Source organism: Geotrypetes seraphini, chromosome 7, assembly GCF_902459505.1.
Source record: "Geotrypetes seraphini chromosome 7, aGeoSer1.1, whole genome shotgun sequence".
Lineage (NCBI taxonomy): Eukaryota > Metazoa > Chordata > Amphibia > Gymnophiona > Dermophiidae > Geotrypetes > Geotrypetes seraphini.
In genome coordinates this window covers 189631296-189875088 of record NC_047090.1, presented here as the reverse complement: position 1 = coordinate 189875088, position 243793 = coordinate 189631296, and the positions used below count along the sequence as shown (strand labels likewise).

The following is a 243793-nucleotide window of genomic DNA, read 5'->3' as shown; positions in this document are numbered from 1 at the left end:
TGTGTGAGGGAAAGAGATGGTGCACATGGGGAAGAAAAATTGGGCGTAGAGATGCACAGGAAAGAAGGATAAGGAGAAATGTTAGATACAGTCATGGAATTTTTTTGCAAGAGGGACTTGAAAAGGGCCTGTGGGTCAGATCGCTAAAAGTACAGTTAGAGGCTTTTCATGTTTCTGAGCTTGGGGAGGGTGAGTGAGTCTCTGGTCTCTCACCCTGATGTGGCAAGATTTTTTTTTAAAAAAGGGGCTCTAAGGTTGCACCCTCTGTTGCATCTACCATTCCCTTCCTGAAACCTTAACCTTTTCCTATCGTAATAAATTTTATGTTACACTGGTTCCAATTGTAATTATTTTAGCAAAGTTTTGTATTATTCACTGTTATCATTTACGGCTATTGTAAACTCAATGGCCCAATAGATGGGACAAATGATAGGTAGAAGGTGTACTGTATGTCCTGGGCCATGGGACATACGATGGCAACGACATTTTTTTGGAATGTCCAGTCATCCGGGACACACAATAGGAAAAGATTAATACTGTTTTGCAAAGTTTCAGTAGGGCTCCATATGAGCCCTTACAGGAGGCTTAGATCAAGACAGTATTCGTGGTAGCAACTGCATCAATGAGACAAGTCTGAGTTAGAAGCTCTTGCTTGCTGGGAGCCGTTTCTTAAGATTACGGAAGCAGGGCTGTCCTTGTGCACGGTTCCGTCTTTGCTACTGAAAATAGTCTCTGCCTTCCATGTCAATTAAGAAGTCCATTTGTCTGCCTTTCAGCCTACGGGTTGAAGGAACAGGACAAAATACTGCATTTGCTAGACATTAGGAGAATGCTTATTCGCCACCTTAAAGTTACCAATGACTTTCAAGTCCCTGATCACCTTTTTGTTCTGACCAGTCATGCTAAGACAGGCAGGTTTTTGTCCAAGGCCCCAATCTCCAGATAGATTCAAATGGCAATTTTCTCTACTTATGTGGACTATGGTAAGCAGCAGCTGATCATGCTAAAAGCACATTCCACCAGTGGGAGTGTGTAGTGCAGTGATTAGAGCTACAGCCTTAGCATCCTGAGGTTCTGGGTTTGAATCCTGCACTGCTTGTGACCCTGGACAAGTCACTTAATCTCCATTCCCCAGGTACATTAGATAGAGTGGGAGCCCACCAGGACAGTTAAGGAATAATATGCGAGTACCTGGATAATTTGTAATCTGCATAGAATTGTAGGATATGCAGAATATACATTTTTTTTAAAAAAAAGATAGCTACCTTATGGGCAGAGGCTCAGGCAATCTGCCCCAAGGAGAATTGTAGAGCAGCTACAGTCTACTCTTCATGCCTTCAGCAGGTTCTACAGCGTAGACATGGCAACCAGGAAGGACACTACTTTTGGGTCCTCCGTGTTAATGGCAGGCTCAGCAGTCCCACCCTAGACTCAGGGGATTGCTTGCTTTGGCATGTTCCTAGTGTTCAGGACTACTAGACACATTGCACTAGAAAGATTAGGTTCTTACCTCAAGTCTTCTTTCTTGTAGATGTGTCAAGTAGTCTTGTAACCCTACCCTGTAAGTGGGCTTTGCCTGCCTTTTGTCTTAATTTCAGTCTGTGACTGATAGTAATGAATTTGACTCTCATGTAAGCTGAAAAAAATAAAATAAAAATATCATGTCTGAATTTCTGCTTCTTAGCAGAACATGCAAGTAGCCACAAGCTCAATAAATGTTAGTGCCAGTCACACAATTTGGTATAATTTGGATAACATTTTATATCTTCTAGTATAGTAATTGACTACTTTTGAACAAACTAAGGGGGCAGGAGCAAGCCTGCTGGGAAGGAGATGGAGTTGAAAGATGAGTGATATTTTGCAAGCAACTTGCGGGTTCAGATGCATAATCCTAGTGGTCAGGACTAGTAGACACATCTACAGGAAAGAAGATGATTGAGGTAAGAACCTAATCGTTCTTTGGGGTTCTACCTGCTACACACTACAGCTTACTTCCCATGCTTGCACTGAAACAGTAGTCAGGAACACATATGTATGCTTAGAAAAACGTTTAGTTCTTCAGTACTGTGAGGGGTTCAAAAAACGATGACACCACCCGATGCTGTTCGACACTAGAACAGTGTATCTCAACCCAGTTCTTAGGTACATCCAGCCAGTCAATCAGGTTTTCAGGATATCTACAATGAATATAAACAAGAGATTTGCATACTAAGGAGGCAAGGCATGCCAATCTCTCTCATGCATATTTATTCTAGAGTTCCTGAAATATTGAGTGACTGCTTGCGCCCCAAGAACTGCATTAGAGAGAGTGACTGATATCTCCTATAAATGTTACACTTTAAGTGTAACATTTCTCATGCAGTGAAAGCTTTTGGCTTGGATTATACCCGTTTGAGAATGAACAAATTTTCTGAAGATTCATTAATGTATGCATACATTATAGCTATGGACTGACTAGGAGCAACATGAGATAAGTACCTGGCTTTCATTGCCATTTTTCTTTGAACTTCCTTTCATACATTTAAATAACATTTACGCTGCAGAGTGACAGATCTTTTGTATTTTAGTTTCTGACCCTATTTTTTTTTTTGACAGCTTTTTTTCTCTACTTTTTTCAGGGAGGACAATGATTAAAGTACTCCTTAGAGGTACTTTATATACCTGGAGTCGTTATCTCAACTGGCTTTGAGGTCCCTTTAGTAAATTATAATTTTTGTCAGTCATTGAGCAAAATGAGTATAAGATGCATTTTTATATTTTGAGACGAGTGGTTTGATACTTTTGCATCTCTTCTTAAGTGTTGACAATTTAGTTGGATACATTTACTTAAAGCAAAACTCCCACCTCAACCAGTACCCCAAGAAATTTAGGTGACTGTTAAATTTCTCATTACTTAGCTTAAGACCACCATGTGAAAAAAAAGCCCCACTCGGCAGGAATTAATAAAAGGGGGAAAAATCCACACTTTAAAGCTTTATTACACTGGACAAATAGTTTTTGCTTCCAAGCAGTTTCTGCCCCAGTTCAGCAGTTAACATGCACAGTTACATACATACTGCAATTATCCTTCCTTACATCAGTATCTTACTTCATATTACATTAATAGCATTAAAAAAAATAGATTGTTTTCTTGCATAAAATTATTTGGAGTTGCCCATTTAAAAATGTTATCTACAGAAAGAAAAAAATTCCCATATATACATTATTGCAGGACAGCATGGAGCAGTGTTCAGGGTGATGAGAGAGAAACTGGGAATGATATAGTCTGTGGCTATAGCTGAAAGCTCTCAGGCACCTGCAGTCAAGTGGAAACTTTATGCATGTGCATTTACAAAATGCAACGCTAGGCTTCTCCATCTCAACCATGTGCTTTTCAGGCAATTGAGAGTTCCAAGACCTCAGATCGGCAGTGGAAACTACATAACCTACATGTTCAGCAAGCAGTAACTGCAGGCCCTTCAGCAGCTACATCTCAGCTCATTACACTAGAGCAACCTGTGAAATAGAAGTACGTGAGATCTGCCAGGTTTGGTGTGTTCATATTATAGGCAGACAGGGTGCTCCAAAAAGAAAGCCACAACTGTTGAACAGATGATTCTGTCATCCACCCCTATGCAGTACTCCAGCTCTCCTGCGGGTATTGCTAGTAATCAGAAACTGCAGCAACGTATCGGGGGAAGAGTGTATATTGGAAAGGGTCCATTGGGAACACCAAAGCCAACCCACTGTGCTCCTTCAGTCAGTTTACTCTTAAATCATCATACCGAACAGAATCACAGTTAAAACACTTCCCCCCCTTTTTACTCTCAGCCACTAAGGCCTCCAGGTAATCAGTACCTGTATATAAACACAGTACACTTCATACTATCTAAACCCTCTCTTTCAATTCTTCTGAAAGATATTCTTAAATATCTGGCCTCAAAATGAGAATACTGTATAGAACACAATTATAAGAGAAAAAACCGAAAGGAAATAGCCTGTTGTGACATACTCAGCATGAGAGAGAGACTGTTGCTCAGGAATGAACATGGAACAATTGTGTTCCAATTCCTCTGCTTCCTCAGTTCCTTTATCGTCAGGCCATAGCCAGTAAGCAAATGCAGATAACTCGTGGAGTGCTGGGGGATTTATCGTACTCTTGAGACATCAGTTTCAATGCAAGTACAGCAGAGAGTGGCAGAATAGGATTAGCACCGAGTTATCACCATACTTCACCTGTACTGTAGTCATCAACTCTTGCTTAAAAACAGACGACAGCAGTTGTTGGTGCTTCTAGTATACTTTCTTTAGTTTCATCTAAGGGAGATACTTAGGATACAAGGGCTCTTTCAGTCATGATCAATAGATCTCAAAAATTAATCTTGCTAGACTTTGGGAAAACATGGGACACCTGAGCCACTAAGGTCACAAGCAATCATGGGCACATGAAAGGATGCAAAGATCACACCTTAACACCAGCCTTTTCTGCAGGACATCAAATGCTCACAATCATCATACATGAAATATAAGTGGCATAATCCAGGATGCTTCACTTTAAAGCAGATAAGCAGCTCACCTTCATTCTTTACCACCTATTCTCATCAACCCTTCTACACTTCCAGGGTGATCTTCAAGTCTAATTTTAAAACAGCTAATAGAGTTTCAGTTAGAATGATAACTGTGCGACAAGAAGCTTGAGTTGTTGTAATCTTTGCTCTGGCTTGGCGTCTCTTTAAATCAGCAGCAGTGAAGACATGGCACACACAGCACCCTGGAGAGACAAAGAGCTCTTGGAGCAACACTAAGTGGAACAGCACAGAAAGCAGCTCTCTCAATACAGGCACTGTGGAACCTGATCTATATCTACAAGACATGTGATAGAAAAATAGGACATACATGATAGTTTACCAATAATCAGTTACATTGATTAATCTGGGAATGAGTATGAAGGGAGCTATGGATTAGAGGTTACCTGAGAGCTAGAGATCATGTATAGCCACAATGATGAAATCTGGATGGGAGGGGCTGGCACTAAAGAGCCCCTATTAAGCAGGAACTTTACACCTGACCTTCGATCATAGGACTGCTTTAATGCTGTCATCAGACACAATGCTCAAGATTAGGCTGAGACTTTGGCAAAAACAGATGCAAACATATACAAGGAGATCCAAGTCCACCTAACTAGAAATAAAATATGCTAAAAGGCATATGCTGTACGCGTAGCCTGCTTCTCAAGTACAGTTTAAGAAGGGCTTTTAATGGATGCTGCACTTGTCTCCCCCCTTCCCTTTCACACTGAGTCACTTTGATCCTTTTCCTTTTTTGACAACAATGTAAAAATGTAAAGAGTAAAGAAAAAGATCAGGAAAGTTGCTATCTTTGGAAGAGGCTCAAGCTCCCATGCATGGAACTGGAGGATCCCTGCATGAGACAAAAGATCCAAGGAGACAAATTGATTTAGTAATTAAAAGGAAAAGTAGCAAACATGAAAGTAGATGATGGCACACCACTGCCTCTGGTAGACTGCTACAAAGCTAGAGGTACCATAGCATAGCAAAGGCTTGTTTCACGCTGCTGATGGAGAGGAAGGTCTATTTCACCATATACTCCTTATGCAGAAAGACAAGAAGAATTAAAAGAAAAACCAGATATCCAAGCTAGAAAATAAAATGTATAAGGTTTTAAAACCCTTTCAATGGTTCAGTGGAAGATCATTTCAAGCCAATGTAGTATCTGCATAGTTCCTGAAACTTTGGGATATCTGGTTTCAGTCATTCACTTTAGGATCTGAGAAAAAGCAAAATTTCAGACTCTTGACCGTAACATTCACAAAGAAAATGGAATTCTGGTTAGAAAGAAATAAAATCTTCAGTTGTAAAGAATCCTTTCCAAACCCCCACCCCAAAACATGAATCCCAGAAAAACGTTTTTCACTGTTCCCAACAAAAGAAGGGTGAGAGCAGTGATCTGTGTTAGGTGACAAAGGTGATGAAACATGGGCTTGCTACCCTCAAAATGAGATTCTGTGCCAGAGCTGCTCTCAAACAGGGATGCTGAGACTCAGTAAATATGTTACATCTAACCTTTCCATCTACTTCACCCTTGGCTCAAGAGAATATTAAGCCTTCTTCCTTCTAGCTTGTACTTTCTGTGACCTGCTTTGCAGCAATAGACATCTGAAAATTTTAATTCTAGGATAAAAATGTACACATTTTATTAAGATCACTGCTCTTGAGCACACTCATTCCTGCTGCACTTTACACTCAAATGTATGAGTGTGAAGCTTCTCATGAAGATCACCTTAATTTACTTAAAGCTCAGTGAATTTACAAGAGAATTTCCAACATTATTTCCTCCAACTCAAGATAGATAAGAACAGAACTCAAGACTGTAAATAATTTTATTTTAACTGCTAAGTGACTTATCAAATGCTTCCTGTGCTGTTATAACCACTGTGCTCCTCCCAGCAGAAGATTATTTTCATCACACAGGAGCTGCTCCATTAAGAACAAGGCACCTTAGTTCTGTAGATTTTGCCCATTTCTGTGGCAAGGGCACTGTGTCTCACTGCCTCCACCTCGCATGTTTACAACCACTAAAGTTGTATCGGACAGCAGGCATCCTGGTAGCAAAGAGATTAGGAACTACGGTAGGATCCTCACCGGCAGTACAGCTGTATGCCACAGAGATGACAAGGACAGCACCCACAGTGCACTCCATACCATAATAATAAATAACAAAAAAAAAGCCACATAGAACAAAGTAATAAAAAACCAGCTTGCAAATGGAATAAGTACCATCTCAGGAAAAGATGGTAGAAAGCAAGAGATAAAGGTCATAGTATTTACACAAGAGACTTTGGGCTGGTTTGAGGAATGTTCCTTGGTTTGATCCTGTGAGAGTAGCATCCCACAGCCTGTCCGATGCTGTGCATGTATGTGGGGGTGTGTGTGGGGGCATGTATACCCCACTTGGAAATAAGGGAAGGAGGTTCAGTCTTCAGTTTCTTCATATGTGGTCTCATCAAAAGGCCGGTCAAGAAGAGGAATCAGACGGTGCCGGGAATATTTCAGCTGCAGGAGGTCACCCACTTCACCTATCACTTTCAGAGCCTGGAAGGAGAGAAGAGAGAATTGAATCAAATCAACATTCTGCATGACATGATAGCAGTGTGGAATCCTTATGGATAGAAATTCCATGTGTAAAGGGAAGGAATATGAAGGTAGGGTATCTGAGACAGAAGGAGCAGCATTGGATATATGGACTGCAATCAGTGGACCCTAAGGGTCTTAATGCCCAGGTAGAGTGGTCTGCGTTTTATTGAAATCCTTTTGAAATCTCTTTGACATTGTTTTCTTGCACAGTGTGTGAAGTGTGTCTGTCCCTTTAAACCTGTATTGCTAAATATTAGATCTGAATCAGCTGAATTTGAAAACTGTGCTGAATGCTCCTGTGACATCATCGCCCTCTGGATTGGTTGTGGGCAACAGTGGGTGGGACTAAGAGACACACAGCTTGATATATTCTGTCTTCTGGAAGCTCATGTGTTACTCTGGAAGTTTTGTAAGCAGTCTACTGAAGGTTTATTTACAGGAGTTTGTCTTAGAACTTTGGAGTCACCTCTAATGCAGCGACAAATGCGAAAGGAGAAATTAGGTTCTTACCTGCTAATTTTCTTTCTTTTAGGCTCTCCAGACCGGTACAGCTTCACTTATGGGTAATAGCTCATCATGACCAGCAGGTGGGGACTGAGACAATCTTTTGGCTGTAGAAATAGCTATAATTCACTATCATACCTCAGTCTGCCGAATAGCCAAGCAGAACTAAACATTGCTAATTATAACAGTAACAACATTCCGGACAGGAGCAACAACGAACATAGAGCAATACTGTTGGAAGATACATAGATAAAGCCCCTTCAGTAAAGGTCCCCACAGCTCGCCAGCTACGTCAAAACCGCTGTTCTTGTGATTTCCCCGGCCCTAGACAAATACTAGAACCCGCAGAAAAAACCCCATTCTTCATGCGATAAACTGTAAGAACAACAGACAGACAGAAAGGGTGGAATGCTGTACTGGTCTGGAGAGCCAAAAAGAAAGAAAATTAGCAGGTAAGAACCTAATTTCTTCTTCTTTAACATCTCTCCAGACCAGTACAGCTTCACTGATGGAACGTACCAAAGCAGTACCTATCATGGGTGGGACCCCTGGAGGGCCGCCACCAGAACATGCTCACCAAACACTACATCCTGATGCACCTGAACATCCACACAGTAGTGTTGAACAAAAGGAATGCAGAGAAGACCAAACTGCAGCTTTACAGATATCCACTGGAGGCACAAGAAAAGACTCAGCCCAAGAAGCTGCATGACCCTGAGTGGAGGCTTGAGAAATTCTGGAATAGGCTTCTTCTGAAGAAGATATGCGGAAGCAATAGTCTCCTTGATCCAGTGCGTAATGGTAGCCTTGGAAGCGCTGTCCCCCTTACGAGGACCTGCTAAGAGGTCAAAGAGATGATCCGATTTCCTGAACTCCTGGGTCCGCTGAACATAAAAGTGAAGGACCCGACAGACATCCAACTTGCACAACTGCCTCTGTTCCGAAGAACCCTCCTGGCTAACCAAGACCAGGAGGCTCATGGACTGGTTGACATGAAAAGGCGAGACCACCTTTGGCAGAAAGGAAGGAACAGGACTGCAGCACAACCAGCTCCCTAGAAAACTCCAGGAAGGGAGGCTGACAAGAGAAAACCTGCAGCTCAGAAACGTGTCTTGCAGAAGCAATGGCCACCAAAAAGACCACCTTAAGGGTAAGGTCCTTCACTGAGCAGGAATCCAGGGGCTCTAAAGGTGGGCGCACAAGCGCAGACAGGACCAGATTGAGATATCAAGCTGGAACTTGAGGTTAAATCAATTTGGCAGCCCTTAAAAACTGAACCACGTATGGAATAGCTGTTAAGCACCGACCCTGCAACAAACTGTGAAATGCCGACGAAGCTGCCAGCTAAACCTGGAGGGAAGACCAGGCCAGGCCCCTGTCCAGGCCATCCTGCAAGAACTCCAAGATGTGAGGCAAAGAGGCGTGAAAGGAAACCACCCCATGCACCACACACCACTCTTCAAATATACACCATACAAGTCCTAGAAGTGGAAAGTCTCCGGGACCCCAAAAGTGTGGAGATCACTTTATCTGAATAACCTTTCTTATCTAGGTGTTCCCTCTCGAAAGTCAAGCTGTAAGACAAAAGGGAACCGGATCCAACATTGGAACGGGACCCCAAGTCAGAAGGTCAGACAAGAGGGGCAGTGGAAGAAGATCTGCTGTGATATGACGAACCACATCTGCGTACCATGAGTGCCAAGGCCACCAGGATCACATGGCCAGAGTGCCGAGTAATGTGAAGAACTCTGCTCACCATTGGCCATGGAGGAAACGCGTACAGGAGGCCCGCCGTTGGCCAAGGCTGTACCAGAGAATCCAGCCCCTCGGCCCGAACATCCCTGCGCCAGCTGAAGAACCTGGGCACTTAGGCATTGACGCTCGTGGCCATCAGATCCATGACCAGCTGACTCCAAGTCTGCACAATCAATTTGAAGGCCGCAGAACTGAGACACCATTCCCCAGAATCTAGCACGTGACGACTGAGGAAGTCTGCCTGAATATTCTCCACTCTTGCTATGTGGGAAACAGAGATGTCCAGAAGATGGAACTCTGCCCAGGCCATGAGCAGAGCTACCTCCAGTGTCACCAGATGTCTTTTGGTTCCCTCCTGACAACTGACATAGCATTGTCCGAGAGTACCCGAACAGAATTGCCCGTCAACAAGGTCTGGAATGCTAGCAACGCCAGCCGGATGGCTCTGATCTTCAGAACATTGATCAATTAAGACGCCTCCTCCAGAGACCAGCTGCCCTGAGCTGAGCGACCGAGACACTGAGATCCCCAATCGAGGAGACTGGTGTCCATGAGAACAACTGTCTGATCAAGATTCATTCCCTAAACTAGTTTGAAAGACTGTAGCCACCAACGGAGTCTGCAACAAACTAACCCCCAAAGAGGAACGGGTGATTCCAAATCGTGTACCTGGGGTGACCAATGATGAAGCAGAGCATGCTGAAGCGGGCGCATGTGAGCCCGGGCACAATGAACCACGTCTAGGGAAACCGCCATCAACCCCAAGACCTGGAGAAAACCCTGAGCCTGGGGACACCAGGAAGCCATCAGAAGGTGAATCTGCGACTGCAACTTGACCACTCGGGCCTCCAGCAGGAAGTCCTTCCCCAAGCAGGTGTCAAAAAGAACCCCAAGGTATTCCAGGTGCTGAGACTGAGCCAACTGGCTCTTGGACATATTGACCACCCATCCCAGCGACAGCAGTAACTCCACAACCCGAGCCATAACCCAGGCGCTCTCCTGAAAAGACTTTGCTTGGATCAACCAGTCATTCAGATAGGGGTGAACCAGAATGCCCTCCTTGTGCAAGGCTGCCACCATGACTACCATAATCTTGGTGAACATCCGCAGAAGCCCTGGCCAGACCAAAAGGAAGCGTGCAAAATTGGTAGTGCCGTCCCAAGATCGCAAAGCGAAGGAACCGCTGATGGGAGACGCGAATTGGAACATGCAAATATGCCTCCGTCAGATCAAGGTCAGAAATTCCCCCGGATAAACCATCAGAATGACAGATCTCAGGATCTCCATGCGAAAAGATGGAACTCGCAGAGCCCTTCAGATCTAAGATGTGCCAAAAAGGCCCTTCTTTCTTGGGCACCATGAAGTAAATCAAATACTGGCCGGTGCCACATTTCTGCAGAAGTACAGGCACTACTGCTTTGAGATCTAGCAATCTTTGAAGTGTCTGGTGAAAGGCCCGCTTCTTCCATGCTGCCTGACAAGGAGAAGCGAGAAAGTGATCTGGCAACGAACGGGAAAATCCCAGAGCATGTCCGTCCCAATTCACATCCAGGACCCACTGATCTGTAGTGATCTGGCTCATCCCTGGTAAGAGTCCCACAACCAAGTGCCCACCAGAACCAAGGGACATGCCGGCAAGGAGTCATTGGGTGGGCTGGGTGGTGGAGGAGTCGGCAGAGGAATCGCACCCCCCCCCTGATGGGCCCCCCCGAAAAGACTGCATGCGCTGAAAGAAACAGCCCTGAGACACTCAAGAGGCTGGAAAGGAAGAAGCCCCTCGACCAGGGCGCTACCTGTGGAACTCACGCAAATGCCCTTGAGTAATGCCATACCATGCAGGGTCTTCAGAAAGACGGGGCACCTTAGAGGTCTGAACCAACTTGTCCAAATCCTCGCCAAACAAAAAGACCCCCTGAAAGGGAAATTGTCAGCTTAGCCTTAGATGCCGCAAATGCCGACCAACCCGAAGCTACAAGGTACGACACACGGCCACCCTGAGAGCCATGGACTTGGCTGACACCCACAACAAGTAATACAGAACATAAGAGAGATAAGAGGCAGCCATCTGAATTTTGGCTTCCTCCTGTTCCACCAAGGACAAGTCATCAGACTCATGGTCAAGGACATGCTCAGCCCACCGAAAACAGGCCCCTAAGGCAGAGACATCAAAATTCTACTTAAGGGCCTCTAACCTATGCTCCTCAGAGTCCTATAAGGCTGATCTGCCTTCAACGGGCACCGTATGCTGTTTTGCGAAGGCCGAGACCATCACATCCACCACTGGCGACTTCAAGGTATCTCTATCTCCCTTTGGGATGTGATGCAGGTGAACCATAGAGTGTGCAAAACGAAAGGGCACCTCCGGTTTTAGAGGATGCCCTCTTGTTGCTGTGGGACCTTTTAGAAAAAAGATTTCCTCCTCCACTTTGATGTGACCCGTGATGTATTTGAATGTTTCTATCATGTCCCCCCCTTTCTCTGCGCTCCTCGAGAGAATATAAGCGCAGTCTGATCAGATGTTCTTCATATGGGATGTCTTTAAATCCTGGGACCATCCTAGTGGCCATTCTCTGTATCAATTCCATTCTCTTCACATCTTTTTGATAATGTGGCCTCCAAAACTGGACACAGTACTCCAGGTGAGGTCTCACAATGGATCTGTATAACGGTAATATGACTTCCGGCTTTCGGCTGATAAAGCTCCTTCTGATGCAACCCAGCATTTGTCTGGCCTTTGCTGAACCTTTCTCCACCTGATTAACAGCTTTCATATCTTCCCGGATGAGAACTCTCAAGTCCCTTTCTGCAGTAGTCCTTGTTAAGTTTTCACCGTTCAAGGTGTATGTTTTGCATGGATTTCTGCTCCCTAGGAGAGGATTATGGTCGCTAGCCTAGAATTTAGATAAAGGCCTTGACATTCCTAGATATGCATAAACTCACGTACTGGAATATTTGTTAAGGGTTGAGTCCAGCAGTAATGAGTGATGTGGGCCATGGAAAAGACTGAGTCCAATGTTCCTGGAGCAACCATGATACTTAAAGGCATGCCCCAATTTGTTGAGAGACATCTCAGTAAGCCTGCCCTATAACTGCAACCTGAGAAGCTCTTTGGGAGACTCATCATAGCCCAAGCATGTATGAACTCAACGTTAGGTTCAGTGTCAGCTTCCAAATTAATAGGCAGTGGGATGCCCAACTGCCAAATATATCCAAGAAAGGAAAGATCTACTGAAGATCTCCCAAAAGACAGTTCCTGTAACAGTTCAAAAGGAATGCCATAAGACTCAGGCTTATATAAAGAAAGTGCACCGTCTGAGTCCCATTGAAAATTTGAATTATGGAGAAGTTCATGTATTACAATGTCCTCAGTACCGATCCCATGAAGACGATGAGGATCTATGAATATCTCTTGTTCAGTGAAGAAGAGCGTTGATGCTTCAAAGCAGTGGACTGAATTTTCAACGGAGAAACGTCAATCTTGGAGAAGAACTAATGAGAAATTGCATGATGTTCCCATGGACAGCCAACATCTGTACCATGAAGCCTCATACACCATACTTAAGGAGTCGATGTTAGCAGCAGCATTTTGTGAAAATTAAGCATATTACCGAGCTCCCTCCAGAAGAACTCATGGAGTGTCTCCCAGAAAACATGTACCGGTACCGATGGCTCAGCATGAAGGAGAAACAACCTGTAAATGAAAAATGATGACGTAGCTCTTCGGTCTTAATCAAAGGCTCGATGCTGTTTAGACCTGTGATGCATTAAAACAATGCACTGGTACTTATGGCGCAACAGCCAGTATTATTGGTGCAGCAAGATGTCTCAAAATGGATGACCTCGATGAGGATGCATACCATAAGGGAGAGACAACCTGTTATGCTGGGAAATGTTGGCGTCGACGTTCGGTCTGCATCAAGAGACTCAATGCCGTTGAGACCTGCGATTCTAGGAAATATGCACTGGTACCTATGGCTCAACAGCTAGTACCATTGGTGCCTCAGTTAATTGAACCAACATATGGGAAGGACCTGCTGGACTGTGACGTAGCTCAGAGATATATAACTCTGAAGAGGGGGAGGTTACCCCTTCTTGGGCTAAGAGTTTTTCATCCAATCATAGCTTGGTATACAGTAAAGACAGGTCCAACTCAAGAAGGCATAAAAATTACTTATAACTGTATTCAGTAATTCTAGATGATACTGCTTTCAAAACTTTAAACAAAAGGAGTTGCATTCAGGTTGTACAGAAGGTGTAAAAATGCACTTAACTTATATGCAAAATAAGTTATATGCAAAATAAGTTATCTCTGAGCTACGTCACAGTCCAGCAGGTCCTTCCCATATGTTGGTTCAATTAACTGAGTCAGTTTTCCTATTGCCTAATTCTTTTTCTGACTCTATTTGTTACACTGTCCCTGTTTATTGGAAACATAGTAGTACCATTGGTGCAGCAGGTTGTCTTGAAATGGATGACCTTGATAAGGATGCATACCATGAGGGAGAAATAACCTGCGAAGCTGGGGGAGCATTGGCGTTGTTAATTGGCCTGCATCAAGAGACTCAATACTGTAGAGACTTATAACGCTTGTTTCTGAGCTGGCTCCCTTGATGCTGGAAGTTCGAAGTCAGTGTCAATGCCAATGCAGAACTGTCAATGTCGACGGATAAGAAGAACTGTTCCTGCTAAGCTCAATGGGTTTTAAGAGAGAATGATTTTTTTTAAAGAGGAACACCAAGTACAAGTTTCAATGTGAAGTCCAGGGTTTAAACTCTGAAGCCACCCATTATGAGGGACGGTACAGAAATAGTCCGCTGGCATGTACTGCCTTTTAAAAAAACCCGTCAAAGGTTTTGACATGGACGGAAAAATTTGCTCAGTGTTATTAAACCCAATTTTGACGCACAAAACTCGCAGAGAAAACCCCCTGAGATATGGGAAAAAAATGATATAAAGATTTCTCTTCTTACTTATCTTTAATGAAAGGAAATAAAAACAAAAGAAAATTATATGAAGTGGAAAGGCAACACTGACTGAACAGAGTTCAATCAAAAAGATAATTCTTTGCTCTGTGGAAAATGAAGAACTGAGGTACCTCAAGCCTCTTTGGGTGGGAAGGCAGTTGCACATGCACGGTGCATGTAGTCATGAAGCTCTTAAAATTTAAAGTGACCGTTCACTTTTCAGACTGTCCGTACTGGGCTCCGTGGATGACATCACCCATATGTGAGAATATGCTGCCACTTTGTCCTAGGATAATCCTTCTGTCCCGGCCCACTGCTGGACCACAAGGGATTTTTTTTAGGTATGCGGGAGGGAGGGAGATAAAATTGTTAAAGTTGGCTGGGGCAGGAGACAGATCTCTCCTGTCCTGGCCCACTGTGGACTACCAGGACTTATGGTAGGCCCAGTAGAGACCTGTAAGGCATCGGCAGGCAGGGGGGGGACAGGGTATAGAACCTGGCAGGGCAGGGGGACTGGGTACAGAGACCAGCAGGGGAGGGAGTGAGATGGATGCAGAGCCTGGCAGAGCAAGGAGGGAGGGCAAACAAGGTGCAGAGCCTAGCAGAGAGGGAGGGCAGTTGAGTGTAGAGCCTGGCAGGACAGGGGATGGATGGGGCTGGATGCTGAGCCTGTCTATCCCACACATTTTTTTAATTTGGGTACTGTTTTTATCTCTACCACCTCTGCAGGGAGGGCATTTCAGGCATCCACCACCCTCTCCATGAAAAAGTATTTCCTGGCATTATCACCCCACAACCTCACATTATGTCCTCTTGGTTTTGGATAAGCTGAGAAATTCTCTTAGGCAATTGAGAGGGACTGTCTGGCATCTGTAACTATCCCTTATGAAATGTAAGAAATCCAATTAAGTTACCTAGTTTTTGTTCAGGTTTAATCAACTGTAGGACAGTGTTCACATATTACAGCATCACACAGCACAAGTGCAGAAAAAAACGAGAATCAAATTACAATTCTAACTTGTACATGTTGGTCTTGGATCAAAACTAAACAGAGAAATATTTAAGAAACTTGTTTTGTAATTGGTCTTGATATTCCTCTCATTACGCAATGACTAGTCCCACTTTAAAGTTTCTATACTAGTAGTTTCCTATTCTGGTGGGTCAGTATGGGTAACAGGGGGTTTGTGCTGATTTAAAACCAGATATGCAATTCATCTAGCAACCAAAGGTCTCCTTTTCAAAAAGGCAGAAGAGGCCTGAAACTTACAATGTCAAGCATTTCCCTGGTGTGAGCTGCAGAAACACAGAACCTGGCTCTGGACTCAATAATGGGAGTGGCAGGGAAGCCCACCACCACGACGCCAATATTGCGCTTCAACATCTCACGGCCAAAAGCTCTGTAAAAGGAAGAGACAAAGTAAAATTTTTAGAAGCTGTTGTTGCTATGCTTTTGATATCAGCTACAAGCCTAATGGATGTGGTCTGGATATGTTGTAAACAAAGGTGATGGATGGATGGATAGATAGATAGATGGATAAAGATAGAGAGAATGAGAGAGATTACAACAACCTAGTTGACTCATTACAAGAGAGCGAATCAAAATGTTGAGTGCAGGAGCATGTAAATGAGAATGGATGGAATGGATTAGGTCAGGGGTGTCCAATGTCGGTCCTCGAGGGCCGCAATCCAGTTGGGTTTTCAGGATTTCCCCAATGAACATGCATTGAAAACAGTGCATGCAAATAGATCTCATGCATATTCATTGGGGAAATCCTGAAAACCCGACTGGACTGCGGCCCTCGAGGACCGACATTGGACACCCCTGGATTAGGTGGAGCACAAATTGTAGAAGGAACATTGGATTGATTACTTGTGATATTTAAGGTTTAAAGCAGAGGTCTCTATCAATGATGAATCCTAGAATTCACGTGTTGTCAACTTGAAGGACTGGGGTGTTACAAAGAAAAGAATAGGTGAAGGCAAGAATTTTGGGTTGTGTTCAATGAAAAAAGAGATTAGATTCTTGTCTTATAATATTTTTTCTAGTAGATAGGTGTTTTATTCTGGACAGTAGGGTATTTTCCCTATGCTCGTGAGCCATGCAGAAGGAATCCATTCCAGGTTTTCAACTCTTCCTCCTTCTCCAGAGGGCTCTGCTGCCCCCTTTAGTTTGTACCAAAGCAGGCAATAGCACTATATAGGAATATATAAGAAGGAGGGGTAAGGGGAAACTCCATAATCTACAGATCTGTTCTGCTATGAAAATATAACAATTATACTAAACATGTTAACTTTCAACGATTTTTATTGATGAAAATGCAATCATAATAACAGTAACAAGTTGGCATCATCACTTTATACAGAAATTACCCCCATAACCTCACCTGCCATGGTCCATCAACAGAGAGATTTGTAAGCCTAATGAAGAAGGGCATGGAGCAATATAAGGAGCATACTCCGACTGGCAGAGGGTCACAAGCGGTGTTCCGCAGGGGTTGGTGCTGGGACCACTGCTGTTCAATATATTTATCAATGACTTGGAAACGGGGACGAGGTGTGATGTTATAAAATTTGTTGATGACACCAAACTCTGTAGCAGAGTTAGGAACACAAAGGAGTGCGAAGACCTGCAAAGGGACCTAAGCAAACTGGAAGAGTGGGCAAACAAATGGCAAATGTGCTTTAACATAGAAAAATGTAAGGTCATGCATATAGGGAAAAGGAACCCAAGGTACAGCTACAAAATGGGGGGAACACTGCTGGGGGAGAGTAATCTTGAAAAAGACTTGGGTGTGCTGGTGGATACAACCATAAAATCATCAGCGCAATGTGCAGCGGCCTCAAAGAAAGCTAACAGAATGCTGGGCATCATTAAGAAGGGAATTACAACCAGGACGAAGGAAGTCATTATGCCACTGTATCGTGCAATGGTGCGCCCGCATCTAGAGTACTGCGTCCAATATTGGTCGCCGTACCTCAAGAAAGACATGGCGATACTTGAGAGGGTCCAGAGAAGAGCTATGAAAATGATAAATGGCATGGAGGACTGTTCATACGCTGACAGGCTGGACAAGTTGGGACTCTTCTCCCTGGAAAAGAGGAGGCTTAGGGGAAACATGATAGAAACTTTCAAAATCATGAGGTGCATGGAGAAGGTAGACAAGGATAGATTCTTCAAATTACGGGGAACCAGAGGCACAAGAGGGCACTCAGAGAAACTGGAAGGGGACAAGTTTAGAACCAATGCCAGGAGGCTCTTCTTCACACAGAGGGTTGTGGACACATGGAACGCGTGTGATGGATTACCTTGATCAGTTCTCTCTTTTACATGAAACCCAATGTGGCTTCAGACCTCTGTTTAGCACCGAGACAGTGATTGCGGCGACCCTGAATTACTTACGCTCCTTATTTAGCAAATGTGACGTTGGACATGATATACTTTCAGATTGACAAACTGAAAAGCGACAAATCCCCTGGACCGGATGGAATTCACCCGAGAGTTTTAAAGGAACTTAAGGTCGAAATTGGTGAATTGCTACAAACTGTGGCTAATATGTCAATTAGAACCGGGCAAATACCAGAAGACTGGAGGATAGCAAATGTTATCCCAATTTTCAAAAAAGGAACAAGAGGTGGTCCAGGAAACTATCGACCTGTGAGCCTCACTTCGGTTCCTGGGAAGATAATTGAAGCACTGATTAAAGACAACATTGTACAACATTTGGAGGATCACAACCTAATAAGGGCTAATCAACACGGATTCAGGAAAGGGAAGTCATGCTTGACAAATTTACTACAATTCTTTGAGAAAGTGAACAAACAAGTGGATAGTGGGGATTCGGTGGACATAGTCTACTTGGACTTCCAGAAAGCGTTTGACAAGGTTCCACATGCAAGGCTTATGAAGAAACTACTAAGCCATGGAATAGGAGGAGAAGTGCACAGATGGATCGGCAAGTGGTTGGAGAACAGAATGCAGAGGGTTACCATAAATGGGAAATTCTCGGACTGGGAGAGGGTGACTAGCGGCGTGCCCCAAGGCTCGGTTCTTGGGCCCATCTTGTTCAATATTTTCATAAACGATCTGGAAGAGGAAACAACTTGCAATATAATAAAGTTTGCAGACGATACAAAACTATGTTGGGCGGTTGACTCTCAAAGGGACTGCGAGGAACTCCAGAAGGATCTGAACAAGCTGGAAGCATGGGCAACAAAGTGGCAGATGAATTTTAACATAAACAAATGCAAGGTGATGCATCTAGGAAAAAAAAAACAAAGAACATGAATATAAGATGCTGGGGGCGACATTAGCAAAATGCGAACAAGAAAGAGATTTGGGGGTACTGATTGACAGAACCCTAAAAGCCTTCGGCACAATGCGCGGCAGCGGCGAAGAAAGCAAACCGGATGTTGGGCATGATTAAGAAGGGGATCACGAGTAGATCGGAAGATGTAATAATGCCACTTTATAGAGCAATGGTCAGACCGCAATTGGAATACTGTGTACAACACTGGTCTCCATACCTCAAGAAAGATACAACTCTGCTGGAGAGGATACAGAGGAGAGCCACGAAACTTGTCAAGGGATTGGAGAATTTGAGCTACAAAGAGCGCCTTAGGAAATTGGGACTGTTTACCCTCGAGCAGAGAAGACTGAGAGGGGATTTAATAGAGACTTTTAAATTAATAAAGGGATTTGATAAAATAGACCAAGAAGAAGCATTACTAACTTTTTCAGAGGTGACACGGACAAGAGATCACAGACTGAAACTGAGTGGCAGCAGTTTCAGGACGAATGTCAGGAAGTTCTTTTTCACACAGCGAATGCTGGGAATTTGGAATGCTCTCCCGGAGGATGTTGTGACAGAGATTACTGTTCTGGGATTCAAGCGCAAGTTGGATGCACACCTTCTTGCAAATCATATTAAGGGCTACGGTATATCTGGGTCTCCAATCAGGAGTACCTAAATGGTCCACCGCATGTGCGGATCACCGGACTGGATGGACCTCGGTTTGATCCGGTGAAGGCTTTTCTTATGTTCTTATAAGCAGGGTATAAAATTATTCAGTTACACAGATGACTTTACAATCATTATCCCATTCACTACTTCTCTCTCTGAAGCTACCCCCATTGCAACAGAGGCACTAAACTTGATGGAACAATGGACAACAGAATTCAGACTGAAGCTTAATTCAGAAAAAACTAAATTCTTCGTAGCCTCACCACACCCACTTGTCACTACAACATCACTATGCATCAACAAACTCAGCTATCCTATTCAACCAACAATGAAGGTTCTGGGGGTGGGGGGTAATACTGGACCAAGGCTTAATCATGAAAGACCAAGTGGACTCCCTAGTCAGAAAGAGATTTTTCACTCTCTGGAAGCTTAGGTCCATTAGAGCATACTTTGACACTTCCTCATTCAGAATTCTGTGGTACAATCCCTAAAACTAAGCCATCTCAATAATTATAACATCGCCCATCTGGCAATCTCCCAGAAGAACATGCAGAGACTGCAACTTGTACAGAATGCGGCAGTCAGGTTGATCTTTGGGTTGAAGAAGTCCGATCATATAACCCCTTCCTACCGACTCCTACACTGGTTGCCGATGGAGGCACGGGCGAAGTTCAACTGGGATGTTTTTGCTTTAAGGTACTATCCGGTTTAGCCCTTAAATATATAACTGACCTCTTCTCCTTCTCAACCAATAGACATAAGAGAAGTACACACCTGAAGTTCGTCTCCCCATCGGTTAGAGCAGTGTTCTTCAACCTTTTTGCACCCATGGACCGGCAGAAATAAAATAATTATTTTGTGGACCGGCAAACTACTAGGACTAAAATTAAAAAACCCCGTTTACGCCCCATCTCTGCGAGCTCGGTCCCCGCAAACCATCTGATCCCATCTGCACAAGCCGCAATTATGATTTTATATTGAACGTATTTTATTAAAGTATAAAAAGAAACAATATTCTGAACAATTGTGATTTTATAAATACAAATATACAGAGCACGGACCAACAAAACCCCTGTCTCCCTTCCCCTTCACATATATCCCCTCTACTATCAAGAAAACTGAACAAGCCAAGTTATTATAGAATGCTACATAGAAATATCATGCTAACAGAATACTGCAGTCCCCAGTTATGTCTCTAGCAGGATATATAATTCAAATCTGATATATTCTAATGACAAAATAGAAATAAAATTATTTTTTCTACCTTTTGTTGTCTCTGGTTTCTGCTTTCATCTTCTTTTCACTCTTTTCCTTCCACCATCTGCCCGTTCCATCCAATGTCTGCCCTCTCCCCCTTCCATATGTATCTGACTTCTTTCTATGCCCCTTTTCCTTGTCCATCCTCCTCTCTCCTTTTTACATCATTCATTCCAGCTTCACTGCCTTCTTCATTTTTATCTCTCCTACACCATCTTTATCCCTCTCTCATTTCTCTGCTGACCCCCTTTCCAGAATCAATGTCTCTTTACTTTCTCATTCCTCTCTCTCCCCTTTCTCTCATCTGATCTCTCCATTCCATCCTGACCCCCTTCCCCTCCTGTAATCTCCTTGCCAGCTGTTTCCTTCCTTTTTTCTTTCTCCCTACCCTCCTTCCTTTTTTTCCTTCTCCCTTCCCTCCTCCCACTATCCAACATTAACTCTCTTCCCATCCCTTTCCCTCCTCCCTCACAGCAGCATCTCTCCTTCTTCTCCCTTCCCTCCTCCCTCTATCCAACATTAACTCTCTTCCCATCCCTTTCCCTCCTCCCCTCCCAGCAGCATCTCTCCTTCTTCTCCCTTCCCTCCTCCCTCTATCCAACATTAACTTTCTTTCCATCCCTTTCCCTCCTCCCCTCCCAGCAGCATCTCTCCTTCTAACTTCCTTCAAGTCCAGTAACAGCTCTCCCTTTTCCAGCACCTTCCCAGCCTCCTACAGTGGCTTCCTCCCCTTCCAGCAGCTCTCGGTACTTGCCTGCAGGAAGTTGCCGGTAAATCACTGCCCTGGCAAATAGGAGAGCTGGTGGGAGGGGAGGAAGTCACTATGAAGGCTCCCCAGGATCTTGTTTGCACACGCTGACCATCTCCCTCCACCTGCACCTGAATCTGAAGCTCTCTCCGGTCTAATCGCAACTTCCCCGCGGCCCTCTTCAGCAACTCGGCAGGGGTGGCGATCAAGACACGCTGCCGACGTCGGGACCTTCACTCTCTGAGTCCCGCCTATTTTGTTTCAACTTCCTGTTTCCGAACAGGCGAGACTCACAGAGGGAAGGCCCCGACGTTGCAGCCTGTCTTGATCGCCTGAGGCTGGGAGGAACATTAGTCAGCAGGAACCGCAGTCAGGAGGAACCGCAGTCGGCAGGAAATTTAACTGCCGACTTGATCTCGCCGGCCCTGCGCGGACCGGCAGAAATTTTCTGCGGACCGGCGGTTGAAGAACTGTGGGTTAGAGGATGTACATTTAAAAGACACCATCAATATCTTCTCTCTTATCAAGCAGCCTTATGGGGCAAAGACCTGGAAAAACTAATTATACACGCAAATAACTATGGGTGAATTTAGGAAACACCTAAAAACATACCTGTTCTTGAAGTACCTAGATAGCGGATCTGCACAATCTCTCCCATCACAATCTCCCATCTCAATCCCCCCATTACAACTGTTCTCTTAAACTGTTAGCCACTAATCTCCAACTATGTAAGTTCCACTCAATTTGTAGCATCTTTCTAATCATTGTAAACCGCACAGAACTTCACGGTCTTGCGGTATATAAACTGTTATTATTATTATTATATCTCGTATCTCAAACATCTAATTTAAATTAGTCCTTAGTTATAGGACCTAATTTTCCTTTTATTCTTCTTTTCTTTCCTTTCTTTTCTTCTTTTTTGCTTATCTAGCAAAAACGGTAGCAGAACAAGACTTGGGGGTAATCGTCAGTGAGGACATGAAGTCTGCCAATCAAGTGGAGCAGGCTTCGTCCAAGGCAAGACAAATCATGGGCTGCATACGAAGGGGTTTCGTCAGTCGTAAGGCGGAAGTCATTATGCCATTGTATAGATCCATGGTGAGGCCCCACCTGGAATACTGTGTGCAATTCTGGAGGCCGCATTATCGCAAGGATGTGCTGAGACTGGAGTCGGTGCAAAGAATGGCCACCCGGATGGTCTCGGGACTCAAGGATCTACCATACGAAAAACGGCTTGACAAATTACAGCTATACTCGCTCGAGGAGCGCAGAGAGAGGGGGGACATGATCGAGACGTTCAAGTATCTTACGGGCCGCATCGAGGCGGAGGAAGATATCTTCTTTTTTAAGGGTCCCACGACAACAAGAGGGCATCCGTTGAAAATCAGGGGTGGGAAACTACGAGGTGACACCAGGAAATTCTTTTTCACTGAAAGAGTGGTTGATCGCTGGAATAGTCTTCCACTACAGGTGATTGAGGCCAGCAGCGTGCCTGATTTTAAGGCCAAATGGGATCGGCACATGGGATCTATTCACAGGGCAAAGGTAGGGGAGGGACATTAAGGTGGGCAGACTAGATGGGCCGTGGGCCCTTATCTGCCGTCTATTTCTATGTTTCTATCTTTCACTCTTTGACTCCCTGATGTGTTACCTATAAATGTTCTCTTTCTGCTTTAACAATTGTAGTTCACCCCCTTTTTCCTTTTGTATCTGTACTGAATTTTGTATGTATGCATTATTTTGTAATAAATTGTTGTAAGGTTTTTTTCCCCTATTTTAATTTGTAATACTCTTTGAAATATTTGACATTGCATGCAATTGAGCGATGTCCTGGCGAAACCGTTGGCTGAGCTATTCAATCTCTCCCTAAGTAAGGGGAAAGTTCCCCTGGACTGGAAATTAGCTAATGTCGTTCCTCTGCATAAAAAGGGTTGCAGGGCAGAGGCTGCGAATTATAGACCGGTGAGTCTCACATCAATAGTGTGCAAACTCATGGAAACACTAATTAAAAGCAAACTGGACAAGATCTTGAATGAAGGGAATCTTCGGGATCCCAGTCAGCATGGATTCACCAAGGGTAGGTCCTGCCAATCCAATCTCATCAGCTTCTTTGACTGGGTAACAAAAAAGTTGGACTTGGGAGAGTCTTTGGACGTCGTGTACCTGGACTTCAGTAAAGCTTTTGACAGTGTCCCACACCGCAGGCTGCTAAGCAAGATGGAATCGATGTGGTTAGGAGAGACACTAACTGCATGGGTCAATGATTGGCTGAGTGGCAGACTTCAGAGGGTGGTGGTTAATGGTACCCTCTCTAAAACATCGGAGGTGACCAGTGGAGTGCCGCAGGGCTCGGTCCTGGGTCCACTCCTTTTCAACATATTCATAGGGGATCTGACTCAAGGACTTCAAGGTAAAATAACACTATTCGCCAATGACGCCAAACTATGTAATATAGTAAGTGAATGCAGTTTACAGAATTATATGGCGCAGGACCTGCTTACATTGGAAAGTTGGTCCTCAACCTGGCAGCTAGGCTTCAATGCTAAGAAATGTAAGGTCATGCACCTCGGAAGCGGAAATCCATGCAGGACGTACTTCTTGAACGGAGAAACTTTAACTAGGACTTCAGCAGAACGAGATTTAGGAGTAATCATCAGTGCAGACATGAAAACTGCCAATCAAGTGGAGAAGGCTTCATCTAAGGCAAGGCAGATATTGGGTTGTATCAATAGAAGTTTCGTCAGCCGAAAGCCTGAAGTCATAATGCCGTTGTACAGGGCCATGGTGAGACCTCATCTGGAGTACTGTGTGCAATTCTGGAGGCCACATTACAGTAAAGATGTGCGCAGAATTGAATCGGTTCAACGGACAGCCACCAGGATGATCTCGGGGCTCAAGGGTCTCTCGTACGAAGAGAGACTGAACAAATTGCAGCTCTACACTCTCGAGGAACGTAGGGAGAGGGGAGATATGATCGAAACATTTAAGTACCTCACGGGACGTGTCGAAGTGGAAGATGATATTTTCTTTCTCAAGGGACCCTCGGCCACAAGAGGGCACCCGCTCAAACTCAGGGGCGGAAAATTTCATGGCGACACCAGAAAGTATTTCTTCACAGAGAGAGTGGTTGATCATTGGAACAAGCTTCCAGTGCAGGTGATCGAGGCAGACAGCTTGCCAGACTTTAAGAATAAATGGGATACCCATGTGGGATCCCTACGAGGGTCAAGATAAGGAAATTGGGTCATTAGGGCATAGACAGGGGGTGGGTAAGCAGGGTGGGCAGACTTGATGGGCTGTAGCCCTTTTTTTTGCCGTCATCTTCTATATTTCTATGTTTCTATGATCTAGGATCTCCTTTGTGGACATAGCTACCACATCTAACTGATGGCCTTTTTCATATGTTTGTGTGGGTAGAGGGAGATTGTAATTGAGTGAAGCTAGGAAGTTTTTAAAGTCTTTCGTGTCTGGATTGTCCTCGTCCTCTAAATGTAGGTTTATGTCTCCTGCTATAATATTATATGAAGGAATAATTGAATTATGTAGAACGAATTCGTAGAAGTCCTCTCTGGCTTTAGACCAGCTTTATGGTGGGACATAAAATAGAATACAAGAGAGGGATTCTTCTAGTTCCTTGTTACTAATTTTGCAGGCTAGTATTTCTAACTGGTTGGTTATTTTGGAATCTACTAAGTCAAGTTCGAGTTCTTCCTTAAGGATAACTGCTAATCCTCCCCCTCTTCTGTCCTCGCGATTTAGCATGTGAATTTTAAAGTTATCTGGAAGAAGGTCATTTAATATTGGATCTTCTTCAGACAATAGCCATGTTTCCGTTAGAAAGAGACAGGCTATTTGCTTGCTGATGATCCAATCTTTGATTAAGAAAGCTTTGTTCCTTACCGATCTGGTATTGAGATAAGCGCAGGGAACAGAAGTGGATGTGATGGGTCTGGTGAGTGTGGTGGTTCCGATAGGTTTTACTTCCCTTGTTCTTTTTTTAAGGGTACGATATTGTCTTCCGTTACTTGTGATTACTTTAATATAATTTATTCTTTCTTCCTATTGGTTGATTAGAAGCCTAATGGGTGCATCAGGGTAATATCCAGAGTGAAGTTGTGGATGGAGTGAGTTAACATCCTTAATGTTATTGCTTATTAAATAGATCAATAGGAGATTCATGTTTGCAGATTATGATTCCTTCCTGTGACAATAGCTATGTTGGTTTCCCTGTCACTTCCAGTGTTAAGTTTGGTTCGAAGCTGCAGGGGGCATCGGGAGTCGGAGTTGGTCTCCCACGCCGACCCGGTCTCTTTCCCCTGCCACGGGATGCTGAGTTTTGGTTGGGGCAGCTCCCGATAGCAGTGAAGCTGCCCTGAAGCAGAAGAAAGTAAGTTCGAGGCCGCGGGGAGCGTCGGGAGGTGAAGCTGGTCTCCCACACCGACCCAGTCTCTCTCCCCTGCTGCGGGACGCTGAGTTTCAGTTGAGGCAGCTCCCGAAAGATATAAAGTTTTAAACGTAGACTGGTTGTCTTGTCTATGCCTCAAATGCATCCTTATACATGAAACTTTTTAAAACACTTTGAATTTTTCTAACAAGGTTTCCCCACGTAGATAATTTGGCAAGTTATTCCAGAGCTGAGGAGCTATGACTGAAAAAATCGCAGATCTCCTAGTGCCTATGACTTTTAGGGAGGGGATAGTCAAAAGATGCTGATCTGTTGATCTGAGGATCCTAAATGGAGTATACGGTATAAAAAGACAGTCAAGAAATAATGGTGCATTTGATAGTTGGATTTTAAAGGTTAATGCAATTTTGTAAGTGATTCTATAAGAGATTGGTAGCCAATGTTCTTTTTTCAAAGTGGTGTCACATGATCATAATTTTTTGAATTGGTGATAATTTTTATTGCTGTATTATGTATAATTTGTAATCTTCTCAATTCTTTTTGTGCTATGCCCTGATACAATGTGTTACAATAGTCTAGCCTAGATATAATTAAAGAGTGAATTAAGATGTTAAAGGCTTCTGGTTTTAACACTTTAGCTAAGGATCCGATTAGTACAGAAACAGTTATTTACCACTGATTTGATTTGATCATGATATAAAAGTCTCTGATCTAGGATTACTCCCAGTATTTTTGTAGTTGTTACTATTTGTAGTGGAGTTTTATCTAAGAGTATTTGAGATGAAAATGTTAGATTATCTTACCATGGTATAAACATTGCTGAAGATTTTGATATGTTTAATGCTAACATGTTGTCTTTAAGCCATTGACTGATTTGCTTCAACTTAATGTTTATATTATTTATGTCATTGGGGGCCTTCTGTATTCAATGGGTATAAGAGTTGAATATCAATTGATTGACTAAGGGTAAGTAGAGGTGACAGAAAAATGTTAAATAGTAGCGGTGAGAGAATTGAACCTTGAGGTATACCAAAGGAATTAGAGTAATTATTTGATGTAGAGTTGTTGAAAACGACTTTTGATGAGCGATCTTGAAAATATGATTTGAACCAATTCAATAATTGGTCTGAAATGCCAATGAAGGGATAATCTCAAAGGCTGAGGATAAATCAAGTGATACCAGAAGAACAGATTTGGGCTATGTATCGACTCTGTAGATGCAGTCCAGCCTGAGCATAGCAGAAAGAGATACAAGCAGCCATCCAGTTGGAGATGGTTCACTTAGAAATTGGATGTCCCAACTTGTTCGGATCGAAAAAGACAAAAAGTTGAGGAGCAGATCTGTGTGGTTTGGTGCGTTCTAAGTAGAAGGCCAAAGTATGCTTACAGTCCAGGGTATGAAGAGCTGATTCTTCAAAATGAGAAATGAGGACCTGGAAAAAACACCGGAAGTACAATGGATTGGTTGAGATGAAATTCTGAAACCACTTTAGGTAAGAATTTCGGATGAGTTCGAAGGACCACCTTGTCATGATGGAAAACTGTGAAAGGTGGATCAGCAACTAAAGCTTGCAGCTCACTGACTCTTCGAGCAGATGTGAGGGCAATGAGAAACACAACTTTCCAAGTGAGGTATTTCATATGAGCCGTAGACATTGGTACATATGGAGGCTTCATCAATTGAGCAAGAACCACAATGAGATCCCAAACCAGTGGAGGCAGTTTGAGAGGAGGTTTGACACTGAAGTAGAAGGAAGAACCAGGGTTGCCTGGGCCACCAAGGAGCTATTAGAATCATTGTGGCATGATCGTTCTTGAGCTTCACAAGAGTCTTGAGAATGAGAGAGAATGTAGGGAACGCATACAGGAACAGATTCGTCCATTCCAGAAGAAAAGCATCTGCCTTGAGGCGATGAGGAGAGTATATCCTGGAGCAGAACTGAGGCAGTTTGTAGTTGTGGGGAGACGCAAAGAGATCTATTTGAGGAGTTCCCCACTGAGAAAAAATGTGATGAAGAGGCGAGGAATTGAGTGTTCATTCGTGAGGTTGCAGAAGGTGACTCAATGTGTCCGCCAGACAGTGTTTCTCTCCTTGAATGTAGACTGCTTTCAAAAAGATGGTGTGATGGATCGCCCAGTCCCACACCCTTTGAACTTCTTGACAAAGAGGGAGAGAACCTGTTCCTCCCTGCTTGTTGACTTAGTACATGGCGACCTGATTGTCTGTCTGAATAAGGACCACCTGGTCGTGAAGAAGATGCTGAAAAGCTTTGAGAGCATTGAAGATCGCTCTGAGTTCCAACAGATTGATATGACACTGACGATCCATGCTGGACCAGTAGCCTTGAATACGGAGACTGTCGAGATGAGTCCCCCAAGCGTAGGTCTTGGAATCTGTCATGAGGACCTTCTGATGGAAGGGTGTCTGAAACAATAAACCTCTGGAGAGATTGGAAGAGAGCATCCACCAGTGGAGAGACTGTTTCAATGAAGGAATGACTGTAATGTGTTGAGAAAGTGGGTCCAAAGCCTGCGCCCACTGAGAAGCCAGGGTCCACTGAGGAATTCTGAGGTGAAGTCTGGCAAAAGGAGTCATGTGAACGGTCAAGGCCATGTGACCGAGTAATACCATCATGTGTCTCGCTGAGAGTGAAGAAAGGTAAGACACTTTGTGGTAAAGCTGAAGAAGAGCATCCAGACATTGCTGAGGAAGGAATGCTCTGAGTTGGATAGTGTCCAGAACAGCTCCGATGAACTGCAAAGTCTGAGATGGCTGAAGGTGGGATTTGGGAAAGTTGATTTAGAATCCCAAGCTTTGTAGGAACCAAAGTAGTCTGTTGGGTTGCTACAATAACCCCCTGAGATGTTGAATCTTTGATGAGCCAGTCGTCCAGGTAGGGGAATACCTGGAGACCATGGTTCCATAGTACTGCTGCAACCACCACCAGGTACTTGAAAACTCTTGGAGATGATGCCAGGCCGAAGGGTAGTACTCTGTACTGAAAATGCAGATTCCCCACCTGAAATCTGAGGTACTGATGGGAGGTTGGATGAATGGGAATGCGAGTGTAAGCCTCCTTGAGATCTAGAGAACATAACCAATCGTTCTGATCTAGAAGGAGATAAAGGGATGCCAGGGAGAACTTGCAAAACTTTTCTTTGACCAAAAATTTGCTGAAGGCCCTGAGATCCAGTATGGGCCGCAGATCACCCGTCTTCTTCGGAACTAGGAAGTAGCGGGAGTAAAACCCCCTGCTCTGCTGTTCCAAGGGAACTTCCTCGATGGCATGGAGATGAAGCAGAGCTTGAGCTTCCTGAAGAAGGGCGGTCTGGGAAGGATACTTTCTTGGAGGAAGCTTTGGTGGAATCTGAGTGAAATGAAGAGAGTATCCATCCCTGATTATTGACAGTAAGTTTCAAGTTTCAAGTTTATTTATTCTTGATGAATCGCCTATATAAATTGCTAGGCGATGTACAATGAAATAACATGTATTAATAAGTGAAACAAGTACAATATTAATAGTGACATAAAAAAACAAATTTGTTGGTAGATAAAATATAACATACTTTACAAACTGATTGTAAACCTAATTTAAAATAATGTGTGGGTAAAACATACATGACATGTGTGGTTAAGTAGGGGAGTAGTTACAGTTTTTGATAGAAGAGAAGAAAAAACATAAAAGGGAAAAACAAAAGGTGGGTAATAATGGCTGTGTTAAAAAAAATAAAAGAATAATAAAAAATATTAAACTCAATAATGATTATAAAATTATCAATTTTATTAGTCCTAAGTTCCATACGCATCTTTAAAAAGAAAGGTTTTTAGCGTTTTTTTAAACAATGTTAGGTCTTTTAGTTCTCTAATGTGTTGGGGTAAGAGATTCCAAGAATGAGGGGCAATAACTGAGAACATGTCTTGTCTTCTAGTTCCTATCATTTTAACAGAGGTCAGATGTAATGGTGTCCCATTGATGGTAAAAATGATGGAGATGACCTCCTAAGGGAAGAGGGGAGGACAGAGGCAGAACGATGGAGGTTATGCTCTGTTTGAGACAGTCAAAAAGGCTGAGAAACCTTTGGCGCAGCAGAAGGCTGAGGTTTCTGCTGTTGTTTCTTGGGAGGTGCTCGAGTGTAAGGAGCTGCCCTCTGAGGATAACACCTCTGACAGGATGGAAGAGGCTGAGAAGGTTTAGGAGAAGCTTGCTTAGGTTTTGGTCTGACAATGGAAGCAAAGGATTGCTCATGCTCAGACTTCTTGATGGCGGCCTCTATGGATTCATCAAAGAGGTCATTGCCTTCACATGGAATATTGGCCAGACGATTCTGAATGTTTTGATCCATATCAATGGTGCGAAGCCAGGCAAGGCGGCGCATTGCTACTGAGAAAGCAGTGACCCTCGAGGAAAGTTCAAAGGCATCATAAGAGGACTGAAGAAGGTGCAACCTGAATTGCGCCAAGGTAGCAATGATTTGCTGGAACTCTAAAAGCCTGTGTTGACCAAGGTCTTTAGAAAAACCATGGAGTATATCAATAAAATACTTGAAATAAGTAGTAAAGATAAAACTAAAATTTAAAACCCTGGAGGCAATCATCAAATTTTGATAAAGACGACAGCCAAACTTGTCCATGGTCCTGCCCTCTCTGCCAGGAGGTACGGTTGCATAGACCCTGGAAGGATGACTCTTCTTTAAAGAAGATTCCACAAGAAGGGACTGATGAGATAGTTGGGAGTTCTTAAAGCCCTTGCAATGCACAGTTCTATACCTCGATTCCAGCTTGCCTGAAACAGCAGGAATGGCATAAGGAGTCTCCAGGTTTCGTTTAAAAGTCTGGGAAAGAAGCCTGTTAAGAGGGAGTTTAAGAGACTCCACAGGAGGCCGAGGCATACTCATTTCCTCTAAATACTCAGAGTACTTAGAACCAGCGTCCAAGTTAAGATCCAGGTCCTCACTGGAGTGGTGTTTTCATCATTGGTCTTAGCAAATATAAGAACATAAGTAATGCCTCTGCTGGGTCAGACCAGAGGTCCATCATGCCCAGCAGTCCGCTCACATTAGGCGGCACATTAGGTCCAGGACCTGTATAGTAATCCTCTATCTATACCCTTCTATCCCCTTTTCCTTCAGGAAATCATCCAATCCCTTCTTGAACCCCAAAACCGTACTCTGTCCTATCACGCCCTCTGGAAGCGCATGTGCAATAAATCTTTTTGTAAATTTTCAACAGGCTCTATATGAATTATAAAGTGCATAAAGTGCTGTAAAAATCATTGTTGTAAAATCATTGCTGTAAAACATGTTTGTTGTTTGGAGGTAGCCCTGTTTTTCCAAGCTGTTCTTTGGGCACATTTTTTCTTTTCTTTTTTTGACCTTTTTTAAATCTTTTGATGAGTATTAACATTATTTTTTGATTGCCACTTTTAATCTTTAGGGGATGTTAGTTTATATATGATTGCAATTTTCCAAATAAGGAATTCATTATTAGAATTCTTTATTAGTTTTGGATTAAGGTTTTTTGAACCATGTAATTTTTCCCATATGATAACATATATTAGCTATATAATAAGTTTCCATCTTTCAATAAAAGATTTTTTTATTTTTGGAAGTATATTAGTATTGTAAAGGGTTTTCTTTTGAATTATGAAACTTTATTTATATGAACATAGTTTTCACCAATAGAGAACGAGTTTCCACCTTTCAATAAAAGATTTTCTATTTGAAATCACACTAGCACCGCTATAGCCGTTTTTTCTATACAATATATTTTATTCGCTAGCTTTTATATCCAGCTTTAAGCTATTTTAGTTTGGGTTAATTCAATTTAAACTTGTGTTTGGCATTTGTTATTATTCTAAACTTTGATTGGCTCCAGTGTAAGCGTTCTACATAAAACCTGACGCCATTTTGAAATGATTATGGGCAACAGAGGCTGAGTGCAGTGCTAAGAACAGCGGTGGTTTTAGCTCAAAGAAAAGGTTTTTTACCAAAAGTAAGTTAAATCCCTTTATAAAGGTTAGTTTTATCTTCTTATAATTACATTACTAAGCAAGTTCTAACATTGTTTTACAACATAGTGCTCACAGACCCACATTGCTTTAAATTATGCCAGGCAGCTTTTGATCTGTGAAAGGGCTGACAACTGTGGAGTTCTTTTGATCAATCATAGCCTTTAAAAGTTCTTAGGGGCAAAAATAATAATATAGTTAGTTAAAGAACAGCTATGTTAGATTCAAAGGATAGAACATGAGGAATAGTATTGTTTAAGTATCGATTGAGAATTCCTTTGCGCATTGTATTTTCATTCATTAAATCTTTTATAATTTATATATTAGATTTCTTATATAATATTTAAAATATTACAGAATATTAATTTGTAATGAAATGTTATACTTAATGCATATATGAGAGTTAATCAAGTATGTATCTTTAAGTTCATATGAGTTTAACTGCTACACTTGTTGTAACATGCAAAAATGAATAAAGAATTAAAAAAAAATAAAAAATAAATCTTTTATGTATCAATAGCTACCCCAAGTGGCACAATAATGAATTGCTTTCTAGTTAAGTTTTTACAACAATGATTTTTTCATCCTTAACAGGGTCTAAAAATGAAATAGACTAAAAACATATTTCTGAATTTATATTATTTATGAACTTTAGGACTAATTAATTTAAAAGTTAAAATTTAACAGTTTAGATTTAAAATTGGAAATTTAAATTATTTATTAAATTGATTTGATAAATTTATGATTAAATAATTAATTAATAAAATAATTATTTTAATGTTAAGCTAGATCTGTTAGGATGTCACTTTATATTAAATTAAATTATTTATTAAGGGATTCATGGTTTGTTTGTTTTTTGTAGATGTTGGTGCTTGTAACTAAGGAGGCATAGCCCCTGACAAACTAGAAGTGAAATGGTTGGGCAGCTGTCAGGCGCAAAGATAAGTGCCTTTCATTTACAGCACTCTATGCACTTTATAACTGAAACTGAACTCGGAAAAAACTAAATTCCTACTACTAGAGAAGGAAAAAAACCATCTTTCACAGAACTGGAATTAAACACAATCAAGTACCCAATGCAAAGCACACTTAAGATCCTGGGAATACAACTAGACAGAAACTGCTCAATGCAGACTCAAATCCACAAAATCATCCAAAGAGCATTCTTCACAATGCATAACCTAAGAAAAATAAGAAAATTCTTCAACAAAGATCAATACAAGATATTAGTACAATCCCTAGTACTAAGTATTGTAGATTACTGCAACAGCCTCTACTTATCATGCCCAAACTACATGATAAAAAAACTACAGACTGTCCAGAACACGGCCCTCAGACTCATCTACTCTCTCGGCAAATATGACCACATCACCAATGCATACCTAAACTCACACTGGCTACCAATAAAAGCAAAATCCCAGTTCAAATTCTACTGTCTACTATACAAAGTAACACATGGAACAGCACCCAGCTACCTAAACAACCGACTATACCGTAACCTCTCACACAGATTAAGGAGAACTCAGAGCCTATTCATTTACCCCCCTCTCAATGGTACCCGACGCAAGAAACTATACGACAGCCTTTTGGCGACACAGGCAGCGAAGATTGACACTACCATCTCCAATCTACTGATCAAATCAACAGACATTAAAGTATTCCGAAAATAAATCAAAACTCATCTCTTCAAAAAACACTTCCCATCATCTTAACCTCACTATAGCACTAGAAAATACTCTCATGAACACCACCACCACCACCACCACAGCAACACCTCAACATTGTACAACTCATTACTGTATCCTGATTGTATTATTTCTATTCATCACAATAACCTATTATATATCTACTCTTTGCTTTTTAACATCACAATAACCTATTATATATCTACTTTTCGCTTTTTAATTCTCCTGGAAATGACCAGACTAACAATTGTAACATGATACATTCTTGATTCTATGTACTGTAACGCTCCTGGAAATGTCCAGTCTTCTAACTTGTAATCCGCTTAGAACTTCAAGGCACAAGCGGAATAGAAATCACTAATGTAATGTAATATAGAGCCTGTTGAAAATTTACAAAAAGATTTATTGCACATGCTATTTGCTAAGACCAATGATGAAAACACTACCCCAGCAAAGGCATAAATAGAATTACAAGTAGTGCCTTGGGTGTTTGAGGTCTAGTAAGAAATCCACTTATTATAGTTTTGTCCTTATCATTTGTTATTGATAGAAAAGGGGTGCCTCAAAACACAATCGAGTTTGGGCACAGGTTGTTGTGTCCCTAGGCGACTATTTCTGAGCACTACATAAATATTTTCAAAAAGGTTTTCTGGTTGCATATTTTTTATTGAAATTTATTTGGATTGTTGTTTAATTTCAGTAGTTTTGAAACCGTAAAATCTGATCATTTTATTGATCCCTGACGTTCTGGGAAGCAGGGTTAACACAGACTTTTTGCCAGGATTGGCCAATTCTTAGCACAAGAGTTGATAGTGATGAGGTCTGACTATGCCTTCTCATTTTTTTGAAGGAAGATGAGGTGACTTTTGAATCATGAGACAGAAATCAGAAGGGGAGAGTTTTGACAAGATGAATCTGGTACAAACACCAACTGACAGTCTATGATAAGTTTAGATAGTCACGGCTCAAATTGGCTTTCCAAACCAAGCACTTGTAGGTTAGCAGTCTGATTCCTGATTTGACATTGCTGTGATGAAATATTACTTTGAACACTAGCTTTGTTGTTGAAATTTTTGGCTACTCTGTTCTACTGCCAAACATTTGAGCCTCTGCATCTATACAGCATCTTTAAGGAAAATTCATTTCCACATCCTTGGAATGCAAAATTTTGTAATACATTTCAATGTAAAACATACCCAATTTTTGCTGGCATATAGAGCATCAGGGGCACAATAGGAGAATCACTGTTGCCATAGATAATGAAACCCATCTCCATGAGCCGTCGGCGGAAGTAACGGGTGTTTTCTGCCAGCTGTTGCACACAGTTCTGCCCTGGACAGAGAAAAAGGAACACTGTTAGGAAAGAGGCTTAGCACTGAGAGACACTGGCCAGTTAAGCGCGCTAATAACAACCTATCAAGCTTTAAAAGACGCTACTGCACCATCTTTAATGAAATGCCAACGGAAGGTAAAGGAAAAACAAAACAATAATTTCCTTACTAGCAGGTAAATAATTTCTTGAAAATCTATGACAAATATGAATAAGCTCAAATGTATAATCGATAAATCCATATTAAAAAATAGAGTTAAAACCTGGCTCTTCAATTTCACGTCTGGTTTTTAGACTTGGAAAATTTGAATTTGGCCGGTCAGCAACTGAAGAAGCGCATAAGTGAAATGGGAAAGCTCCACAGAGCATATCATGTATTGCCCAGATCCAGCTAAGTGAAACTTTCATTGCTTACATTTTGAACTTGAATCGAGTTTTGTATAGATCGTCCAGTAATAAGACAGAACGTTATATAGTATAAAATTCATGTCTGGACTTATTAAAGGAGGTTATAGCTCATATATAAAAAAACAGGGCAAGAAAGGAGAAATTAGGTTCTTACCTGCTAATTTACTTTCTTTTAGCCTCTCCAGACAGGCATAGGTTAATCTTACAAGCGGATTATATCTCATCATGACCAGCAGGTGGAGACCGAGACAAAACTTTGGAATAGTACATATCATGTGACTCCTCCCTAATTACCTCAGTCTGCCGAATAGCCAAGCAGAACTAAGAACTATAAACAGAAAAAAAAAACAGTACAGTGGTACCTTGGATTACGAGCATAATCCGTTCCAGGAGCATGCTCGTAATCCAAAATGCTCGTTTATCAAAGCGAGTTTCTCCATAGAAAATAATGGAAACTCGCTTTGATACGTTCCCACCCCCCCACCTCCCCCGAGGCCAGGGCGCTGCTCCCCCCCCCTGCTCGCAAAGTCCCTCCCCCCCGCGTGATCCGGCACCCCCCGTGAGAACAGGCACCCCCCGCCCGACCAACTTTAACTCACCCCCACCCCCGTCTGGCACCGGTACGAGAACCGCTCCCCCCCTGCTCAAATCGGCACCCCCCCCCCGCGAGAACAGGAAGCCCCCCCGCCCGACCAACTTTAACTCACCCCCCCTTTGGCACCGGCACGCAGCCCACAAGTGCCAGTACCACTTGAAGATCTTCTTCTTCCCAGTCTCTGCCGGCTTTGAGCATGCATCTGCGCATGCTCAAGCTCTTCTAATTCTCCCTCTCACCGAGATTCTTGGCGAGAGGGAGAATTAGAAGGGCTTGAGCATGCGCAGATGCATGCTCAAAGCCGGCAGAGACTGGGAAGAAGATCTTCAAGTGGCACCGGCACTTGTGGGCAACGTGCCGGTGCCAAAGGGGGGGTGAGTTAAAGTTGGTCGGGCGGGAGGTTCCTGTTCTCGCGGGGGGGGGGATGCTGATTCGACCGGGAGGGGCCTTTGCGAGCGGGGGGAGCGATGCCAGTTATCGGGGGGTGCTCGCAAATCGAGTCAACACTCGGTTTGCGAGACACGTTTTGCGAGAATGTTTTGCTCGTCTTGCAAAACACTCGCAAACCGGGTTACTCGCAAACCGAGGTTTGACTGTACTCTAAACAGGAGTAACAACTAATAAAAACAGGAACGCTGTTGGAAAATGCAAAGGAACAAATGTAGTGGCGTACCAAGGGGGGGGGGGGGGAGATCCGCCCCGGGTGCAGCCTTAGGGGGGTGCACAGCCGGACAGGTTTGGAAAATTACTGGGCTGCGACAGCACTCAGCGGATTCGGCGTCCCCCCCTCCATGACGGCACTCAGCGGCATCGGCTCCCCCCTGCCCCGCGACAGCACTCAAGTTTGGCCTCCTTCTCCCGGCATCAGCAGAACTTCAGATCGGCAACAGGTGCTCAGTCAAAAGCTTCCCTTGACTGAGCTTCCTGTTTCTGCCCAGGCAGTTCAGTTAGGGGAAGCTTTTGATTGAGCACCTGTTGCCGATCTGAAGTTCTGCTGATGCTGTGAGAAGGAGGCCGAACCTGAGTGCTGTCGCAAGGCAGAGGGGGGGCGCCGATGCCGCTGAGTGCCATCGTGGAGGGGGGGGGCGTCGATGCCGCTGAGTGTCGTCGCAGAGGGGGGGGGGGCGCCGATGCCGCTCTGCCGGGGGGGGGGGGCTTGCCGATCTTGTTGCCAAAATTGGAAAGGTGAGGGAGAAAGATGGGCCTGTGGTGGATGGAGAGATTGAGAGAAGGGGACAAATGATGGAAGTGGGGGAAAGAGAGAGAAGGGGCAGATGATGGAAGTGAGGAGAAGGGGCAGATGATGGAAGTGGGGAGAGAGAACAGGGCAGATGATGGAAGTGGGGGGAAAGAGAGAGAAGGGACAGATGATGGAAGTGGGGAGAGAGAAGAAGGCAGATGATGGAAGTGGGGGAAAGAGAGAAGGGACAGATGATGGAAGTGGAGAGACGAGAGAGAGAAGAGGGCAGAGGATGGAAGGAGGGGATAAATAAAAGGAGGGCACATGATGAGGGAAAAGGATTGAGTTAGGGAAATACTGGAGGGGGTGAGGGAAAGAGGTGGCTAGCTGTAGGTAGACAGTATATGAGACCATATTTAGCTCCCAGACTTCTCAGCTGTGGTCTCAGGTCCAATAACCGCTTCCTCTTTTGTGCCGTTGCTCTAGCAAAGTCAGGAACGATGTAAATCTTAGAGTCCTGACATTTTAAATTTTTATTATGTTTGGCCAATTTAATTATTTCAGCTACCTGCTGATATCTCAGTAGCTTAAAAATCAGTGGACGTGGTTCTTTTTGGCTGCTTGACAATCTCGTTGGGACCCTGTGCGCGCGTTCGATTTCCAACGGAAATTTACTTTTTATCGGGAGCACCTTTGGCAAAAAATTGAGCAAAAATCCAATCAGATCTGACTGTTCAATTCCCTCCGGGACCCCAAGCACCCTTAAATTGCTCCTTCGTTCCCTATTAGACAAATCTTCCAGCTCCCTTTTCAGCGCTTCAATTTCTTTACTGTGTTCCTTATGCTGTACACTTTCCTCCTCACACTTTTCCACTCGTTTCTCTATTTGGTCCACTTTCAATTCCATCACTTGCAGTTTATTCGACAAACACACCATCTCTTCCTTGACTTCTTTTATACTTTTAGCACATTCTAAAACTATTTCCTTTACCGCCTGGATTTCCTTCATTATGTCTTTATTTTCTACATCCTCCGGCAGCAACGGAACTGACAGCGGGGAAGCCGTATCAAGTTTTGACCGCTTCACACTTCCTGAGCTGCTTCCCGCTGTCAAATTTTTATTTTGCTTACCCGAAGCCATAATCAATCTCCAATTCACTTTTCAGAGTGAAATTTGAAATTTTTTCCGACTATATTATCTGTCAGTTAGCTTGCCTTCACGGAACTACTCCATTACCCAGCCATCTTCGTCCGCTCCAAAGCCACGCCCCCCCTTGTCTAACCTTTTTAATTTTGGAGGCCACATTTTATATTTTAAAACATTCGAAGGGCCAAAATATACATCATATTTTACTGCATGCTTTGTCAAATAGGGAAAATATGAAGGTGTGTTATCCCCTCCACAGTCTTCACCATCTCTCGTTCATACAACCCCTCCCCACCTGTTTCACCCAGTCTCTCTCTCTCTCATGTACCCCCTTAGTCTTCACTCAGCTACAGAAGAAACAATGGGATCCTACTTCCCCACCATAACACAAGATCCTTTATCTGAAATCCTTGGGACCAGGCACATTTTGGTTTGGGGAATTTTTCTGAATAATTATTAGTCCTCCAACCTTTTCTGCTTCTCACTGCCATCCTGAGTGGAATCTGCAGCTCTCTTTGCCACTTTCTAGCCCTCCGACCCGAACTGCACAGAGGTCAGGAGGAAAGCACATACCTGCGTTGGTTTCAGCATGCGTCACATCAGAGAAACTGACTACTTCTGGTTTGCGTCCAACTTTGGTTTTCTGAGCTTTTCAGATAAAGGATTTTGTACTGTAGTGCTGAAAGTTCAGGCTGGTTTGTAGCTTCAAGTCTTGCGAAACTTGAAACCAAGATTGACCCAAATGTCTGGTACAACATAGCTCAAACTTACAGATAGCTGAGTAATGGTGGGGGAGCAGGAAACCCTCTGCAAGTACCACAATAATTGCCAAGTTTCCAATAGTCAGAAAAAAGCACTTAGTGGGCCATAGCTTGGACAACCCTGATTTATAGAGCTATGATTAGAAAGATTTTACAGCCTGCCAGATCTTTCTTAAGGCTCTTTCTTTGAATGCCATTGAAATGTTATTGGAGAAATATTTCCGTTTGAAGAACCAATGACTCACAGCTAATTAACAGAAGACAAAGCAATAGAAAAGCAGACTTGCCGTAAGAGGTTCCATCTTCTCCCATGATGCTCTTCATGGCACATATGATTTGTTGTGCTACAGGTGGGGACATGGATGTTGCATACACTGTGCTGTGAGAATGCATTCCGAGGTAGTCTATCAGCTCCTGAGGAAAGACAGATAAACAATTAAAAGCACTAAAACACAGGGGGGTGCAAAACTTACATTTGCCTCATCTAATAGAAAAATATCTATAAAGTCCAAACGATTCCTGTAATCCAATCTGATTTCTTTGACTGGGTGACCAAAGAATGGATAAAAGATATGTACTAAATATAATTTACTTGGATTTCAGCAAAGCCTTTTATATGGTTCCTCACAGAAGAATCTTGAATAAGCTGAGAAGGCTGAACTTAGGACACAAAGTGGTGGGCTGTATTGAGAACTGGTTGAGCGACAAGTGATAGAGGGTGGTGGTAAATGGAAATCACTTGGAAGAACGTAAGACGATTAGTGGAGTGCTTCAGCGGTTGATACTGGAACCAATTCTGTTTAATATATTTGTAAGAGATACTGCTGAGGGTTAGAAGAAAAATAAACAATAGAGTGGATACCCTGGAAGGAGTAGAACTCATGAGAAGAGGTCTCCAAAAATTAGAATGGTCAAAGGTCTGGCAGTTAAAATTTAATGAAAAGAAATGCAGAGTGTGTGGGGAGAGTGGAGAGTGTGGTGCAGTGGTGAAAGCTAGAGCGTCAGCATCCTGAGAACATAAGAACATAAGAACATAAGAACTGCCATCTCCGGATCAGACCCATGGTCCATCGAGTCCGGCGATCCGCACACGCGGAGGCCCAGTCAGGTATACACCTGATGTAGTTTTAGTCACCCATATCCCTCTATGCCTCTCATAAGGAGATGTGTATCTAATTTGCCTTTGAATCCCAGCACAGTGGATTCCTTAATAACCTCCTTTGGGAGAGCATTCCAGGCGTCTACCACTCGCTGCGTAAAACAGTACTTCCTGACATTTGTCCTGGACTTGTCCCCCCTTAGCTTCAAACCATGTCCTCTTGTCCGTGTCGCGTTGGACAATGTAAATAATTTATTTTCCTGCTCTATTTTATCGATGCCTTTCAGCATTTTGAACGTCTCGATCATGTCCCCTCGCAGCCTCCTCTTCTCAAGGGAGAACAGTCCCAGTTTCTTGAGTCGTTCCTCATATTCCAAGTTCTCCATACCTCTTATTAACTTCGTTGCTCGTCTCTGCACCCTCTCCAACAGTTTTATATCCTTCTTTAGGTTGGGAGACCAATGTTGGACACAGTATTCCAAGTGTGGTCTGACCATTGCTCTATAAAGCGGCATTATGACTTTCTCCGATCTACTCGTGATTCCTTTCTTTATCATGCCTAACATTCTGTTTGCTTTCTTTGCCGCTGCCGCGCATTGTGCCGACGGCTTCAGGGTCCTATCTATCAGTACACCCAGGTCCTTTTCTTGTTCGCTCTTACCCAGAGTTGCGCCTGACATTCTATACTCGTATTCCTTATTCTTACTACCTAAATGCATTACTTTGCATTTCTCCACGTTGAACTTCATCTGCCATTGCTCTGCCCATTTCTCTAACTGATACAAGTCGCTTTGGAGTTCCTCGCTATCCTCCTGCGATCTGATTGCCCGGCATAGCTTTGTGTCGTCTGCAAACTTAATGATCTCACTGGATATTCCGTCTTCCAGGTCATTGATATAAATATTAAATAGGATTGGCCCAAGCACTGAGCCCTGGGGCACACCACTAGTCACTTTCTCCCAGTCTGAGAACTTCCCATTTATGCCCACTCTCTGCTTTCTGTTTTCCAACCATTTGCCTATCCACCTTTGTATATCTCCCTCTATTCCATGGCTTTGTAGTTTCCTGAGAAGCCTTTCATGTGGAACTTTGTCGAATGCTTTCTGGAAGTCCAAATATATTATGTCCACCGGCATTCCACTATCAATTTGCTTGTTCACGGTCTCGAAAAATTGAAGTAAATTCGTTAAACATGATTTCCCTTTCCTGAACCCACTCTATCTACTCCTTGTGACTCTGGGCAAGTCTCTTAATCCCCCATTGCCCCGGTACATTAGACAGATTGAGAGCTCACTGGGACAGACAGGAAAAAATGCTTCAGTACCTGCATAAATTCACATAAACCATTCTGAGCTCCCTTGGGAGAATGGTATAGAAAATTGAAAAAATAAATAAAGATGGAAGGTAAGAGATTAATAAGCACAGCTCAGGCAAGGAACCCTGGGGTGATGGTGTCCAAGGATCTCAAGGAGACGAAACAATGCAACAAGGCAGTGGCTATGGCCAGAAGGATGCTGGGCTGCATGGAGAGGGGGAGGGTATAACCAGCAGAAAGGAAGTGTTGATGCCCCACTTAGAGTTTTGTGTTTAGTTTTGGAGACAATCTTGCTAAGGATGTAAAAAAACTTGAAGCATTTTGGAGAAAAGTGACAAAATGTATGTGGTTTGCGGCACAAGACGTATTAGGAGAGACTTTATGACCTGAACACGAAGACACTGGAGGAAAGGAGAAACAGGGGTGATATTATACAGACATTCAAATTAGAGAGTTGCGCGGGGACAGAAATCCCACCCGTCCCCGCCAAAATCCCACCCGTCCCCGTGAGGAATCCCTCCATCCCCACCCGTCCCCGTGAGGAATCCCTCTGTCCCCACCCGTCCCCGCGAGGAATCCCCTCCGTCCCCGCCCGTCCCTATAAACTTCAGTAATTATTTCATTAAATTATGCTACTGAATTAAAGGCTTTGGTAGAGACCCATTTATAAATAAGCAAAGAGACTTTATTAATTTGGAAATATTAATTGGGAAGAATACATACTTTGTAAATGGGTTTCTACCACAGCCTCTAATGTAAATATAAAATATAAATACTCAGCTGATGAGAACCCACAAGCTGTCAGCTGAGGACTTCCTTTGCAGTTGGCCAGGGGTCCCTTTTGCCAAGCTTGGCAGGCAGCAGTAGCGTCCCTGAGTCACAGATGCTGGCACCTCAGTGGCTCATGGATGCTGCCAGCGACTGCTGCGCTTGGTGGAGGGGAGTTCTGACCATCTCTAGAGGAGGTCCTCTGCTGGCGGTGCTTGGGGATCCCCACCAGTCACAGCAAGGGCCAACAAGTACTTCAACACTGTAGAAATAAAACCAGAAATGCATTTCCTTTTCTTTTGAACACAAAACAAAGATATCTGCCATATACATTTCCCAAGGCAGATGACTCTATGCAATGTCACCTCGGTAACAAAATACAAAAATAGACAAATACACCCCCTCCCTTTTTACTAAATCACAATAGTAGGTTTTAGCACAGGGAGTTATGCTGAATGCCTCGCGCTGCTCTCAATGCTCATAGGCTCCCTGCGCTAAAAAATGATATTGCGGTTTAGTAAAAGGGAGCCATAGTGCAAAATATAGATAGCAGATATAAATTCTGAAAACAGACACATTTTGATCACTAAATTGAAAATAAAATCATTTTTCCTACCTTTGCTGTTTGGTGATTTCATGAGTCTCTGGTTGCACTTTCTTCTTCTGACTGTGCATCCAATCTTTCTTCCTTTCTTTCAGCCTCCTGTATGTTTCCTCTCCTCCAGACCTCATTCTCTCCCTCAACTTTTTCTTTTTGTCTCCCTGTCTGCCCCCTTTCTTTCTTTCTCCGTGCCCTCCCCCAAGCCACTCAGTTTGCTGCCACCGCCATCGGGGAATAGCCCCCAAGCCACCGCTGTCCCAAGCTTTCCCTGCAGAAGCGTTGCGCTGACCAGCATTCCGCTCCCTGACGTCAATTCTGACGTAGGAGAGGAAGTTCCGGGCTAACAAGGCATTTCTCCTCATTCCATCCAGGCTGAGCCCCATCTCTCCTTGATCCAGCATTTCCCTTCTGTGTTTGTCAGAATTACCATTCCACCTATTTTCCAGCATCACCCTTCTTTGTGTCCATCTCACCTATATCCCTATCTCACCACTTTTTCAGAATCTTCATTTGTCTCTGTCCTTGTCTTTACCCCATGTTCACCATTTGCCCTTTCAATGTCTTTATCCCCCCCCCCACTTTTTCAGCATTACTTATATGTCTCTATTTCACCTCCTCTTCATGTCCCCTCTGTATCTCTATCCTTATTCAGTAGGTCCTGCTTACTCTTTCTCTTCTTTGTGTCACTATCTCCATTTTCAGCTTTCCCCCCTTTTCCTTTGTTACTGCACCCGGTAGCCAGAATCTTTCCACCCTCCCTCCACTCCGGCCCAGCCCAGTATGAAATATTTCCTTTTGTTTCCCTCCCCTCTCTCTCTCTCTTCTCCTCCCTCACCCACGAGTCCTGCATCTGGCCCTCTCCCTTCTACCTGAACCTGGCAACACCCCCCTGCTCCGCGGCTCTCTTCAGCAACGGTGATCAAGACAAGCTGCCAACATCGAGGCCTTCCCTCTTCAGAGTCCCGCCTTTGTGGAAAAAGGAAGTTGAAACAAGCGGGACTCGCAAAGGATAGGCCCCGACATCAGAAGCTTGTGTCGATCGCTGCTGCTGAGTTGCCGAAGAGAGCCGCGGAGCAGGGGGTGTGGCCGGAAGCAGGTAGAAGGAAGGCTGTAGAAGCTCCGGAGCATGACACCGACCCCGGCCAGGATGATTTCTTTTTCAGGCGTGCAGCTTACAAGTCCGGCGTCGCGGCGGGAAATAGCCATGCTGAGCAGTGAGCTCAGCACGTACACAGCCTTGCTTGCTGATTGGTCCGGCGGCACAGCGGTGTGGGGCCGCCGGACCAATCAGCAAGCAAGGCTTTCGTTTGTGTACGTGCTGAGCTCACTGCTCAGCATGGCTATTTCCCGCCGCGATGCCGGACTTGTAAGCTGCACGCCTGCATCGCCAGAATTTAGGTAGGCTGTTTTCATCCCCGTGGGAGTCCCGTGGGTGTCCCCATGGGAGTCCCGTGGGCCAGGGGGGGAACCCGCGGGATCCCCGCGATCCCCGTTCCCGTGCAGACCTCTAATTCAAATATATGAGAGGTAATATACAGAGGAGAGGAGGGAATATTGCAGAGGAGGGAATATGACAGAACTAGAAGACATGATTTTAAATTGCAGGGGGTCGACTCAGGAATAACATCAGGAAGTACTTTTCAAGGGGCGGTAGATGCTCGGAATACTTTCCCGCAGGAGGTGGTAGAGATGAAAATGGTAACTGAATTCAAAAATGTGTGGGATAAATAAGGAAAGCATGGAACCAAACAAGCTTAGTGTTGATTAGATGGCAACAATTATAACTGAGAAGCGAAGCCAGTGCTGAGCAGACTTCTACAGTCTGTATCATAGCAAGGAGAAAACTAGTATGCATATGTAGTATCACATCATACCTTATGAATTTATCTTGTTGGGCAGACTGGATGAACTATACAGGTCTTTTATCTGTCATCATCTACTATGTTTCTAACAGTACAGAGTCTATTTATTTTAGTTATGTGTGATTAGAAAGCACTCATTCACAACAAAGAGCAGACAGAGAGAAGAGTAAGTAGTAAAATCTTTGCAAAAGATCCTAGAACATACCAGCCGCAGAATGTAGAAAGGAAGATTAAATATGGTGCAATCGACAATATACCTCTAACCTTATTGCAAGTTAAAAAAAAATATTTGAGACAAGTTTGACAGCTAGCATGTGTGAGTATTAAATTGTGACTATTTCTGTAATAGTTCTTTGTTCACTTCATTAAGGGCTCCTTTTACTAACGGGGATAAGAGGTATCTAATGTGGACTGGCGAGGTAAATGCTCCAGTGCTGATAGGAATTGTATGAGCGTTGGAGCATTTACCTTACCAGCCTGAGGTAGAAACAGCACAGTTACTTACCGTAACAGGTGTTATCCAGGGACAGCAGGCAGATATTCTCACAACCCACCCACCTCCCATGATTGGTTTCTTTGCTAGCTATCTGAACTGAGGAAACGCTAAGGAGATATGTGCCCTACATCGGGCGGGAAGGCGCTTGCGCATGCGTGGTGCGGCAGTCGCAAACTTTCAAAAAGTTCTTCAAGTAAGTCTGATTGTGAAGCAGTCCACATCGGGGCTCTCTGGTTGACGTCATCCATATGTGAGAATATCTGCCTGCTGTCCCTGGATAACACCTGTTACGGTAAGTAAACTAAACTAAACCTTAGGTTTTTATACCGCGCCATCTCCATGGTCGTGGAGCTCGGCACCGTTTACAGGGATTGTAATGAGAAAGGAACTCCAGGGGAAGGGTTAGATGAAGATCGGAGGGAAGAAGAATGTTAGAGAGCTAGAATGTCAGAGAGGAGGGAGAGTTAGATTTTAGAGAAAAGCCAGGTTTTCAGATGTTTGCGGAAGGGTTGGAGAGCACTCAGGTTCCGAAGGGGGGAGGTGAGGTTATTCCAGAGCTCGGTGAATCTGAAGAGGAGGGAAGACCCCAGTTTTCCTGGGTGGGAAATGTCTTTTAGTGAGGGGAAGGATAGTTTCGATTTTTGGGTAGGTCTGGAGGTACTAAGATTCGAAGAATTCCAGGAGAGTGGAATTAATGGAGGAAGGATGCTGTGGAGGATCTTGAAAGTTAGGCTGATGCATTTGAAGTGGACTCTGGAAGTTATCGGAAGCCAGTGAAGCTTGGAAAGGAGTGGTGAGACGTGATCGAATTTACTTTTAGCAAAGATAAGCTTGGCCGCGGCATTTTGGATCCGTTGGAGTCTGTGGAGGTTTTTCTTCGTTAGGCATATGAAGATGGAATTGCAATAGTCCAGTCTGGAGAGGATGATGGATTGGACGAGAACGGCGAAATGTTTTTGATGGAAACAGGATCTTACTGACCTCAGCATGTGAAGGCTGAAATAGCATTTTTTTTACCAGGGAGTTGAGGTGGTCGTTGAAGGACAGTGTAGAATCAATGATGACGCCCAGGACCTTGCTGGAGAATTCGAGCTGCAGAGAGGAGCCGGAAGACAGTGGGATTGAGGTGGGTAGCTGAGCTAATTTTGGGCCAAGCCAAAGTAGTTTTGTCTTGGATTCATTCAATTTCATTTGGACGGTGTGGGCCCAAGATTGGAGGTTTGAGATACAGGAGGATATGTTCAATGAGAGATCAGTGAGGTTCGAGTCAGTCTCGAGAAGGACAAGGATGCCGTCAGCATAGGTGTAAATTGTTTCAAGGGGGGATAGATGGTGGAGTTTTAGGGAGGACATATAAATGCTGAAGAGGATAGGAGATAGAGGTGAACCTTGTAGGACTCCACAGATTGGTGTCCAGGGGGAGGATGAGGTGCCATTCATGTTGACAATGTAGGAACGGGAACGAAGGAATTTTGAGAACCATTCAAGGACAGTGGAGGTGATGCCAATCTCGGAAAGTTGGTAAAGTAGAATGTCGTGATGAACAACGTCTAAAGAGGCAGAGAGGTCAAATTGCAAGAGGACGGCGAACTTGTTGCGGGAGTGAAGTTGTTGGACCTTGGAGATTAGGGAGGTCAGTAGGGATTCGGTGCTGAAATTGGGGCGAAAGCCGTATTGGTAGGGTAAGAGGATGGAGAATTTCTCTAGGTAGGCTGAGAGTTGAGTCGATATGATGGACTCAAGCATCTTGGTTAGGAGAGGGATATTTGCTATTGGGTGATAGCTGGATGGAGTGGAAAGGTCGAGGTCAGGTTTTTTCAATAGAGGGGGTAAGGCGATATGGCCCATTTCTGGGGAGAAAAGGCCCGAATGTAGAGCGGAGTTTAGGAGTTTGGTAATGGAACTGTGCTGTTTCTACCACAGGCTGGTAAGGTAAATGCTCCAACGCTCAACCTCCTCTACAGTGTGTATTATGGTCTGAAAAATACAGTAAATAGATTATATTTTAGAGAAAGCTTGCTGGCAAATGGAGTAAATAAAAACTGGAATAGGTAAAATAGTTTGCTCACAATCCTTCTACGTGTCACAGTGAAAGAGGTCAGAAATTTCTGGAGGTATAGGTACTGGTATTTCATTTCCATTAGCATATTAGTCTTCATCATCATGTCTGTTGTTATCCTCAATTATTTTTGCCTTTTTAAAGCCAGGTTTTATCTTCTCACTTATGCCATCCCATGCTGTTGTAACTCACTGAGCCACTTTCCACATAAGTAGTGTGGCACATGCGACCTGTAGCTATGTTTGCCATTGGATATCCAATTCTCTCATAGATGATACAACACAGATCTAAACCTTCTATTTACTTTGATATCTAATGACTGCATTGGCTCCCCATGGAAGCTAGAGTGCAGTTTAAGTTCGATTGCCTGTGTTACAAAGTAATATCTGGTATGGCTCTAGCCTATTTAGTTGATCAATTAGTCTTTTCCCAACGTAGACATTCTACTCAGCTAGCTTCCCTTTTTGGATTTTCCATCACCCAAAGGTTGCCATTATAAAAGATAACATAATTGACTACTATCATTTCAAGCAGCTACTTGGGATACTGAATTATTCTTTACATCTACACTATATCAAAATTTTAGGAAACTATTAAAGACTTAGGGGTCCTTTTACGAAGGCATGCTAGCCGTTTTAGCGCGCCTTAGTAAAAGGACTCCTTATTTATTTAGGAAATTCTTGAAAGATTGAAAATGTATTTTTCATTCTGTGTTGCAGCAGTATTTCACTTTTGTTAAACCACATAGATATGAAGGGTAATGTGGTATACAAATGTTATTTTATACCACTAGGTATGATAATTGGAATTGTGTCCTCAGCTTTAATTTTCTGTTGTGTTTGCTCTCATGCTGTCCATGATCAGCAGGGCTTTCTTCTCTTAAAAATCCCAAGCAGTGCTTCAGCCACGTAGTCATCATACATTCATCCATCCATTTTTTTTTCATTCATACCAATCACAATATTTGGCGGAAAGCATCACAAGGCATTGCCTTTTATTTAAATATAATCACTGGTAGCAACTTCTTGCACAAGAGGCCAACTATACTGAAACAGGACTTCTCATGCCCTGTGGTTTTAATGGTAACAGCACTTTCTCCTTTTTGAGTGCCAGTTTTTCCTAATGGGATCCTAATGAATGTTAATGACACCTTATCCATTTTAATGATGAAGTCCGGTGTTACTGCAAATTTTAAATTTGTTTAAAAATTCCTTAAAATTCTCAATTTTCTCCAAATAATCTGCTGGTAGCTGCTGTCATACAGTTGTTCTTGCCTGGATGCTTATTCCTCACCATGAAATACCACCACTAAAGTCCTTTAAATTTGTTTCTTTGGCAGCGTCTACAGCTTTTAGCCGCACCTGTACAGTAGAAAATCCACATCCCCATACTCTCTATTCTACTACAAATTTAAGCAAGCATTCCTCTAACTCAGGCCACCTTGCTTTAAAGCTACGATTTGCTTTTTTGTTGCATTTCATTAGAATTGTAGTGTCTATATCACTAATAATGAGTGCATGGCATCCGAATTTAGATATTTCCGCTGATGATGAGCTTTGGCAGAAAGTATGGACCAGAGTATTCAAATCTATTAGATCGGCTCCTTCAATCAATATACTTTCTACTACATCAATCCCACTGGACGCCACATAAACTCGCTAAATTATCCAAAGAAGGCTCCAATCTATGCTGGTCCTGTGGAAAATTCATGTTATACCAATGCTCACATATTAAATTGTATTGGGATAAGTCTTGAGCACCATATCCACATTCTAAATATTAATGAACCCAACATGGTCTCACTTATTCTATGCCCGAACCCAATGCTCATTTACTTAACATCTTATTATTCTTGGCTATTAAAAACATCTTGCACTGTTGGAAGGACTATCTAAGGTAGAATACATTGTATGGTGGAACACGGTATGCATAAACAACAAATTTGAAAGTGTAATAGCTGAAAAACATCATTCTATTAATTATTTTCTCAAAGTATGGAGACCTGGTCAACTTTATTGTGACTTGGACCGTTGACATAAAATTATCTCAATGTAATACCAATGTAATATTTATAAAATATATTTAGAGTCACTTCTTGTCAGTTAATTAAGTCACTTGGGACGCTCAGTATGATGCTCATTGGGAACTCTCTTCTATTCTTTTCACGTTTACTCTCAGCTGAAATTATATGTACTGGCCCTGCTGGATTTGGTTGACATGAGACACTAGTAGTATTGACTTATAATTAATATTATCTCCCCGCTTATTAACTGTGATACATACAATTAGTCTGGTTCATGCTTAAGTTATCTTTTGTATATTTGTATATTTATAATAATTATTTGTATACTTTGTATATTTATTTTGAAAAATAAAAATTTATGGAAAAAAAGAAAAAAAAAAAGAAAGAATTGTAGTGTCCCGTCTCTTACTAATTTTTCACCAACTCCAAAATGCCATTGTTGCCCTGTTTCCATGTCCTTCAGGGTAGGCAATCATCTTAAGTTTGAATTCAGCTGTATATGCTTTTCTCATTTTTAGTGCCATTTCCCTAATTTCTGTAGGGGATGATAAAAAAAAAAATTAAATTAAGAATTATGGTACTAGATTAACTAATGCACTGTCACCCAAGAACAAGAATATGTGAGAAGATAATAAAATCTAGCTTAAAAAAAAGACAAAATTGAAGATTGCAACGCAACAAAGATGACAAAGATGCTAATGGAAATGAACTATCAATACCTCTAGAAATTTCTGACCTCTCTTTCACAATAACACCGAGGATGAGAACTTTGAAGGATTTTTTATAAAATGGTGTCATATATCCCTTTTTCCTGAATCAGTTTATTGCGTGCAGCAAAGCAAATCAAAGCATCAGCATTGGCAACAGATTACCAGCAGTATGTAAAGAACATAAGACTAGCCTTACTGGGTCAGACAAATGGTCCATCAAGTCCAGTAGCCTGTTCTCACAGTGGCCAATTCAGGTCCCTAGTACCTGGCCAAAAGCCAAGGAGTAGCAATATTCCATGCTATCATTACAGGGCAAGCAGTGGCTTCTTTCATGTCTTTCTCAATAACACACTATGGACTTTTCCTCAAGGAACTTGTCCAAACCTTTCTTAAAACCAGCTACGCTATCCGCTCTTACCACATCCTCTGGCAATGTGTTCCAGAGCTTAACTATTCTCTGAGTGAAAAAAATTTTCTCTAATTGGTTTTAAAGTATTTCCCTGCAACTTCATCGAATGAATGTCTCCTAGTCTTTGTAATTTTTGATGGAGTGAAAAATTGATCCACTTGTACCCGTTCTACTCCACTCAGGATTTTGAAGACTTCAATCATATCTCCCCTCAGCAGTCTCTTTTCCAAGTTTGTATGTAAGAAGCTGTGACTTATAACCTGGAAATTATGGTAAATGTAAGGTGGGACACAAAGCATTGTTAAAAAAAAAACAGCATAAAACTATCTGTGCCTATCTGCTGGTTTCAGTGGAAGGGACAGGGCAGCATCATGCTTTCTGCAGACAAGACGGACACATAGGCATGACTGACATTCATGCAGTTATTCTCCACCCCCCATGTCTCTGTAGAGGGAACATGCTGTCACATACATACTGTGCCACTTACTGTTCATTTTTAACTATCCTTATTACTTTGTGTCTTTCACCAATCACCTGTATGACATTCATTTAATGGGAGTATGGACTGTCATGAAGTAGTGATCATACAGATCGAAACATTCAAGATAATGAAGGGAATAGACTTAGTAGATAAAGACAGGTTGTTCACCCTCTCCAAGGTAGAGAGAACGAGAGGGCACTCTCTAAAGTTAAAAGGGGATAGATTCCGTACAAACGTAAGGAAGTTCTTCTTCACCCAGAGAGTGGTAGAAAACTGGAACACTCTTCCGGAGGCTGTTATAGGGGAAAACACCCTCCATGGATTCAAGACAAAGTTAGACAAGTTCCTGCTGAAACAGAACGTACGCAAGTAAGGCTAGATTAAAATAGGGCACTGGTCTTTGATCTAAGGGCCGTCGTGGGAGCGGACTGCTGGGCACGATGGACCATTGGTCTGACCCAATAGCGGCAATTCTTATATTCTTATGTTCATTGTAGCTGTCAAGTATATAAAATTTATTAAGAGGAAAGTAAGAAAGCTACTTTTGGTTTCCTACATATGTTAAGTTGTATAAAAGTTTACATTTATAGCAAAATTATTTTCCTCTTAAGAAGCAGAATCAATTCTGTTAGGGTTATAATTCTACTATTTTGTGAAAATGTACATAAGATGGTAGTAGAAACACAAATATTGTCTCTATTGGACAGGAGACAGGAGAGGACTGCATAAAGCTGAAAAAAGTAGTTTGAGTTCATGAAGTGTGTAGCTTTTCTACATAATGTACATTTCCTTATCATCCATGCCAGACCAGTCCAGATGAGCAAGCTAGAACCTCCACTAGCAGCAGATAGCACCAGAGAAAAAAAAAAAAAAAGCAATGAGCTGGCTTCCTCACTCTTACAGAAAGGGCTGGTGCTGCCTTCAGATCAATTTTTCTCTTAACAGACCAGTCAGGAATTGTAATTCACTTTCTTCCCCAATCAGATTATTCCTTCTCGGAAAGTTCCTTCTGTTCTCTTTTATAGCCTTGGCTGTTGAGAGAATAAGACAACATAGAGTGTCAGGAGATACTATCTTTGGTGGTGGGAAACAGGACCACATAATGGACCTATGTTAGAATCTGAAGCCTCTGCAAGTTCAGTTTTTTGGGAAGATACTATCACCCTTGAAGGATCTATTTCTTCAATCTATTTCCACAGTAGGCAAACTCAAAATTCTCATAGCCATGGAAGCTTCCTCGCTACTCTTCCAGATGGGATGCACTCTTCTGGGGACTCAAGCAAGCAAGAGACCACTATCTGGAACCTCAGTTTAGACCTGATGGTTCAGTCCTCCTTTCCTCTCAAACCTTGCATGGTAATGTCTCCTTGCAGAGGTTTGTCTCCTCGAGTAATTTTAAACAAAATGGTGTCTCTGTGCCTAATATTCTCCCTCTTTTGAGGATAGGGTTTTACATCTGGCAGATTCTCTCCCTCTTCTTGAGATGTTTGCAGGTGCCCAGCTCCTTTCTGAATTCTTCATAGGTCTTTGGTCTGTGATATGTCATAAGGGAGCACAGATTTCAAGAGTTAATGAGACGATCACCTCGGATTAATCGAGCATGAGCTGGCAAGCTCACTCAATTAGAGCTCAGGAGTCCTTATAGATGTACTCAGAATCTATTATCACAGAAATTAATGGAAAGGCAGTGTCTCCCTTCTCTAAGTGCCTCAGCATGGATATGGAGATCTAGACTCTAGAGGGACTATACCTTAGGTATAGGAGTTTTAAGATCTATCATGGCTTTCTCCTACCTGGTCTGGGTAGAGTTTGGATCTATTCCACTCAAATGGACTTATCTGAGATGGATAAGGTGAAATTTAAACTTACCCTTTCATTTTTTTGCATCCTGCCAGATCAGTGATTACTCTGGCAAATTCAGAAAGTTAATGAGTATATTGTAGCCCATTGTACATTGTAGGCGGGTGCACCAGCATGGAAAAAAACAGATTAAATCCCAAGATGGAACAGATGGATGCATGGGAGGCTTGAGCAATTTGGCCACCTGCAAGAAGCAAACGACATCAGGAATAGCAGTGAGACGCTGACCTCGCAACAACCCACAAAAGGCTGACAAGGCTGCAAGCTGAACATGGAGAGAAGACCAAGTCAGGCCCCTGTCCAGGCCATCCTGCAAGAACTCTAAGATATTAGGCAGGGAAGCACGAAAAGAGACCACTCCATGCACCGGACACCACTTCTCAAATATATGCCAAACCCACACATAAGCCCGAGGAGTGGAAAGTCTCCGGGACTTCAACAGAGTGGAGATTACTTTATTGGAAGACTCCTTCTTACCTAGGCGATCCCTTTCAAGAGCCAAACTGTAAGACAAAAAGGTCCCACATCAAACATTGGAATGGGACCCTGTGTCAGAAGGTTGGGCGAGAGAGGCAGAGGATCCGCTATCAGATGTCTCACCAGGTCTGCATACAACGGGCGCCTCGGCAGACTGCACTATCAACTGAAAGGCCACATGGTTTAGACATCACTCTCTGGGATCTAGCACATGACAACTGAGGAAGTTCGCATGAACATTCTTGACTCTTGCTATGTGGGAGGCTGAGATATCCTGAAGATGAGACTCTGCCCAGACCATGAGCAGAGCCACCTCCTACACCACCAGAGTGCTCTCGGTGCCACCCTGAAGACTGACATAGGCCACCATCATGGTATTGTCCGGCAGAACCCGGACCGACTTGCCCGGCAAGAAGGAGTGGAAGGCTAACAGCACCGGACGGATTTTCTCTGGTCTCCAGAACATTGATCGATCAGGACGCCTCTTCCGTGAACCAGGTGCCCTGAGCTGAGTGACCCAGACACTGAGTTCCCCAACCGAGAAGACTGGCATCTGTGTGAAGCATCATCCACTGGGGCTGATCCAGATTCACCCCTTGAACTAGATGGGCAGACAGAAGCCACCAATGAAGACTGCGGCGAGCTAAACCCCTCAGAGAAACAGGAAGATCCAGACTGCCTCTAGGGCGACCATCTCCAAAGCAGAGCATAGTGAAGAGGACGAATATGTGTCCGAGCCCACCTCACTATGTCTAGGGAAGCCGCCATCGACCCCAAGACTTGGAAGAAATCCTACGCCTGAGGACCCCAGGACGCCATAAGCAGGCAAATCTGGGAGTGCAATTTGCTTATCTGGGCCTCTCGGAGGAAGACCTTCCCCAAGGAGGTGTCGAATACAACCCCAAGGTACTTCAGGTGCTGCAAGGGGGCAAACCGGCTCTTGGAAAGGTTGATATCCCAGCGACTGCAGGAACTCTCCTTGAACGACTTTGCGCGAATCAACCAGTCGTTCAAGTAGGGATGCACTAGAATGCCCTCCTTGCGCAAGCCGCTGCAACGACCACCATAACCTTGGTGAACGTCCGTGGAGCAATGGCCAGACCAAAGGGAAGCGCACAGAACTGATACTGTTGACCCAAGATCGCAAAGCGAATGGAACGCTGATGGAAGACCCGAATTGGAACATGCAAGTAGGCCTCCATCAGGTCAAAAGAGGTCAGATACTCCCCCGGCTGAACCACCAGGATCACCGACTGCAGTTTCTCCATGCAAAAATATGGAACTTTGAAAGCCCTGTTGACCCCCTTTCAAATGTAAGATGGGCCGAATAGTCCCCTCTTACATGGGCACCACAAAATAAATCGAGTACCTGCCGGTGCCATACTCCTGAGGGGGCACTGGAACAACAGTTTTAAGATCTAGCAATCTTTAACGGTTCTGGTGAAAAGCCTGCTGCTTCCACTCTGCCTGAGAAGGAGAAGCTAGAAAACGATCTGGTAGGAAGTGGGCAAACTCCAGTGTGTAACCGTCTGGAATCACCTCCAGGACCCACTGATCAGAAATGATCTCTGCACACCGCAAAGAGAACTCGTGCAGCTGGGCACCCATCGGAACTAGGGGCGCCGGCAAGGAGTCATTGAGCAGGATGAGCTGCGGGGGAACCAGTAGAGGGATTCCCAGCCCCCCAGACGGGTCCCCCCAAAGGACTGCATGCACTGACAGAAATGACCCCGTGAAAACCCAGAAGTCGGGAAGATAGCAGCCCCACGCCCTGGGTGGTATCTGCCGTTATCCCGCAGATGCCCCCGAGCAGAGCCCCCCCCCCCCACCAGCCTGTCAAACGCGGTCTTCTGGCAGGCGGGGAACCTTAGAGTCCAGAGTCTGAACCAACAAACAAAAAAAAACCCTTAAAGGGAAATTTTGTGAGTTTAGTCTTGGACGCCGCATCCGCCCACCAAGCACAGAGCCACAAGGTACGACGTGTGGCCACCCCAAAAGCCATAGACTTGGTGGAAGTCTGTACCAAGTCATAGAGGGCGTTCGAGAGGAAAGAGGCTGCCATCTCAATCTTTGCCACCTCTTGATTCATCAAGGACCAGTCATCAGACTCACGGTCAAGAACACACTCGGCCCACCGAAACACAGCCCCCCACAAATAGCCGCTTGGACCCCCAAGTTTCAAGATTATTCAAATTTTGTTATCCCGCCTTTTCAAAGTTTCAAAGCGGCTAACATTCATAATACGTTTGAGTAGGGTAAAGACAATTAAGACAGAATAATAAAATGACATCAAATATCAAAACAACATCAAAGTTTTAAAAAAATAAAAACAGCAACAACAACAAAACTAAACTTTAAAACAAATGAATATACTTGCACAAAAAGGAGGGGGAAGAACTACAATATTTTTGAAAGGAAAGAACAAAAATGGAAAAAATAAAAGGTAGGGTAGACACTACAGTTTTTTCTTGAGTATAAAGGCTGGTCAGAAGAAAATTCTACTATTTGGTTAAAAGAGAGCATCCTTAAAAGGACGGTTGCACTGCAAAAGTATCTTCAAAAAGCATAGTTTTTAAGCTAGTTTTACATTTGTCTAATTAATTAATTTCTCGAATATAAGCTGGCACTGAGTTCCATAATGTGAGGGTGGTGAAAGAGAAAATGCAATTTCTCATAGTATTAATAACCCTTAATGATGGGATTACGAGTAAATTTTGGTAAGTTGAACGGAATGTACGTTGGGTGGAGTGGGGAATAAGGAATCTATTAATGAATTCTGGTTGCCCGGTTTGTCTAGTTTTAAATGTCAACATTATTATTTTATAAGTGATACGATAAGAGATTGGGAGCCAATGGGATTTAGTCAATAAAGGTGTTACATGATCAAATTTTTTTGCATTATAGATTATTTTGATGGCTGTATTCTGGATTAACTTTAAGCGTCTGACTTCTATTTTTATAATTCTGTTGTAAAGAGCGTTGCTGTAGTCCAGACAGGAGATGACTAGTGAGTGAATAAGGACATTGAGAGATGCTTGATCTAGAAACTTAGCGAGTGAACGTATCATTACGTTTTAGTCGACAAGTAGATACAGATTTAGTTTGAAGCGGTGCTAATTCATCTAAAAGAGTCGTTAAAGAGTTATTCCATTTCACGGTAAGTTCGTCTAATGTTACTTCAGAGGTAGCATCACACGTATAGTTAAAGGAAGAAGAGATGGTGGAGGAGTCTAATTTTGAGTAGTCACAAAAACTAATTTGATTGGGGCCTGAACGGCAGGTTGTTGGTGACCAGTAGTAAGATAAGATAAGTAGTGAATTGTCCGACTAGAGTCCGGTAATATTTGAAATCACTGAAAAGGAAGAAGCTGCTGTTTTAGAAACCTTGACCATATCCAGTACATGTCCTGCTTTATGAGTTGGAGAGGAAATTAGAGGGAGAAGATTTAGATTGTGAAATAGTGACATCAGTTCTGAAGCATAAGTGTTATTGGAACCTTCAAAGTGCACGTTGAAGTCTCCAAGAATAAGGGAATTAGTGAAGTGCAAAAGTCAAATAAAGTAAATTGTAATAGTAGAAACCTGTCTTGGGAGATGGGTGGAGGAAGATATAAAAGTAGACAATCTTGGATCACATTAGTTTTGAGTTTAAATTGAATAAATTCTAGAGGACTTTTATTAGAAGAGAATTCATGATCCACTTCAACCTAGACACAGGTGCAAAATCTATATATACACCACATATCAACAAGGGTTCCAAGAGGAAAAAGAACAAGGAACTGGCGTGGCTCACTGTAGCAGTGAAGGAAGTGATCAGAGACAAGAAGACTTCGTTTAAGGAATGGAAAAGGACAAAAAAGGTTGTTTCCCCTTAATATATCAAAAGAACGGCTTAAAATATTTTGCCTCCTTGGCTATTTTTTCCTCGTAGTCCCTTTTGGCCCCTCTTAACGCCTTATGGCACTTGCTTTGATGTTTGTGTATTTTTCAGTTTTCAACCTTTTTTGTTAATGGTTAAGGGACTGGAGGAGCTGCCATACAATAAGAGGCTAGAGCAGACATGGGCAAACTATGGCCTGTGGGCCAAATCCGGCCCATTTAGCTTTTTAACCCAGCCTGTGGCATCAGAGGTGGCTATAGTTTGCCCTTGTCTGCAGTATAAGGCAGGGTTTCTAAATGCGCGGTACACAGGCTGCCCATCCGTCCGCTTGCCCATTATTATTTACTTACAGCCCCGCTGGTGCCACAACGAAGGAAAGGGCCAGGCGCGTACCCACAAGCCTTCTCCTGATGTCAATTCTGACATTGGAGAGACGGTCCAGGATTGGCTGGCTCGGACCTTCTCTCCTACGTCAGAAATGACATTGGGAGAAGGCTTATGGGTACGCGCCTGGCCCTTCCCTTTGCTGCGGCACCAGTGGGGCTGTAAGTAAATATTGTGGGCGAACGGCAGTGGTGAGTGGACGGGCAGGGAGCGAGTGGGTGCCGGTCCGGAAGGGGAAAGAAGGAATCAATGGTGGTTTGGCTTGGGGGCAGGCAGGCTTCAGCGTGACCTCGGGGGATGGCGAGAAGTAATTAAATGCAGCTGGTGCAGGTCAGCTTGGGGGGGGGGAGGGAGGAATGGGGTACTAAGAACATAGAAAGGAGGCAGTGGGACACAAGGGGCATAGGAAGGAGGCACTGGGGGGCATAGGAAGGGCCACTAAGGACATAGGAAGGAGGCACTGGGGGCATGAAGGACATAGGAAGGAGGCACCATGGTCATAGAAAGGAGGCACCGGAGGCATAGGAAGGGTGCACTAATGACATTGGAAGGAGGCACCAGGGGCATAGAAAAGAGGCAATGGGGCACCAAGGGCATAGAAAAGAGGCAATGGGGCACCAAGGACATAGGAGGGAGGCACAATGCGCAAAAATAAAATTGTAAGGATTCAGCAGCTGGCAGCCGCAGGAGTGCTGTTTCTTCCTGCCGCATCAGCCCCCCCCTCCCGTCCCCCATCTCCCAGCCCCTCTGTCAAATTTAAGAACCCATTGTGACCCATGGGTCAAAAAGTTTGCCCACCCCTGGGCTAGAGAAACTGGGCCTCTTCTCCCTTGAAAAGAGGAGACAGTGGGGACATGATCAAAACATTTAAGATATTGAAAGGAATTGACTTAGTAGAGAAAAAGAGATTGTTCACCCTCTCCGAGGTGAAGAGAACCAGAGGGACTTGCTAAAGTTAAAAGGGAATAGATTCCGTACAAACGTAAGGAAGTTCTACTTCACCCAGAGAGTGGTAGAAATCTGGAACGCTCTTCCAGAGGCTGTTATAGGGGAAAGCACCCTTCAGGGATTCAAGAAAAGGTTGGATAAGTTCCTGCTGGAACAGAACATAAGTAGGTAAGGCTAGACTAAAATAGGGCACTGGTCTTTGACCTAAGGGCTGTCGTGTGAGCGGACTGCTGGCAAATCTTATGTTTTTACTTCACCACCCCTTTTGCCAGAGCAATGATTGTAGTGAAAGGTAAAGCCAGGAGGACAGGCTAGATATGCCTCATCTCCGTCTGAAAGCCAAGTTTCAGTTATGCAAAGAAGGTCAAGTTTATGTTGAACAATTACATCGTTAAGTAAATGTATTTGGATTTAAGTGATCATGAATTAATTAGACCAAAGTTGAGAAGTTTAAGTTGAAGATAATAATAATAATAATAACTTTATTCTTCTATACCGCCATAATCATGTGACTTCTAGGCGGTTCACATTGAAGAGAGCTGGACAATCAGCGAGTTACAATATACAGATAATTAGTGATATACAGTTTATTAAAAATTACAGACATACGCAAGAGTGAACATAGTAGAAGTAATAGAATTGGATTTAGTGTTTGGTGTAGCTACAGTTATGTGGAGGAATAATCTTTACCTGAATATGGTTGGGAACCGAAGGGTGAGCTTTAAAAGAGCAGTGATGTGTGATGTTACGCCTTCCCCAAATCACTGGAATCTCAAATGAGTCACCAGCCATGGGATTCGCGGTAAGGGTACACTGAGACTGTAGAATTTAGATGCACCTTAGGAAGGGTGATTAGATGGCAGTAGGGCAAAGTAGGGGAATGAAGCAGTAGAAATAAACTGAAAACTGAGGAAAAGAAGGTCATTAAGGACAGTTGTAATAGACGTGAGGAAGTTTTTCTTCACCCAGAGAGTGGTGGAAAACTGAAAAGCTCTTCCAGAGGCTGTTATAGGGGAAAACATCCTCCAAGGATTTAAGACAAAGTTGGACGGGTTCCTGTTGAACCATTATGTAAGCAGGTAGTACTGGTCTTTGACCTGGGGGCCACCGCGGGAGCGGACTGCTGGGCACGATGGACCACTGGTCTGACCCAGCAGCAGCAGCAAATTCTTATGTTCTTACCAAAAACTGAAGTAAGAAAAATCATTATGGACACGCACTTAGGACATGCACAAAGGAGCGCAATAAGAAGCATAACCTGCTTCTTATGTGCATGCCTTTGCGGAGTGTGCCACAGGGAGGAGAACTTTAAAGGTCATATACTAGCTGATAAGCTGTGAGCGGGGTCAACAACATGCTGCCACTTTGCGGCAGCAGAGAGAGCAAGGAACAGTGAAAACCTGCAAATTAAAAGGAAAGCATGGGTTAATAACAAAGAGTAAAAGAAACTAGCAAAACAACAAGAATATTGGCAAAGACATCAAAACTGTGTTTAAGGATGGTCTCCAACTTACACTCCTCAGAGTCCCGTAAGGCAAAACCGACCTCTACGGGCATGGTAAGCCATTTAGCAATGGCTGAGACCACCACCTGCAACTTCAGGGTAGCCCTCTATCCCCCTCAGGGATGGGATACAAATGAGTCATGGAACATGAAATATAAAAAGGCGCCTCCGGCGTATTTCATTGTGCCAGGATAATATCCCGAATATCCTGATGCATAGGAAAAGAGTGGGACGCAGAGCGGATCCTCCGGAGAAGAGGGTCCCCCACCCGCGGGTTCTCAGGCAGTGTCTCCTCCAAACACAACACCGAGACCTGCTGAATTAAATCTGGGAGCTCATCTCTCTGAAAAAGGCGCAGCACGGACGCCTCTTCGCCGATAGCCGGAAAAGCTGAGGCCCCGCTACCAGCAGCCGTCCCCTCAAGAGGATCCTGGAGGTCTCCCCAAGGGTCCAGGTCCAGACACTCCTCAGACCACAAGTCTTGGTCCCAGGCCACCTGCGGGCGCTTGGACGAGGAGGATGAGGGAGTGGTAAAGGAGTAGAGGGGGGCAAAGCCACAGGGGGCATGGAGGGAACAACCCCTCCCCCCCCCAAGACCCCCCTGGCCACCTGAAAATAAGCTCTGCACAATGCAAAAAATAAATCAGGGGAACAACCCCCTTGCGGCCCTATGGGACCCCCACTACCTGAACAGGGGACTCAGCAGAAACCTGCCCCTATTATTCCAAGACAGGGGGAAGGTGTGGCCACCGGGCCCTGGACTAGGCTGATAGCGCCCCGAGTGGACCACAGGAATACTGCACTGGCGTGCTGCTCGATAAGGAGACAGTCCCCACAGGCAAAGTATCAAATAGAACAGTCAAGAGGAAACCAGGTAATTAGTCCAAATCCTATCCAGGATTCTTTATTCCACAAAACCAAAATCAGAATGGCAAACAAGAAACAATAAGAAAAAACTAAAAGCAAAAATCCTGGTCAGCAATATCAGGATATACAAAGTCCCTGTGCCTTAGCAAGTTTGGCACAGCTTCCTGCAGCTAGGCCTCACCTGGGCCTAGGCCTTATTCTGACCCTAAGACTGGGCCTTGCTCAAAAGAGAGCTAATTTCACTGAGCACAGTGTAATAACTTTTACTGCTTTACTTCACACAACACAAAAGAAAGTTCAGGAGGCCCTCAGCTCTCTGCTCCTGAGCTGGGGCAAGAGAACTGCCAAGTTTGTCTTCATACAAATATTCCCACCCGAGGTCTTGACAAACTTCTCCCTAGAGAGTTGCGCGGGGACAGAAATCCCACCCGTCCCCGCCAAAGTCCCACCCGTCCCCACCCGTCCCCGTGAGGACTCCCACCCGTCCCCACCCGTCCCCGCGAGGAATCCCTCCGTCCCCACCCGTCCCCGCGAGGAATCCCCTCCGTCCCCGCCCGTCCCCGCGAGGAATCCCCTACATCCCCACCTGTCCCTATAAACTACAGAAATAGTTATTTCATTTAATTATGCTACTGAATTAAAGGCTCTGGTAGAAACCCATTTAAAAATAAGCAAAAAGACTTTATTAATTTGGAAATATTAATTGGGAAGAATACATACTTTGTAAACGGGTTTCTACCAGAGCCTCTAATGTTTATAAATTTTTATCAACACAACTAATATACTACTTTATCCTTAAGCAAAAAAAAAAAAAAATAATAATAATTTTTTTCCTACCTTTATTGCCTGGTTTCTGCTTTCTTCATGTTCTCATTCAATTCCTTCCATCCACTGCCTCTCTTCTCTCTGTGTCTTCCATTTGCTCTGTTACTGTGCCTCTCCCTTTCTCCCCCCTCCCAAATTGGTCTGGCACCCATCTTTTTCCCTCCGCTCCCACCATAGTCTGGCACCTCTGTCTTCTTCCCTGCCAGCGTCTTCTTCCCATTCCCTCTTCCCCATTTCCTTTCAGTGTCCTTCTCCCCCACCATCTTCCCCATGTCCTGTCAGGCAGCATCCTTCTCCCCTCTCTGCCTTCCCCATGTCCTTTCAGCGGCCTTCTCCCCCCTCTGTCTTCCCCATGTCCTTTCAGTGGCATTCTCCACCCCTTTGTCTTCCCCAGTGCTTTCAGGGTCCTTCCCCCCCTCATCTCCCGTTTACCCCATGTCCTTTCAGCGTTCTTTTCCACCCCTTTGTCTTCCCCAGTGCTTTCAGCGGCCTTCTCCCCCCTTAAGCGTCTTTTCTTCTCCACTCCACCTTTCCTCCCTCCCTGCCTCCACCTTTGTGGCGCTTTTGCACCCGACCGACAACAGAACAGGCCCAGTCGGACAAATCTCCCTGTCCTGTAGCCGCGAATCTAAATTACCTTCTTACAGCAGCTGGAGTAGTGAAGCTGCTGTAAGAGGTAATTTAGATTTGCGGCTACAGGGCAGGGAGATTTGTCGGCCGGGCCTGTTGTCGGTCGATCGGGGGACCTGACCGGCTATGCACATTCTTCGGGGCGGACCGCCCCCTCCCCCCTCTTTCGTTCGCCATTGCCTTCTCCCTACCTGCCCTGCCGCACACAGCCGACCGGAAGTCTTCCTGATGTCAGCGCTGACGTCGGAGGAAGGGAGGGCTTTGCTTAAGCCCTCCCTCCGACGTCAGCGCTGACATCGGGAAGATTTCCGTTCGGCTGTGTGCTGCGACAGGGCAGGTAAGGAGAAGGAGACTACCCTCGCGGCTCGACCAACCCCGCTGCGATCCAACCCCGCAGGAACCCCGCGACCCTCGGAGGCGTCCCCACGGGATCCCCGCGACCCTAGGGGGCGTCCCCACGGGATCCCCGTGACCCAAAGGGGGAACCCGCGGGATTCCCGTCATCCCCGTTCCCGTGCAGCTCTCTACTTCTCCCTCATTGAAACAGCTCTCAGTCCCTGTATGTTACTGCATCCGGACTCACAAGCAATGCAATTAAAACAAAACCCCCCAAAACATTCCTTCATCAAACAAACTGAGAAAGCAACAGCAACAATCCTTTATAACCTTCCAGTTAAAGAGCCCTGCCCCCACCTGAGGCCTTGCACTGGGCCTCAGTAATGCTGTGAGCCCAGGTAGCAAAAAGGAGAAAGTAAAAAAAACCCAACTCTTTCTAACTAAGCTGCAGGCTGTAACACAAGCCTTGGTAATTGTCCATACAAAACTTCAAAACAGCATACAAAAACAGTTCACTTTAAAGCTTGGAAAAAAAACTCCCCAAAAAGAAAACACAGTTTTTTAAGTTAGTAGCCTTGCAGGCAATACCTATTTCCATTGCATCATGTTCTGGAAATATCTGTTCACCAACCTCCATTTCTTCCACCTGAGGTGTGGCCTCAGCTTCCTGGCAAGGAGCTACATTCTCTACTTCCATGCGTTCCAGATTATTAAGTTGCTCTGGCTAGCTGCTGAGCACTGGAGAGAGGACCCTTTTCCTTCCTTGTCCTCTCTGATTCTGAAGGGAAAGCAGCTGGCTTTTCAGGGGGAAAGCCACCCCCTGCTCTCAGTGTGCCTGTGCTGTTCTGAGGCTCTCTTGGGCTCCCCCTGTGGACAGTTGGGTAAATGCAGGGTTTTCTCACGGGAGCATTTTGCCGAAACCTAATATTCACAGGTTTGGAGACAAACCTTGCAGAGCTGGGCTGAGTTTCCATCTCCTCTGCTTCTGAATGGTCAGAAAGAAACTCATCTTCAGTCAGATCCTTCCTGGTGTAAACAGGGAATCTCGGCTGATGGGCTTTGCGGGGTTTAGGAACAGCTTTTACCTTAGCCTTGTCTCTGCCTCTCCTGAGGTTTCTAGCTGGGATCACATAGGCACAGAGTCTGACTGGTCACAAAGGTCATCTGAGGCTGCAGAGAAAATGGAGGCCTTTGCTGGCAAAGTTCCCACTAAAAATAACCCTTTCAGGGCCTGTAGCAGCTAGGAAGCCTGAACTGTCCCAGCTGCTAAAGCAGGCAAGCCAGCAACAGCTGATAGGGAATCCCCAGCTGCTTTGGCAGTAAGGGAATCCTTTTTACCCTTACTGTTGTCGGCTGAGGAAATCCCTCTGTGGGCAGCTGGAGAAGCCCGGGCTTTCCCACTTTCAGTGGCCGATTTGCGAGGCACCTTCGGTGGGGAGCTCTGGCCACGGGCACCCACTGCCAATGAGGCTCCTCCACAGCATTTACACAGCCCGGCCGCTAGTGCCTCATGTATGGAGCACAATGAACACTTTTTCCGTTATAAAGTGCTCATTGCTCCATATGCGACCTAACTAAACAGGGTCCACCCAAGCTCAATCCAGCACCAAAATGGGGACAAAAAGCCCTAAACAAATTCCAACAGCCCTACCAAGGGAGATGGGTACAACTCACTCACACCTGCTGGAGACTGAAAGAAGACTGAGAGAATAAGGGGGAGTATCTTATTATATACAGTTCCAAAGTTTTGTTTCAGTCTCCACCTGTTGGTAATGATAAGATATATACCCATCTGTAAGATTCCTATTTCAGCTATACTGGTCTGGAGAGTTGTTAAAGAAAGGCAAGAAGCTACCCATGCTTTATTCCAGTTTGAGACCAGCTTATTAACCATCATTCAGTGAGAAATTCCCTCCAGCCCTTCAACATATAAGGAGGAAGCACAGCGGTCCGAAAAGAAAGGATAAGTCACAGTAAAAGGAATGTATAATCTATATGAACTCCCCAATTTTTGCAGTAAGTTCCCAGTGGCCGCATATGCACATTAAGTAATGAGAATGGGTTTGATCCCATAGGAATAATGTTACAATTGCCATAAAAACCAATTACATTAGCTCCTAAAATCCCTTAAAGCCATGGAGTGCTTAGTTACTTTGCATTCAATGTCTTGCTACTGTGTACTCTTACCTTACTACCCCCAATGTAACCGCCAGCTGCGCCAAAGCTTTTGGTGAAAGTTCCCATCATAATATCCACATCCTTGGGGTTCAGTCCAAAATATTCTACCACCCCTCGACCAGTGGGGCCCAGGGCCCCAATGCTGTGGGCCTCATCCAGGTATAGATAGGCTTTGTATTTCTTCTTCAGGGCAATTACTTCAGGCAAGCGAACAATGGACCCTTCCATACTAGTGGAGAAACCAGAAAAGATGTAAATGTCAAGAGCCCAGCAAGCAGGAAAAAGCTGGCAGCAACAAAAAAATCCTCATTCTCTGCCTACATTTTGATGTTACTTTCCTGCATTCATCTGACTGATCTGTAAGTTATTCCCACCATCCAAATGTCTTGGAAGGGTCACAAATTCGTTAAGTGTGAACATTCCTGAAGCCAATAACAGGAGCGTGTGGCATAGTGGTTAGAACTACAGCCTCAGCACCCTGAGGTTGTGGGTTCAAATCCCATGCTGCTCCTTGTGACCCTGGCCAAGTCACTTAATCCCCCATTGCTCCAGGTACATTAGAGTGTGAGCCCACCAGATCAGATAGGGAAAAATACTTGAGTATCTGAATGCAAACCACTTAGGCTATAAGTGGTGTATAAATAAAGTCTTTCAATCACATTGTCTTCTGTTTAACCTAGTTTTTAATTCTTTTTTCCATTGCTTATGTATTTACTGTTTTGTGCATTTATTATAAACTGCCTTGGAAGATCACTAATACAAAAATTATTATAAACACAAAATACTAACTGCACTAAAAATTTGTTGAGACAGGAAAAAGATCAGGCAATGCACTTCAAGTGCTAACAGCAATCATTCACAGTGCAGGTTTTTCAGCATTCTCAGGTCTGCAGTCCCTTAATTGGCTTGTGTTCTGGTTCAATCAGCAGATTGGTGAGTTGTCTGTCCAGTTTCGCCACTCTACTGGCCACTAGAGCAGCGAAACTGGACAGACAACTCACCAATCTGCTGATTTGGACCACAGACTACAAAACCTTTAAAAAAGAAACAAAAACCCTACCCTTCAAAAAATACATAAAACCAATATAACACAACCAGATCTGTCCCAAGCTTTACCTACAATACTATCTACTTCTTAGAAAATGTTCAAACTATTCCTTATGTATTTCCTAATATGACAATTCTTATGTAATCCGCTTTGAACAGCAAGGTAATACGGAATAGAAATCACTAATGTAATGTAATGTCAAGACTGTTCCCCTTGCCCACCTACAACTTGTAACACAAGGAGTGGAGAACATGGGTAAACCTGCCCTTCCCTGTATGGTTAAAGATATTGGACTAGTTGCAAAGCCTTACCTCTGTGTAAATGTAATGCTACAGACATAATCAAAAATAGCATTTTCATGGCAGTGGCACCTTTTCTTCTTTCAGTTAATGTGAAGGCAAGGGCTAAGTAAAGCTCTCCATTAAAGGGAGACAAAAGATGTAGGCTTTCATCGTTATACAGCTTCCTCCCCTGCAAGGTGTGTGAATTTAAGCTTTATACCTGTAAATTCCTTCCACTATGATTAGGATCTTTCTCCAGGGCCTGTGTGTGCGAGGTTGGCCATGTACAATCGCATCTCTCAGTAACTTCTCCAGGCTTGTCATATCTGTGCAACAAAATGCAGTGGTAGGATTCCATCATGCAGCACCTAGACACTTCTCTGTAACCTCTAGCACATTTACTTTGCTCCTTAACGTCACATCATTTATCCCCAGCCTTGGTTACTTTGTGTATAGGCTTTAATGTCATACTATTAAGACCCTAATACTCACTATTGTGTTTGAAGATGCGAATCGTTGCTCCTGACAGTCTTGCTCCCAGTACAAGTGATGCATGGTTTAGCTCATCACTCAATATCAGGCAACCCTAAGTCAAAGGACATGCACACATCAAAATGGATCCACACTGAATTTCTTTTGATATTTAAAATTGTTTTGTCCTTAAAATGACTAAATAAGGTTGGTGCAAATTATTCTCTGGACCACTTATCCTAATGAATCAATTACATTCTCCCCGGCCAGCTTTGTTGGGTCAGTCATTTCCAAACTGGATTCTGCAAGTGAGAAAGTTGGCAGTGTGCTTCAGCTGCTACCAGCAGTCCCACATAAGCAGTTTAGCAGCATGAATTAAGCATGTGCAGGAGTGCTAGCATCAGCAGCTGACGCACACCACCGACTTCTTGCTGCTCAGGCAGTATGGGTATGGAGTTCTTTGGTAAACTAAAGCAAAAGTAGGCCCCTCTAAAACAACACAAGGAAATTGAGAGAGGGGGAGGGCAAGAGACCAGAGATGCTGGACTACAGGGATGGGCAGAAGGAAAGAGGTACACCATGATGACATGGGGAGGGGAAGAGGAAAAGCTGAATAGAACTTGTGGGGAGAGGAGTTCCTCAGTGTATGAAAAAAATATTTTAGCAGTTCTGCCATAGTGAAAACTAAAGTAAACTTAAATTATATAGACCAGGTCTTCAGCCAAAAAGATGCTCGACTCAGTTTACAATAATGTAAGTACAGTACATAAATATAGAAGAAGAACGTAATCTGGAATGGCTTAGATTCCAAAGTGTTTAGTAAACAAGAAAGTTTTCAGAGCTTTCCGAAATAAAATGAAGGGGCTGGGAATTGCTGGCTTAGGTCAATAAGACTTGCAGCAGGAAGCACTCTTTGACAAACGGAATAATCCCTGTGCATGGAATTCGTGAACACTGCAAGGAGTATCTTTTGTTTAGTAAACAAGACAAAGTTATGTAGGTTGATCCTTGTCTTTAGCATTTGACCTGTCTTTTTTTTTAATCTTTATTAAATTTTCAAAACTAACAAAAGTGCAAAACAATATACCTACATATATTAATAATCATAACCTGTCTCTTAAAAAAATAATGGGGAGGCTAGATGCTAAAGGCAAGAATGAACTTGCAAAGGCAACACGTAGGTAACAGGGCAATACTTCATGGGAGAGAGCACGTTGCAAGACTAGAGAAAACCATCAATAACTTTATGGTCAGAATATTAAAAGGACATTTTAAAATAATACAAGAATGTTAAGACCTTTGAAGTTAAAATTATTAAATATTTTGATTCCTACCACATAGGACTTAAAGATCTGAGTTTCCTATCATATTATAAACCATAAAATTGTCACCCTCTGATTACCCATCCTTGTTTCTTAACCCCCCCCCCCCCCCGCCAACACCTTTCCCTGCAAGACTATCTTTGAAATCCTTTAATGTTTCACTTATATATTCTGTTTGTTATCATTTGCTTTTGAAAGCTAATAAAAATCTAATGTAATCTAATCTTCCATTTCTGGGTTGCTCTATGCCAGCGGTCTCAAACATGCGGCACGCAGGCCGCATGTGGCTCTCCAGGTTTTATTTGCGGCCCGCGGTCTGGAGGCATCATTCTCTTCCTTTTGGAGCAGCAGCCGGCTCGTTCGTTCAAAGCCGCGGGTTGGCGGCTCCTTGCGCTATCCACTCCTGCATCGGAAGCCTCTCTGATGTCACAACATCAGAGAGGCTTCAGACGCAGGTGCGGATCTCGCAAGGAGCCGCCACCTGCGGCTTTGAACGAACGAGCCGGCCAGACATACTGCTGCTCCAGTGGTGTACCAAGGGGGGGGCAGTCCACTGTTCTCCCTAGAATGCGGCTAGCGGCTTGTCTAGAGCAGTGGTGCCCAACCTGCTTCCCTTCCCTTCTCACTGCTGCCATCGGGGATCAGGCTGGCACCATGTTCTTTGATCTCCCTGCTTCTCTTCCCTGCAGGGCCGACCAACTCTCGCGGCCCGACGTCAATTCTGACGTCGAGAGGACGTTCTGGCTAGCCAATCGCTGCCTGGCTGCCCGGAACGTCCTTTCCGACGTTAGAATTGACGTCGGGCGGCGAAAGTTGGTCGGCCCCGTGCAGAAGAGAAGCAGGGAGATGGCCTGTTCCCGATAGCGGCAGCAGCAGCAGCCTATTCCGCGGCGGCGGTGGCATGGGGAGGGCAGGAAGGAAGGAAGAAAGAAAGAAAGAAAGAAGGTGGGGTGGGGACAGGGAGCCAGAAAAAAAAGCAAAAAATGGGGCACGGAGGAAGGAAGGAAGAAAGAAAGAAGGAGGGGGTACATTATGTCAATCTATAGGATTTCATGTTTTTGCCTATGCTGATGATATACAGTTATTGTACCCCCTAAACAATAACAACATAAATGAAATTTTGACAATTAATGAAAAACTTGAGCAAATTCATCATTGGCTGGACAAAAACAGATTGGCCCTCAATATCAAAAAAACAAATATCATGCTTTTTCCTTGGAAGGAAAGTTTTTCTCTAGTTGCTCCTATTTTGATTCAAAATGTTCCTCTTCAATTAGTTAGAAATACTAAAATTCTAGGAGTAATTTTTAATAATAAACTTAATTATCATGATCACATTAGTAGTATTGTGAAAACTACCTTCTATAGGTTGCGTAAAATTCGATCTATTTCTAAATTCCTCTGTCCCAAAGCACTTAATATTCTTATTCACTCTCTGGTGATGTCTAAAATCGATTATTGCAATTCATTATTTACAGGAATTGCTTTACAAGAAATTAAACGATTACAAATAATTCAAAATGCGTCAATTAAATTAATAACAAAATCTAAAAAATTTGATCATGTGACACCACTCCTTAAAAAGGCTCATTGGCTTCCAGTCATTCATAGAATTACTCATAAATTATGTACAATTATTTTTAAAACATTAGAAAATAAGACTCCAGCATTTTTATTTAGGTTACTTATCCCATATTCAGTTAAAAGAACCTTACGATCTAGTGAACGGAACCTTTTATCAATTCCTTCGCTAAAAATTATTAGTACAAGAAGACAATTTATCTTCTCATGTACAGCACCCCAGATTTGGAATGCGCTTCCCATGTTTTTACGGGAGGAGAAGGTGTTTGGGAAATTTAAAAGCGAATTAAAAACCTTTCTGTTTAAAGATGCATTTGCAAATTAATTAAATTTTATTATAAAGTGTTATTTTAGTGAATTATTTTGCTTTTTCTTGTTTTTTCAACTTCCTTTTGTATTTCCCCTGTATGTTCTTTCTTTACTATAAAAAATGTATTTCATCCCCTCTTACCTTTTGTTTATATTATAATTAAGTGTATGTAATGTTTTTGTTTCCTTATGAATGTATATTTTATTGTACATCGCTTAGAAATCCGATTAAGCGATTGAACAAGCCAACTAATAATAAACTAAACTTGAACCAGAAACAAAGCAAAAAATGGGGCACGGAATCAGAGAAAGACAGACATAGAGAAAGAAAGAAAAAGTTGGGGGAGGGAATGAGGTCTGGAGGAGAGGAAGCATACAGGAGGCTGAAAGAAGGGAAGAAGTATTGGATGCACAGTCAGAAGAATAAAGTGCAACCAGAGTCTGATGAAATTACCAAACAAAGGTAGGAAAATGATTTTATTTTCAATTTAGTGATTGAAATTAGAGAATGACACGGGGAAAAAATCTGTCCCCGTCACCGCCACGTCCCCGGCCCACCATCCTCTGCACCGCCCCGTCACCGCCATTCCATTCACCGCCCCGTCACCGTCACTGCCATCCCTTTCACCGCCCCGTCACCGCCACTGCCATCCCATTCACCGCCCCGTCACCGTCCCCGCAGCATCCATATAAGCCTTAGTACTCTAATATTTAGCGTATTCCATTCTTATAAATCAAAGTTCCTGCTGCTGAACTAGAGAAAGAGATGTTCAGCTGGCAGGGCTTTGTTTATAAATTTTTATTAACACAACTAATATACCACCATAATGTTTCCGACAGAGGACAAGTATGCAATAAATGCATTTTGCTGTTTCAATGCCAGTGCTCAGCAGAACAACAGACAGCAATATGGACATTCACCTTATGTAGTACTTTTTTAATATATAAAAATAGGCAAAATTAGTTGCTGTTTTATCATTATATTTTCTTGCCATTATAGTATTCTTCATTTATCATTTTTCTTTTTAAATTCAAAACAAATTCAACCTATCTTGTGTCCCAGCATGAATTCATGTTTCACTCAATTGGCTGTTTCAAGGGAATTAACCCTCCAACTTCCATTTGCAAAAATACCCAATGTTGTTCCTTCTATGAGCAATATTTAAATTATGAGGAACAACATTGGGTATTTTTGCTGAATTGTGTGACACCATTTGGGCTGAACATGAAGATTGAAAATGCCTGGTTAGCCCTGGACAGATGATTTGAACAGCCAGGAGCCTGTCCTGGCCATTTAAATCATTTTGAATATCTAGTCCAATGATAACAGAATTAGGGTGATTATAGAAACATAGAACTTTGTTGATCACTAAAAACAGTGGAGACTAAGGGTCTATCAAGCTCAGCATCCTGTCTTTGACACTGGCCAGTCTTGGTCTTTGGAACTGCCCATTGTGTCAGAAGCAATAGGGATTAAGTGACTTGCCCAGGGTCACAAGGAGTGTAGTGTAGCTCTAACCACTGGATTTAGAAGTTGGCTTCTTTTGGGATCTTTAACTCATCATCGCTAGGACTCGAATCTGAGTCCGTGGCACCTAACATAGAATGGAATTAGTATGGCAAAGTAATGAAGAATGGTCCAGCAGCCCCCACCCTCCCTCCACCTCACCTTATATTCGTTCCGAGTTTGCCGGCTTCCTTTTTCCCTAGCCGCACGCGTTCAAAAAGCCGTGCATTTAGCCAGCTCCCTCCCTCCACCTCACCTTAAATTTTGAGTTTTCCGGCTTCCTTTTTTCCGAGCCGCACGTGTTCAAAAATCCATGCACGCGCGGCTGCGCGAGTCAATCAAACTTCTCCTCTCCTGCAACTTCCTGTTTCCGGTTGCGTCAGAGGAGAAGATTGATTGACTCGCGCAGCCGCGCGTGCACGGATTTTTGAACACGTGCGGCTCGGAAAAAAGGAAGCCGGAAAACTCGAAATTTAAGGTGAGGTGGAGGGAGGGAGCTGGCTAAATGCTACGGGCGGGCGGGCGGTGGCTGCGGGGACCGCGCGATCCTTGATACCTCACTGCGGAGACAAGACCATTCACCGCCCCGCGGGCGGTGAATGGCCTTGTCCCCGTCGCCGCAGCGACTGCTAGTTTTCTTCCCCGTTTTCGGCGGGTGACCCGCGGCTAAAATGCGGTGGCCGCGGGTAAACCGCCACCGTGTCATTCTCTAATTGAAATGTGCCAGTTTTGAGAAAGAAAAGATATTGAACTTTAAATGTGAGTGCTGCAGAAAAAAATAGAGTACTTGGAGGGCCGCAGAAAAAATAGTTAATGTCTTATTAAAGAAATTACAATTTTGCATGAGGTAAAACTCTTTATAGTTTATATATAAGAACATAAGAATTTGCCTCCGCTGGGTCAGACCAGAGGTCCATCGTGCCCAGAAGTCCGCACCCGCGGCGGCCCATCAGGTCCATGACCTGTCATGTTAATTTGATATAGCCCTATAGCCCCTTGTTTTTATCTTTCCTTTTAACTGTTAAAGGAAAGTTTTATAAACTATAAAGAGTTTTACCTCATGCAAAATTGTCATTTCTTTAATAAGACATTAACTATTTTTTCTGCGGCCCTCCAAGTACCTACAAATCCAAAATGTGGCCCCGCAAAGGGTTTGAGTTTGAGACCACTGCTCTATGCCTATCTAGGTTCAAGGCGACTTACAAATCAAGAAGTTGACATTAGGTTTAGGAGTTTCAACAATGAAGTTAGCGGAGATAGGAGATGTAGTAATCATTCAACAGAGGGGAACATTGAGCTGTCATTAGAATTACAGTACAGCAGTTTGAGTTAGATTCAAGTAGATTGGTGTGATTATGTTATGTAGAGTTTGGGGAGGGAGCTCTTGTGGTTTCTAGAAGGGTGAAAGAGCATACTTGATAAGTATCGATGGAGTATATGTTCTCAAAAAGGAAAGTCTTCAGTCTCTTTTGAAACCTGGAGTAGTAAGTCCAATAGAAATATATTATCTTCATTTTCTTTTTCTATTATCTCTAAAAGTGGAGTAACAGCTACCACACAATTTTATCCATACTGCTATAATGAAGCCATTTCAAATAGCCGAGCTGTAGTTCTTTGTTAGTGGCAGAAGAGGAAAGCTCTTTCCAACATACCTTGCTGACCAGGGCAGGAATGTTCATTGAATTGGTCGCAAACCCCATGCCATAGTTTATAGCTGCCTCCACCCCTAGGAACCTGGCCACCAGTTTCTCCAACTCTGCATGCTTATCCAGGTTTCCTACACCAAACCAGGAAAAACAGAGTTTTCAATTACTGTATGGAAAAGCAAGATCTGACATTTGTTCATTTATTTTAACACTGGGGAATTTGGCAGCAGCAGCAAAACTACTTAGTGCTGACAATACTCTTGGTTAGGCAGAGATATGGCAGTCACCGAGGCTCTCAGAGTGATGATTCAGCTGGGACTATTTGAATTGTGGAAGTCCAGTATGGAAAAGCTCTTGCTAATTGCTAATCAATCAATGCCTCCTAACTTGTATAAGAGTTATGTTACATAAGCAAAGAAGAAGGACCAATGTTTCACGGACAAAGTCGTGGTATGAAAACACAAAGAGGAACCCAAGTCTCTGGATGTCCAGGAGAAATAATTTATTCAAAACAATCACTTTTGTGAGCATGTACCACCAGAGTTATATTACATAACCAGAGCTTCATATTCAACTTGTTTGCTGACCATTATTAAACCTGGTGTTTGGTATTTTATCAAGGAAAGGGAAGCAGCAACTCTGCACCAATCATGAAGGAACACAGCAGACCAGACCATCAAACTTGAAAAATCACTTTAATGGCAACCGTGCAAAGTAGAGGCTAAAAATGGACCTGACACGGACCGTATTTCAGCTAAAAAGTCTGCATCAGGAGTCCTCAAAAAGAATTCACTTGATAAATGGTCAAAACTTGTGCAGTGGATTCTTTCTGAGGACCTCTGATGTCGGCTTTTTAGCCAAAACATGGTCTGTGTTGGGTCCATTTTAATTTCTACTTTGCATGGTTGCCATTAAAGTGATTTTCCAAGCTTGATGGCCTGATCTTCTCTGCTCCTTTTTGTGTTGCTTGGTATTTTATACCAGGTTTGCCAGAGTTGAGGATGATCCCAATTAAGTCTTTACCCTTCCATTTAATAGGTATCGCAGATCCTACAAAAGACTCCTCTGAAAGAAATTTGGAGGATAAGGAATGTCATGAAACACAAATACATTTCCAGCTCTGTATGCCATGTAAGCTGCGCATATAAATAGTGGGGTCAATTTTCAGCAGCACTAGTGCTTAAATGAATACATGTGTATAGTACAGCGACTATCATTGCTATTCGGCAACCCTAAACTAATCTACACAGCAGCTGAATATTGCCACTATATAGTCACTCTGCCCTCCACTATATGGACAACAATGGAACAGTTAGTAGGGGCTGACAATACATCTATAGCACCTAAAAATGCACATACAGCAGAAATATAGGTTCACCAATCACCAGGGACCACATAACTCCATTTGAAAATGGACCCAAGCAGAAGTCAAATGTCACAGCGTTTCTTACATAGCCAAGCTACAGCGTCTCTCTGGAGAGCAGCAATATTTAGCAAGACAGCACAGCACTTAGAAAGCAAAAGGTCAGTGGTCTCTCCTGCAGCAGATGTAGGAAAAGCACTGCAGACAGCAAAGACAATCACTCACCCATCTCTTGTCTGGTGCTGCACACACCAGCCCCATACTGCTTCAGGACCTTGGCTGCGGCTTCTTCACACACACCTGCGTTCTGTGCAAATCCCAGATAGTTGTAGGAGCCCATGTTAATTACTCCCCGTATCACCTTCCCTGTATACCTGTGTACCAACACCACCATATGGTCACATTATGAGCTCATACCCAAAGAAAAACACTACAGCAACATCTATGCTCTAAGCAGCTTTGTATTTATTACATAGTACAAGAACAATTTCTGCAATTGCACCCCATATATGCAAATACCTCTGGGATTTATGCCCCGTATGTGCCATTCTAGTGTTTATGTTTCATGTATCCCTTTCCAAAGGAACAAAATATTGATAAAATTGTTGACTACTAATCAAATTTGATACTATCAAATTTGACAAAAAAATGCAGAAACCATTGAAGACTATCAGCAGCAATACTACAATATCAGTTTTCCTGTATCATGTACCAACAGGCAAAGCCCCATTTTTTTCCCTACACATTAAAGCTATTACATAAAAACATAAGAATAGCCATACTAGGTCAGACCAATGGTCCATCTAGCCCAATACCCTGCTACCACAGAGGCCAATCCAGGTCACAAATACCTGGCAGAAACCCCCATAGTAACAACATTTCATGCTACCAATCCCATGGCAATTAGTGCCTTCCCCATGTCTGTCTCAATAGCAGACTATGGACTTTTCCTCCAGAAACCTGCCCAAACCTTTTTTAAACCCAGCTACGTTAATTGCTGTTACCACATTTATTCTTATTTATATACTACTTATATCCTAAGTGGTTTTACATTCAGGTACTTTATGATAGTTCCCTATCTGTCCTGGTGGGCTCAAACTCTTATCTAGTGTACCTGGGACAATCAGGGGATTACTGTATTTCCCCATGTATAGGCCGCGGCCTATACATGGGTTTTACAATCTGAAGCCATGGGTGTGGCTTCCTTATATGGGGCGGCTTATCTAAAGACATCGTAGATAAGCTGCCCCATTAGTACAGCAGTCCCCCGTACTCGTACTGCGAGTCCCCCGTACCTGGATCTCCCTTCTGGACGGTTGCCAGCTGCCTCCTGCAATGTCGCAGCTGCAGTGCAGGGCAGCAGTGATGTTTTCAGCATCCAGCCAGCCCCGTGCTGCTTCCTCAATGCTTGCCGTTAGCTCTCGCGGGACTCACAAGTCTCCCAAGAACTGATGCTGGCATTGAGGAAGCTGTGGGGCTGGCTGGATGCTGAAAACATCGCTCCTGCCCTGCACCGCAGCCATGACATTGAAGGAGGCGGGAGGCAGCTGTCAAGGTATTTACCTGGGGGGGAGGGATGTATAGGCCGCCCCATGTGGTTTTAAAACTCTTAGATAAGCCGCGGCTAGTAACATGGGCGGCTTATCTAAGAGTTCTAAAACTTAAATTGGCATTTCTTGCGGCCTATACATGGGAAAATACGGTAAGTGACTTACCCAGGGTCACAAGGAACAGTGAGGGATTTGAACCCACAGCATCAGGTCCTGTGGCTGTAGCTCTAACCCCTGTGCCACACATTCTCCGGCAACTATACTACCGTGTTTCCCCGAAAATAAGCCCTAGCATGATTTTCTGGGTAGGTCTTAATATAAACCCTATTCCTGAAAATAAGCCCTAGTCGCCCTGCGATCCTTCCATCTCTCCCACTCATCCGAACCCTGACCGTGAGACCGAAATACAGTACCTTGTGAGAAAGCCACTATAGGGCCTTTGCTGCCAACAATGCGGTACTGCATTGGCTACCAATGGAGGCACAGGTGAAGTTTAAGTTTGGTTCCTTCTGCTTCAAAGCTTTGTTTGGTTTATCTCCCAAATATCTAATTGAACTTTTTTCTTTGGCAACCAACAGACACAGGAGAAATTCATATTTGAATTTTGGTTTTCCGCCTGTTAGAGGATGTAAATTTAAAAAGCATCATCAAAATCTTTTTTCATATCAGGCAACATTTGGGGTAAGGATCTGGAACATCTGCTTATGCTTTCTGACTCCTATGTGGAATTTAGGAGACATATCTGTTTACAAAATATTGTGAGTTGCATTGGCTGCCAATGGAGACTTGTGTTTTCTTTAAGTTGGGTTGCTTTTGCTATAAGGTTATGTATGGTACCGCTCCATTTGATATGGTTAATAGATTCTCTATAGCATTGCATAAAAATAGTAGAAAATCTCATGCCCTGTTTACCTTTCCATCAGTACAGGGCTGTAAAAGCAAGAAATTTCTGCACCATACTTTAGCATTCCAAGCAACTTCACATGAGAGAATTTTGATTGCTATTGCTTGGAGCCTTTTCTTATAAACATTTCAGAACTCAACTGAAAACTTATCTTTTTTCAAAATACTTGGTTAAATAATTTCTGTCATTCTTAAATTATCTTTAGTTTATAATCTTCTCACCACCTCTTTTCACTTTGTTATTGCTGCTAAATTATCAATTTGTCTATGCTGCTAGTTAAATAATTTCTTTCTTTCTTTCATTCTTTTTTTTTTTTTTTGGTTTGAAACGTTTTTTTATTGAAGAAGCAAACAAACAATGCCAATACAAACAAGCAGTATCCAAGAACATAGCAAATACAGCAATTAGTCCAGCTCATAAGTGGTAGAAAGAGCAGAGGAGACAAGAACAAATATACCAGCCAATTCGGATGAGGGGCGAGCCCTCCCCTCCCCACCCAACAATAAACCAGCCAGTACCCAGCAGGGCCTAGGACACACAGAGCAACCTGTAGAAAGCAACACAATCTGTCAGCGTACTCTCTCTATTTTCCCAAAGAAGAAACCCCCCACAGCCAAACAAGACATAAACCCCACCACTCCCCCCATCCACACCCCACATCCGCGCCCCCCCCCTCAGCAACAGGAGAAAGAAAAGAAGAAAAAGAAGGAAGAAAGAAAAAGAGATGAACAAGGTAGCATCACAGAGGGGCAGCCGAACGGGCCCCTCCAAACCCCGCAACTCCCAATGGGCCATTTCTCAAAGTGCCCGTTTCCATCCTATCAACTCCGGGGGTTCTGCATCTATCCACTTGCGGAGTACACCCCGTTTAGCTACAAGAAGGGCAACATAGACAAAACACCACTGAGCAGCCGTGAAGCCCTGATCCAAAAACTCCACTTCATGGCCCAGAACCAAAATACGATAAGACTACTGGACTGGCATCCCCAGGATCTGGATGAGGAAATCCAATACCCCGTTCCAGTAAACGCCCAAGATCGGGCATTCAATGAGCATGTGTAATAGAGTCCCAGATGCGCACACACATTTTATGCAATCCGCAGAGTCCCATAAGCCAGCTTGCAACCCTCTGAGCCGGGTAAACTGGAGTTCCTGCAACTGTGCATTGCGTACTCCAGTGGTGATGTTGGAGAAACAGGCCTGGAGCTCCCCCGAGGTAATGTCCTCCCCCAACTCCCCAGACCACTTAGTAGCCAGCCTAGGCAGATGGATGCCCTCCCTTTCTGCCTGTGCAGTCTGGTACCAAAAAGATAAAGAATTGAGAGCTGAGGGAACAGGAAGATCTGGTCCACCCGTAAAAAAGAGCCGCCCCCCCCCCCGGGTGACAGCGGAGGTTGGCCATGTAAAAATGCCTCTACTGGAGATATGCAAAAAAAGGCATGCAAGGCAAGACCCAGGTGGTGCGAAGAGTGTCAAAGGAGGGAAAAACAAAAGGATTGGAGCCCAACGAAGACACATGTCCCATGCAAAAACAAGAACCAAACTGCGCCTCAACACCCCCCGTGGATCCCATGCCCGGGGGGGAAGTCAGGACTATGGCTGATCATCTGAAAAGCCCAGTTACCCTGAGCAATCTGATGTCGCCACCACTGCAGCACTGTGTAAGGGGGATAACCAAACCGAGGCAAGACCCAAGTGGGGACGCCGCCACTGAGGGCAAGTCAAGCATACTAACGCTCAGTACGGAGCCGTCCAAAAGTCAAACAAGTCCCCTGGGGCAAAGCGAGGTTCAGCGGTAAAGAGCTCATGAATCCAGCGAATCAGGGCAGCAACATTATATAAGCGCAGGTCCAGCAGAGCCATTCCCCCCCTATCTCAACTCTGAGTAAGCACCCGCCAGCTTATTCGTGCTCGTTATTATGCCAAATAAAAGAACCAATAAAAGACCGGTAAGAATGTTCATCCGCAGACTTAATCTAAAGAGGGATCATCTGTAAAGGGAAGAGGAGCTTAGGGACTAAAACCATCTTCACAAGGGCAATTCTACCAGACAATGAGAGAGGCAAGTCTCCCCAATGAGCACAGTAATCCTGTAAAGTTTTTAACCGGTCAGAGATGTTAGGGCGGTAAACAACAGGCCAATCTGCACTAAGGAAAACTCCCAAATATTTAAGTTCCCCACTAGCCCACCGGAATGGGAAACCTGGATCAGAGCGTGAGACATACGGGGAGGAGACTGGTAAGGCCTCTGATTTGCTAAAGTTGATACAGAGACCCAAAAATGCACCAAAAGTCCCAATAAGGGTAGTCAAACGGGGAATCGACTCCCGTGCCTTGCTCACAAACAACAACATATCATCCGCAAAGAGAGTAATTTTGCAGTCTTCATTACCCACCTTGATGCCCGAGATGTCTGGACACGTCTGAATTTTATGAGCAAAAGGCTCTAAGGATAGAATGAATAAAAGCGGGGATAAGGGGCAACCCTGCCGTGTGCCCCTATACAACAAAAAAGATGCCGTATGACACTTGTTGATGAGTAGCTGGGCCGTGGGGGGACGTAAAAAAATGATTTATCCACTGATGAAAGGGCCCAGAAATACCAAATTGTTGCACCACCCAAAAAAGATAAGGCCAAGTCACCTTATCAAAAGCTTTTTCCCGTCCAGGCTAGCCAGAAGATCATCACCCGCTCGACCCCTACCCTCCCTAAGGGCCACCAACGCTCATAGGATATTGGAAGAAGCAAAACGGTCCTGGTACAAAGCCGACCTGGTCAGCATGGATCAGGGAAGGAATCACCTGGGTCAGCCTACTCGCCAGAATCATAAGAACATAAGCAGTGCCTCCGCCGGGTCAGACCATAGGTCCATCCTGCCCAGCAGTCCGCTCCCGCGGCGGCCCAAACAGTTCACGACCTGTCTAAATCACCAGAAGGGGCCCCCATGCCTCCTTGGTTTCCTATCAAAGTCCTAGCCCTCCGGTCTTGCCTGCACGACCAGGTTGGGTTTCTGCATATATTTTCTGGTTAGCTTTCTCAGTATCCCACGATCCCCTTATCCCTCAGGAATCCATCCAGTCTCTGTTTGAATCCCTGTACCGTACTCTGCTTGATCACTTCCTCCGGTAGCGCATTCCAAGTGTCCACGACCCTCTGGGTGAAAAAAAACTTCCTTGCATTCGTTTTGAACCTATCTCCCTTCAGTTTCTCCGAATGCCCCCTCGTACCTGTTGTCCCCTTCAGCTTGAAGAATCTGTCCCTATCCACCCTCTCTATGCCCCTCATGATTTTGAAGGTCTCTATCATATCACCCCTGAGCCGCCTTTTTTCCAGAGAGAAGAGCCCCAGCCTATCCAACCTCTCAGCATATGGGTAGTGTTCCAGCCCTCTTACCAGTTGTAAGAAGCTTCATATCCTTTTTCAATAAAGAGATAGGACGATAGGATCCCACCAACTCTGGGTCCTTCCCCAGCTTCGGTAGAACCACCACATGAGCGTGATTCTGGGTAGGGAGAACATGGCCAGTGCTCTGCATGTCAGCATACAGGGCCGCCAATGCTGGCCCTATCTGAGGTTTCAGGATTTTATAAAACTCAGGTCCCATCCCGTCCGGTCCGGGGGCCTTCGCCAGCTTCAGCTTCCCTACTGCCATATGAATCTCGTCACATGAGATGGGTGCATTTAACATGCGTAACTGTTGTTCCGACACCTGGGGTAAAGCAAGATCTTGAAAAAAAGAATCACGCGCTTCTAGATCATAAGGGCCAGGCCCATAAAGATCCCAGTAAAAATGAACGAATTGGTCCTGAATCTCTGCCTCCTCCGTGTGAACAGTATGGTCACTCGCCTGAATATGGGAAATGCGAGTGGCTTTCCAAAATGGTCTCACCAGATTGGCCAACAATTTACCCGCCTTATTGCCTCACTGGTACAACCAAAACTTATAAACATCAATATGGGCCAGAGCTCGCTCGGTGAAAATAACGTATATTTGTATACACAGGCTCAAGTATTCTGTGCGATTGGCCTCCGAGAGCTGCGCATGCAGGGCACTCCTACACAGACGCAATTGCCGAGTGAGAGACACCAATGCCGCGTCATGTTATCGACGCTGCTTAATCGTATAGGCGATAATCCACCCCCGAAGAAATGCCTTGGCGGCCTCCCAAAAGCACAGTTACTTACCGTAACAGGTGTTATCCAGGGACAGCAGACAGCTATTCTCACATATGGATGACGTCATTCGACGGAGCCCGGATGCGGACGCCTCACAAGCAGACTTGTTTGAAAAAACTCGAAGTTTCAAGTTGCCCGCACCGCGCATGCGCCTTCCCGCCCAGCGTAGGGCGCGTCTCCTCAGTTCAGATAGCTAGCAGATAAGCCAACCAGAGGAGGTGGGTGAGTTGTGAGAATAGATGCCTGCTGTCCCTGGATAACACCTGTTACGGTAAGTAACTGTACTTTATCCCAGGACAAGCAGGCAGGTATTCTCACATATGGGTGACCTCCAAGCTAACCAGAATGGGATGGTGAGAGTGTTGGCAATTTAGGAGAATAAATTTTTTAATACTGTTTGGCCAAACTGTCCATCCCGTCTGGAGAAAGTATCCAGACAATAGTGAGAAGTGAAGGTATGAACTGAGGACCAAGTAGCAGCCCTACAAATTTGCTCAATAGGTGTAGATCTGAGGAAAGCTACTGAAGCTGCCATTGCTCTGACTTTATGGGCTGTGATTTTACTGTGAAGGGGCGATCCAGCCTGGGCATAGCAGAATGAGATACAAGCCGCCATCCAATTGGAGATGGTACGCTTAGAAATAGGATGCCCCAACTTATTAGGATCGAAGGAAACAAAAAGTTGAGGAGCAGTTCTGTGTGGTTTGGTGCATTCCAAGTAGAAGGCCAAAGCACGTTTACATTCCAGAGTATGAAGAGCTGATTCTCCAGGATGAAAATGAGGCTTTGGAAAAAATACTGGAAGGACGATGGATTGGTTGAAATGAAATTCTGAGACCACTTTAGGTAGGAATTTCGGATGAGTACGGAGAACCACTTTGTCATGATGGAACACCGTGAATGGTGGGTCAGTAACTAAAGCTTGCAGCTCATTGACTCGTCGAGCAGAAGTGAGGGCAATGAGAAACACCACTTTCCAAGTGAGATACTTCAGATGAGCCTTATCAATTGGTTCAAATGGAGGCTTCATGAAATGAGTAAGGACAACATTGAGGTCCCAAACCACAGGAGGCAGTTTGAGGGGAGGTTTGACATTGGAAAGTCCTTTCGTGGATCTGGAAACCATCGGATGAGTAGAGGGGGGTTTCCCTTCAATAGGCTGATGGAAAGCCGCAATTGCACTGATATGGACTCGTATAGATGTAGACTTGAGGCCAGAATTGGATAAGTGTAAAAGATAGTCCAAAACAGAAGATAAGGAGGAATGCTGAGGCTCCTTATGATGAAAAAAACACCATGTAGAAAATCTAGTCCACTTTTGGTGATAGCACTGTCTAGTGGTAAGCTTTCGAGAAGCTTCCAAAACGTCTCTTACAGATTGAGAATACAGATGAGGGGTTATATTGAGAGGCACCAGGCTGTCAGGTGTAGAGACTGCAGGTTGGGATGAAGCAGAGATCCCTGACTCTGTGTAAGCAGAGAAGGAAAAACTGGTAGAAGGTATGGCTCCCTGCTGCTGAGTTGAAGTAGAAGGGAGTACCAGGGTTGTCTCGGCCACCGAGGAGCGATTAGAATCATAGTGGCATGATCGTTCTTCAACTTGACCAGAGTCTTGAGAATGAGAGGGAATGGAGGGAATGCGTAGAGGAAGAGATTCGTCCATTCCAGAAGAAAAGCATCTGCCTCGAGGCGGTGAGGAGAGTATATCCTGGAGCAGAACTGAGGCAATTTGTAGTTGTGGGGAGCTGCAAAGAGGTCTATCTGTGGCGTTCCCCACTGAGAAAAAATGTGATGAAGAGGTGAGGAATGGAGAGTCCATTCGTGAGGTTGCAGGAGACGACTCAAGTTGTCCGCCAAGCAATTCTTTGCCTCTTGAATGTAGACAGCTTTGAGGAAGGTGTTGTGGCAGATTGCCCAGTCCCAAACCTCTAGTGCTTCTTGACAAAGGGAGGCAGACCATGTCCCTCCCTGTTTGTTGACATAATACATGGCGACTTGGTTGTCCGTGCGAATGAGGACTATTGTGTCGTGAAGGAGATGTTGAAAAGCATGGAGAGCTTTGAGGATCGCTCTGAGTTCCAACAGATTGATATGACACTGACGATCCGTACTGGTCTAGAGGCCTTGAGTACAGAGACCATCGAGATGAGCGCCCCAAACGTAGGTCGAAGAGTCTGTCACGAGGACCTTCCGATGAGGGGGTGGTTGAAAAAGCAAGCTTCTGGAAAGACTGGAAGAGAGTATCCACCAACTGAGAGACTGCTTCAAAGAAGAAGTGACTGTGATGTGTCGAGAAAGAGGATCGCAAACCTGCGTTCATTGAGATGCCAGGGTCGACTGAGGAATTCTGAGGTGAAGTCTGGCAAAAGGAGTCACGTGTACTGTGGAGGCCATGTGACCCAGAAGTATCATCATATGTCTCGCTGAGATGGAAGAGCGGGAAGACACTGTGTGATAGAGTTGAAGAAGAGCTTCCAGACGTTGTTGCAGAAGAAATGATCTGAGTTGGATAGTGTCCAGAATAGCTCCAATGAATTGTAGAGTCTGTGAGGGCTGAAGTTGAGACTTGGGAAAGTTGATTTCGAATCCCAAACTGTCGTTATAATAGCCCCTTGAGATATGGAATCTTTGATGAGCCAGTCGTCGAGGTAGGGAAATACCTGAAGACCATGATTTTGTAGAGCTGCTGCTACCACTACCAGGCAACTTGGTGAACACTCTGGGAGACGAGGCCAGGCCGAAGGGTAGAACTCTGTATTGATAGTGCAGATTCCCCACCCGAAATCTGAGGTATTGACGGGAGGCCGGATGAATGGGAATATGAGTGTAGGCCTCCTTGAGATCCAGAGAGCATAACCAGTCGTTCTGCTCGAGAAGGGGATAAAGAGAAGCCAGGGATAACATTCAAAATTTTTCTTTGACTAGAAATTTGTTGAGAGCCCTGAGATCCAAAATGGGTCGCAGATTGCCCGTCTTCTTCGGAACAAGGAAGTAACGGGAGTAAAAATCCTTGTTCTGCTGTTCCATGGGAACTGGTTCGATGGCATGGAGATGAAGCAGAACTTGAGCTTTCTGAAGAAGGGCAGTCTGGGATGGATTGGAAGGATATTCTCTTGGAGGAAGCTCTGGTGGAACCTGGGTGAAATGGAGAGATAGCACAGTTACTTTCCGTAACAGGTGTTATCCAGGGACAGCAGGCAGATATTCTTAACGCATGGGTGACGTCACCGACGGAGCCCCGGTACGGACCTTTTTAACTAGAAAGTTCTAGGTGGCCGCACCGCGCATGCGCGAGTGCCTTCCCGCCCGACGAAGGAGAGCGTGGTCCCCAGTTAGGATAAGCCAGCTAAGAAGCCAACCCGGGGAGGAGGGTGGGACGTAAGAATATCTGCCTGCTGTCCCTGGATAACACCTGTTACGGTAAGTAACTGTGCTTTATCCCAGGACAAGCAGGCAGCATATTCTTAAGGCATGGGTGACCTCCAAGCTAACAGAGAGGGAGGAGGGATGGTTGGCCATTAGGAAAATAAATTTTGCAACACAGATTGGCCGAAGTGTCCATCCCGTCTGGAGAAGGCATCCAGGCAGTAGTGAGTAGTGAACGTGTGAACTGAGGACCAAGTGGCAGCCTTGCAGATTTCCTCGATGGGCGTGGAACGGAGGAAAGCCACAGAAGCAGCCATAGCTCTGACCCTGTGGGCCGTGACAGCACCTTCCAGTGAGAGACCGGCCCGAGCATAACAGAACGCAATACAGGCAGCAAGCCAGTTGGAAAGCGTCCGTTTAGAGACAGGACGACCTAGACGGTTAGGATCGAAGGTCAGAAAGAGCTGAGGGGACGAGCGGTGAGCCCTGGTACGGTCAAGGTAGTATGCAAGGGCACGCTTACAATCCAGCGTGTGCAACGCCTGTTCCCCAGGATGAGAATGGGGTTTAGGGAAAAAGACAGGCAACACAATGGACTGGTTGAGGTGAAAAGCCGAGACCACCTTGGGAAGGAATTTAGGATGGGTACGCAGAACCACCTTGTCATGGTGAAAAACAGTGAACGGTGGATCGGCGACCAGTGCATGCATCTCACTAACCCTCCTGGCAGAGGTGATGGCAATGAGGAAAAGCACCTTCCATGTTAGAAGTTTGAGCGAAGTTGTGGCAAGCGGCTCAAAAGGAGGTTTCATGAGGGCAGGTAAAACCACATTCAGGTCCCAGACGACAGGAGGAGGCTTCAGAGGTGGTTTGACATTGAAGAGGCCTCTCATGAACCAGGAAACCAGTGGATAAGCGGTGAGAGGTTTTCCGAGGATAGGCTCAGGAAACGCAGTGATGGCACTAAGGTGGATTCTGATTGAGGTAGACTTGAGGCCAGCGTCGGACAGGGAAAGCAAATAGTCCAGTACAGTTTCCACCGCCAAAGAGGTGGGATCGTGATGATGCAGTAGACACCAAGAGGAGAACCTGGTCCACTTCTGATTGTAACATTGAAGGGTGGCCGGTTTCCTAGAGGCATCCAAAATGCGACGGACGGGCTGAGACAGATTCTCTGGAGAGGTTAGCCCGAGAGAAACCAAGCTGTCAGGTGGAGCAAAGACAGATTGGGATGTAGTAGAGACTGATGCTGCTGCGTAAGTAGAGTAGGAAACATAGGAAGAGGAATGGGCTCCCTGGAGCTGAGCTGAAGCAGGAGGGAGAACCAGTGTTGGCGAGGCCACTGAGGAGCGATGAGAATCAAGGTGGCCCTGTCCCTGCGGAGTTTGGATAACGTCCGCAACATCAGAGGTAGAGGAGGAAAGGCATAGAGGAACCGAACCGTCCAGTCGAGCAGGAATGCGTCTGGGGTCAGACGATGAGGAGAGAAGAGTCTGGAACAGAACTGGGGCAGCTGATGGTTGTGAGGAGCTGCAAAGAGGTCCACCTGCGGAGTGCCCCAGCGAGCAAAGATGGAGTGGAGTGTTGGGGGGTCCAGAGTCCACTCGTGAGGTTGAAGGATGCGGCTGAGATTGTCGGCCAGGGAGTTCTGTTCGCCCTGGATATAGACAGCCTTGAGGAAGAGACTGTGGGCCGTGGCCCAGGTCCATATTCGGATGGACTCCTGACAGAGGAGGGGAGATCCGGTGCCGCCTTGCTTGTTTATGTAGTACATGGCGACTTGATTGCCTGTGCACAGGAGAAGAACCTGAGGGTAGAGAAGGTGCTGGAAGGCCTTGAGAGCATAGAACATGACTCTGAGTTCCAGGAAATTGATATGATGTTGACGCTCCTGAGGGGTCCAGAGTCCCTGGGTGCGTAGATATCCCAGGTGAGCTTCCCACGCATAGGGGGAGGCATCCGTGGTTATGATCATGGAGTGAGGGGGTAGATGGAAGAGGAGACCCCTGGAAAGATTGGAGGAGTTCAACCACCATTGAAGAGATTGCTGAAGAGACGATGTCACAGAGATGGGATGAGAAAGAGGATCCGTGGTCTGTGACCATTGGTTGGCTAGAGTCCACAGAGGTGTCCTGAGGTGGAGTCGAGCCAGAGGAAGTACATGGACCGTCGAGGCCATGTGGCCCAAGAGGACCATCATCTGTCGAGCTGGGATGGTTTGATGAAGGAGCACCTGACGACAGAGGTGGAGCAGGGTCCGGTGTCGGTCGGAGGGGAGAAACGCCCTCATCAGAGTGGTGTCGAGAACTGCTCCGATGAACTGAAGTCGTTGTGTGGGAAGCAGATGCGACTTGGGGTAGTTGATCTCGGACCCCAAGAGATGGAGGAAAGAGATGGTGTGATGAGTGGCTTGCAGCACAAGTGGAGACGTAGTTGCTTTCACCAACCAATCGTCCAAGTAGGGGAACACCTGGAGGTTGTGAGACCTGAGGAAGGCCGCCACCACAATAAGGCACTTGGTGAACACCCTGGGCGATGATGCGAGGCCAAAGGGTAGTACCTTGTACTGATAGTGGCGGTGCTGAACCTGAAAGCGGAGGTAGCGCCGTGAATTCAGATTGATGGGGATGTGAGTGTAGGCCTCTTTGAGGTCCAGGGAACATAGCCAGTCGTGTTGAGAGAGAAGAGGGTAAAGCGTGGCCAGGGAGAGCATTCTGAACTTCTCTTTGACCAAACACTTGTTGAGGTCATACATAGTAGATGACGGCAGATAAAGACCCGAATGGTTCATCCAGTCTGCCCAACCTGATTCAATTTAAATTTTTTTTTATTTTTATTTTTTTCTTCTTAGCTATTTCTGGGCGAGAATCCAAAGCTTTACCCGGTACTGTGCTTGGGTTCCAACAGGTCCCTGAGATCGAGGATGGGACGGAGGTCTCCTGTCTTCTTGGGAACCAGGAAGTAGCGGGAGTAGAATCCCTGACCCCTTTGGTCCGGAGGTACCTCTTCGATGGCATTGAGAAGAAGGAGGGATTGAACCTCCCTTAGGAGGAGGGGGGTTTGGGAGGAGTGAGAAGCAGACTCTACGGGAGGATTGTCTGGTGGAAGAGTCTGGAAGTTGAGAGAGTAGCCGAAGTTTGATGTTGTTGCCGAGGTCGGCGCAGCTGCTGTTGAGGCGGGTTGAGAGGTCTGGCCGAGAACCTGCGCTGGTAGGAAGACTGTTGCCTGTAGGTGCGAGCAGGTGGAGTCTTCTTTTTAGGTTTGATCAGAGTGTCCCACCTGGTCTCATGTGCGGAGAGTTTCTGGGTTGTGGAGTCCAGGGACTCTCCGAAGAGTTCATCACCCAGACAAGGTGCGTTTGCCAGGCGGTCCTGGTAGTTAATGTCTAGGTCAGAGACTCTCAGCCATGCCAAACGGCGCATAGCCACCGCCATGGCAGAAGCGCGAGAGGTCAGCTCAAATGAGTCGTAGATGGAGCGAACCATGAATTTCCTGAGTTGGAGGAGGCTGGAAATATGCATGCGGTAGGGGCATTTTGTGCTTCGGTTGTTGCGGAGGCGGCGTTTGCTTCCCACCCAGATTGAGGATTGCTTTGCTACATCCCATTGGTCTCTGGATTCATCTGCTGCTGTTGCTAGGGAAGGAAAAATTATGTTCTTACCTGTTAATTTTCTTTCCCTTAGACGCAGCAGATGAATCCAGAGCCCCACCCTTTCTGGATATTGTCTCTCGGTTTTTTCTTTTGCAACTTTCGCAGTTTGTTATTATGGCAGGTTGTTTTCTGTATTATTGCATTTTGAGATTTGTTATGGGAAAGAAGTTTTTTACATGCTATGCCTATTGATGGTTACGGATGCTTGGGCAAGGAGCTATACTAGATAAACAGGAGGAGTGCCAGCCAATAGGACCACCTGTTAATCAGTTTCTCTATCTCCACCTGCTGGTAGATGTGAGCTATCCCATTGGTCTCTGGATTCATCTGCTGCTGTTGCTAGGGAAACACTGATAAGTCTGACAAATAAGATATGTAGGTAAGCTTCCATTAAGAAATAACATGATATATGGGAATTTTATTGGGGAGACCTATACTGGTTACACCACTAGGCATGCTATTTAGGAAGATAAACCCTATGGTCTTTTTAGTACGGGGGTCAACTACTTTTAAGTGAAGTCTGCGTTGAGGGGAAAATGGATCCTGCAGTATTGGATACAGGAAAATGCATCTCTGGAAGTTTGGAATACATGCCTTACTTAGGCCCAGATGCTCTAAAATCATCGTTAAAATCCTGTGGGTTGCAGTGGGGCCAGTAAATAGTCCAATTTGAAAACGATGATTTGATGTTGGAGTTTTATAGCCTAACTGGTGGTTTTTGTCTGAGTTGGATGTTGAGTTTTACCCCAGTTCCTCTATTGTTGAAGGTGTTTCTTGGAGGTCTGCCATAATCCCATCTGATCAGTCGTTGGAGAAAGCGATAGATATATGTGCAGAGCTGGCAAGGGAAGCCCCCAAACAGCTGAGTGGCAGGGGAAGCCCTGAAGCAGCCTCCTGCTGTTCGGCTGTTTAGGGCAAGAAGAGTAGTTTTTGGTTTTTTTTAATGGGCACATGTGTTTGATGCGCATGTGTTACACATAGACATCTGTGCCCATTAAAAAAAAAAAAGAAGTCATGCCAGGAACCCCCCCTTACCCCCCCCCCGACTACGGCCCACACCCCTGAACTTAAAAACAAAAGTTGACAGGAGGGAAGCCCATTCCCTCCTACTTTGGCCAGCTGGACTCCCCACAATCCTGACCTCCCCTTCCATCTTTAAATTGAAGATAGGCAGGAGGGATGCCCACTCCCTCCTACTGGCAGACACGTCTCTTCAAAATGGCAGGCCTTCCCCTTTCTGGAGCATCCTGGGATGCACTAGGAAGGACCTAAGACTCTGATTGGCTCAGACATCTAAGAGGCGTTAAAAAAACAGTGCTTCATTTTGTGCATCATGTAGGCATCGATCGAAGTGTTCATTTTAATATTGATGAGCTTGTTGTAATGTATTTATATACAATTATTGGAGGCTGCTACAAACCACAGAAAAGACCGTGATTTGCCATTTTCTGCACTGATAGTTGAAATACTTCGATGCTAAATTGGTTTAGTGACAAACAAGTGCATGATGAGTTTTGTGAATCTGGCACTTAGAAAGATAAGAAAATATTTTGGTCTGTTTGGGTGCCAAATATTGCCTCACAGAGAATGAAGCATGCTATTAAATTATCTAGATTCAAAGCCAAATTTCCAAATTTATTTGTCTTACTATCCCACACCAAGAGTAAAAACCTTCTGGGTGGCTTACAATCTAAGATCAATTACAACAGAAATAAGGTTAAAAGCAGAACTACATTTGTTATAGGAAAGTAGGAAGGAAAATACAATATTTGTAGTACAGTCCACCTGCCCATTTCTAGTCTGAGGGAAGGAGTTTTGAGAGAAAGAGAGAGGGATTTATTCATTCATTCATTCAATTTTTTTAGCCCATCCTCCCAAAGGAGCTCACAACAGCTTACAAATCAGGAACTTCAGCATTTTCCCCATCTGTCCCAGTGGGCTCACAGTCTATCTAATGTACCTGGGGCAGTGGAGGATTAAGTGACTTACCTAGGGTCACAAGGAGCAATGCGGTGCTGAGGCTGTAGCTGTAACTATGCCATTCTCTCCTCAAATTAGACATGTTAAGTAAAGCAGAAAGCCATACACACAAAGGCCTCACTACATAAGAACATAAGAACATAAGCAGTGCCTCCGCCGGGTCAGACCACAGGTCCATCCTGCCCAGCAGTCCGCTCCCACGGCGGCCCAAAACAGGTCAAGACCTGTCTGAATCATCAGAAGGGGCTCCCTTGCCACCTTGGTTTCCCATTTAAGTCCTGCCTTCCTATCGAAGTCCTAGCCCTCCGGTCTTGCACATGCACGACCAGGTTAGTTTATACTCATTACCTGATTAACTTCCTATACTTGTGTTACATCCCAGCTCCTCCCTCAGTATCCCACGATCCCTTTATCCCTCAGGAATCCATCCAATCCCTGTTTGAATCCTTGTACCGTATTCTGCCTGATCACTTCCTCCGGTAGCGCATTCCAAGTGTCCACGACCCTTTGGGTGAAAAAAAACTTCCTTGCATTTGTTTTGAACCTATCTCCCTTCAGTTTCTCCGAATGCCCCCTTGTACCTGTTGTCCCCTTCAGTCTGAAGAATCTGTCCCTATCCACCTTCTCTATGCCCCTCATGATCTTGAAGGTCTCTATCATATCTCCCCTGAGCCTCCTTTTCTCCAGAGAGAAGAGCCCCAGCCTATCCAGCCTCTCGGCGTATGAGCAGTGTTCCAGCCCTCTTACCAATTTCGTTGCTCTCCTTTGGACTCTCTCAAGTACCGCCATGTCCTTCTTGAGGTGCGGCGACCAATACTGAACGCAGTATTCCAGATGTGGACGCACCATCGCTCGATACAATGGCATGATGACTTCCCGTGTTCTGGTTGCTATGCCCTTCTTTATGATGCCCAGCATCCTGTTGGCTTTTTTCGAGGCTGCTGCGCACTGTGCAGATGGCTTCAGTGATGCATCCACCAGCACACCCAAGTCTCTCTCGAGTCTGCTGTCTCCCAACAATACCCCCCCTAATTTGTAGCTGAACAACGGGTTCTTTTTCCCTATATGCATGACCTTGCATTTGTCCACGTTGAAGCGCATTTGCCATTTGTTTGCCCAGTCTTCCAGTTTGTCCAGGTCCCTTTGTAGGTCCTCACACTCCTCCCTGGTCGTAACTCTGCCGCACAGTTTGGTATCGTCTGCGAATTTTATAACCTCACACTTTGCCTCCTTTTCCAGGTCATTGATGAATATGTTAAAGAGTAAAGGCCCCAGCACCGATCCCTGTGGCACACCGCTCGTGACTCCCCGCCAGTCAGAATATTGACCCTTTACTCCAACCCTCTGCAGTCTTCCCGACAACCAGTGCTTGATCCATGTAAGATCCATGTAAGATGTAAGATTCTTCTTCTGAAGAGAATTGTGGTCCAAGATGGTGTGTACTGTTCGAAGGAGCATAAAGAGGAAAAACCCTGACAGGTTACCTCAAGAGATGTGTTTAGCAAAAGATAATTGAGTACTGAACCAAACACCAAGATATCAGAAAGAGGTTATAGGATGGATAGGTATGCCAAAAAGTGCTGGGGGCAGGCATCCTCCTCTGCCACTGGCACCCGGTCTATCCTTGTGTGACAAGCATGTGCAAACAAGGCCTTGCCGCCCAAAGAAGCCATGAAGAGTAGCCTGCTCAATGTTGCTTTAGAGGCCGAATCACCAGACCATTAGTGGAGTCAAACCATCCTGTTTATTAATTGTTCTCTTATATATGTTGATGTTTAGTTTAATACTCAATTATCTTTTGCTAAACACATCTCTTGAGGTAACCTGTCAGGGTTTCTCCTCTTTATGCTCCTTTGTACAGTACACACCATCATGGACCACAATTCTCTTAAGATCTCGTGCATAGATTACTGCAATATGTATATGCTGGCCTTCCACAGACCCAAATAAAGCCTCCAAAGTGTGCAGCATACTTCCTGCTAAATGCCAAGTGTTACGATCGCATTCCCCTTTACTTTATCAGTTACATTGGCTTCCAGTCAAATACCATATTCTTTTCAAGGTTCTCATGCTGGCATACCATGCTTATTAGTCCAGTGTTCCCACATACCTTTCAACCCTTATGATTCACTAAAAATCTTCCCATACTCTTCGTTCCTCGATACTAATCATCTTGTTCTTCCCAATCCAGCTTAAGCTCCTTAAGAACATCCTCAATGAAAAAGAGTCTGTGAACCATAGGATCATCCCCCAAATCCAGATTCGCCGGGCGACTGAGCTGACTAGTCCAGGCAATGGTATCAGCCAGATCTAAAATGGATGCAGTATCAGAAGACTGCAGATGCATCACATCTGAATGGAAACTGACACAATCAAGGTCAGTCTTCTCCCTAGCGTGTTTTAGCAGGGCGCTCTGCCCGGCTAATTTAGGTGAGCGCCCAGCCGTCATTTTGCAGATGCAGAGACCGCGCCAGACCAGTTCCCAGATCTGACATCTGGCATGCGACTTGTCGATGGTTCGCAAATGAATTTTCAAGCGCCTGCTTCTTCCGGTTTGCCTGCACTATGTACTTGAAGGTGAACAGATCTTTCCTGCCTGAACCGCATCTTCAGCTGCACTTAATTCAGCACACAAACTTCGGATAATGTCTGTTCTTCTGCGCATGCTCAGATCAGGTCTAACTGAGCATGAGCAGAAGAACCAGCATTAGCAACCAAAGCAAGCCTGCTGAATTAAGTGCTGCAGTGCTGCTACAAGGATTTTCCGTGAATCACGCCACTAACTTAACAGGTCGATGTTACAAACACTAAGGGCGGGGAAGGGGTAATTTGCCTAGCGCTCCAAGGGGTTGTATTTCGATTGGTCCAACGCCTTGGCGCGCTATGCAAATGTCCCTACTCCTTCACCATGAGCAGGGAGGGGTAATTTGTATAGCGTTTGTAACTTCAACCTATTAAAACATTTGCGCCCACGCTCCAAAGGACCGCCCCTTCAAAGTTGGAACTTTTGTTTCCCGCTGTGCTGAGGGACGGGGCAGAAAGTTTTGGGCGGGTTAGTTGATGGTTCTAACTTCCTTCTGTGCTTTCAGCAGGGTGTTTTTGGAGAGAAAAAAAGTTGCAAGCTCTTTCGAGCAGAGACTATTTTCTTACTTTTAACTCTGTGCAGCCTGTGTTGTCTGGTAGACCTATAGAAATATTTAATAGCAGTAGGTTGTCCAGAAGGGGGGGAAAAAAGTCCAGGGCCAGACTTGGCTGTGCTTTTCCCTCTTTGTGACTCTGTGCAGCGCTGAGTATATCTGAGAGCGCTATAGAAATATTTAATAGCAGTAGGTCCTCCAGAAAGGGGGGGAAAAAGGTCTAGGGCCAGACTTGGCTGTGCCTTTCCCTCTTCTTTCATCACAGAGTGTTTGGGGCAGTTTAAGCCCAGAAGAGCAAAAAATAAAAATCCTTGTATCACTCACTGGTTCCTGTTAAAGTGACCCATCTGCCATTCCTTTTTTTGTTCATATCTTGCCCTGCCGTAGTGTAAGTGTGCACTGAATATCCAATAGGCTCCCATGTTACCACTCAAAAGTCTTATTCATAGGTACTATTCATTTTACCAACATGAGTAAAAAAAATTGTTCAGAAAACAACACTGCTCAGTTATTTCAGAAAAGAGATGCCACAAACCAATGAAGGTGCAGCGTCAACTGCTGATGTGGCAATTTCAGACAAAGACATTGCAGAGGCTGGTCCATCAGGGGAAATCTTTTCAGCACATACTTTGCCAATTGATAAATCTAAGCACCGCTTATCCGACATAAACAAACAATGGTTTAAAGATTTTGATTGGCTAATGGTCAAAGAAAATGGTATGTGGTGCTCATTGTGCATGAAATATTCAAACAAACACCTCCCAAGGAGGGAGTTACCATGGGTAAATGTGCCATGCACAAGAATTCGAAAAGAAAGCTTGCTGGACCAAGAAAAAAGTAAAACACACATTGAGTCTTCTTCTGACCTTTTAGGAAAGCGTGTACTAGAGCAAACTGGAATCGGTCAAATAGAAAGATCTGTATCTATGTTAAATAACTTACAGAGAGATGCCTTTGTGGGAGTTTTAAGATTCATGTATTGGTTGGCAAAAAATGAGTTGCCACATACAATGTTGTTTGAAAAGCTGTTGGAACACTGTAAAGAAATGGGTTGTTCCTTTTTACAACATCTCAATGTTGGTAAAAATGCACATTACACCTCAGAAAGAATAATGCAAGAGCTTAGCATCAGAAATAAAGCATCAGAAATAAAGTCTAACATACTGAAAAATATGCACGCTGAAAATTTTTTCAGTATTCTGTGTGATGAAACCACAGACATCTCAGTTGTAAAACAATTAATTATTTACATTAAATATGTTTGCCAGGTCACTAAACAGGTCAGAATTAGTTTTGTATCAACCCGCAATATGAGTGATGGCAAAGCGGAGACTATAACCAACACACTGAGTGAGACTATGGACATACTAGGCTTGAAAACTGCTAATCTGGTTGGACTAGGGTCAGATGGAGTGGCTGTTATGATTGGGAAACAGAAAGGTGTGGCAAAACTGCTTAAAGATAAAATATCTGGACTCTTGGTCAACTGCCACTGTGTAGACCATCGATTGGCCCTTGCAAGTGCCCAAGCAGCAGCTGCCGTACCTCATTTAGGGGGTACTTGGCGTGAAGAAGTTGAGAAACACTGTGCTAGATGGCCAAAAATGGCATCAAAGCAGTGAACAAAAAGCAGAAACACAGTGGTACAGCAGCTAACAAAGAATACTACAAAAACAAATACATAAAACCCTATGCACATATTTAACTCCCCCCCCCCTCAAAAAAAAAAAAAAAAGGTCAAGCACAGCAGAGATCTAAGCTAATCAGAAAGAAAGTTTCTTTTATCAAATCAGCCTCTTAAAACATCCAACAAATAAATCAGTCTCTGTTTCCTTAAGTTACCTAAAGCCAAATTGGTAGTTATCAAAATTTGAAATGATCAACTTGACTTTCTTGATACACGTACAACCTTTTCAACAACTTTTGCTAGAAATGGTAGATGAGAGAGAGAGAGAGAGAGAGAAATATTAGCCTGTAAAATTAGCAATAAGGAACTAGAAGATTCCCTTTCTTGTATATTATTCTATGATTCGCCGAAAAGTTGGCCAAAAGTTACGAATTTGTCCTACATAACTCAATCACTTCATCACATAATTTAATTGCAGGAGACATAAACTTACATTTAGATGAAGTGGACAATCCAGAAGCGAAAGACTTTAAAAACTTTCTATCTCTACTTAATTACAATTTCCCTTTACCCACACAAACACATGAAAAAGGCCATCATTTAGATGTGGTAGCAATGTCCACAAAGGAGATCCTAGACCCTTCCATCTCTCTTTTGGACGGTACTTGGTGTCACAGTCTGACCATTTCACTTATTATATCAATCTAATCTGGACTCAGCTAAAATCTAAGACACATCCACGGACAAAAAGAGAACACTTTACAAGGGGCCACATCAATCAAGAGGAATATTGGTCACAATTCTCGAAACTAATGCTATCATAACCCTCGTCCACTCACTGGCCATCTCTCATCTAGACTACTGTAATTCCCTATATAATGGACTTCCCCAAAAAGAACTATTCAAAACACAGCAATCAAACTTATCCATAAAGTAGGGAAATATGATTACTTTACTCCTCTTCTGAAGGAAGCCCACTGGTTACCCAACACGCACCGTATCACTTATAAAACCTTAATGCTGGTCTTTAAAATTAAACTCTCGCATCTTCCATCTTTTCTCGACAAACTCATCATCCCTCTCTGCTCTTCTCGGACCCTTAGATCAGCAGATCAGAACTTACTGACCATCCCTTCCATCAAAGAATTCTACTACACTAGGAAAACTAACTTCTCCATAGTTGCTCCAACTTTATGGAACATCATGCCATCTCAACTCTGTTATGAAAATCTTCAACAAATTCAAGACTAAACTAAAAACATTCTTATTTCAAGATGCATACCACAACTTTTAAATACCTCCTCTCCTAAAGCTAGCAAAATCATCTCAACCGCTTTTATGAAGCGATCTCCATTCCTGATGTTATATTCCCCCTCCTCCCTTTTCTTTTAAAATTTGTTTTTAATAATGTAATTATTGACCCTCCCTTCCCCTTATTACCCTCAAGTTCATGTTAGTATTTGTTAAATTGTCTTTTTAATGTTCACTCTTCCCCTTTATATAATTATTATTTTGCCTTTTATTTTATTTTTTTAGCATTGTAAACCGGCCAGATACATGCTGGTCGGTATATTAAAAATAATAAAACTTGAAACTTGAAACAAGCGAAGATATAAGAAGGAGTTGTTTTCTATGATCACTGGATGAAAACTAGCACATCCATTTTAGATAAAATTGCCCCTAAACGAAATAGTAAAAGCTGCTCAAATAAATACAACAAATGGTTTGACATTGAACTCCTAACAATAAAACAATCAGTAAGATGATTAGAAAGAATCTGGAAAACTGTCAGACAGGAACAACTGGAGATCCAACATAAAACTCTACAAACAGATAAAAGAAAAACATAAAACTTTTTACTCATCCAAAATTAACTCATCTAATACTAGCTCAAAAGGAGCTAATACAAAAGAACTGTTCAACATAGTTATAAATTTATTTGACACCAAACGTTACACTCCACCCATGATTTGGAGTTCCTTCCACAATTTAGAATGGAATAACTACATCAAGTTACTTAACAAATACTCTAAATCAGTGTTCTTCAACCACCGGTCCATGGACCAGTGCCGGTCCACAGAAGTTTCCTGCCGGTCCACAGGGCCAGCACGTGCATCAGGCCCAAAACAGTGTTCTTCAACCGCCGGTCCACGGTGCGATCGATGCGGCGTTATCTTCGAGCCTAACTGATTCAGTGCACAAAGCCACGGGTAGTGACTCCTACGGGCATCCTGCGCCTGAACCGGAAGCCTTCTCTCTGACGTTGCAATGTCAGAGGGTAGGCTTCCAGATGAGGCACGGGACGTGCAAGGTGCAATTAGTACTATTATGGGGGCGGGGTCTGGAGTGGAGATTGGGTAGAGATGGGTGGGGTCTGGTCCATGACTTAGCCCAGTGTTCTTCAACCGCCAGTCCACGGACCGGTGCCGGTCCACAGAATAATTATTTTATTTCTGCCGGTCCATAGGTGTAAAAAGGATGAAAACCACTGCTCTAAATCATACTGTGTCCTGGACTCATGTCCCCTAGAAATTATGAAAGCAGCTCCATTAGACTTTAAACTATCTCTGTTGAATAATTTAACCAATAATCTAAACCAGGGGTGCCCACACTTTTTGGGCTTGCGAGCTACTTTTAAAATGACCAAGTCAAAATGATCTACCAACAATAAAATTTTAAAAAAACACAACGCAAACTGTACGCATAGAATTGTTAATTATCATTCCTATTCCGGGGTTTTTTCAAAGAGGTCAAAGCAGATGACTCTATGCACTGTCACCTCCGTAACAATCATACAAAAATAGACAAATACCCACCCCCTCCCTTTTTACTAAACCACGATAACAGTTTATAGCGCAGGGAGCTGCGCTGAATGTCCAGCGCTGCTCTCGACGCTCATAGGCTCCCTGCGCTAAAAACCTCTATTGCGGTTTAGTAAAAGGGGACCATATTGTAAAATATAGAGAGCAGATATAAATTCAGACACATTTTGATCACTAAATTTAAAATAAAATCATTTTTCCTACCTTGTCTGGTGATTTCATGAGTCTCTGGTTGCACTTTCTTCTTCTGACTGTGTATCCAATCTTTCTTCCCTTCTTTTAGCCTGTATGCTTCCTCTCCTCCTGACCTCATTCCCCCCCCCAACGTTTTCTTCTTCTCTCCCTGCCCTCTCTTTCTTTCTCTCTTCATGCCCCCTTTCTTTTTTTTCTGTTTCTCTTCTTTCCTTATGTCTCCCTGCCTGCCCTCTTTCTCCCTCCCTGCCCTCCTCCAAGCCACTGTCACTGCCGCTGCCATCGGACAGGCCCCCAAAGCCGCCCGCCAAGCTCTCCTTGCTTCGGGTCCACCAGCATTCCTCTCCCTGACGTCAATGCTGATATTTAGAGCCAGCATCTAATTGAAGGTCCAAGTCAGCAGCCATCTGACGAAGAAAAGAAGACAAAGATAATTGATCTGCTGATGCTTTGCCTCGAGAGGGACTTGAGGACCTCGAGGCAGCCTGGGTTGAAGATGAAGCTTCGGCAGGAAAATAGTCAAAAGAATAAGGAGTCGTGGACGAAGCAATAGAAGCCGCTGAGTCCTCGAGGTCTGGAAGCGGAGACCTCGATTGAGGAGTTAGAGGTCTAGTAGAGCTGGAAGGTGTTGATTGAGGCTTAGTTGAAGAAGGATGTTCCTTAGAAGAAGAGCTATGCCTGCAGATATGCCTCGAAGAAGGCCTCGATCGACGATGAGAGTGGTGCCTGGAAGCAGGTCTCGAGGATCGAGGAGACTTGGCCCCGGAGATGGAAGCAGACGTTGCCACCAAGGAATGGATGGGGCTAGAAGCTGTAGATTGAAGCTTGGTCGAGGAATCTCGAGGCTCTCCCAAGGACTCTGCTCCTTTTATGGAGTGTGAGGATTCCTTTCGAGGCACTTGCAAAGAATCTACTCCTTGCTTCGAGTGCATAGATGCCAGACCAGACACTCGCAGAGACTCTGCTCCCTGCATAGACTGTGTAGCTTCAGCCGGAGGCATAGGAAGAGGATCGACCTCATGGTTGTCTGCAGAATGCCCAGGCTGGATTAGAGAAGTTAGCTTCGGTTCCATATTAGTTAGGAATTAAATGAACTGCTTCTCTAACATGGTCTGGAAAGAAGCCGGCAAGGATGGATCCGCGTCTGAAACCGGACCACCTGCTTTGGCTGGAGGTTTCAAAGTGGCAGTGGAAATGTGCTTCGACTTGAAGTCTTAGCAACCTTGATGACCACCGCTGGAACTTTCTGCTGAGCTATCTGACATGAGGAACTAGGAGAAGATACAGCAGGTGTACTCGAAGCAAGAGCCGCTGCAAACGAGGAAGGCTTGATGATGCTCGAGATCAGAGTCGTGGAGGCAGAAGTACCCTCGATAGAAGGTGGACCCGAGGCCGCTTTCGAAGATGAGGGTGTGACTGAAGAGTCCATCTCGAAAAGCTTCTCCACTAAAATTTGATGACGTTTACGGGCACGAGGTTGAAGAGTAGCACAGCGCTCACACGACTTCGGTTGATGGCCCGGCCCAAGGCAGTTGAGGCACCAACGGTGTGGGTCCGTGAGGGAAATCGCAAGCTGGCACTGGCTACACTTCTTGAAGCCTGTTGCTGGCTGGGAAATAGAAGGAAAAATAGCCGCCGCAAAGTCGAAGCCCCTGGGCTGCGGCCGGGCGGCCTGCCCCTCCAGGCGACTGGAAGAAAGGAAATTAAAAAAAACAAACAAACTAGAAATAACAGAAACAAAAAAACACAGCAACTCGTGAAGAAAACTAACACAAACCGCGGTGAGAGAAGGCACGAAGTAAGAAAGTTAAACGCAGAGAGTCAAAGACAGACTTCTCGGCTCTGTGGAAAACTGAGAAGACTCGCCCTACGCTGGGCGGGAAGGCGCATGCGTGGTGCGGCTGTCTCGAAACTTCTGAGTTTCTACAAGCAAGTCTGATTGCGAGGCTTCCGCATCCGGGTTCCGTCGATGACATCACCCATATGTGAGAATAGGCTGCCTGTTTCTCCTGGGATAATGCAGCGGTTAGGCTACTTTGTGGACTGAAGAAGTTTGATCATATAACACCTTCCTATCGACTTCTACACTGGCTGCCGATGGAGGGTGAAATTCAAGCTTGGTTGTTTTTGCTTCAAGGTACTTTACGGCTTAGCCCCTAAATATATAACAGACCTTTTCTCCTTCACAACCAACAGACAGGAGAATCTCACATCTGAACTTTGTTTCTCCATCGGTTAGAGGTTGCAAATTTAAAAGTCATCACCAACATCTTTTCTCACATCAAGCAGTATTATGGAGTAAAGATCTGGAACAACTACTTATGCTTACTACTTATAGGGAATTCAGGGAACGCCTAAAAACACATCTGTTCTTGAAGTACTTAGGTAACTGATCTATACAATCTTAGTCCACAACAAATGATCTTTAGAACTGTTAATCACTAACTCTGAGCTTTGTTTATTCCACTCAATCTGTAACATCTTTTAATCATTGTAAACCGCATAGACCTTCATGGTCCTGCGGTATATAAACTGTTATTATTATTATTATTTCCTATAATCAGAGGATCTGATGCTGGATTATTTTTTTGAGTAATAGTCTTAACAGCAGCTTTCTTCCAAGTTTCAGGTAATTTTGCCTCAGAGACAAAAAAAAAAAAAAAGCTACACAAATTTAGGAGAAACCCCAATTAGAGAATTGGGATTGTATTGAACAAGACTATGAACTGAAATTTCGTACACATGGGAGCTAAAAAGCAGGTGATGCGTCTAAACTCGGAACCGCTGAGTGGTATTTGAAATGGTGGATGCTCTCTTCAGCTAGATTAATTAGAAAAGAGCCGACAAGACATTCCTTTCAGGAGTGACAACATCTAGACACACACAAAGCCCAGTACATATTATGTGTTTAGGCCATCTTATCTGGGCAGACCTGCATGCTCAGTAGGGCAAGAGTTGAAAAGGAAATTAAGTCTCTCCCTACTCTGGATAAGGCTGTGTTTCAGCACCAGTTGCTCAGGAAGCCACAGATAGATGAATGAAAGGTCTCCTCTCCTCCTATTTTTTTTAACTTGAAGTTGACTGTTGCAGCCTCCTGAGTATATGAACACTTCCCTACCTGAGGCACAAAACAGTCCCCAAAACTCCAAATATTGGGAGGATGGAGGGAGGATCCTAGGACTTCTAAGGTGTTAACACCCCGTGGCTCCACTATGGATGGAAAATTATCCTCAGCCACTACCCTTAATCCTAGAACAAGGTAATTACACATCTTCTTCATTATTCATGAGCGAATAGGGAAATACCATGAATATCCGGCTCTGACCCACACCCGCCTCCCCCCGGCATCCCGGCCTTACCTGGTGGTCTAGCGGGCTTTCGGGGCAGGAGCAATCTTCCTACGCTCCTGCCCCATGTAGATCGCCAATAGGAAATGGCTGTAGGGAGTTCCCGTCATAGTCTCGAGAGACTACGGGAGCTCACGGCAGCCATTTCCTATTGGCGATCTGCACTGGGCAGGAGTGTAGGAAAATCGCTCCTGCTCCGAAAGCCCGCTAGACCACCAGGTAAGGCCGGAATGCCGGGAAGAAGGCAAAAATATGAGGGGTTTTCTTCCCTCTCCCCCCCCCAAAAAAATCATGATTATGTGAAATCACGAGAGGGGAAACCGCGAATGGGGAGGGGGAAGTGTAAATACATTTTTTAAATAAAGTTCCTCACAGAAATTCAAATCCTATCACACCAAACCCAGGCTGCATAGGATAGCTTGTCCTTCCACCTGTGGGACACCAAGAAATACTAATTGGCCACTGGGAGATAATGGTTATTGTGGATGGGCAGACTAGATGGGCCATTTGGCCTTTATCTGTTATCATGTTTCTATGTATGACCTGGTGTTTTTCCCTTTTTATGTGCTTTCCGATCTAAATTATAGTTCTGCCTTCTTTCCTTCCCTAAAAGTATGTCATGAGTAATGTCTGTTTGTATGTCTCAAAGAATATTTTATTACTACTGTAAATCGTTAAGAAATTTTTTATAAGTGTTTTTATCAAATTTTAATTAAACTTGGAAACTTTGTGTGTGATCATTGGAGTAAGATTGTGAAGAGATACAGGTACTTGGTGTATTATTGGAAGCCAAACTATCTTTTAAAGCTCAAGTTTCAAGAGTTGTCCAGATTGTGTATTTAGCCATACAAAAGTTACCACATTTGAAGAATGTGTTATTATAAACAATGGTGTTCTTTCAAATAGACTATTGTAATAGCATTTATCTGGGTATACCGACTAACTGAATCAATGCCTTACAGATTATTCAGAACTCAGCAGCTCGGATGTTGATGGGAGTACCCCGTTATGATCACATTACTCTCATCTTAAAAAAGTTACATTGGTTACCAGTTTCATTTCGAGTTCAATTAAAAATTTTAAAACTTGTTCAACAGAGTGTTTATGACAGCATGCCAGATTATCTGGCTAAATGCCTGATACAGTACAAACCACCAAGAGCTCTGAAAATCGTCAGTTACTTGATATCGAGAGATCACAGTGTATGATACATGCAAATTAAAAAACCTTGTTTTTCTACTGCTGGGCCCATTCTTTGGAATGCCATGACTGGTACTTTACGGTTTTGTGGAAATCTGTTGCAGTTTAGAAAACTGCTCAAAACTTATCTTTTTGCATAGGCATTTCTTTGTTAGATTTGTACTTTGCCATAATGATCATCTTATCTTTTCCAGAAATGACATCGCTTTTTGTAACCTTTACCTTTTCTCCTTCCCCTGTTTTGTACTTGGTCTTGTGAAATTCCATTTATTTTAAGCTTAAATTGTGAGCCGCTTTGGATAAAAGCGGATTATAAATGCTTTAAATAAATAAATAAATAAATATTAAGTGGTGATGTCATAAGTCATTAGCTCTGAGTAAACCCAAGCCTCTGAACTCTCTGGAGGGAAAAGAAGTTTCAACTTTCAAGTTTTATTAAAATTTTGTTATACTGCTAAATCAAATTTCAAGGCAGCGTACAACCAAAGGTTAAAAAGTACATATATTTATAAATACAGAGCACTAAGTTTAGTTTGTCAAATAAAGATTTGACAAAACAAACAGACAAGCTGGAACAAGAGGGAACTGGTAGAACTAAAAACATAAGAATAGCCTTACTGGGTCAGACCAATGGTCCATCAAGCCCAGTAGCCCGTTCTCACTGTGGTCAATCCAGGTTACTAGTACCTGGCCAAAACCCAAGGTGTAGCAATATTAAAAATAGAAAGCACAAATTGAAAGAACACAAAGAGAGAAGTAAACAGTTTCTTTGAGAGCTTCAATTGTACTCCAGAGCAATGTAACATGTGGCTTGCTTCCAGAAAAGGTTGGAAGGACTACTATATCTGTAGCTTAGTGCCTCCTTAAATACATATTACTTAGTTAATTTCCACATGGATTTCTTTGTATAACACTTCCTGGGTGGCTGAGACTCACTTGAAGGTCCAGTTGTAGTCATCAGTAAATCGCTCCATAACATCCATCTTGGCACCCGGAACACTGCAGATAGGCCGGTTCCAGCTGTCCCGGATACGCATGTAGAGGTTCCGTGTGTAGAAATTCTCAAAGTCTTGGAATAATGGGACAAACTCCTAGAAATCAGAGGGAAAGTATACAGAATGGAATTTAGTGCTGAATAAAAGATCTGAGATGCCTCCTGAGAATAAAACTACCTATATAATAAAAAAGCCTGAAAGAGAGATTGGTGCCTTATGTTCACAGGATTGGGAAAAACGGAATAGGAAGTTCTGATGAGCTTTTCACTCTTAAAATTCTTTTTTTTTTTTTGTATCAATACATTTTTTTTGAAAATAGAATGTTTTAACATGGTTTACATACAATGCAACCAACTGAAAAATAAACAATGTATACAAAGCAACGCACAACAAAATAATAGAAGACACCCCTCCAACCCTAACGCCTCAATCCCCCCCTTCCCAACAAGCACAAATGTCAAAAAAACATGATATAGGATAGAAAAATTATACAACTGACCACAAGAGTTATAGAAGAGCAATAGCAATAAACAGTGAAGATTGATCTTTATCACCTCAGGTCAAGAATTCAAAATAAAGTCCAATAGAGTCCCTAGTTTATATAAGTAACATAGTAACATAGTAGATGATGGCAGATAAAGACCCGAATGGTCCATCCAGTCTGTCCAACCTGATTCAATTTACATTTTTTTTTTTTTCTTCTTAGCTATTTCTGGGCAAGAATCCAAAGCTTTACCCTGTACTGTGCTTGGGTTCCAACTGCCGAAATCTCTGTTAAGACTTACTCCAGCCCATCTACACCCTCCCAGCCATTGAAGTCCTCCCCTGCCCATCCTCCACCAAACAGCCATATACAGACACAGACCGTGCAAGTCTGCCCAGTAACTGGCCTAGTTCAATATTTAATATTATTTTCTGATTCTAAATCTTCTGTGTTCATCCCACACTTCTTTGAACTCAGTCACAGTTTTACTCTCCACCACCTCTCTCAGGAGCGCATTCCAGGCATCCACTACCCTCTCCGTAAAGTAGAATTTCCTAACATTGCCCCTGAATCTACCACCCCTCAACCTCAAATTATGTCCTCTGGTTTTACCATTTTCCTTTCTCTGGAAAAGATTTTGTTCTACGTTAATACCCTTCAAGTATTTGAACGTCTGAATCATATCTCCCCTGTCTCTCTTTTCCTCTAGGGCAGGGGTGCCCACACTTTTTGGGCTTGCGAGCTACTTTTAAAATGACCAAGTCAAAATGATCTACCAACAATAAAATTTTAAAAAAACACAACGCACACTGTACTCATAGAATTGTTAATTATCATTCCTATTCCGGGGTTTTTTCAAAGAGGTCAAAGCAGATGACTCTATGCACTGTCACCTCAGTAACAACCATACAAAAATAGACAAATACCCACCCCTCCCTTTTTACTAAACCACGACAGCAGTTTTTAGCGCAGGGAACTGCGGTGAATGCCCAGCGCTGCTCTCGACGCTCATAGGCTCCCTGTGCTAAAAACCTCTATTGCGGTTTAGTAAAAGGGGAACATATTGTAAAATATAGAGAGCAGATATAAATTCAGACACATTTGATCACTAAATTTAAAATAAAATCATTTTTCCTACCTTGTCTGGTGATTTCATGAGTCTCTGGTTGCATTTTCTTCTTCTGACTGTGCATCCAATCTTTCTTCCCTTCTTTTAGCCTGTATGCTTCCTCTCCTCCTGACCTCATTCCCCCCCCAACGTTTTCTTCTTCTCTCCCTGCCCTCTCTTTCTTTCTCTCTTCATGCCCCCTTTCTTTTTTTCTGTTTCTCTTCTTTCCTTCTGTCTCCCTGCCTGCCCTATTTCTCCCTCCTTGCCCTCCCCCAAGCCACTGCCACTGCCATCAGATAACAGGCCCCCAAAGCCGCCTGCCGCCGGCCAGGCTCTCCTTGCTTCGGGCCCACCAGCATTCCTCTTCCCGACGTAAATTTTGCCGTTGGAGAGGAAGTTCCGCTGGCCAGAACTTCCTCTCCGACGGCAGAATTGACGTCGGGGAGAGGAAGGCTGATCGGCCTATTGGGAGAAATGCTGCCGGGTCCTGCCTTTGAGGAAACAGAAAGTAGGCGGGACCTGGCAGCAAGAAGAGCAAATCGCAAGCTTCACTGACCTGTCTCCCGCTTTAGCCCGCGAATGGGGCTCTAACATGTGCATGCCGGCTTCCCTTCTCTTCCCCCGCCCCGGACATAACTTCCGGTTTCAGAGGGAAGAGAAGGGAAACCGGTACAAGCACACGTTAGCCCCCGGAGCATAAATTCTCCAAGCCGTTTTTTTTTGTTGTTTTTTTTTAAATGTTGAGCAGCGGAGGCAGCAGCTGAATTTAGGAGCAGACCAATCAGGAGGGGAAAAAAAGAGAAGGGAAGAAGGGAACACGCTCTGCGATCAATAGGGGTCGCCTGAGCGAGCGACCTGTCGTTCGCGATCGACGTGTTGGGCACCCCTGCTCTAGGGTATACATATTCAGGGCTTCCAGTCTCTCCTCATACGTCTTCTGGCGCAAGCCTCCTATCATTTTTGTCGCCCTCCTCTGGACCGCCTCAAGTCTTCTTACGTCTTTCGCCAGATACGGTCTCCAAAACTGAACACAATACTCCAAGTGGGGCCTTACCAATTACCTGTACAGGGGCATCAACACCTTCTTCCTTCTACTGACTACGCCTCTCTTTATACAGCCCAGCATCCTTCTGGCAGCAGACACTGCCTTGTCACACTGTTTTTTCGCCTTTAGATCTTCGGACACTATAACCCCAAGGTCCCTTTCCCTGTCCGTGCATATCAGCTTCTCTCCTCCCAGCATATATGGTTCCTTCCTATTATTAATCCACAAATGCATTACTCTGCATTTCTTTGCATTGAATTTTAGTTGCCAGGCATTAGACCATTCCTCTAACTTTTGCAGATCCTTTTTCATATTTTCCACTCCCTCTTCGGTGTCTACTCTGTTACAAATCTTGGTATCATCTGCAAAAAGGCACACTTTTCCTTCTAACCCTTCAGCAATGTCACTCACAAACATAGTGAACAGGATTGGCCCCAGCACCGAACCCTGAGGGACTCCACTAGTCACCTTTCCTTCCTTCGAGCGACTTCCATTAACCACCACTCTCTGGCGTCTGTCCGACAGCCAGTTTCTGACCCAGTTCACCACTTTGGGTCCTAACTTCAGCCCTTCAAGTTTGTTCAACAGCCTCCTATGAGGAACTGTATCAAAGGCTTTGCTGAAATCCAAGTAAATTACATCTAGCATATGTCCTCGATCCAGCTCTCTGGTCACCCAATCAAAAAATTCAATCAGGTTCGTTTGGCATGATTTACCTTTTGTAAAGCCATGTTGCCTCGCATCCTGTAACCCATTAGATTCAAGGAAGTACACTATCCTTTCTTTCAGCAACACTTCCATTATTTTTCCAACAACTGAACTGAGGCTCACCGGCCTGTAATTTCCTGCTTCATCCCTGTGACCACTTTAATGAATAGGGACCACATCCGCTCTCCTCCAATCCCCAGGAATCACTCCCGTCTCCAGAGATTTGTTGAACAAGTCTTTACTAGGACTCGCCAGAACGTCTCTGAGCTCCCTTAGTATCCTGGGATGGATCCCGTCTGGTCCCATCGCTTTGTCCACCTTCAGTTTTTCAAGTTGCTCATAAACACCCTCCTCCGTGAACGGCGCAGAATCTACTCCATTTTCTCTTGTAACTTTGCCAGACAATCTCGGTCCTTCTCCAGGATTTTCTTCTATGAACACAGAACAGAAGTATTTGTTTAGCACATTTGCTTTCTCCTCATCACTCTCCTCATATTGGTTCCCAGGATCTTTTAGCCTAGCAATTCCATTTTTTATCTTCCTCCTTTCACTAATATATCTTAAAAAATTTTTATCTCCCTTTTTTTTGCATTTTTAGCCATTTGTTCTTCCGCCTTTGCCTTCGCCAAACGTATCTCTCTCTTGGCTTCTTTCATTTTCACCCTGTAGTCCTTTCTGCTCTCCTCTTCTTGGGTTTTTTTATATTTCATGAACGCCAACTCTTTCGCCTTTATTTTCTCAGCCACTAGGTTGGAGAACCATATCGGCTTCCTTTTTCTCTTGTTTTTCTTCACATAAAGGTCCGTAGCCATTTTTATCGCTCCTTTCAGCTTAGACTACTGTCTTTCCACTTCTCTTATGTCCTCCCATCCTAACAGCTCTTTCTTCAGGTATTTTCCCATTGCATTAAAGTCCGTACGTTTGAAATCTAGGACTTTAAGTATCGTGCAGCCGCTCTCCACTTTAGCCGTTATATCAAACCAAACTGTTTGATGATCGCTACTTCCCAGGTGAGCACCGACTCGAACATTAGAGATACTCTCTCCATTTGTGAGGACCAGATCCAATATTGCTTTTTCCCTTGTGGGTTCCGTCACCATTTGTCGGAGCAGATCCTCTTGAAAGGCATCCACTATCTCCTTACTTTTTTCCGATTCCGCAGATGGAACATTCCAGTCCGCATCCGGCAATCTCCCAACAGCAGAACCTCCTCTTTCCTTCCAAACTTTTGGATATCCACAATCAGATCCTTATCAATTTGCTGCGATTGAGTCGGAGGTCTGTAGACTACACCCACATAGATAGAAGTTCCATCTTCTCTTTCCAGAGCAATCCATATCACTTCTTCCTCTCCCCAGGTCCCTTGCATTTCGGTCGCTTGGATATTGATCTTTACATAGAGAGCTACTCCTCCACCTTTAGGACCATCTCTGTCCTTCCTAAAAAGATTATATCCCGGTATGTTTGCATCCCATCCATGTGATTCACTGAACCATGTCTCTGTGATAGCGACAATATCTAGATCTGCCTCTAACATCAGGGCTTGCAGATCATGAACTTTGTTGCTTAGACTGCGAGCATTTGTGGTCATCGCTTTCCAGCTATTTTTCAGCGATAATCTCCTTTTTCATATGGATTTTTGTTTCGTTTCACTTTCCGTTGCAATACTAAGAAATGAGTTGCTGATATTGCTTATGTTGCAGTCTTTACTACTATCACATCTTTTCTTTTGCCGGGGATGGTCTCTATAATTGTCCTTCGTACATACACCACCCCCACCTTCTAGTTTAAATGCCTAGAAAAATATTGTCTAAATTTCTCTGCAAGGTTTCTTTTTCCTGCTGTAGTAATATGTAGCCCATCAGTGCAATATAGCTTCTTGTCCTTCCATGTATTTCCCCATACTTCTATGTACCTGAAGCCTTCTTGATGACACCAGGCTTTGAGCCATCTATTAAAGTCCTCTGTGTTTTTCACTCTTTGCTCTCCCTTTCCATATGCAGGCAGTATTTCAGAAAAAGCTAAAGTCTTTACAAAAGGTTTCACACCCTCACCAAGCTCCCGAAAAGCTTTCTATGCTGTAAGTGTGGAGTTGTTGGCCAGGTCATTTGTTTCCAGATGGATAACAACATCAGTGTTAAAATCCTTAGTTTCTTCCTTAATTATAGTCAGTATTTGCCTGGAACTCCTGGTAGCTGAGGATCCTGGAAGACATTTCACTACTTTGGTCTCCTCGCCCTGTGTTCCAAGGTTAATGCCTCTGATGATGGAATCCCCCAACAGTAATAGTTTTTTGTTTTTGGCTTTTTTATTTGTGCTTAGGGTGCGCTTGTTCTCTTGAGTTACCTTCATTGGTTCCAGTCCAAGGAATTCTGTAGAGGTAATATTTGTGAAGGTGGATGGTTCTGTGTTACATGTCGCAGTCTTCCTGAGCCTACTGTGACCCATTTAGTCCTGGGCTGTTTTATTCTTTGAGGTAGAGGTGGTAAGTTGGTATGATTTTGTGGAGTGATAGAAGCTGCTTTAATTGTATTCAATTCCTGTTTAAGTTTGCAGAGCTCCTCCTTAATACTAGCAAGTTGAAGACAGATGGGGCAAGCATTAAGCCTCCAAATATTATGTCTTGGAATTAAAGCACCACAGTGATTGCATAGAATAAAGGTCATCTTGATTGGTTGTGAAGTGACTTGATTTGAGTAGTCCTGATTATATGGGTCTCTATATATGAATAGTGGTCCCTGGGGTTGGTGGGACTATAAGTCTTACCCTTATTCCTATGAAGGGAAAGGGAAAGAGGAAATAAGATTTAACAGAGGAAAGAGAAGGGTTTTTTTGTTTTTTTTTTAGTAAGAAACAGGGATGAGAAGAGAAATTAAGCAGATATAATGCTGAAAACCAGTGAAAAGAGCAGAATATGAAATGCAGAGCAAAAGGGGAATACGAAGAGGGGCTGGCCAGGGAGGCGAAAAACTTCAAGGCATTCTTCAGTTACGTAAAGGGGAAGCGACTAGCGAGAGAGGAGGTGGGGCCGTTGGACGATGGGGACAGGAAGGGAGTGATTAAGGAGGATAAAGAGGTAGCTGAGAGGTTGAATACGTTCTTCTCGTCGGTTTTCACGAGAGAAGACACATCTAATATACCGGACTCAGAGGAGCTCATGAGTGGGGAACAGGCCGAAAAATTGGAGCACATAGAGGTAAGTAAGGAGGATGTCCTCAAACAGATAGACAGGTTAAAATGCGGCAAATCACCGGGCCCGGACGGGATCCACCCAAGGGTTCTGAAGGAACTAAGACAAGAAATAGCGGGCACAATCCAACATGTTTGCAACCTATCCTTGAAAACTGGAGAGGTACCAGAGGACTGGAAATTGGCGAATATCACACCTATCTTCAAGAAGGGATCGAGGGGTGACCCCGGGAACTACAGGCCGGTGAGCCTGACTTCAATTATAGGGAAGATGGTGGAAGCTATGATCAAGGACGGCATTTGTGAGCACATCGAGAGAAATGGCCTACTGAGAACAAGCCAGCACGGATTCTGTAAGGGAAGGTCGTGCTTAACGAACCTTCTGTACTTCTTTGAGGGAATAAGCAGTCGGGTGGACAATGGGGAACCCATAGACATCATTTACCTCGATTTTCAAAAGGCTTTCGACAAGGTGCCACATGAAAGGCTGCTTAGGAAGCTGTGGAACCACGGGGTGGGAGGGGATGTGCACAGATGGATCAAGCACTGGTTGTCGCGTAGACTGCAGAGGGTTGGAGTAAAGGGCCAATATTCTGACTGGCGGGGAGTCACAAGCGGTGTGCCACAGGGATCGGTGCTGGGGCCGTTACTCTTCAACATATTTATCAATGACCTGGAAAAGGAGGCAAAGTGCGAGGTTATAAAATTTGCAGATGATACCAAACTGTGCGGCAGAGTTAGGTCCAGGGAGGAGTGTGAGGACCTGCAAAGGGACCTGGAGAAGCTGGAAGACTGGGCAAACAAATGGCAAATGCGCTTTAACGTGGAAAAATGCAAGGTTATGCATATAGGGAAAAAGAACCCGTTGTTCAACTACAAATTGGGGGGGGGGGGCATTGTTGGGAGACAGCAGACTTGAGAGAGACTTGGGTGTGCTGGTGGATGCATCACTGAAGCCATCTGCACAGTGCGCAGCAGCCTCGAAAAAAGCCAACAGGATGCTGGGCATCATAAAGAGGGGCATAACAACCAGGACGCGGGAAGTCATCATGCCATTGTATCGAGCGATGGTGCGTCCACATCTGGAATACTGCGTTCAGTATTGGTCACCATACCTCAAGAAGGATATGGCGGTACTTGAGAGAGTCCAAAGGAGAGCAACGAAACTGGTAAGAGGGCTGGAACACTGCCCATACGCCGAGAGGTTGGATAGGCTGGGGCTCTTCTCTCTGGAAAAAAGAAGGCTCAGGGGAGATATGATAGAGACCTTTAAGATCATGAGGGGCATAGAGAGGGTGGATAGAGACAGATTCTTCAGACTGAAGGGGACAACAGGTACGAGGGGGCATTCGGAGAAACTGAAGGGAGATAGGTTCAAAACAAATGCAAGGAAGTTTTATTTCACCCAAAGGGTCGTGGACACTTGGAATGCGCTACCGGAGGAAGTGGTCAGGCAGAGTACGGTACAGGGATTCAAACAGGGATTGGACGAATTCCTGAGGGATAAGGGGATCGTGGGATACTGAGAGAAGTATCCAGGAAATAAGTATAGAAACCCGACCAGGTCGTGCATGTGCAAGACCGGAGGGTTAGGACTTCGATGGGAAGATAGGACTTCAATGGGAAACCAAGGTGGCAAGGGGGCCCCTTCTGGTGATTCAGACAGGTCGTGATCTGTTTGGGCCACCGCGGGAGCGGACTGCTGGGCAGGATGGACCTATGGTCTGACCTGGCGGAGGCACTGCTTATGTTCTTATGTTCTTATCTTATTGAAGTTCACAGGGCAGCCTTGATCACAGCACTGTCCCAAAGATAATGCAGTTAACCTTAGAAGTAAAACAGAGCCCCTCCCTTCTCCACCTAATCAGCAGAAAACAATGGCTGAATACTAGTAAGACAGAAATATAGGCTCTATACCACCTAAAACACAGTATTTTAAACAAAAATGCAGGTTCTATCAGTGCTACCTAAAACACAGGGTTTTCCCTACTTTAGTCACCCTGAGCCACAGGCACCAGGATTTAATTAGAGTTAACAAAGTCTTACCCTTTTTCCTATGAAGAGGAAGAGGAAATAAGATTTAACAGAGGAAAGAGAAGGGTCTATTTTTTGTGCTTTTTTTTTTTTTTTTTTTAGTAAGAAACTGGGATGAGAAGAGAAATTAAGCAGATATAATGCTGAAAACCAGTGAAAAGAGCAGAATATGAAATGTTGAGCAACTTATCTTATTGAAGTTCACAGGGCAGCCTTGTTCACAGCACTATCCCAAAGATAATGCAGTTAACCTTAGAAGTAAAATAGAGCCCCTCCCTTCTCCACCTAATCAGCAGAAAACAATGGCTGAATACTAGTAAGACAGAAATATAGGCTCTATACCACCTAAAACAAAGTATTTTAAACAAAAATGCAGGTTCTATCAGTGCTACCCTAAAACACAGGATTTTCCCTACTTTAGGCACCCTGAGCCACAGGCACCAGGATTTAATTAGAGTTAACAAAGTCTTACCCTTTTTCCTATGAAGAGGAAGAGGAAATAAGATTTAACAGAAGAAAGAGAAGAGTTTATTTTTTTGTGCTTTTTTTTTTTAGTAAAAAACAGGGATGAGAAGAGAAATTAAGCAGATATAATGCTGAAAACCAGTGAAAAGAGCAGAATATGAAATGCAGAGCAACTTATCTTATTGAAGTTCACAGGGCAGCCTTGTTCACAGCATTGTCCCAAAGTTAAGAAGTAGAGGCCTAGCGACTATGATGCTCATCTGTCAGCTTTCCCAGCTTTGCCAAATGGTGCAGTTAAGAAATCCAATCCTTGTGAATGTAGAACCATATGTCTGTTTCCATTTGGCAGTGATTACACACTTGGCTGCCGCCAGACACATACGTTTGAGGTGTACCTGCCATCTGCGACCTTGACCGTTATGGAGTCCCAAAAAACAAGCTCTGAGATCCAAGGCAAAGGGTAGTCCCAACCCCACTCCCAGAAGTCACAATCAAAGACCAAAAGGATTGACGTTTCTCACAAGACCACCAAATATGGTAAAATGTCCCCTATTCTTGTAAACAACACCAGCATATATATGTAGCTGTGTCAGGAAACATTGCTTTAAGTCTTTCTGGAGTATAATACCAGCAGGTAAGAACTTTATAAGCATTTTATTTTAATAATACACAAACAGAAGTTTTTTGAACCTCTCAAAAAATCTGCTTCCATTCATGTCAAGTAAGCTCACCCCAAAATCATCTTCCCATAGAGATCTCTATGAAACCATATCTATGAAATTCCTATTGACTGAGAAATCAATATATAACAGAAATGGTCCCTTTTAATTTCCCCAAGGCTAGGCACAAATTTTCAAGATGTTCTGTATTATCAGGACAAAAAAGGTATAACCCTAAGGACACTGCAGTTGTCAATTTGTCCAATATATAATACAATCTGTAGTTGGCTAACTGTTTTAATCCTTGGGGAGAATATGTGGCCTTGAAGGAATGAAAGCCTATTCCAAATACTATGAATAACATCAGTATGAGCTCTTGAAATATAAACGAGGGATTTTGAGCTCAGGCAGCCACTCATAGGTGACCAGCACTCATACATCATTTAGTCCTGATAAGTGCAAACTGTGCAATTTGAGTACAAAATGAATCAAGGTCAAACAGTCACACCGGGGAGAAAAAACCTATAAACTAAACTATATAGACTCCCAAGAATCTACCCTATCTATTCTCTATAACAATTGACATGTAAAGTGCTAATAATATTTCAAACTCATGAAATTAATGAAAGTTACAAACTAAGATAAAGAAACCCCTCAAATTATCCTTAAAATTGCATAATGTCATATAGGTTAACTCTAAAGTACATAAGAATATTTGATAAATTCATGAGGAATATAGAATAATAAATATGAACATGGCATAATACATATAAAAATACTCCAATCATCATGGAGAAACATATAAATACTCAGGATTAAAACAGTTAGCCAACTACAGATTGTACTGTATTATCAGGATCATCCTTGAGCCAGCCCCGACTTGCAATAAAATGCTTTACTTGTAAATAAGGAAAAACATCACCAGGGTGGAGATGATAGGTCGCCTGCAGTTCCTCAAAGGGAACCATTTCACCCACAACCAGAAACTGATGAAAACTAAATAACCCAAGCTTCTCCCAACATTAAAACCCCCCAAAATACAATACATATTTCTGTTTAACTTTTTCCCAAATACCTAATAAATGAAGCACAAACGGATTAGAGACGTCAGTAACATGATATTTAAAAGGAGCAGGACAACCAAATCAAATGGTGCAATGGAATAACAGATGAACAGGTTTCCTCTAGGACAGGGGTGTCAAAGTCCCTCCTCGAGGGCCGCAATCCAGTCGGCTTATCATGATTTCCACAATAAATATGCACGAGATCTATTTGCATGCACTGCTTTCATTGTATGCTAATAGATCTCATGCATATTCATTGGGGAAATCCTGAAAACCCGACTGGATTGTGGCCCTCAAGGAGGGATTTTGACACCCCTGCTCTAGGAGAACCCCAAGTTTAAAAAGATAAAATCCCCAATCAAAAAGCTGTTTAAGTTGGGTTGCCCAATATGTTCAAACATTTTTATTGAAGGAACAAAATGAAAATATATTCATATAATATATAAAGATATTCCTCATGGTGGGGAAGAAGATTAAGAAGAGGCTAAGCACTGTAAAGACGCTAGAACAAGCATGGTCCCTTTTTAAGGACACAGTCACTGAGGCACATAAAGCACAGTTACTTACCGTAACAGGTGTTATCCAGGGACAGCAGGCAGATATTCTTAACGCATGGGTGACGTCACCGACGGAGCCCCGGTACGGACCTTTTTAACTAGAAAGTTCTAGTTGGCCGCACCGCGCATGCGCGAGTGCCTTCCCGCCCGACGGAGGAGAGCGTGGTACCCAGTTAAGATAAGCCAGCTAAGAAGCCAACCCGGGGAGGAGGGTGGGACGTAAGAATATCTGCCTGCTGTCCCTGGATAACACCTGTTACGGTAAGTAACTGTGCTTTATCCCAGGACAAGCAGGCAGCATATTCTTAACGCATGGGTGACCTCCAAGCTAACAGAGAGGGAGGAGGGATGGTTGGCCATTAGGAAAATAAATTTTGCAACACAGATTGGACACAGTGCACATCCCGTCTGGAGAAGGCATCCAGACAGTAGTGAGTAGTGAACGTGTGAACTGAGGACCAAGTGGCAGCCTTGCAGATTTCCTCGATGGGCGTGGAACGGAGGAAAGCCACAGAAGCAGCCATAGCTCTGACCCTGTGGGCCGTGACAGCACCTTCCAGTGAGAGACCGGCCCAAGCATAACAGAACGCAATACAGGCGGCAAGCCAGTTGGAAAGCGTCCGTTTAGAGACAGGACGACCTAGACGGTTAGGATCGAAGGTCAGAAAGAGCTGAGGGGACGAGCGGTGAGCCCTGGTACGGTCAAGGTAGTATGCAAGGGCACGCTTACAATCCAGCGTGTGCAACGCCTGTTCCCCAGGATGAGAATGGGGTTTAGGGAAAAAGACAGGCAACACAATAGACTGGTTGAGGTGAAAAGCCGAGACCACCTTGGGAAGGAATTTAGGATGGGTACGCAGAACCACCTTGTCATGGTGGAAAAACAGTGAACGGTGGATCGGCGACCAGTGCATGCATCTCACTAACCCTCCTGGCAGAGGTGATGGCAATGAGGAAAAGCACCTTCCATGTTAGAAGTTTGAGCGAAGTTGTGGCAAGAGGCTCAAAAGGAGGTTTCATGAGGGCAGATAAAACCACATTCAGGTCCCAGACGACAGGAGGAGGCTTCAGAGGTGGTTTGACATTGAAGAGGCCTCTCATGAACCGGGAAACCAGTGGATGAGCCGTGAGAGGTTTTCCGAGGATAGGCTCATGAAACGCAGTGATGGCACTAAGGTGGACTCTGATTGAGGTAGACTTGAGGCCAGCGTCGGACAGGGAAAGCAAATAGTCCAGTACAGTTTCCACCGCCAAAGAGGTGGGATCGTGATGATGCAGTAGACACCAAGAGGAGAACCTGGTCCACTTCTGATGGTAACATTGAAGGGTGGCCGGTTTCCTAGAGGCATCCAAAATGCGACGGACGGGCTGAGACAGATTCTCTGGAGAGGTTAGCCCGAGAGAAACCAAGCTGTCAGGTGGAGCGAAGACAGATTGGGATGTAGTAGAGACTGATGCTGCTGCGTAAGTAGAGTAGGAAACACAGGAAGAGGAATGGGCTCCCTGGAGCTGAGCTGAAGCAGGAGGGAGAACCAGTGTTGGCGAGGCAACTGAGGAGCGATGAGAATCATGGTGGCCCTGTCCCTGCGGAGTTTGGATAACGTCCGCAACATCAGAGGTAGAGGAGGAAAGGCATAGAGGAACCGATCTGTCCAGTCGAGCAGGAATGCGTCTGGGGTCAGACGATGAGGAGAGAAGAGTCTGGAACAGAACTGGGGCAGCTGATGGTTGTGAGGAGCTGCAAAGAGGTCCACCTGCGGAGTGCCCCAGCGAGCAAAGATGGAGTGGAGTGTTGGAGGGTCCAGAGTCCACTCGTGAGGTTGAAGGATGCGGCTGAGATTGTCGGCCAGGAGTTCTGTTCGCCCTGGATATACAGCCTTGAGGAAGAGACTGTGGGCCGTGGCCCAGGTCCATATTCGGATGGCCTCCTGACAGAGGAGGGGAGATCCGGTGCCGCCTTGCTTGTTTATGTAGTACATGGCGACTTGATTGTCTGTGCACAGGAGAAGAACCTGAGGGTAGAGAAGGTGCTGGAAGGCCTTGAGAGCATAGAACATGGCTCTGAGTTCTAGGAAATTGATGTGATGTTGACGCTCCTGAGGGGTCCAGAGTCCCTGGGTGCGCAGATCTCCCAGGTGAGCTCCCCACGCATAGGGGGAAGCATCCGTGGTTATGATCATGGAGTGAGGGGGAAGATGGAAGAGTAGAACCCTGGAAAGATTGGAGGAGTTCAACCACCATTGAAGAGATTCCTGAAGAGACGATGTCACAGAGATGGGATGAGAAAGAGGATCCGTGGTCTGTGACCATTGGTTGGCTAGAGTCCACTGAGGTGTCCTGAGGTGGAGTCGAGCCAGAGGAAGTACATGGACCGTCGAGGCCTTGTGGCCCAAGAGGACCATCATCTGTCGAGCTGGGATGGTTTGATGAAGGAGCACCTGACGACAGAGGTGGAGCAGGGTCCGGTGACGGTTGGAGGGGAGAAACGCCCTCATCAGAGTGGTGTCGAGAACTGCTCCGATGAACTGAAGTCGCTGAGTGGTAAGCAGATGCGACTTGGGGTAGCTGATCTCGAAACCCAAGAGATGGAGGAACGAGATGGTGTGATGAGTGGCTTGTAGTACAAGCGGAGACGTAGGTGCTTTCACCAGCCAATCGTCCAAGTAGGGGAACACCTGGCGGTTGTGAGAGCTGAGGAAGGCCGCCACCACAATAAGGCACTTGGTGAACACCCTGGGCGATGATGCGAGGCCAAAGGGTAGTACCTTGTACTGAAAGCGGAGGTAGCGCCGTGAATTCAGATTGATGGGGATGTGAGTGTAGGCCTCTTTGAGGTCCAGGGAACATAGCCAGTCGTGTTGAGAGAGAAGAGGGTAAAGTGTGGCCAGGGAGAGCATTCTGAACTTCTCTTTGACCAAACACTTGTTGAGGTCCGAGATCGAGGATGGGACGGAGGTCTCCTGTCTTCTTGGGAATCAGGAATAGCGGGAGCCTGTCTTCTTGGGAATCAGGAATAGCGGGAGTAGAATCCCTGACCCCTTTGGTCCGGAGGTACCTCTTCGATGGCATTGAGAAGAAGGAGGGATTGAACCTCCCTTAGGAGGAGGGGGGTTTGGGAGGAGTGAGAAGCAGACTCTACGGGAGGATTGTCTGGTGGAAGAGTCTGGAAGTTGAGAGAGTAGCCATGACGAATGATGTTGAGGACCCATTGGTCTGATGTGATGACCTCCCAACGGCTGAGGAAAAGTTGGAGGCGACTTCCGATCGGCTGAGGAAGAGGCAATTAGGTTGGGAGACTGGCTATGCCCTGGAGAAAAGAGTCAAAAGGGCTGAGATGGTTTTGATGGAGGCAGAGGCTTGGCAGGTTGGTGAGATTGAGAGCGAGCCTGAGTTTGATGTTGTTGCCGAGGTCGGCGCAGCTGCTGTTGAGGCGGGTTGAGAGGTCTGGCCGAGAACCTGCGCTGGTAGGAAGACTGTTGCCTGTAGGTGCGAGCAGGTGGAGTCTTCTTTTTAGGTTTGATCAGAGTGTCCCACCTGGTCTCATGTGCGGAGAGTTTCTGGGTTGTGGAGTCCAGGGACTCTCCGAAGAGTTCATCACCCAGACAAGGTGCGTTTGCCATGCGGTCCTGGTGGTTAATGTCTAGGTCAGAGACTCTCAGCCATTCCAAACGGCGCATAGCCACCGCCATGGCAGAAGCGCGAGAGGTCAGCTCAAATGAGTCGTAGATGGAGCGAATCATGAATTTCCTGAGTTGGAGGAGGCTGGAAATATGCTGTTGGAAAAGCGGGACCTTACGTTCAGGAAGATATTTCTGTAAGGAGGAGAGCTGTTGCACCAGATGCTTCATGTAGAAGGAGAAGTGAAAGGTGTAGTTGTTGGCTCTATTGGCTAACATGGCATTTTGGAAAAGGCGCTTACCAAATTTATCCATGGTTTTACCCTCTCTGCCAGGAGGGGTGGAGGCATAAACACTGGAACCCTGAGATTTTTTCAAAGTGGATTCCACCAGGAGGGACTCGTGGGGCAATTGAGACTTGTCAAAACCTGGGATTGGAATAACCCGGTACAAGCTGTCTAACTTACGAGGGGCTCCAGGAACCGTGAGGGGAGCTTCCCAGTTTTTATATAAAGTTTCCCGTAAGATGTCGTGGACGGGCAACTTCAGGAATTCTTTGGGAGGTTGCTCAAAGTCTAGGGCATCGAGAAAAGCTTGAGACTTTTTAGAGTCGGACTCCAAGGGAATGGAAAGAGCTGCTGACATCTCCCTAAGAAATTTGGAGAAAGAGGATTGCTCTGGTTTTGAGACGGTATCGGTCATGGAGGGTTCTTCATCGGTTGATGAAGCGTCCTCCTCGGTACTGTGAGGGGAGTCTTCCCACAAGTCTGGGTCCCTAACGTCGGGGTGCGTACGTTTGGACATCGATGTGGAGGGCTCGGCATGGCGGGTCTTTGAGAGAGATTTGCCTGAGCGTACCGAGGCGGTACCGGGTGAGGAAGACCGATGTCGTTCCTGTGACCGGACAGGGGCGGCAGCCTCACGGGTATGTACTGTAGGTGTTTCTGCCAAGAGCACCGGCATGGAAGTATTAAGCGGTACCAAGGGGGTCGATACCGATGGAACGGTGTGGGGCTCGGATCGGTCCCGTACCGGAAGGTGCGGTGCCAGCAACGCCGGCAACAGTTGTTGGAGCTGTTGTTGCAGCTGCTCCTGTAACTGTGTTTGGAGTATGGCCACGATGCGGTCGTCCAGGGGAGGCACCGGTACCGCTTTTTTCTTCTTCGGTACCATAGGTGCCGCTCTACGCTCCGGCGATGAGGAGGCCGATGATGAGGCACTCACCGAGATCGGAGCGGAGCGTTTGCGGGGTCGGTGCGGTGCCGGGAGGGCCGGTGTCGCAACCGTGGCAGGAGGGCGCTCAAGGGAAGAGGGAGGCTTCTTAGCCGGCTTACCTGGGCCCAACGACCCCAAGGAAGGATCCGGTGGTGTCAATGTCGTCGGTGCCGACTTTTGCGGTGCCGTCGACGTCGTAGCCGGTTCCATGGCAGATCCGGTACCAAACAAAATATTTTGCTGGATCTGCCGATTTTTCAAAGTACGCTTTTTAAGCGTAGCACAGCGGGTGCAGGTGTCAGCCCGATGCTCTGGACCCAAGCACTGGAGGCACCAATTGTGTGGGTCGGTGAGGGAGATCGGGCGTGCACACCGCTGGCACTTCTTAAAACCCGGTTGAGGGGGCATGAAGGGAAACACGGCATCTGCAAAATCGAATCCGGAGGCCTGTATGGTGGCAACAGGCCCCGCCGGGGCCGGCCTGAAAAAATAAAGAAAACTCAACGAGTTTTTTTTTTTTTTTTTTTAAACAAAATAAAGGGAATCCGAAAAGAAAAAAGGAAAAAATTTAGAAAATACGCGAGCGGGAAGGCAAAAATTAGTTTTTCAACGGCCGTTGAAAACACATGCGTCTTCTTCGCTCTGCGGAAACGAAGAAACTGGGGAGAAAGAATCTCACAAATCAATGGGTCCAAGGTCAAAACAAAGAGTAACGGAGACATAGGATATCCTTGCCTCGTTCCTTGACCCACATTAAAAAATTCCAAACGACAGCCATTAACAAAAACTCTAGCCTGTATATCTGTATAAAGGGTCTTAATAGCCTCCTGAAAATATCCTGTAATACCATATTTATTCAAGACCGCAAATAGGAATTCCCATCTAACCCTATCAAACTCTTTCTCAGAGTCAAAACTAATCAATAACGAAGGCAGAATCTTATGACGTACCCAGTCCAAAGAATACAAAATTGAACGAATATTCTTAACTGCCGTTCATCCTCTTACAAAACCTACTTTAGGTTCAGCATTCAAATCAGGTAGTAACTTTGCCAGTCTATTAGCTAAGACCTTAGCCAAAAGTTTAGCTTCATAACAAAGAAAATAAATTAGTCTTTATGACTCCACTTTATTAGGATTTTTACCTGATTTTGGAAATATAACAATTTGAGCTTGATGAAGAGTTTTTGGTAATATTTGCTCCTTAATCTGATTATTAAATATTAACACTAAAGGAGTCGCAATATTTTGCCCAAGAATCTTATAAAACTCAGCTCTATAGCCATCCAAACCAGGTGCTTTACATAATGGGCTTTGTTGCCCAATAATACCACAACAAATTGGGAACTCCTCATCCCCCACCTCTTTGCCTTGCTAAAGAATAGATTTATTTCCTTAGAAAACCAGGGATCAAATGTAATAAGGAGGAAGTCAGAAAAGAATGCACTGTATATCAAACAGACTGACTTCAATAAAAGATACTGTCTACAGAGTGATCAGTACATGTATAGTACACATTCAGAGATATGAAACTCCAAAAAGGAAGGCTAAAAAGCCACCTTTGCAATAAAAGTACACCTTCCAGTCATTGTGATTTGTATATGTTTGATCACTCTCTTCAACGGACTCTTTCTTATCTTCATATGTTTAAATGCATCAAAGAAACGATGTCAAAGTTGATTGGATATAATAAAAAAATTTTACTTCGCTTGTGACAACAATTTGAGGGGTCCCAATGCGGTCCCGTTTCATAATCTGCTTCAGAGAGCCGATAAGGATTATCATAAGTACTTCATAAGATGAGTTGAAACAAGCCAAATTATACAATCATGTCACTGCTGAATATCCATACTTACTATGATTGCTTAATCACTGCTAAATGTCAAGGCTCACTCTGAAGGTTTCAACTCTCAGTTTCAACCTTCAGAGTGTCAGTTGAAACCTCGCAGTTCTCCAAAATGGCAGATAACAGAGGCTTGGGAGAAGAGCTGCGCTTTCATCTGCTTCCAGAAATAAAGGAAAGACTATAATGCGTGCTCAACATTTAAAGGAATGTCTTTGAATGTTTCGGGCACACCAGGGTAGTCACTTTTTCCAGTCAACATTCTTTCATAGGCTCTGCGCTATTCTCCGCTTTTGACCATATCTCATAGACTACCTGCAGGTGGCTAGGATTCTCTAGCCGTGGATGAATCCACAATGCTGTCTGTGTGTGAACCGTGTCCACGAGCTTGTGGCTTTTACCAACCGAAAAAACACACACATGCTGCGTCTTGGTCTTTCTTTCACGATGCACGTCCGCTGGAAAAACTCATTGCCAATTGCTGATATCAATGAAGGCATGCTGGGGCCATATGACCAGTTGAACGCTTACAGGCCCTAGACGTTCGACAGCACAGAGCTGTGATCTAGCTCCTCTCGGGACTGCTGTCACCGAGCAAGTCGCCATTAAAGCAAGAGTGAGGAACAAAAGGGGGGTTACTTTGCATTTTTTGGTTGTGGAATGAATTGTCTGAGTTTACATTATCTCCTATTGGGAAAGTTGCTTTGATATACAAGAGCTTTGGATTTCAAGCATGTTTCTGGAATAAATTATGCTTGTAAACCAAGGTACCACTGTATTTTTATTTTGTGATTAGACTATATCAGATTTGAAATATGCATCCTGCTAGAGCTGGTGTTAGACACAACTGGGGACTGCAAAGCCCAGACAGTGCTTCTTTAGCTTCCAGCTGGCTTAGGGCTCGCTCTGACCAGGGGGCAGTTGCCCTAGTTGCACTCCCCTAACACTATTCCTATCATGTATGACTGCAGTAGTCTGTTAGCATGATATTTCTGTGTAGCATTCTGTAATAATTTAGCTTATTCAGTTTTCTTGATAGTATAGGGGATATATGTGAAGGGGAGGGGAGACAGGAATTTGGTGATCATCGCTCTGTATTATTTGTATTTATAAAATGGCAATTGAACAGAATATTGGGTTTTTTTATACTTTAATACATTCAATATAAAATCATAACTATTTGAGGCTTGTGCAGATGGTTTGTGGGGACCGACCTTACAGGGATGGGGCGGAGACAAGTTTTTAAATTTCAGTCTTAGTAGTTTGCCAGTCCACAAAATGATTCTTTTATTTCCGCAGGTCCATAGGTGTAAAAAGGTTGAAAAACACTGCTCTACAGAACAGAGAAATTTATGGTATAAAACATATCTTCCAATGCTTTTAGCTAGCAATTCCAGCTGTCAAAAAAGCAAATAGGATGCTAGGAATTATTTAAAAAAGGGATGGTTAACAAGACTAAGAATGTTATAATGCCCCTGTATCGCTCCATGGTGCGACCTCATCTGGAGTATTGCGTTCAATTCTGGTCTCCTTATCTCAAGAAAGATATAGGGCTCCTTTTATCAAGGTGCGCTACGGGGGTTAGTGCATTGGACATTTCATCATGCGCTAACCCCCGCGACAAGCCAAAATACTAACGCCTCGTCAATGGAGGCGTTAGTGGCTAACGTGGCAGGCGGTTTAACGCGTGGTATTCCATAGTGGTGCTAGAAAAGGTTCAAAGAAGAGCGACCAAGATGGTAAAGGGGATGGAACTCCTCTCGTATGAGGAAAGACTAAAACGGTTAGGGCTCTTCAGCTTGGAAAAGAGATGGCTGAGGGGAGAAAGGATGGAAGTCTACAAAATCCTGAGTGGAGTAGAACAGGTACAAGTGGATCGATTTTTCACTCTGTCAAAAATTACAAAGATTAGGTGACACCGACGAAGTTACAGGGAACTACTTTTAAAACCAATAGGAGGAAATATTTTTTCACTCAGTGAATAGTTAAGCTGTGGAACGCATTGCCAGAGGATGTGGAAAGAGCGGAGAGCCGTAGCTGGTTTTAAGAAAGGTTTGGACAAGTTCCTGAAGGAAAAGTCCATAGTCTATTATTAAGAAAGACATGGGGTAGCCACTACTTGCCCTGTATTGGTAAAAAAATAATAAACACGCTTACATGAAAAACTGTAATGAAATCAAGGAAAACTTTCAAATAATTTTTAGTTCATATTCTTGTATATAGGAAGATTGTGCTCAGAGACATGGAGGAAAAAGGGGAACTAGGTCCCCCCAAAAAACCTCACCACCCAATCATTGCAGTACTTCCACTTCACAAGTTAATACTGTTGTGCAATGCATCAAAAATAAATAGCATTTATCTTCTATATAATAAAACCGTAGGCGGCGCATGCGCATTCTTATCGGCGTGTTTCCATGATACGTATGTCCGTGGCCGCCAAGAGTGCAGCATGCCCCGCTCTTACTACGGCCCCACTGCCCTACACTCTCCAGAAGGACTGGACTGTACGAGTCCCCAGCACAAGCGCGTCGGCTCGAGCCACTTCTCATCTCTGCCTTGATTACACATAACAATAAAAAATGCCCCAGACACCAGCCGGAGAGCAAGAGGAGCGCCTGCGATCCACTGTCACGTGAGCCCTGCATTTGACACATAGGAAGTGTGCATGCGCGGCTTACGATTCTTTGAAAGACGCGGCGGTGGCTAATCTCACGATCCCCGCCTGCGTTGGACTTCCGACGCAGGCGGGGATCATGAGAGGAGCCACCGCCGCATCTTTCAACTAAAAAAACAAAAACAAAACAAGATGGATGTCGGCCCGATGGCTGGAGTTCACCGCTGAGTCCGGAGAGGAGTGCTTCCCTCAACAGGAACCGTTACGTCTAATTCAAATACTCCCGGCAGGTCGGGAGGGGGCGGAGCAGGCTCGCACGCCTGGCGGGGACCGGACAGAAACTAGACTCCCTTCGGAGATCACCGGACTGGACAGGGGGAGCAGGTAAGGGGGTGCTGCAGTACAGGAGGAGCAGGGAAGAGGTGATTCTGGACAGGGGGGGAGGTAACAGGAAGGGAGGCCTACTGCTGGATAGGGGAAGCAGGGAAGAGGTGCTGCTAGACGGGAGGGGGGGAGGTAAAAGGAAGGGAGAAGGGCTCCTGCAAAGGAGAAGAGCTACTGCTGGATACGGGGAGCTGGAAATGGGGTGATGCTGAACAGGGGGAGATAAAAGGAGAAGGGCTACTGCTATATAGGGGGAGCAGGGAATGGGTGGGGGTGCTGCTGGACAGGGAGGAGGTAAAAGTAAGGGAGAAGGGCTGCTAGCACCCGTTAATGTAACGGGCTAAACAACTAGTATTGAATAAAGTTCTTTGACCTCGACATGCAGAGGAGTGGAATTTGTTTCAAAACAGCTGTTAAGCTCTACAAGAGACCAACATGCAGCATAAAAGACCTTAGTCTTTTGAATGTTGCGTTTGGCTTCCTGAAGAAATAATGAAATGTGGCACGTCGAGGCCAAAGAACGTTATTCAATAAGATAAATGCTATTTATTTTTGATGCATTGCACAACAGTATTAACTTGTGAAGTGGAAGTACTGCAATGATTGGATGGTGAGGTTTTCAGGGGACTTAGTTCCCCTTTTTCTTCCATGTCTCTGAGCACAACCTTCCTATATACAAGAATATGAACTAAAAATTATTTGAAAGTTTTCCTTGATTTCATTACAGTTTTTCATGTAAGCGTATTTATTATTTTGGGGATTAAATCTTTCACGCTTTCTTTTTTTGGACTGTGTTTCCTCCATTTTTGTTTTTGCCCTGTATCGGTAGCATGGAACATTGCTACACCTTGGGTTTTGGCTGGGTCCTAGTGACCTGGATTGGCCACCATAAGAACGGGCTACTGGGCTTGATGGACCATTGGTCTGACCCAGTAAGGCTATTCTTATGTTCCTAACAAGAAAAACTGGATATAATTGCCTGAAAATGGGTCAAATCTTTTTTCTCTAGTTTTTGGTTCTGACATTCCTTAAAATGATCACTTTTATTAATAACATTTTATTTCATTATGATGGTTTTAATAGAAATGCACAGTTGTGGTGTGATTTTTCTTTTTGTGTGTGTGTGACTGGATAGGTCTTTTCTATATTTTATGGAGTTCTTTTCTTTCTTTAAGCATTTGATTGTAACTGTTAGCCGCTGAGAACTATTGTAAACTTGGGCCCAGAAATCAGTCTACAGCACAGAAATATCAAAGAAGAGACAAGTTAATTTAATCATGTATTTTTTAATGGGTATAACTTATGGGCAGACTAGATGGACCATTCAGGTCTTTATCTACCATCATTTACTATATCAGGGGTGTCAAACTCAATCACATAAGGGGCCAAAATCTAAAACATAGGGTAAGTCGCGGGCCAAATTTTTTATTAAGATTCTTGGGGATCCTTTTATTAAGGTACACTAACCGATTTAGCGCACCTTAATAAAAGGATCCCTTAGTCTTGGTAGACATATAGGGTTACAACCTCTCCAACCATCTAAATTTTAGAAGATCATCTCCCTGAGCCAGTGGGGAAATAAGTTGGTGCTGTATCGTGCTATGGTGCACCCGCACCTGGAGTACTGTGTTCAGTTCTGGTCGCCGTACCTCAAGAAGGACATGGAGGTACTTGAGAGGATCCAGAGAAGAGCAACTAAGCTAATAAAGGGCATGGAGGACCTCTCATATACTGACAGACTGAAAAAGCTAGGGCTTTTCTCCCTGGAAAAGCGGAGACTTAGAGGAGACATGATAGAAAACTTCAAGATCATGAAGGGCATAGAAAAAATAGACAGGGACAGATTTTTCAAATTAAGGGGATCAACAAGTACAAGGGGGCACTCAGAGAAATTAAAAGGGGAGAAGTTTAGAACAAACGCCAGGAAGTTCTTTTTCACACAGAGGGTGGTGGATACATGGAACGCGCTACCAGAGGATGTGATAAACAGGAGCACGCTACAGGGGTTCAAAGAAGCTTTGGATAGGTACTTGGAAGACAAAGGGATTGAGGGGTACAGATAAGAGTAAAGGTAGATTATAGGGATGGGATTAGAGGTAAGTTACAAAATTAATCAGGGACCACTGTTCAGGCATTAGGCCTGATGGGCCGTCGCGGGAGCGGACCGCTGAGCAAGATGGACCTCTGGTCTGACTCAGCGGGGGCAACTTCTTATGTTCTTATGTTCTTAAAACAGTTGCCTGAGGCAGAAGCAGAGGAGAGAGGAGAATTTCATCATGCCCTTGAACTGCAGGCGTTAAAAACCAAAACAAAAAAAACAAAAACTTGGTAGCCTCCATGCAGGCTTCCCTGGAAATGGAAGACCTAGGTCTTTAATTTAAAATTAGAGGAAAGAAACACAGTTCAAGAGGTAGAAAAGGGAAAGGAAAGCTCTCTGGTGAACAGTCAAGTATATGAAAATTTTTCCTGTACAACTAAATTGTAAGGAAGAGATTCTACCATTGATTCCTTAAAGCAAGGTCTTACCTTCAGCTAATTTTGGCAGCCTGCATAAAGGATCGCCATAGCTGTAGCAATCTTTGATGGCTGCCATCGTCCTGAGCACCACGTTCCCTCTGCCGCGATCCCGCCCCCTCCTCTGTCGTCAGGGACAGGATCGCAGCAGAGGGAACGTGGTGCTCAGGATGACGGCAGCCTGCAAGGATCTCTACAGCTACGGCGATCCTCTCTGCAGGCTGCCGAAATTATCAGAAGGTAAGAGTGGGAGGCACTGTAGCACTTCCCGAATCACACTCTTGTCTGCCTGCGGGCCAACTTAAGTTAAACTATTTAATTGTCTGGCGGGCCAAATTTTACTACATTGCCAGAGTTTGACATGTTTACCATAGAGTGTAATTTGATAAACGTCAGCTAATACTAAAGAAGCACAAAGCACAGTTACTTACCGTAACAGGTGTTATCCAGGGACAGCAGGCAGATATTCTTAACGCATGGGTGACATCACCGACGGAGCCCCGGTACGGACCTTTTAACTAGAAAGTTCTAGTTGGCCGCACCGCGCATGCGCGAGTGCCTTCCCGCCCGACGGAGGAGAGCGTGGTCCCCAGTTAAGATAAGCCAGCTAAGAAGCCAACCCGGGGAGGAGGGTGGGACGTAAGAATATCTGCCTGCTGTCCCTGGATAACACCTGTTACGGTAAGTAACTGTGCTTTATCCCAGGACAAGCAGGCAGCATATTCTTAACGCATGGGTGACCTCCAAGCTAACAGAGAGGGAGGAGGGATGGTTGGCCATTAGGAAAATAAATTTTGTAACACAGATTGGCCGAAGTGTCCATCCCGTCTGGAGAAGGCATCCAGACAGTAGTGAGTAGTGAACGTGTGAACTGAGGACCAAGTGGCAGCCTTGCAGATTTCCTTGATGGGCGTGGAACGGAGGAAAGCCACAGAAGCAGCCATAGCTCTGACCCTGTGGGCCGTGACAGCACCTTCCAGTGAGAGACCGGCCCGAGCATAACAGAACGCAATACAGGCAGCAAGCCAGTTGGAAAGCGTCCGTTTAAAGACAGGACGACCTGGACGGTTAGGATCGAAGGTCAGAAAGAGCTGAGGGGACGAGCGGTGAGCCCTGGTACGGTCAAGGTAGTATGCAAGGGCACGCTTACAATCCAGCGTGTGCAACGCCTGTTCCCCAGGATGAGAATGGGGTTTAGGGAAAAAGACAGGCAACACAATGGACTGGTTGAGGTGAAAAGCCGAGACCACCTTGGGAAGGAATTTAGGATGGGTACGCAGAACCACCTTGTCATGGTGAAAAACAGTGAATGGTGGATCGGCGACCAGTGCGTGCATCTCACTAACCCTCCTGGCAGAGGTGATGGCAATGAGGAAAAGCACCTTCCATGTTAGAAGTTTGAGCGAAGTTGTGGCAAGAGGCTCAAAAGGGGGTTTCATGAGGGCTGATAAAACCACATTCAGGTCCCAGACGACAGGAGGAGGCTTCAGAGGTGGTTTGACATTGAAGAGGCCTCTCATGAACCGGGAAACCAGTGGATGAGCCGTGAGAGGTTTTCCGAGGATAGGCTCATGAAACGCAGTGATGGCACTGAGGTGGACTCTGATTGAGGTAGACTTGAGGCCAGCGTCGGACAGAGAGAGCAAATAGTCCAGTACAGTTTCCACCGCTAATGAGGTGGGATCGTGATGATGCAGTAGACACCAAGAGGAGAACCTGGTCCATTTCTGATGGTAACATTGGAGGGTGGCCGGTTTCCTGGAGGCATCCAAAATGCGACGGACAGGCTGAGACAGATTCTCTGGAGAGGTCAGCCCGAGAGAAACCAAGCTGTCAGGTGGAGCGAGGACAGGTTGGGATGTAGTAGAGACTGATGCTGCTGTGTAAGTAGAGTAGGAAACACAGGAAGAGGAATGGGCTCCCTGGAGCTGAGCTGGAGCAGGAGGAAGAACCAGTGTTGGCGAGGCCACCGAGGAGCGATGAGAATCATGGTGGCTCTGTCCCTGCGGAGTTTGAATAACGTCCGCAACATCAGAGGCAGTGGAGGAAAGGCATAGAGGAACCGATCCGTCCAGTCGAGCAGGAATGCATCTGGGGCCAGACGATGAGGAGAGTAGAGTCTGGAGCAGAACTGGGGCAGCTGATGGTTGTGAGGAGCTGCAAAGAGGTCCACCTGAGGAGTGCCCCAGAGAGTGAAGATGGAGTGGAGTGTGGGAGGATCCAAGGTCCACTCGTGAGGTTGAAGGATGCGGCTGAGATTGTCGGCCAGGGAGTTCTGTTCGCCCTGGATATAGACGGCCTTGAGGAAGAGACTGCGGGCCGTGGCCCAGGTCCAGATGCGGATGGCCTCCTGACAGAGGAGGGGAGATCCGGTGCCGCCTTGCTTGTTTATGTAATACATGGCGACTTGGTTGTCTGTGCACAGGAGAAGAACCTGAGGGTAGAGAAGGTGCTGGAAGGCCTTGAGAGCATAGAACATGGCTCTCAGTTCCAGGAAATTGATGTGATGTAGACGCTCCTGAGGGGTCGAGAGACCCTGGGTGCGCAGATCTCCCAGGTGAGCTCCCCACGCATAGGGGGAGGCATCCGTGGTGATGATCCTGGAGTGAGGGGGCAGATGAAAGTGACCCCTGGAAAGATTTGAGGAGTTCAACCACCATTGAAGAGATTGCTGAAGAGACGATGTCACAGAGATGGGATGAGAAAGAGGATCCATGGTCTGTGACCATTGGTTGGCCAGAGTCCATTGAAGTGTCCGGAGGTGGAGTCGTGCCAGAGGAAGCACATGGACCGTCGAGGCCATGTGGCCCAGGAGGATCATCATATGCCGAGCTGGAATAGAGCGAGAAAGGAGCACCTGACGGCAGAGATGGAGCAGGGTCCGTTGGCGGTCGGAGGGAAGAAACGCCCTCATCAGAGTGGTGTCGAGAACTGCTCCAATGAACTGAAGTCGCTGTGTGGGAAGCAGATGCGACTTGGGGTAGTTGATCTCGAATCCCAGGAGATGGAGGAAAGAGATGGTGTGTTGAGTGGCTTGTAGCACAAGCGGAGACGTAGGTGTTTTCACCAACCAATCGTCCAAGTAGGGGAACACCTGGAGGTTGTGAGACCTGAGGAAGGCCGCCACCACAATAAGGCACTTGGTGAACACCCTGGGCGATGATGCGAGGCCAAAGGGTAGCACTTTGTACTGATAGTGGCGGTGCTGTACCTGAAATCGGAGGTAGCGACGTGAAGTCAGATGGATTGGAATGTGAGTGTAGGCCTCTTTGAGGTCTAGGGAACATAGCCAGTCGTGTTGAGAGAGAAGAGGGTAAAGCGTGGCCAGGGAGAGCAACCTGAAGTTTTCCTTGACCAGATACTTGTTGAGGTCCCTGAGATCGAGGATGGGACGGAGGTCTCCCATCTTCTTGGGTACCAGGAAGTAGCGGGAGTAGAATCCCTGACCCCTTTGGTCTGGGGGAACTTCTTCGATGGCATTGAGAAGAAGGAGGGATTGGATCTCCCTCAGGAGGAGTGGAGTTTGGGAGGAATGAGAAGCAGACTCTACGGGAGGATTGTCTGGTGGAAGAGTCTGGAAGTTGAGGGAGTAGCCGTGGCGGATGATGTTGAGTACCCACTGGTCTGATGTGATGACCACCCAACGGTTAAGAAAAATTGTGAGGCAGCCTCCGATAGGTTGAGGAAGAGGCACCGAGGATTGGAGACTGGCTATGCTCTGGAGAAAAGAGTCAAAAGGGCTGAGATGGTTTTGACTGTGGGAGAGGCTTGGCCGGTTGGTGAGACTGTGAACGTGCTTGAGATTGGTGCTGCTGACGAGGTCGGCGAGGCTGTTGATGCTGAGGCGGGTTGAGGGGTCTGGCCGAAAACTTGCGTTGGTAGGAAGACTGCTGTTTGTAGGGGCGAGCAGGTGGAGTCTTCTTTTTGGGTTTGATCAGGGTATCCCACCTGGTCTCATGTGCCGAGAGTTTCTGGGTAGTTGAGTCCAGGGACTCCCCAAAGAGATCATCACCAAGACAAGGTGCGTTGGCTAGGTGGTCCTGGTGATTGATATCAAGGCCTCAGCCAGGCCAAGCGCCTCATGGCGACAGCCATGGCAGAGGCTCGAGAGGTCAGTTCAAAAGAGTCATAAATGGATCTCACCATAAATTTCCGGAGTTGGAGTAAGCTGGAAATTTGCTGTTGAAAAATCGGGATCTTACGCTCAGGGATGTACTTTTGGATGGAGGAGAGTTGTTGCACCAAATGCTTCAGATAGAAGGAGAAGTGGAAGGTGTAATTATTAGCTCTGTTGGCAAGCATGGAATTTTGATAAAGGCGCATGCCAAATTTATCCATCGTTCTGCCTTCTCTGCCAGGAGGTGTGGAGGCATAGACACTTGAACCCTGGGTTTTCTTTAAGGTGGACTCCACAAGAAGGGATTCATGGGGCAGTTGAGGTTTATCGAACCCCGGGATAGGAATGACCCTGTACAAACTATCCAGTTTTCGAGGGGCACCCGGTACTGTGAGGGGGTTTTCCCAATTCTTGTAAAAAGTTTCCCGTAAGATGTCGTGTACGGGTAACTTTAAAAATTCCTTGGGAGGTTGTTCGAAGTCCAGGGCATCAAGGAAAGCCTGGGATTTCTTAGAGTCGGACTCTAAAGGGATAGATAGAGCTGCCGACATTTCCCTTAGAAATTTTGTGAACGAGGACTGTTCAGGTTTGGAACTGGTATCGACCATCGAGGGTTCCTCGTCTGTTGATGAAGCCTCATCATCGGTACCGGGTGGGGATTCTTCCCATAAGTCCGTGTCCCTGACGTCGGTGTGCACGGGGCGGGACGGTGGTGCGGACGGCTCAGTGTGGCGAGTCTTAGAGAGAGATTTGCCAGAGCGCATCGAGACGGTACCGGGGGAAGAAGACCGGTGCCGGTCCTGGTCACGGGGGGACTGTTGTCGGTCTCGATGTCGGGGAGGGTCTGCATCAGAGCGGGGTTGCACCGGAGGATGAAGTGGTTCAGCCGCGAGTACCGGCATGGAGGTGTTCAACGGTACCGATGGTGTCGACACTGGTGGTATGGTGCGAGGCTCGGGCCGGTCCGGTACCGGAAGGAGCGGGACCAATATTGCGGGCAACAAGTGCTGGAGTTGCTGTTGAAGTTGTTCCTGCAATTGACTATGGAGTATGGCCGCAATGCGGTCGTCCAGAGGAGGCAACGGTACCGCTTTTTTCTTTTTCGGTACCATAGGTGCCGCTCCATGCCCCGGCGATGAGGAGGCCGATGACGAGGCACTCACCGAGATCGGGGCAGAGCATTTGCGGGGTCGGCGTGATGCCGGGAGGACCGGCGTCGCCGGTGTGGCAGGAGGGCGGTCAAGGGAAGTGGAAGGCTTCTTAGCCGGCTTACCTTGTGCCAGCGACCCCGAGGATGGATCAGGCGTCGTCGAAGTAGTCCGTGCCGACTTTTGTGGTGCCGATGACGGCGCGGCCGATTCCATGGCAGACCCGGTACCGAACAGGATGTTCTGTTGGATCTGCCTATTTTTCAATGTACTCTTTTTAAGAGTAGCACAGCGGGTGCAGGTGTCAGCCCGATGCTCTGGACCCAGGCACTGTAGGCACCAATTGTGTGGGTCAGTGAGAGATATCGGGCGTGCACACCGCTGGCACTTCTTAAAGCCCGGCTGAGGGGGCATGAAGGGAAACACGGCCTCCGCAAAATCAAAACCGGAGGCCTGTATGGTGGCAACAGGCCCCGCCGGGGCCGGCCCGAAAAATAAGAGAAAATAAAGTTTGTTTGTTTTTTACAAAAAAATAACGAAAAAGAAACCCGAAGGGAAAAAGAACAAAAAAGGAAGAGAATTTCGCGAGCGGGAAGGCAAAATCTGAAATTTCAACGGCCGTTGAAACACATGCGTCTTCTTCGCTCCGCGGAAACGAAGAAACTGGGGACCACGCTCTCCTCCGTCGGGCAGGAAGGCACTCGCGCATGCGCGGTGCGGCCAACTAGAACTTTCTAGTTAAAAAGGTCCGTACCGGGGCTCCGTCGGTGACGTCACCCATGCGTTAAGAATATGCTGCCTGCTTGTCCTGGGATAATATACTGTTTGGGTGGAAAAAAGTGTGTCTTATGGAGCAAAAAATACTCTTGTCTATACACATTTGCATGCATATATACTCCCAGGCAATTAATGAATGGAAAACACGCTTTAAAAAATTACTCTCAAATCCTGCAGAAATGCTTGGCTAAGTATTTTGCCAATGCTTACCTTTTGCTCTTCTCTTTCTGTGGCATTATGGCACTTCTCAATTTTCCATACTCTCAAAAAATCCCGCAGATAACCAAAAAGGGTGAGTATTCCATAGCCCATGTAGGTGAGCACGGCAACCAACATAGGAGTTTCTTCAAATGCCTCATTAAAAGGTCGCTTGTATAAACCTTCATTTTGCATAACATGATGACTCTGTGGCAAAAATAAAGAAAAACATTAGTCCTACGGAGCAGCATATGTTCATTTACTGATTTCTTACCCTTACATATCAAGTGGAAAGGCATTGATACACTTTTTGAACATTGCAGAGAACTTAGGGCTCCTTTTACTAAGGTGTGCTAGTGGTTTTAGCGCACGCTACAATGCCACATGCACTAAACGCTAATGCCTCCATAGAGCTTAGAAAGATAAAACATAGAAAAATGACAGTAGAAAAGGGCCACAGCCCATCAAGTCTGCCCACTCTATTGACCCACCCCATTGAGTCTGAGTGCTAGTTACCTAGTTCCTTAACTTGACCCTCGTAGGGATCCCACGTGGATGTCCCATTTATTCTTAAAATCGAGCACGCTGGTTAGTATTTTTTGTCTAGCGCGTGGTTAGCGTGCGTTAAAAATGCTAGCGCACCTTAGTAAAAGGAGCCCTTAGTTTAGAAACATAGAAACAGAGTATGACGGCAGAAAAGGGCCGATGGCCCAACAAGTCTGCCCACTCAAATAACCCACCCCCCTAAGCACTTCCTCGAAGTGAACCCACATGTGTATCCCATTTATTCTTAAAATCGAGCACGTTGCTGGCCTTTACTACCTGAAGTGGAAGATTATTCCAATGATCAACCACCATTTCATTGAAGAAATACTTCCTAATGTCCACATGAAATCTCCCACCCCTGATTTTTAGCGGATGCCCTCTTGTCGTCGTAGGTCCTGTAAGGAAAAAGATGTCTTCTTCCATCTCCATAAGGCCAGTAACATATTTGAACGTCTCTATCATGTCTCCCCTCTCTCTGCGTTCCTCGAGAGAGTTTAGCTGTAACTTATCTAGATGTTCTTCATATGGGAGATCCTTGAGTCCCGAGACCATCCTAGTGGCCAATCTCTGAACCGACTCTATTCTCAGCACATCCTTTCGATAATGTGGCCTCCAAAATTGAACACAGTATTCCAGATGCGGTCTCACCATGGACCTGTAAAGCGACATCACCATTTCGGGTTTTCGGCTGACGAAACTTCTCCGGATGCAACCCAGCATTTGTCTAGCCTTGGATGAAGTTTTCTCCACTTGATCGGCAGCCTTCATATCTTCACTAATGATTACTCCCAAGTCCCGTTCTGTAACAGTTCTAGTTAAGGCCTCACCGTTCAGAGTGTAGGTTCTGCAAGGGTTTCCGCTACCAAGGTGCATAACTTTAAACTTCTTGGCATTAAAGCTCAACTGCCAAATAGCAGACCATTTCTCCAGTAGAAGTAGGTCTTGTGTCATACTGTTGGGTACGGTACCTCCGCCCACTTCATTGCATAATTTAGCGTCGTCAGCAAATAATGCAATTTTACCCTGAAGTCCCTGAGGCAGATCCCGTATGAAGATATTAAATAGGATTGGACCCAGGACCGAGCCCTGTGGTACTCCACTGAACACCTCCGATGTTTCGGAGGGAGTACCTTTTACCACCACCCTTTGAAGTCTGCCACTGAGCCAGTCTTTAACCCATGCAGTTAATGTTTCTCCTAGTCCCAGCGAGTTCATCTTGTTCAATAATCTACGGTGTGAGACACTATCAAAAGCTTTACTGAAGTCCAGATACACTACATCCAGGGACTTATCCTTATTCAGTTTTTTTGTTACCCAGTCAAAGAAGCTGATTAGATTGGATTGGCAGGACTTTCCCTTTGTAAATCCATGCTGATGGGGATCCCTCAGTCTCTCATCGTCCAGAACCGTATCTAATTTGTGTTTAATCAACGTTTCCATAAGTTTACACACCACTGACGTGAGACTTACCGGTCTGTAATTTGCAGTCTCTAACCTGCATCCCTTTTTGTGGAGCGGAATGACGTTAGCTATTTTCCAGTCTAATAGAACTTTTCCTGTGCTCAGAGAAAGATTGAAAAGTGCGGTTAATGGCTCCGCCAGTACATCTCTCAATTCAAGCACTCTGGGGTGCAATTTATCCGGTCCCATGGCTTTATTCACTTTGAGCCTTGACAATTCTTGGTAGATGCTGCTAGTGGAAAATTCAAAATTCCTGAATGGGTCTTCTGAACTCTCCCTTGTAGCAGCTGTGGACTGGATCCCGGCGCTTCACAGGTAAAGACTGAGCAGAAGTATCTGTTCAGTAGTTCAGCTTTATCGGAGTCCGATTCTGCAAAGTTGCCATCGGTTTTTCTCAGGCGCACTATCCCGTCTGTATTCCTCTTTCTATCACTAACATACCTGAAAAAGGATTTATCCCCTTTTAAATATTCCTAGCTAAATTTTCTTCCATCCAGAGTTTGGCATTTCTGACGGCTGTTTTAACAGTTCTAGATTTCTCTAGATAAGCTTCTTTGGCTTCTGGTTGTTGCGATTGTTTATATGATATAAATGCTCTTTTCTTCTGTTTTATGAGTTCCGAGATCTCTGCAGAGAACCATTGGGGTTTGTTATTTCTCTGCCGTTTGCTCACGGTTTTTATATAGAGATCAGTTGCTTCCTGTAGGGTAGATTTCAGAGCTGACCACATTACCTCCACATTATCTGTTGTGTCTTGGTTTTGAAGCGCTTCATAGACAAAATCTCTCATGCTCTTGAAGTTAGTGTCCTTAAAGTTTAGGACCTTTGTTGACGTGTTCAACCTCGTGGATCCCTTCTTGAGGTGGAACCACACCATGTTGTGGTCGCTGGAGGCCAACGCCGCACCTACCGAAACCTCTGTGACGCTATCTCCATTGGTGAGTATCAGGTCCAGAATCGCCTGATCCCTGGTGGGCTCCAGTACCATTTGTTTGAGTCGTGCTCCCCGTATAGAGATTAGTAGCCTTCTGCTGCTGCTGGTCGTAGCTGAAAGTTTGTTACAGTTTACATCTAGCATATCTAACAGTACCGTGTCTCCACGCAGAGTGATGGTCTCGATGTCTTCAATTAATTCTTTGTCTACGTCGTCCTGTTGTTTAGGAGGTCTGTATACAATGCCCAGATACAGGCATTTGCCACTGCCCCTGGCAAGATTCACCCAGAGGGACCCTCCTGTATACTTGACACCTGTGATTCTGGTAACTTTGATTTCCTCCTCGATATATAGCGACCACATCTAGGTCGGCGCGCCTCATTTCCGTCTCTAATTCCAGAATTTTGTTGCCTAAACTGCGGGCATTAATGTACATAGCCTTCCATGCTTCGTGTTTGCCCGGTCTGAATGGAGATTTTACTGTTTGATTTAGTGTGTCCCTTATTTCCCCATTTGAGTTATTTTGTCTCTTTTAAGTTAGTTTATCCCCTGCAGTACTGTCTGCAACGAAAGTACTTACCTCAGACTCAGTAGTGGAGTGGTTACTTACCATACTGGGATGGTTACTTACCACACTAGGATGAGAGTGGGTACCCTCCCCCGACTAACCTAGTTTAAAGCCCTTTGGAGCAGGCGAGCCAGTCATCTACCGAAGACATTCTTCCCTCTTCTGCTTAGGTGGAGCCCGTCTGGGCCCTGTAGTCCTTGAAGTGCCTCTCCATGGTCCAGGAAACCGAAGTTCAACTCCCTGCACCATCCGTGTAGCCACTCGTTGGTCTTCTGGATACGATCTTCCCTGGCTCTACCCTTGCCTTTCACTGGAAGGATGGAAGAGAAGACCACCTGCGCTCCCATCTGCTTCAGCTTATTACCCAGGTCTCCAAAGTCTTTGGGTATCTTCTCCGGCATGTTCCTAGCGGTGTCATTCGTCCCGACATGGATGAGAAGCATAGGATAGTGGTCTTGGGGCTTGATCAGTCTTCCTAAGCTAGTGGTCACATCCTGGATCCTGGCTCCTGGCAGACAACAAACCTCTCTTGATTGTAGATCTGGTCTACATATTGGTCCCTCGGTGCCCCGCAGTAGGGAGTTCCCAATGACTACCACTCTGTGCTTCTTCGGGGGAGTTGATCCGTTGCCCGGGAGTCGGAGTCATCCGCTGAAAATTCTCCTGAGAGTCGTCTCGAAAGTCGCTGGCTGGTCCTTCCTGTAGAAGCTGGAACCTATTCTTTAAGATGATCTACGGGGTTGATGTGAAGCTACTCTGTCTGCTTGAAGGACAGGAGGGTCTTCTGTATTTGCTCATAGAGGTAACCAGCTGCCAGGAGTCGACATCTCTAGCCTCTTCTTGTACCCCAACCGTCACTTCCAAAGCTGCAGGTCTGGTCTGTCTGGGCGTCTCGAAGATGGTCTTGTCTCCTTGTGCCTGCTCAGAGGCTTGGGACAGCTCCTGGAGGACATCATCGATGAAGGTCTCATCTTCCTTGATGCTTCTTAGATGCTTCACCTCTTCCCTCAGGCTCATTAACTCTTGCAGGATGTCTCTGTCAGGTTGTTGCTGGTCGACCACTTCTGTCTGTACCGAGACTGAAGTCTTCTGCTGTGGCATAACTTCGGTCTGCACAGAGACTTCAGTCATCTGTCGTGGGTTGTCCTCTGTCTGCACGGACACTGTGATCATCCTCTGAATTTCTTCGGTGACTGGAATGCCGATCTTGATTGCAGTCTTGTTGCTTCTGGTTCTTCCTGCCATTTGAGCTTCTCACTTGCTGGGTGTTTGCCCTGGTCCACCTGCTAGTTAGTTGTCTTTTGTGTTCTCTTGGTTATCTGGTAAGTGTTGTCATCCGCCTATTTGCTAGGTGTTTGCTCCTGTCCGCCTGCTAGTTGACTGTGTGAGTCTGTCTGATGTTGCTAGGTATTGCTCTGCCACTTCCCTATGCTTATGTGTGCATGTGTTTCCTCTGGGAGGCCTACCCCTTCCTTATCTAGCGTGTCCTCTGCTTATCTTCTATGCCTGTCACCTCTTATTTGAGTGTTCATGTGTCCCCTCCTGGGCCTACCTCTTCTTTATCTTCAGGGCCTGCTGCCTCTTTGCTTTGCTTTAGCTTGTGTGTGTGTTCTCCTCTGTGCTTGTTAAGTCCTTACCTTGCTGTCTTTCCCTGGTGTCCTTGGATTTATCGGCCTGGCCCTTTTCAAGGCCTTTTGCAAAGGTGCTCTCGCTAAGGCGAGCACCTTTGCCGCTCGCCTTCGCCGTGCACCGAATGGCTGTGCGCCGTTGGCTCCCCCCCTTTTAAGGGGGAGTACGGTCGATGCTGGTGCTGACGCGGTGGGAGTGGGCGGAGCTTCCTCTCGCCACTATCCCTAGCTCTCTGCTCCCTTGCCGGCTCTCCTCTCCTTCTGCTGCTCCCCAGCAAATCTCTTCTCCTGCCTGCCTCCGGCTCTTCAATCTAGCTGTGAGCTAGCTGTGAGCCTCGCGCCGCGGTTCCCCTCCTCTTAAGGGGGAGTCCGGTTGATGCTAGTGCTGACGCGGTGGGAGTGGGCGGAGCTTCCTCTCGCCACTATCCCTAGCTCTCTGCTCCCTTGCTGGCTCTCCTCTCCTTCTGCTGCTCCCCAGCAAATCTCTTCTCCTGCCTGCCTCCGGCTCTTCAATCTAGCTGTGAGCTAGCTGTGAGCCTCGCGCCGCAGTTCCCCTCCTCTTAAGGGGGAGTCCGGTTGATGCTAGTGCTGACGCGGTGGGGGTGGGCGGAGCTTCCTCTCGCCACTACCCCTAGCTTTTTGCTCCCTTGCCGGCTTCTCCTCTACTTCTGCTGCTCCCCAGCTCCTCTCTTCTCCTGCCTGCCTGCCTCCGGCTCTTCGATCTACCAGAATACATTGAAAGTTTCTCATCAATAGTGAGACAATCTGCCCAGCCCATGATGGAGGGGGAAACAAAAGCCAGATTTCTCACCTCTGGTCCTCTACATCAGTGTTTTTCAACCACCGGTCTATGGACTGGTGCCGGGCCACAGAAATTTTCTGCCGGTCCACAGAGCCGGCATGTGCATTGGACCTCAGACAGTGCCCTTCAGCTACCAGTCCACGGTGCAATCAATGCGGCGTTGTCTTCGGGCCGGCTCCCTCTTCCTCAGTGTTGCAGTGCACAAAGCCGTGGGCAGAGGCTCCTATGCGTGTCCTGCGCCTGAACTGGAAGCCTTCTCTCCGATGTCGCAACATCAGAGGGAAGGTTTCCAGATGAGGTGTGGGACATGCAAGGAGCTGCTGCCCATGGCTTTGTGCATTGCAGCACTGAGGAAGAGGGAGCCGGCTCGAAGATAACACCGGCCAGGCGGGAACAAGCCAGAAGGCAAGGCACAGAATGGAGGGAGGGAGACAACAACGGTAGGGGAAATGATTTTATTTTTTTAATTTAGTGATTGAATTGTGTCAGTTTTGAGAATTTACATCTGCTGTCTGTATTTTGTACTGTTCAGGAAGAAATGCATTTGTTTCTTTTCCTCTGGGGTTGTACTGCATGCGGAGTCTTGCATCTTAAGGTATCTTAGGGTTTATTTGTATGTATTAGTACTTTTGGTTTTTGGTTCCGTATTTGCAAAGGGGTTATCTGTGTTCTGGTAGGAATGAATATTGAGAAGCATACAGTGTGCTTTGTGTAGTTTAATTTTTGGTTAACAATTATGTATTGTTAATATGATGATATTGTGTGTGTGTGTGTATATATATATATATATATATGAAAAATGAATGGAAAAAATGGTGTTACAATTAGTAATATTATAGGGGCTGGGTCTGGGCGGAGATGGGTGAGGTCTGACCCACGACTTAGCTCAGTGTTCTTCAATTGCCGGTCTGTGGACCGGTGCCGGTCCACAAAATAATTATTTTATTTCCGCCGGTCCATAGGTGTCAAAAGAACACTGCTCTACATCAGACAGGTTGGTCTTTGGTTGGAAAGTATGAACTAATCAGAGTAGAGATACAAAGAGATCACACAGAAAGAAAACCGACAATTGCAGATTATTCAAAATACTTCTGTTAAGATTATCTTCCAGGCAAGGAAATTCGACCATGTTTCACCTCTATTAATTAAAGCACACTGGCTCCCCATCGAACATAGAATCACTTATAAAATTCTTCTACTTACATTCAAAACTAGAACTTGTAATCAACCAGAATTCATAAACAGACTTCTTATACCCTATGCCCCCCTCAGATCACTCTGCTCCGCTACACATCATCTTCTTAATATCCCCTCTCTGAAAAATATTAATACCACGCGCTTAAACATCTTTTCGGTCACTGCACCCTCCCTCTGGAACTCTATACCCAATTACATAAGAGAGGAAACAAATTTAAATCAGTTTAAATCCAAATTAAAAACCTTCTTATTTAAAGACGCCTTCGAGTAGTACCTACTCTTTTAAAGATAGTGTTTAATAACAACTGCCCTAAGGACAATTTGACTTTCTTTCTTTTAGCCTTCCCCCTATCTTTTGTTCTTTCCTTCAGTGTCTCTTTCCTATAAGATTGTAGTTCGACCCCTTTTTTCCTTTTGTACAAGTCTGTCTGTCTGGTTAATTGTTCCCCCAAATATGTTTGTTAACTTGACTGTTTTTATTGACTAATGTACACCGCCTAGAAGCCTGATTAGGCGGTATAATACATTTTTAAATAAACTTGAAACTTAAACTTGATAAGTGTTTTAGATTAAACAGCCTTTGTGATCCCAAGGGCATACACTGCTCTCTGAGCCAATTCACATATGCATCTAACACTTAAGCATTTTCCACAGACCTTGTGGTACAATTGCCTTATGCGCCTACAACTCAAGTATGAATGTGGAACTTAGATTTTTGTCAGCTAGCTGGTTTTCAGTAAACTTGGCTATCCACTCATTTTCAATCAGTAAATGAGGGGGGAAAGCAATGACAAACCAGCAGCTAACAATCTGTCAAGAAATCGTCCCACAAGTAGCAGCCCCCATCATTCATGACGTGGTACTTGCGTACAGGGGACATTTACCTTTAGTCTTGTATACCAGTTTAATGAGATTTGTATTACTCAATTAGACTGAGGGAAAATTATAGTCTCCAAACCTCAGGGAACACCAGTACCAACTCTGAAAATTACTGGTATCAGTAGGAAAGCTGTTCCTTCTGCTGAGAAACAAAAAAGGGAAAGCTGTGTTTATTGCTCTCACAAAGAAGCAAGCCAAAGGTAGTCTGGCTTTCCTCAACTCTGGCACTGTTCACTTAAGCTTCTATTAGTTCCCTATGTGTGGTAGGTGCCATCAACTCACTGTCGAGTCCTTGCAACTTGAATTACACAGTAGGTGCTCTGTATGAATGTTTTAAAATCTTTCCTTTTAAAATTGTATGTACTTTGTAAACCGCTTGGAACTGCTGGAAACTGAAGCAGTATATTAAATTTTAATAAAACACGGGGAAGAAGTGAGATGTCACCAAGTGAGATGGCAGCTTGATCACCGAGCTCCTCTAAGTATCGCTACTTTAAAGCTATAATTAACGCTGAGTCGGAGTTTTTATTCAACTAATTTCTGCTTGATTGGTGCGAGAAACCTTTCTGGACACTTATGGCAGGTAGAAAGAGCTGAGTGGACCTGAAATCTTTTGCCTATCAGCCTGCGGATGTGTTAGAGGGCCGCTCAAGCCAACAATCACACCCAAGCCCCGCTCTTCTGTCGTGCACCTAGGGCTCCTTTTACTAAGGTGCACTAGCGTTTTTCGCGCAACACAGGATATTACCCCACACCCGATGGCAGGAGGGAGTGGGCATACATCCTGCCTTTATCAGGGGGGGGGGCATGGCAGCTGCGTTTGTGCTTCTTTCCACCCATTTTTCGCTTTAAGGAATATTAAAAAAAAAAAAAAAAAGGCAGGTAAGACAAGACTGAACAGCTTGGGTTAGTATAGTATGCGTGAACAGGCAGGGGAACTCTGGAAGTGGTTACAACTTGAGATGGAATGATTTAGGAACCAGTTTGCAAGGTGGAAGAACAGCCTGTTCAAGGAAAGGGAGGATCTTGCTCAGAGAAAAGATTTTGCAGCCAAACGACGGAAAACTTTTCTAGTCGGTAGATGAATGACAAAACTAGTAAACAACCCCCCTACCCTTCAGTGCTGCTTTCTCATGCATTCTCATCTAAAGCTATTTTAAAGCTTGAGGTGATCTGTGGTCTGGGCGGAAATAAACATGAACAACCAGAGTCATTTTATCTGTTTGACTGAAATGTAAAACAACAAAAAAAATTAGACGTGCCCTCTTTTGTTTTAGTTAAGAAACATTAGTAAATCAACTGGCACATTTAATTAATATTATATATGGCTGAAAAAAAAGCCCTGACAGCAGTGACAGGAGGCTGCTTCTCCTGTAACTACTGTCAGGGCTCTGCCCCGACTCAATTGAGCAATTGAGTTGGGGAATTTGCACGCAAATGATTTGCAAGTCTATTCAAATCATTTGCTTGCAAACTTAATAGTGAATCAATCGCTGTTGGAAAATCAGCCAGAGAAACGGCCAACAGCGACTGAGTTGCTATTGTTAGTGAATCTGGGCCCAAGTCGCCATGTTGCATACAGATCTAATTAATATGTTATAAAAGTTTCCCATTGCTTCTTTTTCCAACAAATGTTGTTCCAAATGGATCAAACAAAATATATTTTCTATCAGGAAAATTCACATTTACAGAGGAACTTTACAAAAAAGCACAGTTACTTACCATAACAGGTGTTATCCAGGGACAGCAGGCAGCTATTCTCACATATGGGTGACGTCACCGATGGAGCCCCGATGCGGAAGCCTTGCAAGCAGACTTGCTTGTAAAAACTAGAAGATTAGAGTCAGCCGCACTGCGCATGCGTGAGTGCCTTCCCGCCCAGCACAGGGCACGTCTACTCAGTTCAGATAGCTAGCACAGAAGCCAACCAGGGGAGGTGGGTGGGTTGTGAGAATAGTTGCCTGCTGTCTCTGGATAACACCTGTTACGGTAAGTAACTGTGTGTTATCCCAGGACAAGCAGGCAGCTTATTCTCACATATAGGTGACCTCCAAGCTAACCAAAATGGGATGGTGGGAGTGTTTGCAATTTAGGAGAATAAATTTTGTAATACTGTCTGGCCAAAATGGCCATCCCATCTGGAGAAAACATCCAGACAATAGTGAGAAGTGAAAGTATGAACCGAGGACTAAGTAGCAACATTGCAAATTTCCTCAATAGGTGTAGATCTGAGGAAAGCTACTGAAGCTGCCATTTCTCCGACCTTATCGGCTGTGACTCTACTCTGTAGGGGTAATTCAGCCTGGGCATAGTAGAAGGAGATACAAGCAGCCATCCAGTTGGAGATGGTACGCTTAGAGATAGGGTGTCCCATCTTATTTGGATCGAAGGAGACAAAAAGTTGAGGAGCAGTTCTGTGTGGTTTGGTGCGTTCCAAATAGAAGGCCAAAGCACATTTACAGTCCAGAGTATGAAGAGCTGATTCTCCAGGATGAGAATGAGGCTTTGGAAAGAACACTGGAAGAACAATATATTGGTTGAGATGAAATTCCAAAACCACTTTAGGAAGGAATTTAGGATGAATACGAAGAACCGCCTTGTCATGATGGAAAACTGTGAAAGGTGGATCAGCAACTAAAGCTTGCAGCTCATTGACTCTTCGAGCAGAAGTGAGGGCAATGAGAAACACCACTTTCCAAGTGAGATACTTCAGATGAGCCGTAGACATTGGTTCAAATGGAGGCTTCATCAATTGAGTAAGAACAATGTTGAAGTAACAAACCACTGGAGGCAGTTTGAGAGTAGGTTTGACATTAAAAAGTCCTTTCATGAATCTGGAAACCACTGAATGAGCAGAAAGGGGTTTCCCTTCAATAGGCTGATGGAAAGCAGCAATTGCACTGAGATGGACTCGGATTGATGTAGACTTGAGGCCAGAGGTGGATAAGTGCAAAAGGTAGTCTAAAACAGAAGATGAGGAATGTTGAGACTCCTTATCGTGAGAAAAACACCACGTAGAAAATCTAGTCCATTTTTGGTGATAGCATTGTCTAGTGGTAGGCTTTCTAGAAGCCTCTAAAATGTCTCTTACAGATTGAGAAAACTGAAGAGGAGTTATGTTGAGAGGTACCAAGCTGTCAGGTGTAGAGACTGCAGGTTGAAATGAAGCAGAGATCCATGACTGTGTAAGCAGAGATGGAAAAACTGGTAGAAGATATGGCTCCCTGCTGCTGAGTTGAAGTAGAAGGGAGTACCAAGGTTGTCTCGGCCGAGGAGCAATCAGAATCATGGTGGCATGAGCGTTCTTCAACTTGACAAGAGTCTTGAGAATGAGAGGGAATGCAAACAGGAAGAGATTCGTCCATGCTTTAGGTGCAGCTGAAGGTTGAGATTTCTGTTGCTTCTGAGTCTGCTGTTTTTTAGGAGGTGGATAATTGTAAAGAGTCGCTCTCAGAGCAAAACGCCTCTGATAAATAGGAGGAGGGCGTGCAGGCTTGGCATGAACTGGCTTAGGCTTTGGTCTGACAATAGAAGCAAAGGATTTTTCATGGTCAGACAATTTCTTAGTGGCTGCCTCAATGGATTCATCGAAGAGGTCATTGCCTGCAGAAGGAACATTAGCCAAGCGGTCCTGAAGATTAGGGTCCATGTCAATGGTATGAAGCCAGGCAAGGCGACGCACTGCTACAGAACAAGCCGCTGCCCTGGCAGACAACTCAAGGGCATCATAAGAAGACTGAAGTAGATGTAACCTGAGTTGTGATAGAGAAGCTAAGACTTCTTGAAATTCAAAGTGCTTTTGAGTATCTAAATAATTAAGAAATTTAGGCAAAAGAGCAATGAGGAACTCAAAATAAGTGATAAAATGGAAATTGTAATTAAGGACTTTAGAGGACATCATGGCATTTTGATAGATGCGACGTCCGAACTTGTCCATAGTTTTCCCTTCCCTTCCAGGAGAAACGGTAGCATAAACCTTGGAAGGATGAGACCTTTTCAATGATTACTCCACAAGTACGGATTGGTGAGATAACTGTGAAGAGTTTTATATCTGGAGTCCAATTTGCCTGGAACAGCTGGAATTGCATAAGGTGTCTTCAGGCATCTGGTAAAAGTCTGAGACAAAAGCTTGTGAAGAGGAAGCTTAAGTGACTCAGCCGGAGGCTGAGGAAGATGCATGACTTCGAGATACTCCTTAGAGAATTTAGAATCAGCATCCAATTGAAGGTCCAAGTCAAAAGCCATCTGACGAAGAAAGGAGGAGAAAGATAACTGATCCGCCAATGCCTTGCCTCGAGAAGGACTCGAGGTAGTTGAGGCAGCCTGGGTCGAAGATGAGGCTTCAAAAGAATAGGGAGACTTGTACGAAGCAATCGAAACCGCTGGGTCCTCGAGGTGTGGAAGTGGAGACCTCGATCGAGGAGTCGGTGGTCTAGTAGAACTGGAAGGTGTAAATCGAAGTTTAGTTGAAGAAGAACGCTTTTTGGAAGAAGAGCTATGCCTGGAGGTATGCCTCGATGAAGGCCTCGAACGTCGGTGAGAACGGTGCTTGGAAGCAGATCTCGAAGTTCGAGGAGACCTCGACCCGGAGATGGAAGCAGTCGATGGCACCAAGGAATGGATGGGGCTAGAAGCTGTGGATCGAAGCTCCAGAGACTTGATGGAGGAACCTCAATGCACTCCCAAAGACTCTGCTCCTTGAATGGAGTGTGAGGATTCCTGTCGAGGCACTTGCAAAGAATCTGCTCCTTGCTTTACGTGCATAGATGCCAGACCAGACACTCGCAGAGACTCTGCTCCCTGCATAGAGTGTGCAGTCTCAGTCTAAGGCATAGGAAGAGGCTCGACCTCGCGGGAGTCTGCAGAATGCCCAGGCTGGATTAGAGTAGCTAGCTTTGGTCCCATATTAGTAAGGAACTGAATGAATTGCTGCTCTAACATGGTCTGGAAAGAAGCTGGCAAGGATGGATCCGCATCTGAAATCGGACCACCTGCTTTGGCTGGAGGTTCCACAGAGGCAGTGGAAATGTGCTTCGACTTGGAAGTCTTAGCCACCTTAAGCACCACCGCTGAGCTATCTGACCTGAGGATACAGGGGAAGATACAGCAGACGTAGTCGAGGAAAGAGCCGCTGATAACGAAGAAGGTCAGATGAGGCTCGAGGTCGAAGCAGTGGAGGCAGGAGGAGTCTCAGTTGAAGGTGAGACTGAGGTCGGCTTCGGAGTCGAGGTCGAATCCATCCCGAAGAGCTTCTCCACTGAAAGCAGACGACGTTTAAGGGCTCAAGGTTGACTTCGGGTGATGGCCTGGCCCAAGGCACTAACTATGTGGGTCCGTGAGAGAAATCGCACGTTGACACTGGCTACACTTCTTGAAGCCTGTTATTGGCCGGGACATAGGAGGAAAAACAGTCGCTGCAAGGTCGAAGTCTCTGTGCTGCGGCCGAGCGGCCTGCCCTGGCAGCCAAACGGAAGAAATAAAAAAAACAAACAAATTTTTTAAACAAGAAATAAAATAAATACAGCGATTTGTGAAGAAAAAACAACACAAACCACGGTGAGAGAAGGCACGAAGTAAATAAGTTGAACGCAGAGTCAGAGGGACTTCTCGGCTCCGCGGAAAACTGAGAACTGAGGAGACGTGCCCTGTGCTGGGCGGGAAGGCACTCGCGCACGCGCGGTGCGGCTGACTTGAAACTTCTAGTTTCTACAAGCAAGTCTGCTTGCGAGGCTTCCGCATCGGGGCTCCATCGGTGACGTCACCCATATGTGAGAATAGCTGCCTGCTTGTCCTGGGATAAAATAGGAGTTGCCCCTAAAGAAAGAAAGAACCCGTAGTATTAACTGAAGAAAGGCCTTAATGTGCTGTTGAGTGGCACAAGCCATATCTGGAAAAGTTTGAAATTTGCAACCACAAATAAAAGAACATCTTTTGTTTCAAAATATAGGGCCCCTTTTACAAAGCCGCTGTAGTGCTGCTGCCGCGGTAAATGCATTTACCACAGCAGCATTGTTACCACAGCTTTGTAACAGTAGCGTTATTCCTTTCAAAAAGAAAGGTTACCAGGAGGGTCATCCTGTCTGAGATGTTTTGGGAAGTCTTAAGAAATTTAGTTAAAGGAAACATCAGAGGGCAACATATCCATTGCAGTCCCCCTCCCCCAGCTACTTGTTTCACTTGCTTAGGGTAAACAAGAATATGATCAACATCTCCAATTGCTAAATCCTCCGAGATATTTCTTGTTGTTAAAAAAAAAAAAAAAAATTTACTTCTTTTTTTTTTCTCATATAGGAGGTAACTAAGTCTAGATATTTAGGTACATAAATTAGTAATTGTTTCCTTCAATTGTTTGATTTATTTCTTCATTCTATATAATAAAACGCTAGCCGCGCATGCGCACTCAGACCTGCGTGATCTGTGATCCCTGATCTGTGATCCGTAGGTCCGTGGTCACAGTGCGTATGCGACGGCTGGATTGGGAAAGCACAGCACAGCCAGCGACTCCCCCTTCCCGCCCTCACTCACTGCCAAAATCACCACCTCCTCCTTCTCACCGGCTCACCCGCGTTTAAATGAAGAGAAAAGTGCTGCACCGCGCTAACACTGGCTTTGGCGTCTTCTGTCCACTGCGGCCCGCCCTCTCTGACTACTTCCTGTTTCCACTAGGGTTGGCCGCAGTGGACAGAAGACGCCAAAGCCAGCGGTAGCGCGGTGCAGCGCTTTTCTCTCAATGCTGCTTCTGCGATGCGTACAGTGGTGAAGCCTGTGGCAGTTTATGGCACGTGTGGCAGTTCCGGAGAACAGATGGAAAAAGGTCAGGACAGTGACAGCAACACTGGTGATGACGTGAAGAAGCAGCAGTCCGAGTCAGCAAGGAAACCAAATCAGAAGGAAAACAAAGCCCGTGCTGAGGGGGAAAAGACCAGAAGCAGACCTCCAAAGGTGGATAAAGCAAGGAAAGGAAAAAAAGAGCCATCTGTGGAAGAGAAGCTGCGGAAACTCCACAGTGAGATCAAGTTTGCACTGAAGGTCGATAACCCTATTCAAAGCCAATGGAGAAGGTTGCTGAGGTTTACTCACGCCTGAAATCCCATATCCTGGGACCAAAGATGGGGCCACTTCAGAAAACAAACAAAACAGCATGACTGAGAAGGACAAAGCTGAGAAGAATGTTGAGAAGCTAACAGGAGAGGAAGCTGCGAATGAGACAGAGAGGAAGGAGCCCTGAGCAGATGTTTCTGTCCCAGTGAATGGCAAATTTGCAGCCCAGCAGAATGAGAGTGGTGAAGACAAGAACCGGCAAGAAGACCACAGTTTGGGTAGTGTAAAGCAAGAGGTGCCGACTGAATATACACATAATGACACACACATTGATGCTAAGATGGAAAAGTTAGGCAGTGACAGAGAGAGAGACAGATAGAAAGAAAGACAGAAAGCAGCCAAGGAGAGAGAGAAAGAAAGAAAGACAGACAGTGGCCAAGGAGAGTGAGAGAGAGAGACAGAAAGAAAGAAAGAAAAACAGACAGACAGTGGCCAAGGAGAGAACGAGAGACAGAAAGAAAGACAGACAGCGACCAAGAATAGAGACCGAAAGAAAGACAGTGGCCTAGGAGAGAGAGAGACAGAAAGAAAAAAAGACAGACAGACAGGCAGTGGCCAAGGAGAGAGAGAAAGAAAGAAAGAAAGACAGACAGCAGCCAAGGAGAGAGACAGAAAGAAACAAAGACACATCTATTCTAGCATCCGTTAATGTAACGGGCTTAAAAACTAGTGATTAATACTCTTCTCTCTTTCCGATGATGAGGACTAATGTTAATAGCAAATACTTTTGCACTGGATAATGTAAATGTTTGTAAAATTACATTTAAAAAAAAGTTATAAATAAAAGTTGATAGGTTGTCAAAATTGACCATTTCCTGTTTGCATGCTGTTACAAGATAGGGTCCAGAAATACATTCTCTCTAACACTACTCAATAAAAAGGTCAAATAAGCATAAAAAAATGGATTATGCTATGCACAGCTTAGAGGTCAAATGTGAACCATAAAACAAAGAATAACAGAATAAGGTGGGGCAAATGGGAGGCAGGAAAAGGAAGGAAGGGCCAGCAGTTTCACCCAAGTCTGGAATGTAGCCTGTGAAAAAGGGAAATAGTGTCAGAAGAGGAAGAAGCAGAGAATCTATGCTTCCTACTTGAAGATAAAGAGTTGAAACTAATCTAAATAAACCTTCAGGGAAGGATGGAGTGTTTTATATCCAACAATATCCAAGATCTCTAATGAACTTCAGCCTCCAATAGAAAAGACCTAAGTTGTTTGCCCCTGACTAAATCCTTCAAAACAAAAATATATTACAACTCCAAATTCATCTCCAGACAGACTGCTTCTTTTCATTTAACACACCAAGGACAAATTTACTGCAGAAAAACGACAGACAGGTAACAAAGATCTGGACAAAGATGCAACAAACTTACAGCTACTACTCCTGAGGGAGTTACTGAAAGAAATATTCCCATTCCAACTGTACAGGCCTTCAGGCAACCACTTAATCTGAAGCAAAAACTATACATCATGGGACTCAAATTACCCAAAGGGGAAATAAAGGGTAACAAATTTACAAAAAAAAAAAAAAAAGGAATTCCTTTGTTACTGAACACGATTCTCTTATTTTCTGGTTAATATGATCTTTTGATCATGTTTGCCCTGAGAAAGGACAATCAAATGGCTGGACATGTTGAAAATAACCTTGGAGGATGACATTAGGACCTTACCAGACTAGCCCAAAACCAATCTCTTTTTAAATCTGTAATTCAAGAAGTTGCTAGGACTCAAGCATGAGTGGAATGGCATAACTAATCTCGACATCAAATAAGTAACCATCTTTTCCACTTCCTTAGAGATAAGGAAAACTTTGCCTTATTTTCCACCAATACCCACACTTATATATAATCTAAGTATGTGCATTTATATTAATTTCATATGCTTACATTAAGACAGTGATTTCACTAATTTTTAAGTTGGGACCACTTTGAATCCAAATAAGCTGAAGGAGATCAACCAAATATCTTCGCATGAAATCCTACCAGCTTGCATTCAAACTTATTTGCTGTATCCTCAAGAAAGTAAATACAGTATAATTTCAGTTAACCAGTATTCAACTAATTGGCACTCTCAACCAACCAGCAAAAAGAAAAAAAAAAAAAAAGTCTCCTGCACTCCAAATTTGTCCATTTTTGTGCTCCTGACCCAACAACCTCCCTCCCTCCAGCCCCAGAGGCAGCAGCAGCCATAAATCTCCCTCCCTGAAACAGTCGGTCCTGACACCTCCCCTCCCTCCCTCCCTCACTTCCCAAAGCAACAGAGCCAGTCTGACAACCCCCCTCCCTCCATTCCCCAAAGCAGCAGAGCCGGTCCGACAACCTCCCTCCCTCCATTCCCCAAAGCAGCAGAGCCGGTCCGACAACCCCCCTCTCTCCATTCCCCAAAGCAGCAGAGCCGGTCTGACAACCCCCCTCCCTCCGGCTTTGCTGCTTTGGGGAACAGAGGTTGTCACACTGGCTCTGCTGCTTTGGGGAACAGTCTGACAATCCCCTCCCCTCCATTCCCCAAAGCAACAGAGCTGGTCTGACAACCCCCTCCCTCCGGCTCTGCTGCTTTGTGGAATTGTCTGACAATCCCCTCCCTCCATTCCCCAAAGCAGTAGAGCTGGTCCAACAACCCCCCTCCCTCCGTTCTCCAAAGCAGTAGAGTCAGTCCGACAACCCCCTCCCTCCATTCCCCAAAGCAGCAGAGCCGGTCTAACAACCCCCCTCCTTCCGGCTCTGCTGCTTTGGGGAATGGAGGTAGGTGGGTTGTCAGACCGGCTCTGCTGCTTTGGGGAACAGTCTGACAATCCCCTCCCTCTGTTCTCCAAAGCAGCAAAGCCGGTCTGACAACCTCTCCTCCCTCACCTGAAGATGTAGCGGCAGCCAGTGAGCAGAGGAAGCACCGGTAAACAGGATGCTTCCGGCCAGCCCCAGTAGGGCTTTTCCTCTGCTGCCAGGGCTGGCAAGAAGCAGCCTATTTACCAGTGCTTCCTCTGCTCACCGGCTGCCGCTACTACTTTGTGTGAGGGAGAAAAGGTTGTCAGACCAGCTCTACTGCTTCAGGGAACAGAAGGCGGGAGAGAGGATTGCCAGGACCGGCTCTGCTGCTTCTGGTATGGGAGGGGGGGAAGGAGTGGGGAGAGAAGAGAAAGTGACCAAGAAAGAAGGGTAGAGAGCAGATGTAGGACCTATAGGTGGGGGGGGATGATAGAGTTAGGGAGACAGGAAGGGAGACAAAACTATTTTTCAGTAACTTTCAAGCAATCAGAAACTACAGTTATCCAGCATCCACCAATCCCCATGGGTGCCAGATAACAGAGCCTACTGTATTTTCAAATACATTTTCTTTGTCTATTGAGAAATGCTTTTCTCTGAATACGTGGCTGTTCTTTCTATCCACTTCCTCCTTGAGCTTGGTTAGAGGCACAGTGTAGCAGAAAAAAAAAAGCGAAAATGATGATGAAGGCCACCCCAGAGGTCTTCAGGGGCCACCATTTGACTGAAGAATACTGCCTTAAAATAAAAGGATGGTTTAGCAGTAGCTAATAACAAGGTTTTCATTTCAAGAAAATGTTGGTTTTTTTGTTTGCTTTACAATACATATTGGAACTCAGGCCATTTTGAGTTTTATGGGCTATAGTATATGCCTGTTAGTGAGAGCAGAACAGGAATGACAAGTAAACAGTTTTTAGAATAGTAGATATGAGTCACTTGCTAATCTCACATGTGCAGTGGGTTCTCAGTCATGTAATTATTACAATGCCCTTTTTCAGGATCTTTGCTGACAAATATCCAGTGTTTACAACTAATCCAGAATATGGCTGTAAAATTGGGATATGGAGGTTTGAACATGTGACTCCTCCTTTAAAATAGGAACACTGGCTAGCTGTAACTTACTGTATATGTTTATCAAAATTTAATATTCCACTTAAGATAATAATAGATCCAAGCAGAGTACAATCAATAAAATAAAAGAAAGGAACTCCATAAAATGGCAGGACAGATGTAATCACATACAAGACAATCATGTATTGTATTTAAGCTCCTTACACTTGAATATGAAATGTATTACACAAGTGAGCCATCATTTCTTTCTCAACATATTATTCCGTATGTACTGGAACAGGTACTTTAGATCTAGTCAATGTAATCTTAAATAGTAATTTCCTCTCTCCAGGTTATTTGTCTGGCTGCTGTAGATTGCTGATTTTTTTTTCCTGTTGTGGCTGTGGCTCCATTTGGCAGATTACCCACGATGAGAGATGTCATTCCTAAGGTTTAGGGTGCCTTTGAAAACATGTTTACTAAACTTTATTCCTCTGCATTGTCATTTTTACTCCGTAAGGTGTGGTGATGAGCCAGCAACACAGTGTTATTGTAAATTGTGTTTTCTTTTTAAAATTTGATGATGTAAATTCAGGGCTATTATATTTTAGTTTTGTATTTTGAATAAACTATTGTAAACTATTTTGTTAAACAGTATACAAAATATTGGTAAACTTGGAAATTTGCTTTTTTTAAAAATAGTATTTATGGTGCTTTCTTAATATCTTGTATTATATCACTGCACCTATTATTTTGTTAAACTTTTGAAGTTTTGACACGTAGCTCCTGATTGGTGAGGCCCGACTTTAGTGCAGGAAAAGGCGGTCAGAGCATATCGCAAGTGATTTCCTTCACTCGCCGGCGCTCCGGCTGCCCTCTCCTGCCAGTCATTCACGGTCAGAAAATACCGTGAATGACCAGGACCGCGAATGACTGGGGGAGCACTGTATAGAGCCCAAGTATTGTAACACCTCACAGAAGCTCTTTGTAACTCTGTATTATAAAACCTTTTACAGAAGCTCATGCAAACCGTTCTGAATAAACAATCCCAGTCATTAGTAGCAGTATTGAATGTATTTTCTAATGCTGCTTTTAAGTTTCCCTCTTTACAACTTCATTTCATGTTCTCTAGCCTCTCCATTTCTCTTTAAAGATGCCTACCAATAAGTAGGAAATAAGTGAGTGAGACAAAAACGTTTTTACGAAGCGATATCCCTACCTTCCTTATGTTACTTCCCTTCCCTCTATCCCCCTTTATTTTTATTTATCATTGTAATTAACTACTTTCCTATCCCCAAAAATCCTTTCATTTCCAGTCTCAATTGTCATAGTTTTAGGTTTACCCCATATTATTTTATTTATTCATATTAAACTTTTTAATTTGTGATATTGTTAACCGCCCAGATACATGTGATGGTCGGTATATCAAGCTATGAATAAACTTGAAACTTCTGTCCCGTACGGACATTTAAATTCTTGAAAGATCTACTATCTCCCCTGTTTCTCCTCTCTTCCAGAGAATACATATTCAGGTCTAAGTCTCTTCTCAAATGCTATGTGCTTCATCCAACGTCTGACCATACATTCTTCCACACACTGTCATACTGTTCGCCTTCTTTGTTCTACTGTACTATGCATATTTACCATACTATATTTCCCATGCTACAATCTCTCATGCCAGATTTGCCACACAATGTTTACTGCTCCATGTCTTCCAAGCCATGTTTTCTCATGCACACTGGCCTTACCATTTTTGCCAAGTTTTGTCATAGTATGGGCTAGATTCACTTAACTTCTTTCCATGCCCAACCCGTGCAGGCCCGATCAATTCACAACACAAAAAAATTAAAATGAGGGTGATCGGAGGAATGCCCCCCTCCAACCACACAGATCGCTAGTACGCAATCCTGACGCATGCGCAGACCATCTGCTTTCCCTGCAGATGGTCTGCGCATGCATTTTGTGTCCGTTTTGGATTTTTTTACTGGCCCTGAGTTTCCTGCTTTGGAGGGCGAGCCCCGGCATTTAAAAGCAGGCAATTTTTGACTCTCCTGCTCTCTGCCACCCTTCTCCGCAGTGCAGCCCCGCTTTAAAACCACAGGCTCACACTGCGAGGAAGGGCAGCAGAGAACAGAAGAGTCGGGGGGAGCCAGAGAGAGTCGGGGCAGGCAGTACTCCGAGTGAAGCCTCACCAAAGACAGAGCAGTATTTTACACAAGCGACTGGTCCTCACCAGTCGCTTGTTCATCGGCCAGCTAGTCAGTGTGTCAGGAAAAAAGGGTAGTGAATCGTGTCCTTCCTGCTTTGCATGCCGATTCCCCTCATTTGCATGCATGATCGGATTGCTACAGAGGTTAGTGAATCGGGTCGGAGGGAAATTGGGTCGCAAAGGGCTCGCAAACCAATCAGTTTGCTTAGTGAATCTAGCCCTATGTTAACTATGCGTTGTAAGAATATGTTTGCCATGCTATGTCTTACTATACCATGTTTTGTCAATTATTTTTACCATGCTTTGTTAACTATGTTTTGCCATCTATGTCAGACAATGTTTGTCATGCAATCTTCTACCATACTATGTCTGAGAGTGTGGTGTAGGGGTTAGAGCTACAAGCTTAGCATCCTGAGGTTGAGGGATCAAACCTATGCCTGTGACCCACCGGGAATTCTGAGCTCCTCTGGGAGAACAGTATAGAATATTGAATGAATAAATAAAATGTCTTTGGTGCAGACCCAATATCATTTTGAAACAACTGTAGATGTGTGAACTGCTTGCCACTAAAAGTGGTGATGAGAACTGTATATGAAATCTACAGACTGGTATCTTTTTTCTTACCTGCCAAATATGTATTGTTGTGGAAACACATGCACAAATTTAGGCCAATAAATTACCACAATCTTACATGGATGGTTTTTAATCATAGTTCTACATAAACCACACCTTCAGCTCAGAATAATAAAAAAGTTATTCTGTATCTGATGTGGCATACTTTGTCTCATCACACAACATTTTTTAAATTTATTTTTGGAGGACTAGCCCACCTGACTAAAACATTCAAGCAGTTTACAATTATTGGTGTTCAAGTACATTAACTTTGGAAACAGACAGAAGATACCCAAAACTGCTATTTTAACTACCAACCACAAACAGCAGGGTCATACCTACCACCTCACAGACTAGATATGCTAGGGTGGCAGGCTTTAGAAGCAGCGCCATAGTACTGGCTTAGATAACAGCAAAGCAATTTAAAAGGCACTGTCATTGGCAAGCATGTAGTGGAGTAGGTGTTGGGATGTGAAGACATGGTAGGCTTTGAACACAGACTGGGATACTGAAAGGCCCACCACATACAGCAACTTTTAAAGAGCTACGCTGCTATCTGTTTAGGCAGCTATGTCAGCACTGTTCTGCTTTCTGCCCATCCCCCCACCTTGTATTTTCTTTGTGCTTCCATAGCAGGAGAGGGGGAGGGGTGATAATTAGTAGCGGTGAATGCTTGGGGGGGATAAAATAATAATAATAATAATTTATTGTTTATATACCGCCAAAGCGAAAGTAGTTCGAGGCGGTTTACAATAAGAAGAGCTGGACATTCAGTGAAAAGAACAATAAGATGGGGAAGAGGTGCTGCTGGACTGTTGGAGGAAGGGGTGGAACCACAGATGATGGCTCACTTAGAGCAGTTTCTCTCAACTCAGTCCTGGAGTCCCCCCTTGCCAGTCAGGTTTTCAGGATACCCACAATGAATATGCACGAAAGAAATTTGCATTTGATAGAGACAGTGTATGCAAATTTCTTTCGTGCATATTCATTGTGGGTATCCTGAAAACCTGACTGGCAAGGGGGGACTCCAGGACCGAGTTGAGAAACAGCGACTTGGGTTGGTCCTATCAAAAAGGAGTCTGAATAGAATTTTATACGACTAATTAAACTCTTCAGTTACCTTACACTACCTTGCTCTAGGAAACAAGGTCCTATATCAGCAATGCATAAGAAATGCCTCCGCTGAGGTCCATCGTGCCCAGCAGTCCTCTCACGGGACGGCCCAGGACCTGTGCAGTAATTCTCTATCTATACCAGGGGTGTCCAATGTCGGTCCTCGAGGGCCACAATCCAGTCGGGTTTTCAGGATTTCCCCAATGAATATGCATGAGATCTATTAGCATACAATGAAAGCAATGCATGCAAATAGACCTCATGTATATTCATTGGGGAAATCCTGAAAACCCGACTGGACTGCGGCCCTCGAGAACCGACATTGGACACCCCTGATCTATACCCTTCTATCCCCTTTTCCAGCAGGAAATGCAATGCTCATGGGTAGAAACATGAAGCTAACAAGGTCAATTCCAACATATGTATGGTTTCCAGAAGCTGTATTTTCTTATTCCCACAATATACCGAGGCAACGCACTTTTTACCTACCAACTTCAATTAAATGTTCTTAAAAAGCTTCAGCCACGAAGAAAGGAAAGTATTCCCCCACCCCCCAATATCTCATCTGGCTTGCGGGAGCTTCGCTGCAAGTGCACTTGGGCAACCTCTTTCCAACTCGACCACGTCTCTATTGCAGAGGCAGAGGGTCCGTTGCCAAGGTTACACTCCGAAGCCCACGTGCCCAGCTGTCATGCGCGCCACGAGAGACGTCTCCGCTTGTAACGGAACGTGACGCGGAGGGGGGGGGACCTTCCCAGAGCTCGGCGCGCGCGAGAAGGGCGGCTCCCCTCGGAGGCCTCACCTTGTCCCCAGCGGCGGGGCAGCAGTAGCTTCCGTTCCTCACGTAGCCGTTCCTCAGCGGGCCCCCGTTCTGCGCCTGCTGTTTCCCGGGTTCGCCATGCGGCCGCGGCGGGCAACTCTCCATCCTCGCGCCCGATGACAGACCAGGGCAGCGCCTCACACACGGCTCGCGACGCCCACGCCGGAACTCCGCTCGGCGGCGGGCCAGGCGACAGCCAATCGCGCAGCGAGCCTCGCGCAGCCGCCAATCGGCTCCGTCAAGCCTGTTGTCGTCATTCCCGGAGCCCAGCCCACGCCGCGAGACGAGGTGTGGCGGGAAGGGTAGCGGCGCCTACTACGTCATAGAAGGGGCTCGAGCTCAGCCCGAGCGCGACGGGGCCAAGGCTTTTCTTCCCGCGTTAGAACTCTTCTTTTCCTGCCCAATGGAGCCACTTTAATTTTGTAGCCCAAAAAAGAGTTTCCTAAAGGGGTGTTATTTGGTAAAGCTGGTGGTTCTGGACAGGATAGATGTTTTCTAGTTCAAAAGGCATGTATGATTGGTCATAAATGCATATTGCAATATTGGTTACAGAAAGATCCTCCTAGTTATTGGCATTGGAAGAATCAATTCCATCGTTTATGTTATATAACATTTTATTGAAGGAATCAAATATACAATAAAATGATACAAATAAATATTCATTACAATTAAATTCGTAATAAAACATTTGCATATATATTTTATCATTCCTCCAAAATATATTTCTATATACCTAATCTATTTTTTCCTATAGCTCCCTTCTCCCTTAAGGGGGAACCCTTACCCTTATCCCCCTTCATTCTGTTTATTTCATTGATACTTTAGATTTTTTTTTTTGTTTTTTTCTTTTATATCTACTTTATAACATTTTTTATTGAAGAAATACAATAAATACATAATAATATAACACAGTAAAATAGTCATTACATTTAAATTGACCATATTAATTTCTTTTTTTTTTTTCTTTTTTTTTTGAGGATACAATGTAAAAATTTATTTATTTTTTTTATTCACAAATGATGAATCTTATGCAACCAGAGCAGATGCTGTGGAGGATTCGTATTTCCAGTTGGGAGGAAGTACTCTCTTCGTCTTATAATAACGAGCCAGCCTGTGAATTCTGCTTTCAATCAAAATAAAAAAAAAAAAAATCAAAAATTAATTTCTAATAAATGTTTATCATTCCTTCAAAATAAATTTTTAAACAGGACTTATTCATAGATTTTGCTTAGAATTACAGGAGTTTTGATTGAGCACAATTAATTTATAACGTTTTTGAACACAATTAAACAATGTTTTACTATGAATTCAACTGCAAAGAACATCCTCCTAAATCACATTTTTCATTTGCATAAACATTTTATCATTCCTCCAACATATATTTTTTAGATTGTTTTTTAATATTATTATATTATATTATTATATTCCATCGTTTAATTTTATTTGAGGTTTGGGAGGTTCATAAATTTCCTAGAAGAACACGTTTATTTTTAAAAATTTGGTACCCTTATATACAAAAATTATCCTCGAAAGCAAGAAGTATGATTTTTAATACTTTATATTACATTACATTACATTAGGGATTTCTATTCTATTAAAGCTATGTAAATGTTCTTTGCATTTTTATATATAGTGGAACCTTGGTTTACGAGCATAATTCGTTCCAGAAGCATGCTCGTAAACCAAAATACTCGTATATCAAAGCGAGTTTCCCCAAAGGAAATAGTGGAAACTTGCTTGATATGTCGTCCCCCCCCCCCCCCCCCGAGGCCAGCAGCGCTGCTCCTCCCCTGCTCGAACCGGCACCCCCCGCCCGAACAACTTGAAACTTACCCCCCGTCTGGCACCGGCACGCAGCCCACAGGACGTGCCGGTGCCGCTTGAAGAACTTCCTCTCTGCCGGGCCTTGAGCATGCGCAGGGGGTAATCCGACAGGAAATCTAGGACGTTCTAGGCCAGCCAGGCAGCGATTGGCTGGCCCAGAACGTCCTCTACGACGTCATAATTGACGTCAGAAAGAAGACTTCTGTCGGCTTTAGCAGCAGCAGCAGCAGGGCGGTAAGATAGCAGCCGACCCGGGGAAAGGAAGGAGGAGGCTTTTTTTTTTTTTCCGCGACAGGTAGGGACAGGAAATGATCGCCTGTCCTGGTGTCCCCGAGTACAGCTTCGGGACAGGAGGTCTGAAATCTTGCCAGCCCTGCGCAGACCGGCAGAAATTTCCTGCGGACCGGCACCAGTCCTCAGACCGGCGGTTGAAGAACAGTATGTTAAATTACTTGAACTGTATTTCTGTTTAATTCATTTATTATAATGTTGTAATAATATTAAAACAATGTGGGAAAAAATTAAGGGGGGTAGAGGATAGGGGGGGTCGGAAATTGAGGGAATATATTGAGAGATGTAATAGGTAATTTGAAAAATTTATTTTGAAGGAATGATAAACTTTTTTTTTTTTTTGATTGAGCACAATTAATTTATAACATTTTTGAGCACAATTAAACAATGTTTTACCATGAATTCAACTGCAAAGAACATCCTCCTACATCACATTTTTCATTTGCATAAACATTGTATCATTCCTCCAACATATATTTTAATATATCTAAACTATTTTTCCCCTTATATCCCCCCTTATTACTTCATATATATATATATATATCTCAAAATCATTCCAATTTCCCTCCCTACCCTAAAATGAAAGGTGACATAAAACATCAAATTAAAAAAAAAATTTAATATCTAATATAGAGTATTAATGATAAACATTTATTAGACGTTAATATGATAAATTTAAATGTAATGACTTTTACTGTATTATATTATTATGCATTTATTGCATTTCTTCAATAAAATGTTATAATTAAAAAAAAGACTTTCCTGGCTCACCTGAAAACTTGGTAACCAAACTTCAGGATTGCAACCATCACGTTTGAAAGTCACTCAGAGGTATAGAATTCTTCAAGAAGAGAGTTTTGCCCTCTAGTGATGAACCAAAGTATATTTTTCAGTCGTTGCAACTTTATTAGTTCTGGTTACGCTCCAAGTTTGATTACAAAAGTAAATAAATAAATAAATGTCTTTACAGTCTTTCAAACACTTGTATGAAAATACTTTGTTTTTTCTTATCTTTACAAATCTTTTCAAATGAACATCGCTCTGTGAGAAAATTGAGAGCAGCTTGATAATTCAGTTTATAACAGGTTCGGGGTCTCTACGTGGCCCCGTTTCGATTCCTTCTTCAGGAGACCCTATTGTATGTAAATTGAAAAACCTTTTCAATGCTGATAGAATGCTTCAAGTTTGCGATGTGGTAACATCGTCAAAAGAACGCTGTCGGTGCTGTGAATTTAAACTGTCAGAGAAAACATAGCATCAGCTGTCTGGTTTAAAAGAGTACATGATTCTAATCGCTCCTCGGTGACCAAGACAACCCTGGTACTTCCTTCTACTCAGCACTAGGGAACCATACCTTCTGCCAGTGCGAATGGTATTGTGAGTCCTGTGTGGTTTTTGGGGGGTTCTTTCTATGGTACAAAAAGGTGGGAGATCACTGTTCCTGACGGGCGGCCTACCTTTATAGATGTACTTAACCGCTTTTGCCCCTGTTACTCTCCTTGTTTTTACTCCACTTCTGTATATTCTATCTGAGCGGGGGAAACCTTGGGGAGGTGTTGCTTTTGTTTCTGCTTTCCATTTGTAATGGACCGACTTTTGTCTTTCTGACGTTTACTGTTATGCCCTGTTGGGAGGTGTATTTTTCACTGTTAATAAAAATACGTTTAAAAAAAAAAAAAAGACACACACAAGACATAACATACATACATAGTCAGCGCCCGGACTCCCCCTTAAGAGGGGGGGGGGGGCCAACGGCGTGTGGCCGTTCGGCGAGCGGCAAAGGCGCTCGCCTTAGCGAGAGCGCCTTTGCGAAGGGCCTTGAGAAGGGCCGAGCAAAGACAGCCAAGGACTTCAGAACACCAGGTAAGTAAGAAGTGAGCACGCATGTAAGGAGAGCGCACACACAAGAAGAAAACACACAATAAGACACACACAAGACATAACATACATACATAGTAGATGACGGCAGATAAAGACCCGAAAGGTCCATCCAGTCTGCCCAACCTGATTCAATTTAAATTTTTTTTATTTTTTTTCTTCTTAGCTATTTCTGGGCAAGAATCCAAAGCTTTACCCTGTACTGTGCTTGGGTTCCAACTGCCGAAATCTCTGTTAAGACTTACTCCAGCCCATCTACACCCTCCCAGCCATTGAAGCCCTCCGCAGCTCATCCTCCACCAAACGGCCATACACAGACACTGTGCAAGTCTGCCCAGTACTGGCCTAGTTCAATATTTAATATTATTTTCTGATTCTAAATCTTCTGTGTTCATCCCACGCTTCTTTGAACTCAGTCACAGTTTTACTCTCCACCACTTCTCTCGGGAGCGCATTCCAGGCATCCACTACCCTCTCCATAAAGTAGAATTTCCTAACATTGCCCCTGAATCTACCACCCCTCAACCTCAAATTATGTCCTCTGGTTTTACCATTTTCCTTTCTCTGGAAAAGATTTTGTTCTACGTTAATACCCTTCAAGTATTTGAAAGTCTGAATCATATCTCCCCTGTCTCTCCTTTCCTCTAGGGCAGGGGTGTCCAATGTCGGTCCTCGAGGGCCGCAGTCCAGTTGGATTTTCAGGATTTCCCCAATGAATATACATGAGGTCTATTTGCATGCACTGCTTTCATTGTATGCTAATAGATCTCATGCATATTCATTGGGGAAATCCTGAAAACCCGACTGGATTGCGGTCCTCGAGGACTGACATTGGACACCCCTGCTCTAGGGTATACATATTCAGGGCTTCCAGTCTCTCCTCATATGTCTTCTGGCGCAAGCCTCCTATCATTTTCGTCGCCCTCCTCTGGACCGCCTCAAGTCTTCTTACGTCTTTCGCCAGATACGGTCTCCAAAACTGAACACAATACTCCAAGTGGGGCCTCACCAATGACCTGTACAGGGGCATCAACACCTTCTTCCTTCTACTGACTACGCCTCTCTTTATACAGCCCAGCATCCTTCTGGCAGCAGCTGCTGCCTTGTCACACTGTTTTTTTCGCCTTTAGATCTTCGGACACTATCACCCCAAGGTCCCTCTCCCTGTCCGTGCATATCAGCTTCTCTCCTCCCAGCATATACTGTTCCTTCCGATTATTAATCCCCAAATGCATTACTCTGCATTTCTTTGCATTGAATTTTAGTTGCCAGGCATTAGATCCTTTTTCATATTTTACACTCCCTCTTCGGTGTCTACTCTGTTACAAATCTTGGTATCATCTGCAAAAAGGCACACTTTTCCTTCTAACCCTTCAGCAATGTCACTCACAAACATATTGAACAGGATTGGCCCCAGCACCGAACCCTGAGGGACTCCACTAATCACCTTTCCTTCCTTCGAGCGACTTCCATTAACCACCACCCTCTGGCGTCTGTCCGACAGCCAGTTTCTGACCCAGTTCACCACTTTGGGTCCTAACTTCAGCCCTTCAAGTTTGTTCAACAGCCTCCTATGAGGAACTGTATCAAAGGCTTTGCTGAAATCCAAGTAAATTACATCTAGCATATGTCCTCGATCCAGCTCTCTGGTCACCCAATCAAAAAATTCAATCAGGTTCGTTTGGCATGATTTACCTTTTGTAAAGCCATATTGCCTCTGATCCTATAACCCATTAGATTCAAGGAAGTACACTATCCTTTCTTTCAGCAACACTTCCATTATTTTTCCAACAACTGAAGTGAGGCTCACCGGCCTGTAGTTTCCTGCTTCATCCCTGTGACCACTTTTATGAATAGGGACCACATCCGCTCTCCTCCAATCCCCAGGAATCACTTCCGTCTCCAGAGATTTGTTGAACAAGTCTTTAATAGGACTCGCCAGAACCTCTCTGAGCTCCCTTAGTATCCTGGGATGGATCCCGTCTGGTCCCATCGCTTTGTCCACCTTCAATTTTTCAAGTTGCTCATAAAGACCCTCCTCCTTGAACGGCGCAGAATCTACTCCATTTTCTCGTGTAACGTTGCCAGACAATCTCCAGGATTTTCTTCTGTGAACACAGAACAGAAGTATTTGTTTAGCACATTTGCTTTCTCCTCATCACTCTCCACATATTGGTTCCCAGCATCTTTTAGCCTAGCAATTCCATTTTTTATCTTCCTCCTTTCACTAATATATTTGAAAAAGTTTTTATCTCCCTTTTTTACATTTTTAGCTATTTGTTCTTCCGCCTGTGCCTTCGCCAAATGTATCTCTCTCTTGGCTTCTTTCATTTTCACCCTGTAGTCCTTTCTGCTCTCCTCTTCATGGGTTTTTTTATATTTCATGAACGCCAACTAGGAAAGGATAAAGAAGCAGCAGGCTCCCGGGACAAGAAAGAGGCCCAAGGGAGGATAACAGACCCACCAAGACAAAAAGCGGCAGAAGAAGTAGACAGGAAAGAGCCAAGCACAGGAGAGAGCACAGCACCCACCCGCAAAAGACAGAAGACAGGGGAGAGAGCATCTAGTGGACTGGGAAGAAAGAGAAATGGAAGCAGCAGGAACCCGGAGGAGCTTCCCAGTGTACTGCAAGGAGTGTCATATGTATGACTACCTTCCCTTGGGAAGGCAGGCATACGTATGCGGTCGTTGTCAGGAACTGGAAAGCCTGAAGAAGGAAGTTGGTCGACTGCAGTGCAGGGTTCAAGAGCTGGAGGGGCTTCACATCTCGGAAGCACCGTTCAAGACAACTGAAGACCCCGCAAGAGAGAGCCACATCGAGGAGCAAGTAAGGGAACTCGAGAGATTCATCGAGGAGGCCTACAGGCAGGTAGAAGAGCAGGATCATCAGAAGCGCTGGAGCGAGGAAGCTATATCTACACGAGATGAAGGACAGGGGCCAGCAGATGGAAGACAGGAACGAACAGATGCCAAGGATGAAGGACCACATGGAAGATTCGAGCAAGTAGAGAGGGCAAAGGCTGGCCGGTTCCCCAAAAGAGAAGTACTGAACCACACCGAGGATACAGACTTGAGACCAGCAAAAAAGCTGAAGAAGGGGAAATCTGCAGTCGTGGGAGACTCAATCCTGAGAGAAGTGGACAGTCACGTAGCAGGAGGGAGAGAAGATCGGCTAGTGACCTGTCTCCCAGGAGCAAGAACAAAGGACATCACCGACAGAATCGAGAGGATCCTGGACAGTGCAGAAACAGAAGAGACAGCAGTGATAATCCACGTGGGAAAAAATGATGTCAACAGGAGAAATTACAGCAGGACTACGCTAACTGAACAGTTCAAGATCCTAGGAAGGAAACTGAAGCTGAGGACACAGAAGATAGCATTCTCAGAGATTCTGCCAGTACCGAGGGCAGACATGAAGAGGCAGACTGAGCTACAAGCAATAAGCGCATGGTTGAGGAGATGGTGCGAAGAAGGATTCCTTTTTGTGAGGGACTGGACAACTTTTTGGAGGAAGAACAAGCTCTTCAGGAGGGAAGGACTACACCTGAGCATGGCAGGAACGAGGCTGCTAGCAAACAACGTCAAGAGAGGAATTGAGCAGGCTTTAAACTTGAGAAGAAAGGGAAAGCCAACAGTCGACCTGACGTCGACGGTTCGGACAAGAGTATCCAAAGAAGATACTGAGCGGGAAAAATTCTGGGAACAAGCAAGAGACGAACAACAGAAACTGTTTACCAACAAGAGGGGCAAACAGATAAAACTAGAGGAACAGGAGAAATCGGATAATCAGGTTGCGGACGAAAAAGATGCACCAAAAAATGAGGAAGAAAGGAGCAGAAATCAGGGACTGGCAGCCCAAATAGGGGATGGCAAGAGGAGCAAAACACATAAAAAACCAGCAGGGAAAAGAAAAGACCGGGACTTAAATTGCTTGTACGCAAATGCAAGGAGCCTAAAGACCAAAATGGGAGAATTAGAAGTCAAAGCCAAAAAAGAGGACCTAGATATAATTGGAATCACTGAAACATGGTGGAATGAGGATAACCAATGGGACGTAATACTGCCAGGGTACAAACTCCTATAGAAGAGACAGGACCCACAAGAAGGGTGGAGGTATAGCACTATACATAAAAGACACCATTCCCTCGTCTGGAGTGGATATAGAACCAAAGGCGGAAGGATTGGAGTCATTATGGGTTAAATTACCGGGAAAAAATGGCCTTGAAATAAGATTGGGTCTGTACTATCGTCCGCCTGGACAAACGGAAGCAAACGACAAAGATCTGGCAGCAGAATTGAGGCGGGAAGGCAACAACAGGAACGTGACAGTAATGGGAGATTTTAATTACCCCGGGATAAACTGGAGTATTGGAAACTTGAACTGTGCGAGGGAAACAGAATTCTTAGAGGCTGTGAGGGACTGCTTTATGGATCAGCTTGTCAAGGAACCAACGAGAGTGAATGCCACTCTTGACCTAATCCTCAACGGACTAGGGGGACCTGCAAAAGAAATGGAAGTAGTAGGACCACTAGGAAACAGCAATCACAACATGATCCAGTACAAATTAGAAGTAGGTACAGCAAAAGGGAAAAGAACCACAGGGACAACGTTCAACTTCAAGAAAGGGAACTATGATGCTATGAGAGCAATGGTAAGGAAAACTCAGAACCAGCTCAAGGAAAACAGAAACTGTAGAGCAAGCCTGGTCTCTATTCAAGGGCACAGTGCAAGAAGCACAACATATGTACATCCTCAGATTTAGAAAAGGGTGCAAAAAAACCGAACGAAAGACCTCGCATGGATAAACAATGAAGTGAAGAAAGCGATAGGAGACAAGAAAAAATCTTACCGGAAATGGAAAAAAGACCAAACTGGGGAGAACTGGAAGGAACACAGGAAACGCCAAAGAGAATGTTATCAAGTGGTTAGGAGAGCGAAAAGGGAATACGAAGAGAGGCTAGCCAGGGAGGCAAAAAACTTCAAATCGTTCTTCAGATATGTTAAAGGGAAGCAACCGGCGAGAGAGGAAGTAGGACCGCTGGATGATGGAGACAGAAAGGGAGTGATAAAGGAGGAAAAAGAGGTAGCCGACAGGTTAAACAAATTCTCGTCAGTCTTCACAAGCGAGGACACATCCAGTGTACCAGAACCCGACGTGATCTTCCATGGAGACCAGGAAGAAAAACTGTCAACAATAGAGGTGAGCCATGATGATGTCCTCCAACAGATAGATAGATTGAAAAGCGACAAATCACCAGGCCCGGACGGAATCCACCCTAGGGTACTAAAAGAACTAAGAAATGAGATAGCGGGAATACTCCAGCGAGTTTGCAACCTATCCTTGAAAACTGGCGAGATCCCGGAGGACTGGAAGATAGCAAATGTTACACCTATCTTTAAAAAGAGGTCAAGAGGAGACCCGAGAAACTACAGGCCGGTAAGTTTGACATTGATTCCGGGCAAGATGGTAGAAGCACCGATAAAGGACAGCATCTGTGAGCACATCGAAAAAAATGGGCTGATGAAAGCGAGCCAACATGGCTTCTGCAAGGGAAGATCATGCCAAACAAACTTACTGCACTTCTTTGAGGGAGTAAACAGTCAGTTGGACAAAGGGGAACCTGTAGACATCATTTACCTCGACTTCCAAAAGGCCTTTGACAAGGTACCCCATGAGCGGTTACTTAGGAAGCTGTGGAACCACAGGGTGGAAGGGGACGTACACAGATGGGTCAAACACTGGTTGGCAGACAGAAGGCAGAGGGTTGGAGTGAAGGGTCACTACTCGGGCTGGAGGAGGGTCATGAGTGGAGTTCCGCAGGGGTCGGTACTCGGACCGCTGCTGTTCAATGTATTTATTAATGACCTGGAAACGGGGACGAAGTGTGAAGTTATAAAATTTGCGGATGACACTAAACTCTGTAGAAGGGTTAGAACTGCGGAAGAGTGTGAGGACCTACAAAGGGACCTAAACAAACTGGAGGAGTGGGCAAATAAATGGCATATGAACTTCAATGTAGGGAAATGCAAGGTTATGCATATAGGGAAAAAGAACCCGATGTTCAGCTTCCAAATGGGGGGATTAGTATTAGAGAGAAGTAACCTTGAAAGAGATTTGGGTGTACTGGTGGACACAACAATGAAGTCAACTGCACAATGCGCAGCAGCCGCGAAGAAGGCAAACAGAATGTTGGGTATTATTAAGAAGGGTATTACGACAAGAACGAAAGAAGTCATCCTGCTGTTGTATCGGGCAATGGTGCGCCCGCACCTGGAGTACTGTGTTCAGTATTGGTCACCGTACCTTAAGAAGGATATGGCAAAACTTGAGAGGGTCCAGAGGAGAGCAACGCAAATGATTAAGGGCTTGGAAAACCTTTCATACACTGAAAGATTGGAGAGACTGGGGCTCTTCTCCCTGGAAAAGCGGAGACTCAGAGGAGACATGATAGAAACCTACAAGATCATGAAGGGCATAGAGAGAGTAGAGAGGGACAGATTCTTCAAACTTTCAAAACATAAAAAAACAAGAGGGCATTCTGAAAAGTTGAAAGGGGACAGATTTAAAAAGACGAATGCTAGGAAGTTTTTCTTTACCCAGCGTGTGGTGGACACCTGGAATGTGCTTCCAGAGGGCGTAATAGGACAGAGTACGGTACTGGGGTTCAAGAAAGGATTGGATAATTTCCTGCTTGAAAAAGGGATAGAGGGCTATAGATAGAGGATTACTGCACAGGTCCTGGATCTGTTGGGCCGCCACGTGAGCGGACTGCTGGGCACGATGGACCTCAGGTCTGACCCAGTGGAGGCATTGCTTATGTTCTTATATTCTTATGTTCTTAACAGCCTCCGGAAGAGTGTTCCAGTTTTTTACCACTCTCTGGGTGAAGAAGAATTTCCTTACGTTTGTATAAAATCTATCCCCTTTTAACTTTAGAGAGTACCCTCTCATTCTCCCCACCTTGGAGAGGGTGAACAACCTGTCCTTATTTTGAATGTCTCAATCATGTCCTCTCTCAGTCTCCTCTTTTCAAGGGAGAGGCCCAGTTTCTCTAATCTTTCACTTTACAGCAACTCCTCCATCCCCTTAACCATTTTAGTCGCTCTTCTCTGGACCCTTTTGAGTAGTACCGTGTCCTTCTTCATGTATGGCGACCAGTGCTGGATGCAGTGTTACAAATGGGGGGCATACCATGGCCTGGTACAGTGGCATGATAACCTTCTCCGATCTGTTCGTGATCCCCTTCTTAATCATTCCTAGCATTCTTTTCGCCGCCACCACACATTTAGTTCCCTCAAAACTTCTTCCACTTCTATTTTAACTTTTGTAGCACCTAAGTCACTTTGTTTCTTATTGTGAAGCAGCTCTTGTTCCTTTTCCTGGCTGACATTTGCCAACTTTTTGCTCATGAATCACCTTAAGGAGCTCTTAATTCTTGCTCTGCAGTAATTCAAGACTCTTTTGGGATTCATTCAGTTGGCTCTGTAATGTCATGTTCAAGGACTGAAGAGAAACCATTTCAAAGTTGTAAGCATCTGATCTACATTCCTTTTCATCTCTCTCACAGCTGCTGGTTCAATATTCTCAACCGCCTGCGCAATTGTATATTTTCACTTCTGAAAGGCTGCAAAGCAAGTGCTACTTCAGCTTGTATATTTGCACTTTCCACTACCATAGGAAGCAAAGAGACTCACACTTCCAACTCAGATATCAGTCTCAGGATTTCTCTATCACAGGTTGGATCATTAAAGGATTCTCTGACTTCTGAGAGTTAAGAGTTGGTACGGACGTAGCTAAGCAATAGTTGAAGGGTGCAGCTAAGCAATAGTTGAAGGGTGCAGCAAGGCCTCCATTACAGTTAGCCTGCGATGGCTGTGCATCCAGCAGAGACATCCAAGTTTGCAGGTGCTCACACAATACTGGATGAACCACAGAAGAAGATCGTTGGCAAAAAGGGACTTGGATTGCCTGAAGGGTCTGTGTACAGTAGTGTTGCCCGATTCAGGAAAAAAAATTTCAATTCAATTCGATTCAGCCTATTGAATCGATTTTTCGATTTGATTCGACTTTCCTGCCAAATTGGGTAGTTGTTTTTGGGGTTTTTTCAAACATCCTGGTAGGTTTATTTTATAGCCTCTTCACCCCTTTTATAGCCTCTAACCAGTAAAGTGTAGCAAACTCAATACTAAAATCAATGGCCAGCATTAAATGATATGAAATATGAGATAAATCCATATGTAAAAAAATATGTAAATACATAATTGGAAAAACACAAATGTACATGGTGTTAAAAAGGAATCTGAAGTGTATATAACACAAGACCAGATGAAATGTCCATGCAGTCTGTGGAAAACATAATATTAAACGATCAGACAGAGTGGAAACCAGCAGATGAACAAGCCTTAAAATAGAAACTGTAAAGACAAACATTGTGAGATATGGAATCAATGAACCAGCAGAGCACAACAGAGTAACTTGTACAATTATATGTTAAGCGGAAGGAAAGCTAAACAGACCAAATGAAGCAGTGAGTATAATGAAAGAAAGATGGTGCCATGGTGGGAACAGAGCCAAAAACAAAACTCGACCATCGGGAAAACCAAACCAGACAGGACAATGAGTTAGACTGATTAAAAAATGGTGCTGGTACCGGAACAGATAAAGAAGCCCTAGGTAGAGGTCTACACGGGAACGGGGATCGCTGGAATCCCACGGGAATCCCCCCTAACCCACGGGACTCCCTCGGGGACCCCCCTCTGGCCCACGGGACTCCCACGTGGACCCCCCTCTAGCCAATGGGACTCCCATGGGGATGGAAGGCTTTGGAAGCAGGGTTCGTCCATATAATATAATGGACACATCAGCCTTAGTAAAAGAGGGGGTTTATAAGTTAATTACCTGAACAGAAAACAAAAAAAGGGTTCCACCAAAGAGATTCCACAAGGAAAACAGCAGTGCAAACACAAAAGAAACTGGAATTGATGATCCTGTCAGAAGTAATTGCTGCTTTTTATGGGGACGGGCGGGGATGGAGGTAATTCCTTGCGGGGATGGGTGGGTACAGAGAGGATCCTGACGGGGACGGGTGGGGACAGAGAGGATCCTGGTGGGGACAGGTGGGGATGGAGAGGATCCTGGCGGGGATGGGTGAGATTTCTGACCCCGCGCAACTCTCTAGCCTAAGGTAAACCAGAGAAGTTAAAACTATACGCTGGGCCATCACAGAAAATATAAATACCTCAGTTGAAAAACACTGTTTAATGAGCTATAACGCTAAAAAGAAAAAAAGTAACCAAGCCAAGAAATAAAATCTGGGAGACCGGTAGATAATACAGGGAAGGCGTCCTTACCTTGAGCAGAACTGAACCAGTATGTTCGGCTGAGCGCTATGAAAACGAAAGTGAAAACAGTGCGAAAAAAGGGGGATTTAAATGCTGAAACCGGCACTGGTCACTTGATCAAAAACAGGTTGCCGTATTAGCTAAAGGTAATACAGGGAGGCCAGGGGGAAAGCCGGAGGATGCTGCAAAGGCCTATGCAGCACTTCCCGACTGACCCTCGCCCCCTAAAGCAGGAGCGGCAGTGGAAGTGGACAGCCAGCATGAGGCAGCGCTGCCGCTCCTGATTTAGGAAGGCACGGAGGGAAAGGTCAGTCATTGAATCGGGAGGCTGATTTTTTTTTAATTGAACCGATTCGAATCGGTGAATCGTTTCAAATCGTGAATCGGGCAGCACTACTGTACAGCATTTGAAAAGTCTTTTTGAGAAGCAGGTATACCCAGATTTGGTTTTCTGTCTGTTTCTTTATGTATGTGCATCACAGGGGCATTTTTTTCTCTGTACTCTTTTTTTTTTTTTTCAAGACACTTCCTCTGCCTGCTGTTGACATTGAACAGATTTTGGCAGGAACTGTTCTTCCTAGATCTGGACAAATAGTTATAGTATCTTTGACATCTTTAGTCAAAATATCCTGTCATAAAGCTGCACAGCGATCAAGTCCTTTATGAATGTTTGCAACTTGATCTTCAGAGTCAGCGGAATAGAGAGAGTAACCAGAGTCCACAGAAGAAGTAAAAACCTTTCTTACAGCAGCTCTTTTTTCTCCAGTGGTTAATTTAGCGGGTCCTGTTAACCTTCCAGAAGATAGAACCTTATGCGATCTGACTCCTTGCTTCGCCATAATACAACCTACCATGCCTCCCGCCCAACCTCCGGAAGTTTAATACCCAATGGCCATACTAAATGGACGGATGTTTGCTTTATGACCCACGCGCGTGCTGTCATTCAAGTCTTTCTGCTATCATTTACTTTGGTTTTATCTTACCCCTCCCCCAACAGCACAATCTCAACTTTCTCAAACCCCCCCCCCCCCCAATAGCATAATGATATCAGCTTTCTCTAGCTCTCCATTTCCTTTCTCTAACTCCTTTTATCCCCATGGTACAATTGCAACTGCACTGCCCTAGTCCTAATCCTCATGGCACATTCACTTTGCTGTGCTCTATCTCTCCCCATGGCACACTCGCATCTCGGTCTGGCCTCCCACATAAACACACATCCCAAGGGCACTCTCACATATTGCTCTGCCTGCCCCTCCCCCACTCCCCTTGCTCCTGCCACTTCCTCCCCCTGCATTGTGCATGCACCTTGCTCTGCCTCCCCTACCCATGGCACACCCCTTTGTTCCTTCCCCTCCTCTCCCCCTCCCTATGGTACACTCAACCAGCATCATCAGCTGCTCTTTTCCCCTCTCATACACGAATCATCTGGCAAGAGGAAGTGAACCAATGCATGTTCAGGTGTGACGCGATGATGTCACACGCATGCTCTCCTGACGCGGTCCTGAGTTGGAAGCTTTTCAAAACCCGGACAAAGTGCTGTGTGTTGAGTAGCCATCTGGACTCCCGGACATGTCCTCTAAAAAGAGGATAAGTTCGGGTAAATCCAGGTGTCTGGTAACCCTATGCATAGCCCCACAGACCTAGGGCTGGCAGAGGAGTAAGAAATGACACGCAGTAGTTATTTATTTATTCCATTTTTCCAGGAGAACTCGGAATGTTTTACATTTTTCCCTGTCTGTCCTGGCATATCTTAGCACATCTGTTGAACCTCAGGACTCTTAAGCACTGAATTTAAAAGTAATTTAGGGCATTTTAAGGCTGAATGCTTATCTGCACTGACATCCCCCAAGATCAGATCTCTTTGATATAATCTCCCATATGCCTTTGCTGACACTGGTTAGGCCAACAGAAAATGCTGACAACTGGAAAAGTAAGGCTGGGCTGACATCTCCCATACTCTTTTTATTTTATTCTTTTACATGAAGGCAAGCTTGTAGTAACATTCTATATGGCATACATGTCAACAACTGTTTTGCAAACAGCCAGCTTGCCCTTCTACGATACCTCTCTGTTACCTCCGATATTACATATTCAGCAGGTCCCCTTATCCTGCACAGTCTCCACGGCTATGGAGATATACATTTCCCCCTATGAGTTCACACCTTTGTCTTAGGTTGGATAGTCACTACTGCTGGGCAGGGAGACCCAATGTACTACCTCATAGTAGCATAGTAGATGACGGCAGATAAAGATCCGAATGGTCCATCCAGTCTGCCCAACCTGATTCTTTTTAAATTTTTTCTTCTTAGCTATTTCTGGGCAAGAATCCAAAGCTTTACCCGGTACTGTGCTTGGGTTCCAACTGCCGAAATCTCCATCAAAACCTACTCCAGCCCATCTACACCCTCCCAGCCATTGAAGCCCTCCCCAGCCCATCCTCCACCAAACGGCCATACACAGACACAGACCGTGCAAGTCTGCCCAGTAACTGGCCTAGTTCAATATTTAATATTATTTTCTGATTCTAAATCTTCTGTGGTCATCCCACGCTTCTTTGAACTCAGTCACAGTTTTACTCTCCACCACCTCTCTCGGGAGCGCATTCCAGGCATCCACTACCCTCTCCGTAAAGTAGAATTTCCTAACATTGCCTTTGAATCTACCACCCCTTAACCTCAAATTATGTCCTCTGGTTTTACCATTTTCCTTTCTCTGAAAAAGATTTTGTTCTACGTTAATACCCTTCAAGTATTTCAAAGTCTGAATCATATCTCCCCTGTCTCTCCTTTCCTCTAGGGCAGGGGTGTCCAATGTCGGTCCTCGAGGGCCGCAGTCCAGTCGGGTTTTCAGGATTTCCCCAATGAATATGCATGAGATCTATTTGCATGCACTGCTTTCAATACATATTCATTGGGGAAATCCTGAAAACCCGACTGGATTGCGGCCCTCGAGGACCGACATTGGACACCCCTGCTCTAGGGTATACATATAGCCGTCTTGGAGAGAATGAACAGTGCATAAGGGATGCCCTGAGTGGGATATGAGGGAATGGGAAGAGACCATATACTATGTCTGACCTTGGTATGCAATGCAATAGAACGTGCCAGCTCAACCAAATTAAAAACATAGTCAAATTAGCAAGTGTCTCAGAGATAGATACTGGAAAATCATGTGCAACTATCTTAAAAGGTAGGGGGAAACTTGTGGGACATGCGTTGTAAAGAGATGTTATGTTATGTTCATTTTGCAGCATAGGAAAATCATAACAATACAGAGCACAATTTGTACAATAATTAAGATAACAAAAGGGTGAATTAGAATATTAAAGACATGATCAGCAGTAGGCGAATACCCAAATAAAAATTCTCAGAGCAGGAGAATCGTGTAACAAATTGTCAACAGTCCATTTTCAAAAGTGATGGTGAAATGATTCACTTCTTTGGAGGTTTTCTTAAGTTGTTCAATGTAGCCATGGAGTTCTGTAAGATTCAGCAGCTTATGAAATGTCTCGTTCCCCATGTCAAGATGGAGTGGATGTACAGTATATGAAATAAAGTCTGGAATGTCCATAGACTCATTAGTTACCAGAGGTGTGGAACAGGATGTCCTATTAATGGTGATGGAGGCCAGAGGTGAATGACTTGGAAAATCTCTAAAAACAATACTTTTTCAAAAAACATTGTATAAATAGTTCTACTAGAAGATTTAGGATTGTACTTCATTATTATGTATGTAAACCAAGTCGAGCTTCTTTTTAAGAGGATGACCCAATATAAAAAAACTAAAGGATTGGATTGGATTAGGTATTAAAAACATATGAATTGCTGCTGCTGGGTCAGACCAGCAGCCCATCATTCCCAGCAGCCCGCTCACGCAGTGACCCTCTGGTCAAAGACCAGCGCCCTAACTGAGACTAGCCCTATCAGCGTACGTTCTTGTTCAGCCTCGCTCATCATATAGCTTGTACAACAAAGTGTTCTTAGGAAGATGACTGTCATGTACCCGGGAATCCAGTGAACTGGAAAGAACAGGTGAAAACAAAAGTGTCCAGCCCTGAGGTAATACAACATGGGTGAGGAAATAGAGGAGTCGGAGAGCTTGGCAGTCAGGGATCAGGAGGATGAACTAGTTCAGCAGGATTTGTCAGTCTCTTGAAACTGGAAACTTTCACACTTGGCATGAATGGTATCTGCTCACACAGAGAGGGATCCATTGGCTTGAATGAAGTCCAGTGGATCCAAAGGATAGAGGAGCATATTATCAAACTGCACACAACAGGGTCAATAACTTTATGGTGGTGTCCTGACCATGGGATCATCTTTATGATGAACAGATTGGAACACTAAGGGCTGGATTCTGTATAGGACGCCTAGTACATGGGTGTCCTATATAGAATCTCATTTGTCTGTGCCTAAGCCTGCCTAATACCACAATTCTCTAACTGGCGTCTATCTCACAGGCGCCAATTAGAGAATTGGATTACCACTGAGATTATCGCAGCAAGGGATTTCCCTGCCGCAATAAGTTTAGCGGCAACCCGCCCCCTACCCCCCTCGTGAAGACTACCGGCAGGAAGGATGCCCAGTCCCTCCTGCTGGAACCCTAGAACTCCCCCAACCATTGCCAGCAGGAGGGATGCACAATTCCCTATGCCGGAACCCCTCACACCCCACAAACAAACATTACCAGTAATAGGGATGCCCAGCCCTTCCTGCCAGATACCCCCACCCTATAAAGTAGCCCCTCTGGACCCTCCTCCACCCCCTGCCAGACCCCCACAATAATAGTGTGTGACAAGTTTCAACTTGTTTGGTGCTTTCCACGTTCAAAAGGTCTGTCCTTTAAGCTGGTCTGCAAGTTCGGAGAGAGCTTAAGGGACAGACCTTTTGAACGTGGAAAGCCACATGAGCTACAGGCTTTCTGATGCAGCAGCTGTGAAATACATCAGAGCCCAGAGAGTGATCTATATTTACAGATAAGTGAGCTGTTTAATATCTATACATTACCCTTGCAAGTCTATTTAAAGCTGGTTTTCAACAATTAAGTTTTATTAAAATTTTGATGTATCGCAATATCATTAATTCAAAGCGATTTACAATTAAAAGCAGGGTCTTAATTATTAACTACAACAGAAACACACAAAAATGATGTACTGTTACATAAGGTAAATAGATGACTATTAGGGAAATTTCTGAGGATCTGAACATCTCTTATGGTTCCGTTCTAAACATTTTAACAACAGATTTGAACATGCGGTGACTGAGTGAAACCTGAAAAATGGGCAAATGGTTTCATCCTCCAACATGACAATGCTCCGTGTCACGAATCACTTCAGCTACGACAATTTCTGTCAAAAATATTACAGTGTGTCCTCATCCACCGGATCTGGCACCGTGCAACTTCTTCCCCAAAGTCATAATGACCATGAAAGTTTCATATTTTGAATCGATTCAGGACGTCAAGGCAGCCATGACAGCACAACTAAACACACTCACAAAAGAGGATTTCCAGAACTGCTTCAGAAAATGGCAAGAACAATAGGATAAATATGTTCGAAGCGAGGGGGAGTATTTTGAGGGGGATTAATGGCAATGTAATTTGAAAGTCTTTTTTTTTTTTTTGTTTTTGTAACATCGCTGTCTGTATACAGTCTCTTCCTCTGTAAACTGCTCTGAACTGCGTGTGGTATTGCGGTATACAAAAATTAAGTTATTATTATTATTACTGTAATAAGCTATTTTTATTTAAAACATCCACTATAATTTTTTATCACACCTTGTATATAAAATGTTTTATCACACCTCGTATATATCTATACAAAGCGTGATGTTCTCTCTAATTATGTGTGCATATACATACACATATTTAGAGAGACCATAGAAAATCATAAGTGCCTGTATGTGACTAAAGTAATAAGGAAATGATTCTTTGCATTATTACTTTGAAAAGAAGTTAGTCTTTTTGCTCTGTATTACCAGGACTGGCCAGAAGAGGGGGATGTGTCCATAGCTCAGTAGTAAAGCAAACAGCTCCAGCACAGAAAGTCACTTTCACCTGCAGCAATTACAAAGATTGGGAACATGGTATTAGCTTTTTACTCTGTATTACCAGGACTGGCCAGAAGAGGGGATGTGTCCTTCGCTCAGTGGTAAAGCAAGCAGCTCCAGCACAGAAAGTCACTTTCACCTGCAGCAATTACAAAGATTGGGAACATGGTATTAGCTTTTTGCTGTGTATTACCAGGACTGGCCAGAAGAGGGGTATGTGTCCTTAGCTCAGTGGTAAAGCAAGCAGCTCCAGCACAGAAAGTCACTTTCACCTGCAGCAATTGCAAAGATTGGGAACATGGTATTAGCATCATCACTAATGACTTGCCAAGTGAATTAATTCTCTGTAAATAGAGGCACACTTCATCTCCTGCAGCTGAAGGAATCAGCACAAAGGACAGGGGCAGAAGGGAGGTGACCCTCCTGTACGTGTCCTGCAACCTAAACATACCCAAAATGAATAAATCCACCTGAAACAGAAAAACACTATAGTGCCATGATTTAATGGGGACACTCAGTTCAGTGACCTGAAAAATTCAGGCCAAAATGAGATGTAAGTTATTAGCCAATTGTGAAAGGGCTAAAAAAAAATATGCTCTTATCAGTTCACATCATTTGCTCTCTCCGTAAAATCAGAAAATATGTGAATACTACTAAAACTCACAATTACGTAGTGCAAACACAATAGTGAGTGTTCAATAAAATGCTATGGGGTCCAGTCAAAATCAAATCCAAACAAGTTGTGTCATAAAAACCCAAGAGATAAAGATCACAATTATCTTTATTGTGGAAGACTTTTCAATGTTCTACTACGGTACTATTATTACTACTATTAATTATTTCTATAGTGCTACCAGACGCATTCAGCGCTGTACAGTCACAGAGAGTAAGAAAACAGTCCCTCCTCGAAAGAGCTTACAATCTAAACAGGCAAGACAAACAGGATGTCATGGATACAGTTAAGAGGAACGGTTAATCAGCTGGCTTGGTTGGAGGGCAGAGGAGTAGGGTTAAGGATTGAAAACGATATCAAAAAGGTGGGTTTTCAGTCTGCTTTTAAACAAGGGAAGGGACTTCACGGACAAACTCGGGTAATTTATTCCATGCATAGGGGGCAGCTAGAGGAAAGGAACGTAGTCTGCAATTGACAGTGGAGGAGAAGGGTAACACTAAGAGTGACTTATCCGAGGAACGCAGTTCTCTGGGAGGTGTATAAGAGAGAAGTGAGGAGAGATATTGAGGGGCAGCAGAATGAACTCATTTGTAGGTCAATAATAAGATCTTGAAATGTATGCGATGGCAGATAGGGAGCCAGTGAAGTGTCTTAAGGAGAGGGGTGACATGAGTGTATCGAGGTTGGTAGAAGAGTCGCGCAGCAGAGTTTCGCACAGATTTCAAGGGGGAGAGGCGACACTGAGGGATAGTAGATTGCAGTAATCTAAGCATGAGGTAACAAGAGTATGGAAAAGGGTCTGGGTAGTGTAGGCAAGTACCGATCTAATATAACTCCTTTTTTGTTCTCTTTCCTATACCTAATTGTAGTTCCTCCCTGGTCTCCCTTTTATAGAGAGTATGACTGTCCTCCCCAAAATTAATTGTCTTCCCCATAAATTTTTATTTATTGTTCATTGCTTTGTAATCCATGAAAAAAGCGATATTATCAAATACGAATTAAACTTGAAACTTGAAGGGGTGAATTTGAAAATGCAGAAGGGCTCTACAAAGCTCTGTTTTGGAGAATCTTTCTTCAGGAACCATGGCACAATCAAACTTTCTTGGCACAACTCCAAGCCAAAAAGCCCCTAAGCTTAAGAGTAGCTGATTACTATTCAATGTATTGTAAAACAGCTTTGATATCCATGGAGGAAAGGTGGCATAAGAACATAAGAATTGCCGCTGCTGGGTCAGACCAATGGTCCAGCATGCCCAGCAGTCCGCTCACGCTGCGGCCCTCTGGTCAAAGACCAGCGCCCTAATTGAGACTAGCCCTACCTGTGTACATTCTGGTTCAGCAGGAACTTGTCTAACTTTGTCTTGAATCCCTGGAGGGTGTTTTCCCCTATGACAGACTGCGGCAGAGCGTTCCAGTTTTCCACCACTCTCTGGATGAAGAAGAGCTTCCTTATGTTCTTACGGAATCTATCCCCTTTCAATTTTAGAGAGTGCCCTCTCGTTCTCCCTACCTTGGAGAGGGTGAACAACCTGTCCTTATCTACTAAGTCTATTCCCTTCAGTACATTGAATGTTTCGATCATGTCCCCTCTCAATCTCCTCTGTTCGAGGAGTTTCTCTAATTTTTCACTGTAAGGCAACTCCTCCAGCCCCTTAACCATCTTAGTCGCTCTTCTATGGACCTTTTCGAGTAGTACCATGTCCTCCTTTATGTACAGCAACCAGTGCTGGACGCAGTACTCCAGGTGAGGGCACACCATGGCTTGGTACAGTGGCATGATAACCTTCTCTGATCTGTTTGTGATCCCCTTCTTTATCATTCCTAGCATTCTGTTCGCCCTTTTCACCCCCCCCCCCCCCCGCACATTGCATGGATGGCTTCATCGACTTGTCGATCATAACTCCCAAGTCTCTTTCCTGGGAGGTCTCTCCAAGTACCGCCCCGAACATCCGGTATTCGTGCATGAGATTTTTGTTACCTACATGCATCACTTTACACCTAAAAACCAAAAGCTTACACTTTACACTTAAAAATCAAAAGCTGGTCCACTCCGGTCGGCTTAAAGCTCAATACTGATAAACCCAAGATCTTATGGTTTAGTGCAAATCCTTGCAACATTCCTAAATTATTTTTTGTTTGGAAAGTTATCATTTCAATATTGAGATGACATCTAAAGTCTTGGGAATGCTCCTTGACTTTTCCTTGTCAACGGGACCGCAGGAAAATGATATGGTTCGCAGAATTTTTAAAAACTGAAACAATTGTGTTTACTGCATTACTGTATTTTCTTTCTGATCATTACAGGATCATAGTTCATAATAACTGCCATACTGGGACAGACTGAAGGTCCATCTAGCCCAGTATCCATTTCCACGTGGTCAATCCAAGTCACAAATACCAGGCGGAAACCCAAAGAATAGCAACATTCCACAGCTGAGATTATGATGTCATAATGCCTCATTCCACCAATGCCTAAGAGCCAACCTCAGCAGTGATGTCACAATGGCTTCATCTTGGCTCACATAAGAATTGCCATACTAGGACAGACGGAAGGTCCATCAAGCCCAGTATCCTGTTTCCAACAGTGGTCAATCCAGGTCCCAAGAACCTAGCTAGATCCCAAGTAGTAAAACAGATTTTCTGCTGCAGTGGATTTCCCCAAGCCATTTCATTAATGGCCTATGGACCGAGATGCAAAATCTATATATACCGCGTATCAACAAGGGATCCAAGTGGAAAAAGAACAAGGAACTGGCGTGGCTCACTAGCGGTGAAAGAAGCGATCAGAGTCAAGAAGACTTCATTTAAGGAATGGAAAAGGTCAAAAACAGACAAAACTGGAAAAAGCACAAACAACATCAAAGCAGGTGCCATAAGGCAGTAAGAGGGCCAAAAGAGAATATGAGAAAAAAAACTTCATGCCAAGGAGGCAAAAAATTTTGTGCCGTTCTTTCAATATATTAAGGGGAAACGACCCGCGAAGGAAGCGATGGGGTCGTTGGATGACCATGGAATAAAGGGAGTACTAAAGGAGGACAAAGCCATCGCCGACAAACTGAACACATTTTTTGCATTTGTATTTACCGAAGAGGATATACACAACATACTGGAAGCCGACAGGCTATATGCAAGAAACAAAGACGGGAAACTGACTGGGTTGAAGATCAGTCTAGAAAAGGTATGCAGGCAGATTGATAGGCTTAAAAACAATAAATCCCCTGGACCGGACGGCATCCATCTGAGGGTAATTAAGGAACTGAAAGGGGTTATAGCTGAACTGCTTCAACTAATAACCAATCTGTTGATCAAATCAGAAAGGATTCCGGAAGACTGGAAAGTGGGGAATATTATGCCGATCTTCAAGAAAGGTTCAAGGGGAGATCTGGGAAACTATAGACCCGTGAGTCTGACCTCAGTACCAGGAAAGATGGTGGAGGCGCTGATAAAGGACCACATCATTGACCACCTTGACAGACAGACACAATCTGATGAGGACCAGCCAGCAAAGCTTCAGCAAAGGAAGATCTTGCTTGATGAACTTGCTGCACTTCTTCGAGGGAGTTAACAGGCAGATAGACAATGGTGACCCGGTCAACATTGTATATCTGGATTTTCAGAAGGCATTCGACAAGGTCCCACATGAATGACTACTTCGAAAAATTGTGAGGAAACAGAGAGTGGGGGTAAGTGGAGATCGTGAGGGACAGCTGAGTGAGGGCATTTGTAGGTCAGGAAGAGGAGTTTGGATTGTATTCAGAAATGGATGGGAAGCCAATGAAGTGACTTTAGGAGAGGGCTAATGTGAGTAAAGGCTCTCCCGGAATATTTATTTTATTTTAAAAACTTATATACCACTTTAAACCAAAGCAGTGTACAAACAACATAGAAATAGAAAACATATACCAATCAACTCTTCCAAACCGAATGCGTTCAATACCCCAACTTCACATAAAAGCTGACACATACAAAGATGTCTTCCAAATTTTTTTATGCCAATTAGTAGGGAGATATACAATGTTATTCTGTGATGATTGTTGAATCACTGTTTATTATTATCACAGCTCTATAAATAATAATTATTAAATTATTTATATTATAATTAGTGAAGTGTTCAGACCAATACCCGTGTATTCTGTGATCTCACTGAACTGGGGTACATTTGGGACCATCATCACACTCCTAGTGTCCCTTTGCCAGCCTCCTTTTTGTTTATACTCGATAACATTCTTAATTACTCATTATATACTTGTAGATAGATTTTAAACTACACTTATCTTGATGATTATTCCAAGGGCTTGGCGTAGTTCTCTTTAACTCCCAGCTGCAGCGAGATAAAGTGCTTAAATCATAAAGTGCTTGTGCATGTAGTGTTAACTACTAGCTACTGTGTTCGCCGAGCTTAAGAATAAGTTTTAGCGAACACAGTAGCTAGTAGTTAACACTACATGCACAAGCACTTTATGATTTAAGCACTTTATCTCGCTGCAGCTGGGAGTTAAAGAGAACTACGCCAAGCCCTTGGAATAATCATCAAGATAAGTGTGGTTTAAAATCTATCTACAAGTATATAATGAGTAATTAAGAATGTTATCGAGTATAAACAAAAAGGAGGCTGGCAAAGGGACACTAGGAGTGTGATGATGGTCCCAAATGTACCCCAGTTCAGTGAGATCACAGAATACACGGGTATTGGTCTGAACACTTCACTAATTATAATATAAATAATTTAATAATTATTATTTATAGAGCTGTGATAATAATAAACAGTGTTCCAAATTTTTTTAAACATCTCTGGGCATACACAAGTGCATTTGCCCACCCAAATCATTCCACAGCTTGACACGCATGACGGAGAACACTGACACCCCTATATGTACATGTTAAAGATCAAGTTTCAAGTTTATTATAAAATTTGATTAATCGCTTATTCAAAATTCGAAGTGATGAACAAATCAATAAAATTACAAAATTGGGGGGACAACAAACCTAACACAAAACTGAACCTTACAAAACATATTGAAGACTAACTTTACTAACATAATAAAACGTGAGGAAAGGATGGGGAAAGAAATACAATTTGGTTAATAGAAGAAAAGACACTTATGGTTGAAAACAATAGGAAGGGAGAGAACAAAAAAATCTCAAAGAAGTTATGAAAATAAAATGAAACTCCTAGACAATCCTTTTAGTCATTAAATGCGTCTTTAAAAAGAAAGCTTTTAAGTTTGCTCTTCAATTTATCCAAATTTTTTTCCTCTCTTAAGTAAATAGGGAGGGAATTCCATGTTTGAGGAGCTGTAACAGAAAAGATGAAGTGCCGTCGTGTATTAATCATTTTAAGTGAGGGGATGACTAATAAATGTTGGATGAGGTAGAAGGAATCAATGCTTTGTAAATGAAAGCCAGAGTTTTGTATATCAGAGATTTGAAGGTAAGCAAACTTAATTTGTACAGATCTCAATCTGTGTACTTTGGAGGAAAGGCGGGAGAGGGGAGTTACGATAGAGACGTTTAAATACCTACGTAATATAAATGCGCACGAGTCGAGTCTCTTTCAATTGAAAGGTAGTTCTGGAATGAGAGGGCATAGGATGAAGTTAAGAGGTGATAGGCTCCGGAGTAATCTGAGGAAATACTTTTTTACGGAAAGGGTGGTAGATGTGTGGAACAGTCTTCCGGAAGAGGTGGTGGAAACAGAGACTGTGTCTGAATCAGCGAGGGAGGTTGGCACCCAGGGTGATGGTGCTTGGCATTGCCATGCCATACAGCCCCCACTCTTCCCCCCCACCACCACTTTTCCCTGATGCTTGGGCAACCCCCAACTCCTCCCCACTGCTTGAGCACCCTCTGCATATCTCTTGAAATGTTCACTGGAAGGAGCATCTTCCATCCGCTGCTCACACCGGCTCCCTTCTGATGTCACGACATGGTTCTGCAATCAGGAAGTGACATCAGAAGGGAGCCAATGCTGTGCAAGCAGCAAGTAGAAGATTCTGCTCGAGCTAGCGAACATTTAAAGAGATATGTGGGGGGAGGGAACAAAGAGGAGGAGAGGTGTCGGTGCCAGTACCCCCTGTGAAGACAGCGCCCAGGGCGGTCTGCTCCCCCTTACTACGCCACTGCTCTGAATTCAATAAAGCATAGGATAGGCACATGGAATTTCTTAGGAAGAGAGGAGATAGTGGATGCTGCGAATGGGCAAACTGGATGGGCCATTTGGCCTTTATCTGCCATCATGTTACAATGTTTCTATAACCATAGTGTTAAGAGCCTTATCCTATAGGGAGAGGAGGAGATAGTGGATGCTGCAGATGGACCATTTGGCCTTTATTTGCCGTCATGTTTCTCTGTTTTTATTGGTGACTGTTCCTTGATCATATAGATTGTCTGTCATGGGAGGAACTCTCATCAAAATTTCACTTTGTTTCTGAAGAGCGACTTGTCTCAGCATTTCTTGATTTTTGATTTGGATAATATTTGCAATCTCTCTTTAAGAGGACGGACAAAGAACAGGGAGGACAGTGGTGAATTTTCTCTTTCTGTCTATATGCCAAGTCTTGGGGAAATTTTGCCGTTAAATAGAGCCAAACATCACCATGGCAACACTGGTTCTCTCTCACTGCCAGCTGCCAGGCATTAAACTATATTTTTCCAGCTGAAAGCACAGAAATTGCATCCGATCTTCAAAGAAATGGGATGAAACAAGGCCAGGCCCATCTCAACTCTCTAGGGGACCATGGCTCTAGCCAAGGGCAGTAATTAAATAACATCTGAAAGTCCAGAGGAAACTGAAATCAGTACCTGGGCAAACACATAAACCCCCCAAATCAGCAGGAAAGTGAGGGCAATGAGAGAAACAACAAAGGACTCAAACCAAAGAACACACCAAGGTTTTTACAAAGGGTGCAATTATCCTAAAATCACATAGCCCTGTGCCCCTCCAAGAACCTAGCATGAAAAGAGGCAGTGAGGACTGCTGCATAATCCCTGAAAATTTCTCCATTTTAGAAAAAAAAGACCCTAATTTACAGATAGATACATATTTGTAAAGGGGGAGGGGGAGCAGATGAGAAAGACAAATAGCCAAAACCTTAGATATCCCTAATAATAATCAATCTAAAAAAATCATCTCCCTAATTCAAGATCACGTCAAAATATTTTTTGTCTTAAAAGTTTTGTAAGGCAGTCATAAGGCTGAATCAGAATGCAACGGAGCAGGCTGGGAAAAGATGCAATCTGGTCAGTGGTATTTATAAGAGACTATTAAAAGTAAAAGAGCATTGGATCTTCCGTATGAACTCGCTGGTTCCAGAAGGTTTAAATGAAGAAATGGACTGGATGTCTTTTGTATGAGTGAACCTGCCTTGGAAATATATTGAAATTCATTAAAGAAACATATGTTTTCTGCGGCGGGAATGTCGCTCTTCCTCTGTAATTGACGTTGGGTTGGAGTTCCCTTTAGTGAGAAGGAACCGACGTCAGATGCTGACATGATGCCGTAGAAGAGTGAAGTGGCGGGGGGAGGGGGGAATCTAACCAATTATTGCCATTCATGCCAGGTGACCTAAGGCTTTATCAATGAGGAACTGACGTCAGACGCTGTCAGAATGCTAAGAAATCGTGGAGCAAGATAGCGATCCCGCTAATGGTAACAGCACTGTGAGAAAAAAAAGGTTTTAAGGATAAACAGAGGTTTGTCTTGTGTTAGCAAATATAAATTTTATGATGTGAATTAAATATCTTCAATATTTACTTGGCTTTTTATATAAAAAAATTTTTGGACTGAAGTTTTTTGACTGGGAACCACAACCTTGAAGAAGTGCAACTGAAACATGGGCATGAACTAATTTAAAACAGATAAGTGATATTATGTGAATACAAAATATAAAATAATAAAATAAAAAAAAGAAGAAAATAACACTGAAAGAGGTGAAAGATCCGATGATGATAGTAGCTCATGCGTTATATACATCAAAATATGTTGAAGAGCCGGCTGAGGATCCAATAGATATTTAAACAGTAAGGCCCGGATTCTAAATAGGAAACCTGGTCTCAGAAGCCGACAGGCGTCCGATACAGAATCATGCCTAAGCCCGCCTAAAAAGAACCCGATTATCTAACTGATGTCCATGTTACAGACACCAGGTTAGAGAATCGGGTTGCCGTTGAGCTTATTGAAACAAGGGATCTCCCTACCGTGATAAGTTTAGCAGCCCCCCCTACCCGAAGACTGCCGGCAGGAGGTATGCCCAATCCCTCCTGCTGGAACACCCCCCCCATAAATTGCCTAGCCTGGAGCCCCCTCCACCCCCACCCGGACCCCCTACCCCCACTAGAACTCCTCCTAACCCCACCTAAACCCCCTCCCCATGGACCCCTCGCTAACCTTTTTCAATGGCTGGATCTTCCCTTCGACCATCCGGCAGGCCTGCCTCCATGTGAATGGCAGGCCTGCCCCTTCCCGGTGCATTGTGGGATGCACTAGTGAGGGGCTTAAGGGCTGATTGGCCCAGGCACCTAAGATCTCACTAATAGTGGGTGTGGGGGGTCTGTCAGCAATCTGCAGAGTTTTTTTTCGTTGCCAGGCATCCCTCCTGCTGTGATCATGGGGGGGGGGGGGGGGGCGGGGGATGGGTGACCGTGGCTGCTAAATATCGTGGCAGAGAGATCCCTTGCCGCGATTAAGCTCAGTGGCCACATCTACTTACAATGTAGGCCAGCATTTTGCTGGCCTACATTGTACGTGTCTCCCACTGGCCTAGGGAAACGCATACAGCCGCCTAGGGTCCCCTAAGGCTACTTCCGGGCCAAAACATGCCCACACCTAGCCTTAGGCAAGCTTAGGCGGGCTTGTGTGCCTCCCTAGGCTCCCGGAGGCGCCTCCAATGTAGGTGGCCTGCCTCTGGAGTTTATGTATGTCCCGATTGGCTTGTTAGACAGTGGTAGTACACTTACATTCGGGACACCGTTTATAGAATCTGGGCCTTAAGGTCTATTTAGGAGAGACGTTGTTGCATTGTGGAAATTTGAACTTCCTAGAGAATTGTAGCCAAGTGATAAAAAAAAGTCTAGACATCCAAGGGGACCTGGAACTTCGAACCCCCATAATCAAAACTTTTTAAAAGATGTCCAGGCGCACTGGACATTCAGCGCAAAACATCCAAGATGTGGGCGCTCCATAGGCGTATTATGGGTGTGCCATGGGCGGGCGTACAGCCTGGACATCCAAGAGCAATAATGGAAACTAAGACAATTTGGGTTGGGCGTTTCCAATGTTGCCTACGGTTAGACCTGTTTTAAAAGTGAATGAGGTGAGTCCCAGACTGTCTTTTGACCAACTAGCGATGGTTGTGTTGGAGAGCTAGGGCAGAGCATTTGTCTAAACAACTGCAGATTTACTGAGAGCTAGATTGGCTGTCTGTCTGTATATTAACCCAACCCAACCTTCTTCTCTGAGTGACCCATTTCTCACCCCACACCCATGTATCACACACCCTTGCTTTTTCACTTTCCCAACCCTCCTACCAGATACCTGTCTTTCTACCTCTCCTCTTCCCTTCCATTTCCACTTACTCACCTTGTTCTCTGTTGCTGTGCTGTTTCTATCTTTGTGTGTGGCAGGAGCTGTGGAGTGAGTTGAGGGGGTGGGCTGACTGACTGAGAATGTTGTTGCTGGCTAAGTCAGGAATAGTGAGTGCCTAGGGGTTGTCTTTCTAGGGAAGGGAGCACAACCTTTGGTAGGTGGTGGGAGTTATTTGGGATAGTGGTATGCACCTGTGGTGGTGAGTCATGCATAGAATTAATGCACGGTTGGTAGCTGAAGTTCTGCTACAGGAGGACGCGAGAGATCAGGGAAGACCCCGCAGGAGATATCCCTGCATGAGAGGAGTAGCTTTCTATGTAAAACCCAATCTCCAAGTGACTGGAATGCAGGGGGGCCTGCGGAAAGGAAGAAGTAATATGGATAGCTTTGAAAAGATTTACAGATTTATTTCACTTGATATACAAGAGCAATCCAAGCGGTTTACAATAACAATATAAAGAAACCCACATGTCAGAATGGCACTACAAAACTGAATAGGAAAAATCCAACCACAAAGATTTCTTAAAATGGATACATTAAAACATACAATTATGAATTCAATGAACTACAAAACACAGACTGAACTAAATATTTTTAAGTTGTTTACGAAAATGAGTTATGAAACGTTCTTCCTGTAAATATACAGAGAGCACATTCCAAAGCAGCAGTGCTTGTAAAAGGGAAGATTTATTGCATGCACTCATTAAACATGCAGACTTAGGTTCAGGAATAACAACAAGATGCCTGCCAGTAGATCAGAGAGATCTACAAGGAACATAAGAAGAAACCAATTTAGTCAATGGTACTGTCTCTATCGAATATAAGATTATATGAACAAATAGTAAAATCTTAAACTGTATCCTAAAATGTAAAGGAAGCCAGGGATAGGATATAAATAATGAAATCTTCCAACACCGCCCAATCGTTTTAGAGCAGATGGAACTTCTATCAACATGGCTCTTGTCTACAGACCACTGGCTCAAGCGCAGCAAATTGATAAAGATCTTGTTGCAGATATCCAAAAGCTGGGGAAGAAAGAGGTGCTGTTGCTGGGCGATTTCAACCTGCTGGATGTGGATTGGAAAGTTTTATCTGTGGAATCGGAAAGAAGTAGAGAGAGTGGATTCCCTTCAAGGGGCTTTGCTCGGTCAACTGGTGATGGAACAGACAAGGGAAAAAGTGATACTGGATCTGATGCTTACAAATGGTGAAAGTGTCTCTAATGGCAGTAGTGATCATCAAAAAGTGTAGCTTGATATAACAACTAAAGTGGAGGGTGGCCACACAAAACTCAAAGTTCTGGATTTCAAATGTGTGGACTGTAGTAAAATGAAGGAGCACTTAAGGAAAGTGGAAAAACAGTGGTCCAAGCTGAAAGGAGCAATAAAAATGGCTACTTACCTTTTATATGAGGAAAATAAATAAAAGCAAGAGAAAAAGGAAACCGATATGGTTCTCCAAACTAGTGGCAGAGAAAATAAAGGCAAAAGTATTGGCGTTTGTGAAATATAAAAATACTCAAGAAGAGGAGCACAAAATGGAATACCTCTTTCTCTTCCAAATTCCACTTTCTCCTTCTAACCTAACCTCCTCCCTCCACCTTCCACCTTCCCCCTTCCTCCCGACCTCTCCCTCTCTCTCTCTCTTACTTCCCCCTGTAAGTCACCTCCAGCCTGTATAGGGATGCGTGACACACAACTAGAAGATTATATTAGAAAATGAAAAAGGCCAAGAGAGAGATACATCTGGTGAAAGCGCAGGGAGAAGATCAAATAGCTAGAAATATAAAAAAGTGAGACAAAAACTTTTTCAGGTATATTAGCAAAAGAAGGAAGACGAAAAATGGAATTGTGAGCTGGAAATAAGCTATGAACCACTTTGTGGAGAGTGATCAAGAAAAATCAAACATGCTAAACAAATAGTTCTATTTTGTGTTCAAGGAAGAAAATCCTGGAGGACTGATTGGCAGGCAAAATTACACATGAGAATGGAGTGGATACTACGCCGTTAATGGAAGAAAGTGTTTAAGAACAACTTGAAAAATTGAAGATGGACAAAGCAATGGGACCAAATGGGATCCATCACAGGATATTGAGGGACCTCGGAGAGGTTCTGGTGGCTCCACTTATAGATTTGCTCAATAAATCCCTGGAGACGGGAGAGGTTCTGTGGGACTGAAGCAGAGCAGATGTGGTTCCTTTTCATAAAAGTGATTGCAGAGATGAAGTGGGAAACTAATGGAAGCACTGCTGAAGGAGAGGATGGAGAGGTTAAGAATAGCCTTACTGAGTTAGATCAAAGGTCCATCAAGCCCAATAGCCCGTTCTCAAAGTGGCCAATCCAGGTCACCAGTACCTGGAAAAAACCTACAGAGTAGCAACATTCTTTGCTACCGATCCAGGGCAAGTAGTGGCTTCCCCTATGTCTGTCTCAACAGACTATGGACTATGGACTTTCCTCCAGGAACTTATCCAAACCTTTCTTAAAACCAGCTACATTAACTGATCTTACCACAACCTCTGGCAACGCGTTCCAGAGCTTAACTATTCTCTGAGTGGAAAAAATTTCCTCCTATTGGTTTTAAAAGTATTTCCCTGTAACTTCATCGAGTGTCCCCTAGTCTTTGTAATTTTGGACGGAGTGAAAAATCGATCCACTTGTACCTGCTCTACTCCACTCAGGATTTTGTAGACTTCAATCATATTTCCCCTCAGCAATCATATATCCATGCATGTGCTCATAAACAACAGTGAAAGGAAGGATGGCCTTGTGACATTGTTATGCATTGTGTCATTAAAAAAATAAGTTTTGATTTATAGGTCAGGTTGATTGGGGCCTGGCTATGATGCAGCTCCAGTTAAAGCAGAACATTGACACCTAGTGGCCAGATTTAGATAGCAGGATTTCAGGCCCCAGCCAAGGATTATACTAAGAACATAAGAATAGCCTTACTGGGTCAGACCAATAATAATAATAACTTTATTTTTCTATACCGCCAAAGTCAAGCGACTTCTAGGCAGTTCACATTGAAAGAAGGACAGTCAGCGAATAACAATAAGTCTAAATAGAAAGCTTACATACTAATTGGAGTTCCATGGATAAAGAATACATGAAAGGAGCTTCTTGAGAGAAAGAAAAGGCGTTTACAGAGGGGGATATCCTAGTGAGAGGGAGAGGATTGTTTTAGTCAATGAATTTGTCGAATAGGGCGGTTTTAATTGATTTTAGGAATGCATTGTAAGTCAGGTTGGGTTCATTTATGCAGTTTCTCAGCCAGACTTGCTGTCTATTCGCTTGGAACAAGAAGGATTTGTATCTGCAGCCCGTGATCTTTGGGTATGCAAAAATGTTTTTGTTTCTGGTTGTTCGTGTGGGGTTGTGTAGAATGAAGTGAGTTTGCAGGTAGGAAGGTGCTAGTCCCCAGACTTGTTTGAAACAGATGCAAGCAAATTTGAATAGTATTTGCGCTTCTATTGGTAGCCAGTGCAGTTTTTTATAGTAGGGGCTAATGTGATCATTTTTTCTCAGTCTGAAAATTAGGCGAACGGTGGTGTTTTGTACTAATCTCAGTTTTTTTACTGTTTTTTGTGGGATACCCAGGTAGATGATGTTGCAGAAGTCAAGGATGGATAGGATCAGCGATTGCACCAGCAACCTGAAGGATGTTGGGTCAAAATATTTTTTAATGGTCCTTAGTTTCCACAGCGTGAAAAAACATTTTCTCACCAATAAGTTTGTGTGGTCAGTCATGGTTAGGTGAGTATCTAGAGTGTAACCGAGTATTTTTATGGTTTTGGATATTGGGTATTCGTGATTGTTTATTTTTATTGATGTTCTCGTAATTTTGTCATTAGGGCTTGCCAAAAAGACTTTCGTTTTCTCTGCGTTTAGTTTCAGTTTGAAATTGGTGGTCCATGTTTCGATTTCTGTCATTATGTTTGAGAGGTTGTCTACAATTTCATTTGTGATGTCGTTTAAGGGGATTAAAATGGATATGTCGTCTGCGTATATGTAGTGCTGCTTTAAGTTTAGTTTTTGTAGGATTGGAGTAATTTCCATTGCTGGTTACTCGATAGGCTCTGTTTGTTAGGAATTCTTGGAACCATTTCTTTACCTTTCCCATTGCATCAAGGCACAGTAGCATGATCTCATGGTCTACCAGGTCGAACGCACTGCTGAGGTCTAGTTGTAGGATCAGTGCGCTTTTGCCTTTGCTAAAGAGATCATAAAGGTGGTTTAGTATGGAGGCTAAGGCAGTTTCTGTGTTGTATCCTTTTCTGAATCCTGATTGGTGTTCACTAAGGATTTTAAATTTGTCTAGGTAATTTACTAGTTGAAGATTGACCAATCCTTCCTGTATCTTTGTGAAAAGGGAAATGCTTGCTATGGGTCTGTAATTGGATGTCAGTGCTGTAGAGGTTTTCTGATCTTTGGGGATAGGAGTGATCAGTATGTGTCCCATTTCCTTGTTAATGTTCCGTTTGTAAGGGCAGTTGTTAGCCATGCAAATAAATCCCTTTTGAAGTCTGGTGGGGCAACTGTCATGATTTTTGGGGGACATGCGTCAAGTAGACAGTTCGATTTGGTGTAATTGTTGAATAAATTTAGGAACTGATGCCAGTTTGGGAATTCGAAGTGGTCCCAGATCACGTCTGCTCTGGAGTCTTGGTCATGGGGTTCGAGGTAGTGAAGGGTAGAGTTGCTCTTAGATCAGCGATTTTATTTTTTAAAAAGTTGGCTAGGATTTGTGCCGATGGAGTGCGCTCATTGTCCTTTTTCAGGATTTGTGTTGTATCGCTTAGTGTTTTTACTAGTTTGAACAATTCTTTATTGTTTATTTTTGTGGTACCTATTTTTTGAGCATAGTACTTAGTGCGTTTTTCTTTGATTAGATTTTTGTATATTTTCATTTTTTGTTTCCAGCTTGTCTTGTCTGTCTCATTGTTTGTTTTTGCCAGATTCTCTCCAATTTTCTTAGTTCCTGTTTGGTGGTTAGTAGTTCAGAGTCAAATCATTCATTTAGTGGTCTATTTTTCTTTTTGTATGTTTGGTACGGGGCTATTTGGTCTAGAAGATCTTTGCTGTAATTTTCCCATTTTGTTGGGAAGTCCTGAATTTCTTTGGTTGTGGGACGTAGCTCATAGTGAGCCCAGAATTCGGTTGGGTTTATAGTACCACAGCTGGTTATTTTCATGTTGTTGCTTTTGTGTTTTTGTTGAGTACTCAGTTTTAGCCAGTGTAGGCTGAACTTGCCAATGTAGTGATCTGACCAGATGCATTTATCCCAGGACCCTGTGTAATATTGTATTTTAGGATCTATTGTTTCTTGGTGGGAGAAGGTGATTATGTCTAATTTGTGTCCTTTTTCATGGGTTATTTCTGCGTCTGGGTTTGGAAAGTCAAGTGACATTAGGAAGTTGGCGATTTCAGTAACTTCTGGTTTTGTCTTTTGTTCTAGGTGTATGTTTATGTCTCCCAGAAGTAGGTTGTATGATCCTTTTAGGGTAGTTACGGTTAGGAATTCGAAGAATTCTTCTTTTGCGTTTGACCATTTTTTGGGTGGGATATAAAATAGAGTTGTAGTTAGTGATTCTTCTAACTGGTCGTTAGTGATTTTGCAGGTTAGTATTTCAAGGTTTTCTGAAGTTTTGGAGTCAATCTTGATGTAGTCAAAGTGTTCTTTTAGGATAATCGCTAGGCCTCCTCCAATTTTCCAGCTTCTTGATAGTGGGATAATTTTGTATCCCTGAGGTAGGATTTCTTTCATGATAGTGTCTGTGTCAGAGATCATCCATGTTTCTGTCAGAAACAGGAGATCAGGGGGCACGTGATGCCGGGAGAGTGATCGGACGTGCCTCTGTGTAGCTCCGGGCCGCGCGCACATACCTCGCTAAAACTCACTGCTTTTCTTTGACCGCCGGTCCCGTTCTACAAGCAACATCGATCCTGCTTGAGTGGCCGAGATCTTTTCCTCTTTTTCACTTGCAGCGGGAAGTGTTGATGGCCGCTAAACCCGCACGAACCGTGCGGGACAAACCGAGGGGAACGGACGCCAAAATGGCGGACGGACACGAGGTGCCGGTTTTTACCCTGGAGGCAGCAGCAGTTCAGGAGCTGACCCGGTCCCTCACGCTGGTCATGGAGGACAAGCTGGCCACCATCCACACCTTCATGGAAGGCATCAAGGAAGGCCTTGACTCCCAGGCTGGGCGGCTGCAGAGAGCTGAAGACCGCATTGCTCAGCAGGAGGACGCTGTGGCTAACCATGAAGAGCGGCTGCGAACACTGGAATCTACAAATAAAACTTTATTGGACCGTCTCGAAGATCAGGAGAACAGAAGCCGACGTAACAATCTCCGATTTGTGGGGGTCCCTAACTCTCTTCGCGATGTGGATCTGAGATGTTGGCTGGAGGAATGGCTGCCTAAGGCTGTTGGCCTACCTGACACACCGGCGCCGTTCTTTATTGAGCGTGCCCACAGGCTGGGAGCACGGCGAGAGGATGACATCAGGCCCCGACCGGTCATTGCAAGGTTCCACAACTACGCTGTGAAGGAGAGGGTGCTTGCTGCCTACCGTCGTGACAAAAATATGACCTTGCAATTTGAGGGGCAAAAGATTCTTCTCTTCCAAGATTTCTCCCCTCAGGTTTCATCTAAACGCCGGGCCATGGCGCCTTACTGCGGCGAGCTCTTCAAGCGCAACATCCGCTTTGCCCTCTTGTACCCAGCTAGGGTTCGAGTATCTTACAACAACACCATCACTTTCTATGATACTCCGGAGGCGTTGGAGGGCTTCATCAAATCCCTTCCTGCGATGGCACGCGGGGACCGGGGGGTCTCTTGATCTGTGAGGGACTCCTTCTTTTCCTGATCCCCGGACTGCCCCCATGTGCCTTGTTCTCTTGTTCCATGTTGGGCGAGCAGTCTGGCGGGGAGCTGCTGATGTTGATGCTGGTATGTAGACCCCTCACTTTGCAATGGTGTGCCAGGGGCGTCTCTTTTGAAAATCCTATGCTGGGCAGCGATACGCTGAGGCTGCCAGTTCCTGCATGTTCCCGGCATGGGGTGACCCTGCAGCTGAGCCTGGGCATCTGTGTCCTATTGGGGACCACCTCTGGGTAACGCTCGGCCCTTCATCTAATGCTCGGGCGCGGCTGCCTGTTACACTGGGCTCCCTGTTTTTCAGTCTTGCTCGCACTGTGGTGCAAATGTTTCTGCTGTATCTGCCCAATGGTACCTGTGCACCATATTTGCCTTATGGAATTTATCAGCCTTAGTTGCTTTCCTCTGATTAGCATGTATTTCCTCATGTAAACAACAAAAAAACAAAAAACACTTTTTCTTTCTTTTTAGGAGGCCTGAGTGTCTGATATCTCGCTCCCATCTGTCCTTTATACTTATATTTACTTTTATTCTTATTTTGTTGTTGCCACTATCTGGGTCTGGTCCGCCTTATCTCTGCAAGGGCCCTGGTCGTGATGTAACAGCCCTTATCTTGCATTGCCGCGGCCCGGGGCTACCTGTTGGTTTTAGCCATAAAAGTTGGGGATTAGCGAGGATTTTCCTCGCTGTGATGTATATTGGGTGGGTTGGGAGGGGAGGGAGAATGAGTGTTTGGGTGCCTGTGGATTGAACGGTTTGTATGTTTTTTTGGGGAGGGTTGTAAGGAGGGGGGAGGGACGAATGAGAATGACTGGGGGAGTGTGTATGTGTATGGCTCGGGTATGTATGAGGGGTATGTATGATGGATGGCTTAGCCTGAGCAGGTTAACTTGGTATTTCGAGAGCGGGTGGAGGCATTGGCTGGGACGGCCTCCACAGCTCGTCCTATGGTTTTTCACTGTTTTTTATATGCATTTCTGTAAGTTCCATGGTACAACTGCATGTTAAATCACTGAATGTGGATGGAATTCATTCACCCATTAAGCATACAAAAATCCTAGCATACCTTAAGCGTGAACACACTGACATAGCATTCTTACAGGAGACTCATCTGAGCTCTGGGGAGCACGGGAAGTTGCGCAGGGGCTGGGTGGGCCAGGTACACGCGGCCCCATTTACTTCTCGTAAATGCGGAGTAGCTATTCTTATCCACAAGAACATACCCTTCCATGTCCACAGCCAAATCGATGATCCCAATGGGAGATTTCTAATTCTGGTGGGTGAACTCTGGGGCAAACCTTTAATCTTATGCAATATTTACGCCCCTAATACTTACACCCATGCTTTCTTCACCTCAGTGGTGGGTCATTTGGCACCTCTCATGCCCCAACTGACCATCATGGGGGGTGACTTCAATTTTGTTGCTCATCCTCAATGGGATCGTAGACCGGCCAGACCGGTACCGAGGGGCCACTTCTCTAGGGGTATACACTTCCTCATTAAGGAACTGGGATTGTTGGACACCTGGCGCACACTACACCCCACTGAATTTGATTTTTCTTTCTACTCGCACCCTCACAAGTCTCACTCGCGCATCGACTATTTCCTAATCTCCGCCTCTCTATTTTCGACCCTATCGGCCTCGACTATCATGCCACCTCTTGTATCTGATCATGCTATGCTCGGCCTTGACTTACATTTCGGGACACAGGTTGCGGGACGTATTTGGCAGATGTCTCCTTTCCTATACAAAGACGCGGAATTCCGTGAATTCTTTCATAAACGATGGGAGGAGTTCCATAACTCTAACTCGCCTTCAGACGTGGACCCCGTTGTCTACTGGGAGGCGGCTAAAGCGGTCCTGCGTGGCCATATACTGGCATACGCGGCGTCCCTGAATAAAAAACGAGACGGGGAACTCTTGGCTCTGTCGAGGGACCTCGCCAGCTTTCGTTCTCTTCATATCTCTCGCTTGGACGATGTCTCCAGACAGGCTATGCATGACGTTAAGCAAAAAATTAATCTCCTGTTGGACCAAAGAGCTAACCGTAACATCTATTGTTACAAATACAAACTTCACCGTTGGGGGGATAAAACGGGGAGATTGTTAGCTAACCTGGTGCGCCCACACAGAACCCGCCACACCATTACCTCCATTACAGATAAAGGGGGCGTTACACATGTTACTCACTCAGCCGTCACAGACCAATTCGTACGCTTTTACACAGACCTCTACTCCGCGCAACCTTATGACAAAACTGCTAGTGATTGTTTCTTCCAGGGCCTCTGTCTACCAACCTTGACGGACACACAATGCCAAGCCCTTAACGGTCCCATCTCAGGAGAAGAACTACAGACTGCTATCAAAAAGCTCAGGCTGGCCAAAACTCCAGGCCCAGACGGCTTTGGCCCTGAATTCTATAAATTGTTGGACCCCCCGGCACTAGCTTCTCTTCAACAATACTTTATGGGACTGCGGAGCGTCCTACCTCCTGGAAATTCGCATAACAGGGCACATGTGATTCTTCTTCCTAAGCCCGGACGCCCAATGGATGCTTTGGGGTCGTACCGTCCCATCTCCCTGCTTAACCAGGACGTAAAACTCTTGGCTAGCATCTTGGCGGCGCGTCTTAATAAATTCTTACCAGCGCTCATTCATGAAGATCAGGTTGGTTTTGTGCCTGGTAGGCATGCGTCCATGAATCTCCTACGGGTCCTTGCTGTGTTACAACAACCACGTACCGCTTCCGACAGGGCCCTTATCACTAGTTTGGATGTAGAAAAAGCGTTCGATATGGTCTCTTGGCCCCATCTCTTTCAGACACTGGGTAGATTTGGGATTCAGGGAGACTTCATGGCCTGGCTGTCAGCTCTGTATCATTGTCCCACGTCCCAACTCCTGGTAAATGGAGGACTCTCCCAACCATTTTCTCTGGGACGGGGTACTCGCCAGGGTTGCCCACTCTCACCCCTCCTTTTCCTCCTCTCGCTGGAACCTCTGGCGGCGCGTATTCGCCAAGATGCGAAGTTGGAGGGTTTAGGGGTGGGCTCTAATGAATTTCGCATAAGTATGTTTGCGGACGACATGCTCTTATATGTCAACCATGCTGACCGGACGATGCCCGCCCTGATGTCCATCTTCCAGGCGTATGGAGTCTTTTCTGGTTTGAAGATTAATTTTGAGAAAACGGAGGCTCTAATTTTAGGGGGCTCCCGGATGGAGCCGTGGTGTCAGAATCTTGGAGTAGGTATTGCACCTGGAAAACTGAAATACTTGGGTATTATGCTTTTTCAGGATCCACGCAAATTGTACGAGGCTAACATATCCGCTACTATTGGAAAGATCAAAACCTTATGTCTTAAATGGCATTCGCTGCCTCTTTCGCTTATGGGGCGAGTAGCCTTGGTTAAAATGGTGATGTTCCCGAAACTACTTTACCCACTACAAACTATACCCGTCTGGGTGACCCGTGCGGATGAGAGAGTCTACCAGTCTATTATTAGCTCTTTTGTGTGGAGGGGGAGGAAAGCACGTATTAATGCCGTTAAACTGTCCCAGAGTCGAGAGCATGGGGGCCTGGGCTTACCATCCCTTCGCTTATACAATGTGGCCGCGCTCCTTCGCTGGATTCATGAGCAACTAGTTTCTTCATGCCGCTATTCCCCTGACTCTTTATTAGAGGACTGTTGTTTACCGTGGACCTTTTCCTCCTTTGTTCATGGAACAGGGAGGGGGGGTGCGCGACCCTGCTCAGCCGCTTTACCATTCCTCCTTCCATTCAGACGGGCATGGCGTTGGTGGCGATCTCTTCAGGGTAGGTCGCCCACTGTATCGCCCTTTCTTTCTCTCTTTGGGAATCCTAGTTTTGCGTCTGGGGTGGGGGGTCTGGCGGGATTGAGGGATAGAACCGCACGTACTACGACCGTGGGGGATGTCTTAGCCCTGGGCGGGGGGGAATTCCCTTCCTTTGCACAAATGCGGAAAGCATGGCATCTACCTCCAGCGCACATGTACACTTATTTGCAAATTCATCACTATTTTCACTCCTGGGCTCGTGCGCATGGGGATGCCTGGAGAAGTGGCCCCTTGGACTTAGTTTTCCTTACCACCCCTACTGCTTCAAACAAAATTTGCACGTGGTATAAGGCGGGGAGGGACCATCTAGGAGAGGGATGCCTACGTATTGTGGGGGGAGAGTGGTCCACAGAGCTTGGTATGCAGGTGACGGGTGACGATCTTAGGCATCTATTTCAAACCTTGTACTTATATGTGAAGGCATCCGGCCTGCAGGAAACCCAATACAAAATATTACATAGGTACTACCTCACTAGGGCTAGAGGCCATCACATGGGCTTGTGGGGTACTGACATATGCACTAAATGTACGTCTCATAAGGGTGATTATGTTCATTCCTTTTTCACATGCCCCAAACTACATTTTTGGAGTCAGGTACAGCTCCATTTGGCGACCGTCTTGCAGCGTGCTGTACCGTGGAACCCACCCGCCCTGTTATTGGGAGATATCACGGATTTTACCCACCATGGACTAGAGTTTTCGGCCCACAAATACATTCTTCACGCGATCCTCGTGGGCAAACAAGTCGTCCTACAGTTCTGGGCTGCCGCAGAGGTTCCGACCTATTGTATGTGGACAGCGAGGATGCAACTTCAAGCACGATTTGAATTGGACACTTATGAGTCCCGCCCCCAGCCCCACTGGAAACAATATTGCTTCCTTTGGAGGGAATCTTTGGCTCGGATTGCTTAGCTTTTCGATGGATAGAGTGCTTAAGTATTTCTGTATTGCATTTCTGTACTGCATGACCCTATATATTCCATCCTAGTCCCTCTCGACTCCTACTTTTGTGTCTCATACCTCTGTACCTCCTTACAATGCACTGTCATGTTTTTATCATGTATTCCTCTCTCGAACAGGGTGCAGCAGGTTCACGTCTGTTTCATTGAATCTTATTGTTATGTATAATCGAATGACATTCCATTCTTGCTCGGGCGGCTAGAGCCCATCTGAATACTTTGCTGAAGTATAAGAGTGCGTATGTGGGGTTGATTGTGGTTCGCTTGGAGTTGTGCGTGTTTGAATGTGGTATGCCTGCTGCGCGTTTGTGGAGGATCGTTTGGGGATCCCTGCTGCCGTCATAGTTTAATTACTGAGAAACTATGAACGAGGAATGCTGAACGGTTCACTGTTTTTCTTTCTCTCCACTGTTTACTACTCCACGGTGTGCTGGGCATTTCTTTTGTATTATCTCCCAAGAGCATATTCTGTTCCTGCACATGTTTATGACCTGCTCTTACTTACATTGTTTGTTTGTGTGGGTGAGCTTACTGACCTCACGGGTTGTGTCTTCGCTCCCCAGGTACATTGCTAAGTACTGTTGTATTTCTGCATTGATTTCTCGATGTGCCACTGTTTCTCGGTGTACCACTGTTGTTTGTGGATGTTCATGCGTTTCTTGTTTAATAAAAATGATATTAAAAAAAAAGAAACAGGAGATCAGGTTTTGTTTGCAGTATCCAGTCATTTATTATGTGTGCTTTCTTTCTCACGGAGCGGGTATTTAGGTAGTATCCCTTAATCTTTTCGTAGCTGTTTGGTGTAGGGGTTACAGAATATGTTAGCTTTTTTTATGTTTCTGTTGTTGGTCTTGTTCCTGTATGGTTTGCGGTGTTTGCGGGTGGTGTTTAGCACTGTGATTTGATGATGGTCTTGTTCGAGTTGGAGGGGATTGGTGGATTTAGTTAGTTCGACTGGTCTGTGCCAGGAGGGATAGGTGTGCATAGGTTGGGGGGGGGGGGGGTTGTCTTCATTGCCCCAGCATTTAGAGCATATTAGATATAGTATCCCTAAAAGTAGTTATTGTTTGTTAAAGATTGCCATGTTGTGTGATGAGATGTGAGATGCGAGTCGTGAGAAGTAGGGTCTGTTGCCTGGTTGGACGTGGCAGTCAGAGACCGAAAGAAATAGGTAGAAGTAGTCTGAAACAGGTTGATTTAAGGACTGTATGTGCAGACGGTATATGTTGTGCGTGCGGTAAAGGGTTATAACTGAGGTAGCAGGTTAAGCATAGGGAGAACTTACGGTGTATATATAGAGCTAGATAATAATAATAATAACAGCTTATATACCGCAATACCGTGAAGTTCTATGCAGTTTACAAAGATTAAGCAAAGGTACAAATTGATTGACTTTAAGAGGGGAGGAAGAAAGAGGGTTAATAGGACAGGAAATCCATTTTTGAGGAGAGAGTGATCAATAGAGGGGAGAGAGAAGAGAGGATCAGTTGTCTAGATACTTTAGGAACAAGTGTGTTTTTAGACGTTTCCTAAATTCCTCATAAGTAGTGGGCGAAAGCAATTGTTCTAGGTCTTTACCCCATGATGCTGCTTGGTGCGAGAGAAGATGTTCATGGTGGTTTTTCAGTTTACAACCTCTCACTGGGGGGGAAACGAAGTTGGAATGTGAGCTTCTCTTGTGTCTGTTGGCTGAGAAGACGAAAAGGTCAGTTATATATTTAGGGGCTTTGAAGCAGAAGCAGGCAAATTGAAACTTTCCGTTCGCCTCCATTGGCAGCCAATGCAGCTGCCGGTAGTAGGGTGTCACGTGGTCAAACTTCCTCAGCCCAAAGATCAGTTTGACCGCTGCATTTTGCATCAATTGTAAACGCTGCATGTTCTTTTGGGAAATTGCTAAATAGGCGATGTTACGGTAGTCAAGTAGACTCAGTACGAGGGATTGGACTAGGGTTCTGAATGCCGCTGTATCGAAATAAGCTTTAATGGATCTGAGTTTCCAGAGAGTGAAAAATCCCTTTCTGATCAAGGAGTCCACCTGGTCTCTCATGGTTAGGCACTGATCCAAAGTTACACCTAGTATCTTTATGGTAGGTTGGATAGGGTAATTAAGATTATTGATACATAGTGGTGATTTGGTGTCAAGCGGATGTGGCGAAGCAACAAAGAAAGTTGTCTTTTCTGAATTAAGTTTGAGCCTAAAGGTTGTCATCCAGTGCTCCATCACGTTTATGGCTTCTGAAGCTTTAGGAATAGTTTCAGAGATAGAATTAACGAATGGGATGATGATCGTAAAACCATCTGCATAACTAAATAGTTTTATCCCCAACTGGGTTAGCTGCATGCCTAGTGAGGACATGTAGACGTTGAAGAGCAATGGAGTTAGCGGAGACCCTTGTGGCACACCGAATTGCTTATACCTGGGGTAGAAGGGTAAACATATAGTACATAGTTGTGACAGGTTAAATATATGGTCCATCAAGCCCAGTAGCCTGTTCTCACAGTGGCCAATCCAGGTCACTAGTACCTGCTAAAACCCAAGGAGTAGCAATATTCCATGCTAACAATACAAAGCAAGCAGTGGCTTCCCCCATGTCTTTCTCAATAACAGACTATGGACTTTTCCTCCAAGAACTTGTCCAATCCTTTCTTAAAACCAACTACGCTATCCGCTCTTACCACATCCTCTGGCAACGCGTTCCAGAGCTTAACTATTCTCTGAGTGAAAATAATTTCCTCCTATTGGTTTTAAAAGTATTTTCTTGTAACTTCATTGAGTGTCCCCCTAGTCTTTGTCATTTTTGACGGAGCAAAAAATCGATACACTTTTACCCGCTCTATTCCACTCAGGATTTTGTAGACTTCAATCCTATCTCCCCTCAGCCGTCTCTTTTCCAAGCTGAAGAGCCCTAACAGTTTTAGTCTTTCCTCATACGAGAGGAGTTCCTTCCCCTTTACCATCTTGGTCGCTCTTCTTTGAACCTCTTCTAGTGCCGCTATATCTTTCTTGAGATAAGGAGACCAGAACTGAATGCAATACTCCAAATGAGATCACACCATGGAGCAATACAGGGCATTATAACATTCTTAGTCTTGTTAACCATCTTTTTTTAACCATCTTGTTAACCATCCCTTTTAAATAATTCCCAGCATCCTGTTTCCACATTGGGTGGAAGGTTTCATCCTTTTCTTGGGCGCTAACCCCCAAGGTAGACCCTAGCATCCGGTAACTACGATTCAGGTTATTCTTCCCAATGCGCATCACTTTAAATTTGTCCACATTAAATTTCATCTGCCACTTGGACGCCCAGTCTTCCAATTTCCTAAGGTCCGCCTGAAATTTTTCACAATCCGCATGCGTTTTAACAACTTTGAACAGTTTAGTGTCATCTGCAAATTGAATCACCTCACTCATCATTCCAGTTTCCAGATCATTTATAAATCAGTTAAATAGCACCAGTCCCAGAGAACTGTAATCTGAGAGGAGATACACAGGAAGGTGAAACAGTGCTGGTCAGTTACGAATAGAGACTCACGGTGCCAAGTCCCATTTCAGTTGCAGCTGAGCCGAGTATAGCGGAAGAGGAGGAAACTGACAAGTTAAAAAAGAAAAAGCCAGGAGGAATATCGGTCAATCATATTAGGGAGGGTGAAGCAAGGAGGTTTAAAGAACAGGAAACAGCTGGAGCAGGCTTGGCCCATTACCTGACATGAAGCCAGTAGGCCACATTGATTCACCCCAAACAGCATAATAGAAGCCATGGAAATTTAATTGACAGGAGACTGCACCAATCAGAGACTGTATTTTCAGTATCATGATGGCGGTAGTGTTTTCATGTGCGACTGTTTCCTGTTAATTAAATCTCCTTGGTGTGAAGAAGACAACGGGACACTTAGCAGAGTTCTAATGATATGTTTTAGGAATTGTTTAAATGAGCATTTCTGCATGATCTCACCACCACGCACCTTAAGGATGCTATAAAACTGGTAAACATTTTGAAATATTTTTATTCTTTAAATCAAAATCTTAATTGAGCAACCAATCTCGGGGCTGCAGCTGGAGGGCACCCGGAAATGCATGGGCATCGACACGATGATGTCACATGCATGCGCGATGTCCTCGTGGCGCCATCTGTGCATGTTCTCCAGCCGCGGCCCTGAGCCTGCTATTACTGTCGGTGGGATGGGGGTGGGGGGAAAGAAGGAAAGATGCGGAGCAGGGGTGCCGGCTGACCGAGTACAGGACATGCCTCTCGCTGTGAGAGGCACATCCTATAAGCAGTCAGGCGATTCCGGTACCTCTCCACATCGCCAGCATCTTGGGGCACACCTGGACTTTTCCGGGGCACACAGTTTGCGATATACCGCTTTAAATGGACCAGTTTCTTTGGTGCAGGCAAGCTCCTTTGTTCATTCTATTCTTCTAATTTGTGAATTTCTCTTATTTTCAATTGATTTTTACTTTTTTTTGTTTGGGGGGAGTTTCTTGTTTTGTGAGCAGCTGGAGTATAAAATCTCAGTGCTATGGACCATGACAGCTATATCGCAGAATTCAGCACTGACACCGAATAAATTGTTCCCAGTTGCATACCATACTGCAGTAACAATCGGAGCAACTGGCTACCCACTGTGTCGGAGAGATATCCCCACTGCCAGCTGCAGAACAGAAGCGCAGCCAAATCTCTCCCCAAGAGGAGTTCTTCCTGCTCCATCTGCTCCTCCCTCTTGTGCAGAAGAGCTCATTCCCCTCCTTTTCTGCATCTATCCATTGTTACATGTTCTGATTTCTTTTTTGAAAGCTTAGTCCTGCTTTTTATCAGACTGCTCTCGAGGTTTTTAGTGCGGGTCAACGAGGTAAGTGCTCCGACACCCCTAGGAATTCTACGAGCGTCGGCGCATTTACTGTGCTGGCCCACGCTAAACATCTCTAGCGCGGCCTGATAAAAGGGGCCCTTCAACTGCAAACCGCCAAAAGACGCTCGTACTCCCATTTCATACCGAGCCACTGGAATCAACTGCCTCCGCAGATCAGATCCCTTGAAGGACTAAACAGACCACTTAACTCCCCTGCTATGAACGATGGATTACAAAGAAAGTATATTGGTACGTTCGACAATAAACTGAATTTTCATGATCACATCAGTAATATTGTTAAAACTACCTTTTATAGATTACGTTAGATTCGATCAATTTCAAAATTTCTATGTCCAAAATCACTTAATGTTCTTATTCACTCCTTAGTGATTTCTAAAATAGACTATTGTAACGCTCTCTTCAAGGGATTATCGTTGAATGAAATCAAACGTCTTCAAATTATTCAAAATGTTTCCATTAAACTTATAACCAAATCTAGAAAGTTTGATCATGTTACACCTCTTCTAAAAAACGCACATTGGCTTCCAGTAATTCATCGGATAACATATAAACTCTGTTTGCTTACTTTCAAGTCTCTTCTCAATAAAACTCCAGCATTTATATATAAACTATTAATTCCATACCATCCAAACAGAGCTTTAAGATCTAATGAACAAAATTTACTAACTATTCCTACGCTTAAGATTATTAATACAAGACGGCAGTTTATTTTTTCGGTAACCGCCCCACAGACTTGGAATGCCCTTCCTATTTATTTACGAAAAGAGCAGGATCTGGGAAAATTCAAAAGTAATCTAAAAACATTCCTTTTTAAAGATGCCTTTGGTACTTAATTTAATTATCCTTAGGCTAGCGCTTTTATTGTATTATATTATGCATTTATTTGTTTTCCTCTTGTATTTCTCCCTTTTTTGTTCTACTTTCTATATTGAATTGTATTTCACATCCCCTTTTCCTAGTGTTATGAGTATGATGAGATAATTTTTAAACCCTATGTTACTATTTAAGTTTGTATTGTATTGTCTCCCATTAAATGTATTTTAAATTGTGCATCGCTTAGAAGTATGAATAAGCGATCAATCAAAAGAACCATTAAACTTGAAACTTGAAACTAGATCCTTGGTATATGTCACGCTAGGATAAAATTTGTATTGAAAAGTCTTGAACTGTAACTATGGCAACTTGTACCTGTAAACTGAATATTATATGCATGGATGGGAGAACATCGCAGGGGAGGAGACATAGGCATCCTGGGACTGTCTGCCAAGTCTCTTCCCTGAAGAAGCCCTTTCTGGAAACGTCAATCGCTCCTCCTAAACTTACTTGCTCCACTTCATCACTGACGCTGAAACCGTGGATTGAAGACAAAGTTTTATTTTATTTTTCTTTCCAGCTTATGATTTATCTTTAATCTTATCTATTGTTTTGCCTTTTGTCTTTGTTTTGTTCTATTTCTATCATTTAAATTTCTCCAGAATTCTACTGTTCAACGGCTCCCCCTTCTGCTTCTATTCCTTTCTCTCCTCTCTTCTACCTTCCAAAGTATTTAGATCAATGCTGTCTTGTTAAAATGTTTATTTTATTTTTATTTTTCCTCTAACTCTACTTTTCACTTCTCTATTACCCTCCAGGTACTTTAGTTAGATTGTGAGCCTTCGGGACAGTAAGGGAATTTTTCAAGTACCTTTCTTATTTATAATCTTAATGTATATTTTCTTCAAACCGCTTAGAACCTAACGGATGTAGCGGTATATAAGAAATAAATTACATTACATTACATATTGGTATTAGATTCCTAGTATGTGTTGAGTTAGGATAAAAACTTGTACTGTGGGTATGGCAAATTGTAACCCGTTTTGACTGTATAGTAAGTATGTTGACCTCTAACCTGCTGTGGGGAAATCAGGATAGAAAATGAATTCAATAAATAAATTAAAATATTGACAAATATTAATAATTGTAGCTAGAGATTCTATAAATAAACAAAAATTACAGTGGCTATTACAAAGGCAGGAAGTGTCTACCATCTTCTAAGGTTTGATATAAGAGCTAAAGCAATCGCCCAGGACTGGATTTCAAACGTGAGGAATAGGCCAAGGAGAAATGCTGTGCTCTATGTTGAAAGGAGCTATTAAAAGAGCAAGGAGAGGAACGGAGACAAGATTATTGGTTACAACTCAGAAGCAGAGAGAAATAGGGGTGCAAATAAAAAAGGACTCGAGATGGAAAGAGAGGTGACAAGATATTTTCAGGTATATTAAGAACATAAGAACATAAGAAGTTGCCTCCACTGGGTCAGACCGAGGTCCATCTCGCCCAGCGGTCCGCTCCCGCGGTGGCCCATCAGGTCTGCGACCTGTGAAGTGGTTTCTGACCTCTTTTATAACCTATCTCAAGTTCTATCTGTACCCCTCTATCCCTTTATCCTCCAGGAACCTATCCAAACCCTTCTTGAATCCCTGTACAGAGTTCTGGCCTATCACATCCTCCGGAAGCGCGTTCCATATTAAAGGAAGGAGGAAGGCTACAAATGGAATGCAGACCAGAACAGAACCAGTTTGGATTCCAGCAAAGCCTCTTGACCCACGTTTATCAGAACAAATTGAGTGAGCTGAAATTAGGACCCAAAGTGGTGAACTGGATTAGAAACCAGTCGACGGACTGGCAGATGACAGAGAGTTCTAGAAAATGGAATTTGCTCCAAGGAGAGAAAGGTGAGTAGTGAAATACCTCAAGGATCATTATTGGGGCAAATTCTTTAAAACAATATTTGTGAGCAACATTGCTGAAGGTTTGGAATGAAATGGGATAAACTGGGGAGGGGCCTCATACAATCTGGGCCAATCAGAGCATCAGGCCCCTCCCCAGTACATCCCAGGTTGCACCAGGGAGGGGAAGGCCCATTTTGGAAGGCACGAGCCAATGGGGTGGAGGGAATCTGTTATAGGGGGTGGAGGAATCTGTTATAGGGGAAAACACCCTCCAGGGTTTCAAGACAAAGTTGGACAAGTTCCTGCTAAACTGAAATGTACGCAGGTGAGGCTGGACTCATTTAGAGCACTAATCTTTGACCTGAGGGCCGCCGTGTGAGCGGACTGCTGGGGTGGATGGACCACTGGTCTGACCCACCAGCGGTAATTCTTATGTTGTTATGAATTCATGTCCCTCATGTCACACATCTACACCGAGGCAAGGGGGGGGGGGGCGTGTCAGAGGCATGGAAGTGTTGTATGGTAGTTGGAGAGAGTGGGCATCTCTCCTGGGGGGGGGGCAGGCGGTGGTTTTGCTTGGCAGTGGGAGAGAGTGGACATCTCTCCTGTTACTGGGGGGTGGGTTGTTTGTGTCAGGAGAGTTTGGGCATCTCTCCCTTTAGGGGGGTTGTCACTGCTACATGGGAGGGGTGTTGTGATGCAAGAGGAGAGAGAATGAGCATCTCTCCTGCTGCATCACAACACAGCTTTTTAGCAGTCTTCAGACATTGCTATGCCAGGGTTTAAAACAGTGCAGTCATTGTACTGGCACTCCTGGACCAGTCACTTTTTTTTTGTACCTAAAAGCCGAGGCCACTTTTAGAAAATGACTCAGCAATTTTTAAGAATCCACCGAAGGGCTCATTTCAATGTTGAAGAGCCCAATTGCATGTCTTTATTGGAGACTGCTAGAAACCTTGCTAAAGACAGAAATAATCCGTTTTGATAATTCGCTGCTAAAATGTGTGCAGGCTAAACCGTGGGAAAACAGTTAAAGTTTTGAGAATCTGGGCCTTAGGGATGTTTTGGCAGCTCCGTTGTCTAATCTCTTCTGAGCTCCTTCAGTAAGCAGATGTCCCAGAGGAATGGAGAAGTGGGGATGTGGTCACTCCACGCAAAAACAGAATTAAGAGAGTCTGGAAACTACAAGACAGTTAATGAATGGAAATGCTGCTAAAAATTGCCTTGGACTGTTTTTATTCCTATTTTCAGGGCGGAGTATTGTATACTGCAAGGACCATCCTCTCAGCCTTTTATGCTTGCTTATGGAGTCATAAGAACATAAGCATTGCCTCTGCCGGGTCAGACCAGGGGTCCATCATGTCCAGCAGTCCGCTCCCGCGGCGGCCCCCCAGGTCCATGACCTAGAAGTGATCCTTTATCTAAACCTTTTATTCCTTAATCATGTATTATTCTGTATAGTAACTCTCTATCTATACCAGGGATCTCAAAGTCCCTCCCCGAGGGCCGCAATCCAGTCGGGCCCCCAAGACTGAAGTAGGGATGAGCCTATCGTGTCCAGCCCTGTGTCAGCTGGATTCCATGTAATCTCTCGCTATTGGAGGGAACATGGCATTGGGAACCAGCTCCTGTCCCCATGTCCACTCGCTCTGTCTTACCTGCAGACCTCCCTAATAATCCTTAGGAAGTTTGGGCCACAGAACCCAGCCCGCTGATTAACCGTTCCCCTTAACTGTATCCATGACATCCTGCATGTTTGTCTTGCCTGTTTAGATTGTAAGCTCTTTCGAGCAGGGACTGTTTTCTTTTCCTTTGTGACTCTGTGCAGCGCTGCGTGCGTCTGGTAGCGCTATAGGAATAATTAATAGCAGCACTAGAAGCAGAGCCTTACGGGTGTGCCTGTAGTGTCCAGGAGGTAGGGATAATTTTAAAACCAGATACTAAGGGACCACGGGCCCGTCAGTATCCACTATCCTGTGCTGCCACTGAGGGAATCAGAAATGAAATTGTTTTCCCTAGAATATCATGGGATAATTATTTGCACCAGCAGCAAGTATAACACCCCAGTCTGCCCAGTGCGCAAGCCAAATGGTGCTTGGTCAAGACATAGAGAGTGATCTTCCTGTGATTCCTGCTCCTACAGAACTTTGGACAGGCCACAAAATAGGAAATTTTTCCATAGTTCTGGATTTGTCATATGCATACTTTTACATGCCCCCGGCCCCTCAGGCAAGGGACCTTTTTGCCTTCACATATGAAGGAGGTCAATTCACTTGGACTTGTCTCCTCCAGGGATCTGTAAATAGCCCTTCAATCTTTAACAAGATTTTGATCCGAGATCTAGCGTAATTTCACGCCAATCTTCCACTCCCAGTGAGGCCACTGACTTACGTCGATGACATATTACTGTCAGCAAAATCAGAGCAAGAGTGTTAAAAGTATTCTGTCCTTGTAGCTGCTGGTTATAAAATCAATTGAGCAAAATTACACAGGGGCGCCAGAAAGTTTTATTTTTGGGGTTTGACAATAGGTGCCTGAAAAGAAGCACTTTCACAGCTGCAAGTTCCTACCAGTTTGCGTCAGTTACGGGGTTTACTAGGCACCCTAAATTTCTGCTGAAAATGGGTTCCCCATTTTGCAGCCAGAACCAAATTCCTTACCCAATATTTGAAAGGTAACCCAAACGATGGAGTTAAATCCATCCAGTTCACCTCAGCTGAGCAGCAATCCTTCTAGGATTTGGTCTCTGCTGTAGAGTGCAAAAGATCTAGGTGTACCGGATTATCCGCTCCCTTTTCAGCTGTAGCTCAGAACAACATTGGGCAGTACTCAAGCTTTGTCTTCCATGTCCGGAGAGTTCAGTGCAATGTCATTGCGAGAAGGCATCAACAGCACAAGTGCCGCATTTACCAAAACTACATTCATAGTGTCCTTTGCAGATTTTTTCTCACCATAAATTGGAAAACTTAATTCAATCCCCCCCTCCCCTCCAGCAGTTGTCTGGGTTTTGGAAAGCTCTGGCCATGTCTGGAGGGCCTCTGAGCATACTCGTCCGCTTGCTTGGAGGCCCCTGGGCCCAGATGCTGCCTCTTCTGTGAGGTGTCTTGTGAACATGTCCGTTGGTTAGGGCATGCCTTGGACTTTAGCCTGGTGAACCACGTTGCATGTGGTGGGGTCCTTGGGGGTTGTGCCAGCGATTCCCATTGGCTCCTGGGCGGCTCTGGATTTTAGCATTTGCTGCGCTTCACTGGGTTCTTCATGTTCATGTCTAGCGAGGTAGACCAGGGTAGTAGTATAATGGGTACACCTCATGTCAAACTGATTGACAGGTGAGATAAGATAAGGATCGACCAATCAGCGTTCACTTCCGGGTTAAGCCCCGCCCATGGTCCCGCCTTAGTCTCCGCCCATGGCCCCGCCCCCACCCATGGCCCCGCCCTAGTCTCCGCCCATGGCCCCACCCCTCCCATAGGAATGAATGGTGGTAGCCCCGCCCATGGCCACACACCCCGCCCATGGCCCCACCCCACCCTTCACCTAAGCCCCGCCCCTCCCATAGGAATGAATGGTGGTAGCCCCGCCCATGGCCACACCCCCTGCCCATGGCCCCACCCCTCAAGCCCCGCCCCCGCCCCTGTCCCCACCCCTCAAGCCACGCCCCCACCCATGACCCCACCCCCTCATGTCCCGCCCCCGGAAATGCACTTTTGATGACATCACCGGAAATGGGGGCGTGTTTAACCCCGAAAATACGCTTTCTGATGACATCACCGGAAATGGGAGTGCCTGCCCCCTACCGGAAATGCGCTTTTCTGATGACATAGGCGGAAATTGGGTAAATGACGCGGCGGAAATGTGCTTTTCTGAACACGTAGGCGGAAGTAGGGTAAATGACGCGGCGGAAATGCGCTTTTCTGAACACGTAGGCGGAAATAGGGAAACAGACTTAGTCAAAACCCCCACCCAGAAAAGAAGCGTCTTTATTTTAACAGTTTTTAGTTAAAAGACAGGGTTTAAGAGCTCGCAGATAGAGCAGATCACAAAACAAAAGGCATTCACAAAATCTTTCCTGTTTTTAAAACAGAGTAGGGGCAGAAACAAACGAGAAAAAAAAAAAAAAGTTGCATTTTGCTTTTAACACCCTTTTCAGTAGGAATTCTGAGCTAATGGTTAATGGGTCAGCTCCCCTATTGTCATGGTAACAGCTGATAAGACCCTTGCAACACCCCTCCCCCTGATAAAACCAAGGGGAGAGATGTGGAAGTGTGTTTAAACATGTCTGAACTTGTCCCGGCCCCCTACTGTTGTCTTAACAATCTGAAAAAAAAAAAACACAAAAGCAGATGTCACCTAACAGGGCTCTGTTAAAAAGGCAAAAGTCTTTATTGAAGCAAATTTATTATGATCCACACGCGGCAGGAAGCTATGGAGGCATTAACCCTCTACTTCAAGCGGCTAAAAAGAGTGATATAACAGTCCGGAGAAAAGATGTGGTGGATTGGGTCACCGGTCAAAACGCATACAATTTACACAGACCGGGTAGTATCCATTTAAAAAGAAATAAAACAACAGACAGTGGCAAAGTGACTTAGTCAACATGTCAGCCTTTGCCCCCCTTATAACAACGGTTACAAATACATCTTAACGGTAATAGATAACCTGTCAAAATATGCACGGGTCGTTTCTTTAAAAACAAAAACCGGTCGTGAAGTTACCGAAGCCTTTGAAACAATATTTAATTTAGGGCGTACATCTGAAAAACTTCAAGCAGACAAGGGTAAAGATTTTTGTGACCCATAATGATGTTAAAGCAGCTGTAGTGGAAAGATTTAACAGGACTTTAAAATCCATAATACCTTTACTTACCAAGACGTCCTACAGGCTATGGTGTACATCCGTATGGGCACGCGTTTCCGGTTGCCGCGCGGCGGCACACGTACGGCACAAAGGAAACATAAGTTTAACCCCCACCCTGACAGGTAACACCCCCGGAAATACGCTTTCTGGTGACATCACAGGAAAAGGGAGTGCCTGCCCCGACAGGAAATGCGCTTTTCTGATGACATAGGCGGAAATTGGGTAAATGAAGCGACGGATATGCGCTTTTCTGAACACGTAGGCGGAAACAGACTTAGTCAAAACCCCCCACCCGGAAATGAAGTGGGGTTTAAGAGCTCACAGATAGAGCAGAGCACAAAACAAAAGGCATTCACAAAATCTTTCCTGCTTTTTAAAACAGAGTAGGGGCAGAAACAAACGAGAAAAGTTGCATTAGCTTTTAACATCCTTTTCAGTAGGAATTCAATGTCTGTCACGAAGGCTCGTAGATTGAGTTACTTTCTTAAAGATCGTGATGTAGAAAAAGAGGGTTACCCAAAGACCGAAAAACTGTACGAATCAGACAAAGAAAATATGGATCCCTTTAACACGCAGGTAACTGAAAAAAGGCCTACCAAGAGGCCTCGTAACTTTCTTAAAGACTGTAATGCGGAGAAAGAGGGTTACTCACCGTCTGAAAAACCGATTGACTTGACGGCAGATACCGGGGAGCATACGCACGAATTAACAGATTCTGAAATACAAGAGTTTCCAGATGCTCAAAAGCTATATGATTCAGACATAGAAAATGAAGATGTAGGCTATGAACTACCAGAGGATAATGCTTCAGATATTGAATTTTATGAAGCCGCTGCTGAAGCCGAAGCAACAGACATGTTGGAAAAGCCAGGATCTTTCACGGTAAGAGAGAGAGAGACACACACGCACTTTTTATTACCAGTGGTCGTTGAAGGGGTTTATGAAGCTGTATGTGTTCATGTGTTTTAAAAAGGAAAATTTATTTCTGTATGTTTGTTTTTTTTGTAGGGAAGTGGCGGATCTTCACGATCACAGAAACCTGTGGACAAGGTGTACATGCCGATGATAAATCTATCATGTTTGTGTTTTTTCTGCTCGTTTCAAAGAGAACCGGCGGTGAATGTGCGTAAACCTGAAGATTCTTGTGATTATGGACTGTGGACCGGCATAGGCCTTTCCAAAACACCAACAGAACTTAAATCATTTATAAAGGTTGTTGTATACTGCGTTCTAAATAAATGTCTGCAAGGCGTGAAGGATGAAGATTGTGGAGCCTGCTTAATACGTGCTGGGGGGCAAAAACACCACGATTGCTTGATATGGGGACATAAGGAAATACAGCAGAAACTCAAAAAAAACTTGTGACATGCTATGCCTAGGACGTGTGGTAAATGTAGTCACATTTGTAGGCTATAAAATGAAAATATTGATGCTTTGTAATGAAAGCATTAATATAATCATTGATTTAATCAGAGATATTAAAACCTCTATAAACGGGCCACGGCTACTCAACAGATTGGTCAATGTCATGAGAGATGGTACATATGTAGAGATTGTAAATGATTTAATCCGTGACACCGATTATAAATCATTCTTCAAAAGAAATGCTTTTTAAAACATGTTTTGTTTTTTATTCTCGGGATTGTGGGAAATACAATGTGTAATGGTATGTTTGTTTGTATAAAAGTTTAAACATTTTATTGTTGTAAAATAAAGATTTTCTTAAAAAAAAATAAAAAATATAAAATGTGTGGTGTGTTTTAGAAATGTATTATCAACCCAAACTAAAACAATAGAAGGTGTGACAGGTTATAAGGAACTAGGTTCTAGACACGTAGGGGTCATTTTGGTGTCTAAATTGACTAACCAAGACAAACAAGTTCTATCAGAGGTCTTAGACATACAATAAAGCCTTTGTGAACGGATAACCTCTATAGAGGGGATTGTAAGTGTATAAAATAAACTATGAGAAGACCAGCAAGCATTCTGGTTTTTGTGGGTGCTACGCCGGGCCCCCGGATATATCAACTGCTAACATGGTGTGTAGAAAAGGGGCTTTTATTTTTGGTTTTAGGGATATCGTTTTTTCTTTCTCTGAATCTACCATTGCATTTAAAAACAGGAACGGGGATCTGATGGTAGAAATAAACTATCTCTTACCAGAAAAAGACAACGGATATTAAACAGTAAGTGACAAAAGTATTATATGGCACATATGTTGGTTTTTAAAAACAGCATGTACAAAACATTCTTTTTTCGTTATGATTAGACCAAGAAACGGCTGGAGAGCCCACACCTTCTACATCGACATGTTCTAACCAACAACCGGCTCCTTAACGGAAGCCAAAAGATAAACGAAATAGTAGGTATCCTGGTTTTGTAAGGAGACTAGGGTTAAAAGAAAATGTCATTACTTTTATAATGGTTGATGGGGAAAAAGTATTAACGGTTATGCTATGTTATAAATTGTAGATCGGGAAAATGTTAGAAAGTCACAAACAGACACCGTGAAGCCGACAGAAAAAGTTTAACAGCACAGAAGCACAGCCGGACAGCACAGAAGAAGGAGAATGTTATGAAGTTGATAATTATTCTGATAGCAGCAAAAAGTGTCAGAGGATGGTTCAAATAAGGGTGCATTAGGTCCTTCTGAAGATTCAGAACCAATCAACTATGTCCAATTTGTGAAAAGATGGGATCGTAAACTGGACAAGTTTCATGGTGTGCTTTATTCAGAAGAATTTCGTTTCATTAATTTAGACAGGATAACATCATTAAGTGATGCTCAAAATGCTATACGCCAAGGCATCCAACATATCCTGGACGATGTTAACAGCAGAGTATCGCCCGGTGACTACGTACAAGTGCACCTACATTCGTCACTTTTTCACAACTCCTTGTTTTCTGGTAAATTAAATCCCGAATCGCTAGATGCTGATGATTTCTTAGACCAGGTTGCTAAAATCCTTCAAAGTCACAGAGAAATACAGGTCTGTGATTTATTCCGTGTTGTTGTACTTGTAATAAGAAACAAGGGTGGTGGGGGGTCGTAGGGTGTTAAAATCTATACTGTTTAGCCAGATTTTGCAGAAAAAAGGATGTATTTAATAGATTTGAATAACACAGGTAATAACCTGTGTTTTGCCGGTAGCCTTACAGCCCTTATATCCCCCGTAAAACTCACAGATGCTGAACTGTTAATAGGTGCTGAAAAGCTACATAATGATTTGGGGTGGTCGGTACATAAAAAAGTCATGCTCGATGATGTAGCAACCATAGAACAACATTTAAAGATAAATATAAGAGTTGTGTTTTATACAAACTCTTGGTGTTGCTTTAAAACATCAGACCAGCCCATTTATCCAAAAAACGGTTTTCTTATCGCTACATGACGATCATTTCTACGGCATAACCGATGTCAAAAAATTCCATGGTGAGCGTAATTTCTGTACTTTTTGCCAGAAGCCCTATAGTCACGACCACTCCTGTACATTATGGTGCCGTCTTTGTTCGACACAGACATGTTTGAACAATGACGGTATACAGCAGAGGTGTCCTAACTGCAAGATGTGTTGTCGCTCTAAAGACTGTTTAGATAGACATACGCAGCTGGCGCAGAAAAAAGAAGTGGAGTGTTTATCTAAAACACTGTGTCTGAAATGTGAGTCCTATGTGAACGAAAAAACATAAATGTAAGGGTAGGATGTGTAAGCTATGCCGTGAACCCTTAAGCGGTGATGACATACACTTATGTTTTATGACACCCATCGATAAACTCAAAACATCTGAAAAGTATATTATTTACGATTGCGAGTGTATGCAGGAAACAGGCTGGCACATTCCTAATTACATATATGCCGAGGACTTGTACGAAACAAGAAAATGGGAATTCAAGGGTCTAGAGTGTATTTTTGCTTTTATACAGGTTTTTTTTTGTGACAAAAAATTTAAAGACTATACCGTCATAGCCTTTGGCATTATGGGCTATGAAGGTATAGTCTTTAAATTTTTTGTCACAAAAAAAACCTGTATAAAAGCAAAAATACACTCTAGACCCTTGAATTCCCATTTTCTTGTTTCGTACAAGTCCTCGGCATATATGTAATTAGGAATGTGCCAGCCTGTTTCCTGCATACACTCGCAATCGTAAATAATATACTTTTCAGATGTTTTGAGTTTATCGATGGGTGTCATAAAACATAAGTGTATGTCATCACCGCTTAAGGGTTCACGGCATAGCTTACACATCCTACCCTTACATTTATGTTTTTTCGTTCACATAGGACTCACATTTCAGACACAGTGTTTTAGATAAACACTCCACTTCTTTTTTCTGCGCCAGCTGCGTATGTCTATCTAAACAGTCTTTAGAGCGACAACACATCTTGCAGTTAGGACACCTCTGCTGTATACCGTCATTGTTCAAACATGTCTGTGTCGAACAAAGACGGCACCATAATGTACAGGAGTGGTCGTGACTATAGGGCTTCTGGCAAAAAGTACAGAAATTACGCTCACCATGGAATTTTTTGACATCGGTTATGCCGTAGAAATGATCGTCATGTAGCGATAAGAAAACCGTTTTTTTGGATAAATGGGCTGGTCTGATGTTTTAAAGCAACACCAAGAGTTTGTATAAAACACAACTCTTATATTTATCTTTAAATGTTGTTCTATGGTTGCTACATCATCGAGCATGACTTTTTTATGTACCGACCACCCCAAATCATTATGTAGCTTTTCAGCACCTATTAACAGTTCAGCATCTGTGAGTTTTACGGGGGATATAAGGGCTGTAAGGCTACCGGCAAAACACAGGTTATTACCTGTGTTATTCAAATCTATTAAATACATCCTTTTTTCTGCAAAATCTGGCTAAACAGTATAGATTTTAACACCCTACGACCCCCCACCACCCTTGTTTCTTATTACAAGTACAACAACACGGAATAAATCACAGACCTGTATTTCTCTGTGACTTTGAAGGATTTTAGCAACCTGGTCTAAGAAATCATCAGCATCTAGCGATTCGGGATTTAATTTACCAGAAAACAAGGAGTTGTGAAAAAGTGACGAATGTAGGTGCACTTGTACGTAGTCACCGGGCGATACTCTGCTGTTAACATCGTCCAGGATATGTTGGATGCCTTGGCGTATAGCATTTTGAGCATCACTTAATGATGTTATCCTGTCTAAATTAATGAAACGAAATTCTTCTGAATAAAGCACACCATGAAACTTGTCCAGTTTACGATCCCATCTTTTCACAAATTGGACATAGTTGATTGGTTCTGAATCTTCAGAAGGACCTAATGCACCCTTATTTGAACCATCCTCTGACACTTTTTGCTGCTATCAGAATAATTATCAACTTCATAACATTCTCCTTCTTCTGTGCTGTCCGGCTGTGCTTCTGTGCTGTTAAACTTTTTCTGTCGGCTTCACGGTGTCTGTTTGTGACTTTCTAACATTTTCCCGATCTACAATTTATAACATAGCATAACCGTTAATACTTTTTCCCCATCAACCATTATAAAAGTAATGACATTTTCTTTTAACCCTAGTCTCCTTACAAAACCAGGATACCTACTATTTCGTTTATCTTTTGGCTTCCGTTAAGGAGCCGGTTGTTGGTTAGAACATGTCGATGTAGAAGGTGTGGGCTCTCCAGCCGTTTCTTGGTCTAATCATAACGAAAAAAGAATGTTTTGTACATGCTGTTTTTAAAAACCAACATATGTGCCATATAATACTTTTGTCACTTACTGTTTAATATCCGTTGTCTTTTTCTGGTAAGAGATAGTTTATTTCTACCATCAGATCCCCGTTCCTGTTTTTAAATGCAATGGTAGATTCAGAGAAAGAAAAAACGATATCCCTAAAACCAAAAATAAAAGCCCCTTTTCTACACACCATGTTAGCAGTTGATATATCCGGGGGCCCGGCGTAGCACCCACAAAAACCAGAATGCTTGCTGGTCTTCTCATAGTTTATTTTATACACTTACAATCCCCTCTATAGAGGTTATCCGTTCACAAAGGCTTTATTGTATGTCTAAGACCTCTGATAGAACTTGTTTGTCTTGGTTAGTCAATTTAGACACCAAAATGACCCCTACGTGTCTAGAACCTAGTTCCTTATAACCTGTCACACCTTCTATTGTTTTAGTTTGGGTTGATAATACATTTCTAAAACACACCACACATTTTATATTTTTTATTTTTTTTTTAAGAAAATCTTTATTTTACAACAATAAAATGTTTAAACTTTTATACAAACAAACATACCATTACACATTGTATTTCCCACAATCCCGAGAATAAAAAACAAAACATGTTTTAAAAAGCATTTCTTTTGAAGAATGATTTATAATCGGTGTCACGGATTAAATCATTTACAATCTCTACATATGTACCATCTCTCATGACATTGACCAATCTGTTGAGTAGCCGTGGCCCGTTTATAGAGGTTTTAATATCTCTGATTAAATCAATGATTATATTAATGCTTTCATTACAAAGCATCAATATTTTCATTTTATAGCCTACAAATGTGACTACATTTACCACACGTCCTAGGCATAGCATGTCACAAGTTTTTTTTGAGTTTCTGCTGTATTTCCTTATGTCCCCATATCAAGCAATCGTGGTGTTTTTGCCCCCCAGCACGTATTAAGCAGGCTCCACAATCTTCATCCTTCACGCCTTGCAGACATTTATTTAGAACGCAGTATACAACAACCTTTATAAATGATTTAAGTTCTGTTGGTGTTTTGGAAAGGCCTATGCCGGTCCACAGTCCATAATCACAAGAATCTTCAGGTTTACGCACATTCACCGCCGGTTCTCTTTGAAACGAGCAGAAAAAACACAAACATGATAGATTTATCATCGGCATGTACACCTTGTCCACAGGTTTCTGTGATCGTGAAGATCCGCCACTTCCCTACAAAAAAAACAAACATACAGAAATAAATTTTCCTTTTTAAAACACATGAACACATACAGCTTCATAAACCCCTTCAACGACCACTGGTAATAAAAAGTGCGTGTGTGTCTCTCTCTCTCTTACCGTGAAAGATCCTGGCTTTTCCAACATGTCTGTTGCTTCGGCTTCAGCAGCGGCTTCATAAAATTCAATATCTGAAGCATTATCCTCTGGTAGTTCATAGCCTACATCTTCATTTTCTATGTCTGAATCATATAGCTTTTGAGCATCTGGAAACTCTTGTATTTCAGAATCTGTTAATTCGTGCGTATGCTCCCCGGTATCTGCCGTCAAGTCAATCGGTTTTTCAGACGGTGAGTAACCCTCTTTCTCCGCATTACAGTCTTTAAGAAAGTTACGAGGCCTCTTGGTAGGCCTTTTTTCAGTTACCTGCGTGTTAAAGGGATCCATATTTTCTTTGTCTGATTCGTACAGTTTTTCGGTCTTTGGGTAACCCTCTTTTTCTACATCACGATCTTTAAGAAAGTAACTCAATCTACGAGCCTTCGTGACAGACATTGAATTCCTACTGAAAAGGATGTTAAAAGCTAATGCAACTTTTCTCGTTTGTTTCTGCCCCTACTCTGTTTTAAAAAGCAGGAAAGATTTTGTGAATGCCTTTTGTTTTGTGCTCTGCTCTATCTGTGAGCTCTTAAACCCCACTTCATTTCCGGGTGGGGGGTTTTGACTAAGTCTGTTTCCGCCTACGTGTTCAGAAAAGCGCATATCCGTCGCTTCATTTACCCAATTTCCGCCTATGTCATCAGAAAAGCGCATTTCCTGTCGGGGCAGGCACTCCCTTTTCCTGTGATGTCACCAGAAAGCGTATTTCCGGGGGTGTTACCTGTCAGGGTGGGGGTTAAACTTATGTTTCCTTTGTGCCGTACGTGTGCCGCCGCGCGGCAACCGGAAACGCGTGCCCATACGGATGTACACCATAGCCTGTAGGACGTCTTGGTAAGTAAAGGTATTATGGATTTTAAAGTCCTGTTAAATCTTTCCACTACAGCTGCTTTAACATCATTATGGGTCACAAAAATCTTTACCCTTGTCTGCTTGAAGTTTTTCAGATGTACGCCCTAAATTAAATATTGTTTCAAAGGCTTCGGTAACTTCACGACCGGTTTTTGTTTTTAAAGAAACGACCCGTGCATATTTTGACAGGTTATCTATTACCGTTAAGATGTATTTGTAACCGTTGTTATAAGGGGGGCAAAGGCTGACATGTTGACTAAGTCACTTTGCCACTGTCTGTTGTTTTATTTCTTTTTAAATGGATACTACCCGGTCTGTGTAAATTGTATGCGTTTTGACCGGTGACCCAATCCACCACATCTTTTCTCCGGACTGTTATATCACTCTTTTTAGCCGCTTGAAGTAGAGGGTTAATGCCTCCATAGCTTCCTGCCGCGTGTGGATCATAATAAATTTGCTTCAATAAAGACTTTTGCCTTTTTAACAGAGCCCTGTTAGGTGACATCTGCTTTTGTGTTTTTTTTTTTTCAGATTGTTAAGACAACAGTAGGGGGCCGGGACAAGTTCAGACATGTTTAAACACACTTCCACATCTCTCCCCTTGGTTTTATCAGGGGGAGGGGTGTTGCAAGGGTCTTATCAGCTGTTACCATGACAATAGGGGAGCTGACCCATTAACCATTAGCTCAGAATTCCTACTGAAAAGGGTGTTAAAAGCAAAATGCAACTTTTTTTTTTTTTTCTCGTTTGTTTCTGCCCCTACTCTGTTTTAAAAACAGGAAAGATTTTGTGAATGCCTTTTGTTTTGTGATCTGCTCTATCTGCGAGCTCTTAAACCCTGTCTTTTAACTAAAAACTGTTAAAATAAAGACGCTTCTTTTCTGGGTGGGGGTTTTGACTAAGTCTGTTTCCCTATTTCCGCCTACGTGTTCAGAAAAGCGCATTTCCGCCGCGTCATTTACCCTACTTCCGCCTACGTGTTCAGAAAAGCACATTTCCGCCGCGTCATTTACCCAATTTCCGCCTATGTCATCAGAAAAGCGCATTTCCGGTAGGGGGCAGGCACTCCCATTTCCGGTGATGTCATCAGAAAGCGTATTTTCGGGGTTAAACACGCCCCCATTTCCGGTGATGTCATCAAAAGTGCATTTCCGGGGGCGGGACATGAGGGGGTGGGGTCATGGGTGGGGGCGTGGCTTGAGGGGTGGGGACAGGGGCGGGGGCGGGGCTTGAGGGGGGGGGCCATGGGCAGGGGGTGTGGCCATGGGCGGGGCTACCACCATTCATTCCTATGGGAGGGGCGGGGCTTAGGTGAAGGGTGGGGTGGGGCCATGGGCGGGGTGTGTGGCCATGGGCGGGGCTACCACCATTCATTCCTATGGGAGGGGTGGGGCCATGGGCGGAGACTAGGGCGGGGCCATGGGTGGGGGCGGGGCCATGGGCGGAGACTAAGGCGGGACCATGGGCGGGGCTTAACCCGGAAGTGAACGCTGATTGGTCGATCCTTATCTTATCTCACCTGTCAATCAGTTTGACATGAGGTGTACCCATTATACTACTCAGGGTGTTTTGGGGGATCTTTCAGAGATGGTGTGTCCAGCAAGATGGTGGTGTGTGGGACCTACTACTATGAATTATTTCTATAGCGCTACCAGATGCACGCAGCGCTGCACAAAGTCACAAATAAGAAGAAACAGTCCCTGCTCGAAAGAGCTTACAATCTAAACAGCCAAGACAGACAAACAGGATGTCATGGATACAGTTAAGGAGAAGGGTTAATCTGCTGGCTGGGTTGGAAGGCTGAGGGGAGTACAGGACAATCAAGCCATTGTGACATCATTGGTGGAATGAAGTATTATGACATCACAAGCTCAGCTCTGCTTCCAAAAGACTTAAACTCTTCACACTACTACTACTACTACTATGAATTATTTCTGTAGCGCTATCAGATGTACACAGCTATGTAGAGTCACAAAGAAGAAGAAAACAGTCCCTGCTCTAAAGAGCTTACAATCTAAACAGACAAATAGGATGTCATGGATACAGTTAATGGGAGCAAGAGTACAGTTAAGGGGAACAGTTAATCAGCAGACTGGGTTGGAGGGCAGAGGAGTAGGGTTAAGGATTGAAGGCTATATCAAAAAGGTGGGTTTTCAGTCTGCTTTTTAACATGGGAAGGGGCTTGATGGATTTATATTTATATTATACCAGAAACACCATTTTCTCTGTTGTCTGTTGCCAACAGATCTTCGCTCCAAAAATTCCTTAAACAAATTCAAAACACTCCTTAAGACAACAAAACGCTTCCAGGTAAAAAATAGAAGTATCGTTTCTTGGAAGCGTTTTGTTGTCTTAAGGAGTGTTTTGAATTTGTTTAAGGAATTTTCATCTTATCCTCCCCTCATTCTATTTTTATTTACATAATGTAATTTACAGACTTGCCTTTCCCTCTTCTCCCTTATGTCTCATACCCTTTGTAATTAAATCTGTGTACCGATTTCACTCCCCTATTTTTATTTTTTGCTTTTAATATATACAATTTTTTAAATATATATAATTTGTATCTCCTACTATTTTAAACCGACCAGATACTTCTGATGATCAGTATATCAAATATTAATAAACTTGAAACTTGAACAAACTCGAGTAATTTATTCCAGGCATAGGGGGCAGCTAGATGAAAGGAGCGAAGCCTGGAGTTGGTAGTGGAGGAGAAGGATACAGCTAAGAACGGCTTATCTGAGGAATGGATTTCTCTGGGAGGTGTATAAGGAGAGAGAAGAGAGGAGAGATATTGAGGGGCAGCAGAATGAATCCACTTGTAGGTCAGCAATAGGATCTTGGCAGATAGGGAGCCAGTGAAGTGACTTAAGGGGAGGGGTGACATGAGCGTAGTGAGATTAGTAGAGGATGAGTCGTGGTATTTACATTTGGCTCCTTTATCATATTTCTCTTCTGTTTCAGTTGCCCAGGGTCACAAGGGGCAGTGGGGGATTTGAACCAACCACTTCAAGGTGCCAAGGCTGAAGCTCTAACCACTGCACCAGAAACACTCAGATAGTAAACCACATATCAATTCCAAAGCCAAGCTTATATCCTCTTGATTTACAAGCAGTCATTTCTCTAGGATAAATATCAACCATGTACCTTCAACACTTGTCCAATTCCTCTTTTAGAACTTAAGAAGCACCATCTCCGGATCAGACCTTCGGTCCATCAAGTCCAGCGATCCGCACACGCGGAGGCCCAGCCAGATGTACACCTGGCATCATTTTAGTCACCCATATCCCTCTATGTCTCTCGTAAGGAGATTACATTACATTACATTACATTACTGATTTCTATTCCGCCTCAACCTTGCAGTTCTGGGCAGATTACAAAAGAGACATCTGGATATTACCAGGATGATTACAAAGAGACATCTGGACATTACCAGGATGATTACAAAGAGACTTCTGGACATTTCCAGAACAGTTACAAGAAGAATGGGGTGGTATAGTTTAGGGAATGGGATACGGCAAGGACGATTGGGTTATTCCAGTGATGTGCATCTAGTTTGCTTTTAAATCCTAGAATGGTGGATTCCACAATAACCTCCTCTGGGAGAGCATTCCAGGTGTCCACCACTCGTTGTGTGAAGCAGAACTTCCTGATATTTGTCCTGGACTTGTCCCTCCCCAGCTTCAGTCCATGTCCTCTTGTCCGTGTCACATTGGACATTGTAAATAATTTTTTTCCTGCTCTATTTTGTTGATTCCTTTCAGTATTTTGAAAGTTTCGATCATATCCCCTCGCAGTCTCCTTTTCTCAAGGGAGAACAATCCCAGTCTCTTAAGGTGTTCCTCGTATTCCAAGTATTTATTAGTTTTGTTGCTCGTCTCTGCACCCTCTCCAGCAGTTTTATATCCTTCTCTAGGTTGGGAGACCAATGTTGGACACAGTATTCCAAGTGTGGTCTGACCATTGCTCTATAAAGTGGCATTATAACTTTCTCCGATCTACTCGTGATTTCTTTCTTTATCATGCCTAACATTTTATTTGTTTTCTTTGCCGCTGCCGCGCATTGTGCTGATGGTTTCAGGGTCCTATCTATCAGTACACCCATGTCCTTTTCTTGTTGGCTCTTACCCAGAGTTGCACCTGACAATCTATACTTGTGTTCCTTGTTCTTTCTGCCTAAATGCATTACTTTGCACTTTTCCACATTAAACTTCATCTGCCATTTCTCCACCCATTTCTCTAACTGACACAAGTCACTCTGGAGTTCCTTGCTATCCTTTTGCGATCTGATTGGCCGGCATAGCTTTGTGTCATCTGCAAACTTGATGATCTCACTGGATGTTCCTTCTTCTAAGTCATTGATGAAAATATTAAATAAGAAGGGCCCAAGTACCGAGCCTTGGGGCACACCGCTAGTTTCAAGTTTCAAGTTTATTAGTTGGCTTGTTCAATCGCTTTAATCGGATTTCTAAGCGATGTACAGTAAAATATACATTCATTAGGAAACAAAAACATTACATACACTTAATTAATTATAATATAAACAAAAGATAAGAGGGGATGAAATACATTTTTTATAGTAAAGAAAGAACATACAAGGAAAATACAAAAGGAAGTTGGAAAAACAAGAAAAAGCAAAATAATTCACTAAAATAACACTATAAAATAAAATTTAATTACTTTGCAAATGCATCTTTAAACAGAAAGGTTTTTAACTCGCTTTTAAATTTCCCAAACATCTTCTCCTCCCGTAAAAACATGGGAAGCGCATTCCAAATCTGGGGAGCTGTACATGATAAGATAAATTGTCTTCTTGTACTAATAATTTTTAGCGAAGGAATTGATAAAAGGTTCCGTTCACTAGATCGTAAGATTCTTTTAACTGAATAGGGGATAAGTAACCTAAATAAAAATGCTGGAGTCTTATTTTCTAATGTTTTAAAAATAATTGTACATAATTATGAGTAATTCTATGAATGACTGGAAGCCAATGAGCCTTTTTAAGGAGTGGTGTCACATGATCGAATTTTTTAGATTTTGTTATTAATTTAATTGAAGCATTTTGAATTATTTGTAATTGTTTAATTTCTTGTAAAGCAATTCCTGTAAATAGTGAATTGCAATAATCGATTTTAGACATCACCAGAGAGTGAATAAGAATATTAAGTGCTTTGGGACAGAGGAATTTAGAAATAGATCGAATTTTACGCAACCTATAGAAGGTAGTTTTAACAATACTACTAATGTGATCATGATAATTAAGTTTATTATTAAAAATTACTCCTAGAATTTTAGTATTTCTAACTAATTGAAGAGGAACATTTTGAATCAAAATAGGAGCAACTAGAGAAAAACTTTCCTTCCAAGGAAAAAGCATGATATTTGTTTTTTTGATATTGAGGGCCAATCTGTTTTTGTCCAGCCAATGATGAATTTGCTCAAGTTTTTCATTAATTGTCAAGATTTCATTTATGTTGTTATTGTTTAGGGGGTACAATAACTGTATATCATCAGCATAGGCAAAAACATGAAATCCTATAGATTGACATAATGTCAATAGTGGTGCCAAAAATATATTAAAAAGTAAAGGTGAAAGTATAGATCCTTGTGGAACCCAATTGTGAAGGTAAAGATGAAGAATCATTAAAAATTACTGTAGATGTGCGATTACTGAAATAAGATGTAAACCACTTTCTCCCAGTCTGAGAACTTCCCATTTATGCCCACTCTCTGCTTTCTGTTCTCCAGCCATTTGCCTATCCATCTTTGTATATCTCCCTCTATTCCATGGCTTTGTAGTTTCCTGAGAAGTCTTTCATGTGGAATCTTGTCAAACTCTTTCTGGAAGTCCAAGTATATTATGTGCACCGGTTCTCCACTATCATTTTGTTTGTTCACGGGTCTCAAAATACATGAAAAAAATATATGTATATTGCATATTAAATCCTCTATTTTTAGGAAGAAAGAGGATACCTTGCAAGAGCAGGTCCACCTAATGCCCAAGTTTTGCAACGCCTACATTTTAGGCACTAGGTAGATGCATTAGCACACTCAGCGGTATGCAATTCTGAACATTTGTTTTTATTTATATACCACTTATAGTCTAAGTGGTTTACATTCAGGTACTCAAGTATTTTTCCCTATCAGTCCCTGTGGGCTCACACTCTGTCTAATATACCTGGAGCAACGGGGAATTGAGTGACTTGCCCAGGATCAGAAGGAGCAGCTTGGATTTTGAGAAGATAGCTGCGGGCCTTCCCATAAAACTGACCTCGCAACAATCCAATTGCTGTATATATCATCGCTTTATTAGCAATAGACAAAAATCAGCTTTCATGAAAACAAAGTACAGCACATTGAGCCAATGGATATATACATTACATTACATTAGAGATTTCTATTCCGCCATTACCTTGCGGTTCAAGGCGGATTACAAAAGATTTATGGTTGGTCAGTGGTCATGACTAGTGAAGGTAAAGAATAGGGTAGGTAGTATACAGGGTATATAGGGTAGGTATACAGAGTGGCCATCTCCTGTCATGAATCCATCCTAAAATTAAGCCAGCCGGTGTGCCACTTATATACTTCTAGTCCAGTATTCTAGCCTGGTTACAGATTACATACTCACTTTCCATTGGGTTGACACATTCATCATATCTATTAATTGTATAGTCTGCATTTTTATCTTGGAGCCATAGTGAAGCATGATGTCATCTAGTGTCAAAACTGACCTTTCTATTTCCTTGACAATACCAAGTTCAATAATTTCTGAGAGTAGGCCCCCTCTCCTCCTGAGCTTCATTGTCCTTCATTAGTAGTTTAGATATCTTTTGGTAGGACATCTTATCCTGCAGTAATGGTGCCTGGGCTTATCTTCTTGTTCTTGTTTTGGGTTCATCGTCTTCTGGAAAGTCCTACAATATCCAAGGATGCTACCGTCCGCAGATAACCAGCTGATTGCCAGCTTTCTGGGGCAAAGATGAATTTCTTACAGAGCATCTTGCTTCTTGCTGACAGGGAGAGATATAATTGTTCAGAAACTAGAATTCAATAGCACAATGTCTCTCTTCAGAATATAACTTTGGGGGTCTCATAGAGGTCTTCACCTTCACTTTCATTAAGGTCTTACTCCTGATTCTCCTTCAGTTTGAACCTACAATCTCAGGGTGCCGAGGCTGTAGCTCTAACCACTGCACCACAAATGGATGTCTAACTCCCCTAAATGGATGTCTATTTTAAAGCCACGCCCACACCACGCCTATACCTAGCCTGTTAGGCGCAGCTTTTTCCGATAGGCATCCACGAAATTGTGGACATCTATTTTGAGAATTACACCCAGCCTTTGGATGTGTATGTTCCAATTAATGCTAGTTATAGTCGTTAATTGGGCTTATTATCCACTTTTTTTGGATGCCTAAGTTGATGGACATCCACATTGTTGATGCCTAAACTTAGGGCTCCTTTTATCAAGCCATGCTAGCGGGGTTAGCGCGTCGTACATTTAATCACGCGCTAACCCCCGCGGCTGACTAAAAAAACTAACACCTGCTTAATGCAGGCGTTAGCGACTAGTGCGGCAGGCGGTTTAACGTGCGGTATTCCACGTGTTAAACCGCTACCGCGCCTTGACCCCTTAGACGTCCTTTACAGAATTTGTCCCTAAAAGTCCACCAGACATTTTACCTTCTATTTTCTAGCTCCCAAATTCTGGAATGATCTTCCACCCATTATTCACAGTGAATATTTTTTCCCAAATTTAAAACCCTACTTAAAGCCCACCTTTTTAACCTTGCCTTTGGGACCTCAGGGTCTGGTGTGTTGGGAGTAATTTCGGATGACCTGATAGACCTGTTCCCCTGCCTATGGTTTTGTTTGCCCCTATTTTAATTATTAGAGTTCTTTTCTTTTAATATTTTTATATAGCCTGAGCACACCTCTGGCTATATTCCAGGTCCAAGGTATAGCAGTGGATTGTACAACATTAACTGGATGGATCCCTCTGGGCTATAAGTCATGAGCAAAGTTTCCCTGCTCAGTGGAAAAAGGGGTCCTGATGTTTGAGACTTAGCCGTGCAGACTTTGTTGGGCATGTCAGCAAAATAGCAGAAAAGGCGATGGATGTTTTTAGGTCAGGAGTGCCCACACTTTTTGGGCTTGCGAGCTACTTTTAAAATGACCAAGTCAAAATGATCTACCAACAATAAAATTAAAAAAAAACCACAAAGCAAACTGTATGCAGAGAAAATGTTAATTATCATTTATATTCCGGTTTTTTTTCAAAGAGGTCAAATTGTGATCCCTGGAGAAGGCAACCCTCAAGTCTATGTTTTCAAAGACTTTGTTTGTCTGAATAATTTTCCAATTATCCTTGAGAATATTGGCTATCTCCAGGGATCGCAATTTGAAAGAAATTTTGTTTCACACAGGAAACACAGCAGAGCCCAACAAAGAACTATTACCTAAAGGTTTCTATAAATGTGGCAATTGTAGCATTTGTGCCTCAACATTATCTCAAAGTGATTTCATCAACCCTCGAGATGGCAGAAAATACTACATTAGTAAATTTTTGACTTGTAATTCCGATCATGTAATTTACGCTATTATTTGTCCTTGCAAAAAAATGTACATAGGCATGACAACTAGAAAATTTAAAACCAGAATCACAGAACATAAGTCGAATTTAAAAAACAAAAGAACCACAGCTCCTTTGGTAGAACACTGTGTTAAACTCCAACATAAATTTGAAGAACTAAAGTGCTTCTGTATTGACAAAGAAGAACGCAATATAAGAGGGGGTGACAGAAAGAAACGTCTTTCTCAAAAAGAGATCCGTTGGATTTACAAACTTCAGAGTTTGATACCGAATGGTTTAAATAACATTGTGGATTGGACAGTCTTCTTTTAAATTCAATCTCTTACAAATCTCTTTAGAATTATTTAAAATAAAGTAGAAGTATTTATCTTTAAATGTATAAAATCTTTCACGCATGCGTGAGATTTCCCGAATCGGGTCCACTTTAAAAGCGCATGCGCTGGCGTTCACTAAGTGCTATCGCCATTTTTTGTCTCGTTAACCCGAGCTCATATCTCAGTAAGTACTCTGTCAAAAAGTTTTCAACAAATTTTGATGTTATGATGTTATTGTTAAATTTGCTGCTTTATTGCACATTTTCACGATGGAAGTTCTTCCATTTATATTCATATTTATATTTACATTGATATAAGATAATTTTTAATGATTGATATATATATATTTATTTGTTTTAGAAATTTGACCCCTGAAGAAGCCGACTGGTGAAACGGGTCCCCGTAGGGTTTTAAAAGCACTGCAACAATATTAAGATAAGTTATTTTGATTTATTTCAAGCACTTTGAGCACCTTTCAAATCAGTACTCAATGATTGATACCTTCACCTGTAATATTGGCGTTTGAGATCTTTGATGATCAGCCACAACAGGTGTCTGAGAGTACAGTTAAATGAATTGTCTTATATTCTAATTTTTACAAGTCTATTTTTTGAATTAGGTCATGACAATTCAGACATAATTTATGTTATGTTATGTTTGGAATATAAGAAAATTTTCACTGCCTGTTTCTATTCTGACCATTTATTCCGTTTCATGGTCATTACAAAAAAATATTTTTTTACATGGGGGGGGTGTCAAAAAATGATGGGCTCCGGGTGTCACATACCCTAAGTACGCCACTGTCTGGACTGACTCCAGTCTCAGCACATCCTTACGGTAATGCGGCCTCCAGAATTGCACACAGTATTCCAGGTGGGGCCTCACCATGGATCTATACAATGGCATAATGACTTCAGACTTACGGCTGACGAAACTCCTGGGTATGCAACCTATGATTTGCCTTGCCTTGGCTGAAGCTTGCTCCACTTGATTGGCAGTCTTCATGTTCTCACTGACGATCACCCCTAAGTCTCGTTCTGCTTCAGTTCTTGCTAGGATCTCTCCATTAAGGGTATAGATCCTGCATGGATTTTGGCTGCCCAGGTGCATGACTTTGCATTTTTTGGCATTGAAGCTGAGTTGCCAGGACCTAGACCAGCGCTCCAGTAGGAGTAGGTTGTGCATCATGTTGTCGGACATTGAATTTATGTCTGTTGTGCAACTACATTGCTTAGTTTGGCGTCATCGGCGAATAATGTTATTTTACCTCGCAGCCCTTCTGCCAAGTCTCTTATAAAGATGTTGAATAGAATCGGGCCCAGATACCAAGAGTGTCGCGCCATGAGGCCGGAGCTTGCAAGGTGCGTCATTTCTGTTTCAGAGCATACAGTGTTCAAGTTTATTAGGATTTTATATACCGCCTATCAAGGTTATCAAAGCGGTTTTTACAATCAGGTACTCAAGCATTTTCCCTCTCTGTCCTGGTGGGCTCACAATCTATCTAATGTACCTGGGGCTATGGAGGATTAAGTGACTTGCCCAGGGTCACATGGAGCAGCGCGGGGTTTGAACCCACAACCCCAGGGTGCTGAGGCTGTAGCTTCAACCACTGCGCCACACACTCCTGTTGAAGGAACTGAACCCAGGCAGTGGGGCTCTAACACTGCGCGCGCCGGCTTCCCTTCTCTTCTCAGACAGGAATGACATAACTTCCTGTTTCGGAGAAGGGAAGCCAGCGCACGCAGTGTTAGAGCTCCGCAGCCTGAGTTCAGTTCGTTTATGGACAAGAGGGCAGTGAGGGAGTGGAAGGGAGGGAAGCTGTCTTCACCAGGCAGTCAGGGAGAGGAAGGCTGATCGGCCGGTAGATTGAGAAGGCAACACGAATCTATCACGGAGCCCGGGATGGGCTCCGCGATTGACTCACTTTGCCTTCGCGATCTACCGGTCGATTGCGATCAATGTATTAGGCACCCCTGTTTTAGCTGATTCATTCCTGGACCTATGAGCTAAAAATGCCTAGCCCAAAGAGCAGCTGTGCATGCAAAGGAATAATTACACTCCCCCATTAATCCGCCTTGAACCACAAGGTAAAGGCAGAATAGAAATCACTAATGTAATGTAATGTAATTAATCTCTTTCTTAATTAATTACTGTAAATGTACACTGTTTGCTTCTCTTATGACAATGTTCTAAATCCGAGAGTTGAAACATAGAAACATAGAAAAAGCGGCAGAAAAGGGCTATAGCCCACCAAGTCTGCCCATTCCAAGTATCCCCCCCCCCTGAATTTACTCCCTTAAAGATCCCACGTGAGTATCCCATTTTTTCTTAAAATCCCTCACACTGCTGGCCTTTATCACCTGGAGTGGGAGTCTGTTCCAATGATCCACCACTCTTTCGGTGAAGAAGTACTTCCTGGGATCGCCATGAAACTTCCCTCCCCTGATTTTCAGTGGATGCCCTCTGGTGGTCGAGGGTCCCATGAGCCAGAAGATATCATCTTCTGACTCAATGCGTCCCGTGATGTACTTATACGTTTCAATCATATCTCCCCGTTCTCTTCTTTCCTCAAGTGAGTACAGCCGCAACTTCTTTAGTCTTTCTTCATACGTGAGATCCTTGAGCCCCATGACCATCCTGGTGGCCGTTCGCTGAACCGACTCGATCCTCAGCACGTCCTTTCGGTAGTGTGGGCTCCAAAACTGAACACAGTACTCTAAGTGAGGCCTCACCATGGCTCTGTACAACGTCATCATAACTTCAGGTCTCCTGCTGACGAAACCGCTACGGATACATCCCATCATTTGTCTTGCCCTGGAGGAAGCCTTCTCCACTTGATTGGCAACCTTCATGTCCTCGCTAATGATCACTCCTAGATCGCGTTCCGCCGTGGTCCTAACCAAGGTCTCACCATTTAGTACATAAGTTCTACGTGGGTTTCTCCTGCCCAAGTGCATTATCTTGCATTTTTTAGCATTGAAGCCTAGCTGCCAAGTTTTTGACCATTGTTCCAGCAGCAGTAGGTCGTGTGTCATATTATCAGGTGATAAGCCACTGCCTACTATGTTGCAAAGTTTGGCGTCGTCGGCGAACAGTGATACCCTTCCTCTAAGTCCTTTCGTCATATCTCTTATGAATAAGTTGAATAGAATCGGGCCCAGGACCGAACCCTGCGGCACTCCACTGATCACATCCGATGCTTCGGATGGGGTACCGTTTACCACCACCTTCTGAAGTCTACCGCTCAGCCAATCCCCAACCCATGTAGTTAGAATGTCTCCTTATCCCATTGATTTCAGCTTGTTCAGTAATCTTCGATGAGGGACACTATCAAATGCTTTACTGAAGTCCAAATATACCACGTCCAGTGACTCTCCGGCGTCCAGTTGTCTAGTAACCCAGTCAAAAAAGCTAATCAGATTAGATTGGCAGGATCTACCCCGGGTGAACCCGTGTTGGTGTGGATCACGCAGTTTTTCTTTGTTTAGGATTGTGTCAATATTCTGTTTGATCAGTGTTTCCATGAGTTTACACACTATAGACGTGAGACTCACTGGTCTGTAGTTTTCTGTCTCTGTCCTGCAGCCCTTTTTGTGGAGTGGGATTACGTTGGCTGTTTTCCAGTCTAGGGGGACCCTTCCTGTGCTTAGGGAAAGATTGAAAAGAACAGATAATGGTTCTGCCAGGACTTCCCTTAACTCCCTGAGCATTCTGGGGTGTAGGTTATCCGGCCCCATGGCTTTGTTTACTTTGAGTCTTGAAAGTTCGCTGTAGACACTACTGGGCGTAAATTCGAAATCTTGAAACGGGTCTCTTCGGTTATCTCCCATCTGCAGCTGTGGACCAGCTCTCGGCGCTTCGCGGGTGAACACTGAACAGAAGTATTGGTTTAGTAATTCTGCCTTCTCAGAGTCTGATTCTGCAAAGTTACCGTCCGATTGCTTCAGGCGTACTATCCCATCTTTGTTTCTTTTCCTGTCACTAATATAGCTGAAGAAAGATTTATCCCCTTTCTTAATTTTCTGGGCTAGCTCTTCCTCCATTCGGAGTTTGGCTTCTCTGACTGCTGTTTTGACAGCTTTGGATATGTCTAGATAGTCCTCTTTTGCCCCCTCTCTGCCTAAATGTTTGCAGGCGATAAAAGCGTCTTTTTTCTGTTTAACTAGGTCTGAAATTTCTTTACTGAACCATTGGGGTCTTTTGTTTCTCCTGCGTTTACTTACTGTCTTTATGTATCGGTTTGTTGCTACGTGTAGGATGGACTTCAGAGACGACCACATATCCTCTACATTGTCAGTTTTTGCTTGTTTATGTAGCTCCTGATGGACAAAATCTCCCATGCGGTTGAAGTCTGTGCCTCTAAAGTTGAGAACCCTTGTTGCTGTGTTTGTTTTTGGGAAACCTTTCTTGAGGTTGAGCCATACCATATTATGGTCGCTGGAGGCCAGTGTGTCTCCTACTGAGACTTCCGTGACGCTATCTCCGTTGGTGAGAACCAGGTCTAGTAACGCCTGGTCCCTGGTGGGCTCCAATACCAATTGCTTGAGACGTGCACCCTTTATGGAGTTTAATATTCTTCTGGTGCTACCCGTAGTCGCGGAGAGCGTGTTCCAATCTGCATCTGGCATGTTGAAGTCTCCTAGCATTACTGAGTCCCCGCGCAGTGTGATGTTCTCTATGTCCTCGATTAATTCCATGTCTTTGTCCTCCTGTTGCCTGGGAGGTCTATATATCACACCAAGGTATAGGCATTTTTCATTCCCTCTGGCCAGATTCACCCAGAGGGATTCCCCGGTGTATCTAACATCTGTGATTCTGGTGGTTTTGATGCTTTCCTTAGTGTATAGCGCTACTCCTCCTCCCAATTTACCCACTCGGTCGCAACGAAGTAGGTTGTACCCTGGTATAACCATATCCCACCCATGCGATTCCGTGAACCAGGTTTCGGATATCGCTATCACGTCAAGATCGGCATTTGTTATCTCAGTCTCTAATTCTAGAATTTTATTGCCCAAGCTGTGTGCATTAACATACATGGCCCTCCATATCTGTGAAGAGTTTACTTTATGAGTTAGTGTGGCTCCTAAATTATCAGTGATATTTCTCCCTGAATTATTGTGGATATCATTGGTACTTACCTTAGACTTGGTAGTACGACTTGCCTCCTCAGAGTGGTTTCTTACTGCTCTGGAATATGAGTATGTACCCTCCCCCATGCTCTAGCTTTTGCTGGCAGGATATGTACCTTACCCAGTCCTACCGGTATAGATTTAATGAGTTTTGAGATGCCTGTGATTGTCTTGGCTGGATTCTTCAGGAAATCATTCTAAGTCTCTTTCATACACTAAGGCAACAAATTCACTTAATATGTCTTTGCTTTTCTTTAATGAACTATCAAAAACATTTCAGCAACCTAAGGGGCAAGTTATCAAAGTGACTACTTGGGAGCTAAGTCTCATTGCATAAAATGGGATCTGCACTAAATTAGCAGGAATTAGTGGTCCAGTGTTCCCTCTAAGCGGGCGGGTGTTGTGAGCAAACTTTTTTCACTGTGAGCTAAAAATATCGGGCGCCAGCAAGTTATGAGCCAAATAAATATGTTGCTTTCTACCACAGAACTTCCTTACGTTTGTATGGAATCTATCCCCTTTCAACTTTAGAGAGTGCCCTCTCGTTCTCCCTGCCTTAGCTACTAAGTCTATTCCCTTCAGTACCTTGAATGTTTCTATCATGTCCCCTCTCAATCTCCTCTGCTCAAGGGAGAAGAGGCCCAGTTTCTCTAATCTTTCGCTGTACGGCAACTCCTCCAGCCCCTTAACCATTTTAGTTGCTCTTCTCTGGATCCTTTCGAGTAGTACCGTGTCCTTCTTAAAGTACCAGTGCTGGACGCAGTACTCCAGGTGAGGGCGTACCATGGCCCGGTACAGCAGCATGATAACCTTCTCTGTCTCTTCAGTCCAGCATCTGCCCCTTCCATTCACTGTCTGTCTTTCCCTGCCATCTCTCCTCCTGCCCCCCCCCACCCCCCAATTTGGTCTAGCATCCATCATCTTCCTTCTGTTCCCCTCATGGTCTGGCATCTCTATCCTTCCCTCCCCCCTGTGGTTTTTAGCATATCTCTCTTCTCATTTCCTCCACTCAGATCTGATCATTCTCTGCTCTCTCTTCCCTTTTCTTCTCTGGTCTTCCTTCTCTATTTTCTGCCTCCATCTAAATTAAATTCTTTCTTACTATTTAGTCCCATTTCCCTCTTTTCACTGTGTCTACACACAGCTTGTCACCCCTTTCCCTCACCCCTCCATTATCTTACTATTTTCTTCCCCCTTTATTTATCTCCTCCTTCCATCCAGTATGTGTTCTTTCCCCACTTCCATTCAGCATCTGCTCTCCCTTCTCAACTGACATCCATCTGCCTTCTGCTCTCTCTCCCTTCTTCTCACTTCCATCATCTGTCCCCTTCTCTCTCTCTCTCATCTCCTCCATTCCATCATCTGCCCCTTCTCTCTCTCTCTCTCTCTCCCCCCCCCAACTTCCATCATCTGCCCCCCTTCCCCTCACCTTTGTGGGTCACTTTCTTTCCCCTGAGGGTGGCTCATGTCACAGGGGAAGCTTTGGCCGAGCAGAACCGCTTGATTGACAGTGGAACTTACTTGATTGATGTCGATGCTGGGGCCCGTTGCCGTTTGAAGGAAAAAAAAAAAGGTGGAAAAAAGGAACCTGTAAAGGCGAGAGGAAGGGAAACCTCCAGGACAGCTGCTTTTTGCCCTCCTTCAGCGGCCCAAGAGTTCAGACCAGCAGCGGCAGCTCTGTATGCTTTTAACTTCGGCACAGAGCTGCCCCTAATCAATAGTTTAGCGCGGTTTCATGAGGCAGCCTCGGGGCCTTTGATAGCCGGCCCGCTTCGATGATGCGATGTGGGCCGGCCTAGCAAAGGCCCCGAGGCTGCCTTATGAAACCGCGCTAAACTATTGATTAGGGGCAGCTCTGTGCCGAAGTTAAAAGCATACACAGCTGCCGCTGCTGGTCTGGAGGTGCGGAGACAAGGCAGGAGGCAAACGCGGTGGAAGGCAGGAGTCCCGGCGAAGGCAGGAGTCCCGGCACAGCGACTGCAACAGGAAGTTGCAAGTCAGCTGACGCCGGCCTTTCGTTGCGGCGGGGACCGAATCCTTCGCGGACCGGCAAGATTTTGTTTGCGGACCGGCGGTTGAAGAACTGTGCTCTACACTGTGTGCGCTGTGACGAGAAACTTGTGCGCTGCGAGGTAATATTTTGAGCGCCAGCGCACCCCAGCGCAGCGCACTGGTAACCCCCTCCCCCCCAACCCAAACACAATCTTAAGAGTAGCCCACATTGATAACTTCCCCCCTAAGCACCCACAGAAGAAATAGCTCTGTCTTCTACTCGACTTCAAATGTGGGGCAAACTCACACATATTTTCACTTCTCTGGCCTCTCCCCATCCCCAAAGATACTCTGTGATGTATCACACACACATCTCCCGGCAGCTAAACATGACCCCGACATTACCCAGCACACAGACAAATAGTGGCCATGTTACTTACATAAGCACATGTCATCTTGATGTGGCTTCTGAGAAAATACAGTTAAGTCTAGTTTTTGTTCAAAGGCATTATCTTGTCTGTTAATTGATGAAGTGGAGACTGGTCATGCTTAACAAAGTCTAAAGTACTCGCATTGCTCCACAACAGCTCTATCTTTTGTTGAATTTATGTGAGGTGAACTATTTTCCTTGGGAAAAAGTAGCCTCCATTTGCGTATGCACTTTTGCTTTGAAAATCAGGGCAAACTCTTTAGGCAGAAAGTACCACAGCCTTTGTTTCTATCTGGTCAATTGAGAATATCTATCAAACTCGTTACTGGGCAAGTGTTCACCTGGAAACTGCTGCTATTTTACAATGACAAAATAAAATAAATAGTTTTATTGATGTTTCTGTCAGCTCAATCTTGCATAGAGCAGTGGCGTAGCCAGACAGCCAACTGTGGACAGGCCTGAGCCCATAATGGTTGGGCCTCTCTTCCCCTTCTCTCATCTCTGCAGCAGCTTCTCTCTTTCTTTCTTTCCCTCCCTCCCTTCATACTCCCTTCCCCCAATCCATGCAGCCTCTCTCTTTCTCTCCCTCCCATTCCATGCCAACCTGTGCAGCATTTCAGTTTCTTTTCAGGTCACTGGCAGTGGTTCCTGCGTGCTGCTGATTGATGACCCAGAAGCCTTCCTTCTGACCTAGACCCGCCCAATCGAATGCGAATACCAGCTAGGCCTCTGTAACCAGGAACAGTTGAAAAGAACACCAACAGGCCACCCCTCTGCAGCATGCTGGAGAATGCCAGTGAACACACCGCCTGCTAAGAATGCCCCCACTGAAGGAGCAAACCATGGCAGGCAAGACCCACCACAGCTGAGTCAGCAGCCCGGGCCATGATGGCAATCAGCCAACTTGGCAAGTGGAAGAATCCACAGCAACTCTGAAAGAAGAACGTGCTACGAAATCCAAAAGCCTAGTTTCACCAACCAGATGCCGCACTGAAAACATGGAACCAACCAGAAGACTGGCCACCATTTGAAACCAGGCACTTCACATGGGAGCAACGAACCACAGACCAGATTGTGAGGCATCTCCTAATGTACTGAGGGTGAATACACTCCAGGCACTAGACCGTGCACCAACTGCACCCTACGTAGCAAGCCCAAAGTAAGCGTTCCCCAGTGACCTGCAATTGGTTGGAAACCCATAAAAACCCATGCCATGCCCAACCACTGGCTCTGGGGGAAGAACCCGCCAGCAGGAAACTACCCCAATGCCAAATCGCAAACCCAGCAGTAAAAGCAATCCAGCATCATCACTGATCCCATGGAGCGTGCCAGCCAGGAACTATATCCAAGATGTGATATACCCCAGTGTGGAGACCCCCGAGCAATGAAACCCACCACCCACAATGCAACACTTCCCCAAGACCCCAGTTGCTGAACTGGAGAATTCTCAGCCGACAAAGCCAACCCAAGCAAGAAGCTCCTTGCACCCAACCAGCAAGTAATGCAGCCACTCAACAGCTGGTTACCCACCTGACCAACAGGCTGACGCGCTTGATAACACTACCGACTAACCCCCAGTACTACCTGGCTCCACTTAGTCGAACTGCCCTGCTAGCCTGACAAACTACCAAAGCAACAAGCAACAGAAGCCTGAGAACGCCGGCCTGCCTGCACCAAGAAGGAAGTCAATTCCTTGGTGCCAGAGAACAAATATGGAAAATACAACTAGCAGCAGAGATCCCCGAACCCCAGATTATCAATGAATCAATCACAATCCTTACACTGGCTAGACAAACAAATAAAAGCGTTCCCCCCCCAAAAAACTTTAAAAAGTCCCACAAGCCAGACCCAAAATGCCCAGCAGAAAATGAACCGTGGAAAAAAAGCCATGATAGAGCTTCTCTAACACATAGCTAAATTCCATCCACCAATACCCACAGTACCTAAACTTGGCCGACAAGGTACCAACCCAATATGCCACCAGAGAAGACAATACCCACTGTATCCACCCAAATGGGCTACGAGCAGAATTGCGAGGTCCCTCCAACTGGGAACCAGTTAGAATGCAACCTGCACCCTGCAAAACAGGAGTCCTAAGGGGCTCAAGCCCCAAAACAAGCCGGGTGCCATTAGCCAAGCCGATACGTCCAAGGTGGTCCCACACAGCATATCCTGATGGACACACCATCTCCAAAAGATCCCCAAAACACCCTGGTCTACATTGCTAGACAGTAGTGCTGCCCAATTCAGGAAAAAAAATTTTGATTTGATTCGATTCAGCCTATTGAATTGGTTTTTCGATTCGATTTTCCTGCCCAATTGGGTGTTTTTTTCAAACATCCTGGTGGGTTTATTTTATAGACTCTTCACCCCCTTTGCCTTCTCCTAACCACACTGGCGCTGTGGTGTAAACAAAATAAACAAACAAAAAACACTTTTCCTCTCTCTCTTAAATCCTACCCCACATTTGCAGTCTAACACCAGCTCTGGCAGGATACATGTTTCAAATCTGACATATTGTAATCACAAAACAGAAAATAGGATTAGTTTTTCTACATTTTGTTGTCTGGTCATTATTCAAATGTTGTTGGTCCCAGGCTCTGGTTGTCTTCTGATAACTTGCTAGCCAGGGTCTCCTTCTTTCTTCTTTCTCCATGCTAACCTTCCATCTGCCATCTCTGTCCTCCCCTTCCGTTTCCCTTCCCTCTCCGGATGTCTGGCATCTTTCTTTTTTTTCGTCTCCATCCACAGATCCACCTTTTCTTAACTACCCTTTCATCCAGCATCTCTCCCTCCTTCCCCACCACCTCAGGGTCTATGAGTTTTCCCTTTCTCTTCCCAACTACCCACCTATCCAGTATCTCTATCCCCCCCCACACCATCCCTTGTGTCCAACTTCTCTCCCTTTCTGTTCCTTCCCTCCCTACATCCCATTGTCCATCATCATAATGGCGGAATAGAAATTTGTAATGTAATGTAATCTCTCCCCCTCTCCTCTATTTTTAGACCCATTATTTCTTCTCCCCCAAAGTCCGGCATTTGCATGTCTCTTTGAACCCCCCCTTCTCTCCCTCCCTCCCTCTGTGTACTTCTACACCAGGGCCCCCCTCCCATGAAGGTCTGTCCCCCCCTGAAGGCCTGCACCCTACCTCTGAAGGCCTGCCTGTCCCCCGTGAAGGCCTGTCCCCCCCCTTGAAGGTTTGTCCCCCCACTTTAAAGGTCTGTCCCCCCTGAAGGCCTGCCTGTCCCCCCTGAAGGCCTGTCCCCCCTTTGAAGGCCTGTCCCCCCCTTGGCCTGCACCCCCCAAGGCCTGTCCCCATGAAGGCCTGGCCCACCCTCCACCTCGAACGACTGCGCACCCCCCCACCGGGTAGGCCTCCGTGTTCCCCCTGGCCTCCCTGCACTGTTTACCTTATAGGTGCAGCCTGCAGAGAAGGTCGCGGTACTAGCGTCTCTGCAAACTGCTTTTGTAGGGTCATGAAATGGTTAACTGTTGTTTGAAATATTGCTCTGGCCTACATAGCTGAAAACAGTGTACAATCTATTGACCTCATCTGCCTGAAATGTATATCCGTGCCTTACCACATTGTAAGCTAAATAGATAATAATAATAATAATAATAACTTTATTTTGTATACCACCATACCCAGAGAGTTCTAGGCGGTTCACAGCAATTAATTAAGATTACAGACAATGAAAGAACATTGGAATTAACTTTTTTTTTTTTTGTGGATTGTGGAACACTTCTTCATTCAGTGGGCTAGTGGCAGAGCAAGGATTCGCCCGGGTGGATTTCATATCGGTTTGACACAGCATGGCATTCTAGGATCCTGGTGGGATCAACGAGGCAGATGATGGTTCCAGTTGCTGCCTTTACTGCAAGGGATGAGGACTTGTCCATGGTACCCGGACGTGTTGCTGATACACCTACATGTAGGTGGGAACGAGATTGATGCATGGACTGGAAAGAAATCAATGCGGCTTGAGATGATTTCCGCACTGAGATGGTGTGGTTCCCTGACACGAGGCTGGCATGGTCTGACATCATCACCCTCCCCCGTTGTATGGGATCCAGACAATGAACTCGGGGCTTGGAGAAGGTCAACAAGCAAATCATATCATGGGTCATGGCCAGAGATGTAGAGAATGACACGGGGACAATTTTTTCCCCATCCCCGCGAGAACTCAATTTCCCCATCCTGGAACTCATGAGTTTTGTCGCTGTCCCTGTCCCTGTCCTTGCTCTGTTCCTGTAAGCTCTGCCTTAACTGCATATGCCTCAAACACTTATGATTTTAAAGTGTTCGAGGCTTGTGCAGATGAGGACGGAGCTTGTTGGAATGGGCTGGGACAGGAAAATAACTCATGGGGACAGGATGGGAAAATGAGTTTCCGCGGAGACAGGGTAAAATATGTCCCTATGTCATTCTCTAACAGGATGCACTTATCGCACATTGGGCTGGACTTGTTTCTTGACAATTTCACAACAGGTTGTGAATCATGGTTGTGGAGGGAAGTACAGTAGTCACAGCAATGTTCATTGGGTTGAGCCAGTAATGTGATTATAGGCTTATGGCGGGTCTCGAGCTACTGGAACTTGGGGCTCATAGGGAGATGAGCATCTGGAGGGCAGCTGTTTGAATTGGGGTCTTCAGGCGGGCTGGTGACCCATTCAAAGGGGCAGGGAGATACCTGCCACCCCCAGACCCTTGCTAGCTGAAGTGGGCTCATGGGGCACAAAGCTTCTTAGGCGGTATTCTGTGGTAGCTCGAGAGTTGTGTTAATTAACTTTTTGTTCAATAAACAGAGCAATGACTTGTTTTTTTCCAAACATGGTGTTGGGTGGTTATTGTGTCATGTTATAGTGTTATCTTTAGTTGTTGGGAAGGTAGGGGTGGAGGGGGAGGGAGGCAAGGAGTAAAGGGACAACCGGCCCTTTCCAGGTCCAGTTGTTAACCTTTTTACCCACTTTTGTTGATTCATGGTGCTATGTCCATGCTGAGTCAATATCCGATGGTGAAATTCCGCAGGTTTTACTCCCTCTACCCACAGAAAGCACACTATTGCCGGTTGTACTTCAGTGGTGCAATCTTGCAATGGAGCGTCCATGTTTCTCACCTTGTGGCTGCCACATAACTAAAAGGCCGAGTGGTGCATTGTGTGCAACGTACGAGTACATATGTTACATTTCACCAGTTCTGTTCCAGTTGTCGTGTAGTTTAACATTTGATTTGCTCTCATATACCTTCAATAACTGTAAAGGTTCAGAGAGCAGTGTCCTGTGCTCTCTGTCTACTACAGGAAGAATCTACTCTTTTGACATTGTGCCCAAATTAAAATTGATATTATTCATAATGGAAAATTAAACCAAATTAAAAGTGTTGTGCTGCACACCTGTAGTTCATAACAGCCTCCGGTCATTCTAGCATTTACTTTTTGGGTAAATATCCTCCTCCCAGAATGTCAGCAGTTCCTCTAGAATGCGTCTAAGATCCTGTTTGCATGCTGCCCTGAATGAACATTCTTCTTCTTTTAATATCTTGCCACCCTCATTGGCTGCTGACCAAGAGGATTTTAATACCTGGCTGCTTCAGAAGAATTTTAGGAGCCTAATACGTGGCAGAATGTAAGAATTTCCAGACTGGGCCAGATGAAAGGTTCGTCTTGCTCTATGTCCAGTCTCTGACAATGGAAAGCAAATGGTGCCTATAGTAAGGGGATATGAAACAAGACCCTCTGCCATTCCTCCAGTTCCTAGGTAAACCAAGAAGAAGAGGACTTTCTTATTATATAATCATCCTATCCAGAATGACATATGGCATGGAGTAAATTGGGTCTAATATGGATGTTTCCAAAAACTTGAGGAACATATAAAAAGCCTACCACAGGCTAGCTTGAGTGTGTCTTTCTTCAATATAGAACAAAATAAGCTACTATCTTTCTCTAAACAATAGATTTACTTGCAGCTTATCATAATTGTGGGTAATCAGATCATAGGACCTCTTATAATTTCCATATTATTTCAGGTCCACATCCCGACTCCAAATTTTAATCACCTACGCCTGTCCCAGTGGCGTACCTAGCATATGTGACACGCGGGGCCCATCATTTTTTGACACCCCCCCATCTGTACAAAAAACATGATTTTTAGTAACAAGCCACGTCACAGATGAGTACCTAGGAAAAGGCATCTTACATACTGCAGTGAGAAGTACAACATCATTACACCCATTGTAAAACTAAACAAGCCAGGCTGGTACAGATCAATCCTACAGTCAATCCTAACAAAAAACCATGTCTTTCAAACACACAGAACATGGAAAACACCTTCGCCTAGTATGGAATATGTCATCACAAACTAACCCCTCCCCCTTTTACAAAACTGTAGTGTGGATTTTAGCCACAGTGGTAACAGCTCTGACGCTGATAGAATTCTGAGCATCAGAGCTGCTACCACCACGGCTGGCGCTAAAAAACACTCCACAGTTTTGTAAAAGGGGGGATAAAATAGAAATACATAGACAAAGGTTAAATTGAACCAGTAATAAGCTGGACTCTGCATACAGTGCACCACAGAAACAGTGACACATATCTCCTAAAGCAATAAATAAATAGAAAATTTTTTTCTACCTTTGTCTTCTGTAGTTTCTGCTTTCCTCATTTTCTTGTAACTCTCTTCCTTCCATCCAGTCTGCCATCTCTCTTCCCCTGTATGGCATCTTCTCTCATTCTATGCCCTTCCAGAAACTGTATGCCTCCCCCTTCCATCTCTCCTTTCACCCCCATTGGTCTGGCATCTCTCTCCCCTCCTTACCTTTCCCACACCTCTCTTCTGCAATCCCTTTCCCTTTTTTCCCTCATTTTCCTTTTCAATTTATTTTCTGCATCTGTCTAGATTATGTTCTTACTACCCTCTCCTCAATGTCCTTTTTTATTGTCTACCTAAAGCTTGCCACCTCTTTCCCTCACCCCACCAGTGTTTCCCTAACTCAATCCTTTTCTCCCCATCATGTGCCCTCCTTTTATTTATCCCCTCCTTCCATCATGTACCCTCTTTCTCCAACCCTTTCATCTAGTACCTTCTCCTTTCTCTGTCCATTTCCATCCAGCGTCTGCTCCCCTCTTTCTCTCTTCCATTTCCTTCCTGCATTTGCTCCCTTATCTTTCCCATCTGCACTTCCATCCAGCATATCCATCCATCCCCATTACCATCCAATGTCTGCCCTTTCTCTTGCCATCCACCCCTCTTCAATCAGCATCTGCCCCCTTTCTTTCCCTCCAATATGCTTCCCCCTAATGTCTCTCCCCTTTCTCTGTACATCAATTCTATCAGCACCACTCTTCCATACCACCCTGCCCCCTTTCTTTCTCTCCACCACTCTTCAATTCCAGCAATCCTGTTCCTTTCTCTCCCTTCATGCAGCAAGGTCCCATAATGACTGTAGCTGCCGGCTGCCAGTCCATCTCACACTGATGTACTTGCTCTGGAGTGGACTCAGCAGCCGCATGCTGGGAGGTCCTGCGATGACTCGTCTGCTGGCTCTGCTCCGGAAGAAGTAAGTTACGTCGGAGGGGGTGGACCCGGCAGACGCAGGGAGTTTTGGCAAAGTCCCTCAATGACTGCGTCTGCCGGGTCCACCCCCTCCGACGTAACTTACTTCTTCCAGAGTAGAGCCGGCAGATGAGTCATCGCGGGACCTTCCTGCACCTCAGCGCAGTTGCCGACTCTGCTGCAGAGAAAGTAAGTCAGAGGTAACTTGACCACTTATTTTTTTCATCAAAATGGGACATCTATTAATTGACTCTGTATCCTTTCTTTCATTTCTTTCTTTCTGCACTCAGGCCCAACAATTGTTCCTTTCTATTCCCTCCCTCCTTCTTCCCATGTCCTTAGTGCCCCCAGTGCCTCCTTCCCGTGTACTTAGTGCTCCCAGTGCCTCCTTCTCATGTCCTTAGTGCCTCCGTCCTGTGTCCATAGTGCCTCCAGTGCCTCCATCTTGTGTCCATGGTGCTCCCAGTGCCTTCGTCCCATGTCCATAGTGCCCCAATGCCTCCTTCCTGTGTCCATAATGCCCCCAGTGCCTCCTTCCTGTGTTCTTAGTGCCCCCAGTGCCTCCTTATGTCCCCCCACTACCTTCCAGATTTTGTCCACCCCCAAAACCAGCCTGCCTACCTATCTCCCTCCCTCCCTACTGCGCTAAAGCCAGCCAGCATGGCCTGCCTACATCCTGCCCTCCCTTCCGCAGAAAAAAAAAGCACCTCTCCCCTTCCTTTCCCCCGGTCTGCTCCGCTGCAATCTTACCTCCCCCCGCCGACAAGAAGACTTTCTGACGTCAATTCTGATGTCGGAGAGGACGTTCCAGGCCAGCCAATCACTGCCTGGCTGGCCCGGAACATCCTATCCGATGTCAGAATTGACGTCGGAAAGACTTCTTGTCGGCGGGGGGAGGTAAGATTGCAGTGGCGCGGGCCGGGGGAAAGGAAGGGCAGGAGGACCCAACCTGTCCGGCTGTGCACTCCCCCAAGCCGTGCACCCGGGGCAGACTTCCCCCCCACCCCCCTTTGATACGCCACTGGCTTGTCCCATCCCACCTACCTAACCTGTTTTATGTAAAGAACTACATCTGCAGGTGTGTGCTTCATGAGCTGTATCATCAAAATATATTGTATAATAATGAAAAATTCAAAAAATTGAAAACACTAATCACAAAAGCAGTAAATCATATGTGAAGAGGGAAACAACATTTATTTCAAATGGTGTAACCCATGAACCAGAGCTGGTTGACAATGTACAACTCCCAACGCCCTTCTGACAGGAGAACCAGGCGTTTCAATCTGTCCAAAGCAGATCTTCCTCAGGGGGTAATAAAAAGCGTTGCCCCTCATAAAACTCTTTCAAAACATTACTGTTGTGGTCTAAAGGTAAGCGCAGCCACGCAATATAGTTGCTTTGAAGGACTGCATATGAAAGAAAATCATCTCTCAACCAGAGCTATTGTTTGTAATTTGTAATTTTTCTTTAAAATCTAGAATAGTATTGGAAGACTGGAGGGTAGCCAATGTGGCGCCAATTTTTATAAAGGGAATCTTGCCTCATTAATCTACTGTATTTCATTGAAGAGGTGAATGAACATGTGGATAAAAGTGAG

The 243793-nt window shown here is 44.4% G+C and overlaps 1 protein-coding gene across 2 annotated transcripts; it reads right to left on the bottom strand.

Moving 5' to 3' along the window:
- Positions 1–2960: 2960 nt before the first annotated feature.
- SPTLC2 (serine palmitoyltransferase long chain base subunit 2) lies at positions 2961–156729 on the bottom strand. Of its 2 annotated transcripts, none has more exons than XM_033952120.1 (12): positions 156429–156729; positions 132782–132976; positions 102972–103126; positions 74307–74455; positions 72725–72849; positions 66375–66468; positions 66103–66208; positions 64563–64782; positions 39129–39255; positions 34617–34752; positions 15624–15753; positions 2961–7091 (listed from the first exon to the last, which is right to left on the bottom strand). In XM_033952120.1, the coding sequence occupies exons 1-12, from the start codon at positions 156549–156551 to the stop codon at positions 6972–6974; spliced, it is 1680 nt and encodes a 559-aa protein (XP_033808011.1). In that variant the 5' UTR covers positions 156552–156729; the 3' UTR covers positions 2961–6971. The 2 variants fall into 2 exon arrangements, with proteins under 2 accessions (XP_033808011.1, XP_033808012.1); XM_033952121.1 differs by lacking the exon at positions 156429–156729 and adding an exon at positions 156116–156256.
- Between the last annotated feature and the right edge of the window lie 87064 nt (positions 156730–243793).

Coding starts and splice junctions, on each gene's coding strand:
- SPTLC2 (XM_033952120.1), bottom strand. CDS start 156,551: ATGGAGAGTTGCCCGCCGCGGCCGCATGGCGAACCCGGGAAACAGCAG. Junction 132,977..156,428: donor GCCCCGCCGCTGGGGACAAG/GTGAGGCCTCCG, acceptor TTTTTGCCACAG/AGTCATCATGTTATGCAAAA. Junction 7,092..15,623: donor CCAGGGAAATGCTTGACATT/GTAAGTTTCAGG, acceptor CTCTCCTTCCAG/GCTCTGAAAGTGATAGGTGA.